Source organism: Hyla sarda, chromosome 7 (assembly GCF_029499605.1).
Source record: "Hyla sarda isolate aHylSar1 chromosome 7, aHylSar1.hap1, whole genome shotgun sequence".
Taxonomy (NCBI): domain Eukaryota; kingdom Metazoa; phylum Chordata; class Amphibia; order Anura; family Hylidae; genus Hyla; species Hyla sarda.
The window spans coordinates 160997696-161241488 of record NC_079195.1 but is presented as its reverse complement, the minus strand read 5'-3'; the positions used below and the strand labels follow the sequence as shown (position 1 = coordinate 161241488).

General features: G+C 44.7%; 1 protein-coding gene across 3 annotated transcripts; it reads right to left on the bottom strand.

Moving 5' to 3' along the window:
• Positions 1 to 2812: 2812 nt before the first annotated feature.
• UNC93B1 (unc-93 homolog B1, TLR signaling regulator) lies at positions 2813 to 155832 on the bottom strand. 3 transcript variants are annotated; one of them, XM_056531136.1, is made up of 12 exons: positions 155707 to 155832; positions 116675 to 116787; positions 110417 to 110561; positions 76389 to 76542; positions 51172 to 51333; positions 50936 to 51065; positions 50722 to 50815; positions 50341 to 50468; positions 50079 to 50261; positions 45929 to 46202; positions 16746 to 16864; positions 2813 to 3508 (listed from the first exon to the last, which is right to left on the bottom strand). In XM_056531136.1, the coding sequence occupies exons 2-12, from the start codon at positions 116768 to 116770 to the stop codon at positions 3209 to 3211; spliced, it is 1785 nt and encodes a 594-aa protein (XP_056387111.1). In that variant the 5' UTR covers positions 116771 to 116787; positions 155707 to 155832; the 3' UTR covers positions 2813 to 3208. The 3 variants fall into 3 exon arrangements, with proteins under 3 accessions (XP_056387111.1, XP_056387112.1, XP_056387113.1); XM_056531137.1 differs by lacking the exon at positions 155707 to 155832 and adding an exon at positions 125723 to 125747; XM_056531138.1 differs by lacking the exons at positions 110417 to 110561; positions 155707 to 155832 and having other exon boundaries at positions 116675 to 116781.
• Positions 155833 to 243793: the final 87961 nt, after the last annotated feature.

Sequence of the window (243793 nt, the reverse complement as noted above, 5' to 3'; positions counted from 1 at the left end):
GTTTAAGCAGGTACCTCCCCCCCTCATTCCCATAGGTATAAGCAGAGCTACACCCCCCTCTTTCCCATAGGTATATGCAGTTACACCCCCCCTTTCCCATAGGTATATGCAGTTACAACCCCCTTTCCCATAGGTGTATATGCAGTTACACCCCCCTCTTTCCCACATGTATATGCAGCTACACCCCCCTCTTCCCCATAGGTATATGCAGTTACACCCCCCTCTTTCCCACATGTATATGCAGCTACACTCCCCTCTTCCCCATAGGTATATGCAGTTACACCCCCCTCTTTCCCACATGTATATGCAGCTACACCCCCCCCTTAGGTATATGTAGAGTAACCCCTCCCCTTCCCCATAGGTATATGTAGAGTAACTCCTCCCCTTCCCAATAGGTATATGTAGAGTAACCCCTCCCCCATAGGTATATGTAGAGTAACCCCCCTCCCCATAGGTATATGTAGAGTAACCCGTCCCCTTCCCCATAGATATATGTAGAGTAACCCCCCCCTCCCCTTCCCCATTGGTATATGTAGAGTAACCCCCCCTCCCCTTCCCCATAGGTATATGTAGAGTAACCCCCCCCTCCCCTTCCCCATAGGTATATGTAGAGTAACCCCCCTCCCCTTCCCTTCCCCATAGGTATATGTAGAGTAACCCCCCCTCCCCTTCCCTTCCCCATAGGTATATGTAGAGTAACCCCCCTCCCCTTCCCCATAGGTATATGTAGAGTAACCCCTCCCCCCTTCCCCATAGGTATATGTAGAGTAACCCCCCCTCCCCTTAGCCATAGGTATATGTAGAGTAACCTCCCCCTCCCCTCCCCCATAGGTATATGTAGAGTCACCTCCCCCTCCCCTTAGGTGTATGCAGAGTTGAGAAAAAAAAATGAAAAAAGGATGCTCACCTGATATCCCACGCAGCGATCTCCTCAGCTGCAGGGCCCGCGTCTTCTCCCCTCCACAGTAAAGGCGCTGATGAGTGACATCACCAGCGCCTGTACTGCGTGCTGCGTGGGGGCGGAGGTCACGTCTCCTCTGTGTAGCTGCAGATGCGGCTCACACAGAGGGGACGCCTTCTCCTGTATGTGCGTGTATCGCGCATACAGGAGAATGTAGCACTGTCTGCTGGGGATCTGGGAAGAGTGTCCCGGATCCTCAGTAGTGGTGGCGGCGGCGGGTCAGTCCGCCCCTGGCACCCCCCTTGTGAGCGGCACCTGTGGCGGGAAGCCGCCTGCCCCCCCCCCCCCCCCCCGCCCTTTAGTACGCTGGCCGGGACATCTACCTTTCGGGACACAGGGATGTCCCAAATGTGATGGGGCCCCCTGCAGGCTGCTCAGTGGCGGATCCCCCCTGGGTCCGCCTTTGAGCAGCCCGCAGGGGGCCCCCTGGGGGCCCTGGGCAATTGCCCAGATTGGCCCGCCCTAACGCCAGCCCTGATTACTGATGCCGCTGTTGGGCCTGGGTCTGGGAATTTAAAATTTCTCATAGGTAGCACCCGCTATCCAAAATCTTCGGTTTAAATTTCTTAATTCATCTTTTAATCTTAGGGATTGTGAAGGCCTAGTGCCTACTCATGCTGCTGGCATCTCCGGGCTGTGCCATTCATCCACTATATGGTCTCCTCATGCTGCCAACACCTCCATGCTGTGTCATTCAGCCACTATATGGTCTTCTCATGCTGACAACATGTCCATGCTGTGTCATTCAGCCACTATATGGTGTCATCATGCTGCCAACACCTCCACGCTGTGCCATTCAGCCACTATATGGTCTCCTCATGCTGCCAACACCTCCACGCTCTGCCATTCAGCCACTATATGGTCTCCTCATGCTGCCAACACCTCCACGCTGTGTAATTCAGTCACTATATGGTCTCCTGACACTGATGCCACCACCAGGCTCTGTAATTGTGCTGCTGTGCGGGTGTGATTCTAAAAGTAATGCCGGTAATCTGCATGCTATTCTGAATAACAGTATTATTTCACTAACCCAGCACACTCCATATGCGTTTTAGAACACAGCAAAGTGTTCCATACCCCTATAGAGGCTGTATGTAGGCTAGAAATAGCCTTTTTTTAATACAGATTCGCCGCAAAAAAATTTGGAACGAAACGAACTTTATCGGAAAATTTGGCGAATCGGCCGAATCAAATTTTTGAAAAGTTTGCTCATCTCTAATAATTGTCATTGTTTGCGTGCATCTTTTAGATGATCATAGAAGACATATAAACACTGCCCCTTTTAAGTGCACTCTTTAATCCATGGAATATGAATCAGTAAACTAGATTCAGTGAACTATAACTAGATTTAAATAAGTAGACCAGACCAAATAGAACTCCTAAGACTTTATTTTTATAGCAGTTGTGCCTATCACCCTAGGAAAACAGCCTATTCCAGTCCTTCATTGGAACTTTATAGGGGCACTCCGCTGGAAAACATTTTTAATGTTTTAATCAACTGGTGCCAGAAAGTTAAACAGATTTGTAAATTACTTCTATTAAAAAAATCTTAATTCTTCCAGTACTTATCAGCTGCTGTATGCGCCACAGGAAGTTCTTTTCTTTTTGCATTTTCTTTCTGCCTGACCACAGTGCTCTCTGCTGACACCTCTGACCATTACAGGAAGTGCCAGAAAATCCCCATAGCAAGCTTATCCTGCTCTGGACAGTTCCTGACATGGACAGAGGTGTCAGCGGAGAACACTGTGGTCAGACAGAAAGGAAATTCAAAAAGAAAAGAACTTCCTGTGGAGCATATAGCAACTGATAAGTACTAGAAGGAATAAGATTTTTTAATAGAAGTAATTTACAAATCTGTTTAACTTTCTGGCACCAGTTGATTTAAAAAAAATGTTTTGCAGTGGAGTACTCCTTTAAGGTTCTACCTCATCAACCTATATTACACACTCAACGAAGAGGTTATGTTCACTTTACCATGGTCATACTATGTCCCTGTTTCTGCAAGGTCTTAATTTTGCCTTGTGCCCCATACCAATCCCACCATCCCGTTCTCTATTGAGTTTCTTTCTCTCCTAAATTCCAAACAATTAATTAAAACACACACAAAATGCAAATTGCATGATACACATCTACAAACCTGCATAGTAAAGGCCACATCTGAGAAATATGAAAGAATATAACAAAATGTGGATGCACTTATTTAGTGGCAAGGTCAATGTACAAAGTGTGTGCCCATGCCTGCCTACATCACTCCTCCTCAACAGCTTGCTCATAACAGCTCCCTTTTTTGTGTTTTCTTCGCCTCTGGAGTGGCTGCTCTCTGTAGTCCTCTTCTTCACTCTCGCCCCTGTCTATTTCACTGTCATTTTCCTCCTCTTCAGATTCATCAGAATTATCTTCTTCCAGATAACGGTAGCCTTTGACTTTGTGTCGTGGGGAGGGAATCTTAGGGATTCGAGGTTGCACCTTCAGGCTAATCTTATGCTCCATCCATAGGTAGGAAAGGACTGATACCAAGGCAGAGGCCAACACCAATCCCAGTTTAGCCTAGAAGGGCAGGAGACTACAGGTTATACCGGTTATTAATTACACCATTTCTCTATAAATTGTTAATATACAGTGGGGAGAATCGTCTACTGTTTTCATCAGCTCAATTATGATTTTAGAGTGAACCCAATACATTGAAAATGCAGTTCAGTCCACAGGCACCATTTGTAAGAGATATATAATGCATTTAAAACATTCTTCATTTTCTTTAACTTTTTTCACATTTTGTTATTTTGCGGCCTTGTGGTAAAATCAACAAAAGTTCATGTTTCCCCACTAATAAAACTGCACTCAATACCACATTAGATTTGTGAAAACAAAAAAGAAAAATTATTGCATAGACATAAGTATTTAGGCTATTACACTTGAAATTTAGCTGTAAGGGCTTTCTATTTCTCTTGATAATCTTTGAGATGCTTCTAAGCCTTGTTTTGAGAGTCCACTATGGTAAATTAGTAAATCAGTTATTTGGATTTGATTAGAAATGATCCATGTATGTATATGGTCTCACAGCTGACAATTCATATCAAAGCAAAAACCAAAAATACCAAGTATGCCAAAGCATAAAAAAAGTGTAAAAAAATAAAAAAATAAATAAAAGTGTAAAAAAAAGTGTAAAGTATATTACATGCTGCGGATGCCCTGTCAGTATACAATAGTGAGCTATCTGCTGCAGTTGGGTAGCTTTGTGTGTCCACTCATAGTGGTGAATTTCCACACTGAGCTACCCAGCCGCAGCAGTGAGCTCGCTATTGTGACTGCCTCGGGACATCTGCCGTTTGAAATACGCTGCGGATGCACTCTATGTGACCCTACCCTTATGAAATATGTTTTTACAAAGGCCCCGTTCATACTGCATTTCTGCAGTATGTTAGAGGTATCCGTCAGCATCACATCAAAAAAGTGATGCTGATGGATACTGTAGCAGCCCCATTCATTTTCAAATGAGACTGCTACAGTATACATTGGCATGCCTTTTTTTGACTCCAACAGACACCTATAACATACTGCAGAAGTGCAGTATGAATGGGGACTATCATGCCTCCCCCCCCAAAAAAAAATAGACCAGTTTTTCAAGATTTTTTTTTTAACGCCCAGTGATGATATCCATCACTGGGCGTTAAAAAAAAAAAATCTTGAAAACCTGGTCTATTTTTTGTGAAATTCACCATGGGCGGGTGCTTATTCCCACAACATGACGGCAGTGGCGTCACTAGGGGGGGGGTCAGAGGGGGCCATGGCCCCCCCTAGATCAGGCCATGCCCCCCCCTTGGGCCCCCCCAATTTAAAATAAATAGGGATGTCCCGATACATTGATGGCTCCACCCCCAGCAGAGGAGAGGACAGGCCGAGAGTTGACATTCCACACAGCAGAGCGTCCCTTTCATGTGAGGTGAGTGATGTCCCTTGTCCTCCCTCTCTCCCCCTGATCAGCAGCATAGGCGTGCGCAGCCTATTGCATTAGGGTGTGCACCCTAAAGCACAAACTCACTCCGCGCATGCGTGTGTGTGTGTGTTTATGTATATATATATATATATATATATATATATATATATATATATATATATACACATACATATACACACACACACACTCTTGCTTGCATAATGTAGGAGGATTGTATCCAGGGCCGGTTTTAGGCTTAACATGGCCATGGGCAAAATCAGAAGTGGGGTCCCAAAAGTCGTAATAGTGCACTAATCAGATTAGCACTATTAGTCACTTCAAATACCATAAAAAATATCTAAAAAGCAAAAAAAAAAATGGTACCGATAAAAACTACAAATCACAGCGCTAAAAATGACCCTCACATCCCCATATACAGAAAAATAAAAGTGCTATAGGGATCAAAATAGTACAATTTTATATTTTTGTATAGTTCCCCCACATTAGGTTGGCAGTATAGTTCCCCCACATTAGGTTGGCAGTATAAATCTCCCACATTAGGATGGAAATATATTTCCCCCACATTAGGTTGGCAGTATAGTTCCCCCACATTAGGTGCAGTATAGTTCCCCCACATTAGGTTAGTAGTACAGTTCCCCCACATTAGGTTGGCAGTATAGTTCCCCCACATTAGGTGCAGTATAGTTCCCCCACATTAGGTTAGTAGTACAGTTCCCCCACATTAGGTTGGTAGTATAGTTCCCCCACATTAGGTTGGCAGTTTAGTTCCCCCACATTAGGTTAGTAGCACAGTTCCCCCACAGGTGCAATATAGTTCCCCCACATTAGGTGCAGTACAGTTCCCCCACATTAGGTGTAGTATAGTTCCCACACATTAGGTGCAGTATAGTTCCCCACATTAGGTGCAGTACAGTTCCCCCACATTAGGTGCAGTATAGTCCCCCACATTAGGTGCAGTACAGTTCCCCCACATTAGGTGCAATATAGTTCCCCCACATTAGGTGCAATATAGTTCCCCCACATTAGGTGCAATATAGTTCCCCCACATTAGGTGCAATATAGTTCCCCCAAATTAGGTGCAATATAGTTCCCCCACATTAGGTGCAGTACAGTTCCCCCACATTAGGTGCAATATAGTTCCCCCACATTAGGTGCAGTACAGTTCCCCCACATTAGGTGCAGTATAGTTCTCCACATTAGGTGCAGTATAGTTATAATTGTAGGGAGGAGGACAAGTCTAGAATTTACCATGAGGCTTACGGGACTAATTCTACCCCTGATCTTATATTTGCCAAGGGGTTCAATGGGCGAAACCAAAGGGTTGTCAAAATTAGGTTTTGCCTAGAGTGTCAAAAATCCATGCACCAGCCCAGACTAGACCTCCCACTTGTGTGTATGTTTGCTGGTGTTTATAGGGAGGCATTTGATGTGGATTGGAAAAAAAAAATTGTAAGTTGAATGGTAAAACTCATGTTTTTCTTTACTTGGCAAACAGAAGAACGCTTTTACTATAAGATGGTGACACAGAGGGGGGAATATTCCAAATAGAATTTTTTTTTGCACCAGATTGGTTGAAAAAGTGATGCGGCACCCAGCAAGCTTGGAGCAGCATGCACGTTGTAGTTTTGCTGTGCTGTGTGTGTGGAGGGGGTGCTGTGTGTGTGAGTGTGGGGGGGGGGGGGTGCTGTGTGTGTGTGTTTGAGGGGTGCTATGGGTGCTGTGTGGGGGATTGGGTACATAATACATACATAATATAAAATACATACATAATACATAAAAAAAAATAAAAAAATGTTTATTTCAGCTACCGGGTCGGTGCTGTAGTCGATTTTAGTATTTTTGCTGGTAGAAGAGCATGGACTGCAGAGAACAGGCCGTGTCCCGTGTATCAGAACAAAGGAAAAAAGAAAGTTGCCTCTTTCAAGGTGCTTGTAGTATTAAAACATGAAACCTTTAATCTGTATACATTAAAAATAGAAAAAGGTGACATCAATCATTAAAGAGAAGTGAAACGCCAACACGTTTTGAGCAAAATGTAGCTCTTAATCATGGCTATATGTAGCCCAAAACGCACTGGAGTTTCACTTCTCTTTTATGATGTCACCGTTTTCTATTTTTAATGTATACAGATTAAAGGATTGATGGTTTAATACTACAAGCACCGTTATCCTTGGAAGAGCTGGAGGAAACTTTATTTTTTCTTTTGTTCTGATTCATAATACATATATACATACGTCATACATACATACACACATCATACATGCATAACCTACACATATATATATATATATATTATATATATATATATATATATATATATATATATATATATATATATATACACACACATACATAATGCATAAATACATACTATATGCATACAAACATCATACATATATAATACATGCATACATCATACATACATATGCACACCATACATAATACATACACAAATCCATTATATATACATAGACATCATACATAAATACATCATACATACATAACATACAGTACATACATAACATATATATGGTATGTATGTACTGTATGTTCTGTATGTATGATGTGTGTATGTATGATGTATTTATGTATGATGTATGTGTATATATAATGGATTTGTGTATGTATTATGTATGGTGTGCGTATGTATGTAATATGTATGTATTATATATGTATGATGTTTGTATTTATGCATTATATATATATATGTATATATATTATACATACATGATGCATAAATACAAACATCATACATATATAATACATACATAATACATACATATGCACACCATACATAATACATACACAAATCCATTATATATACACACACCATACATACATATTACACACACCATACATACATATTACACACACCATACATACATATTACACACACCATACATACATATTACACACACCATACATACATATTACACACACCATACATACATATTACACACACCATACATACATATTACACACACCATACATACATATTACACACACCATACATACATATTACACACACCATACATACATATTACACACACCATACATACATATTACACACACCATACATACATAATACACACACCATACATACATATTACACACACCATACATACATATTACACACACCATACATACATATTACACACACCATACATACATATTACACACATCATACATACATAATACACACACCATACATACATAATACACACCACACACATCCCACCCCCCTCCCGTCCTCGGTCTGTGCACTTTCTTACCTGCTGCAGCCATGTTTGGGTCAGAGGCCGGGCACGTCCACTCCCATCTGCTCCACACTTTGCACCATCGCCCACTTCTTCCTCATGCCGAGGAATGGACACTCGGTGCCAGTAGTTGCGGCCAGGAGCATCTCAGGAATGGAAGGAGACGTGCGCAGCTGCGGGGCAGCCCCTGCGTCTGCAGTTAGCGCAGCAGTGTGCGCGGCCGGGGAAGGGGGAGGAGCGGCCCGGAGGAAGGGGAAAAAGAGTGGCCCAGAGGAAGGGGGGATAGAGCGGCCGGAGGACGGGGGATAGAGCGGCCCGGAGGAAGGGGATAGAGCGGCCCGGAGGAAGGGGATAGAGCGGCCGGAGGACGGGGGATAGAGCGGCCCAGAGGAAGGGGGGATAGAGCGGCCGGAGGACGGGGGATAGAGCGGCCCGGAGGACAGGGGATAGAGCGGCCCAAAGGAAGGGGGGATAGAGTGGCCGGAGGACGGGGGATAGAGCGGCCCGGAGGACAGGGGATAGAGCGGCCCAGAGGAAGGGGGGATAGATTGGCCGGAGCCGCAAATAAAAAAAAAATGCATTTTTAAACATCCGGTGTGCCCTGAAAGTCTTTCAGGGCACACCGGATGTTTAAAAATGCATTTTTTTTTAATTTGCGGCTCCGGCCAATCTATCCCCCGTCCTCCGGCTGGTGATGTCGGGGATGTCCGGTGGGGCTGGGGTTTAGTAGTGAGGAAAAAAAAAAAAAGTCCTGCAGCAGCGGGCCGCTTCTGCGGTGATTAGGGTGTGCCTGTGCACACCCGGCACACCCCGTGCGCACGCCTATGATCAGCAGTATAACCCGGGGCTGAGTAATGTGTATGATAGCAGTCCAGAGGGGTCACTTTCCCTCCTCCAGTGTCCACAGGTCACCAACAGGCCACATTATCACAACAATTTTTGGGAAAAATCACGGCAAAAATTGTGCGCTTTTACCGCGATATTTCGTAAATCGTAGTAAAAGCGCAATTTTTGCCGCGATTTTTCCATAAATTGTTCTGTTAATGTGTCCTGTTGGAGACCTGTGGAGACTGGAAGAGGGAAAGTGACCACTGTGGAAGGACAATATGTGAACACATTAACCCCTCATTAACCCCTCAAGGGTACATTCACATGTACAGGATCTGCTGCATATTTTTGCTGCATATTTTGTGCAGCTGTTTTTGCAACCCATTAGCTTCAATAGGTAGCAAAATCAGCTGCAGAAAATATGCAGCAGATCCTGTACGTGTGAGCGTATCCTAAGGGCTCATTCAGGGGTGGATCCACAGTGTATTTTACGCTGCGGATCCGCCGACAATGGACCCTACAGTGCTGCCTCTATCTGTGCCTGCTCATAATGGCAATCCTCCGCTACGAGCAGACACGCTTTGATGTGTATACTCGTGCACATCATGGCCGCTCCTCCTGCTCTCTGAACTAGGCCGAGAGCAGCCGCGATGTGTGCATTGTCGGGGGATCCGCAGTGTAAAATATGCTGGGGATCCATCCGTGTAAATGAGCCCTAAGGACACAAGGTGTATGTGTACTCACAGTGCCTGCTCCCACTGTGTTGTATAAATCATTAGCTAGAACCCTCGGCTAATGTCAGACATCACCAATCAGGCTGATGTCTGACATTAACACTTTAGATGCCGCTATCAAAGTTGATGGTAGTGTCCAAAAGTTTTAACGCCTTAAGGTCCGAGCGTTTTTCCGTTTTTGTACTTTTGTTTTTTCCTCCTCACCTTTTAAAAATCATAACCCTTTCAATTTTGCACCTAAAAGTCCATATGATGGCTTATTTTTTGCGCCACCAATTCTACTTTATAATGACATCAGTCATTTACCCAAAAATCTATGGCAAAAACGGAAAAAAAATCATTGTGTGTTTATATATATACATATATATATATATATATATATATATATAAATATATATATATATATGTGTGTGTGTGTATGTCACGATTCGGCTTACAGGTTGTGGATCCACTGTGTCAGCGAGGGATTGGCGTGGACCGTGCTGGTGGACCGGTTCTAAGAGGCTACTGGTGTTCACCAGAGCCCGCCGCAAAGCGGGATGGTCTTGCTGCGGTAGTAGCAACCAGGTCGTATCCACTAGCAACGGCTCAACCTCGCTGACTGCTGAGAAGGCGTGGGACAGAAGGACTAGGCAGAGGCAAGGTCAGACGTAGCAGAAGGTCGGGGCAGGCGGCAAGGTTCGTAGTCAATATGGATAGCAGGAGATCAGGTAACACAGGCTTGGACAACACTAAACGCTTTCACTGGCACAAGGCAACAAGATCCGGCAAGGGAGTGCAGGGGAAGTGATGTGATATAGCCAGGGAGCAGGTGGAAGCTAATTAAGCTAATTGGGCCAGGCACCAATCATTGGTGCACTGGCCCTTTAAGTCTCAGAGAGCTGGCGCGCGCGCGCGCCCTAGAGAGCGGAGCCGCGCGCGCCAGCACATGACAGCCGGGAACCGGGACGGGTAAGTGACTTGGGATGCGATTCGCGAGCGGGCGCGTCCCGCTATGCGAATCGCATCCCCCCGGCAATGTCAGTGCAGCGCTCCCGGTCAGCGGGTCTGACCGGGGCGCTGCAGGGAGAGAGACACCGTGAGCGCTCCGGGGAGGAGCAGGGACCCGGAGCGCTCGGCGTAACAGTGTGTATATATATATATATATATATATATATATATATATATATATATACACACACATACACACGTTTTAAAATTGCCCCCCCCCCACTTTTGTCACTGGCCCCCCATGTGCCCCTCCTAAATTTGAATGCTGGAGACGCCACTGCATGACGGATATATCCATTAAGAACTTGCAAGCATGGAGTGGTGTCTATATTTCATATAATGATGCCCTGAAAGCCAAAGGGGGCTTCTCACCTTCTTGGTCCTACCAGGCGGTCAGGCAACCAAATATGGCCTAAGTGGGGGTACTGCCCAGCCCGGGACAAACAGCGTGATAAAATATGGGGCGAATTCCTCTATTTCAAAAGCGACGTACCAAAATGATGTCCCACAAATAAAGAATCTGTGGGGAAAAAAGCCAATTTCTATTTTTTTCCACTGACTATGAAACATACTCACTTTTGCCCTAGGTGAATACTTTAGGGGGTTTAGTTTCAAAAATTGGGTCACTTCTGGGGATGCGGTATTGTTCTGACAGATAAAGTGCTTTGCAAGATGAAGTGCGTCCTATAATTTGTATAATGATATCCTGAAAGCCAAATGGTGCTCCTCTCCTTTTGTATCCCACCATTTGGTCATACAACCAAATAAGGCCTAAGCGGTGGTATTGTCAAAGACGGGACGAACAGGGTTTCCTCCTTTTTAGACCCAATGTACACAAAATATGTCCCACAAATGTGTGTGAAATTTTTTATTTTATTTTACTGATTTTGAGTCCTTTTTGTGTGGCTGGAATTGTTAAAAAGTACTCCCCTTTGGTCTAGATGAATACTTTAGGGGTGTAGTTTCCAAAATGTGGGGGTTATGTATGGTTCTGGCAGATAAAACTCTTTGCAGGCATGAAAGTCAAATGGCGCTCCTTTCCTTCTGGGTCCTACCACATGGCCGAGGAACCAAATATGGCCTAAGAGGGGGTATTTCCAAATACGGGTCGACTCAATAAAATATAGGGTGCATTTATTTCACTATCAGAAGCAATGTACAAAAAATATGTCCCACAAATAAAGCATTTGTGAAAAAAAAAGCTTATTTCAAATTTTTAACACTGACATTGTAATATTTCCTGCCAAAAACTTATGGTGTTAAAATACTCACTGTACCCCCTAGTTTCTTATGTTCTACCACCTCCAAATTTCTGCAAACCTTGCCTAGCACATAAAAAGAAGATGTGCTTTTCAAATTTCCAAAATTTAGAAAATTTCAAGTAAAATTGTTAGGCTTCTAATTAATTTAAAATGTTAATAAAAAAAATGCTTTTAAAATAAAATAGACATCTGAAAGTATAAGTTTCATAAACTATTTGCTCAGTAAGTATAAATGTATGCAACCTATTAGTGTTAAAATAAATCTTTGCAAAAAAATATTTTGTTTTTTCATATTTCATGATTTTTTGCATTGTAAAAAATTATTTCAACGTACTTTTACTATATACATGAAGTACAACTTGTGACAAAAAAAAAAAAAAACTATGTCAGAAATATTGTGATTGGCAAAACATTACCAGAGTCATTCTCTAATAAAGTCAGACATCCCCTATTGGAAAAAACAGGCTTGGTCTTTATGGGGCATACAGGCTTAATTGCCTGGGTCCTTAAGGGGTTAAGTTACCCCTAATTCCTCTCCAGTTATCGTATATCTTCGCATATTCGCCTTCTTTTGACCACAAGCTGGAAGCAGGGAGGGTTGATCACTTTTTATTTACACAGTACACATCATTGTGATGTGTACTGTGGAAAAAAAATAAAAATAAAAAGAATATTCATCATAATGAATATATTTTGCTATATTCTAAATATTTGCGAAATCTCGAAGTGCTGATATTCGCGATAAAAATTTGCTATTTGAATATTCAGGCTCAACACTACTTATCACCTGCCCAATACCAATGCCTACAGTAAAATATGGTGGTGGCATCATACTATGGAGGTGTTTTCCAGCAGCTGGGACAGGAAAATTATTCAGGTACAGGAAGATTATTCAGTATAGTACTATTTTTTATGAAAACCAAATCCAAATTGTTCTGGACCTCAGACTGGGGCAAAGGTTCGCCTTCCAACAAGATAATAAAACTAAGAACACATGCAAAACAACACAGTAGTGGCTTATATGAAATGTATCATTAGAAAATTACCTGTTGTTTAAATCAGCTTTTTATGTTACCATGCATCTGATACCTCGGTATGAGAGGTAGAAAGGTGCAGACACCAGCAGGGAATAAGGGGATGAAACAGACTATACCTCTGTTAAATGGGCACTGTCACCAACTTTATTTGTTGATATATTGTAGTACTTATGTACTACAACATATCTCTAATATATTGTCATAATTTTTATTTTTTTTTATTATCAGGGTGAAATTTACGTTTAAAAAAACGGCAACTAGGGGTCACCCTTCTAGTGGCCGGCTGCAGCCTGGGGTGACGTCACGCCTGAAAATGGACTGATTTTGGCCTGGCAATCAGTCCTTTTTAATTTAGGCTGCTCTCGCTCCCTGCCTGTCAATCAGACAGGCGGGAGCGAGCGCATTGGCTCCCCGGCCACTGGCTGGGAGGCCACTCTGCACGCCCGCTGTCTCTGCACGCCCGCTGCCGGACTCTGCAGTATCTGTAAGTATAATGGAGGGAACGGGGTATGCGGGGCGAGGGGTTTGTGATGGAGGGAACGGGGTATGCGGGCGGGAGGGGGGGGGGTTGTGATGGAGGGAACTGGGTATGGAGGGGGGGGGGGGTTGACTGAGGGAACGGGCTAGCGCCGCATGGCACTAACTTATAGTTTGTCTACACAGGGTGCCTCCAGCTGTTTCACTACTACAACTCCCAGCATGCCCTGACAGCCAATAGATGTCAGGGCAAGCTGGGAGTTGTAGTGGTGAAACAGCTGGAGGCACCCTGTGTAGATAAACTAAGGGCGGAAGTGTTGTTCCCAGCAGGCATCAGTGACGTAGTGCCTGCTGGGGAAGTCTGCCTGGTAGTGAGCACTCTACCAGGCAGACAAAAAGTTATTTTTAATATTGTAAAAAGAAAAATTTAAAGCAGGGAGGGGGTTAGGGATAGATTGGCAATAGGCAGGAACAGAAAAAAAAAATATAGGATGGTGGGAGCTACCCTTTAATTTTGCCCGCAGCTGGTAAACTTTTGTAATCCCTTTTGTTTTGTAATTCTGCCAAGCAGCTGGAGAAACAGGTGGAACACCTCCTCTAGCCCTGACCTGTACAATTGACATACAGGTTTCCATTCTGGCCACTAGTTCTTAAATTAAACTGAGACTTCCAAGATTAGATCATTTCCCAGTAATGCCTTTATTCACAGCACAGTAAAGGAGAAGGACCGGCTCTGCATATAGGCAAAATAGGCAGCTGCCTAGAGTGCCCTGTTGATGGGGGCACCGCTCTGCCTGCTACAAAAAATTTAGCGAGCATCCGAAGCACCAGCCTACTCTACCTATAGGTGGAGTAATCAATAGTCATGAGCGGCATTGGCCATAATCAAATTTGCGATATTTCGCGAATATATAGACGAATATCCGTCCTATATTCGCGAATTTAGCGTATTCGTTATATTCGCATATTCGCGTATTCGAGGAAGAAAACTGTGAAGGGGTGGGAAACTTTACTATTGGTTGTTAGGGATGTTGTTGATATGTTCAGACAAGTGTATTTGTATCATTTTAATTGGCCCACAAGTAAAAAAAAAAAGGAATATGCGCATATGTGAATATGCGCATATGCGGAAAAAAAAGCGAATATTCGTAATTTCAAATATATAGCGAATATATGAAGTATTAAGGGCAAAATGATAGAAAGAGCTTGGTTTTATTTTAGCTCAAGAGTGCAAAATAACAATATTTTTAAAAAAAAGTGAAAGGACTTTTTGGAATGCATATATATATATATATATATATATATATATATATATATATATATATATATATAAGTGTGTGTGTGTGTGTGTGTGTGTGAGATCAGCATGTATAGTGTCAGAGAGAGGCTGCCAAATTATATTTCCCATCTCTCTCTGGGACAAGCAGGAAGTGATGCAGCCCTGTGGAGGGAAAGGGGGGGGGGAAACTTCCTGGGGTGAGATAATGATCAGGTTAAATCCACTGTCAATCAGGTTAAAGGCACTGTCATAAAAAAATACAGGGAGTAAATTACAAATCTTATTTATTTTACCTGCTCTATCATATGCAAAAAAAAATTATTTTACTGACAGTGGACAGTGCAAGGTGGCCTGCATGAGAAGAGACTTACACCTGTGCTGGTTAGTACAGCATCTGTCACAGGCAAAGAGAGAAAGCTGGCAACTGAGAAAGAAAGGAGGACTGAGCCCACTCCCTGTGTGACATCCCTCTTATATGCTGCTCCATGTTGGAAGCCTGAACTAAGCAGCAGAAGTGTGAGTAACCCTTCATATCCTGCTGGTTAAGCTGTGCTTGGATAGTGACAAATAAGGACTCACAACTTAGCGACTGTTGGAATTTGTCTTCTTGTTGTTATTAAATTAAGTGTACAATATGTGAGTCTTTTGTTATTAAGTGCCATCACAATTTTTAAAGTGTGCCAATATCTGCGGCAACTGGGCTGCAACGTTTGTACATTTTACTTTAAAATCTGTCTACAGCCTAACCTTTTGTTTAGTGCACATCATTATAGTGTGTATGCATGTGCTAGTTGAGTGTGAGAAGGTGTGCAGAGACCGTGTCACATTCTAGAGTTTAGATTGTTAGTGTGTTCCAATTTGAAGGGGGGGGGGGGGAGAGACATTTTTGTATTGCTGTATTTGTGTTTATGCCATAAGGAGTTTACATCTAACTGTTTAAAGCATGGTCACACTGGACGCATCCGCAACGTATTTTACACTGTGGATACGCCCATCACTTGCAGTCACAGAGTGACTGCAGAGCAAGCCCCCACCTGGTAGCTCTGTGTGTCCATTTGTGGTGGCAAAATCTGCCGTTAGGAGCGGACATTCAGAACTTGCTCTGCAGTCACTCTTGTGACTGCCGGCGGCGGGTGCATCTGCAGTGTGAAATATGCTGCAGATGCACCCAATGTGACTAAGATTGCTTCCCTTTAAAACATTCAACTACTTCACTGTTCCAAGATACTTCTCTTTGTGAGTGAATCACTTATAGTGTATTCAACGTGTACCAAGCTAGGCGGGGGTTTCTGGAGTCAACTCCTGGCAGAAGAAAAGCACCCCCTGCATAATATATAAAGAGATAGCAAAAGTGGGGGAGGGAGAGGGAGAGAGAGAAAACTAGTAAGTTATTCATTGAAACCAATGGATGGTCTCACTCAATGATAACCAGCTATCTCTGTTTAGACACTCATACAGGTAAGTTTGTAAATGACCGACAACTGGACTTCTAAGCCCAGAACGAGGTTTAATAAATTATTATTAATACTGCCTACAATTATTGATATCTATCTGTGCGGTTGCTCCCGCACTATACCATGCTGCCTGTAGACTGCATTTTAAATGTAATGGGTTGATTTTAAAGCCAGGGCTATAGATAACAAAATATGATGCAAGATGCCATTAAATGGTCTATAAAATACTGTTTTGTACATTGCAATTCTGCATTCTAACTAAACTGTGTAAATCGGTACAATACAATATGGCTGGTATACAAGTAATGCATGGAATAACTAATAGTGCAGAGGAACAGAGAAGATGAAACATTTGTATGCATACACAGACAGGAAAACCCTAAAATATTAAGAAGTCTAAATTATTGTAAACATTTTCCAACCAAACAAAAGTAGATATTTTAGGTTTGATCTGTTCATGTGCAGTACATTTACTCATGATTGACAAACAATTGACATTTTATTTGCTTACCATCATGGGTAATCCAGACCAGAGATATACAATAAATATAGCAAGTGCTTGGAGCCAGTGGTAGATGGTGAACACAAAATCTTGACGTCCTTTGTCCTCATAAAACATGCCTATTATAACTGGAAAAAATAAAATATTCCTAATAAGTACAATAATGAACAGCCCAGTGATGTAAAGATTCCCCTGATCTGGAGAATGTTCTTATATTCCTTAGCTACCAAGTGTGTACATAACACATTATTTCTAAAAATAAAAACAAGTGTCTATAAGATGAAGCTTCCGCTACCTTTTTTATTTTTTTGCAAAAACGGCAAACAAAAACAAAAAACAAAAGCCAAATCTGCTGCACTGCATTTTTTCGGGGAAAAAACTCTGTGGCCAGATGTTAGCTGCAATTCAACAGGGAATTGCAAAATGCTTTATATACTTGCCCTTTTTTTTTTAGTTTGGTGCTTTTTCACTCCTGATTCGCGTTTTTCGAAGCCCCCTGAGGAAGCATTTTGGATAAGCGAAACGATCGTTGGGGTCTTGTGGGTATGGTCTGGCATCCTGTACCATGTTGTTACTTTTGCATGATTTATCTATGGCAGTCTCTGGACACATCTACTAGTAATTGAGGCTCAGGCGTTTTTGCCTGATGCCCAATGTCTTTATCTTTTGTCTCTTAGCAACTGTCCATGATACCATATATGCTGTTCTTTAGCCAGCCTCTATGCCCACTGTTGTTCTGCTGTATCTGGTGCCTCTTTTGCATTTTATTTCTCTATTTTGCTGTCTTTTATATCCATAATTTTTTCATGAATTAAATAAAGTTTAGCATTTTTTATAATCCTTCTTGCTGTGCTTCAATCTCTTCTTATCGGTGTTCTCAATTTCATGCACAGTTACTTACCTAAGTGTGTTTTCTTTTTTGGTGTGCATTTTTCAGAATGTTGAGACCATGGCGTTTTTTCAGGAAAATCGTTGCGTTTTTCTACCATAGAAGTCTATAGGAGTGAAAAACGCCATGTGGGGGGCGTTTTTTTTTTTTTTTTTTTTTTACCAATTTTACTTTTTTTTTGTAAACTTTCCATTGAGGAAAAAGGGATGCACAGGCAGCTTAACTCATTTTGTTGGGTAGCAGGAACAAAAGGATGCCATAGATATGCTGTAATTTGTATCTAACAAATTTGTAAAAAATAAATAAATACGGGAGCAGGAAGGGATATGAGCCGCGGCTGGACTTAACCCCTTAAGGACTCAGCCCATTTTGGCCTTAAGGACTCAGACAATTTAATTTTTACGTTTTCATTTTTTCCTCCTTGCCTTCTAAAAATCATAACTCTTTTATATTTTCATCCACAGACTAGTATGAGGGCTTGTTTTTTGCGCGACCAGTTGTCCTTTGTAATGACATAACTCATTATATCATAAAATGTATGGTGCAACCAAAAAACACAATTTTTGTGGGGAAATTAAAAAGAAAAACGCAATTTTGCTAATTTTGGAAGGTTTCGTTTTCACGCCGTAAAATTTATGGTAAAAATGACATGTGTTCTTTATTCTGAGGGTCAATACAATTAAAATGATACCCATTATTACATACTTTTATATTATTGTTGTGCTTAAAAAAATCACAAACTTTTTAACCAAATTAGTACGTTTATAATCCCTTTATTTTGATGACCTCTAACTTTTTTATTTTTCCGTATAAGCGGCGGTATGGGGGCTAATTTTTTGCGCCATGATCTGTACTTTTTTTTTGATACCACATTTGCATATAAAAAACTTTTAATAAATTTTTTATAATTTTTTTTTTAATAAAATGTATTAAAAAAGTAGAAATTTTGGACTTTTTTTTTTTTTTCGTTCACGCCGTTCACCGTACAGGATCATTAACATTTTATTTTAATAGTTCAGACATTTACGCACGCGGCGATATCAAATATGTCTATAAAATTAATTTTTTACGCTTTTTGGGGGTAAAATAGGAAAAAACTGACGTTTTACTTTTTTATTGGGGGTGGGGATTTTTCACTTTTTTTTTACTTTTACATTTTTTTTACACTTGAATAGTCCCCATAGGGGACTATTCATAGCAATACCATGATTGCTAATACTGATCTGTTCTATGTACAGGACATAGAACAGATCAGTGTTATCGGCTATCTTCTGCTCTGGTCTGCTCGATCTCAGACCAGAGCAGGAGACGCCGGGAGCCGGACGGAGGAAGGAGAGGGGACCTCCGTGTGGCGCTCTGAATGATCGGATCCCCGCAGCAGCGCTGCGGACGATCCGATCATTCATTCAAATCGCGCACTGCCGCAGATGCCGGGATCTGTATTGATCCCGGCACCTGAGGGGTTAATGGCGGACGCCCGCGAGATCGCGGGCGTCGCCCATTGCCGGCGGGTCCTTGGCTACGATCAGCAGCCAAGATCAGCCGCACATGACACGGGCATCGCTCCGATGCCCGCGGTTATGCACAGGACGTAAATGTACGTCCTGGTGCGTTAAGTACCACCGCACCAGGACGTACATTTACGTCCTGCGTCCTTAAGGGGTTAAAGGGGTATTCCAGGAAAAAACTTTTTTATATATATCAACTGGCTCCAGAAAGTTAAACAGATTTGTAAATTGCTTCTATTAAAAAATCTTAATCTTTCAGTACTTATGAGCTTCTGAAGTTAAGGTTGTTCTTTTCTGTCTAAATCCTCTCTGATGATACCCGTCTCAGGAAACGCCCAGTTTAGAATAGGTTTGCTATGGGGATTTGCTTCTAAACTGGGCGTTTCCCGAGACAGGTGTCATCAGAGAGGATTTAGACAGAAAAGAACAAGCTTAACTTCAGAAGCTCATAAGTACTGAAAGGATTAAGATTTTTTAATAGAAGTAATATACAAATCTGTTTAACTTTCTGGAGCCAGTTGATATATAAAAAAAAGGTTTTTCCTGGAATACCCCTTTAACATTTGAAACTGGGGTAAGATATTGTATGAATAGATCTGATACCTTGAAACATGAATTTGGTGAGTTAAAAAAATAACACTGCATACATCAATTATTGATCCAGCAAAACCAAACTGGAGTCAGACGGTTCATAGATTGAGGCAGTGGTAGACATTAGTGAACACCAGCACAGCCTCTCATGCCAAGATGCAGATAAGGGTGTACTGGAGCACTTACAAGTATTTTCTCATCATGCTGCCAATTGTCCATGGTGCTCAATCCATAAACCTTAAGAACACAACCCGATTGCATAAGTTCATAGAAAGAATCAGATGGCACTCGCGGTTATGCAGTGACATTTTTAATCCACACAACAGGTTACGGATGCAATTCTGGCCAAGGGGCCGTTTCACACTAATTAGAGGTCATGAGGAAGTGCGATTAGCGTGAAATGGCCTGTTGGCCAGATTTGCATCTATAACCTGTCGTGATGAATAAAGAAGACACTGCATAACTGTGAGTGCCATCTGATTCTTTCAGTGAACTTATGCAATCAGTCCATAGATTGACCATGGTGTCTCATTTTGCCTATGGGGCAACAGGTGGGACGTCAGTTGCAAAAAAAACAAGCTTGTTGCAACAGGCATTTCCATATGGGATGCCTGACATAAGTGAACCCAGCTTTTCAAATGGGTTTGCTTAGATTTACAAAACCTTAACCCCTTAAGGACTGAGCCCTTTTTCACCTTAAGGACTCAGCCATTTTTTGCAATTCTGACCACTGTCACTTTAAACATTAATAACTCTGGAATGCTTTTAGTTATCAATCTGATTCCGAGATTGTTTTTTCGTGACATATTCTACTTTAACATAGTGGTAAAATTTTGTGGTAACTTGCATCCTTTCTTGGGGAAAAATCCCAAAATTTGATGAAAAATTTGAAAATTTTGCATTTTTCTAACTTTGAAGCTCTCTGCTTGTAAGGAAAATGGATATTCAAAATAAAAAAAAATTTATTCACATATACAATATGTCTACTTTATGTTTGCATCATAAAATTGACGTGTTTTTACTTTTGGAAGACACCAGAGGGCTTCAAAGTTCAGCAGCAATTTTCCAATTTTTCACAAAATTTTGAAACTCTCTTTTTTTCAGGGACCAGTTCAGGTTTGAAGTGGATTTGAAGGGTCTTCATATTAGAAATACCCCATAAAAGACCCCATTATAAAAACTGAACCCCCCAAAGTATTCAAAATGACATTCAGTCAGCATTTTAACCCTTTAGGTGTTTCACAGGAATAGCAGCAAAGTGAAGGAGAAAATTCACAATCTTCATTTTTTACACTCGCATGTTTTTGTAGACCCAATTTTAGAATTTTTGCAAGGGGTAAAAAGGAGAAAATTTTTACTTGTATTTGAAACGCAATTTCTCTCGAGTAAGCACATACCTCATATGTCTATGTTAATTGTTCGGCGGGCGCAGTAGAGGGCTCAGAAGGGAAGGAGCGACAAATGGTTTTTGGGGGGCATGTCACATTTAGGAAGCCCCTATGGTGCCAGAACAGCAAAAAAAAACCACATGGCATACCATTTTGGAAACTAGACCCCTCGGGGAACATAACAAGGGGTAAAGTAAACCTTAATACCCCACAGGTGATTCACGACTTTTGCATACGTAAAAAAAAAAAAAAAAATTCCCTAAAATGCTTGGTTTCCCAAAAGTTTTACATTTTTAAAAAGGGTAATAGCAGAAAATACCCCCCAAAATTTGAAGCCCAATTTCTCCCGATTCAGAAAACACCCCATATGGGGGTGAAAAGTGCTCTGCTGGCGCACTACAGGTCTCCGAAGAGAAGGAGTCACATTTGGCTTTTTTGAAGGAAATTTTGCTCTGGGGGCATGCCGCATTTAGGAAGCCCCTATGGTGCCAGGACAGCAAAAAAAAAAACCACATGGCATACCATTTTGGAAACTAGACCCCTTGGGGAACGTAAAAAGGGGTAAAGTGAACCTTAATACCCCAAAGGGGTTTATCAACTTTTGCATATGTAAAAAAAAAATTTACCTAAAATGCTTGGTTTCCCTAAAAATTTACATTTTTACAAAGGGTTAAAGCAGAAAAAAAAAAATTTGAAGCCCAATTTCTCCCGATTCAGAAAACATCCCATATGGGGGTGAAAAGTGCTCTGCTGGCACACTACAGGTCTCAGAAGAGAAGGAGTCACATTTGGCTTTTTTGAAGGAAATTTTGCTCTGGGGGCATTCCGCATTTAGGAAGCCCCTATGGTGCCAGGACAGCAAAAAAAACCACATGGCATACCATTTTGGAAACTAGACCCCTTGGGGAACGTAACAAGGGGTAAAGTGAACCTTAATACCCCACAGGGGTTTCACAACTTTTGCATATGTAAAAAAAAAAAAAAAAAATTTACCTAAAATGCTTGGTTTTCCAAAAAATTTACATTTTTACAAAGGGTTAAAGCAGAAAAAAAAAAATTTGAAGCCCAATTTCTCCCGATTCAGAAAACGCCCCATATGGGGGTGAAAAGTGCTCTGCTGGCGCACTACAGGTCTCAGAAGAGAGTCACATTTGGCTTTTTGAAAGCAAATTTTGCTCTGGGGGCATGCCGCATTTAGGAAGCCCCTATGGTGCCAGGACAGCAAAAAAAAAAACACATGGCATACCATTTTGGAAACTAGACCCCTCAGGGAACGTAACAAGGGGTTAAGTGAACCTTAATACCCCACAGATGTTTCACGACTTTTGCATATGTAAAAAAAATAATTTTTTTTTACCTAAAATGCCTTTTCCCAAAAATTTTACATTTTTAAAAAGGGTAAAAGCAGAAAATACCCCCCAAAATATGTAACACAATTTCTCCCGAGTACGGCGATACCCCATATGTGGCCCTAAACTGTTGCCTTGAAATACGACAGGGCTCCAAAGTGAGAGCGCCATGCGCATTTGAGGCCTAAATTAGGGACTTGCATAGGGGTGGATATAGGGGTATTCTACGCCAGTGATTCCCAAACAGGGTGCCTCCAGCTGTTGTAAAACTCCCAGCATGCCTAGACAGTCAATGGCTATCTGGCAATACTGGGAGTAGTTGTTTTGCAACAGCTGGAGGCTCCGTTTTGGAAACAGTGGCGTACCAGACGTTTTTCATTTTTATTGGGGAGGGGGGCTGTGTAGGGGTATGTGTATATGTAGTGATTTTTACTTTTTATTTTATTGTGTGTTAGTGTAGTGTAGTGTTTTTAGGGTACAGTCACACGGGCGGGGGTTCACAGTAGTTTCACGCTGGCAGTTTGAGCCGCAGCTCAAACTTGCAGCCGGATACTTACTGTAATCCTCCGCCCATGTGAGTGTACCCTGTACGTTCACATTGGGGGGGGGGGGGGGGAACATCCAGCTGTTGCAAAACTACAACTCCCAGAATGTACGGTCTATCAGTGCATGCTGGGAGTTGTAGTTTTGCAACCGCTGGAGGCTCCGTTTTGGAAACAGTGGCGTACCAGACGTTTTTCATTTTTATTGGGGAGGGGGGTTGTATAGGGGTATGTGTATACGTAGTGTTTTTTACTTTTTATTGTGTGTTAGTGTAGTGTTTTTAGGGTACAGTCGCACGGGCGGGGGGTTCACAGTAGTTTCTCGCTGGCAGTTTGAGCTGCGGCAGAAAATTTGCCGCAGCTCAAACTTGCAGCCGGATACTTGTACCCTGTACGTTCACATTGGGGGGGGGGGGGGGGGGGGACATCCAGCTGTTGCAAAACTACAACTCCCAGCATGTACGGTCTATCAGTGCATGCTGGGAGTTGTAGTTTTGCAACAGCTAGAGGCACACTGGTTGTGAAACACAGAGTTTGGTAACAAACTCAGTGTTTTGCAACCAGTGTGCCTTCAGCTGTTGCAAAAGCTACAACCCCCAGCATGTACGGACAGCGGAAGGGCATGCTGGGTCTTGTAGTTATGCAACAGCTGGAGGCATACTACTTTGGCTGGGGATGCTGGGGACTGTAGTTATGCAACAGCTGGAGACACACTGGTTTGCTACATAACTCAGTGTGCCTTCAGCTGTTGCAAAACTACAACTCCCAGCAGTCACCGACAGCAAACGGGCATGCTGGGAGTTGTAGTTATGCAACCAGCAGATGCACTACTACAACTCTCAGCATGCACTTTAGCTGTTGGTGCAAGCTGGGAGTTGTAGTTACACAACAGCTGAATGTACACTTTTCCATAGAAAAAATGTGCCTCCAGCTGTTGCAAAACTACAAGTCCCAGCATGCCCATAAGGGCATGCTGGGAGTTGTGGTGGTCTGCCTCCTGCTGTTGCATAACTACAGCTCCCAGCATGCCCTTTTTGCATGCTGGGAGCTGTTGCTAAACAACAGCAGGAGGCTGTCACTCACCTCCAACGATCCAGCCGCACAAGTCAGTCCCTCGTCGTCGCCGCCGCGGCCGTCGCTCCTGGGGCCCCGATCCCAACATGGACGCCGGGGATCGGGGTCCCCAGCACCCGGGGTGCACGTCCCGCACCCGCTCACGTCCTCCGGAAGAGGGGCGGAGCGGGTTGCGGGAGTGACACCCGCAGCAGGCGCCCTGATTCGTCGGCCGGTAATCCGGCCGACGAATCAGGGCGATCGTGAGGTGGCACCAGTGCCACCTCACCCCTGCAGGCTCTGGCTGTTCGGGGCCGTCTCTGACCCGATTGACCCGTCACTGGAGACCCGATTGACCCGGAATCTGCCGCAGATCGCTGGACTGAATTGTCCAGCGATCTGCGGCCATCGCCGACATGGGGGGGCATAATGACCCCCCTGGACGATATGCCCCGATGCCTGCTGAACGATTTCAGCAGGCATCGGGCACCGGCTCCCCTCCAGCTAGCGGCGGGGGGCCGGGATTTGACAGGACGTACTCAAACGTCCTGAGTCCTTAAGGACTCGGAAAAGGGGCCGTTTGAGTACGTCCTGCGTCCTTAAGGGGTTAAGCAAAGCAAGGAAATATTATAAAAAATCATAACAAAAGCCTCGCCTAAAATATCCTCTGCCTCCCCTGAAACCACCACTCTAGTCCTCCTCATTAAGCTGTGTTTGCTTGGATGCAGCAGTGAGGTTGCCACATATGTGCCCGCTGCAGGGAATTACTAACCTCAGTGGTCTTACACTGTACACTGATGTGGTGATTGGCTGCAGTTGTCATATGTGTATATGGGAACTTCACCAATGTAGTAAACTATACACAGGTGGGGAAGACCAGACTGGTGGTGCCGGAGCAATGAGGTATCAATTAAGTAAATAATGGATACTTTGTTATGTTAGGTCATTTCCCTCCTTTAGGCAATGTTTTTGCACAACTTGAAAAATAAAACATTTTAAGAAATAAGGCTGCAATACTGAGATTTAAGTAAAAAAAAAATTCCGCTTTTGAGTTCCGGTGCTTCGTTACACTACAATTAGAGATGAGCGAATCGAAGCTGACGAACCCAAATTCGTCACGAATTTAATGAAATATTCGATTCGCAACTAATGTAAATATTGCGCAAATCACTTCATTAAAATCCATTTACTGTGGTCCATGCTCCAGGGCATCTAAAATGGCGGATCCACATGTCAGTACATGGGGCAAGGAACGCTGGGAAGGCAAGGCGGGAAGGTAAGTAGGCGGGATGACCCTGAATCACATGCAGGATACAGCCTATTAGCAGCCAGTCACCCCTGTGATGTCACAGCCCTATATATTCAGTAGCCATTTTGTCATATCATTCATTACATTGCATAGAGATAGGTCAGACATTGCTGTGTGTGTGTTACACAGAAAAGCTCATTCCAGCAATGTTTTACATCCTAGTCACATCAGCATTCTGGTGGACAGAGAGCAGTGTTTTTTTCACTGAAAAGGATTTTTACTGCAGCCATTAAACTCCCAGTTACTTTCTTCAGCATTGTATTACAGAGAGGGGCAGATAGCTGTGTGTTGCCTCATACATTTCGACAAGCTGTCTCAACTTCACAAACCTTAGCAGAGGAGGCAGTAATAATTTTTCAGCGCAATTCTGTGTCTTTGTTCCATAACAAATCATCTGCTGGTTATACTAGTCTGTAGATGGTATAATACCAAGCAGTCCATTCCTAATAGTCTTTGACAGAGTGAAATTTTGTGTTTAGTACACAGCATTTATGTGCTGCAGTACTGTTGTGTACTGCTGGTGTTGTGCAAAAATATAGAGTTTTTAACCCCTTAAGGACCGGAGGTTTTTCCGTTTTTGCATTTTCGTTTTTTGCTCCTTGCCTTTAAAAAATCACAACTCTTTCAAATTTACACCTAAAAATCCATATGATGGCTTATTTTTTGCGCCACCAATTCTACTTTGTAATGACGTCAGTCATTTTGCCCAAAAATCTATGGTGAAGCGGGAAAATAAATCATTGTGCGACAAAATTGAAAAAAAAACGCTGTTTTGTAACTTTTGGGGGCTTCCGTTTCTACGTAGTACATTTTTCGGTAAAAATGACACCTGATATATATTCTGTAGGTCCATACGAATAAAATGATACCCTACTTATATAGGTTTGATTTTGTCGGACTTCTGGAAAAAATCATAACTACATGCAGGAAAATTAATACGTTTAAAATTGTCATCTTCTGACCCCTATAACTTTTTTATTTTTCCGTGTATGGGGCGGTATGAGCGCTCATTTTTTGCGCCGTGATCTGAAGTTTTTAACGGTACCATTTTTGCATTGATAGGACTTATTGATCACTTTTTATTCATTTTTAAATGATATAAAAAGTGACCAAAAATGCACTATTTTGGACTTTGGAATTTTTTTGCGCGCACGCCATTGACCGAGCGGTTTAATTAATGATATATTTTTATAATTCGGACATTTCCGCACGCGGTGATACCACATATGTTTATTTTTATTTACACTGTTTTTTTTTTTATTGGAAAAGGGGGGTGATTCAAACTTTTAATAGGGGAGGAGTTAAATGATCTTTATTCACTTTTTTTTTTTCACTTTTTTTTTGCAGTGTTATAGGTCCCATAGGGACCTATAACACTGCACACACTGATCTTCTATGTTGATCACTGGTTTCTCATAAGAAACCAGTGATCAACGATTCTGCCGGATGACTGCTCATGCCTGGATCTCAGGCACTGAGCAGTCATTCGGCGATCGGACAGCGAGGAGGCAGGAAGGGGCCCTCCCGCTGTCCTGTCAGCTGTTCGGGATGCCGCGATTAGCCGCGGCTATCCCGAACAGCCCGACTGAGCTAGCCGGGAACTTTAACTTTCACTTTTAGCCGCGCGGCTCAGCTTTGAGCGCGAGGCTAAAGGGTTAATAGCGCGCGGCGCCGCGATCGGCGCTGCGCGCTATTAGAGGCGGGTCCCGGCTTCACTATGACGCCGGGCCCGCCATGATATGACGCGGGGTTACTGTGTAACCCCGCGTTATATCAGAAGAGCAGGACCAAGGACGTACCGGTACGTCCTTGGTCCTTAAGGGGTTAAGCATACTGTAGCCCATTTTTCTGCCCTCATAAGTGCATACCACCTACGTACATCTAAGTAGTGTACTATTTTGTGCCTGTTAATCTATCAAGGGCCTACATACTGTGAAAGGACAGCCAAAAATAATCACTGGCTGGTGTTTTACTCAAATACGTTTATTAAACATACTGTAGTGCATCTCTCTGCCCTCATAAGTGCATACCACATACCTACATCTAAGTAATGTACTATTTTGTACCTGTTAATCTGCTAAGGGCCTACATACTGTGAAAGGACAGCCAAAAGCAATCACAGGTTGGTGTTTTACTCAAATACGTTTATTAAACGTGCTGTAGTGCATTATTCTGCCCTCATAAGTGCCTACCACATACCTACATCTAAGTAGTGTACTATTTTGTACCTGTTAATCTGTCAAGGGCCTAGATACTGTTAAAGTCCAGGCAAAAAGTACTCACCGACTGGTGTTTTTACTTAGATACTTTTTCAAGCATACTGTAGCGCATTTTTCTGCTATCATAAAAAAAAATTGTAATACAATTAGTAGAACTTCAACAGTATGGGAGTTTATATATATCAGGTTTTGAAGCCTGATTAACAGATATTTCTACAAAAAGCATAGTAGCGGATAGAAAATGAGTCCCGGTATGGGGCTATATGAATTTGTCGGAACCGCATATGCTGTATTTGTTGTGGGCTACATGAAATTGTTAAGATCGCATATGCTGTGTTTGTTATAATAACATATACTGTGTTTGATTGTATATGGTTCGAAAATGAAGAATTTGATTATGATATACTGTTGTATTATTTGGATGTGATATACTGTTGCATTGTTTAAATGTGATATACATTCAGGGATTTGAATGTGATATACTTTTGCATTAGAATGTGATATTCCGTTGCATTGTTTTTCTTCCTATGTCTTTGATTTTAATGTGATATACTGTTGCATTGCTAGTAATGTGTATTAGGGTAGTATACATTTGATAATGAATGAAGTTAGGAGTTGTGTTTATTTTTGTCTTTTTGTATTCAAATTGATGGTTTTTCAGTACTGAGTCCTAGATGTATATTGAACTGTATCTTATTATATATTGTCAATATTCTCATTAAGACCCAGTGGAGTTAAAGTGTTCATTTTAAAAATCCAGAATGACTCTCTTCTGCAGAGACTCTCAAATCTGTCACCACAGTTTAAATTCTTCAAAGTTGTTATTATGTTTATCAGTTGCGTGTCTCGATACACTGTGTTTTGGGACACATTTATGTGTGACATTAAAGCGATGTCCACTCATGCGGTTTCGCAAAGTCTGTGAAGTCCGTCCGATATATTGTAGGCCACATCCGCATTCTATTAAATAAATAATAAACTTTTCGCCCGTTTGATTGCTTTTAAATGTTTTAGCATTGTGATTAATATTTATACAAAGTTTACAGTTTTTCACTCCGCATTTAAAACATCCGCTCTGGTCCATGGTCGCTTTTTCTGTCTTATTCATCAGTGTTTCTTCTCTAAGGCGGCTTGGAGCCACAATATTTTTTATAGTTTTTTCACGTCTATACGTGAAGCCTGGTTTTTTAGGTAGTACTTTTTTAAGCATAGGGTCTTGCAATAGGATCTTCCAATGTGTTTCCATTATATTGTTCATTTTTTGTTTATCCGCAGCATAGGCCGTAATAAAGTTGTACTTGTATTGATCTTGTTCTTTTTTTACTTGGATTTTTCCTTGTGTGTCTTTGACTATAGTACTAATGAATGTTTGTGTTTTTTCATAAACTGCTTGGATTATCTTTTTAGGATAACCTTTTTTCCAATAATCTCTTTATTATGATTTTGCTTTGTGATACAAAATCTGAGAGTTTGGTACAATTTCTGTAAAGTCTGAGAAAGAGATATTTTTCTTCCATTTGTGATAATGGCAGCTCTTGTATTCCAGGAGACTGTTACAGTCCACGCTTTTGAAATAAGTGTTTGTGATAATTGTAGATTTTTCTGAAATGAGTTCTAAGTCCAAGTATTCTATAGATGTGGCATTACATGTGTTGGTGTTTAGATATTCAGTAAAATTTTTGAATGATTCTGTTGTACCTTTCCAGATGAAAAGCAGATCATCTATATATCTTCTGTACAAGATGATGTTGTTCCTCTACCGGTGTGCGCTGTAAATGAGTTTGTCTTCATAGGCCCCCATATAAAGATTTGCAAAGGATGGGGCAAAACGTGTTCCCATTGCTATACCTGTGGTTTGTCTATATATTTTGTCCTCAAACTGGAAATGATTGTGCTCCAAGATGAATTTTATACTATCAGTGATGAAATTCCTTTGTTCCTGTGGCATTGCTTGATCTTTCTCTAGAATGGATTTGATTACATAAATGCCTTTCTGATGGGGGATGTTCGAATATAATGCCGCTACATCCAGTGTTGCCCATTTGCAATTTGGTTTCCATTCCTGTTCACTGAGAATCTGAATTAAATTAGGGTTGTCTTTTAAATATGTGAGATTGACAACATACTTCTGTAATAGAAGATCCACATATTGTGAAAGATTGCTTGTCACTGAACCTATCCCAGAAATTATGGGTCGACCGGGTGTTTTTTTTTTATCCTTAAGGATGATAAAATGTGGGAGGTTTTGGATTTTTAGATGTTCTTTTTCCTTTTTATTGAGAACTCCACCTTTGAATGCTTCTTCTATCATGTGGTGACATTCTTCTTGATATTGTTTGAGGGGGTCTACTGGGAGAGCAATATAATAATCTGAACAGAAATGATTCTCAGTGCCTCCGTCACATATATTACTCGGTCTTGAATGACCACTTCACCTCCTTTGTCAGCGCTGCGTATGACAATTCTCCTATTTTCTGCTAAAGATTTTATATCTGCTGTATGGTCTTTTGTTAAATTTCCTTTGGTTTTCTGTGTCTCTTTTTTATTATTGTTTATGTTCCAAAATTCATCAGAGACCAATGTGAAAATTGTTTCCAGGAAGGGTTCCTTATGGTGTGTATGGAAAAATGTTGATTTTGGCTTCAAGTCTGTGTGAATGGGGGGAGGGATTAGACCGGTACATGTATTGCCTTCTGAAGGAGGGAGTGGTGTTTGATAAGTTGTCATAGCAAAATGTCTGGCCAATGTTAATTAGCTCTACAAAAAGTTTAAATTTGTCGATTTTCCCATTTGGGCAGAAGGAGAGTCCTTTACTTAGGACTTCTCATTCTGCCTCTTTTAGGTTATGACTAGACAGGTTGAATATTTCTAGTAATTTTTTTTGTTCTTTTTCGTATTTCTGTTGCTGTTTCTTTCTCTTTCCTCGGCATCCTCATTTTGTTCTTCTTCAGGTGTTTTCCTTTTCATTCGTGCCGGACTGTAATAGTTCATTATAAGTTTGGTTACTGGATCGGCTCGTGCTTGGTGCGTTGGAGTGGTGGTCATATGGTTGGGAAGTTCCAAAAAAAATTAGGGGATGACCGGTATATACTCTCTAATATAATGTCATCTTGTATAATTTGGTCCTGTTGTGAGCCTTCTGAGAATTCTTGTTCTCCTCTCGGAGTATCATACACAGTGATGCATGATAAGTTAAATGGAATGTCCAATGGTATGGTAGGTAGAGGTGTTATGTTTTCATAAGGTGGTCTACTGGGCTCTTGTGATATATTAGAGAAGGACGTGGGAGGGAGTGCTAGAGAGGTACATTCTCTAGCTTGTTGTAACAAAATCTCCAAATCCTTGTCACCTGATGGTACAGAATGGTCAGGCTCCTCTATGGAATGTTCCCACCTTTTGGTTTCTATTGAGTTGACTGTGTGATTTTTTGGGGGGTCAGGTAGTTCTGTTCTTCCTAGTTTTTCTAGTTCGTTTCCATGGGTTTCATTATCCATCTATCTCTGGGTGTGGGTATTCTTCTTGTGAGTTTCTTGGATAAAAGTGGGCATTCCCCCATGGTTTGAGTGTTATTCCATGATTCTGGGGTATCTCCTTTCATGGTATCTAAGTCGTTTCTTTCCCCCACATGTATTCGTTTTTCTGCTGACATTTTTTGATTTTGTATGTTGGGACCTATTTTCGAGTTGAATCGTGTGTTGAAAAAGGATCTCCCATTGTTCGTTCTAGATGGTGAGGTCGGTTTAGGGGTTCCCTCTTCTCCTAGTCTTTTTCTGTGGTGTGTGTTTTCGTTTTCCTTATACACATCTTCTTTGTTAGTCTTCTTCCAAAACTTAATGTTTTCCGATTCATAATCGTTTTGGTCCCTTTCAAATTGATTTGTCTTCCTCTCCAAGGTTTCTTTTTCTATGTTCAGGATCCGCATTGTGAGTAATCTGTCCATTCTGATAAAATCACGTCCGTTTTTGTATGGTTGGAGTTGTGATATGCGTTCCTTTATTTTGATATCTAGATCTTTGCATAGTTCTTCTCTTTTTTTCACATAATGTGCTCATCATCTCAACTGAGAAGCTATGTATTAGGTTCTCCCATTTTTCTACAAAGCAATCATCATTCTTAAATGCAGGTTCTTGTATTAGACGCAGTCCTCTAGGTATGATGTTATTTTGTAAATATATTCTCATGTTTTTGAGGTCAAGATGATGTTGGACCTCGCTTTTTAGTAGTTTCTCCAAGTCTAAGAATGCGGATGGCAAGTGCAATTCAGTGTTGGCAGTCACAGTTTCATTTGTGGTTGGGTGTGCTTCAGGCTTTTATCCTGAGGTTACCGTTCTAATGGATAGCTCCACCAGCCTATCTCTTTCATTTAATCTGTTAGCACAGTAATCCATATTTTTTGTTTGGACAATATCGTTTTCTTAAATCTGAGATTGTGAATTTGTATGAACACTTGAATTATGTTTTATTTATATGTGAACGAAAATAATATATTTGTACCTTCACTATATATTGTTCACTTTTGAGCTCGTTATGTAACGTGATCTGGTCAACCTTAATACATCTGTTAGAGGAGTCCACAGGTCTCCTCCACAGATGTATTATGTGTGTGGGTGTCGGTTTTAGATGAGTGTCTGTATGTATATGTTTCTCGAGATTATATACATTCAATGTACAATATGATTTATATAAAGTTGCATACCATTCATACACATTTATCACAGTATCATATAAAAATAGTCTGTAGAAACTCTCAGATTTTACGCAGTAGGAGATGGTGATTTGCTGCCACATGTGGATGCTCGATGTTTAGGGGACCAACTTCCAAAAATGATAGGAGTAGTAATCCAAGGGCAGAGGGACAGATCTCTGTTCACATTATGCATTGTGCATAATGGGAACAGAGCCTTTCTGGCAGTGTGTTCCCAAACAGGGAGACTCCAGCTGTTGCTTAACTACAGCCCCCATGATGGGAGTTGTAGTTTAGCAACAATTGGAGGCTCCCTGTTTAGGAACATGCTGCATTATGTGTGCTCTTCCCAGCGGAGAGCAAAATAAATGTACTAACCCATATTTCTTGTTTTCCTTTTCTTCTCATTTCAGATACATGAATGCGGAGGACTGCGTCAGATTTGGTGGACTGCGATGATGACCAGCGTTTTTTTTAAATTTCAATAAAAGGGTTAATGAGGGCTGTGGGGGAGAGTTTTTTTTTAAATAAATTTTTTTTTCAATGTGTCTGTTTTTTATAATTGAATTTTCAGGGTTAGTAGTGGAAGCTGTCTTATAGACGCTAACCTCTAATTATTACCCCGGTACCCACCACCACAGGGGTGCCGGGAAGAGCCGGTACCAACAGGCGCTCCTGGGCCTAGGCGGCAAAAGGCTGGCGTTATTTAAGCTGGGGAGGGCCAGTAACAATGGTCCTCTCCAACCCTGGTAACGTCAGGCTGTTGCTGCTTGGTTGGTGTCTGGCTGATTCTGAAAATAGAGGTAACCTATAAATAAAAATGCATAGAGTTCCCCCTATTTTCAGTATCAGCCAGATACCAACCAAGCAGCAACAGTCTGACGTTACCAGGGTGGGCGAGGACTATTGTTACCGGCCCTCCCCAGCCAAAATAACGCCAGCCTGTTACCGCCTAGGCCCAGGAGCGCCATTTTTTACATTCCGGACCTGTTGGTACCAGCTCTTCCTGGAACCCCTGTGGCGGTGGGTACCGGGGGAATAATTGGGGGTTAGCGCTAGCTGTTTTGGGGCTAACGCTAACCCCCAGCTTAGTAATGAATTTTGTCTACAAGCTTAGTAATGAATTTTGTCTACAAGACGCCTTCCACTACTAAGCCTGGAAATTCAATTATAAAAAAACACAACAAATTTAAAAAAAAATGTATCAAAAAAACACTCCCCCACAGGCCTTGTTAACCCTTTTATTGACATTTAAAAAAAAAAAAACGCTATTCATCATCGCAATCCACCAAATCTGACATAGTCCTCCGCATTCACATATCTAAATTTCGGAAAAAAAAACAACAAAGTACATTTTTTTGTTTCCACACACCAGCAAAAAAGCAAGAAAAAAAATGCAGGAAAAACTAACAAAAGTTTTTCACAGTTTTTCTGGCGTTTTTGCTGATGGACAAAAAACCTCAATGGAATCCTCGCCTCAAAGCTAGAGATGAGCGAATCGAAGTTGACGAACTCGAATTCGTTACGAGTTTCATGAAAAATTCGATTTGCAACGAATGCGAATATCGCCGCGATTCGATCGCACGAATCGCTTCATTAAACTCCATTTTACAGGGTTCCAGGCTATTGGAGACCTAAGATGGCGGATCCACATGTGAGTACATGGGGCAGGGGATTATGGGAGGGGGAGAAACAGCGGCGGGAATGAAGGTAGGAGGGATGACCCTGAATCACATGTGAGATGCAGCCTATCAGTGTTCACTGACCCCTGTGATGTCACAGCCCCTATATAATAGACGGCCATCTTGCCTCTCTTCATTTCATCTATGCACTCAGATGGAGAGGACGGGACTGTGTGTGTGTGAATAGCTCATACCACAGCGTTACACTGCAACTGCTAGTCACATCAGCATTAGGAAAAGGCAGGAGTGCAGAGTGCTGTGCTGTTACACTGAGAAGGATCATTGATAGCTAAACCTCCTATTCACGTTATTGAGCATTGCAGCAGAGAGGGGCAGATAGCTGTCAGCTGCCTCATACAGATCTCCAAGCTGCCTGAACTTTCTGAAGCATCTTATCTCCTCATTTTTCAACCCAATTGAGTTTATTTTTTTGCTCCACAAATCTTCTGCTGCTCAGAATTGCGTGACAGAGTGCAATTTAGGGTTTAATCCCTGGATTTTTTTTTTTTGTGGTACTGCCCTGTTGGGTCCTGCTGCTGTTCAGAAATACGTGATTTTTCAGTGGACTGTAGTGCATTTGTACCATTTTGTACCTGTTAATCTGTCAAGGGGCTACATACTGTGCAAGTCCAAACAATAGTATTCATCGGCTGTTTTTTTTTTTTTAAATAGTTTTTTCTGCGTATAGTTACGCTTATTACTGCCCTCATCAGTGCATACCGCATAGGTACATCCAAGTATTGTACCATTTAGTACCTGTTAAGTTGTCAAGGTGCTCCATACCGTCAAAGTCCAAACAATAGTATCCACCGGCTGGTGTTTTACAAAAATACAGAGTTTTTTCTGCTAATAGTTAGGCATATTACTGTCCTCATCAGTGCATACCGCATACGTACATCCAAGTATTGTACCATTTACTACCTGTTAATCTGTCAAGGTGCTCCATACCGTCAAAGTCCAAACAATAGCATTCACCGGCTGGTGTTTTACAAAAATACTGAGTTTTTTCTGCGTATAGTTACGCTTATTACTGCCCTCATCAGTGCAGACCGCATAGGTACATCCAAGTATTGTACCATCTAGTACCTGTTAATCTGTCAAGGGCCTACATACTGTGAAAGGCCAGCCGTAAGTAATCACCTGCTGCTGTTCTAGACAAATACTGTTTAAAGAGTAGTGTATCGTATTGTAATACCCTCATAAACGCACTAAGTATGTCAGGCAGAGAAGTGCGAGGACGTGCACAGAGGAGTGGCAGAGGCCTAAATACTTCAGGCAGAGTTGGCAGCAGACTTGGGGCGAGTGGCAGCAGAAGTCGCAGCGAGAGGCTCCCGTTATCAGCCAGCGGTTGTGTCTCCACCAGCAACCCATCTGCCGTCGTCGATTGGTTAATACGCTCATCCACATCATCACAAGTGACATCTGACACCCCCAGTCAATAGTCTGTGGGTTCCTCAGACACAGCCCTCAGTTGGCATGGCCTGGGAGCAGTCCCTGTCCTCCCATTGCCTTTGTCCTATGCTGTTCCCTCTCCTAAAGAAGTATCTTATGCTGTGGGTTCTGCTGTGGGTTGTGCCAACTCCAGGCTGTTTCGTTCAGGCAATATATGGGTTACTGATGTTGCTGTGGGGTCTGGTAATTTCAAATTTTCTCATAGGTAGCACCCGCTATCCAAAATCTTTTTCAAAAATTTCTAAAATTGGGGTGTTTTTTGGGGGGGGAATTGTGAAGCCCTGCTGTGTACTCGTGAATCAGCCAACTCCAGGCTGTGTCATTCAGGCAATATATGCTTTACTGATGTTGCTGTGAGGGCTTGTTGGATTTGGTCCTTCGTACCCACACGCTGGGGTCCGGGACACTCAAAATTTGTTTTAATTTTCAAATAAAAAAATTATGGCGCTGCTGGGCCTGGGTCTGGTAATTTCAAATTTTCTCATAGGTAGCACCCGCTATCGAAAATCTTTTTCAAACATTTCTAAAATTGTGGTGTTTTTTGGGGGGGGATTGTGAAGCCCTGGTGTGTACTCGTGCATTAGCCAACTCCAGGCTGTGTCATTCAGCCACTATATGGTGTCCTCATGCTTCAGCCTCATCCAAGCTGTGTCATTCAGCCACTATATGGTGTCCTCAACTGCCAACACCTACACGCTGTGTCATTCAGCCACTATATGGTCTCCTCATGCTGCCAACACCTCCACGCTGTGTCATTCAGCCACTATATGGTGTCCTCATGCTTCAGCCTCATCCAAGCTGTGTCATTCAGCCACTATATGGTGTCCTCAACTGCCAACACCTACACGCTGTGTCATTCAGCCACTATATGGTCTCCTCATGCTGCCAACACCTCCACGCTGTGTCATTCAGCCACTATATGGTGTCCTCATGCTTCAGCCTCATCCAAGCTGTGTCATTCAGCCACTATATGGTGTCCTCATGCTGTCAACACCTCCACACTGTGCCATTCAGCCACTATATGGTGTCCTCATGCTCCCAACACCTCCACGCTGTGCCATTCAGCCACTATATGGTCTCCTCATGCTGCCAACACCTCCACGCTGTGTCATTCAGCCACTATATGGTGTCCTCATGTTGCCAACACCTCCACGCTGTGCCATTCAGTCACTATATGGTCTCCTCATGCTGCCAACACCTCCACGCTGTGTCATTCCGTCACTATATGGTCTCCTGACACTGATGCCACCACCAGGCTCTGTAATTGTGCTGCTGTGCGGCAGTGATTCTAAAAGCGATGCCGGTAATATGCATGTTATTCTGAATAACAGTATTATTTCACTAACCCAGCACACTTCATATGCGTTTTTGAACACAGAAAAGTGTTCTATATCCCTATATAGGCTGTATGTAGGCTAGAAATAGCCTTTTTTCAATATAGATTCGCCGCCAAAAAAACTAAACTAAACGAAACGAAACTAACTTTATCGGAAAATTCGGCGAATCGGCGAATCAAATTTTTGAAAAGTTCGCTCATCTCTAATCAAAGCAATAGAACAAAATCCCTACGTCCACTTTTCCTGTGAGGTAGAAAAGGAGTGTACGGTAGAGGGAGGGGGGCGTCTCTATATTTGCACAAGATTTATCAAAGGAGTGCACAGCCTTAGTAAATTCTGAGCAAGAGTGTACAATAGACAAGAGTGTAAAGGGATAGAACTGTGTCTACAATATATAAATAATCATAAATCTCCCCCATTGGGTTATATATATATATATATATATATATATATATATATATATATATATATATATACAGTGGTCCCTCAAGTTACAATATTAATTGGTTCCAGGACGACCATTGCATGTTGAAACCATTGTATGTTGAGACCATAACTCTATGGAAACCTGGTAATTGGTTCTGAAGCCACCAAAATGTCATAAAAAAAATAGGAAAAAGTGAGGATTAAAGAAAAATAAGTAGATAACTAATATAGATAAAGCAAGTCCTTACATATAAAAGTAAGAAAGATCTGCTGGGAGCTATAAATCACTGCCTATGTCAGTGTTTCCCAAGCAGGGAGCCTCCAGCTGTTGCAAAACTACAACTCCCAGCATGCCCGGACAGCCAAAGGCTGGGGGCACCCTGCTTGGGAAACACTGGTCTATGTAGAGGACAGGAGCTTCTTTGGGGTCCTGTACAGTACAGGCAATGTCCCAAAAAAGTAACATGGAGTCGCCCTCACCTGGTGTCCAAAGGAGCAGGTAACCCTGGTACAGGTAAAGAGTACAGAACATGTAATACCTCCCTGTACTATCGCTATCAGACATCAGTCAGTGCACCGGTCAGTGCATACGCTTCAGTAATACAAGGGTTTTACCAGTAAATGTCCATTCGGATTGGTCAGATCTTCCAGCCATTGACAGGTATCACAGATCCGGACTGTCCGTAGCATTGTATGTTGAGTCTGGTTTCAACTTACAATGGTCCAGAAAAGACCATTGTATGTTGAAACTATTGTATGTTGAGGCCATTGTAAGTTGAGGGATCACTGTATGTATATATGTAAAACTCAGTGGGGGACATTTACTAATCTAGTCTATTCTGGGTCTGCTTATAGACCAGCGTATGTGTTAGTCTCCTGTCTATTGTGCTCCTAATTTATCAAAGGTCTCACAGCCCTTGATAAATTCTGTTCTCAGACTTCAGGGTCTACAGCTTAAACTGCATTTAGACCTGCTCCAACATGGTCTGACATTTCAGCGTATTTTGGGCAGATGCGACTTGTCGCACAAAAGTCGCACTTGATAAATTCAGCGCCAATGCATTTTCCAATGCATTTACGTCTAAAATAGACTTGCATGCATCATGTTCTAAAATTCCTCTAGAGGAAAAGTCGCACATATTTAGACTGCGATTTTCTGTGCGACAAATTTAGACAGGAAAAACCAGTCTAAATCCTTTGATAAATCTCCCCCAGTGTGTGTATGTATGTGTGTATGTTCCATCATCACTTCTAAACGGCTGAAGATATTAACATGAAACTTGGTGCAAATGTTACTTACATGTCAACAAAAAACATGGGATAGGTATTTTAACCCTTATCCACCCAAATTTGCAAGAGTTGGGGTTTTTGTTTAAAGTACCATACAAATGTGAAATATATGTAACTGCATAACTCCCTAACAACTGGAGAGATTTTGATAATTCATGGTCACATGTTACTTATTAGTCCACTAAAAATATAGGATGGTTAATTTAACCCTAAGCTACCCTCATTTGCAAGGGTCAGGGTTTTTCTTTAAAGTCCAATGCAAATCTATGGGAAATTATGTTCCAGCATATCTTCCGTATGGCTGAAGATATTTCAATAATACTTGGTCACATTACTTTTTACTAACCTACCCCCATATGTGAAGGATGGGGTTTTTGATTCAAGTCCCATGCAAGTATATAGGATTCCAGTACCTTACTCCACAAGCTCTGCTCTACATCTCCTGCCATGCCCCATCTTGCAAATACATGCCCACTCTTTAAGCCACACCCCTTTTATTTTCAGGATGGGATATGAGGATTAGAAATTAGAGGATTAGAATTAGAAAGAGGATTAGGTATGATAACAGGATATGGGAAAGGGATGTGGGGAAGGCATATGAGGTCTGGATATGAGGTCAGATATGGGGAAGGGATATGAGGACATGATATGAGGTCGGGATATGAGGAGGGGATATGGGGTCAGGATTTAAGGATGGGATATGAGCACAAAAGCTACCTCCTTTGTTTCTTTTCCTCCCCCATAAGGATAAGGTAGGAAAAAACGGGCAGCGCCGGGTACTCAGCTAGTATATTATAAAGAATAAAGGATTAATGTTCTATTGAAATGTCTATGAACTTTGTTCTTTTTATAGAACATTAATTTGCACAAAAACATTAATTAGGCTATATTATTGTCTATGCATATTGCTTACTTTGAGGCAATCCCAAGGGCCCTGTGGTTTTCTAACAATTGCACTTTATGTCATACATAATTGCATATACTTTTTATTTGTCGCATAAATATTACACATTGAATAAACACTCAGGTTGAGTACTATCATTACTAGCATTACTGAGCATTACTGAGTGATCTATAACATTATAAGGCTAAGTTTCCATTTATTTATTTAGCAATTTTGGGCTCCCTGGCAGTTTTTGAAAAACTACCTCATGTTGAGACTTTGGCGTTTTTGGGGGAAAATCGAAGAAATAGAAGTCTATGGGAGTGAAAAAAAAAAAGCCATGTGGGTTTTAACATTGACACTTTTGCAAGCGGTTTTTATTCTTTTTTTTACTTTAGCGATCCAAAAAAGGGGTGGTTAGCTTTTTTTTATTAAATTTCGTAGGTGACTATTTATAAAAACTAAAAAAAAAAGATACAGAAGGGATGGAATAAATTGTAGGGCACAAATAATTTTTTTTTTAGAATGAAATGTTTATTATTTTCAATCAGGGACCAATTTATGTGAGCAGGCAGGGACATAAAAATGTAGCCGGCAATATAAAAATGGATAAAGGGGCTGTGTATTTGTAAAAATTTATATATTTTCTTTTTTATTCATTTTGTGAAACTTTTTATTATTAATGTATTTTAATAATGTGTTTTATAAAGTGTGTATTATTTTTACTACTTTTCAACTTTATTTTCTTTAGTTTGGAAATTATTTAGGTACTACCACTACTCCCAGCATGGAACAGACTGTCCCTCCTGACCGCTGTTGTGATCGTCCTTTATAATCTGGAGAAGTGGGCGGCCAGCCGCACTACTCCAGTCCCTTGCCCGTCACTGTACTGTGCTGTGATGTGAAGTTCTCTTCACATCACAGATTCATATTTGTGGAAACATTATGAAAGGATGATTGCAATGGGTGTCAGGAGTGACACCTGCTGTGATCTAAACCAGAAAAAGCCATCACTGATAGATGGTAGCACACCCAGTATGAATAATTGAAAATGTTTATTGATACAAAAAATATATTAGAACATGCAATTGCGCACAAGAAAGAATTTAAAAGCAATAAAATCTCTGGCTTACTAAAACCAGCACACAATTTAGGGGAGGGGCCATGAACCCCCTCTCCTACCTGACACCCGTCCTCAGTAATACAATGAACGACCTGAGTGTCGGGTCTGCGGATCATATACAAAGAACAGTAATGCAGAAAGCAATGATATCAATATCAACCATACACTAACTGACTGCAACATTGCACTATGCTAGGTTACCACACAGACCAGACATCAAGGGCCAAATGAAGATGGAGGAGTAAAGGAGGACGGGGTCACCAGATCCCCACGCATTCCGTTTGTGATGCCACAAAACGCCATCTAAGCACATGGAGGCCAGATTGGGAACATTAGTCAGGTATGTTCATTAATTAAAGTATCTATAAATACTCAAAATGTCTTCTCACACAACCACCCCTGAGGAAGTTGCCCTTGTGTGGCAACGGAACGCGTGGTGATCTGGTGACCCCGTCCTCCTTTACTCTTCCATATTCATTTGGCCCTTGATGTCTGGTCTGTGTGGTAACCTAGCATAGTGCAATGTTGCAGTCAGTTAGTGTATGGTTGGCTATAATATTATTGTGATACATACCCCATATTGATATCATTGCTTTCTGCATTACTGTTCTTTGTATATGATCCGCAGACCCTACACTCAGGTCATTCATTGTATTACTGAGGACGGGTGTCAGGTTCATTGCCCTCCCCTAAGTTGTGTGCTGGGATTTTATTGCTTTTAAATTCTTTCTTGTGTGAAATTGCATGTTCTAATGTATTTTTTGTATCAATAAACATTTTCAATTAATCATACTGGGTGTGCTACCATCTATCAGTGATGGCTTTTTCTGGTTTAGATATTCCGTTGTTTTTTCACTGGGTAGCACCCCGCTTGCACTAAGTTGAGCCCCTCCTGTCTTTTTGTGTACCTGCTGTGATCTGTCTATTAATGCAGGTACTAGAGCTTCTAGCATGGAGCAGAGTGTGCTCCATGTTGGAAGCAGTAGTACCTGGAGTAAGGGACAGATCTCAGTGGGTGTCACTCCTGACACCTGTTGCGATCGTCCTTTATATTCCTGATATGGAGAGGCTCTCTGAAGCTCTTCGCATCTCTGCTCCGTATTCCGGCCAGTGATGTGAAAAGAAATTCACATCGCAGATTCATATATGTCGCTCAGAGTGGTGATTGGCCAGCACGATCTGTGAATTTCTGTGAAAATCTGTGAATTTCTATTCACATCACTGGCCGGAGTACAGAGCAGCGATGCAGAACACTGCAGAAAGCAGGAATATAAAGGAAGATTGCAACAGGTGTCAGGAGTTACACCCAGGGCGATCTGTCCTTAGCTTAGGTACTACAGCTCCCAGCATGGAACAGTCTGTTCCATGCTGGGAGTAGTAGTAGTACCAAAATAATGTTAAAATAGAGAAAATAAACTTTAAAAAAGTAGTAAAAATAAAACACTTTATAAAACACATTATTAAAATACATTATTAACATATTTATTTTTTTATTATATTTATTCTATACATATATATTTATTATATATATTTGTACAATACAAAATTCCCAAAAAAACGCCCACAGGGAAACTGCCAAAGGGGCCAAAAATGCAATTTCCACACAAAGGTAAAAACGCCAGAAAAAACACAAAAACGCAGGAAAATACAGTGGCGTTTTTTCTGGTGTTTAACCCCTTAACGACCATGGATGTCTATACTTGTCCATGTGCCGTTAATGGGGTATGGCACGAGCCCGCATCATACCGGCCGGCCCCCAGCTGATTCCTGTAGCTGGGTGCCGCCGATCACTGCGGCCGGCTTTTAACCCTTTAGATCGGCACTGTCAAAGCTGACAGTGGCATCTAAAAGGTGCCTTTATCCCGTCCCTGGTGGTCCAGTGGGGTGGATCGCCCCCCCACAGCACGATCCTGGGGGGGATCCACTGCTGAGGTAGCCGGAAGGCTTACCTCTCCTCCTGCTGCTGCTGCAGCTCTGACAATGATAAAGCCTGGCAGGACCAGGCTTTATCAATCGAACGCAGAGCACACAGATCAATGTGGTGTTATGGAACCACATTGATCTGTATGAGGAATCAAGCGATTCCTCCTAAAAGTCCCCTAAGTGGACTAAAAATGTAAGAAAAAAAAGTTTAAAAAAGTTTAAAAACTAATTTTTTGGCACATTTTATACCGTAAAAAAAATGAATAAAGAGCGATCAAAAAGTCAGATTAAAACAAAAATGGTACCAATTAAAACTTCAGATCACCTCGCAAAATATAAGCCCTCATATAGCCCTGTATGCGGAAAAATAAAAAAGTTATAGGGGTCAGTAAAGGACAATTTTAAATGTATTCATTTTTGTGCATGTAGTTATGATTTTTTTCCAAAAGTACAACAAAATCAAACCTGTATAAGTAGGGTATCATTTTATTTGTATGGACCTACAGAATAAAGATACAGTGTCATTTTTACCGAAAAATGTACTGCGTAGAATCAGAAGCCCCCAAAAGTTACAAAATGTAGTTTTTTCTTCATTTTTGTAGCTAAATGATTTTTTTTCATTTCAATGTAAATTTTTGGGTGAAATGAATGATGTCATTACAAAGTAGAATTGGTGGCGTAACAAATAAGCTATCATATGGATTTTCAGATGCAAAATTGAAAGGGTTATGATTTTTAAAAGGTAAGGAGGAAAAAATTTAAGTGCAAAAACAGAAAAATGCTTGGTCCCCTTAACGACCACGGACGTATATTTTCGTCCGTGGCCGGCTCTCACGATATAACACGGGGTCACACGGTCACTCCGTGTCATATCGGGTCAGTCCCAGCATGTAACTGAAGCCGGGACCCGGGGCTAACAGTGGTCCAGGGCTAATTTTCATGGACCACTGTTCCAAAAATCTGTCAGACACCTGTGGGAAGTAAATGCTCACTGTACCCCTTATTACAATATGTGAGGTGTGTAGTTTCCAAAATGGGGTCCATTCTTCTGGCACTATGGCGGCTTTGTAAACACACGTGGCCTTCAATTTTGCCTTGAAAATCCCAATGGCGCTCCTTCTCTTCTGAGCATTGTAGTGCAACCGCAGAACAATTTACATCCATATATGAGGTATGTTCTTACTCAGAAGAAATGGGGTTACACATTTTTGGGGGCTTTTTTCCTATTTTCCCTTGTGAAAATGAAAAATTTAGGGTAACATCAGCATTTTAGTGAAAACATTTTTTTTTTCATTTTCCCGTCCAACTTTAACGAAAATTCGTCAAACACCTGTGGGGTGTTAAGGCTCACTATACCCCTTGTTACGTTCTGAGGGGTGTAGTTTCCAAAATGGGGTCACATGTGGGTATTTATTTTTTAGTGTTTATGTCAGAACCGCTGTAAAATCAGCCACCCCTGGGCAAATCACCAATTTAGGCCTCAAATGTACATGGTGCGTTCTCACTCCTGAGCCTTGTTGTGCTTCCACAGAGCATTTTACGCCCGCATATGGGGTATTTTCGTACTCAGGAGAAATTGTGTTACAAATTTTGAGGGTCTTTTTTTCCTTTTACCACCTGTAGCCCCCAACTTTTCCTTTTCATAAGTGGTAAAAGGAGAAAAAGCCCCCCAAAATGTGCAGTGCAATTTCTCCCCGAAGTACGGAAATACCTCATATGTGGCCCTAAACTGTTTCCTTGAAATACGACAGGGCTCTGAAGTGAGAGAGTGCCATGCGCATTTGAGGACTACATTAGGAATTGCATAGGGGTGGACATAGGGGTATCCTACGCCAGTGATTCCCAAACAGGGTGCCTCCAGCTGTTGCTAAACTCCCAGCATGCCTGGACAATCAGTGGCTGTCCGGAAATGCTGGGACTAGTTGTTTTGCAGCAGCTGAAGGCTCTGTTTTGGAAACACTGCCGTACGATACAGTTTTTCATTTTTATTGGGGGGGGGGGGGCAGTGTAAGGGGGTGTATATGTAGTGTTTTACCCTTTATTATGTGTTAGTGTGGTGTAGTGTTTTTAGGATACATTCGCACTGGCGGGTTACAGTGAGCTTCCCGCTAGGAGTTTGCGCTGCGGCAAATAATTTGCCGCAGCTCAAACTTTAACCAGGAAACCCAGTGTAAACTCGCCCGTGTGAATGTAACCAGTACATGCACATGGGGGGGGCAAACCTCTAGCTGTTTCAAAACTACAACTCCCAGCATGTACTGACAGAACGTGCATGCTGGGAGTTGTACTTTTGCAACAGCTGGAGGCACACTGGTTGGAAAACCTTCAGTTAGGTTCTGTTACCTAACTTAGTATTTTCCAACCAGTGTGCCTCCAGCTGTTGCAAAACTACAACTCCCAGCATGTACTGATCGCCGAAGGGCATGCTGGGAGATGTAGTTATGCAACAGCTGGAGGTACGCAACTACAACTCCCAGCATGCCGAGACAGCTGTTTGGGCATGCTGGGATTTGCAGTTTTGCAACATCTGGAGGGCTACAGTTTAGAGACCACTGTAGGATCCAGGGAGCCAGCCGTACGACATCGCCGCCCGCCGATCTCCGCAGCCGATCGTCGCCCGCAGCCTCGCCCGCAGGGTAAGTGGACTTCGTTGCCGGTCCCCTTCAGCTTCCCCATTCTGCCCCGCCTATTGTGGGTGGGCAGAACGGGGTAACTGAAAGTTACCTCCCCCCCCCGATCTGCTATTGGTCGTCGCGTCTATACGACCAATAGCAGGGATCCCCCTGTCACCTCACTCCTATCCCTTCAGGGGGATCGTGGGTGTCTTGGACAATCCCGATTCCCCTTATTTTCCGGGTCACCGGGTCACCATAGACCCGTATGACCTGGAATCGCGCAAATCGCAAGTGTGAATTCACCTGCAATTTGCGGCGATCTGATGACCCCCCTGGGCATTTGCACGGGATGCCTACTAAATGATTTCAACAGGAATCCCGGTCCGATCCCCGCCCGGCACCCGGCGGTGACCGGAATCCCCCATGACGTACGCGTGGGTCATGGGTCCTTAAGTACCTGGGTGCCATGACGTACGCGTACCTCAAGGATCCTTAAGGGGTTAAGAAAACAAGAAAAAAAACAAGTGGAAACTTAGCCTAAACCCTATATCCTGGCAGACCTAGATCACCAGTACTCTTTTCTTTCTACTGTGGGAAAAGCACTGCAGTTTTAAAGCCATAGTGCAATTCTTCCCTACACATACTTTATCTTCCACTAAACTTGTGTAGGTTTGCATTGGATCTAGTTAACCGTTTCATGCTTGGTGATCTTCAGAAAAAAAACTACATCTTAAATTCTGTGTACTATGTGAACACTATCTTCAAAATTTTAAGAGTGCCTAGAAAAAAAATCATGATACCTAATAAAAAATTAAAAAATAAAATAAAAAAACTGTCAAAGATAGAAAGTAAATAATAAATTACTGACATAAAAAAATTGAACAACAAAACAAATGTAAAATAATTTTTTTCCTTGTGCCAATACTTACTGCTGACACTTGTCTTATTCAAGGCACTGCCAATACCCCATAGGACAGCCACCAAATACAGCAGGGGACTCTGTGACTGATCCCTTGGTGTTGGACTCCAGAAAAACAGCCCAATCAGAAGACAGGAATGGAGTAATGGTCCAGCTGTCAATGGGATTTGTCGAGGAAGGCGGAGCAAAGAAAGTCCAAGAGAAGAGAAGACACAGCATGATAGACCATAAGCTGTTAGGATATAAGGAAGATTTTCCAGTCCAGTAGAGCATACCCCATAACCCTGTGTGGTAAAGAAATAAGGGTCATAAACAAATACAGTAAGGATAAAATATATAGTTATCCAGCAACTTGCTTGCCTCCATCCTTGCATTTGAAAACTAAAAAAGAAAGAGGAAATCAATAGTCCCTCATGAGCGTAAAGAAAATGTGACAGGGCTTCATGTAGGAAAGATAGTTGCAACTAAACAATAACAACAAACCAGATTATAGCTTTAATTTTTTTTTTCAATAGCACATCTGAAAATTATGTAAAAGTGATTATATTTGTTCCTGTGGATAATACTGCCAGGTCTATAATGTACTAGATAAAGGGGTATTACAGTTAAACACATTTTTTTTTTCCATATCAACTGGCTCCAGAAAGTTAAACAGATTTGTAAATTGCTTCTATTAAAAAAATCTTAATCCTTCCAGTACTTCTCAGCTGTTGAAGTTGAGTTGGTCTTTCCTGTCTGACAACAGTGCTCTCTGCTGACACCTTTGTCTGTTTCAGGAACTGTCCAGAGCAGGAGAGGTTTGCTAGGAGCTAGATTTGCTCCTACTCTGGACAGTTCCCGAGACAAACAGAGGTGTCAGCAGAGAGCACTATTGTCAGACAGAAAATAACAACTCAACTTCAACAGCTGATAAGTACTGGAAGGATTAAGATTTTATAATAGTAGTACTTTATAAATCTGTTTAACTTTCTGAAGCCAGTTGATATGAATTTTTTTTTAAACTGGAATGCCCCTTTAAGGCACACTGCTTTAGCACTGCTGAATGTTTAAGTGTGGTAGCCCAGTACAGGAGATGGGGCTGTCATGCATTTTGTGAACCCCAAAAATGAATCACTATGTTTAATATGCTTCATAGTATAATAGCATGATGTCAGCCATTTTGTGTATGTTCTAAAGAAGACCACAATAATGCTAAGTTCTCCTATTTAAATGCCAGTCTGGGAGTAGAATACTTAGATTTCTACTTAGCTTATTTATGGCTGTTAGAGAAGAGACTGATAAGGGGTCTGGTTACATTCTCTAAACATTCACACATCTGTGAAAGAGACCTACATCAAATTGGAGACTCTATGTCTATGAGAATCCAGGGTTTGATTACTTATAGATGTCAAAAGTAATCCCTGTTTAATAATCTAGTGCTCCATAATTCAAGTGTGGAATGTTGGTTTAAGACCAATTATTGACAAGTAACCTTTAATGTTAATGATGCTAATTGCTTATGCAATAACAACCCCTAGTGGATGGGTAGGTGACATTACACCACAGGAAAGGGGTAATATGCTCAATGCATTCTGGGTAGTATAGTGATGTCATAGTCATTACCATATGTACACGCCCAACCTACATTAATTGGGGAATTCCAATTTAGGAGGGTGTGTCTAATTAATTAAAAAGTCTGGTAAACCAGATGTTAAGAGACTGAGCTGATACTGAATAGTGTTGAGCGGCATAGGCCATATTCAAATTCATGATATTTTGCAAATAAATGGACGAATATTCGTCATATATTCGCTAAATTCGCATATTCGTAATATTCACGTTTTATTTTCGCATATGCGAAAATTAGCATATGCAAAAATTAGTATATACAAAAATTAACATAAGCAAAAATTTGCATATGCGAAACTTAGCCAGTCTCACACAGTAGTATTAGATCCTTCTTTACACCACACAAGCTGGAAGCAGAGAGGAGTGATCACTGTGATGTGTATTGTGAAAAAAAAAAAATATTCGTAATTACGAATATATAGTGCTATATTCGCGAATATCTGCGAATTCACGAATATGTGATATTCGCGAATAAGATTTGCATTGCGAATATTTGCGAGCAACACTAATACTGAAGTCTGAACTGCTCTAACTGAACTGAACTGGAGACTCTCTAAACTGTAGACTGTAGGCTGAAAAAACAGACAAAGAGGTCTTCCACTGAAAGAGGTCCACAAGATGGAAGCCATGAAAGCCATGTGAGATCCCAGATGCCGGACTGATCACACAGTACCGACCCAATGGCTGTCCCTGATGATGAGATGGACCGTTCAGTGTTCCTCAGAGCAGAAGTGAGGTACTTACAAAGTTTTGGTAAGAGACACAAAAATGGTATTTCATTTAATTAAGACTAATTGGCATAATGTGGATGGAATTATACAATTTAGATTGGCGAATAAATTTATTAAATAAAAGTAATTATCTCGATATTGAGATTATAGTTTTAGGATATTGTGAGACCTCATTCTACCTGCAGGAGAATCAAGACTCATAATCTATCAAAGCATTAAATAATTGCTTAGATATTGATAGAATTCCTACTCGCCAAGCTAAGTGTTATAAATATATTTCTCACACAGGAAACTTGTTTCAAGTTTTTCCTCCTACAATATAGAGCAAGATCATATATCTCTGCTAACTGTCTTAATGTCTTACCAAGATCATGTATAGAAAATAATCCAGAATGGGGGGAAGTATATCATAGTGTATCTAGCATTCCATATTGATGTCTATTGATTAGATATTGCCCATCTTAATATCATGAGGTTCCTCTGAATAGAGTGATATGTAACCTTTTTCTTATATGATATTCTAACCTGGTAGCTTTTGTTTATTTCAACAAGTTACTTACTACTCACATGTATTGTTCAACTTATATGTAGTCAATTAACAATCTTGTACTGTTTACTAATATATAATTGATATTCATTTGCATATATCATTGTGTTTGTTACTCATTTATATTTATAATTCTATAATCAATAAATCTGCGTACTTTCTAATACCTGTGTACTATTGTTTATTGCAAAACTACATCCTTAAGCGTTAATGTCATCCCGTCATAAAAAGAACTTGTTAATATCTGAGGAAATAGTCGGACTCAGATGTGAATTGTATTGATTAGCTTTGTCTACAATTCACCAGGTCATAATTTTGATATTTTTAATAATTTTCCTAATTTTTAATTTTTCATAATTAATAATTTTTATGACCACAATTTATAATTCATAATTGAGTTATTACCGCACGACAGTGCCCCGTGCCCTTGCTGCCCTATCAGGCAGCATCCTTCAGTGTCCCCAGGGCCCCTTTCACCTGTTTCCCCATGTACATAAGTTCTGCAGTGTATCGTATTATAAAATGTGTTGTATCTTTAAGAGTTATGTCATGTGATTGTTACAGAGGAGGTACCAGTGACCAGGTGATCCCAAGAGTGACCTATGGGCTCCCTGCTAGTCTTCCCCATATAAGCCCTAGGTGGAGCTAGCTTCTTTCTCTTTGAGCTCTTGGCTCTTATCTCTTGCTTCCTGCTGAGGTCCAGTACAGTTGTGCCTAGTGTGTGTGTTCAGAGTGTTGGAGGCCTCAAAATCAAGCCCTACAGCCACAATCAATTCAAGTAAGCTAAAGTCACAGCTTCATGAGTCAAGTTAAGTCAGTCCCTGTCATCTGTCAAGTCAGCGTGGTCTGCATTCAATTGTCCAGTCCTACTACAAGTATCAGCAAGCCTTTAAGGTTTCTGCGTCACTGGTCACCTCCTTGGGCCCTGGCTGAACTGCATAGACTTTACCAACTGTCTACCCTCAGTAAAGCTATAGTTGTCCGTAACTTGGCATTGGAGTCTTTATTGCCCCCGTGCCTAGCCCAGGATCAAACGATATACCTTCAGGTGGTTTTAGGCTAAACCACACCCTGGCTTCACGAATACAAGGGGTTAATGCCATCTGCCCCTAGGGTAACAACATCTGCCCTCATCACACCCCGCTACCACATATGTATGGCTAGCTGTATAATGAAAAATAGCAGGGCAGTCCTAGAAATAAATTTTTTTAGAAATACGTTAAGAAAAAGTTAATTCAAGTATTTATCATTATGTAAATGGTGATGCCACTCACCAAAGCAAACCCAGTGCAGGCAAACAAAACCTCAAATCCGGTGTAAATGAAGTAGGGCGCTAAACAGCGCAGGCGATAGTCTCTGGCATGTTTAAAGGGTAACTGGAAAATATTACCCCATCCTATACTACGGAGGTCAATCTCTTCGGTTGGCCTATATGCAGAACCACAGAGGATCAGGATCTAAATAAAAGAAATAAAGTGGAAGCCTCATACACATACTTTCCAACTCCTAATAAAAATGTGTTTTCTCCTCTCTTACCAGTAACATAGATGACAGAGCTACCAACATGAGAGCACTTTCAATATAGATAAGATTCACGCTGGAAGGCAAAGAATGTAGGACAGTCACGTTAAACCCTGGAAGAAGTCCACCTGGGATGGATGCACCTGCAAGGAGACATGGAACACATTGCCCCAAATTTATCAATCTGCATTAGACAAAAATGTGTCTTCTTTGCCAATAGAAACTAATCACAGCTTAGCTTTCATTTCTCAAGTTGCTTTGGTAAAATGAAAGCTTAGCTGTGATTGGTTGCTATCGTCAAATCAGAGGCATTTTGCAGAGTGATTAATCTGGGCCATTGTTTGTATTTACTATAGGACAGGGCCTCTGAGGAATCTTTTTAGGGTGGCTTCTTACCACACTGCTTGACATCACATAATGTGTGGTTATATCCATATAAGAATTTGCTTAGGAAAAAGTAGACTGGGAACTGGGATAAGATAAAGCACAACTGTAAAGAGAAGAGAGAGACATATAAACTTTAGGAATGTGTGAGACATAAAGTTATAAAAAAACAAACAAACAAACAACAACAACATCCCCAAAAACTAGTGGTCTGGTTGTTACTTACATGGAAGATAGAGAAAAAAATGCTCTGAAATATAATGATGTACTTATGGCTTGCTCCTCGTGGAAGCCTGCGCTGTTCTCGCATGTTCTCCTCTTTATAATTGACAAACTCATAATGTCTTTGAGCCATTCTGAAATGATAAAGTTCTGATAAACTTATATTCAGGAATTAATGCCAAATTTATTCTGGGATAACAATGTATAGCCTGTATGAAGTGAAAATGAGCAATGTCTTACCTGGTTATGTAATTGCCTATAGATGCCCAGAAGGGGACAATCATGGCACCAATGACTGTAGCAGAAGGGACAAGTGTGTAGTATCTTTCCCAGTAGTTGGTGGAGACAAACAAAGCATAGATTCCAGTGGATAGAAACAGCATCCATTTTGTACCAAAGTATCTGCAAAGCAAGTAAGGCTGACAACATACTGACATCATACTGATAATGACTCTAATGATGATTCCAATGTAATAGTTCATTAGCATATATGTAACACACTTTTAACAAATGACTCAAAGGCCTCTTAACAATGACTAGAGGGGTCAGGAGTTTTATACTCCAGATGCCCTTTTTCATCTAAATTCTTCAGATTTCCAGAGCTAACTGGAATCTATTAATAGATTTTACTCAGTCAAAGTAAATTTAAATCATACAAAAATATAAAAGAAACCCACTGGTATTTGGCTTTAATTGTTTTTCCTATGGTGCAAAATTAGCAAACTCAGATGTGTACCAAAGACACATCTGTAAGGTTTTACACCAAACTCCAGTCACCAAGTCACCAAGGTGACAGGGTAAAAACCCCTAAACCAAAAATCCCCCCTCTATTATGGTGTCATATTAAAACTTCACTTTTATTGAGAAACAAATATAAAAGTTCCTACAAAAGTGCATTAAAATTGCAGCACAGTCCCAAAAAGCAATAAGCTCTCCTAAACGGAGTATGCAAGTTTTACATGTTTCATGGTAACAACCACGTTCTCAGGGGGTAGGAGACAATTGGTCATTAGCGTGGTTGTTAGAGTTACTATGACACTATAATAGAGGGGGGATTTTTTGGTTTAGGGGTATTTTACCCTGTCACCTAGGTGACTTGGTGACTGGGGTTTGGTGTATTTAAATGTTATATACCCCTTCCCCACCTATGAGCATTAGTAGTTTTGACACCTGTAAAGGAGCACAATTTTATGTCCAATGTAAACTAAATGACTGAACACATCTTTAAATCTGCAGCTTCAAAGCACATTAAATATGCGCATTAAACTATATGTGTGAATAAACCCTTAAACTGTCTCTCTGCTGTTGCCAGGCAACTAAGCACACACTTGCACACAATTCCCCTTGCTTGCAATAACTGTGGATACTAACAAGCAATATGCAGTTGAACCAATCAATCCTGCCTGTCCATCTCAGTGGATGCCCTAAGATGGTACTTTGATAAAAAAAAAAAAAAATGAAATTTTCTGTTTTTATTTGTGTTTAACCCCTTCCTTAACCCCTTAAGGACCAAGCCAATTTTCACTGTAGGACCAGAGCGTTTTTTTGCACATCTGACCACTGTCACTTTAAAGAGTAGCTCCCACCATCCTTTTTTTTTTTTTCTGTCCCTGCCTATTGCCCATATGTTCCTAACCCCTTTTCTGCCTTTACATTTTTTTTTAGAATCCTAGAAATGCCATTTTGTCTGCCTGGTAGTGTGCACACTACCAGGTAGACTTCCCCAGCAGGCACAACGTCACTGATGCCTGCTGGGGGGGGGCGACTTCTGCCTTTAGTTCACCTATACAGGGTGCCTCCAGCTGTTTCACCACTACAACTCCCAGCTTGCCCTGACACCTATTGGCTGTCAGGGCATGCTGGGAGTTGTAGTGTTGAAACAGCTGGAGGCACCCTGTGGTGTAAACAGTATCTGAGTTACGGACGGGCAACCCGCTCTCCCGAACCCCGCAACCTGCTCCCCCAAACCCGCTCCCCACAACCCGCACTCCCAAACCACACAACCCACATCCCACTGCGCTCCCCACCCCATAAAAGACATACCTGTGGAGTGCAGGACTTCAGTGGCGGCGCGTGTATGCAGGGAGGCGGGGCCGGCGTGCGAGCCAATGCACTCTGCAATCCTCTGTGTTGTCAGTGCTCGCTCCTGCCTGTCTGATTGACAGGCAGGGAGCGAGCGCAGCCTGAATGAATTCGGACCGACTGCCCGGACGGCATCGGTCCGAATTCAGGTGTGACGTCACACCAGGCTGCAGCCAGTCACTAAAAGGGAAACCCCCTAGTGGCCGGTTTTCAAATGCAAATTAAAACATAAAAACATTTTTTTTTTTTTATGTAACTATATTAGACATATGTTGTAGTACATAAGTACTACAACATATCAAAAAAAAAGTTGGTGACAGTGCCCATTTAAGCATTAATAACTTTGGGATGCTTTTTCACATATACAATATGTCTACTTTATGTTTGCATCATAAAGTTGACATGTTTTTACTTTTGGAAGACATCAGAGGGCTTCAAAGTTCAGCAGCAATTTTCAAATTTTTCACCAAATTTTCAAAATTGGAATTTTTCAGGGACCAGTTCATATAACCAGTTCATTATAAAAACTGCACCCCTAAAAGTATTCAAAATGACATTCAGTAAGTGTGTTAACCCTTTAGGTGTTTCACAGGAATAGCAGCAAAGTAAAGGAGAAAATTCAATATCTTCATTTTTTACACTCGCATGTTCTTGTAGACCCAGTTTTTGAATTTTTACAAGGGGTAACATGAGAAAAATGTGTAACCCAATTTCTCTTCAATAAGGAAATACCTCATATGTGTATGTCAAGTGTTCGGTGGGTGCAGTAGAGGGCTCAGAAGGGAAGGAGCAACAATGGGATTTTGGAGAGTGAATTTTGCTGCATTGGTTTTTGGGGGGCATGTCGCATTTAGGAAGCCCCTATGGTGCCAGAACAGCAGAAAACCGCCCACATAGCATAACATTTTGGAAATTACACCCCTGAAGGCACGTAACAAGGGGTCCAGTGAGCCTTAACACCCCAAAGGTGTTTGACGACATTTCGTTAAAGTCGGATGTGTAAATGAAAAAAATGTTTTTTTCACTTAAGTGCAGTTTTTCCTCCCAAATTTACCATTTTTACAAAGGGAAATTGGAGAAAATCCACCCAAAATTTGTAACACCAGTATGGAAATACCCCAGGTTAGGACGTGCTCTTCGGGAGAACTACAATGCTCAGAAGAGAAGGAGTCACATTTGGATTTTGGAAAGCAAATTTTGCTGAAATGGTTTTTGGGGGGCATGTCGCATTTAGGAAGCCCCTATGGTGCCAGAACAGCAAAAAAAAAAAAAAACACAAATATCATACTATTTTCTAAACTACACCCCTCAAGGAACGTAACAAGGGGTACAAGGAGCCTTAACACCTCACAGGTGTTTGACGACTTTTTGTTAATGTTGGTTGTGTAAATGAAAAAAAATGCTGTTTTTTCCCCCCAAAATTTTAGATTTTTACAAGGGGTAATAGGAGTAAATGACCCCCAAAATTTGTAACCCCATTTATGGAAATACCCCATGTGTGGACGTCAAGTGCTCTGCTGGCGCACTACAATGCTCAGAAGAGGAGGAGCGCCATTGAGCTTTTGGAAAGAGAATTCGTTTGGAATGGAAGTCAGGGGCCATGTGTGTTTACAAAGCCCCCCCGTGGTCCCAGAACAGTGGACCCCCCCACATGTGACCCCATTTTGGAACTACACCCCACACAAAATTTAATAAGGGGTGCAGTGAGTATTTACACCCCACTGGTGTTTGACAGATCTTTGGAACAGTGGGCTGTGCAAATGAAAAATTAAATTTTTCATTTTAACGGACCACTGTTCCAAAAATCTGTCAGACACCTGTGGGGCGTAAATGCTCACTGTACCCCTTATTACATTACATGATGGGTGTAGCTTCCAAAATGGGGTCACATGTTGGAGGGGGGTACATTGTTCTGGCACTATGGGGGCTTTGTAAACACACGTGGCCTTTAATTCCGGACAGATTTTCTCTACAAAAGCCCAATGGCGCTCCTTCTCTTCTGAGCATTGTAGTTCACCCGCAGAGCACTTTACATCGACATATGGGGTAAATACTTATTCAGAAGAAATGGGGGTTACAAATTTGGGGGGGCTTTTTTCCTATTTTCCCTTGTGAAAATGAAACATTTAGGGTAATATCAGCATTTTAGTGGAAAAAAAACATTTATTTTTCATTTTCCCATCCAACTTTAATGAAAATTCTTTAAACACCTGTGGGGTGTTAAGGCTCACTATACCCCTTGTTAGGTTCTGTGAGGGGTGTAGTTTCCAAAATGGGGTCACATATGGGTATTTATTTTTTTGCGTTTATGTCAGAACCGCTGTAAAATCAGCCACCCCTGTGCAAATCACCAATTTAGGCCTCAAATGTGTAGGGGTGTGTGCATATGTGGTGTTTTTTACTTTTTATTTTCTGCAGGTATAGTGTAGTGTAGTGCTTTTAGCGTACATTCACATGGAAACTTTTCTGCATCTCTAACTTGCAGTAAGAAACTAGCTGTAAACCCTCGCCCATGTGACTGTACCTGTACCACAGTCACATGGGGGGGGGGGCAAACCTCCAGCTGTTGCAGAACTACAACTCTCAGCATGCAGTGACAGCAGAGGGGCATGCTGAGACTTGTAGTTATGCAACAGCTGGAGGCACACTGGTTTCAAAACACAGAGTTTGTTACTTAACTTAGGGTTTCCCAACCTGTGTGCCTCCAGCTGTTGCAAAACTACAACTCCCAGCATGCATAATCTGTCAATGCATGCAAGTTATAGTTTTGCAACAGCTGGAGGCACACGGGTTGGGAAACACTGAGTTAGGAAACAGACAATGTTTCCCAACCAGTGTGCCTCCAGTTGTTGCAAAACTTCAACTCCGAGCATGCCCAGACAGCCGAAGGGCATGCTGGGGGTTGTAGTTTTGCAACAACTGGAGGAGAAGTTTGGAGACCACTGTGTATTGGTGTCCAAACTGTAGCCCTCCAATTGTTGCAAGTATGCCCAGACTGCCCAAGCATGCTGGGAGTTGTAGTTTGGCAACATCTGAAGGGCCAGATGTTAAAGAACTACAACTCGCAGTATGCCTGGACTGTCTGGGCGTGCTGAGATTTGTAGTTTTGCAACATCTGACTTTAGTACACAAACACTCATATTATACTAAACAAACTTTTTTTTATATTAATACATAGCAAATTTTGCTTACTTCGCTATAACTTCGACTTGAACAAAAACATCTTTTTATTTTAATTATTTATTTTTTACATTTTTTCACTATTATTATTATATTAAATTTACCACACACCACACTACACTACACATTAACTTACCTAACTTTAGTATACACACCAGCACTAAACACTCAAACTTTTTTTTTTTTTTAATAAATATTCCCCCCCCCCCCATTTTAAATAAACAAATTAAACATAACTTAGTGGTCCAACTGCCATAACAAAATAATTTAGCAACATAACTACACACCCAAAGATTATATATACAATATATACAATGTAACTATTCTTAAATTATAAACAAATATTGACAAACCTAATACACTAAATTAAGTCTAACTATACCCATCACCCACACCACCCTACCTGGACAAAGGTCAGAGTTCAAACAGTACAGTCTTGTCCTATAACTTACCCACTCCAGGCCACCCAAAAAGAACATGAAATCCACACATGAGTCCTTTCTTGTGCCACCCAAAATCCCCCACCCAACCTAACTAAAACCCAACCACCTACCTATACAGAACAACATAACAAATCACATAAAATAATACAAACAATACATACCCTTTATCGGCCCAAATTCAGAGCCTGTAAGCCCTTTATCAACATTGACGTTCTAAAAACAAAACAAAAACCTAGGGTGTCCATGCATTACCCCACCACCAAGATCCAAGGATGGCAATCCTGATATGAATACATTTGAACTCTCTCCCTAACTTTACCCTACCTCCCACTCTATCGCTATCCCTTTATTAAACTAACCCTACACTTACCCTATCCGTGTCCCTATATCACTGCCCCTAACCAAAATAAGGGTACTCTGCCCAAAAGGCCTATTACCTAGGGCACATCAAAAGAAAACCCTCTCCATAGGAGAGAAGCCCTACTGGTACCAAGACTGCCATACTCCAAAGACCTAATCTACCTGAGGTCACCGCTGATATCTCTACAGACCTCCACCTGAGAGAGGACTTTCTGTTGGGGCGACACTAAACACTGTGCGTTCAACGTGTAATACCTAACCACTAAGCTAACTAAGAATAAAGTGTCCCGGCCTCGGCCACCCAAGTTTCTAAATGCCACCTAAAGCCCACTCCGGATAGATGAGGCCGGCAAGTTGACTCCAGCTGATGGAAGCACCCACCCGGTTGTAGACCCCTATATTTAAGGGATCTATATTAAAGGCTTTCCAGCGTGTCCCTGCACTCTTCTCGGGGACATCCTCGGTCATCAGAGTCCCTGTACTTCAGGTTGTCCCTTACATATAGTTTCCACTGAAAGCAGCACCAGGCAAAGTCCCAAAACTTCTGGGGGATCATTTTCATGTTTAAAAGATACAACCCCACCCTCAGATCCCGAACGGGGGAGTCTTTGAGCGCCAGAGGCTTCTGGAAGTGGGTCAACAGAACCCATTTGTCAAGGACCCGCTTTGACTGGGTCCTGATCTCCCACACTCCCAGACCCCACAGATGCATTGCCTTCAGAGTCGGGGTAGCGTAAGCCGGAAGATGTCCATGGGTCGTACGGAGGACCTTCACTCGTCCTCCTCTCTTCCATTCCTGGAAGAAAGGCTGCAGGAGATTACCCACGTAGGAGCTCTCGTTTTCCAGAGGTTTGCAATATTAGCTTTCAAGAAGGTGTTCGTAAAGAACACCACTGGGTTCACCATAGATAGACCCCTAGTCTTGTGCGGTACGTAACCTCCCTCTTGACTAGGTTTAACCTGTTCCCCAAAACAGTTGGAAAAACAGGCTGCAGATCCTAGTGTAGTAAGCTTCTGGCAAGATACATACACTGCCCAGATAGATAAACAAGGGGAGCAGGTACGATTTGATCAGGTGTACCCTTTCCCTGAGGATCAAAGACCAACCTTTCCACTGGTTCACCCTCTGAATGGCATCCTGGCATCCCAGTTTTTGGTGGGAAATCATCCTGGCCGAATGTGATGCCTAGGACTTTTGCTGATTCTTGGGTCCCTGGAAGGGTGTCAGGGAGATCAAACGTGGGATCCCCCCCCCCTCCCAGCCAGAGACTCTCACACTTATCCTGGTTGATCTTATACCCTGATGCCTCCAAGTAGCGGTCCACCTCCGACATCACCACATCGACCTCCTCTCTCTCTCGAAAATAGTGACGAAAATAGTGATATCGTCAGTGTACGCCACCACTCCCCGGGGGCGACACTCTGCTCCGCTAGACTCATCCCGACTCCCGCCAATGGTCCGCAACTCAAAAGCGGGTTGAAAGGACAACCCTGATGGACTTGGGACCCCACGTCAAAAGAGGGGCCATACCACCCATTCATCAGGAGGAAACTCTCTGCCCCTGCATACAAGATCTTAAGCCATAAGTACTCGGTAAGCCATATTTCAGGAGGACGGACCAAAGGTACTCGTGGTTCACCTGATCAAATGCTTTGGCCTGATCCAAGGACAGAAAGTACCCCTTCCAGAGACCTGCACTACTCCGCTCCACTGCCTCCCTGACACTAAGGATAGCACTTAAGGTGCTTCGGCCTGGAACAGTGCAGTGCTGGGCCTCCGAAAGGAGTAGGGGCACAAACTTCACCAACCGATTAAACAGTATCTTAGCCAGAAGCTTCCTGTCTGCATTGAGAATAGCTATGGGCCTCCAATTGTCAATATGGCTGGGATCATTACCCTTTGAGAGAAGAATCAGGGCTGACCTCCTCATTGACTTAGGCAGAGTGCCAAGGAGAGACACTTATTGAATTCCTCAGTCAAGAGGGAAGCTAAAGACTCCTTAAAGGTCCTCTACCACTCGGATGTTAAGCCATCCGGACCTGGCGACTTCTTAGGGGCAAGCCCCTTGATCGCCAGTCTCACTTACTCTTCCCTGATCTCTTCTGCCAAAATTCCAAGAGAGGGATCTACCCCTGGCCCAGGAACGGTTTCAGCCAGGAAACTCGACATCACATCCCGATCTAGATCCTTCCTTCCCAAGAGGTGCGAGTCGAAGGATGTGACTACCTCCACGATCCCTGATCTGGACCGATTCAGAGATCCCGTACTATCAATCAGTCCTGAAATGACTTTACTACTCACTGACATCTTGCAGTTTCTGTAAGGGTCGGGTGAGCGGTACCTCCCGCAATCCCTCTCAAAAACAAAGATGCGTGCCTATCGTACTGACACCTTATCAGCAAGGATTTCACTCTGGAAATATCCTCTCGGCTACCTCCAGTCGAGATGAGAAGTTCAAGTTTCCTCCTCAGACCCTGATACAGGCAGTACCTATGCAGGGACCTGAGGCTTGAGAGCTGGTGGAAGAACCCCACAACCCATTTCTTGAATATCTCCCACCACTCTGACTTACTACTACATAGGTCCAGTAAAGGTACCTGACTCTGAAGGAAATCTTCAAAGGACTGTCTTACCTCCGCTTCCTCAAGGAGGGACGAATTCAGCTTCCAATAACCTTTACCCATCCAGGTGGTCTCTGAAACATTCAGGGAAAACAAAATCATACAGTAATCGGAGAACTCCACCTCATCCACAGACACTGCAGAAGAGACGGCTTCCTCCTTCAAATAAAATCTAACCTAGACATGCAGCTACCTCTATGAAAGGTGAAATCCGCGTGGCCTGAGGGGCTCCGCATGTGGGCATCCTCTAAACGAGCTTCCCTAACTATATTATTGAGGGCCACACAGTCATAAGTCAGCTGATTATTGGAACTTCTCCTATCTTGGGACCTCGTGACATTATTGAAGTCCCCTCCAAAAATCACTTGCCGACTCGTAAAAGGAAAGGGCTTAATCTTCATAAAGAGATCTATATGGCCCCGTCTGGTTTGTGGGGCATAGATGTTAATGAGCCGTAGCTCTTGTCCCTTCATGAAGACATCTAAGATCAGGCACCTCCTCATTTCTAATTCAATGACCCGTCGGCATTCAAAAGGAGCGGTAAAAAAGGACCGCCACCCCACTATACGACTCAGCCGCAAGAGACCAGTGGGAGGGACCGCGCTTCCACTCTCTTCTGGCTTTAACCAGAGAGGCGAAATCTGACAACCTGGTCTCCTGTAAAAAGAAAATGTCGGCTTCAAAACGGCCGAGTAAATCAAAGGCTGCAAATCTAGTCGTATCTGACTTTATGCAGGCACAATTAATAGATGCCAGCGTCAATGGGGTGGCAGGGTGATTAAATTAGACAGCCACACCCTTTTGTTTACCCTTCTTTTTAGGGTTAGCCATATTGCCTTCCTCTCTGTGAAGCCTCCTGATCTCCTCATCCAGCACGTTCTCCTCCAGGACTTCAGCGGTTACAGGGGCAGCTTCAGGAGCAGGGGCCGGAGCTAGCCCCATCACCTGGGCACTCTCCTGCTCCCTACTCCTCCTACAATTTTCCTCCCACCTTTAGGTTGTCAGGGCCCTTTTTCCTCCTCATTAGCCCTGTTGCGCTCTCATCCCTGCCCGTACCCTCCCCAGCTGAGGCAACTTCACAGCTCTCCTCGGCCAGAGCGGTCGCTGCACGGGCGAAAGCGCTAGGACAACAGCTAAAAGGGTGCCTGAGGACACCACACAGGTGGCACCGGATCTGTCTACAGGATGCAGCCGGATGCCCCACCCCACCACATAAAGCACAGACCTGCACAGTACAGGCAGCGCTAAAATGGGTGGGGCTGCCACACCTGTGACAGATCTTAGGCTGCCCCTGGTAGAATACCTGGATCATATCCCATCCAAGGAAGGCAGCTGATGGAATGTGGGCAACCATACTTCCTGAATGCTTGAGTTTGATGGAAAACGTCCAGGCACCGGACCAGATCCTGTGCTCATCCACGTTTTTCTTGGGAATGTCCGTCACATCCCCATACCATCTGAGCCAGGTCATGATGTCATAACAAGAAATCGACTTGTTACGGGTCAAAATGGTCACCTTCTTGACAGAGTTCTGATGGGAAATTGCCTTTACAGCGAAATCCTGCCAGCCAGACTCGATCTTCGCCACTTCGTAGTTTCACCAGAAGAGTTCAAGACCCTATGGCCGAACGAAACCTACGTCAAACTCAGACGAACCGTAGGGGTGAATCAGGGCAAATATGTCACTCTCCCTGAATTCCATCTGAAGAAGGAGCTCAACCACTTTAATGCGAGGTGGACACACATCCTCGCCCCTCCAAATCAGACAGACCACATTCCTACAGTTATTGTCCTGCCCGGATGTCGGGATGGACCAGACCACCTCCATATTCCACTCTCGGAAAGCCCCCAAACTGTGCCTCTCTATCCAGAAAGACCTCAGCCCTTCACTCTACCTGTATCGACCTGTCGCCCCTGCGTAGAGCCTCCAGGAGGCACTGTTGCAAGTGGCCTCCAGAGCTGGATAGTGACGGGGACCCCCCTGAACCCACGGCAGCAACATTGACATAGTTCCTAGGAGCAGTCACTACCGGGGGGGGGGGGGTGCAGAGGTGCAGGGGGGCAGCCAGACCAGACCCAGAACCAGACCAAGAACCAATAATATCACCACTCACACCACTACTCTCATCATCTTTATTTCCATTCATGCTAGACTTCCCATTCAAACCACTACTGCGACCACACCAACACTCACTCCACTGACACTCCCACACACATTCCTCTCATCACAACACTACTACACCCATCATTCTCACATTTTGCACCCTTAGCATCCTGTCTAACAAATTCTGGGCTAGCTGGTTTCAGATAGATTTTCTGTGCTTGCTTAGCTGCTGGGGTCGACGCCAATGGCTCCTTCTCCATGGGTGATGTGGATGTGACCTCCGGAGTCTGGGGATGCCCCTCTGAGCACACCCCAGCTTCTCCCACAGTGCCTGCACTTAGTTGGCCCAACCCCACAGGCTCTGCAGCTGATCCCAGCACCTGGACACTGCCCCCCCTCACAGAGGAGTGTCCCACAGCGCCCTAAGAACTCGGAGGTCCCCCCCCCCTCCCCGAGCACACGGGTCCACCGCTCTCCACCATCGGCACCCGGACACTCCCCCCCTCACAGGGGAATACCCTGCAGGTAATGCCCAAAGCACTCGGGGAACCGCCCCTCGAGCACACGGCAGCATAATTTGCATCTGCACTTGGACATGCCCCTTGGGGCGGTCCTGCAGTGCCAGAGTTGCCCATCATGAGCCAGTCCTGCCCTTCCCTACCGGCAGGACGGGTGGGCTTCACATCTATTGCATCCATAGCCATCTCTGACGACATGCTGTACCCCCCTCCCCCCATGCTGGCCCCGTTCCACTATAGAAACCGGGTCTGTCAGTCTGGGGCCCAAGCAGCCTGGACCAGCTTTGCAGCTGGCTCCGATTGCCGGAAAGGACAAAACACATACTGTACTGTTTCTTGGGTCCTCTGCTTCTTTAATCTCTGCTTTACTGCCACATCCTCACACAGGTCATCAACAAAGGTGAAATTCTGAAGGTGGGCTGGGAACTCCTGCATCACAATCGCCCTCAATAATCCCCCAGTCTCACTCTTCTCATCCTCCTCCTCGCTCCCACTTAACGGGAGCGCCACCTGAGCTGGCTCAATGTAACTGTCCTTGGTGACAGAGGGAGTAGAAACAGGCACTGCATCTGTTGCGCTATCTGCATGGTCCCATTACCTTCTGCTGCCAACGGGGCTGGGACTCGCATCGCGGGACACGCCCGCATGCGAGCCCCAGTCTGTCAATCTCCTGGTGTTTCTCCTGCCTCTGCCTCTCTGCTCCGGTGTGCGTGTCCCCGTTCCTTAGGGCGTGCACGCACAGGAGCTTTAAGATTCAGGGCCAGTATGCTCATTAGTGTAATCCACCTGTGGCTCAGTTCTCTGCTGGATCTTTGTTGCCTTGTGCCCTAGAGAAAGCGTTCCATTGTATTGCCTTGCCGTGTACCAGATCTCCTGCTTTTGTGGCTTGACCTTGCTCCTCTGCTGCCTGCCTACAGAACTCCTGCTACGTCCTGACTACGCTACTGTGCCGCCTGCCCTGACCTTCTGCTATCCAGATTATGAGTTGCCTCATGCCTCCTGTGCCTCGTATCTCCTCAGCCGCCTGTGTGGTCGAGCCGTGCTAGGGGTAGCGACCTGAGTGTCGCCTGCAGCTGCAAGTCCATGCCGCTTTGCGGCGTGCTCTGGTGAAAATCAGCGGCACCTTAGACTCCGCTCCCTGGTATGGTCCGAGTCATCTGCCACACAGGTCCAGCAGATCCACATACACCGGAGTTCCTGTCTTCAGAAACGTGTGTTACAGCATCTTCCTCCACCTCCTGAACACTTTCCTCCACCTTCTCCTCCTCCTCCTTTACTTCATCACCACCATCCTCACTTTCTTCACCGCCACTACTCTCCCAATCATCCACCTCCACCTTCACCTTACCTGGGGATTTCATGCTGGCAAACGGTATTCATTCAGCAGCTTTTCCTGGAAGAGACAGCTCCTCTCCTCTTCTCCAGCTTCACAATCTCAACTTTCCGGGCCATGATTCCCTCTTTCCGCACAGGCTTATTCCTCTTGGAACCAGAGTTTGCCAGACTCTGAGCCCCTCACAGATCCTCTCTCGCCAGCCTGAGCTCCTAAGTGGAGCCTAAGTGGAGCTGGACTCTTTGAGCCCTCTTTCAGCCCACATCTCCACACTCTTTCTCCCTGCCTTTCTTCCACTGCTGCATCTCACACTTGAAACTGTTGCCTGGGAAGCAGAGCCTGCATTGCTGCAGACTCTGCTAGATCTCCTCCCTCCAGCCGGAACAATGGCTGTTGCAGTTTTCTTTCCACCCCCGCCAGCCTGGAAGAACGGGAAGTGGAGGCCCGGGACTCCCGGGGCTCCATGCAGGAAAGCCCTCCGCAGGATGCTGCCACACTCCTGGGAAAGGTTGATGGAAACACTGCCTCTCTGCCTGGAAGTCTGTAGAGCACAAAAGGACACACCCGACAGCTGCACACACTGAACTGCTCTGGGCCGTGTGTAGCAGAATGAGGGAGGAAGTTCTCCCCTGTATGGCTTCAGATGAGGTCACGCCTGCTGGTTAACGCCCCTTCCCAGTCTGTGAATCTGACTGAGACTGAGAAGAAAATACAGAGCAATATCAAGGTAGAAAACTAAAATATAATAAAAATAAAGGTAGGGGTGGTTTATCATGATGGGGGCAGTGAATTGGGAGGATTTTAAAATTTAACAAGATTATGACAGGTACTATTTAAGGAATGTCTGGACGGTTGACAACCCTGCATTCTATTAGTACTATAAGTACATGTTAAAATAACATGAAAACATTGAAATCCTTAATTTTTGTTGATCTGATGATGATCAGTGCTTGCTTAGTAACTAATTGTAACTCATTTAATACAATTGTAGGGAGTCCTAGGAACCTTGGTGAAATTTGACTAGGGAAATTACAAGTGTCACAATTGTTCTATTTGCAAATACAACATTGCTAAACAGACCTATAGATTAGGTGACTACCAAGTAGTAGTCAAAGAGCTTATTACCTGCCAAACTACCCATGTGGTTTAATGCCTTACTACGTGGGTAAAATGAAACGGCAGCTCCATTTTGTTCGTACTGGAGTTGGAGCATTACGCTTCATACACCAATATACACCAGTAAGATATATCCTCTATTCAGTTCACTGGCATTGAAAAAGTAGGAGAAAGAAGCCCGCTGGATAATCCGACTTAAAGGGGTACTCCCATGGAAAACTTTTTTTTTTGTTTAAATCAACTGGTGCCAGAAAAATAACCAGATTTGTAAATTACTTCTATTAAAAAATCTTAATCTCTCCAGTACTTTTTAAGTTCTGTATACTACAGAGGAAATGGTTTTCTTTTTGGAAAACAGAGCTCTCTACTGACATCATGCCCACATTGCTCTCTGCTGACATCTCTGTCCATTTTAGGAGCTGTCCAGAGCAGCATATGTTTGCTATGGGGATTTTCTCCTACTATGGACAGTTCCTAAAATGGACAGAGATGTCAGCAGAGAGCACTGGGGTCATGATGTCAGCAGAGAGCTCTGTGTTCCAAAAAGAAAACCATTAACTCTGTAGTATTCAGCAGCTAATAAGTACTGGAAGGATTAAGATTTTTTAATAGAAGTCATATACAAATCTGTTTAACTTTCTGGCACCAGCTGATTTAAATAAAAAAAGTTTTCTACGGGAGTACCCCTTTAATGCATTAGGTCTGCTGGGCTTGAATGAAGAGAACGAGATGGGTGCTTTTCTCCACTAGCCTTCAAGCTTAGTATTTTATAGGTATTGTCTTTTATGAAATGTTTTTTTTTATCACTAGGTTTCACAATTTTGTTTATGTGTCACCATAGTAACGCCAAGAACCTAATCATCATAAAAGCATTACCTTGACGTTCCTACGTCAGTACGGGCCAGAAAAAGTGCCTTTGTGAGTAAGACATGTTGCCGCCCTCGTGAACGCTGCTTGCATCACTCATATTACCTCCCACTCCTTGTGTACCTGTCTCTGTACAACAGGGCAAAAAGTTTTTAGGTCAGCCACCACTTGTGCAAGTTCTCCCACTTTAAAAGATGAGAGAGGCCGGTAATTTTCATCATAGGTACACCTCAACTAGGAGAGACAGAATAGGGGGAAGAATACAGGAAATTACATTGTAGGATTTCTAATGAATTCATTGGTAAATTCCTTGGTAAAATAAGTATTAAGTCACCTACAAACAAGCAAGATTTCTGGCTCTCACAGACCTGTAACTTCTTCTTTAAGAGTCTCCTCTGTCCTCCACTGGTTACCTGTATTAATGGAACCTGTTGAACTTGTTATCAGTAGGAAAGACACCTGTCCACAACCTCAAACAGTCACACTCCAAACTCAACTATGGCCAAGACCAAAGAGCTGTCTAAGGACTCCAGAAACAAAATTGTATACCTGCACCAGGCTGGGAAGATTGAATCTGCAATAGACAAGCAGCTTAGTGTGAAGAAATCAACTGTGGGAGCAATTATTAGAAAATGTAAGACATACAAGTCCACTGATAATCTCCCTTGATCTGGGGCTCGACGCAAGATCTCACCCCATGGTGTCAAAATGATCACAAGAACGGTGAGCAAAAATCCCAGAACCACACAGGGGGGCCTAGTAAATGACCTGCAGAGAGGTTGGACCAAAGTAAGAAAGGCTACCATCAGTAACACACTACGCTGTCAGGGACTCAAATCATGGAGTGCCAAACATGTAATATAAATGTAAGAAAATAATATAAATGTAAGCAAATCTCCAGGGCCAGATGGATTGCACCCAAGAGTTCTTAGAGAACTAAGTTTAGTAATATCTGTACCCCTGTTCATGATATTTAGAGATTCACTGGTGTCTGGTATTGTGCCAAGGGACTGGCGCAAGGCGAATGTGGTGCCAGTCTTCAAAAAGGGCTCTAGGTCTTCCCCAGGAAACTATAGACCGGTAAGTTTAACGTGCATTGTGGGTAAATTGTTTGAAGGACTTATAAGGGATTACATACAGGAATACATAGGGGATAATTGTATTATAAGTTATAGCCAGCATGGGTTTACTAAGGATAGAAGTTGTCAAACCAATCTAATTTGCTTTTATGAAGAAGTGAGTAGAAGCCTTGACAGAGGAATGGCTGTGGATATAGTGTTTCTGGATTTTTCTAAGGCGTTTGATACTGTCCCTCATAGACGCCTGACAGGTAAGTTAAGGTCTTTGGGTTTGGAAACTTTAGTTTGTAACTGGATTGAACACTGGCTCATGGATCGTACCCAGAGAGTGGTGGTCAATGATTCATACTCTGATTGGTCCCGGTTATTAGTGGTGTGCCCCAAGATTCAGTATTGGGACCGCTGTTGTTTAATTTATTTATCAATGATATAGAGGATGGCATTAACAGCTCTGTTTCTATCTTTGCAGATGACACCAAGCTTTGTAGCACGGTACAGTCTATAGAGGATGTGTATAGGTTACAAGATGACTTGGATAGACTAAGTGTCTGGGCATCCACTTGGCAAATGAGGTTCAATGTGGATAAATGTAAAGTTATGCATCTGGGTACTAATAACATGCATGCGTCGTATGTCTTAGGGGGGATTAAACTGGCAGAGTCACTGGTAGAGAAGGATCTGGGTGTACTTGTAGATCACAGACTACAGAATAGCATGCAATGTCAGGCTGCTGCTTCCAAGGCCGGCAGGATATTGTCATGTATAAAAAGAGGCATGGACTCGAGGGACAGGGACATAATACTCCCCATTTATAAAGCATTGGTACGGCCTCACCTGGAATATGTTGTTCAGTTTTGGGCACCAGTCCATAAAAGGGACACTGTGGAGCTGGAAAGGGTGCAGAGACGCGCGACTAAATTAATATGGGGCATAGAACATCTTAGTTATTAAAGGAGTTACAATTATTTAGTCTTGAGAAGAGACGTTTAAGGGGGGATATGATAAATGTATATAAGTATATTAATGGCCCATACAAAAAATATGGAGAAAAACTGTTCCATTTTAAACCCCCCCAAAGGACGAGGGGGCACTCCCTCCGTCTGGAGAAGAAAAGGTTTAGTCTCAAGGGGCGACACGCCTTCTTTACCATAAGAACTGTGAACTTATGGAACAGTCTATCTCAGAACTGGTCACAGCAGGAAAATTTAACAGCTTTAAAACAGGGTTAGATACATTCCTGGAACAAAATAACATTAATGCTTATGAAGAAATATAAAATCCCATCCCTTCCCCAATATCGCGCCACACCCCTACCCTTCAATTCCCTGGTTGAACTTGATGGACCTATGTCTTTTTTCAACCGTACTAACTATGTAACTATGTCCCCTGCTTAAGCCAATACATGTCCGGGCCTGTCTGAAGTTTGCTAGAGAGCATTTGGATGATCCAGAAGAGGATTGGGAGAATGTTATATGGTCAGATGAAACCAAAGTAGGACTTTTTGGTAAAAACTCAACTCGTCATGTTTGGAGGAGATAGAATGCTGAGTTGCATTCAAAGAACACCATACCTACTGTGAAGCATGGGGGTGGAAACATCCTGCTTTTGGGCTGTTTGTTCAGCAAGGGGACCAGGACGATTAATCCGTGTAAAGGAAAGGAATGAATGGGGCCATGTATCTTGAGATTTTGAGTGAAAACCTCCTTTCATGAGCAAGGGCATTGAAGATAAAATGTGTCTGGGTCTTTCAGCATGACAATGATCCCAAACACAGCTCCCAGGCAACAAAGGAGTGGCTTCATAAGAAGCATTTCAAGGTCCTGAAGTGGTCTAACCAGTCTCCAGATCTCAACCCCATAGAAAACCTTTGAAGTCTGTGTTGCCTAGCGACAGACCCAAAACATCACTGCTTTAGAGGAGATCTGCATGGAGGAATGGGCCAAAATATCAGCACAGGGTGTGAAAACCTTGTGAAGACTTACAGACTTCTGCGAAAAGTCACACATGATAAATTTATGGTAACTTTATGGTAATAAAAATTAAATTCTAAATTAAATTTTGCAGGCAAAGTCGCATGGAACAAGCCTGCGACTTTTCCTGCAACAAATTTAGACAAAAATAGCTGTCTAAATTGCTTGATAAATTTCCTTCATTGAGCAACATAACATCACAAATTCCTCCATTGTCCTTGCTGACAAATCTTGTTGCCTCCTTAAAAGGCGTAAGCACACAACAGATTTTACTGATTAGCTGCCAGTGCCTCAGCTGAAAGTCAAACTGGCTCCAAAAACAGTATGTATGTTGCATTAGGAAGTCTATCACTGCTTTGCGCTGCTGGTACAGGCGGTCAAACATGTGTAAAATTGAAACATCACAAATAAGGTGGTGTTAAGGAAGACCATTTTGGTGCTGTAGGGCAAGGAGAAGGATGAGGAAAAGGCCAATCTACTAAATGACTTCTTCATTACTGTATTTACACAGGAAAATCCAATGTCAGATGACATGAGTAGGGGTAATGTATATTCTTCCTTAAATCTCTCCTGTTTACCCAACATTAACATTAATACACACAAATCACTGTTCCCAGATGGCATCCATCCCAGAGTTTAGCAGGAAAGAAGTGCTGTGCCTTACCCTTAAGTGCATACCCTTAGTCCTTATATTTAACCCCTTAAGGACCAAGCCCTTTTTCACCTTAAGGACCGGAGCGTTTTTTGCAATTCTGACCACTGTCACTTTAAACATTAATAACTCTGGAATGCTTTTAGTTATCATTCTGATTCCGAGACTGTTTTTTCGTGACATATTGTACTTTAACTTAGTGGTAAAATTTTGTGGTATCTTGCATCCTTTCTTGGTGAAAAATCACCAAATTTGATGAAAAAAATGAAAATTTAGCATTTTTCTAACTTTGAAGCTCTCTGCTTGTAAGGAAAATGGATATTCAAAATATTTTTTTTTTGGGTTCACATATACAATATGTCTACTTTATGTTTGCATCATAAAATGTATGAGTTTTTACTTTTGGAAGACACCAGAGGGCTTCAAAGTTCAGCAGCAATTTTGAAATTTTTCACAAAATTTTCAAACTCGCTATTTTTCATGGACCAGTTCACGTTTGAAGTGGATTTGAAGGGCCTTCATATTAGAAATGCCCCATAAAAGACCCCATTATAAAAACTACACCCCCCAAAGTATTCAAAATGACATTCAGTAAGTGTATTAACCCTTTAGGTGTTTCACAGGAATAGCAGCAAAGTGAAGGAGAAAATTCAAAATCTTCATTTTTTACACTCGCATGTTCTTGTAGACCCAATTTTTGCATTTTTGCAAGGGGTAAAAAGGAGAAAATTTTTACTTGTATTTGAAACCCAATTTCTCTCGAGTAAGCACATACCTCATGTCTATGTTAATTGTTCAGTGGGCGCAGTAGAGGGCTCAGAAGGGAAGGAGCGTCAAATGGTTTTTGGGGGGCATGTCACCTTTAGGAAGCCCCTATGGTGCCAGGACAGCAAAAAAACACACATGGCATACCATTTTGGAAACTAGACTCCTCAGGGAACGTAACAAGGGGTAAAGTGAACCTTAATACCCCACAGGTGTTTCACGACTTTTGCATATGTAAAAAAAATTATTTATTTTTTTACCTAAAATGCTTGGTTTTCCAAAAATTTTACATTTTTAAAAAGTGTAATAGCAGAAAATACCCCCCAAAATTTGAAACGCAATTTCTCCCGATTCAGAAAACACCCCATATGGGGGTGAAAATTGCTCTGCTGGCGCACTACAGGTCTCAGAAGAGAAGGAGTCACATTTGGCTTTTTGAAAGCAAATTTTGCTCTGGGGGCATGCCGCATTTAGGAAGCCCCTATGGTGCCAGAACAGCAAAAAAAAAACACATGGCATACCATTTTGGAAACTAGACCCCTCGGGAAAAGTAACAAGGGGTAATGTGAACCTTAATACCCTACAGGTGTTTCACGACTTTTGCATATGTAAAAAAAATTTTTTATTTTTTTACCTAATATGCTTGGTTTCCCAAAATTTTTAAATTTTTAAAAAGGGTAATAGCAGGAAATACCCCCCAAAATTTGAAGCCCAATTTCTCCCGATTCAGAAAACACCCCATATGGGGGTGAAAAGTGCTCTGCTGGCGCACTACATGTCTCAGAAGAGAAGGAGTCACGTTTGGCTTTTTGAAAGCAAATTTTGCTCTGGGGGCATGCCGCATTTAGGAAGCCCCTATGGTGCCAGGACAGCAAAAAAAAAAACACATGGCATACCATTTTGGAAACTAGACCCCTCGGGGAACGTAACAAGGGGTTAAGTGAACCTTAATAACCCACAGGTGTTTCATGACTTTTGTATATTTAAAAAAATATTATTTTTTTTTAACTAAAATGCTTGTTTTCCCAAAAATTTTACATTTTTAAAAAGGGTAATAGCAGAAAATACCCCACAAAATTTGAAGCCCAATTTCTCCCGAGTACGGCGATACCCCATATGTGGCCCTAAACTGTTGCCTTGAAATACGACAGGGCTCCAAAGTGAGAGTGCCATGCGCATTTGAGGCCTAAATTAGGGATTGCATAGGGGTGGACATAGGGGTATTCTACGCCAGTGATTCCCAAACAGGGGGCCTCCAGCTGTTGTAAAACTCCCAGCATGCCTGGACAGTCAGTGGCTATCTGGCAATACTGGGAGTAGTTGTTTTGCAACAGCTGGAGGCTCCGTTCTGGAAACAGTGGCGTACCAGACGTTTTTCATTTTTATTGGGGAGGGGGGCTGTGTAGGGGTATGTGTATATGTAGTGTTTTTTACTTTTTATTTTATTGTGTGTTAGTGTAGTGTAGTGTTTTTAGGGTACAGTCACACGGGCGGGGGTTCACAGTAGGTTCTCGCTGGCAGTTTGAGCTGCGGCAGAAAATTTGACGCAGCTCAAACTTGCAGCCGGATACTTACTGTAATCCTCCGCCCATGTGAGTGTACCCTGTACGTTCACATTGGGGGGGAACATCCAGCTGTTGCAAAACTACAACTCCCAGCATGTACGGTCTATCAGTGCATGCTGGGAGTTGTAGTTTTGCAACCGCTGGAGGCTCCGTTTTGGAAACAGTGACGTACCAGACATTTTTCATTTTTATTGGGGAGGGGAGGGGGGCTGTGTAGGGGTATGTGTATATGTAGTGTTTTTTACTTTTTATTTTATTGTGTGTTAGTGTAGTGTAGTGTTTTTAGGGTACAGTCACACGGGCGGGGGGTTCACAGTAGTTTCTCGCTGGCAGTTTGAGCTGCGACAGAAAATTTGCCGCAGCTCAAACTTGCAGTCGGATACTTACTGTAATCCTCCGCCCATGTGAGTGTACCCTGTACGTTCACATTGGGGGGGGGGGGGGGGGGGGGGAGAAACATCCAGCTGTTGCAAAACTACAACTCCAAGCATGTACGGTCTATCAGTGCATGCTGGGAGTTGTAGTTTTGCAACAGCTGGAGACACACAGGTTGTGAAACACCGAGTTTGGTAACAAACTCAGTGTTTTGCACCCAGTGTGCCTTCAGCTGTTGCAAAAGCTACAACCCCCAGCATGTACGGACAGTGGAACGGCATGCTGGGTCTTGTAGTTATGCAACAGCCGGAGGCATACTACATTGGCTGGGGATGCTGGGGATTGTAGTTATGCAACAGCTGGAGACACACTGGTTTACTACTTAACTCAGTGTGCCTTCAGCTGTTGCAAAACTACAACTCTCAGCAGTCACCGACAGCCAACGTGCATGCTGGGAGTTGTAGTTATGCAACCACCAGATGCACCACTACAACTCCCAGCATGCACTTTAGCTGATTGTGCAAGCTGTGAGTTGTAGTTACACAACAGCTGAAGGTACACTTTTACATAGAAAGAATGTGCCTTCAGCTGTTGCAAAACTACAAGTCCCAGCATGCCCATAAGGGCATGCTGGGAGTTGTGGTGGTCTGCCTCCTGCTGTTGCATAACTACAGCTCCCAGCATGCCCTTGTTGCATGCTGGGAGCTGTTGCTAAGCAACAGCAGGAGGCTGTCACTCACCTCCAACGATCCAGCCGCACAGGTCAGTCCCTCGTCGTCTCCGCCGCCGCCGCTGCTCCTGGGGCCCCGATCCCAACAGGGACGCCGGGGATCGGGGTCCCCAGCACCGGGGGTCGTCTTCCCGCACCCGCTCACGTCCTCCGGAAGAGGGGCGGAGCGGGTTGCGGGAGTGACACCCGCAGCAGGCGCCCTGATTGGTCGGCCGGTAATCCGGCCGACGAATCAGGGCGATCGTGAGGTGGCACCAGTGCCACCTCACCCCTGCTGGCTCTGGCTGTTCGGGGCAGTCTCTGACGGCCCCGATCAGCCAGTAATTCCGGGTCATCGGGTCACTGGAGACCCGATTGACCCGGAATCTGCCGCAGATCGCTGGACTGAATTGTCCAGCGATCTGCGGCAATCGCCGACATGGGGGGACATAATGACCCCCCTGGGCGATATGCCGGGATGCCTGCTGAACGATTTCAGCAGGCATCCGGCTCTGGCTCCCCTCCGGCTAGCGGTGGGGGCCGGAAATGCTCAGGGCGTATCCATACGCCCTCGGTCCTTAAGGACTTGGAAACGGGGGCGTATGGATACGCCCTATGTCCTTAAGGGGTTAAATGGGCACTGTCATCAACATTTTTTTATATGTTGTAGTACATATGTACTACAACATATCTCTAATATATTTTCATATTTTTATTTTATTTTATTAAAACCTTTTAATTTACGTTTGAAAACCGGCCACTAGGGGTCTCCCTCCTAGTGGCCGGCTGCAGGCTGGCGTGATGTCATGGCTGAATTCGGACCGATGCCGGCCGGGCAATCAGTCTGAATTCATTCAGCCTGCACTCGCCCCTTGCCTGTCAATCAGACAGGTGGGAGCGAGCTCATTGGCTCCCTGACCGCACTCCACATGCCGCACTCCTCCCGCACTCCACATGCCGCACTCCTCCCGCACATGTCGCCGCTGCTGCTGCCCCAGCAGCATGCCGCTGTTGCAGGACTCTGCGGCATGTAAGTATGTTTAGGGGAGATATGTTTAGGGGGGTCAGGGTCTTAACACGTGGGTTGGGGGAGAGCGGGGTTTGGGGTTTTAACACGGGGGGGGGGCAGGGGGGCAAAGTAGCGCAGCGCTGCGCCCTTGGCCCTGACTTATTGTTTTCAACACAGGGTGCCTCCACTACTACAACTCCCAGTATGCCCTGGGACATGCGTTTATGGACACCTGAATATAAGAAGGACATGGCTGAAGTGGTACGGGTGCGGAGGAGAGTTACAAAGGTAATTAATGGTATGAGGGGACTACAGTATAAAGAAAAATTATTAAGCTTAAAGTGTACGTGTCAGATCCCACAAAAAACAAACAAAAATTAGATGTTATATTGGATTATCTCATTGAAAATAAATGTATAACTCCCTATCATCATGGGTTTATTAGGGATCAGTCCTGTCAAACTAACTTGACAGCTTTTATGCAATAAGCTTAGGACTTGATTGGAGCGAATTGCTGGATCTTATATATCTTATATTTTAAATATTTTTATAATACTTCCCAAAGCAATACAAACAATACAACATATAATATATTCCCTGAATACAGGAAAAGGACAAAAGAGACCCAAAAAAAAAAAAAAAAGAATGTGATTCATACAGCCATTCACTCAACTCTTTCATACCTATAGGGTTACTTGTTTCCTGGGGGGGACAGGAGATCAATGCTTAAACCTTATGTGCTGTGACAGCATAAATAATTTTCATTTAGCATTACCTAATGTATAGTCCCTAAATAATTTCCATAATCTCCAGTTTTGTTCATGTATTTTACTATCTGAACTGCTTTGCGCTATCAAACCCTCCATCACATAATTTCTGTGTACTGTATTTTCTAGTTTGGAGAGATCTGGTAAGCTCACTGTTTTCCCATTTACTAGCAATTTGACTACGTGCTACAAATAAAATGTGTGTTATTATTGTCAATCCGAAGTCGCCAAGGTATTTGTGATGAGAGAAAGTAATGCTATTTCTGGTCCCCACTTAATAGATCGGTTCACCACTTTATTAATAAGGAGGAGGATTTGGTTCCAATACTTTTGAACTTCTAGACAATCCCACCACACATGTCATAGTGAACCAATTTCTGCCTTACATCTCCAACAGTACCTTGACGTTTCGGATGAAATACGATTTAATTGTAGTGGCACCCAGTGCCATCTATATAATAACTTCCTAGAAATATCTAGATGATTAGTACAGTGTGAAACTCTGAAAGGTAAACTAAACACAAACTCCGAATCTTCCCGTGAAAAGGGCTGTCCCAGATCCTCCTCCCATTTTTGTTGGAAATAATGAGGGCGGGGTTTTTTAAACATAATTAAATGATCATATGTCAAAGATATACCCTTTTTGGTATGCTCCTTATTTTGAAAATAGATTTCATAGGGGGTGCTTGTTTGTTTTTTACGCCACTTAAGCGAATTCAAAATGTGTCTTAAAGGGGTACTCCACCCCAAGATATATTATCCCCTATCCAAAGGATAGGGGATAAGATGTCAGATCGCTGCGGTGCCGCTGCTAGGGACCCCCGGGATCCCCGCTGCTGCACTGCGCTATCATTACAGCACACAGCGAGTGTGCGTAATGACGGGCGATACAGGGGACGGAGCCGCGTGAAGTCATGGCTCCGCCCCTCGTGACATAACAGCCCGTCCCCTTAATGCAAGTCTATGGCAGGGGGCGTGACGACCGCCGCGCCCCCACCCATAGACTTGTATTGAAAAGGGCGGGCCGTGACATCACGAGGGGCGGAGCCGTGACGTAACGATGCTCCGGCCCCTGTATTGCGCGTCTTTACGTGCAGAGCGAACTCACTCTGTGCTGTAATGATAGCGCAGTGCCGCAGCGGGGATCCCGGGAGTCCCCAGCAGAGGCACCGTGGCGATCTGACATCTTATCCCCTATCCTTTGGATAGGGAATAAGATGTCTAGGGGCGGAGTACCCCTTTAACTGTAAATATAAAAAAAAAAATCTTTTGAAGAAACTTTAAATTTAGAGCATTGTTGCCCAATATCCGATAATTTCTCTATACCCTGCTTCCTCCATTCTACAAAATCTGTGTGTGGGAGCAAATATTCTAGGGCTTCTATTGGTGTAGCAAGATCTTATATATCTTGATTTTTTTTCAAAGCATTTGATACTCTGCCACATAAAAGATTGGTACATAAAATGAGAATGCTTGGGCTGGAGGAAAATGTGTATGAGTGGGTAAGTTACTGGCTCAGTGATAGGAAACAGAGAGTGGTTATTCATGGTACATACTCTGAGTGGGTGATTGTTACTAGTGGGGTACCACAGGGGTAAGTTTTGGGCCCTATTCTATTTGATATATTTCATTATGACCTTGTAGAGGGATTATACAATAAAGTACCAACCTTTGTGAATGATACTAAACTCTATCACATGCTTAACACAATAGGGGATCTGGATAGGTTGGAGGCTTTGGCTCAAAAGTGGCACATAAGGTTCAACACTGATAAATCATCTAATCACCTTTCTGCAGGATAGTTGATAAGTGTCAGATTGGTGGGGGTCTAACCATTGAGACACCAACTAAGCACGAGTACAGGGCGTCTCAAGTACCCAATACAACAAATGTAATACCATGCATTACAGTAAGCTATATAATACATGAGTGCACACTAACCTGATAAGAACAGGAGTATATAACAGAGCAGCAATTGGGGTGACATTAATGCCCATCAGCATCTTGTTATCAATATCCTGCAGTCCCATGTTACCATATTTAACTTCTCTGTAAGTTTCATCATAATGTAAAATCAGCTGCATCTCAAGTAGCCCTAAAATAAAGCAATGGCAACAATGACGATATTACGTTTGTCAGTACAACTCCCTACTGTTATACAGAATGCCTTTCATTTCATATTAAAAGAGATTACCAGACTGGCCGTTCTGGTAAAGCTAGCTATAGACAATGTAATAGGCATAGATGTCCAGAGCCTCATAAATAGTAGCCAATTTCTAGCTAGGGGCAATAACAAATTTACTATGATTACTATTATACATTATAAACTAGACAATATTGTTATATAAAATACAGTAATGGATAAAATAAAACATGAAAAACAAAACAGATGACATTGTATTGTAAGAACCAAACATAAACAAAATGTAAGAAAATGTTTAAAAAAAATAGGACAAATTAACTAGTATAAAGTATATAAGGTATATCATGCGGTATTGAGAAATGATCAGGATCCAGCCTGCTAATTGAGTATTTTTGTGCAATGGGAGAAAGAGGTAATAAATAATTAAAAATTGTTTCTACACAATTGGAATAAAGCCATTTTTGTGAGTTTAGACTTTTGTTTTAATATAAATTTCCCTCTCTTATTGGATTATAACATTCAGCCTACTGTTTAATACTGCGGTAGCAAGCAGATCCGAGTGCAAACAGTTTGACGCTATGGTTTTCCTAGCTTGATATAGCACTCCTAAGCAAGGATTCCTCACTTGGTATATTCATCTAAATCTAAACTATCTAATAGTCCCAGTAAATACCTCTCTCTCTCTCTCTCTCTATTATGCAGGGTGGGCCATTTATATGGATACACCTTAATAAAATGGGAATGGTTGGTGATATTAACTTCCTGTTTGCGGCACATTAATATATGTGAGGTGGGAAACTTTTCAAGATGGGTGGTGACCATGTTGGCCATTTTGAAGTCGGCCATTTTGAATCCAACTTTTGTTTTTTCAATAGGAAGAGGGTCATGTGACACATCAAACCTATTGGGAATTTCACAGGAAAAACAAGAAAAACAATAATCTGCTTGGTTTTAACGTAACTTTATTATTTCATGAGTTACTGTATTTTTCGCCGTATAAGACGCACTTTTTCTTCCCCAAAACTGGGGGGTAAAAGTCGGTGCGTCTTATACGGCGAATACATCCCTATCGCGGTGGTCCCTGCGGCCATCAATGGCCGGGACCCGCGGCTAATACAGGACATCACCGATCGCGGTGATGCCCTGTATTAACCCTTCAGACGCGGCGATCAAAGCTGACCGCCACGTCTGAAGGGAAAGTGACACTAACCCGGCTGTTCAGTCGGGCTGTTAAGAACTGCCACGATTTCACCGCGGCGGTCGAAAACAGCCTGACTGAATAGCCGGGTTAGTGCTTACAGGACACCGGTAGGGACCTTACCTGCCTCCTTGGTGTCTTCTCCATTCAGGGATCCCCTGTATGGCCGGCGCTCTCCTTCCTCGTCATCACGTCGTCGCGTACGTGTGTCGGCGTGCGTAACGAAGACCACTATTGGGTTCAAAATCTTTACTTTTTTAAAGATTTTGCACCTATAAATTGGGTGCGTCTTATACGCCGGTGCATCCTATAGGACAAAAAATACGGTATTTACAAGTTTCTGACCACTTATAAAATGTGTTCAATGTGCTGCCCATTGTGTTGGATTGTCAATGCAACCCTCTTCTCCCACTCTTCACTGATAGCAAGACCGCAGGAGAAATGCTAGCACAGGCTTCCAGTATCCATAGTTTCAGGTGCTGCAGAATGGGCAAAAAAAATTTTAGAACAGGACCCTCAGTTTAGGCAGAAGATTTTGTTCAGTGGCAAACTTTTATGTGAATGGTGAAGTTAACAAACAAAACCACCGCTATTGGTCTGACACTAACCCACATTGGATAGATCCCTCCAAGACTGGAACACAAAAATGAATGGTGTGTTGTGGTATATGGAGTACAAAGATAGTGGGGCCATTCTTCATCAATGGAAACCTCAAGGCCACTGGATATGCAAAATTGCTAAATCATGACGTGTTGCCCTCTTTATGCACTGAAGCTGGCATGTTCGTCGAGTTTTTCTAGCAAGATGGTGCACCACCACATTATGGGTGTCAGGTCCGAGCATTCCTAGATGCACAGTTTCCTGGAAAGTGGATTGGTCGTCGTGGGCCAGTTGACCCCCTTAGACTTTTATCTTTGGGGTCATCTGAAGGCAATTGTCTATGCTGTGAAGATACGAGATGTGCAGCACCTGAAACTACGGATACTGGAAGCCTGTGCTAGCATTTCTCTTGCAGTGTTGCTATCAGTGTGTGAAGAGTGGGAGAAGAGGGTTGCATTGACAATCCAACACAATGGGCAGCACATTGAACACATTTTATAAGTGGTCAGAAACTTGTAAATAACTCATGATAGAATAAAGTTATGTTAAACCCAAGCACATCATTGTTTTTCATGTGAAATTCCCAATAAGTTTGATGTGTCACATGACCCTCTTCCTATTGAAAAAACAAAAGTTGGATTCAAAATGGCCGACTTCAAAATGGCCACCATGTCCACCACCCATCTTGAAAAGTTTCCCCCCTCACATATATTAATGTGCCACAAACAGGAAGTTAATATCACCAACCATTCTCATTTTATTAAGGTGTATCCATATAAATGGCCCACCCTGTATTTTTCAGTACAACTCAACTCTCTACAGCATATGTAAGACGTCCTTTATATTTATGCAAAATACACATTTTGTGCAGCACTATAGATGATGCTATATAATTATTGAAATCTACGCTGATCCTTCTATACTAACCACTTTAATGAGATAAATGTTTTTACTTGCATTCCTAGAAAAAATACACTTCATGTGAATATAAAAAATGTTATGAGTGTGAATATAAGCATAGAAAAACTACATTATGCACTTCATAAACAACTGCTGTATATAAATACAAAGGTGCGCTGTCCAATTGTAAATGGAGTACTTAATTTTTTTTGTGTTCAAATAAGATGTTTCTCCTAGAAATGCAAGAAGTATGAATATAAGTTGAGAAAAAAAATGTCTTACATTACTAACAAATGCATCCCACGTGAATAGTAAGATGTGTTGTGAATTGCCATAATATGTAGAAACAAATATTGAAAATACTGCACCTTATACACACACTTATAAGAACAAATTTCATATATGCATATAAAAGCATTATATGTGAATAACAACATGTACTGAGGATTGCCGTATCTGGAGTACATAAACGTGTGCTGTGAATGGAGAGGAAACTAGAGGCAATCGATCTAGTTCATGTTTGTAATATGACACATTTAACTAAATGTTTTATGAGGACAAAATAAAAGGGAACATTTTTATTAATGATATATAAAAGGTTCCCTTTATGTATTTTTTCGTTTGATATTTTTCAGGGAGACCTGCTCCTATATGTGGATATGCTGTATCCTTCAGAGTCGTTGGCTACCTACTTTAATACCTGTCTATTAAAATACCTAGCTAGTTACCTACCTACATAACTGGCTACCTCACTACTTAGTTAGCTACCTACCTGGCTACCTACCTACCTGCCTTTTTACTGTGCAGGACAATAAAGAGGGCATTATTACAGTATAGGGACCTATAGATGGGGAGATTGAGTAGAGGTGAGGAAAGCACTGGAAAAATGTGGAGTCTAAGATGTTTATCCTGCTCATGCCGAAGAGATGAGTTTTGGCTGGAAGAGGTTGTCATGGTGGTCTGAGCCAGATGGAGAAGAAAAGGAAAGAGGAACACGCTGATCAGAAAATACGTTAATTGTGAGTCCCAATATGCGACTATAATCAGTTATATGGTATACAGATCCTGTGTACAGCTGGTATCTACCTCTATATGGTCCTGTATATAATCACTTATATGGTATATAAATCTTGTGTGCAGCTGGTATCTAACACTACTGACTACTTAATATCTAGCCTTATACACTATTTGTTGCCATTGAGGGTGAGTCACAGTCACCTGTGAGCCCAGTGAGTAATAAATGAGGAATATAGTTTTATTTCATGGGTTAATCCATCCGTAATAGAGTGAGTACAATAATCAAAGTAAGAGGCATACATATTATGGCAAAAGTGTCTTTAGTTTTTATTGAGGGTGTAACCTAACATAATTTTAGTGTGGATAATGGATGCAAATAGTCACACTCTGGAAGCAAATAGTCACACTCTACTATTTTAATGAATGTGAATAGACATGCTCTATTAATACTCACTTCTAGTCTGTTAGGGAGCTATTAACAGTACATGATATACACTTACAATGGCATACATTAGTGAAGAAATAGTTTTTAGATGTGATCATGTGCAGTAACCTTGTCGTGAACTTCGGAAAAAACAACTCAGTGACCTACCCAAAACATTGAGTGTGTGATAATAAGAATCAATAAATGTAAAATGTAATATAATCAAAAAAAAGAATACAATTACATCAAATCATAAAAAATAGAAAATGAAAATAAGAAAATAAAATGCAATAAAAGTACTTCGCAGGGCCCTTGCGGTTATTGTGATATCCAGACTATATATCATATAATGATTAGCCAAGAATCTCGCTGATGCTGCAAAACAGAATATCTCTTAAAATAGTGGAGTTCGGCTGTATAAAGCTCATCTGGAATCCACCTAGATTGATTATAGGAATATTCACACAAGCTATGGATAGGAATGTTCCAATAGATATCTCTATGCCGGTGCATTGCCGTGGAATGAGATTTGCCATAGAATGAGATGGTCCGCCTCCATCACATCCTATTGGCTCTCTCTTGTCACGTGACATATTTAAACGTCACGCATCGATGCGCACAGTAGTGTCAGTTTGGCTATCACAGGGAGAGGATCTCCTCTTCCTGTGATAGCTGAAGCTGTACGGAGCTCTCATGGCCTCTGTGGCCCCACAGAAGTTCACACATGTACGCAGCTCATACGGCTGCCTCATATACATTTACTGTTGATGCACAGCGCTATCGGGATCCCCACGCCCGCAGCTCTACTCCCCGTCCCCCGCATCTCTACTCCCCGTCCCCCGCAGCTCTACTCCCCGTCCCCCGCAGCTCTACTCCCCGTCCCCCGCATCTCTACTCCCCGTCCCCCGCATCTCTACTCCCCGTCCCCCGCATCTCTACTCCCCGTCCCCCGCATCTCTACTCCCCGTCCCCTGCAGCTCTACTCCCCGTCCCCCGCAGCTCTACTCCCCGTCCCCCGCATCTCTACTCCCCGTCCCCCGCAGCTCTACTCCCCGTCCCCCGCATCTCTACTCCCCGTCCCCTGTGAACGCTCAGGGAGCGATCCACAGCGCTATGGGGATTCCTACGCCCGATGGCGCTGTCATCAGTGTGCGTCCCCGCGAGCGCCCCACGCCCGCAGCTCTACTCCCCGTCCCGTTAACGCTCAGGGAGCGGGGAACAGAAAGTAGAGCATCGGGCGCAGGTAAAGTAGTACTGCGCATGCGCAGCACTACGCGAATAACTTAACCTGCACCGGTGCATTGCCGTGGAATGAGATTTGCCATAGAGTGAGATGGTCCGCCTCCATCACATCCTATTGGCTCTCTCTTGTCACGTGACATATTTAAACGTCACACATCGATGCGCACAGCAGTGTCAATTTGGCTATCACAGGGAGAGGATCTCCTCTCCCTGTGATAGCTGAAGCTGTACGGAGCTCTCATGGCCTCTGTGGCCCGACAGAAGTTCACACATGTACGCAGCTCATACGGCTGCCTCATATACATTTACTGTTGATGCACAGCGCTATCGGGATCCCCACGCCCGCAGCTCTACTCCCCGTCCCCCGCAGCTCTACTCCCCGTCCCCCGCAGCTCTACTCCCCGTCCCTCCGTAGCTGTACTCCCCGTCCCGTTAACGCTCAGGGAGCAGGGAACAGAAAGTAGAGCATCGGGCGCAGGTTAAGTTATTCGCGTAGTGCTGCGCATGCGCAGTACTACTTTACCTGCGCCCGATGCTCTACTTTCTGTTCCCCGCTCCCTGAGCGTTAACGGGACGGGGAGTAGAGCTGCGGGCGTGGGGCGCTCGCGGGGACGCACACTGATGACAGCGCCATCGGGCGTAGGAATCCCCATAGCGCTGTGGATCGCTCCCTGAGCGTTCACAGGGGACGGGGAGTAGAGCTGCGGGGGACGGGGAGTAGAGATGCGGGGGACGGGGAGTAGAGCTGCGGGGGACGGGGAGTAGAGCTGCGGGGGACGGGGAGTAGAGATGCGGGGGACGGGGAGTAGAGATGCGGGGGACGGGGAGTAGAGATGCGGGGGACGGGGAGTAGAGCTGCGGGGGACGGGGAGTAGAGATGCGGGGGACGGGGAGTAGAGCTGCGGGGGACGGGGAGTAGAGATGCGGGGGACGGGGAGTAGAGCTGCGGGCGTGGGGATCCCGATAGCGCTGTGCATCAACAGTAAATGTATATGAGGCAGCCGTATGAGCTGCGTACATGTGTGAACTTCTGTGGGGCCACAGAGGCCATGAGAGCTCCGTACAGCTTCAGCTATCACAGGAAGAGGAGATCCTCTCCCTGTGATAGCCAAACTGACACTACTGTGCGCATCGATGCGTGACGTTTAAATATGTCACGTGACAAGAGAGAGCCAATAGGATGTGATGGAGGCGGACCATCTCATTCTATGGCAAATCTCATTCCACGGCAATGCACCGGCAATGGAATGACAATGGTTTGTTTCCACCTGTAGGAAAAGAATACACAGTTCCACCTGATAGTAAAGGTTGGTATCCACCTGTTGAGAAAGAATATGCAGTTCCACCTTATAGCAAAGGTTGGTATGGAGCCGGTATGTCGTGAACTGCCTGTGGGAGAAAGATCGTTTGGCACTATGTGAGAATCCGGACGAAAAACGCCTATCCATATTTACACGAAGTGATATTGGTGAATATATCTCAAGTACGTTTTTTCCAGTACCTGAGAAAAACCTGTTGGACAAGAAGGGGTCAGCCATTGCCATTTATATTCACCCCTGCTGCCTAAAATCCACCTTTGCATCCAGGCTACATGTTTGAACATCTATCTTTGTATCAAAGTTTGAACATCCGACAGTCCTACAGTCAGCTGATCTGCAGTCAGCTGACTGCACTCTCCAGAAGCTCGCCAGCGTGCAGCTGCAGGGAACATCACAGATGGCACCGGCGCGTGGCCGCAGCAAGTTCTGTCGCCGCTGTCTGGAGCACCGAAGAAAGAATAAGAAGCCGGACGATGTGGAGTGGCACATAGTGGCACAAATGATCTTTCTCCCACAGGCAGTTCACGACATACCGGCTCCATACCAACCTTTGCTATAAGGTGGAACTACATATTCTTTCTCAACAAGTGGATACCAACCTTTACTATCAGGTGGAACTGTGTATTATTTTCCTACAGGTGGAAACTAACCATTGTCATTCCATTGCCGGCTTAGAGATATCTATTGGAACATTCCTATCCATAGCTTGTATGAATATTCCTATAATAAATCTAGGTGGATTCCAGATGAGCTTCATACAGGCAGACTCCACTATTTTAAGAGATATTCTGTTTTGCAGCATCAGTGAGATAGTAATTTTAGGCTAATCATTATATGATATATAGTCCGGATATCACAATAACAGCAAGGGCCCTGCAGAGTACTTTTATTACATTTTATTTTCTTATTTTCATATTCTATTTTTTATGATTTGATGTAATTGTATTTGTTATTTGATGATATAAAATTTTACATTTATTGATTCTTATGTCCATCACACACTCAATTTTTTGGGAAGGTCACTGTTGGTTGTTTTTTCCTTTGTTAAATTATTATATCTCTTTGGGTGAGAGGATTACAGTTAACCTCGAGTCTTTTGTTGTGAGCTCCACATTTGTATAGTTTATATTCCATTGTTGTGAATTTTGGCTTTTTAAGTTTTCCCGCATGCGCAGGATGTGAGTAGCCCTGCGAGCTTCCCTAGCCGATCATATGACGGGTCATGTGAGTGATCACGGGTCTGTGGCGCATACTGATGTATACGACGGTAGTAGAGGATACATCAGATGGCGGACGGGTGCTAATTGATAGTTCTAATTTGGAATGTGAGTTTGTAGGAGTAGTGATTAGTTAAAGGGGTACTCCGCCCCTGGCATCTTATCCCCTATCCAAAGGATAGGGGATAAGATGTTAGATCGCCGCGGTCCCGCTGCTGGGGACCCCGGGGATCGCCGCTGCAGCACCCCGCTATCATTACTGCGCAGAGCGAGTTCGCTCTGTGCGTAATGACGGGCGATACAGGGGCCGGAGCAGCGTGACGTCGTGGCTCCACCCCTCATGACATCACAGCCCGTCCCCTTAATGCAAGTCTATGGCAGGGGGCGTGATGACCGCCACGCCCCCTCCCATAGACTTGTATTGACAGGGTCGGGCCGTAACATCACGAGGGGCAGAGCCGCGATGTAACGATGCTCCGGCCCCTGTATTGCCTGTCATTATGTGCAGAGCGATCTCACTCTGTGCAGTAATGATAGTGGGGTGCTGCAGCAGCGATCCTCGAGGTCCCCAGCAGCAGGACCACGGCGATCTGACATCTTATCCCCTATCCTTTGGATAGGGTATAAGATGTCTAGGGGCGGAGTACCCCTTTAACTAGTTTCTAACCTGTGTTTATTGGTGGTGCGAGTGGAACAGACATTTCGGGTCATCCCCCTAAACATATAAATAACCCCTGCCAGGTAATACTAATGTGCATGCCCATAATACCTCCTGATGACGGCAGGGCTCTGCTGAAACATGTAAACACGTTATAGTGTTTTTAACTAACAGTGTCTATTGCATGGTACTGCTAAAGGAAGAGATAAAAAGAGGGAGGACAGCGCCTCGTGTAATACAGTTGGGTATATGAACCCTCAGGGTCCTCTTGGTTAGGACTCTCACCTTTTAAGCCTCTTGGCTTATACGAGTATGACCCTGTATAGGGGTAGCGATGAATGTCTTTGGAGCTGCAAGCCGGAGGTGCCTGGACTGGTATCCTGTGCAGGAACCCGTATAGGAAATGAAGAGTAACAAAATGAAAGCACTGGAGATGGCGCTGTTCGAATTAAGATGGTCCAGAAGATGTCGGATTTAAAAATCATTGTTTATTTATATTAAAATAAATAAAACCTGATACAAAAAAGTAATAACGCATTTCAGGATTAGCATATCCCTTCTTCAGATTGTGAGTGTATGGCAGGTAACAGTATTCACAAGTTTAAATAAGCAGAAATGGCACCAAGAAGTGATGAGGGGGACAAGGGGCATGTTAACCTTAGATTCACATTTCATATATAGATCAATTCATTACATTGCAAATGTTAAATAAAACCATGTGGTAGCATGTCATAAATAAATAGAACGGTACGTAAAGAATAAAAGTAATAATAAAGAATGGATTTGTACAAAACAGACAGCCACTGTGGTTTTTTGTGTCTTGTTTGATATATCTGAAATGGAGGCTTGATTTGCATGTGGATTCAGGAGGAACAAGGGAGGAGGCTGAAAATTTATGAATAGGAATTGGGCGGTGGAATCGCACAACGGGGGCAGTTGGATTATAAAACCGCCATGGTGTTTCTCTAGGTATTTTTTTAATGTATTAGAGGTCACGTGGTTGGGGTTGACCAATAGGATGGTTCGTACGTCGTAACATGGAAGCCCGTAATAAGATGAAGGACATTTCCTGGTGAGTATTGATGTGGTTTGGGTTGTCCACTCATAGTAGTTTACGGCTCTGGCACATTCAATGGGGTTTGAGTACGTCTCGAGGCTACAAGACGTCGTATTGAGTTCCTGGGGTTTGTTCCGTATGAATGTGATGTCACGTGGTAGTCAATGGACAATCAGAGGGTATTTTAGTTTTCTATTGGCTTGAAGGGAGATAGTATGCCTGGGATATGTTGCCATTTAAAAATTGGCACGTAGTCTATATTGACCAATAGGGAAGAGGGTAACAGTACGCGTTGTGGGTACCAGAACGTATTGTGAAAAAAACACTGATCTTACAGATGTTGTAGAGCGGCATAATCAGGGGGGAAAATATATATTTCTACACAGCGGGGAGTTACGGCATCAGTACTTGTAAGGTGACACTGAATGGGGCCGTACAAGATAGTGTTGGTGTATAGCAGTAGGTTCATATGGACATTACAGTGGATGAGCAAATGTAAATATGAGAGGAGGAGGTTGAAGGAGTGGACATAGAGACATTTTCCCTATAGGTCAATATAGACTCCGTGCCCATTTTTAAATTGCAACATATCTCGGGCAAACGATCTCCCTTCAAAGCAATAGAAAACTGAAATCCCTTCTGATTGGACAATGACTACCACGTGACATCACATTCATACGGAACAAACCCCGGGAACTCAATACGACATCTTGCAGCCTCGAGACGTACTCAAATCCCATTGGATGTGTCAGAGCCGTAAACTACTATGATTGGACAACTCAAACCACATCAATACTCACTGGGAAATTTCCTTTATCTTATTACGGACTTCCATGTTACGACGTACGACAAATCCTATTGGTCAACCCCAACCACATGACCTCTAATACATAAAAAAATAAAATAAAATAATACCACAGCGGTTTTATAATCCAACCACCCCCGTTGTGTGATTCCACCGCCAAATTCCCATTCATAAATTTTCAGCCTCCTCCCTCGTTTCTCCTGAATCCACATGCACTTAAAGCCTCCATTTCAGATATACCAATATTCTTTACGTACCACTCTATTTATTTATTACATGTTACCGCATGGTTTTATTTAACATTTGCAATGTAATGAATTGATGTATATAGGAAATGTGAATCCAATGTCAACACGTCCCTTTACCCCCTCTTCACTTCTTGGTGCCATTTCTGCTTATTTAAATTTGTGAATACTGTTACCTGCCATACACTCGCAATCTGAAGATGGGATATGCTATTCCCGAAACGCATTATTGCTTTTATATATCATGTTTCATTTATTTTAATATAAATAAACAATGATTTTTACATCCAACATCTTCTGGACCATCTTAATTCGAGCAGCGCCATCTCCAGGGCCTTTATTTTGTTAGGGTACATTCACATCACGATTTTACCATCCTACTTCTTCTCACGATTTTTGAATTTGAAATCATACAAATCTGCATGCCAAGTCGTATCCTTTGACTTCCATTCATTAATGATAGACAACAAATGCATCAGTTTTGATTTGCATCCGATTTTGCATGCGCAATAGACTTCAAAAAACATACACTTAACTTTATTGCAATTGGCATACAAATTAATTTTAAAAACAGGACCAGATTTTTATTGAATACGATTTTTTTGGATACGATTTTAAAATTGGATAGCAAAGAAGTTTTTACATACGATTGTATACGATTTTTTGCAATTCGATTTCGTCCGATTTTACGGTCTGATAATCGGATGGTTAAATCGTGATGTGAACCTAGCCTTACTCTTCTTTTCTTCCACAGTACTGAGGACTGCAGCCTCGAGGTACATTGGTTTTTGTGTACACGTGTACACTACTGAAACATGTTACAAGTCAGTTGTGCAGTGACATGGAATTTTAACATTTATTCTTTTGTCATTATATATATTTTTAGACTGATTTAATAAAAGTTACATTTTAGGGGATTCTCAATAAAGGGATCATAGTAACTTGGGCTACTATATATATGGGATCTGTGGCACTCTCCCGGGGCTATTTGATTACCAGCTGGTATCTACCTCTATATTGTCCTGTATATAATCAACTATATGGTACATAGATCCTGTGTACAGCTGATATATACCCCTATATGGTCATCTACATAATCACTTATATGGTATACAGATCATTTTCACAGCTGTTATATACCTCTGCATGGTGAATGTATATTGAAATATTGGCCTTTTGTATAGTCAAAGTTATTTAGTAACAATATTGCAGTATTAATCATAGTGGTTATAGAAGTTGTGGTCATGGTATGGCGATATTATTTGTTCCTTACTGGTAACACACAAAACTAGTGGAGTGCACCTATTGACATTTTTTGTTTTGTTTGGAGGTCCTGACTAGAGATGAGCGAACTTTTCAAAAATTTGATTCGGCCGATTCGCCGAATTTTCCAAATAAGTTTGTTTCGATCCAAATTTTTTCGCGGCGAATCTATATTAAAAAAGGCTATTTCTAGCCTACATACAGCCTCTATAGGGGTATAGAACACTTTGCTGTGTTCTAAAACGCATATGGAGTGTGCTGGGTTAGTGAAATAATACTGTTATTCAGAATAACATGCAGATTACCGGCATCGCTTTTAGAATCACTGCCACACAACAGCACAATTACAGAGCCTGGTGGTGGCATCAGTGTCAGGAGACCATATAGTGACTGAATGACAGCGTGGAGGTGTTGGCAGCATGAGGAGACCATATAGTGGCTGAATGATACAGCTTGGATGAAGCTGAAGCATGAGGACACCACATAGTGGCTGAGTGACACAGAATGGAGGTGTTGGCAGCATGAGGACACCATATAGTGGCTGAATGACACAGCTTGGAGGTGTTGGCAGCATAAGGAGACCATATAGTGGCTGAATGGCACAGCGTGGAGGTGTTGGCAGCATGAGGACACAATATAGTGGCTGAATGACACAGCATGGACATGTTGCAGCATGAGGAGACCATATAGTGGCTGAATGACACAGCATGGAGGTGTTGCCAGCATGAGGAGACCATATAGTGGATGAATGGCACAGCCCGGAGTTGCCAGCAGCATAAGTAGGCACTAGGCCTTCACAATCCCTAAGATTAAAAGATTAATTAAGAAATTTAAACCGAAGATTTTGGATAGTGGGTGCTACCTATGAGAAAATTTGAAATTCCCAGACCCAGGCGCTACAGCGGCATCAGTAACCCATATATTGCCTGAATGACACAGCCTAGAGTTGGCTGATGCATGAGTACACACCAGGGCTTAACAATCCCCCCCAAAAAACACCACAATTTTAGAAATTTTTGAAAAAGATTTTGGATAGCAGGTGCTACCCATGAGGAAATTTGAAATTAACAGCCCCAGGCCTCACAGCGGCATCAGTAACCCATATATTGCCTGAATGACACAGCCTGGGGTTGGCTGATGCACAAGTTCACACCAGGGCTTAACAATCCCCCCCAAAAAACACCAAAATTTTTGAAATTTTTGAAAAAGATTTTGGATAGCGGGTGCTACCCATGAGAAAATTTGAAGTTCCCAGACCCAGGCCCAGCAGCACCATCATTTTTTGATTTGAAATTTAAAACAACCTTTGCGTGTCCCGGACCCCAGCGTGTGGGTACGAAGGACCAAATGCAACAAGCCCCCACAGGGCTCATGTGGCCGTGAGATTTAGGCAAAACGTCTCCATTGTGACCTGCACACATGGTATGCTGAAGGGCCACTGTGACTTGTCCGGGCAGTGGAGGCTTAAGACACAGTGGAGGATGTGGAGGTGGAGTAGCACACTGTCGCAGGACCAACGGGCTGACAGAGTGTAGCAGGAAGCAGCATTGAGTACACACCCAGGCTTCAGAATCCTAAAAAAAAACAACCATTTTTAAAATAATTTTAAGAATATTTAGGACAGCGGGTGCTACCTATATGTTGCCTGTGTTACGCCGAGCGCTCCGGGTCCCCGCTCCTCCCCGGAGCGCTCGCTACACTTCCCTCACTGCAGCGCCCCGGTCGGTTCCACGGACCCGGGGCGCTGCGTTACTACCTCCGGCCGGGATGCGATTCGCGATGCGGGTAGCGCCCGCTCGCGATGCGCACCCCGGCTCCCGTACCTTACTCGCTCCCCGTCAGTTCTGTCCCGGCGCGCGCGGCCCCGCTCCCTAGGGCGCGCGCGCGCCGGGTCTTTGCGATTTAAAGGGCCACTGCACCGCTGATTGGTGCAGTGGTTCCAATTAGTGTTTACACCTGTGCACTTCCCTATATCACCTCACTTCCCCTTCACTCCCTCGCCGGATCTTGTTGCCCTAGTGCCAGTGAAAGCGTTCCTTGTGTGTTCCTTGCCTGTGATTCCAGACCTTCTGCCGTTGCCCCTGACTACGATCCTTGCTGCCTGCCCCGACCTTCTGCTACGTCCGACCTTGCTTCTGTCTACTCCCTTGTACCGCGCCTATCTTCAGCAGCCAGAGAGGTTGAGCCGTTGCTAGGGGATACGACCTGGTCACTACCGCCGCAGCAAGACCATCCCGCTTTGCGGCGGGCTCTGGTGAAAACCAGTAGTGACTTAGAACCGATCCTCTAGCACGGTCCACGCCAATCCCTCTCTGGCACAGAGGATCCACTACCTGCCAGCCGGCATCGTGACAGTAGATCCGGCCATGGATCCCGCTGAAGTTCCTCTGCCAGTTGTCGCTGACCTCACCACGGTGGTCGCCCAGCAGTCACAACAGATTGCGCAACAAGGCCAACAGCTGTCTCAACTGACTGTTATGCTACAACAGTTACTACCACAGCTCCAGCAATCATCTCCTCCGCCAGCTCCTGTACCTCCTCCGCAGCGAGTGGCCGCTTCTGGAATACGACTATCCTTGCCGGATAAATTTGATGGAGACTCTAAGTTTTGCCGTGGCTTTCTTTCCCAATGTTCATTACACTTGGAGATGATGTCGGACCAGTTCCCCACTGAAAGGTCTAAGGTGGCTTTCGTAGTCAGCCTGCTGTCTGGAAAAGCCCTGGCTTGGGCCACACCGCTCTGGGACCGCAATGACCCCGTCACTGCCTCTGTACACTCCTTCTTCTCGGAAATTCGAAGTGTCTTTGAGGAACCTGCCCGAGCCTCTTCTGCTGAGACTGCCCTGTTGAACCTGGTCCAGGGTAATTCTTCCGTTGGCGAGTATGCCGTACAGTTCCGTACCCTTGCTTCAGAATTATCCTGGAATAATGAGGCACTCTGCGCGACCTTTAAAAAAGGCCTATCCAGCAACATTAAAGATGTTCTGGCCGCACGAGAAATCCCTGCTAACCTACATGAACTCATCCATCTTGCCACTCGCATTGACATGCGTTTTTCCGAACGGCGTCAGGAGCTCCGCCAGGATATGGACTCTGTTCGCACGAGGCGTTTCTTCTCCCCGGCTCCTCTCTCCTCTGGTCCCCTGCAATCTGTTCCTGTGCCTCCCGCCGTGGAGGCTATGCAGGTCGACCGGTCTCGCCTGACACCCCAAGAGAGGACACGACGCCGCATGGAGAATCTCTGCCTGTACTGTGCTAGTACCGAACACTTCCTGAAGGATTGTCCTATCCGTCCTCCCCGCCTGGAAAGACGTCCGCTGACTCCGCACAAAGGTGAGACAGTCCTTGATGTCTACTCTGCTTCTCCACGTCTTACTGTGCCTGTGCGGATGTCTGCCTCTGCCTTCTCCTTCTCTGCTGTGGCCTTCTTGGACTCTGGATCTGCAGGAAATTTCATCTTAGCCTCCCTCGTCAACAGGTTCAACATCCCGGTGACCAGTCTCGCCAGACCCCTCTACATCAATTGTGTAAACAATGAAAGATTGGACTGTACTATACGTTTCCGCACGGAGCCCCTTCTAATGTGCATCGGATCTCATCACGAGAGGATTGAACTGTTGGTTCTCCCCAATTGCACTTCTGAAATCCTTCTTGGACTTCCCTGGCTTCAACTCCATTCCCCAATCCTGGATTGGTCCACTGGGGAGATCAAGAGTTGGGGGCCCTCTTGTTCCAAGGACTGCTTAAAACCGGTTCCCAGTAAACCTTGCCGTGTCCCTGTGCTTCCTCATGTAACCGGTCTCCCTAAGGCCTATATGGACTTTGCGGACGTTTTTTGCAAAAAACAAGCTGAGACTCTACCTCCTCACAGGCCTTATGATTGTCCCATTGACCTCCTCCCGGGCACTACTCCACCCCGGGGCAGAATCTATCCTTTGTCCGTCCCAGAGACTCTTGCCATGTCTGAATACGTCCAAGAAAATTTAAAAAAGGGCTTTATCCGTAAATCCTCCTCTCCTGCCGGAGCCGGATTTTTCTTTGTGTCCAAAAAAGATGGCTCTCTACGTCCTTGCATTGACTACCGCGGTCTTAATAAAATCACGGTTAAGAACCGCTACCCCCTACCCCTCATCTCTGAACTCTTTGATCGTCTCCAAGGTGCCCATATTTTTACCAAACTGGACTTAAGAGGTGCTTATAATCTCATCCGCATCAGAGAGGGGGATGAATGGAAAACGGCATTTAACACCAGAGATGGACACTTTGAGTATCTGGTCATGCCCTTTGGTCTATGCAACGCCCCTGCCGTCTTCCAAGACTTTGTTAATGAAATTTTTCGTGATCTACTATACTCCTGTGTTGTTGTATATCTGGACGATATCCTGATTTTTTCTGCCAATCTTGAAGAACACCGCCAGCATGTCCGTATGGTTCTTCAGAGACTTCGTGATAATCAACTCTATGCCAAAATAGAGAAATGTCTGTTTGAATGCCAATCTCTTCCTTTTCTAGGATACTTGGTCTCTGGCCAGGGACTACAAATGGACCCAGATAAACTCTCTGCCGTCTTAGATTGGCCACGCCCCTCCGGACTCCGTGCCATCCAACGTTTTTTGGGGTTCGCCAATTATTACAGGCAATTTATTCCACATTTTTCTACCATTGTGGCTCCTATTGTGGCTTTAACAAAAAAAAATGCCGATCCCAAGTCTTGGCCTCCTCAAGCGGAAGACGCCTTTAAACGACTCAAGTCTGCCTTTTCTTCGGCTCCCGTGCTCTCCAGACCTGACCCATCTAAACCCTTCCTATTGGAGGTTGATGCCTCCTCAGTGGGAGCTGGAGCTGTCCTTCTACAAAAAAACTCTTCCGGGCATGCTGTTACTTGTGGTTTTTTTTCCAGGACCTTCTCTCCGGCGGAGAGGAACTACTCCATCGGGGATCGAGAGCTTCTAGCCATTAAATTAGCACTTGAGGAATGGAGGCATCTGCTGGAGGGATCAAGATTTCCAGTTATTATTTACACCGATCACAAGAACCTCTCCTACCTCCAGTCTGCCCAACGGCTGAATCCTCGTCAGGCCAGGTGGTCTCTGTTCTTTGCCCGATTTAATTTTGAAATTCACTTTCGGCCTGCTGATAAAAACATTAGGGCCGATGCTCTCTCTCGTTCCTCAGATGCCTCTGAAATTGAACTCTCTCCTCAACACATCATTCCTCCTGACTGCCTGATTTCCACTTCTCCAGCCTCCATCAGGCAAACTCCTCCAGGAAAGACCTTTGTTTCTCCACGCCAACGCCTTGGGATCCTCAAATGGGGTCACTCCTCCCATCTCGCAGGTCATGCGGGCATCAAGAAATCTGTGCAACTCATCTCTCGCTTCTATTGGTGGCCGACTCTAGAGACTGATGTGGTGGACTTTGTGCGAGCCTGCACTATCTGTGCCCGGGATAAGACTCCTCGCCAGAAGCCCGCTGGTTTTCTTCATCCTCTACCTGTCCCCGAACAACCTTGGTCTCTGATTGGTATGGATTTTATTACTGACTTACCCCCATCCCATGGCAACACTGTTATTTGGGTGGTCGTTGATCGATTCTCCAAAATGGCACATTTCATCCCTCTTCCTGGTCTTCCTTCAGCGCCTCTGTTGGCTAAACAATTTTTTGTACACATTTTTCGTCTTCACGGGTTGCCTACACAGATCGTCTCGGATAGAGGCGTCCAATTTGTGTCTAAATTCTGGAGGGCTCTCTGTAAACAACTCAAGATTAAATTAAATTTTTCTTCTGCATACCATCCTCAATCCAATGGACAAGTAGAGAGAATTAACCAGATCTTGGGTGACTATTTACGACATTTTGTTTCCTCCCGCCAGGATGACTGGGCAGATCTTCTACCTTGGGCCGAATTCTCGTATAATTTCAGAATCTCTGAATCTTCCTCCAAATCTCCGTTTTTCGTGGTGTACGGCCGTCACCCTCTTCCCCCCCTCCCTACCCCCTTGCCCTCTGGTCTGCCCGCTGTGGATGAAATTTCTCGTGATCTTTCCACCATATGGAAAGAGACCCAAAATTCTCTCTTACAGGCTTCTTCTCGCATGAAGAGATTCGCAGATAAGAAAAGAAGAGCTCCTCCCATTTTTTCCCCTGGAGACAAGGTATGGCTCTCCGCTAAATATGTCCGTTTCCGTGTCCCGAGCTATAAGTTGGGACCACGCTATCTTGGTCCTTTTAAAGTTTTGTGTCAAATTAATCCTGTCTCTTACAAACTTCTTCTTCCTCCTTCTCTTCGTATCCCTAATGCCTTTCACGTCTCTCTTCTTAAACCTCTCATCCTCAACCGTTTTTCTCCTAAATCTGTTCCTCCCACTCCTGTTTCCGGCTCCTCGGACATCTTCTCTGTCAAAGAGATTTTGGCCTCTAAAAAGGTCAGGGGAAGAACTTTTTTTTAGTGGATTGGGAGGGTTGTGGTCCAGAAGAGAGGTCCTGGGAACCTGAGGACAATATCCTGGACAAAAGTCTGATCCTCAGGTTCTCAGGCCCCAAGAAGAGGGGGAGACCCAAGGGGGGGGGTACTGTTACGCCGAGCGCTCCGGGTCCCCGCTCCTCCCCGGAGCGCTCGCTACACTTCCCTCACTGCAGCGCCCCGGTCGGTTCCACGGACCCGGGGCGCTGCGTTACTACCTCCGGCCGGGATGCGATTCGCGATGCGGGTAGCGCCCGCTCGCGATGCGCACCCCGGCTCCCGTACCTTACTCGCTCCCCGTCAGTTCTGTCCCGGCGCGCGCGGCCCCGCTCCCTAGGGCGCGCGCGCGCCGGGTCTTTGCGATTTAAAGGGCCACTGCACCGCTGATTGGTGCAGTGGTTCCAATTAGTGTTTACACCTGTGCACTTCCCTATATCACCTCACTTCCCCTTCACTCCCTCGCCGGATCTTGTTGCCCTAGTGCCAGTGAAAGCGTTCCTTGTGTGTTCCTTGCCTGTGATTCCAGACCTTCTGCCGTTGCCCCTGACTACGATCCTTGCTGCCTGCCCCGACCTTCTGCTACGTCCGACCTTGCTTCTGTCTACTCCCTTGTACCGCGCCTATCTTCAGCAGCCAGAGAGGTTGAGCCGTTGCTAGGGGATACGACCTGGTCACTACCGCCGCAGCAAGACCATCCCGCTTTGCGGCGGGCTCTGGTGAAAACCAGTAGTGACTTAGAACCGATCCTCTAGCACGGTCCACGCCAATCCCTCTCTGGCACAGAGGATCCACTACCTGCCAGCCGGCATCGTGACAGCCTGGAGTTGGCTGATTCATGAGTACACACTAGGGCTTCACAATCCCTCCAAAAAAACACAACAATTGTAGAAATTTATGAAGAAGACTTATGGATAGCGGGTGCTACCTATGAGAAAATTTGAAATTCCCAGACACAGGCCCAGCAGCGCCATCAGTAAACCATATATTGCCTGAATGACACAGGCTGAAGTTGGCTGATGCATGAGTATGCACCAAAGCTGCACAATCCCTAATAAAAAAGACAAACATTTTTTACGAAAATTTTTTACGAAAATTCAGGACAGGGAGTGCTCTCTATATATTACCAGAATGACGCAGCCTGGACTTGGCTACAGCATGAGGAGACCATTGAAATGTGTAATTTTTTTATTTGAAATTTAAATCAAAATTTGTGTCCCGGACCCCGCCGTGTGGGTACAAACGACCTAATCTCACAAGCACCCACAGGGCTCATGTGGCCGTAAGATGTAGGCGCAACGTCTTCATAGCCCTGACCGGCCATTTTTGGTTTTTGGACCTTTGTTTAAGAACAAGCGCATATCCAAGAGTCCAGAAGACTCTATAATGCAGGACGGTGGACCACCAAAAGACATTCTTCTATTAAAGAATTTTTATGAAATAAAGAAGCAGAGTTCATCCCTCTGCATATTTTTGGGGAAATTTTTACTTAAAAAATCACACGCAACAATCGTTCAATGGTGTAATGGTTATTATTGTGGAAAATTCAAGTTTATTACTGTGATAATTATCAGAAAATTTGAAAAAAACACTACCCAAGAGTGTTTAATAACCCCATACATTGCACCATAAATGTTGAAATTTTAATTAAGCATGTATGTATTTCAAAAATCCTAAAATTAAAGGCCCAAGCCCAGAAGCATCATGAAGTCAGGTAGTTCCTGAAAGACACAGGAGCAGTCAGGAGTAGGCATCAGCAGTACCCAAGAGGCTTTAATAACCCCTTACATTGCACGATCACTCGCAAGATCGAGCAATAACAGGTGTGTTATGCACTCAGATGTCCGGGGCTGCACGCGCGCTACACTGAACGGACCAGCGTGTGTCTATCTTTCACCGACAGGTGCGGGTAACTCGCTGAACCCCATTCGCGATAGGGATTGCAATTATTTGCCAGGAAAGAAGAATCACAACTAAGCGCCGGTCATAAGCTCGGGTTCATTAAGTCCCTGCCCTTTGTACACACCGCATGTCTCTACTACCGATTGGATGGTTTAGTGAGGTCCTCGGATCGGCCCCGGCGGGGTAGGAGAAGGCCCTAGCAGAGCGCCGAGAATTTAAAGATCATTGATGAAATTTGCATTAAGTATGTATTAGCTACTGCTAAACTTCCAAAAATGTAAGGCCCAAGGCCTGAGGCATCAGGGAGGCAATTATTTCCTGAAAGACACAGAATGAGTCAGGAGCAGTCATTCGCAGTACCCAAGAGGGTTTAACCATCCCCTTACATTTAAAGATCAAGGTTGAAATTTGCATTAAGCATGTATTTAGCTACCGCTAAACATCCAAAAATTGAAGGCCCAAGGCCTGAGGGCAGGGAGGCAAGTAGTTCCTGAAAGACACAGAATGAGTATGGAGCAGGCATTCGCAGTACTCAAGAGGGTTTCATAACCCCTTACATTTAAAGATCAATGTTGAAATTTGCATTAAGCATATATTTAGCTACTGCTAAACATCCAAAAATGAAAGGCCCAAGGCCAGAAGCATCAGTGAGGCAAGTAGTTCCTGAAAGACACAGGATGAGCGAGGAGCAGGCAATCGCAGTACCAAAGAGGGTTTTATAACCCTAATTGATAACACAAGAGGGTTCCATAACCAACCATAATTGGGAAATGTTGGTGTAGCAGCATAGTCAATCTACTCTGAGGCATTTGCCATTGGTGGCTGGAAATCCTGGCTGATCCATCCCTGATTCATCTTGACAAACGTCAGTCTCTCCACATTTTTGGTGGACAGACGAGTTCGCCTTGGGGTGACTATGGCCCCGGCCGCACTAAACTCCCGCTCTGATGGCACTCTACTGGCCGGGCAGGACAGCTTTTCCAGGACAAACTCTGCTAGTTGTGGCCATAAATCAAGTTTGGCTGCCCAGAAGTCCAGTGGATCTTCAATGGTTGTTGGCATGGCCATGTCAAGGTATGCCACCACCTGCTGGTTCAGGTCCTGCTCCATGTCTACCTGCTGCTGATTAGTGTTGCTCACGAATATTTGCAATGCGAATATTCGTCGCAAATATAGCATATTCGAGAATTTGCGAATAGTTAGAATATCGCGAATAATATTTGCGATTACGTATATTACGGATATTATGGATAAATGCATTGCTGGTATGATCAGAGACCCTGGGGCGAGAATCTGAGGCGATTAGTTTGTGCATGCGAATATTCGCAATATTAGCAACCTCCCTAGCAACCAATAGAAACTTGCTGGCACGACCAGTATATAAGATCACTCCCAGCAGTATTTCCTTTCAGATTCACATAGTGGTTTTGAGAGTGGAGTGCTTCTGCCATTTTTCCAGCGTCCTTTGAGCTTTGTGCTTCATAGTACTACCTTAGACCCAACAGCTTTTTTCAAAGCAAAAATGTATAGATGTGACCTGCAGTCCTATGTAACACCACAGATAACACAGTGATAACTCTCTGAGTACAGATAATGTATAGATGTGACCTGCAGTCCTATGTAACACAACAGATAACAGTGATAACTCTCTGAGTACAGATAATGTATAGATGTGACCTGCAGTCCTATGTAACACCACAGATAACAGTGATAACTCTCTGAGTACAGATAATGTAGTAGATGTGACCTGCAGTCCTATGTAACACCACATACAGTTATCACACAGTGATAACTCTATGTACGGTGTCCATTTTAGGACAGCATCAGCCGTCAGCCGCACCTCGCTCATCCTTCAGTCAAAACGGCGTCCCGCCTCCTCCCCCAGACAAATCGCTGTCAGTTTTCAGCCGTACCTCCCTCATCCTTCAGCCAAAACGGCGTCCCGCCTCCTCCCTCAGACAAATCGCTGTCAGTTTTAAGCCGTACCTCCCTCATCCTTCAGCGAAAACTGCGTCACGCCTCCTCCGAAACTGCATCCCGCCTCCTCCGAAACTGCGTCCCGCCTCCTCAGTCAGGCAAAACCTTTGTCAACCTAAACTCTCTCATGCCTCAGATGAAAATGAAAGTGCTGAGTAATCACAGCTTCGGCAGACCTTCTAGCACAGACAGTGTGTGGCTGGCAGCAAAGATACTGTGATTGGTTGATGGGAGCGCAAAGATACTGTGATTGGTAGATGGGAGCGTAGGTGTGTGCAGTCCCGCTCCACTGTTTAGAAACATTTCTTTACAAACCCAAATCCTCTCATGTACCCAGCTTTCCCCTATTCCTGCAAAACAAACCTGCGCTCACTGTGATTGGTTGATGGGAGCGTAGGTGTGTGCAGTCCCGCTCCACTGTTTAGAAACATTTCTTTACAAACCCAAATCCTCTCATGTACCCAGCTTTCCCATATTCCTGCAAAACAAACCTGTGTTCTCAGCTTTTCCCCTATTCCTGCAAAACCTACAGTTATGTAGTCAGCTGTAGGTTTATCAGGAATTGCTAAAAGCTGAGTACATAACTGTAGGTTTTGCAGGAATAGGGGAAAAGCCGAGAGCGCAGGTTTGTTTTGCAGGGATAGGGGAAAGCTGGGTACATGAGAGGATTAGCGCAGGTTTGTTTTGCAAGAATAGGGGAAAGCTGGGTACATGAGAGGATTAGGGTTTGTAAAGAAATGTGTGTAAACAGTGGAGCGGGACTGCACACACCTATGCTCAGGAAAGCTGGGTACATGAGAGGATTAGCGCAGGTTTGTTTTGCAGGAATAGGGGAAAGCTGGGTACATGAGAGGATTAGGGTTTGTAAAGAAATGTGTGTAAACAGTGGAGCGGGACTGCACACACCTACGCTCCCATCAACCAATCACAATATCTTTGCTGGCAGCAGCCAATCACACACGGTCTGTGCTAGCAGGTCTGCCAAAGCTCTGCTGACTCAGCACTTTCATTTTCATCTGAGGTATGACAGACTTAAGGATGACAAAGGTTTTGCCTGACGCCTGACGGAGGAGGGAGGAGGCGGGATGCCGTTTTGTCTGAAGGATGAGCGCGGGAGGAGGCGGGACGCCGTTTTGGCTGAAGGATGAGCGAGGTACAGCTTGACGGCTGATGCTGTCCTAAAATGGACACCGTATCTAAGAGTACAGATAATGTAGTTGATGTGACCTGCGGTCCTATGTAAGACCACAGATAACACCGTGATAACTCTCAGAGTACAAATAATGTAGTAGATGTGACCTGCAGTCCTATGTAATACCATAGATAACAGTGATAACTCTCTGAGTACAGATAATGTAGATGTGACCTGCAGTCCTATGTAACACCACATATAACACAGTGATAACTCTCTGAGTACAGATATTGTAGTTTATGTGAACTGCAGTCCTATGTAACACCACAGATAACAGTGATAATTCTCTGAGTACAGATATTGTAGTTGATGTGAACTGCAGTCCTATGTAACACCACAGATAACAGTGATAATTCTCTGAGTACAGATATTGTAGTTAATGTGAAATGCAGTCCTATGTAACACCACAGATAACACCGTGATAACTCTCGGAGTACAATGTTAATTATGGTAAATAGCATGGAAAGTGGCGACCCTACCTAAACACACGTTTCCCAACCAGGGTGCCTCCAGCTGTCCAGGCATGCTGGGAGTTGTAGTTTTGCAACAGCTGGAGACACACTGTTTGGGAAACACTGCTCTCTGATCTCATATCATAACTTTTAAACTAGTCTAAAATGCAGTTAAATATAATTAAATAACAGTGGTGAAATTACTTACACAAATCAGCCGTTTTTCCTCACTTGATGTAAAGTTACTCCCCACCATCTTCGCTTCGCAGGGCAGCAGAAAATCGCGATGTGAAAAGCAACTGCCAAAGAACCAGGAAATGCGCAGACGAGCAAAATTTCGCAATAGCAAAATTTCGCAATAAAAAAAACCATCACGAATATCACGAATATTCAAATTTCACGAATATGGGACGAATATTCGTCCTCATATTCGCGAAATATCGCAAATTCGAATATGGCATATGCCGCTCATCACTACTGCTGATGAGTTGCTTCACTATGCGGGTGAAGAAAGCAACTCATCAGCGACTGTAGACTCAGGCTGCTGCTGATTGAGCTGGTACTGCTCCTCCACCCCTCCCCTCCCCAGCAGCCATGGCAGTGGAAGGTGAGCGCAGAGGGCCCCCCCGAGTCAGACCTGCGAGTGGATGGACCATGTGGCCGATAGGGTGGAATTCCAATTTGTGGCAACGTCACAAATATGACTATGTTGTGGGATACCGTTCTGACGCTGCAGCTAAAGGAAGGTGTGCTTGGCGGTGTACGAGTGGCTGAAGTGCATGCACAGTTTCCTTGCCATTTTCAGGATGTTTTGCAAATGGGGTGAAAACTTGAGGAAGTGCTTGACAACCAGATTCAACATGTGTGCAATGCAGGGCGCATGTTTCACACTTCCTTGTCACAGTGCAGACACGATGTTCTTCCCGTAGTCGGTCACCATGGTTCCCATTTCCAGATTTCGTGGAGTAAGCCATACTCTGATTTCTTTACGAATGAACATTAGCAGTTCCTCCCCTGTGTGACTCCGTTCGCCAAGGCAAACCATGTGAAGAACAGCTTGACACCGCCGTGCCCTACACACATGGTACGATGAAGGGCCACCGAGATTTGGACGTGCAGTGGAGGCCGAGGACACGGAGTATGAGGAGGCGGCGTCGCACACTGTAACAGGACCAACTGCCTGGGAGCGAGAGCGTGGAGGAGGAAGCGGTGTGACCTGTCCAAGTTGCTGTTGTGGATGTGCAGGAACCACATTTACCCAGTGAGCCATAAAAGACAAGTATTTTCCCTGCACATAGTTACAGCTCCACACGTCGGCGCTGCCATGCACTTTTGAACACACCGACAGGCTCAAGGACTGGCCTACCTTCTCTTGTACAAACTTAGGCAGGGCTGGTACTGCCTTCTTCGCAAAGAAATGACGGCTTGGGACTCTCCACCTCGGCTTGGCACAAGCCATAAATTCTCTGAAAGGTGCAGAGCCCACCACTTGAAAAGGGAGGAACTGCAACACCAGCAACTTGGACAGGAGCACATTCAACTTCTGCGCCGTTGGATGAGTGGGCGCATACTGTTGTCTCTTGGACATGGCTTCGCCGATGGATTGTTGGCGGAATGGCTGACTAAAAGCGGGAGAAGCAGGAGCGACAGAAGGAGGGTTTGACACACAGCTCCCTTCGGCTGAGGTGGTGGAGCCTTGGCTGGATGAAGGAGGGAGCAGATGGCCACTGGGTGATGCAGTAGGCTGGACCACTACATCGGAGCCATGGTTCTCCCAGGCCGCTTTATGGTGGTGAAGCATGTGTTGACGCAGGGCCGTGGTGCCGACATTGGGACCCTGGCCATGCTTCACCTTCTGCCGACAGATCTTGCATGTGGCTACGTGAACCTCCTCCGGATGCCTTATGAAAAACTTCCACACCGCCGAGTAGCTGATTTTCCCACCCGCAGTCCGCACTAATTGACTGCAACTGGTGCCGTCTCCAGGAACCCCTGTTCCACTACCTCCCGGAAAGGTAGGCTGCCCCAAAGCAGGTGGTCTCCTCCGGGCATGTTTGGCTCCTGAATTTCCACTCCTGCCACCACGCTGACTGCCAACCGTGCTACCGCCTTGCTGCCTCAAGGACAACCTGCAACTCTCTTCTCCTGATGATGATGAAGCCCCTTCTGCACCCGGCTCCCAATTGCGATTGGCTTCATCATCATCAACAGTTGTGTGCACGTCACTGATGTCCTCCTCAGGTTCCCCAACAGTGTCTGCTTCAGGACCCTGAACACTTGCAACACCGCCTCCCACGTCACTCTCTGCATCACTACTTGGCCGCCTAGCGGAGCAAGCGGCGCATGTCTCCTCGCCTTCTTGGCTGTCCAGTAGCTGCTGACTGTCCTCTATTAGATGGTCCTCAGTAAATAGTGGAGCTGAACCCACAGCATAAGATTCTTTAGGAGAGGGAACAGCATAGGACAAAGGCAATGGGAGGACAGGGACTGCTCCCGGGCCATGCCAACTGAGGGTTGTGTCTGAGGAACCCACCGACTGTTGACTGGGGGTGTCAGATGTCACTTATGATGATGTGGATGAGCGTGTTAACCAATCGACGACGGCAGATTTGTTGCTGGTGGAGACACGACCGCTGGCTGATAACGGGAGCTCAGGCCTCTCGCTGCGACTCCTGCTGCCACTCACCCCAAGTCTGCTGCCAACTCTGCCTGAAGTATTTAGGCCTCTGCCACTCCTCTGTGCACGTCCTCGCACTTCTCTGCCTGACATACTTAGTGCGTTTATGAGGGTATTACAATACGCTACACTACTCTTTAAACAGTATTTGTCTATAACAGCAGCAGGTGATTACTTACGGCTGTCCTTTCACAGTATGTAGGCCCTTGACAGAATAAGAGGTACTAGATGGTACAATACTTGGATGTACCTATGCAGTATGCACTGATGAGGGCAGTAATATGCCTAACTATACGCAGAAAAAACTCTGTATTTTTGTAAAACACCAGCCGGTGGATACTATTTTTTGGACTTTGACGGTATGGAGCACCTTGACAGCTTAACAGGTACTAAATGGTACAATACTTGGATGTACATATGCGGTATACACTGATGAGGGCAGTAATATGCCTATTAGCAAAAAAAACTCTGTATTTTTGTAAAACACCAGCCGGTGGATACTATTGTTTGGACTTTGACGGTTTGGAGCACATTGACAGCTACTAAATGGTACAATACTTGGATGCACCTATGCGGTATGCACTGACAAGGGCAGTGATATATATTCGTAACTATATGCAGAAAAAACTATTTAAAAAAAAAACAGCCGGTGAATAGTATTTTTTGGACTTGCACAGTATGTAGCCAGCCCCTTGACAGATTAACAGGTACAAAATGGTACAAATGCACTACTGTCCACTGAACAATCACGTATTCATGAACAGCAGCAGGATTCAACAGTGCAGCACCACAAAAAATTAAATAAAATCCAGGGATTAAACCCTAAATTGCAATTCTGAGCAGCAGAAGATTTGTGGAGCAAAAAATAAATAAACTCAATTGGGCTGAAAATTAGGAGATAAGATGCTTCAGAAAGTTCAGGCAGCTTGGAGATCTGTATGAGGCAGCTGACAGCTATCTGCCCCTCTCTGCTGCAATGCTCAATAACGTGAATAGGAGGTTTAGCTATCAATGATCCTTCTCAGTGTAACAGCAAAGTACTCTGCACTCCTGCCTTTCCCTAATGCTGATGTGACTAGCAGTTGCAGTGTAACGCTGTGGTATGAGCTATTCACACACACACAGTCCCGTCCTCTCTGAGTGCATAGATGAAATGAAGAGAGGCAAGATGGCCGCCGATTATATAGGGCCTGTGACATCACAGGGGTCAGTGAACACTGATAGGCTGCATCTCACATGTGATTCAGGGTCAGCCCGCCTACCTTCATTCCCGCCGCTGATTCCCGCCCTCCCATAATCTCATGCCCCATGTACTCACATGTGGATCCGCCATCTTAGGTCTCCAATTGCCTGGAACGCTGTAAAATGGAGTTTAATGAAGAGATTAACGCGATAGAATCGCGGCGATATTCGTTGCGGATCAAATTTTTTATGAAATTCGTAACGAATTCGGGTTCGTCAACTTCGATTCGCTCATCTCTAGTCCTGACTATTAAAATTTTTTGTACTGGTAATATTAGTATTATTGGTCTCAGTTTTGCTCAGAATTGTTCAGAAACAGTGTGGTGGTAATATGTTTGGTGGTAATATTGATCTCAGTATACAGTATTTGGTCAGTAACAGTACGAAGGTAATAAGTATGGTGATAATATTTCCTCATATACTGGTATTATTGGTAATATTGGTCTCAGTATACAGGATTTGGTCAGAAACAGTATGATGGTAAGTATGATTGCTCACACTGCATTGCACAGGTGTCTGATGGTAGTAGTGAGTATATTGAAGGAGGAGTGTGGTTAGGGGCGTGGTTTGGGTTATGGGCTTTAGCCCCTGGTTTTTTGGAGACCAAGCAATGCCCCTGGGGGAGGATATGTACAAAGCCTGCAGGTCTGGGATTCTGTCACCAATATAGCAACTAGGAGGTTTACACAGTTTTAGGCTATGTTCAGACAGGCAAATGTCCGCATGGAAAATTTCTGTGCGGACATCCCCATTAGAGATGAGCGAACTTTTGAAAAATTTGATTCGGCCGATTTGACAAATTTTCGGAAAAAATTTGGTTCGATCCGAATTTATTTGCGGCAAATCTATATTAAAAACGTCTATTTCTGGCCTTTCAAGAGCCTCAATAGGGGTGTAGAACACTTTGCTTTGTTCTAACACACATATGGAGTGTGTTGGGGTAGTGAAATAATACTGTTATTCAGTATGACATGCAGATTACAGGCATCGCTTTTAGAATCACTGCCACAGAGCAGCACAATGACAGAGCCTGGAGGTGGCATCAGTATAAGGAGACCATATAGTGGCTGAATGACACAGCATGGAGGTGTTGGCAACATGAGGGGACCATATAGTGGCTAAATGACACAGCATGGAGGTGTTGGCAGCATGTGGAAGCCATATAGTGGCTGAATAACACAGCGTGGAGGTGTTGGCAGCATGAGGAGACCATATAGTGGCTGAATTGCACAGCCTGGATGTGGCTGAAGCATGAGACCACCATATAGTGTGTCATACTTATTGTAGGCCCCAAAAATGAATCACTATGTTTCATAGCATAATAGCATGATGTCGCCCATTTTGTTGTATGTTCTAAATGGACCACAGTGCATTCTAAAGTTCTTCTATTCAAGTGCCAGTCTGGGAGTAGAAAACTTGTTGTCTCTTTAGATATTTATGGCTGTTTAGATAAGACAGACAGAGAGATTCACACGTCTATGTGATAGAGACCTCCATGATATTCTTATCTCTCTAATAAATTTGGATGTCTAGGTAGGCCCCAAGATGTCTATGAGAATACAGGTTTTAAATACTGTATGTCAAAAATAATCCCTAAACTCATAATATAGTGCTCCATACGTCATGTGTGGAATGTGGGTTTGAAACCAACATTGGACTGTCAACCCTTAATGGTAATGGTGCTAACTGCTTATGCAATAGCACCCCCTAGCTTAGGGGGGGGGGACCTCCAGCTGTTGCAAAACTACAACTTCCAGCATGCCCGTTTTGCAACAGCTGGAGGTCAGCAGGTTGGAGACCACTGCTGTACGCTGTATCCCTATGCCCGGGATGCAAAAGATAAAGAAAATAAACTTTAACTCACCTACGTCGGCCTCACACTGTCGGGAACGTCGGACAGCCGTCAGCCTATCACCGGCCGCAGCAATGTCCCGCCCCGGCCAGTGATAGGTTAAACACACTGTCATGTAAGAAGCCGGCCAGAGCTCCTTACATGACAGTGGGCTCAGCCTATCACATCGCTCCGGCCGGTGAGACTTCACTCTACCTTCATTATTGTGAGACTTCATTCTACCTGCAGAAGAATCCGGACTCATAATCTATCAAAGCATTAAATAATTGCTTAGACATTAATAGAATTCCTACTCGCCAAACTAAGTGTTATAAGTACAGGGTAGGCCATTTATATGGATACACCTTAATTAAATTAAATTGAAATTAAAACTGAAGATTTATGGTAGCTAGTACCATAAAAATATTTAGGCCCAGGCCCAGCAGCATCAGTAAACCATATATTGGCTAAATGACACAGCCTGGAGGTGGCTGAAGCAAGAGGAGATCATTGAAATGTAAGATTTTTAATTAAAATTTAAGATTTTGAAATTGAAATTGAGGATTTTGAAATTGAAATTTTAACTCCCAAGTTTTAGTGCCCCGGGCCCCAGCGTGAGGGTACAAAGGACCAAATGTAACAAGGAATCACATGTCACATGGCAGCACAATGACAGAGCCTGTAGATAGCATCAGTATGAAGAGACCATATAGTGGCTGAATGACGGCCTGGAGTTTGTGGCAGCATGGGGAGACCATATAGTGGCTGAATGGCACAGCCTGGGGGTGGCTGAAGTGCGAAGAGACCATTGAAACTTAAGATTTTTACATTTAAAGGGGTATTCCGGGCAAAAACATTTTATCTCCTATCCAAAGGATAGGGGATAAGATGTCTGTTCACAGTATCCATGGCAGCACAATGAAAGAGCCTGGAGGTGGTAAATTCAGCATTAAGAAACCATAGAGCAGCACAATTAGAGAGCCTGGAGGTGGCAGCATGAACATGAGGAGACCATATAGCGGCACAATGACAGTGCCTGGAGGTGGTAGCATCAGCATGAGGAGACCATATGGTGGCACAATGACAGAGCGTGGAGTGGGTAGCATCAGCATGAGGAGACCATAGAGCAGCACAATGAGAGAGCCTGGAGGTGGCAGCATCAGCATGAGGAGACCATAGAGCAGCACAATTAGAGAGCTTGGAGGTGGTAGCATTAGCATGAGGAGACCATAGAGCAGCACAATGACAGAGCCTTGAGGTGGCAGCAACAGCAGCATGAGGGCCATGCAAACTAAGGGTTGAGTCTGAGGAACCCACCTACTGTTGACTGGGGGTGTGGGATGTCACTTGGGATGAAGTGGATGACCAAGTGAAGCGATCAATCATGGCTGCTGGGTTGCTGGTCGAGGCACGACTGCTAGCTGAAACCGGGAGCTCATACCTCTCGCTGCGACTCCGGCTGCCACACGTCCCTACTCTGCTGCGACCTCTGCCTGCGCCTGATGAATTTAGGCCTCTGCCACTCCACTGTGCACTTCCTGGCAATACTCTGCCTGACATACTTTTTGCGTATATGAGGGGAGTACAATAAGCTTCCCTACGCTTAAAACAGTATTTGTCTAGAACAGCAGCATGTGTGTACTATTGGCTGTCCTTTCACAGCATATGGGCCCTTGACAGATTAACAGGTACAAAATAGTACACCACTTAGATGTAGTTATGGGGTATGCACTTAAAAGGGCAAAAAAATGCGCTACAGTATGCTAAAAAAAAATTTGCACACAGCACCAGCAGTACTCACATAATGCAGTACACAGTCACTGTGTACTAAATCCAAAATTGCAAAAAATGACTCTCTCTCAAATACTATTAGGAATGAACTGCTGGGTATGGATTATACCGTCTACAGACTAGCATAACCAGCAGACCAGTTGTTGTGGAACAAAGACACAGATTTGCCCTAAGAAAATATTTCTCCCTCCTGTGAAAATGTTTCTGCAGCTGAGGCAACACACAGCTCTCTGCCCCTCTCTGTAATACAATGCTGTTCACAGTGACTCAGGGGTTAATCGCTGCAGTAAGAATTAATTTCTGTGCAAATACGCTGTGATCTGTGTCCTACGGAAGACTGAGGTGACTAAGAGTTGAAACGCTGCTGCAACAAGCTTTTCTGTGTAACACACACACACACAACGGTGTCCGTCATATCTCTATGCAGTGTAATGAATGATATGACGAGCGGCAAAATGGCTGCCAAATATATAGGGATGTGACATCACAGGGGTGACCGGCTGCTGATAGGCTGCAACCTGCATGTGATTCAGGGTCATCCTACCTACTTCCCTTCCTGCCTTTCCTTCTCAACGTTCCTTGCCCCATCTACTGACATGTGGATCCGCCATTTTAGATGCCCTGCCTGGACTGCAGTAAATGGAGTTTAATGAAGCGATTCGCGCGATAGAATCTTCATGAAATTCGTTATGAATTCAGGTTCGTCAGCTTCGATTCGCTCATCTCTTCTATCTATAACAGAGGAGCACTATAGTGGACTCACAACCCAGCCATTTAGCCCCAAGACAACCACAAATCCTTGCTAAGCATGTCCATTACTGTCTGTCAGGCAAGTACTAAAATCCCCTTATGGTGGCTAACTCCTTTAACCCCTTAACGACGCAGGACGTATATTTACGTCCTGCGTCGGCTCCCGCGATATGAAGCGGGATCGCGCCGCGATCCCGCATCATATCGCGTCGGTCCCGGCGCTAATCAACGGCCGGGACCCGCGGCTAATACCACACATCGCCGATCGCGGCGATGTGCGGTATTAACCCTTTAGAAGCGGCGGTCAAAGCTGACCGCCGCTTCTAAAGTGAAAGTGAAAGTGACCCGGCTGCTCAGTCGGGCTGTTCGGGACCGCCGCGGTGAAATCGCGGCGTCCCGAACAGCTGATCGGACACCGGGAGGGCTCTTACCTGCCTCCCCGGTGTCCGATCGACGAATGACTGCTCCGTGCCTGAGATCCAGGCAGGAGCAGTCAAGCGCCGATAATGCTGATCACAGGCGTGTTAATGCACGCCAGTGATCAGCATTAGAGATCAGTGTGTGCAGTGTTATAGGTCCCTATGGGACCTATAACACTGCAAAAAAATGTAAAAAAAAAGTGTTAATAAAGGTCATTTAACCCCTTCCCTAATAAAAGTTTGAATCACCCCCCTTTTCCCATAAAAAAAATAAAACAGTGTAAAAAAAATAAAAAATAAACATATGTGGTATCGCCGCGTGCGTAAATGTCCGAACTATAAAAATATATCATTAATTAAGCCGTACGGTCAATGGCGTACGCGCAAAAAAATTCCAAAGTCCAAAAAAGCGTATTTTGGTCACTTTTTATATCATTAAAAAATGAATAAAAAGTGATCAAAAAGTCCGATCAAAACATAAATCATACCGATAAAAACTTCAGATCACGGCGCAAAAAATGAGTCCTCATACCGCCCTGTACGTGGAAAAATAAAAAAGTTATAGGGGTCGGAAGATGACATTTTTAAACGTATAAATTTTCCTGCATGTAGTTATGATTTTTTCCAGAAGTGCGACAAAATAAAATCTATATAAGTAGGGTATCATTTTAACCGTCTGGACCTACAGAATAAAGATAAGGTGTAATTTTTACCAAAATATGCACTGCGTAGAAACGAAAGCCCCCAAAAGTTACAAAATGGCGTTTTTTTTTTCGATTTTGTCGCACAATGATTTTTTTTTCCGTTTCGCCGTGCATTTTTGGGTAAAATGACTAATGTCACTGCAAAGTAGAATTGGCGACGCAAAAAATAAGCCATAATATGGATTTTTAGGTGGAAAATTGAAAGGGTTATGATTTTTAAAAGGTAAGGAGGAAAAAACGAAAGTGCAAAAACGGAAAAACCCTGAGTCCTTAAGGGGTTAAAGGGTAACAAATGCTGGTAAAAATTACTTCTCTTCTTCAGTATCTAAAATCTGTCCTGTCAGGTTCAGTCTCACCTGTCTACCTATAATATTTCACTGGTTAGGTGGAATTTTTTTTTTTAGAGAAAACATTTTTTGGAGATTGTATCTAAAAAATAGCATCAGTTATACAGCTTATACTCCTAAATCATTGTTCAACGTACCTAGGTAAACTCCATATGTCATGGCAGCTCCCAGACTTGCAGATATAACGCTTTTTACTGTCAGAAATCTCTTCCGTCTATAGTACCTCTTCTCTTCAGCTTCCTCATTATAATCTGCATTGTCACCCAAGAATTCTTCCAACTGCTGCAAAATGAAGATCCCCCAATCATATAATAATTTATAAAGTGAATGTCTCATCTAGATTTTTTTTTTACTCATTAGAGCCAAATACTGAAACATGTTCTTTTTTTCTTCATCTGTTTCTATTTTATGATTGTAATTTAGTTTTTTTGCAAACCCCATTGACATGACCCATATGAATGGGTGAGGTTTCTGGGCATGCTCTGTGACCTGTGCAGATGTCATTCCACAGGGAGGAGGCTGAGTTCTTAGCTTCTGCTATTGTGAATGCATTGTGAATATCTATATACTGGTGTCAAGTTTCACTGTAATCATTGTGACGATAAGGAGAAAGTAATCTGTACAGAACAAGAAGTCTTAGCTTAGTTGTAGGCTTAGTCATCAAAATAAAAACTGCAAGATTATTATTAAAAATGAAAAAAAAATTAAATAAAAAAAATAAAAATAAACCAACATTTGTTAAAAACGGATAACATATCCCTTATCCACAGCATAGGAGATACAGTGGGGATCAAAAGTTTGGGCACCCCAGGTAAAAATTTGTATTAATGTGCATAAAGAAGCCAAGGAAAGATGTAAAAATCTCCATAAGGCATCAAATTACAGATTGGACATTCTTTTAATATGTGTTACGCCTAGCGCTCCGGGTCCCCGCTCCTCCCCGGAGCGCTCACGGCGTCTCTTTCCCTGCAGCTCCCCGGTCAGTCCCGCTGACCGGGAGCGCTGCTCTGTCATGGCCGTTGGGGATGCGATTCGCACAGCGGGACGCGCCCGCTCGCGAATCGCATCCCAGGTCACTTACCCGTTCCCGTCCCCTGCTGTCATGTGCTGGCGCGCGCGGCTCCGCTCTCTAGGGCGCGCGCGCGCCAGCTCCCTGAGACTTAAAGGGCCAGTGCACCAATGATTGGTGCCTGGCCCAATTAGCTTAATTGGTTCCCACCTGTTCCCTGGCTATATCTAGTCTCCTCCCTTGCACTCCCTTGCCGGATCTTGTTGCCCTTGTGCCTTGTGAAAGCGTATTGTGTGTTTTATAGCCTGTGTACCAGTACCTTTGCTATCTCCCCTGACTACGAACCTTGCCGCCTGCCCCCGACCTTCTGCTACGTCCGACCTTGCTACTGCCTACTCCCTTGTACCTCGCCTTTCTTCAGTATCTTCAGCAGCCAGAGAGGTGAGCCGTTGCTAGTGGATACGACCTGGTCACTACCGCCGCAGCAAGACCATCCCGCTTTGCGGCGGGCTCTGGTGAAAACCTGTAGTGGCTTAGAACCGGTCCACTAGCGCGGTCCTCGCCAATCCCTCTCTGGCACAGAGGATCCACCTCCTGCCAGCCGGCATCGTGACAGTAGATCCGGCCATGGATCCCGCTGAGGTTCCCCTGCCAGTTGCCTCTGATATCACCACGGTGGTCGCCCAGCAAGCCCGACAGATCGCCCATCTAACCCACCAGATGTCAGAAATGTCCACCATTGTGCACCAACTTCAGTCGCAACTTCATCAGCAATCATCTCCTCCGCCAGCTCCTGCACCCCTTCCGCAGCGAGTGGCCACTCCTAGCCTCCGCCTGTCGTTGCCGGACAAATTTAATGGGGACTCTTAGTTTTGCCGTGGCTTCCTTTCGCAATGTTCTCTGCACTTGGAGATGATGTCGGACCTGTTTCCTACTGAAAGGTCTAAGGTGGCTTTCGTAGTCAGCCTTCTGTCTGGAAAAGCCCTGTCATGGGCCACACCGCTCTGGGACCGCAATGACCCCGTCACTGCCTCTGTTCACTCCTTCTTCTCGGAAATTCGAAGTGTCTTTGAGGAACCTGCCCGAGCCTCTTCTGCTGAGACTGCCCTGCTGAACCTGGTCCAGGGTAATTCCTCCGTTGGCGAGTACGCCATACAATTCCGTACTCTTGCTTCTGAACTATCCTGGAATAATGAGGCTCTCTGCGCGACCTTTAAAAAAGGCCTATCCAGCAACATTAAAGATGTTCTGGCCGCACGAGAGACTCCTGCTAGCCTGCATGAACTCATTCATCTAGCCACTCGCATTGACATGCGTTTTTCTGAGAGGCATCAAGAGCTCCGCCAGGAAAAAGACTTAGATCTCTGGCCACCTCTCCCACAGTCTCCACTGCAATCTGCGCCTAGGCCTCCCGCCGAGGAGGCCATGCAAGTGGATCGGTCTCGCCTGACCCTGGAAGAGAGGAATCGCCGTAAGGAAGAGAATCTTTGTCTGTACTGTGCCAGTACTGAACATTTTCTGGTGGATTGCCCAATCCGTCCTCCACGTCTGGGAAACGCACGCTCGCACTCAGCTCTCGTGGGTGTGGCGTCTCTTGATGCCAAGTCGGCTTCTCCACGTCTCACGGTACCTGTTCGGATTTCCACTTCAGCCAGCTCTCCCCTCTCAGCCGTGGCCTGCCTGGACTCTGGAGCTTCTGGGAATTTTATTCGGGACTCCTTTGTGAATAAATTCCGTATTCCGGTGACCCGTCTTGTCAAGCCACTCCACATTTCCGCGGTCAACGGAGCCAGGTTGGACTGTACCATACGTTTCCGCACGGAGCCCCTTCTTATGAGCATCGGATCTCGCCACGAGAGGATTGAACTTTTGGTCCTCCCCAATTGCACCTCGGAAATTCTCCTTGGACTTCCCTGGCTTCAACTTCATTCCCCAACCCTGGATTGGTCCACTGGGGAGATCAAGAGTTGGGGGTCCTCTTGTTCCAAGAACTGTCTAAAACCGGTTCCCAGTAACCCTTGCCGTAACTCTGTGGTTCCTCCTGTATCTGGTCCCCCTAAGGTCATTAAGGACTCTGCCTGCCACAGGAAATGCCCCTCCCCCCCTCCCAGTTCCATCAGGCAAGCTTCTGTGTCCCCTCATGGCCCTCGTCCTGGTGTCACACTGCCCCGTGCCAGGTCCCGCCCTCTGCCCTCTCTCCCCATTCCTACTCCTGCGGTTCTGCCTGCCGTTGAGGAATCCCTCCATCCTTTCCCGGTGTCCTCATCCCAGGGGAGGCAGTTACCCGATAAAGAGAAGGGGAGACCTAAGGGGGGGGGTACTGTTACGCCTAGCGCTCCGGGTCCCCGCTCCTCCCCGGAGCGCTCACGGCGTCTCTTTCCCTGCAGCTCCCCGGTCAGTCCAGCTGACCGGGAGCGCTGCTCTGTCATGGCCGTTGGGGATGCGATTCGCACAGCGGGACGCGCCCGCTCGCGAATCGCATCCCAGGTCACTTACCCGTTCCCGTCCCCTGCTGTCATGTGCTGGCGCGCGCGGCTCCGCTCTCTAGGGCGCGCGCGCGCCAGCTCCCTGAGACTTAAAGGGCCAGTGCACCAATGATTGGTGCCTGGCCCAATTAGCTTAATTGGTTCCCACCTGTTCCCTGGCTATATCTAGTCTCCTCCCTTGCACTCCCTTGCCGGATCTTGTTGCCCTTGTGCCTTGTGAAAGCGTATTGTGTGTTTTATAGCCTGTGTACCAGTACCTTTGCTATCTCCCCTGACTACGAACCTTGCCGCCTGCCCCCGACCTTCTGCTACGTCCGACCTTGCTACTGCCTACTCCCTTGTACCTCGCCTTTCTTCAGTATCTTCAGCAGCCAGAGAGGTGAGCCGTTGCTAGTGGATACGACCTGGTCACTACCGCCGCAGCAAGACCATCCCGCTTTGCGGCGGGCTCTGGTGAAAACCTGTAGTGGCTTAGAACCGGTCCACTAGCGCGGTCCTCGCCAATCCCTCTCTGGCACAGAGGATCCACCTCCTGCCAGCCGGCATCGTGACAATATGTCAACAAAAGTTAGATTTTATTTCCATCAATTACACTTTCAAAATGACAGAAAACAAAAAATGGTGTTTGCAAAAGTTTGGGCACCCTGCAGAATTTATAGCATTCACTGCCCCTTTGCAAAGCTGAGACCTGCCAGTGTCATGGATTGTTCTCAATCATCATCTGGGAAGACCAGGTGATGTCAATCTCAAAGGTTTTAAATGCCCAGACTCATCTGACCTTGCCCCAACAATCAGCACCATGGGTTCTTCTAAGCAGTTGTCTAGAAATCTGAAACTGAAATAGTTGATGCTTACAAAGCTGGAGAAGGCTATAAGAAGATAGCAAAACATTTCAGATGTCAATATCCTCTGTTCGGAATGTAATTAAGAAATGGCAGTCATCAGGAACAGTGGAAGTTAAAGCAAGATCTGGAAGACCAAGAAACATATCAGACAGAACAGGTCGCAGGATTGTGAGAAAAACAATTCAAAACCCACGTTTGACTGGCAGACACTGGAGTTGTGGTACACTATTCCACTGTAAAGAGATACTTGTACAAATATTGTCTTTATGGAAGAGTCATCAGAAGAAAACCTCTACTACGTCCTCACCACAAAAATCAGCGTTTGAACTTTGCAAAGGAACATATAGAAAAGCCTGATGCATTTTGGAAACTAGTGGTACAGGGAACATCTCACAAGTAGAAGGAAAAATGGATTCAATAAAATTTCAGCAAATTTTGGATGCTAACTTGATGCCATCTTTGAAAAAGCTGAAGTTAAAAAAAGGATGGCTTCTACAAATAGATAATGATCCTAAACACGCCTCAAAATCCACGGGGGATTACATCAAGAGGCGTAAACTGAAGGTTTTGCCATGGCCTTCGCAATCTCCTGACCTCAACATAATTGAAAATCTATGGATAGACCTTAAAAGAGCAGTGCGTGACAGACAGCCCAGAAATCACAAAGAACTGGAAGACTTTTGTAAGGAAGAATAGGCAAAGATACCTCAAACAAGAATTGCAAAGGCAGAGATAAAAAAAAACAAAGGGGCGCTCTCTGGGATGGTTGTCGTCTTGGGTTTTGTCGTGGTCCGCCAGGAGATTCCAGCAGAGCAAAACAAAAACCCTCTGCGTTGAGAAGGATGAGTGGGATATATGCAGTGTGCGTCTCACTTTCCCCTTTTCCGTATCTCCAAGGGTACGGAAATGTGGATGCGAAGTAAACAGGAAAAACAGGGAATTTTGGGTGGAGCGCTTCTGCTTGTAAAGAATAGGACTCAAAAGCCACGGTTGCACAGGACAAAAAATTTATTGAAAATAGAAATGATAGGACAATTATTTCGACGCTAACAAGCGCCTTCCTCAGGTCCACAGAGATCAAATGAGTGCATCCTGTAGGTGTTTGCTGTGCAGCGGTGGCGCCACCGCTGCACAGCAAACACCTACAGGACGCACTCATTACTTCGCGCTCCACCCAAAATCCCCTGTTTTTCCTGTTTACTTCGCATCAAACAAGAATTGAAAGACTCTTGACTGGCTACAAAAAGCGTTTACAAGCTGTGATACTTGCCAAAGGGGGCAGTACAAGATATTAATTCTGCAGGGTGCCCAAACTTTTGCAGCCGCCATTTTTTTGTTTTCTGTTATCTTGAAAATGTAAATGATGGAAATAAAATCTAACTTTTGTTTACATATTATAAGAATGTCTGATCTGTAATTTGATGCCTTTTGGAGATTTTTCCATCTTTTCTTGGCTTCTTTATGCACATTAATACAAATTTTTACCTGGGTGCCCAAACTTTTGATCTCCACTGTATGTGTCTGATTGTGAGGGATTAGACCTCTGGGACCCCCTGCAATCTTAGGAACAGGGTCCCAAATTTTATTTAGTGTTGGTTTACCCCTTTAACATAAAAACTTGATTTAAACAATTACTTTTTCTGATTTTCTGATTAAACATTCCCTTTAAATTCTGGCAGATTGAACATTACCGTACTTTATAATGGACTGCGGTTTTGACATTATGCAGTTAGTGATGGGCATGCCAAGGAGCAATGAGTTTAGACATGTGTAACATACAATTTATGTGTCTCATATTCACTCTCTTAACAGAAGCTGAAGCATAATCAGCCAGGACAGGTATACATAGCTAGATTTTAATTTCAAAGAAATGTAGCCTCTTAAATCCTTCCTAGGCATACTTGGATAGTACAAGAATTTTTGTTGTTGTTTTATTTACAGTCAATAGTCTGTTTGAGTGTTTATAAAATGTTTTGTGAAATATGCCATGAGTACATTGGTGTTTTTTGTGCATATTTCCATGATATCAATATCAGTGAATATTGTACAACTTACCTCTTCATTACCTTCATCAAAAACTGGGGTATTCTGCGGCACTACTCCATCAGCTGCTACTCCATTAATGGAGGCATCATGATATAATTGGGCCATATTCTGTCTTTCCGTTTCTTAAAATACAAGTGCAAAATAAGCAAACTATTAAAAGTCGACAACACTGGTAATGTCAACAGACACACATAATTCACAGTTACACACTTTGCAGATGACACTAAGCTTTGTAGCACGGTACAGTCTATAGAGGTTGTGCTTAAGTTACAAGATGACTTGGATAGACTAAGTGTCTGGGCATCCACTTGGCAAATGAGGTTCAATGTGGATAAATGTAAAGTTATGCATCTGGGTACTAATAACATGCATGCGTCATATGTCTTAGAGGGGATTAAACTGGCAGAGTCATTGGTAGAGAAGGACCTGGGTGTACTTGTGGATCACAGACTACAGAATAGCATGCGATGTCAGGCTGCTGCTTCCAAGGCCGGCAGGATATTGTCATGTATAAAAAGAGGCATGGACTCAAGGGACAGGGACATAATACTCCTCCTTTATAAAGCATTGGTACGGCCTCACCTGGAATATGCTGTTCAGTTTTGGGCACCAGTCCATAAAAGGGACACTGCAGAGCTGGAAAGGGTGCAGAGACGTGCGACCAAACTAATATGGGGCATGGAACATTTTAGCTATGAGGAACGATTAAAGGAGTTACAATTGTTTAGTCTTAAGAAGAGACGTTTAAGGGGGGATATGATAAACGTATATAAGTATATAAATGGCCCATACAAAAAATATGGAGAAAAACTGTTCCAGGTTAAACCCCCAACCCCCCCCCCCCCCCAAAGGACGAGGGGGCACTCCCTCCGTCTGGAGAAGAAAAGGTTTAGTCTAAAGGGGCAACATGCCTTCTTTACCATAAGAACTGTAAATTTATGGAACAGTCTACCTCAGGAACTGGTCACAGCAGGAACAATTAATAGCTTTAAAACAGGGTTAGATACATTCCTGGAACAAAACAACATTAATGCTTATGGGGAATTATAAAACAACATCCCTACCCCTTATCCCCCCCATAGGGGGCTATAACACTGCACACACTGATCTTTTACCCTGATCCCTGCAAAGCCATAGCTTTGCATGGATCAGCGTTCTAGGGGCTCAAGCCTGTAGCTTAGGCTTGAGGCAATCAAACGCCGAATGGATGCGACGAAGCGAGGTAAGGGGGCCTCTGCTCGCGTCCTAGCTGATCGGAACATCGCGATTTTATTGCGATAGTCCCGATCAGCCCGAATGAGCTGCCGGGAAGCTTTTACTTTCGTTTTGGACGCGGCAATCAACTTTGATCGCCGAGTCTGAAGGTTTAATAGCGTGTGGCACAACGATCTGTGCGGCGCACTAGTAGACCAGGATCCACTATTAGCCCAGGGTCCCGGCTATCATTAGCAGCCGGGACTGACCCGGTATGATGCGACCCCGTTTTAAATACCGGGACCGGGCGCAGGGCGTACAGGTACGCCCTGTGTCCTTAAGAGGTTAAAGTGTACCTCTCATGACACAAACTTTTTATATATTAAAGATAAATCCCTTCTGAACAACTTTTCAATTGCTTTTATTTAAAAATTTTCACTCCTTTCATGCTTTTTTTTTTTTACTTTAAAAACTCCTCTACTAAGGGTCTCCCTAGCAGTCCTGGCCGCAAGCATTTTGGACTCAGGGAGTGAGTCCGAAATGACTCTGCAGCCAGGACACATATGAGCTCAGCGCAGCTCCCTACCTGTCAATCAAACAGGCAGGAGGGAGTGCTGAGCTCATACACAAGCAGGGAGTGCTCCTGACCCACCATGTGCCTTATTCCTGTAGGGCACACTGGGGCTGTTTGCGCATTCCCTCTTCTCTTTTTCTCCATTCATCTCCCCTCTCTCCACATGACTAATTATATATGCATTGCCGTGCTTATCTCCTCTCTCCGCTGGACTTGCCCATGCTATGACAACCTCCCATCCCACAGAGCTCTAAACTGAGCTACTGAAGAGAATTAAAAAAAAAGGTATTTTTAGTAGGGGGTTTTAAAGCAAAATAAATGCAGGCATAGACTTAGTCAGAGTCCGGGACAGATGGGGAGGGGGATTAGGGAAAGTTTAGATGGCGATAGGTAGTGTTGAGCGGCATAGGCCATATTCGAATTCACGATATTTCGCGACTATATGGACGAATATTCGTCATATATTCGCTAAATTCGCATATTCGCGATTTATTTTCGCATATGCGAAAATTTGCATATGGAAATTTAGCATATGCCCAAATTAGCATATGCGCAAATTAGCATAGAACAAAATTTGCATATGCGCAAATCCGCATATGCAAATTTTCGCATATACGAAGATTCGCACGCCAGTCTCACACAGTAGTGTTAGAGCCTTCTTTACACCACACAAACTGGAAGTAGAGAGGGATGATCACTGTGATGTGTACTGTAAAAAACAAACAAACAAAAAAAAAACAATATTCGTAATTGCGAATATACCGTATAGTGCTATATTCTCGAATATTCGCGAATAAAATTCGCATTGCGAATATTCGCGAGCAACACTAGTGATAGGTACTCTTTAAAGTTATAACTATATGAGGCTAGAATTTCATTGAAAAAACAGAGGGGCCAGATGTTAGCTGCAAGTCAATAGGGAGCTTCAAAATGCCATATCCTCTTGGCATTTTTCAGTTTGGCGTTTTTTTAATCCTTTTGACATTTTTTGGTTTTCCGGCACTCAGTTGCAGTTATTTAAAAACGAATGCATGTTGAGACTAAAGCCTTTTTTTTCGGGAAAGTCTTTGCATTTTTCTCTTGTAGAAGTCTATGGGAATAAAAAAATACCGGTAAAAAATCCATGTTGTTTTAACAACATTTTTGCCTGCGTTTTTTTTATTTTTTAACAGATTAAAAGAGGGATGGAGTTAGCTTTTTTGATAAAATTTCATAGATTACCATTAAAAAAAGAAAAAAAAATATGCAGTAGGGGTGGGAAAATTTGTAGGGAACAAATTTTGTCTTTTTTATATGATTTTTTTTTTTTCAATTTGGAAATGATTAATGTGAGAGGGCAGGGACCTGAAATGTAGCCGTCAACTATAACAATTGGAGAAGGGGCCATGTGCTTTCAAAAATAATATTTTTTCTTCTTTTTTTTATTTAACTTTTTATTTATAATGTACTTTGGGTATTTTAAAGGTGTTCAAGACAAGAAAAGAATGAAAGCCGGCAACTCACCAGTAAAGTTCTTTCTTCAGGCTTTATTCATGCCAACATAATACTCACAAAGACGTACGGGGGGATACTATATCTATTATTTCAGTGACTGTGTGCCTACTCCATTCAGAGCACGCGCTTACAAATGAGGTACATACCAGCCATAAAGTATGGAACTGGATCAAAAAGGGCTATTGCAAAAATTGGATGTTGCTATACTCACGGGGAGGGAAGATGCCGGGGGGTATTTTCTGGACTGTAATGCAAAAGACGATCTACAAGTCATAAGCACAAATACTGCATTACTTGGTTATCTGAAATGGAAATCGCCCTATTCTGGACAGTAAACTCACTCCAGTAATATGTGAACTGCAACCGAGTACCAAGAGGACTGAGCTCCTATAAAGCACCTGCAGTTTATCAAGACGATGCAGTTTTCCTAAATGCCAGGAAAGAGGCACATCAAGAGCATGCATTAAAACTACTGCATATAGTCCTTACTCGCAATAGGATTGAATACGATAAAATCACAGATGATTTATTAAAAGCTACATCAACAGAGCATCTCAAGAGCAGATAAAAAGTTTTTTTTACTAAACTTGAAAATAAACTCGTAGTCACCCAAAATGGAATAAAAACATTAAAACGTGATAAGTTTATAAGTGATAAAAGGGACTACGAGACGGAGACAGCATTCTCTCGAGTAACAAAAACCTCACAAAGTGATCCAGATGTTGCCAAGGGCAACAGAAAGATAAGATTCTACAAAACGCATGCATCAAAGGTATCATCGGAGCACAATAGAAGCTCTCCAAATCCAGCATCATCAAAATTAAACCGTAATGAATTGCATCAAGAAAACGCAGCCCTAGTCCCCATAGGGGAGAAAAAAGAAAAACGAGACGAAGTCGGAGAAAACATCGAGGGCAGAAGAGCCACGACGCAAGAGCACAATAAACGCAAAGCAACCGGATGGAAAACTCTGAATTAGAGAATAATGTGATTAATTTGACAGATGACCCTATTGATGAAGTCACCTTTTCTCTGTTGTCCAGAGGTCTGAACTATGGACTGAATGAAGCATTTAATGAAGTGCGTTTTGAAATCGATCTAGCGAGATCCATGAGGGACATTCATTTGTATAAGTTTTTTTGCAATAAACCTACATTTGAGCAGCAACAAATGACAGCAGAAATACCCATTACTTTAGGTCCTCTATGTTTTTTTCCAAGTGATTTTAATGCCCAAGAGAGGGAATGTGTAGGGTATATGGCACCAGAATTTGAGGATGATCCACTGGAGGGTGGCTCAGAAACAAGGACGCTCAATTATAGAAAATTCATTAAAGGAAAAAAGTCTAAATTCTCTCCACCCATTCCACAAGGTAGCACTCCTGACCTTTTTTCGAGGGCAGTAATGAAGGATGTTAAGTCCATTCTTTACCCTCAGCCAGAATATAATCTTCCAAAAGCTGAATTCCAGGCAATGAAGGCTCTCGAAAAAAGAGATGAGATAGTGGTTATCAGAGCAGACAAGGGAGGCAGTGTAGTCATACAGAAAAAAAGAGTATATCAACGAAGCAGAAAGGCAATTAGCTGACACACATATGCCACCCTGCACACTGATCCAACTCACAAAATCACTAATAATCTAAGGTCATTTCTACATAAATTTGTGGAAAAAGGGGCTATTTCAAAGAAGACAGTTGGATCCCTTATACCCAAATGTCCAAAACCTCCCAAATGGTACCACAAGTCACAAGCCAGCCCCTGGGCAGACCTATAGTCGCGGGGATTGGCTCAGCGACCGAGCACTTATCCCAATATCTAGATTGGTTAATGAATCCCCAATGCCATCCATTCCTTCGTACATAAAGGACACAAGCCACCGACTGAAAATTAAAGAGGATGTTCAATGGGAAGAAAACTATAGTTTGTGTTCTATTGATGTAGTCAGCCTGTACACCCGCATCCTGCATGATGCGGGTGTACAGGCTGTGAGCGAAATGTTACAATTTACTGACATACCTACAGTGGTAGGAGAATTTATAAAGGAGGGTCTAGATTTTGTTCTCAATAATAGCACATTAAAATTTTTTGACCAATGGTACAAACAGGAGACCGGGACACCTATGGGAACCTACGCAAATTTATTTTTAGCTTCTTTCGAGAACAAAGAAATGTATTCCTCCAAAAATCCCTACACACAGTACATAAAAACATACCTTAGGTATGTAGACGATATACTAGTCACATGGTCAGGATCCGAACAACAATTTATGGAATTTGTTCAGTATCTGAATAACGTAAACACAGTTAATATGAATTTCAAACACCAATGGAGATACTCTCGAATTTCTGGACATCAGACTAGTAATTAAAAATAACACACTCATTTCGGATGGTTACAGAAAATCAGTTGCTAAAAACACTCAGCTTCATTATGACAGTTCACATAAATATACAGTTAAAAAGGGCATACCTTACAGACAATTCATTAGACTAAAACGCAATAATTCAATGGAAGAATCATACCAGAAACAAGCAGATGATTATTAAAATGAGCAGAAAAAGAGCAGATAAGAAAAAAAAGACAAGATCTTCTTGATAAAAAAAATTCATTTCTAAAAGGGAAAAAAGGTTTACATTCATCTTCGATAACACGCCAATGAACCAAGCATTAGAAACAGCTATCCGTCGCAATTGGTATGTTATTGAAGCCGATGAAGAAATAAAAGAAATAGCAGTAAGAAAACCCATGATCACATACAGAAAAAATAAAACAAAAGGAGACAGCATAAAAAAAAAAGATCAAAAGAAACAAAAGAAAAAAACTCGGTTGGGTGAGTTTTTGCCACAAGGTAATGCTGCAGAAGCTGTAATTTTTGTAACTATAATTTGGCAGCTAAGAGTTTTAGAATAGGAGCCACCTCACATTCGATATCCAATTTTATCACTTACGAGTCCAAAAGAGTAGTTTACGCCTTGTTCTGTCCATGCGGCTTCTTCTACGTGTGTAAGACAAAGCGATGTCTCTTCGTCCGGATTAGGGAGCATTTCTACCCCATCCGAACAAGGAGACAAGGAAGCCCCCGACTTATGTCCCATGTAGAAGAGGCACACGATAAAAACCCAGAGGTCCTGCAATTTCCAGGTCGTGAAATAGTTGAACCTGTGCCAGGTGAAAACCCAGACACTACACTATTGAAAAGGGAAACACACTGGATAATTTGCTCCAGTGCTATAGGCCCTCTAGGGTTAAATGACCAGACAGACTTGGCAGTGCGCTTCTGACTTTTTGAAACTCCCACCTGATATGTCTGATGTTACGTGTGAAGGTGAAAATGTAGGAACTTTACTGGTGAGTAGCCGGCTTTCATTCTTTTCTTGTGTTGAACATTGTGAACCTGCTGAATGCACATTTCTAGCCAGAGCACCCCCAGTATTTCATTAAGAAGAACAAAGTTAAAAGCACTAACCCAGGTACCTCCAGCAGTTGAGAAGCTGCAGTGCCAAACAGACATTTCTCTATATCTATTATCTTAATAATGTGATTGACAATAAATCCTGTGTAAAATCCTATAACAACTAAATGTTCGTCATTATTGCGGTACTACCACTACTCCCAGCATGGAACAGAGTCTGTTCCATGTTGGGAGCAGTAGTACCTGTGCTAAGGGACTGATCGAAGCTGGTCAGTTTCGATTGTCATTTATAATCTTGAAAATCCCTGCTATTTATAATCCTGAAAATCCCTGCTATGTACTCCGGATGGCCAGTGATGTCAATAGACCAGAAAAAACATCAGAAAAAAAACACAGGTAAAATCAATGGCCATTTTTCAGGCATTTTTTTTTTCTGGCGTATTTAACCCTTAAAAAACGCCAGAACAAAACCTCAGTGGAATTCTAACCTCAATGTGATCATTTCATGTCATGCAAAAAAAAATCACTTTTGGATGCAGTTTTTTTCCTACAAAACTGTATATCAATCTGCTCTATAACATGCTGCCTACAGATTGTACTCATTAGACACATGTTTTTAGCATGACAGGTTCCGTTTAAGAACCACAAAGAACAAGCAATCCCATGCCATAACTGTAGTCATTAAATGGGCACTCTCAGTAAAACAAATTTTTGCTATTGTACTCCTTATGGCAAATAAAATGCCTGATCTAATGTACTTTGTTTAACCCCTTTACGCAAAATCAGGTACAAATACGTTATGATTAGGAATGACTTCCCACATCATCACGTACATGTACCTGATGGAAATAAACTGTCACAGCGCCTCCATGAAGCCAGCAGGGACCAATCGCAGTGGTCCCCGGCCGGCGATCACTGCTATTGGTCCGTCAGTACAGATGGACCAATAGCAGGGATCTGGCGGGGGTCTCCTCCTTCCCCCTCTTCTCTGTCGCTTCACTGTGAGAAGTGGTTGATTGTTCGGGGGGGGCCACCCGCGGGCACTGAGTTAACCCTGTAGATGCTGTGACCGCAGCGTGAATTAGGGTTACAGAGGGAGGGAGCTCTGTCACCATTTGGGGCTCTGCAAAGTTAAAGCAGAGTGCCGATGATTGCCATGGCAACCAGAGGCCTGACACTGGCCTCCGTTGTCATGGCAACATGAGCGAACAGTCCCTAACTGATCTATCCTATGCCTGTCAGTACTGACAAACATAAGCATAATTTAATGTGTACTCCATTGAATTATGTGTATAATAGTGAAAAAAAGTGATTAAAAAAAATTGTGATTTTTTTTTAAATGTGAAAAAATATTAAAAATAATATATTATATATGTATATAATACATTAAGATTATTTAATAGAAGTAATTTACAAATCTGTTTAACTTTCCAGAACCAGTTGATATATAAAAAAAAGTTTTTTTTAGCCTGGAATACCCCTTTAAGGTCAAAACAGGCTATTGAGTAAAGGGATTAAAAAATAAAAAATAAAGATTTCTAAGTGTTATTTGTGTTTTAAAAAAAATTCTGCCACTGTCACTTGTCCAGAGCACATTTTCTCCTTTCTTTTGCACAGACTTTGAACTTCTGCTGGCCTGGCAGAAGTCCAAAAGCAGGAAATGGTGAGGTTGGTGTGTGCAGCCTTATCCAGTAATAGCTCTATCTCACACTGAACTGCTCTGGTCTCTGTGTAGCAGAGGGAGGGAGGAAGTTCTCCCCTGTATGGCTTCAGCTGATGTCACAGCCTGCTGGGTAACACCCCTTTCCTGTCTATGAATCTGACGGAGCAGAAAATGCAGACTGAGACTGAGCAGAAAATACAGAGCAATATCAAGGTAGAAACCTAAGAAATAATAAACATAAATGTGGCATTATACAAGCTCATGAGAAGTACTCTTTAAATCAGCAGTGGAGTCAATAGTGTTGGGAATGCAACAGCATGTACCATATACAGTATTGTGTATTACCATAACTTGACCAGTAGATGGCAGTGTACACTAAGATTACCAGTTGTTTATATCTGTAAAACTTGTTGGTTCTCTCTATTTCTCCTTATACCAAGATGGCTGCTGTTACAGTTATCTAAAGTGTGTTTGCATGTTTGCAATTTAATCCACACAATTAAACCAAGTTCTGCCTCATCACAAGCTACTAGTGTCTTCTCTAATACATAACCAACAGGTTATTGGCCCAGCTCCAGACACTAGAAAAAGGAAAACTACAAGCAAATAAGTGCTGCATCTATGATCCCACCAAATCGAGATCTGCATCCAATTCACTGAAAGATGGCAAGTGCCCTAGATATGAAGTTTGCAATAGCAAAGCTCAACAATACCAACTACCAGCTATGGAAGTTTAAGCTTGAAATGCTGTTATCCAAAGATGACTTGTGGCAGGTACTAGATACACACAGACCCAGCGGCGGATTGACACCACTCAGGGCCCCCGGACCAAATAAAGCAAGGTCCCCCAGCAAGACTCCACCCCTGGCCCCACCTCTGCCCCACCCCTATTCCCGCCCAGTATGTATATGAATATTTGCCATAGAATAGGGGGTGCAGTGCGCTTGAGGCAATGGTGTACTTTGAGGGATGGCAATGCCAATCACCTTAACACCACCAAGCGCTTAAAAACACTGAACTATCCTCCTCCTTTTTATGCCAACTTGGGATCTCTGTCCCCTGTCTGTGATACCCAGTCCAACTTGGCTCCAACCTTCACTCACCTTAAAGGGGTACTAGCGTGCTGACAACTTATCCCCTATCTAAAGGATAGGGGATAAGTTGCCTGATCGCGCGGGGTCCCGCCGCTGGAGACCCCCGCGATCTCGCACTCAGCACCCCGCTCTCATAAGGCCCCGGAGTGAACATCCATTCCGGGTCTGATGACGGGGCCGGTGATCGTGACGTCACAGCTCCGTCCCCTCAATGCAAGTCTATGGCATGCCATAGACTTACATTGAGGGGGCGGAGCGTGATGTCACATGGGGGCGGAGCCGTGACTTCACTATACTCCGGCCCCGTGATTGGCAGTCATCACACCCGGAGCGATGTTCTCTCCAGGGCCTGATGAGAGCGGGGTGCTGCGTGCGAGATTGCGAGAGCGGGGTGCTGCGTTCGAGATCGCGGGAGCGGCGGGACCCCGCGCGATCAGGCAACTTATCCCCTATCCTTTAGATAGGGGATAAGTTGTCAGCACGGTAGTACCCCTTTAAAGGGGTACTCTGGTGGAAAACTTTTTTTTTTAATCAACTGGTGACAGAAAGTATAGCATAACAAGAAACAAATGCACAGCTGCACTCACCGCAAGGGTACCACAACTCCGGCCTCACTCATCCTGTGCCTCCAAACTAACGACCAGGCATATCAGATGTGGAGCGCTCAGAAAAGGCGACTGCCGGCGGTTTCACGCAATCACTATGCGCTTCATCCGGCCTTGCTTACGTCATCGCGCCGTGCTACCTAAAATAGTGCACCTGCTGTGATCATGTGACCAAAAATTACGTCAGCCACAAACAAAAAGGTACGGAAATAATACAAATAATAATAAATCCCTACTACCAAGCTAACCTAAGCTACCGTATTTATCGGGGTATACCACGCACCGGCCTATAACACACACCCTCATTTTACCAAGGATATTTGGGTAAAAAAAGTTTTTTACCCAAATATCCATGGTAAAATGAGGGTGCATGTGTGCGCGTGTATACCCCGATACACCCCCAGGAAAGGCAGGGGGAGAGAGGCCGTCGCTGCCCGCTTCTCTCCCCCTGCCTTTCCTGGGGTCTAGAGCCCTGCTGCCGGCCCTTCTCTCCCCCTGGCTATCGGCGCCGCTGCCCGTTCTGTCCCCCTGACTATCGGTGCCGGCACCCATTGGCGGCGCCGCTGCCCCGTTGCCTCCCCCCATCCCCGGTGGCATAATTACCTGGGTCGGGTCCGCGCTGCTGCAGGCCTCCGGCGCGCGTCCCCTGCGTCGTTGCTATGCACGGCGCGGCACACTGACGTCATGCGCCGCACAGTGCATAGCAACGATGCCGGGGACGCACGCCGGAGGCCTGCAGCAGCGCCGACCCGACCCAGGTAATTATGCCACCGGGGATGGGGGGAGGCAACGGGGCAGCGGTGCCCTTTCTCTCCCCCTGGCTGTCGGCGCCGCTTCTCTCCCCCTGGCTATCGGCGCCGGCACCGATAGTCAGGGGGACAGAACGAGCAGCGGCGCCGATAGCCAGGGGGAGAGAAGGGCCGGCAGCAGCGCTCTAGACCCCAGGAAAGGCAGGGGGAGAGAAGCGGGCAGCGACGGCCTCTCTCCCCCTGACTTTCCTGTGGGTGTATCGGCGTATAACACGCACATAGACTTTAGGCTAAAAATTTTAGCCTAAAAAGTGCGTGTTATACGCCGATAAATACGGTACCTAATCAAACTATGCTGACACTAAATTATAAAAAAGGGGATAAATCCAATCTATCATTGAGCCCCAAGGGGCCCTGCGCATCCAGTGTTAAAATCCAATGCGCCTCAGCTTGCAGCAAAGCCCGCCTCCTGTCCAATCTTCTCGGACCTTTATCAATATGCATCAGGCCCCCAAATTTCAAACTCTCACAGTTTCCCTTGTGCATCTCATGCATGTGATTTACAAAACGGGGAGACCCTCCTCCTTTTCTTACAGAATACAGGTGACAGAAAGTTAAACAGATTTGTAAATTACTTCTATTAAAAAAATCTTAATCCTTCCAGTACTTATTAGCGGCTGTATACTACAGAGGAAATTCTTTTCTTTTTGGATTTCTTTTCTGTCACAACTACAGTGCTCTCTGCTGACACCTCTGTCCATTTTAGGAAATTTCTCCTGCTCTGGACAGTTCCTAGAATGGACAGAGGTGTCAGCAGAGAGCACCGTGGTCCTGACAGAAAAGAAATCCAAAAAGAAAAGTATTTCCTCTGTAGTATACAGCCGTGAATAAATACTGGAAGGATTAAGATTTTTTTAATAGAAGTAATTTATAAATCTGTTTAACTTTCTAGCATCAGTTGATTAGAAAAAAAAAACAACATAAAGTTTTTCACCAGAGTACCTGCACCTTTTACCGCTCACTACATAATGGCACAGCCATATATATATATCTCGTATCTCTGACTGTGCCATCATATAGAGAGCGGTGAAAGGCAAGTAAAAAATAGCAACTAGTCCATTCATAAGTCACACACTTTACCTTTTTTGCCCCCTGCTTGGGTGAGGCCTCTGAGATTTATTACTGAATTAGCACAGCAGCACAGAGTATTTCTGGAGGGAACTGTAGTGAGGCAGACTGTCTGCCTAACTACAGTCCCTGCCAGAAATACTCTGTGCTGCTGGGAAGCCTACTCCACCTTCTACCTGCCTTTCACTGCCCCCTACATGATGGTACAGTCAGAGATATGTTATATTTCACATAAAACTTATTAGCCAGACTGTGCCATCGTGTAGGGAGCGGTGAAAGGCAGGGAGAAGATACATACAAATGTACAATTCATAAGCCACCCACCTGGCCAGGCTAGCCTGTTCTGGGTCCATGCAGATGTCGACAGAGAAGGCCGGCAGAGAGATCAGGGCCCTTCTTCTGGAGGGCTCTGTACACTGAGGACAAGCGGGGCTCTGTACACTGAGGACAAGCGGGGCTCTGTACACTGAGGACAAGTGGGGCTCTGTACACTGAGGACAAGAGGGGCTCCGTACACTGAGGACAAGAGGGGCTCCGTACACTGAGGACAAGCGGGGCTCCGTACACTGAGGACAAGCGGGGCTCCGTACACTGAGGACAAGCGGGGCTCCGTACACTGAGGACAAGCGGAGCTCCGTACACTGAGGACAAGCGGGGATCTGTACACTGAGGACAAGCGGGGATCTGTACACTGAGGACAAGCGGGGCCCCCCTTACACTGAGGACAGGCAGGGCCCCCCTTACACTGAGGACAGGCAGGGCCTTCTTCTGGAGGGCTCTGTACACTGAGGACAAGCGGGGCTCTGTACACTGAGGACAAGCGGGGCTCTGTACACTGAGGACAAGCGGGGCTCCGTACACTGAGGACAAGAGGGGCTCCGTACACTGAGAACAAGAGGGGCTCCGTACACTGAGGACAAGCGGGGCTCCGTACACTGAGGACAAGCGGGGCTCCGTACACTGAGGACAAGCGGGGCTCCGTACACTGAGGACAAGCGGGGCTCCGTACACTGAGGACAAGCGGAGCTCCGTACACTGAGGACAAGCAGGGATCTGTACACTGAGGACAAGCAGGGATCTGTACACTGAGGACAAGCAGGGATCTGTACACTGAGGACAAGCGGGGCCCCCCTTACACTGAGGACAGGCAGGGCCCCCCTTACACTGAGGACAGGCAGGGCCCCCCTTACACTGAGGACAGGCAGGGCCCCCCTTACACTGAGGACAGGCAGGGCCCCCCTTACACTGAGGACAGGCAGGGCCCCTCTTACACTGAGGACAGGCAGGGGCCCCCTTACACTGAGGACAGGCAGGGGCCCCCTTACACTGAGGAGAGGCAGGGCCCCCTTACACTGAGGACAGGCAGGGCACCCCTTACACTGAGGACAGTCAGGGCCCCCCTTACACTGAGGACAGGCAGGGCCCCCCTTACACTGAGGACAGGCAGGGACACCCTTACACTGAGGACAGGCAGGGACCCCCTTACACTGAGGACAGGCAGGGACCCCCTTACACTGAGGACAGGCAGGGACCCCCTTACACTGAGGACAGACAGGGACCCCCTTACACTAAGGACAGGCAGGGAACCCCTTACACTGAGGACAAGCAGGGACCCCCTTACACTGAGGACAGGCTGGGACCCCCTTACACTGAGGACAGGCAGGGACCCCCTTACACTGAGGACAGGCAGGGACCCCCTTACACTGAGGACAGGCAGGGCCCCCCATACACTGAGGACAGGCAGGGCCAGCATACTCCACTTCGGCGGCGGCAGCAGCAGTGAACCTCGGCACTGCCGCGTTGAGACGTGAAGGGGCGTGGCTTAAGCTGAGGACCGCGGCTTAAGCGCGGCGGGCCCGGCTATTCAAAAAATAATATTTTTTTTTTTAAGATTTCATGACAGGCGGCGGACAGCGGGCCCTTTTCCAAGCGGGCCTTCGGACGAGGTCCAGTTGGACCGGCCTGTCAGTCCGCTCCTGCACAGACCCAATGACAACCTGGAAGAATGGGACAGGAAAAAGAGGCAAGCAAAAGCAGTCATAAGCCTGTTAGTGGAGGACAATCAACTCATTCATATAAGGAAAGAAAACACAGTTAAAGATATGTGGACTACATTGTATGAACGTGCAAACCTACAGGCATGGCCTTAAATGTTGGCACCCCTGAAATTTTTCAAGAAAATTAAGTATTTCTCACAGAAAAGAATTGCAGTGACACATGTTTTGCTATACACATGTTTATTCACTTTGTGTGTATTGAAACTAAACCAAAAAAGGAGGAAAGAAAGCAAATTGGACATAATGTCAAACCAAGGTCCAAAAATGGGCTGGACAAAATTATTGGCACCCTTTCAAAATTGTGGATAAATAAGATTGTTTCAAGCATGTGATCTCCTTTAAACTCACCTGGAGCAAGTAACAGGTGTGGGCAATATAAAAATCACCCCTGAAAGCAGATAAAAAGGAGAGAAGTTCACTAAGTCTTTGCATTGTGTGTCTGTGTGCCACACTAAGCATGGACAACAAAAAGAGAAGAGAACTGTCTGAGGACTTTAGAACCAAAATTGTGGAAAAATATCAACAATCTCAAGGTTACAAGTCCCTCTCTAGAGATCTAGATTTGCCTTATTCCACAGTGCGCAACATTATCAAGAAGTTTACAACCCATGGCACTGTAGCAAATCTCCCTAGGCGTGGACAGAAGAGACAAATTGATGAAAGGTGTCAACGCAGGATAGTCCAGAGGGTAGATAAGCATTCCCAAACAAGTTCCAAAGATATTCAAGCTGTCCTGCAGGCTCAGGAAGCATCAGTGTCAGCGCGAACATCCGTTGACATTTAAATGAAATGAAACGCTATGGCGGGAGACCCAGGAAGACCCCACTGCTGAGACATAAAAAAGCAGGACTACATTTTTCCAAAATGAACTTGAGTAAGCCAAAAATCCTTCTGGGAAAACGTCTTGTGGACAGATGAGACCAAGTTGGAGCTTTTTGGTAAAGCACAACATTCTACTATTTACTGAGAAGGGAATGACCAAGAGTGCTGCAACCTTTCTTTCTTTTTTGTACACTCTGTATTTGCCACAGCAGCGTGCACCTGTGTATTAGGTAGTTGTGCTGGCTATTTTTCTTTTTTGTGTTTTTGCTTTACAAGCAAGGGGGAATGACACCCTCTCTAGCCATGCACCCCTCCCTGTTCACAGGAGGTTTTAAATTGGTAGTGGATCCTGCATGTCACCCAGTCAGAGGCCATATGCCCAGCAGAAGGTGAGTGAATTAAGCATGTCAGGGTCCCATCCAAAATGGGGCCACCTCATAGGAGGTTTTTAATTTCAATTTGATAGTGGATCCTGCATGTCCCCCAGTCAGAGGCCATATGCCCAACAGAAGGTGAATTGATTTAGCATGTTATGGTCCCATCCGAAATGAGGCCACCTCCGCGTGGTGGATGGGGGGAGACGTTTTGATCAAAAAGTGTGCTAAGAGCCTCCATTTTTTGGCCAAGAGTGCTGCTGCAACCTTTATTTCTTTTTTGTACAGAAAATTTAATGAGGCCTACAAAGAAAAGGACACAGTACTTACAGTGAAATATGGTGGAGGTTCAATGATGTTTTGGGGTTGTTTTGCTGCCACTGGCACTGGGTGCCTTGAATGTGTGCAAGGCATCATGAAATCTGAGGATTACCAACAGATTTTTGGTCGTACTGCACAGCCCAGTGTCAGAAAGCTGGGTTTGCATCTGAGATCTTGGGTCTTCCAGCAGGACATGTAACAACAACTTTAGGGGAAACTCCCCCAAATGGGTACCCTTAAACTAGATCCCTCCCTATTAAAATTTAACTTTCATTTATTACTATTGAAATTCAATTAGAAGTGTTTGAAGTGCAGTTAGCAATGTATCCACTAGATGTCAGGACCACACAATGTTTAAAACCACAGCTCCAGTCTCCCTATAGTATCGTTTATGAATAAGTGACCGCTGTGCTGATATTAATAAAGTGCACTATTGTTGGATGGCCTCTCAGTTCCAGCACATTTGTAGGCTGCCACTTAGGAGACTGTAGAGCTGTCACTTAGGAGACAATTAGCCAGTGCCTTTAACGTTTCACTTGACCCCAAGCTTCCTCAGAAAGGACTGGTGGCTAATGGCCAGCGGGCGTGCTAATCCGACTTATATAAACTGGCGTCTGATGTAATTACCAGATGCCGAGCTTCCCTGCTCCAATCAGGTGCGAGAGTTACCCGCATGTGATTGTGATACGGTCTCTGGTTCATCAGAGTGCGGCGCACATGTCAATGGGCTGACAGCGCATGTGTCGATTTCCGCGCATGTCAGCAGACTTAGAATCTCGCCGTGATATATGTCAAGGTGCGGAAGCGCCGGATATTCCGCGCATGTCATAGGACTTTATGGAATACCGTTGTGCATCGGAGTCACTGCGCCGGTGCTAGAGCGTCCTACGTTTGATATATGACTTGGTCCATGAACTGGCGTAGATTCTATATTTAAATTTTAATCATTCCGGTGTTATAAAGATTTAATCATACTACAAAAAAGACAAAAAGGAGCGCTCCATGGTGCAATAAATAACATATGTGGGAATGCTAATAATGATAGAGCACTTACCAATGTAAGTTGTGCAAAGGCCAGCACAACTCATAGGCGTGCGCAGCCTTTTGCATTAGGGTGTGCACCCTAAAGCACAAACTCACTCCGCGCACACGTGCGTGTGTTTATGTATATATATATATATATATATATATATATATATATATATATATATATACACATACATATACACACACACTCTCTTGCTTGCATAGTGTAGGAGGATTGGATCCAGGGCTGGTTTTAGGCTTACCATGGCCATGGGCAAAATCAGAAGTGGGGTCCCAAAAGTCGTAATAGTGCACTAATCAGATTAGCACATTTTTGGTCACTTCAAATACCATAAAAAATATCTAAAAAGCAAAAAAAAAAAAAAAATGGTACCGATAAAAATCACAGCGCTAAAAATGACCCTCATACATCCCCATATACAGAAAAATAAAAGTGCTATAGGGATCAGAATAGTACAATTTCATATTTTTGTATTCACATTAGGTTGGCAGCATAGTTCCCCCACATTAGGTTGGCAGTATAAATCTCCCACATTAGGATGGAGATATATTTCCCCCACATTAGGTTGGCAGTATAGTTCCCCCACATTAGGTTAGTAGTACAGTCCCCCCACATTAGGTTGGCAGTATAGTTCCCCCACATTAGGTTAGTAGTACAGTTCCCCCACATTAGGTTGGCAGTATAGTTTGCCCACATTAGGTGCAGTACAGTTCCCCCACATTAGGTGCAGTATAGTTTGCCCACATTAGGTGCAGTACAGTTCCCCCACATTAGGTTGGCAGTATAGTTCCCCCACATTAGGTTAGTAGTACAGTTCCCCCACATTAGGTTGGCAATATAGTTCCCCCACATTAGGTTAGTAGTACAGTTCCCCCACATTAGGTTGGCAGTATAAATCTCCCACATTAGGATGGAAATATATTTCCCCCACATTAGGTTGGCAGTATAGTTCCCCCACATTAGGTTAGTAGTACAGTTCCCCCACATTAGGTGCAATATAGTTCCCCCACATTAGGTGCAGTACAGTTCCCCCACATTAGGTGCAGTATAGTTATAATTGTAGGGAGGAGGGCAAGTCTAGAATTTACCATGAGGCTTACGGGACTAATTCTACCCCTGATCTTATATTTGCCAAGGGGTTCAATGGGCGGAGCCAAAGGGTTGTCAAAATTAGGTTTTTCCTAGAGTATCAAAAATCCATGCACCAGCCCTGACTAGACCTCCCACTTGTGTGTTTGTTTGCTGGTGTTTATAGGGATGCATTTGATGTGAATTTGAAAAAAAATTGTAAGTTGAATGGTACAACTCATGTTTTTCTTTACTTGGCAAACAAAAGAACGCTTTTACTATAAGATGGTGGCACAGAGGGGGGAATATTCCAAATTGAATTTTTTTTTTGCAACAGATTGGTTGAAAAAGTGATGCGGCACCCAGCAAGCTTGTAGCAGCATGCACGTTGTAGTTTTGGGTCTGCAGCTGACCCAAAACTAGGACTCCCAGCATGTTGCACCATAATCTAAATTGTACTCCTATATAGCGCAAGATGTGTGGAGTTGTAGTTTTGGTCATCATAGATTGTATCAGGGCATGCTGGGAATTGTAGTTGGTAACTGCACCTCCCAGCATTGCATTCCTTCAAGGAATGCAATGCTGGGATTTGCAGTTACCAACTACAATTCCCAGCATGCCCTGATACAATATATGGTGACCAAAACTACAACTCCCATTATGTTGCACTATACTATAATATAGGTTATATGGTGCTACATGCTGGGGGGGAGCTGTAGTTTTGGGTCAGCTGCAGAGATATAGGCTGGAATCTGGATCAAGGAAATTTCTCAAACCAGATTCCAGCCTATATCTCTGCAGCTGAACAGAAACTACAGCTCCCCCCAAATTAATTTTGGGTCAGCGGCAAAACCATAGGCTGTATCAGCCTGATACAGTCTATGGTTTTGCAGCTGACCCAAAACACTACAACTCCCATTATGTTGCACTATACTCCTGAGTCCTGGGGAAGCAATGCATTAATTTTGGGACAGCTGCAGAGCAGACCAAGATTGTATCAGGGCATGCTGGGAGTTGCAGTTACTATCTGTAATGCCCAGCATGCCCTGATACAGCTTATTGTTTTGCAGCTGACTCAAAACTACAACTCCCATTATGTTGCACTATACTATAATATATGTTATATGGTGCTACATGCACCATATAACATATATTATAGTATAGTGCAACATAATGGGAGTTGTAGTTTTGAGTCAGCTGCAAAACAATAAGCTGTATCAGGGCATGCTGGGCATTACAGATAGTAACTGCAACTCCCAGCATGCCCTGATACAATCTTGGTCTGCTCTGCAGCTGTCCCAAAATTAATGCATTGCTTCCCCAGGACTCAGGAGTATAGTGCAACATAATGGGAGTTGTAGTGTTTTGGGTCAGCTGCAAAACCATAGACTGTATCAGGCTGATACAGCCTATGGTTTTGCCGCTGACCCAAAATTAATTTTGGGACAGCTGCAGAGTAACCGAGATTGTATCAGGGCATGCTTGGAGTTGCAGTTATTACTAACTGTAATGCCCAGCATACCCTGATACTATCATATGATCATTTCAACATATGATGGCCTCTCAGAGCCCATCGTATGTTGAAGGCAGCCTCGACATATGATGCTGCTGTGTGTCGGGCCATCGTACAAACAGCTATCTGACAGCGCTGACAACTTCAGCAACTGACAGATAGTTGTTTAATGTGCCCCGTGTGTCCCGTTCTGCCTCCTGTTACTCACATGCTGTCCTGCTAACTCATACAGGCTTCCACTGTGAGCTCTGTGTAAGCCCCCCCCCCCAGTGCCACCATAGCCAATAGCCTGCAGCATCTTGCTGCAGGCATCCAATGAGCTGCTGGCTGCCCTCCCCTTCCTTTCCTATAGAGCTGTAGTCGGCAGGATCGTAATGGAGGACATTCTGTCTCCCCTGAAGGTATTTAAAGAACTGTAGAGTACTGTATGCGATGTCACACGTCACATACAATACATATACACACTATACATCCCATACATCAATGTTTCCCTATCAGTGTGCCTCCAGCTGTTGCAAAACTATAACTCCCAGCATGCCCAGACAGTCAATGGCTGTACATGCATGCTGGGAGTTGTAGTTGTGCAACAGCTGGAGGCACCCTGGTTTGTTAAACACTCCCCATACACTCCACATACAATGGTTATCCCAGAACCAATTAGCAGTTTCCCATAGAGATATGTATTCAACATACAATGGTTCCAAGGCCCCAGAACCAATTACCATTTTTACATAGACATATGTACTCGACATATGATGGTTTCAACATAAGATGGTTCTCCTGGAACCAATTAATATCATATGTTGAGGGACCACTGTATATGTAGCCTACATACAGGGCTGGCATCAGAAATTTTGGGGCCCCTTACACAGCTTGTAGTCACTCTACATGATGCCCCTCATTTTGCCCCCATTGTATATTACCCCCCTCATTTTGTCCCTATTGTATATTATGCTGCTCATAATGCTCCACCTTTCTATATTACCCCTTGATATTGCTCCTCTTTCTATATTACCCCCCTCATATTGCTCCCAAGGGGGGGTAGCTTGAAACCACAGGGCTTTGATGCAAAACATTTCCCTGGATAGTGTGGTAGGTAGCTAACCAGTTAAGTAGGTAGGAAGGAAGACAACCAGGTAGGTATGCAGTTAGGTTGCCAGGTAGTTAGGTAGAGAAATAGCCAGGTACCCAAATAGATAGGTTGCTAGGTTGGCAGGTAGTTTGGTAGAAAGATAGCAAGGTAGGTGGTCAGGTATAAAAAACAGGTAGGTATAGCCAGGTAGGTAGATATATAGATTGCCAGGTAGGTATGAAGACATGTAGGTACGTAGTTAGCTAGGTTGCCAGGTAGGTAGCCAGTTAGTATCCTAGGTTGCCCGGTAGGTAGGTAGGTAGCTAGGTAGGAAGACTGTAAGACAGGTAGATACGTAGGTGGGAATACACTCAGGTAGGTAGGCAGCAGGTGGTGGAATAAATCTCTCAAAAAGTAGCATGGGTAATACAATGTTTCTCAGCTGTCCGGGCATGCTGGGAGTTGTAGTTTTGATAAAGCTGGAGACACCCTGGTTGGGAAACACTGCTCTTTGTTGGTTTGGTTCGCGTTGGTGATGTCGGGCTGGTGATGTCGGGCTGGTGATGTCGGGGATGTCCAGTGGGGCTGGGGTTTAGTATTGAGGGAAAAAAAAGTCCTGCAGCAGGGGGCCGCGGTGATTAGGGTATGCCTGTGCACACCCGGCACACCCTGTGCGCGCGCCTATGGCACAACTTGGATGATAGCATGAAGCAGATCCCTCTGCTGCCACTCCACAATAAAAGCAATTAAAAAACCAACGACCTCCAGACCAGTGGATAGTAGGGCGCTGAGGGACCAGGCAACAGTAGAAGCAATCAGCTTTATATGCATGTTGGGAATAAAGCTGATAGCTTGTACTGTTGCTGTACTGTAGGTTGTTGCTTGTACTGTAGGTTGTTGGTTTTTTAATAAAGATTTAATGACATTCTAGATGGTGCATGTATGCTCAGTGAGTGCCTGACAGTTAATTCCCAGATACATAGTGTAAATACTATATATGTATAAAGCATTAGATATGTGTTATCATATAACTTTCTTTATGTTTAAACAATTAATTTTGCTGTAAACATAAACACCTATCCCATTTACCAGAGTGAATACTATTATGTTAAAGTGAACCCATAAATTGTGCCCAAAAAAAAAAAAAAAATATTGATTAAAGGGAAAGGAGAGGGGGGGGGGAGGGGGTTTCCGTTCATAGGCACAAGTAAGGTTAATTGCAGTGGGCAATTCTTCAGGGCTAGGCAACTCCGCAGATTTCCATCTGTGAAGGAGGATTGTTTTAGCTATAATGTAGAAGAGACAAAGCAGGGCTCTTCCATTGGTCGGGAGTGTGTCAAGTCCTATCATAAGGAGGACCGACTGGGGGTTCCATGGAAAGGTCCACGGAAGGAGGTCTATAAGGAGTGATTTGCAAGCGTCCCAATAAGATTGGATTTTGGGGCAGGTCCACAGGATATGCAGAAGAGACCCCGTGTTCATACATCCCCTCCAACATTGACGAGAGGCAGTAGGGTACATCAATGCCAACTCATCTGGGGTGTAGTACCACCGTAAAATTGTTTTAGTAGCAGATTCAACATGCGAGGTACATTTTAAGTGCAAGCGTAACATCCTAAATGATCTCTGCCACTCCTCAGTTGAGAATGTCATATTCAAATCCTTTTCCCAGCTGCGGAGCGGGTATGATTTGGTGAAGTGGGCAGAGTGATTCAGGAGGTTATATATGGGTTTTAAGCCCCTTTGGGAGCCCGATAGATATAGGAAGGCTAAGATAGTCATCTGGAGACCAGATGGCGTGAGTCCCCCCAGTAGATGGCGTAATTGCAGGTATTTATAAAAATCTGAGGCTGGTAGGGAGTGTCGCTGGGATAATTCTCCAAATGGGAGGAGAATGCCCGAGGCCATAACGTCCCTGACTGAATTGATCCCCCCAATCCAACCCCGCAAGTTCATGTGTGGTATCAGTGCCTGAATCAAGGAGAATGGCAGTCGGGAGATATCAGGGTTAGTGTCGGGAATGGCTAATTTATGAAGTGAGGTCCAAGCCTTAAGGGAGGCATACACCACCGGCCCCAAGCCACTAGGAGTGGGTAGGTTCCAGAATGGCAGGAAAAGTAAGTCCTTCAATAAGATGGGGGAGGCTAGGGATTGTTCCAAATGTACCCAGGGGACGTTAGTATCTAGGTGGTGCCAGCCCTTCAGCATAGAGTCTAAAGTGGCAATATAATAAAGTTTCAGGTCAGGGAGAGTCCCTAACTAGAATGTGGCGAGCGAGTCTGGGTTTTGTCGAGTTTCAGACAAATTTGGACACCATGGATTGTGCCCTAACAAAGAAACTGTCTGGCAGGGAAATGGGCAGGGTGCGATACATATATAGGAATTTGGGGAGTAGAAACATCTTGAAAGTGGCTATACGGCCAATCCAAGGTTAGACTAGTGCCGAGATACTTGATATCCCTATCCCGCCACTCAAAGGAATAGCGAGATTGCAGGCAGGAGACTATGGGGGCGGGTATGTGAATTGGAAGTGCCTGGGTTTTAGTCGAATTTAACCGGTAATAGGATAAGTTGCCATAGGTGGTTATTTGGTCCATTACCGCTGCAAGGGATGTTTCTGGGTTGGAGAGGGTGAGAAACACATCATCCGCATAAAGTGATATCACATGAGACACCCCACCTATGCGTACACCTGATATCCGGGGGTCCGATCTAGTGGCCTGGGACAAAGGCTCCATGGCCAGCACAAATATTAAGGGCGACATAAGGGCAACCCTGTCGGGTGCCGTTTGTTAGGGCAAATTCATCCGACAAGCTCCATTTACGTAGGTCTTAGCCATGGGGTTGCGATACAAGGCACCAATGGCAGAAACCAACGGGCCGTCAAACCCCATGCATCGCAGAACGGAGAAGGCAAACGACCAGCGGAGCCAGTCAAATGCCTTCTCCGCATCCAACGCCAGTGCCAACACTGGGACCCCGTTACTATCTATGTGGTGAAAAAACCCCAACATTCTCCTGGAGTTAAAGTAGGCCTTTCGGGAGGGGACAAATCCTGCCTGGTCATTATGGATTAAATTGGGGAGGATTTTTGCAATGCGATTCGCAAACATTTTTGCAAATATTTTGATGTCCTGGTTTAATAAAGATATGGGGCGAAAGTTTTGCGGGGCATCGGGGCTCTTGCCCGGGTTAGGGAAGGTAATTATCAACGCTTGTGAATTCTCTGCAGAAAAGGATCCAGAATCCATTACTGCTTGAAAAAAATCCCGAAGGCAGGGGGACAGGATAAGTCGGAATTGTTTATAATAATGGTTGGCAAAGCCATCCGGCCCTGGGGCTTTATCCCGCGGGAGGGCGACAATTGTACGGTCTATCTCCTCCAAGGTAATTGGAGAGTTTAAGGATTGTAATTCTTGTGCGGTAAGGGAGGGGGGATTGACCTCTTAAGGACCCAGGACGTATGGGTACGTCCTGGGTGCCACTCCTGCGATATAACGCGGGGTCACACGGTGACCCCGCATCATATCGCGGCGGGCCCGGTGTCATAGTGAAGCCGGGACCCGCCTCTAATCCACAAAGTATTTAATTGTCAAAGTCTAATGCCCGTCGTGTGTTATTAAATCGTCAGCTCTGCAATGAGATTCCAAGGCTTTCATGGTATAGATGTCCTGAGGCAATTCTGATTTGTGTTGTACGAGGGGTCTTTCCTTCTTCAGTTCTCTTTGAATCTGAGATGCTACGCTATTAACCCTTTAGCCGCGCGCTCAAAGCTGAGCCGCGCGGCTAAAAATGAAAGTAAAAGTGGCCGGCTAGCTCAGGGAGCTGTTCGGGATCGCCGCGGTATAATTGCGGCATCCCGAACAGCTGTAGCACAGGAGGAGGTCTTCTTACCTTCTCCTGCGCTGTCCGATTGCCGAATGAATGCTTCAAGCCTGAGATCCAGGCTTGAGCAATCAATCGCCGAAAACACTGATTGATCCATTCCTATGGAGATGCATCAATCAGTGTAAAAGATCAGTTAATGCAATGTTATAGCCCCCTATAGGAGCTATAATATTGCATAAGAAAAGTGTCAAAAAATCATTAACCCTTTCAATTATCCCTTCCACTAATAAAAGTTTGAATCACCCGGCATGTCCAAGAATAAAAAAAACACAGTGTAAATAAAAATAAACATATGTGGTATCACCGCGTGCGGAAATGTCCGAGTTATAAAAATATACCGCTTTTTAAACCGCACGTTCAATGGCGTAGGCTCAAAAAAATTCCAAAGTCCAAAATAGCGCTTTTTTGATCACTTTTTATTGAATAAAAAGTGATCAAAAAATCAGATCAGAACAAAAATAGTACAGCTAAAAACTTCAGATCACGGTGCAAAAAATTAGCCCTCATAGCGCCCTGAACACAGAAAAATAAAAAAGTTATAGGGGTCAGAAGATGACCATTTTAAACGTATAAATTTTCCTGCATGTATTCATGATTTTTTTCTGAAGTGATACAAAATCAAACCTATACAAGTAGGGTATTATTTTAACCATATGGACCTACAGAATAAAGATAAGGTGTCATTTTTGCCGAAAAATGCACTGCGTAGAAACGGAAGCCCCCAAAACTTACAAAATAGTGTTTTTTCATCAATTTTGTAGCACATTGATTTTTTTTCCTGTTTCACCGTAGGTTTTTGGGTAAAATGACTAATGTCATTACAAAGTAGAATTAGTGATGCAAAAAATAAGCCATCATATAGAATTTTAGGTGAAAATTTTAAAGAGTTATGATTTTTTAAAGTTAAGGAGGAAAAATTGAAAATGAAAAAACAGAAAAAGCCCCGGTCCTTAAGGGGTTAAGGGAAGTTAGGTAGGAAGTAATGTTCTCATTTAAGTTAGGGATATTGGGGATGGAGTCTGATAAATTATATAGCAGAGTAATAAGCCCTGAAGCCGTTAGCAATATCCGTAGGAGTGTATAACTTATGTCTATCAGAGGGGTGAAGAAGGTATGGGATTGTACTTTTAAGTTGCTGGGACTTGAGACGGGCTGCTAAGAGTTTCCCTGCTTTATTATTTTGCTAGTAGTACTTTGCTTTTGTTTTGTGGAAAACTTTCTCATACGAAGTGAGGAGTAGGCCTCTAAGCTCTAGATGTAATTCTCTAAGAGAAGAGGCCAAGGAGGGTGAGGGCTGGGACTTGTTTTGCGATTCAACCTGTCGGAGCCTATCCAAGAGATCAGCCAGCTTGCTTTCCTGTTGTCGTTTATGTATCGCACCCTGCTTAATAAATGATCCCCGCACGCAAACCTTAGGGTCCGGGGAGGTAGGGGCATTAAATTAAAAAAATTCCCGGAGATCCTTCTCAATTTGTGACTTGTAGTAGGGGTGGGACAATAGGAAGGGGTTACTGCGCCAGAGATAGGTATGGGTGGAGTTGGAGCTCTCAGACACAGCCATAGAAATCGCCACATGGTCTGACCATGTAATGGCCTCTATGGTTGTGTTGCTAACTCTAGAGAGTAGGGACCTGTCAGCTAGGAAAAGGTCTAAACGGGAGTAGACATTATGTACCCCTGAGTGGAAAGTATAGTCCCTCTCTTCCCCGTGAGCTATGCGCCACACGTCAAACAGGTCTTCTTCCCATAGGATATTACCCAGGGAAAGGGTGTGCCTAGAGGGTGGGGAGGTAGTGTCTATGGAGGGGTCTACCGTGAGATTGAAATACCCGCAAATGATCGAATATCCCTTGCTAATTTTGCGAACTTTTCTAAGTAATTTCTTCAAAAAAGGCAGCTGAGAACTGTTGGGAGCATACAAGGACACTACGGTGTATGTCATATTATTCAAGGTGCAAACCACTATACAGTATCTGCCCAGCGGGTCAGAGAGCGTGTCCAGTAGCCTAAAGGCAACCGTGTTACTAATCGCTATAGCGACCCCTCCGGACTTAGACTCAAAGTGTGCCTGGAATATGTGGGGGTAAGACCTGTGTGAGAGTCTATAAGTGTCACGGTGTAACAAATGGGTCTCCTGGAGGCAGAGGATGTCGTAATGTGAGGCCTTCGCCTCCTTCCACAAGTGTGCTCTGCGCATGGAGCTGTTGAGGCCATTTACATTTAAACTACCAAAAGAAAGCACCATTGTACAGTAAAAGAAAAAATCACAAGTATCTCTAAATAAAACAAGTCTGTGGGACAAAACCGAGCACCTCCCAGCGAGGGCGACTGTTTCCACAGAGTCACAGCAATGTACAATATGGGACAGTCAGGACAGACACCGACAAACCAACATGAAAACTCACAAACACAACAGAAAAAAAAGCAAATTACAAGCATGAAAAGGATATTCATACTAGACTGAATAGACCAAGGTCCCTCAGTGAAGTGGGGGCAACTGTCCAATCTGCAGCCATATGCTGCACACACCGAAAACAACAGAGCCATATTCAGGCCTCACACCGCAGTATTGCAATAGAATAAAGTCTAGCATCAGCGAGTGGTGCTCCATTCCTCTCTCATTTTGGTGGGTGGACGTGCCGGAGGGTTGGGGAGGGGTACTTTCCACTGCCCAAGTAGCTTACTGCCCTCATCAACTGAGCGGACGGTGTGAAATTCGTTCCTAAAATGGATCAGGAGGCGAACTGGGAACCCCCATTTGTAGGGGGATTCTGCAAGGTGTTTTGGCTTTGGAACACGGTGAGCACGGTCCACCTCAATCTCCTGTAAGTCAGGCAGAGTAGCTTTAATCAACTCCTGCACATATGAAGGAATGTTCTGCGGCAAGACAGTTTCAGGCACCCCATGTAGCTTTATATTATTTCGCCTACTCCTGTCTTCGAGGTCCGCCACTTTTGATTTAAGATAAGTAATCTCTTCAGCCATTTCGTAATGCGCATCAATCAGCGAGTTATGGGAGTTTGCAAAGTGCCCAAACTTTCCTTCCATGTGGTCAATACGCCCCCCGAGCTCCTTGATTTCTGTATGCAAAGGGTTAATCAGGGCACGCATAGCCTGCAACATGGACCTGTTCTGCAAAAGCAACATGTCCTTCATTGTGGTTTCAGTAAGTGGGGCATCAGAGACAGGGAGCGAGACCAGTGAACCCTCCACTGAGCCATCCATAGGCAATAAGGGCATGCATGTGGGGGAGTCAGGAGCAGTTTGACTCTCCAGGCGCTGTCTCTGTTTAAGTGGGCTGCGGCATGGAGACGAGGCCAGAGAAGATGGAGCGGAAGTGAGAGGGAGCCGATCGTCACTTACCGCCGGGACCTGGGCTGATAAGGTAGGAGAGCAACGGTGGGTCGGTGAGTCAGCTGTGGGGGAGCGATGCTCCGTCTCCGCCGGCAAAGCGGGCACCGAAGTAGATCTGCAGAGTTGCTGAGGCAGAGGATGGGCTGGCGAGTCAGGAGACGGAGCGCAGCCGGGAGTGTCCCCTGTGCTTCCTCGGTGGCCATCTTGGGACCCCTCCGGGTGTCGGGTGAAGTAGAATTTTGAGAGCGATACTTGGATCCCTGACTTCTTCCTTCTGGCAGGCATTGTCGAAGGGTTCCGACACCCACAGGTGGAAAAAGAACTGCGCTAGGTGCTAGTTTAGTCGCTTTATGACGCGGTGAAGCCGGAGCTCAGAGCTCACGCGTGCATACAGTTAGGCAGCCAGGCCATGCCCCCCAGAACTAGATCTTTTAAAATGGGGTCATTGAGAATAATGTGCCAATTGCATTTTAAAATATTTTGAATCTCTGTAGCTGCTCTGTTATAGTCAGTAATGAAATTATACTTAAACTGGTTATTTGTGTCTTTTTTATGATTTTTATATTTAATTATATTATCACTTTTATTGGATTGTATTTTTTGTTTGAATTCTGTGTCCTGTATTTCTACTACATCATTGTTACGATTCGGCAGACTGGATGTGGATCCTCTGTGTCAGCGAGGGATTGGCGTGGACCGTACCGGTGGACCGGTTCTAGGTTGCTACTGGTATTCACCAGAGCCCGCCGCAAAGCAGGATGGACTTGCTGCGGCGGTAGCAACCAGGTCGTATCCACTGGCAACGGCTCAACCTCGCTGACTGCTGAGAAGGCGTAGGACAGAAGGACTAGACAGAGGCGAGGTCAGACGTAGCAGAAGGTCAGGGCAGGCAGCAAGGTTCATAGTCAATGGTGATAGCAAGAGGTCTGGAACACTGGTAAGGCAAACACAGTAAAAGCTTTCTCTAGGCACAAGGGCAACAAGATCCGGCAAAGCAGGGAAGGGGAAGTGAGGTAATATGGACGTGGAGGAGCGAAGCCGCGCGCGCCAGGACATGACAGCCGGGGACCGGGACAGGTGAGTAGCTTGGGATGCGAATCGCATCCCCGCCGGCAGTGTCAGTGCAGAGAGGGGAACGCCGCGAGCGCTCCGGGGAGGAGCAGGCACCCGGAGCGCTCGGCGTAACAATTATCTTTCACCATGTTCAGTAGGTGAACTTGTTTTTTATCCGTGACTTTATGATATGAGTTAATAATGACACTGGATAACCCTTAGATAGAAAATTTTTTTTAAAAGTGAAGCCTGATCAAAAAAATCGGAATCAGTAGTACAGTTTTTACATATAATGTGCACTATTATATTCTAAAAAACTATTAAAGTCAACGGATTTGAAATGGGTTTTGGTATATATATGACCTGCTCTATTTATAATCTCTAGATCTAAAAATTGGATACTCTCAGTAGAAAAATTAAGTGTAAATTGTAATCTCCATTTATTAGAATTGAGATAAGTAACCAATTCATAGGCCTGAGATTCAGTGCCTGTCCATAAAAAGAACAGTTCATCTATATAACTGTGGAAAAATAAAACAAACGGATAATAGATCAGGAGACTGTGCTATGTGGAGGGCCTCGAATGACCCCATAACGAGATTAGCGTAACTTGGGGCGAAGTACGTCCCCATAGCACAGCCTCTGATCTGTTGAAAAATCGTGCTATTGAAAGAAAAAAATTTGTGTTTGAGAATGAAGGAAATGTACTCAATCAGGATGTAAGGTATGATCTCTGTAAAAAAGTTCCTGAATCACCATCAGGGCTAGGCCGGTATCGATATTCGAATATAGGGAACATACATCTAAAAGTAAGAAAAGAAAAAATGGGAGGTAAATTAATATCTGGAAGTTCTGAGATAAGTTGAGCAGAGTCCTTTAACACCTTAATGACCAAGCCCATTTTGGCCTTAAGGACCAGACCAATTTTATTTTTGCATTTTCGTTTTTCCTCCTCGCCTTCTAAAAATCATAACTCTCTTATATTTCCATCCACAGACCCATATGAGGGCTTGTTTTTTTGTGTCACCAATTGTACTTTGTAATTATATCACTTATTTTACCATAAAATGTACGGCGCAACCAAACTAATTTTATTTATGTGGGAAAATTTAAAAGAAAACCACAATTTAGCAAATTTTGGAAGGTTTTGTTTTCACGCTGTACACTTTCTGGTAAAAATTACATGTTTTCTTTAATCTGTGGGTCAATACAATTAAAATGATACCCATGTTATATGTTTTTCTATATTTGTACCGCTTAAAAAAAATCTCAAACCATTTTAACAAAATTAGTATGTTTGAAATTGCCCTATTTTGACCACCTATAACTTTCAAATTTTTCCCAATATGGGGTGATATGAGGGCTCTTTTTTTGCACCATAATCTGTAGATTGCTTAGGTTTTACTTTTTATAAATTATTTATTAATTTTTTTGGGAATAAAATGTGACAAAAAAGCATAAATTTTGGACTTTTTTTTATTTTTTTACGTTTACGCCGTTCACTGTACCGGATAATTAACAATATATTTAAATAGATCATACTTTTACACATGCAGTGATACCACATATGTGTATTAATTATTTTTTTTTTACGCTTTTTGGGGGGTAAAATGCGAAAACTGATATTTTACTTTTTTATTGGGGGAGGGGATTTTTCAAATTTTTTTACTTTTTTATTTTAAATTTTTTTACTTTTCTTTTTACACTTTTTATGTCCCATAGGGGACTATTCATAGCAATCATTTGATTGCTAATACTGTTCAGTGCCATGTATAGGACATAGCACTGATCATTATTATCGGTGATCTTCTGCTCTGGTCTGCTCGATCTCAGACCAGAGCAGAAGACCCCGGGAGACAGCCGGAGCCAGATGAGGGGACCTCCGGCCACCATGCTGGATGATCGGATCCCCGGGGCAGTGCTGCAGGCGATCCGATCATCCATTCAAAGTACCGTACTGCCGCAGATGCCGTGATCAATAAAGATGCCGTGATCTGTATTGATCACGGCATCTGAGGGGTTAATGGCGGACATCCGCGTAATCGCGGATGTCCGCCATTACCGGCGGGTCCCTGGCTGCTGATAGCAGCCGGGACCTGCCGGGCATGACGCGAGCACTGCTCCGGTGCTCGCGATCATGGCGGCGCGTAAATGTACGTCACTACTTCACCATTACATACATTTACGTCCATTGTCGTTAAGGGGTTAAATATGACGGCAACTGTAACACATATGGCTGTGAAAAAGATCAACAAAATGTGATAAACTAGCAGTGATAGATGAGATACCTGAAATAATAGGGACGACCGGGGGGATTAACAGAACATTTATGAAGTTTAGGTAAATAATAAAAATTAGGAAGGGAAAAATGTTTAATGGTGAGAAAAGATAATTCTTTTTTTATTAAATACTAGCTGAGTACCCGGCGTTGTCTGTTTTTTCCTTCCTAATCCTTGTTGTGGAGGAAGCTTTTGACTTCATATCGCGTTCTCATATATTGTTGTCATATCCCAACCCCATATCTCGTCCTAATATCCCGACCTGATATCCCGACCTCCTATCCCGACCTCCTATTCCAACTTCCATCCCGTCCTGCTATCATGTCCTATCTCGACTTCCTATCCAGTCATCCTATCCCGTCCTCTCAACCTCCTATCCCGACCTCCTATCCCGACCTCCTATCCCGTCCTCCTGTCCCCTCCTCCTGTCCTCCTGTCCCGACCTCCTGTCCCGACCTCCTGTCCCGACCTCCTGTCCCGACCTCCTGTCCCGACCTCCTGTCCCGACCTCCTGTCTCGACCTCCTGTCTCGACCACCTGTCTCGACCTCCCGTCTCGACCTCCCGTCTCGACCACCTGTCTCGACCTCCCATCCCATCCTCCCATCCCATCCTCCCATCCCATCCTCCCATCCCAACCTCCCATCCCAACCTCCTATCCCAACCTCCTATCCCAACCTCATATCCCAACCTCCTATCCCAACCTCATATCCCAACCTCATATCCCAACCTCATATCCCAACCTCATATCCCAACCTCATATCCCAACCTCATATCCCAACCTCATATCCCAACCTCATATCCCTCCCCATAATAGGTGTACCAGATATTGAAATATCTCCATCCACACGGATGATGGTAATATCATATGTATGACGATAATAGTCCTCCTTGGATAATAGTCCTTGGTATTATTGGTAATATTGGTCAATATACAAGATTTGGTCAGTAACAGTATAATGATCATACAGTCATGGCCGTAAAGGTTGGCACTCCTGAAAATTTTTAAGAAAATAAAGTATTTCTCACAGAAAAGGATTGCAGATTTGCTATACACATGTTTATTCCCTTTTTGTGTGTTGGAACTAAACCAAAAAATTTGAGGAAAAAAAAGCAAATTGGGCATAATGTCACACGAAACTCCAAAAATGGGTGGGACAAAATTATTGGCACCCTTTCAAAATTGTGGAAAAATAAGATTCTCTCCCCCTGACCATCGGTGCCGGTGCTACATTCCCGGCGCCGATAGCCAGGGGGAGAAAAGCGGCGCCGGCAATGGGGCACTGGCACTGATAGTCAGGGGGAAAGAACGGGCAGTGGCACCGATAGCCAGGGGGATGGAAGGGCCGGCAGCAGGGCTCTAGACCCCAGGACAGGAAGGGGCAGAGAAGCCGGCAGCGGTGGCGGTCTCTGCACCTGCAAAGCTGCTGCAGTTCATTGATTTAAAGTGCCCGCTTTAAATAATTGAACTGCAGCGGCTTATCAGCGTATAACACGCAGGTAGACTTTAGGCTAAAAATTTTAGCCTAAAAAGTGCGTGTTATACTCCGATAAATACGGTATATTCCCCACACCTGTTACTTGCCCCAGATGAGTTTAAAGGAGCATCACATGCTTGAAACAATCTTATTTTTCCACAATTTTGAAAGGGTGCCAATGAACTTGAGTAAGCCAAAATCCTTCTGGGAAAACGTCTTTTGGACAGATGAGACCAAGATAGAGCTTACCTAAAATCGAATGAGGCCTACAAAGAAAAGAACACAGTACCTACAGTTAAATATGGTGGAGGTTCAATGATGTTTTGGGGTTGTTTTGCTGCGTCTGGCACTGGGTGCCTTTAATGTGTGAAAGGCATCATGAAATCTGAGTATTACCAACGGATTTTGGGTCGCACTGTGCAGCCCAGTGTCAGAAATCTCTGTTTGCGTCCAAAATCTTGGGTCTCCCAGCAGGACAATGACCCCAAACATAAGTCAAAAAGCACCCAGAAATGGATGGCAACAAAGCTCTGGAGAGTTCTGAAGTGGCCAGCAATGAGTCCAGATCTAAATCCCATTGAACATCTGTGGAGAGATCTTAAAGGCGCCCTTCCAATAAGAGAGACCTGGAGCAGTTTGCAAAGGAAGAGTGGTCCAACATTCCGGCTGAGAGGTGTAAGAAGCTTATTGATGGTTATAGGAAGCAACTGATTTCAGTAATTTTTTCTAAAGGGTGTGCGACCAAATATTAAGTTAAGGGTGCCAATAATTTTGTCCAGCCCATTTATGGAGTTTGGTGTGACATTATATCCTATTTGCTTTTTTTTCCTCCCTTTTTTTGGTTTAGTTCCAATACACACAAAGGGAATAAACATGTGTATAGCAAAACATGTGTTATTACAATCATTTTCTGTGAGAAATACTTCATTTTCTTGAAAAATTGCAGGGGTGCCAACATTTACGGCCATGACTGTATGTATGGTGATAATATTCCTCCTTATATACCAGTGTTATTTGGTAACTTTGGGGGAGATTTATCAAAACCTGTGCAAAGGTAAAGTTGACCAGTTACTCATAATCGCCATTCAGACTGCTTCTTTAATTCTTAAAAAGGCCTCTGACAAAAGAAACAAGCTGATTGGTTGCTTTGGGCAACAGGTAGTCTTTTCCTCTGCACAGGTTTAGATAAATCCCATCCCAATATGATTTATTTAGCTGTACGTGTTATTATCATGGGGAATTGCCTTACCTATTCTAATGTGTGTTTATATGACCTATAAGGTTTTTTATTTATTTTTTTGCTGTTAAAGCAGCCCTTGAATTACATTGTGAACAAAACAGATGGCAGGAACCAATACAGGTATCCACATTCAGACATATTTACTAATACTGGATTATGGAAATTGTAGTGTATAATGTGGTGCATTCTTTGACATTAAGAATACATGTTAAAGGGGCATAAGGGGATAAGTTGTCTGATCGCAGGGGACCGTCATGCCCTCCCTCTCAATCCAAGTCTATGGGAGGGGGCAGGACAGCTTCCACGCCCCCTCCCATTGACTTGCATTGAGGGGGCATGGCCGTGACGTCTTGAGCCTCTGGCACCACATCGCTAGTCATCAGGCACGAAGCGAAGTTCACTCCCTGAATTGGATGACTAGGGTGCTGTAGCAGAGATCAGACATCTTATCCCCTATTCTTTGGATAGGGATAAGATGTCTAGGGGTCGAGTACCCCTTTAATGTAAAAGCAAAATAATTGACAGTCCAGTATTTCAGGCCTCCTAACTTGATGGATCTTGAAAATTAATGGGATCCGATGGCCTTATTAGACACAAAAAACTTTTTTTTTTTTTTCACTTGAGTACCCCTTTAACCCCTTAAGGACCAGGCCATTTTACACCTTAGGACCAGAGCGTTTTTTGCACATCTGACCACTGTCACTTTAAACATTAATAACTCTGGAATGCTTTTAGTTATCATTCTGATTCCAAGATTGTTTTTTTCGTGACATATTCTACTTTAACATAGTGGTAAAATTTTGTGGTAACTTGCATCCTTTCTTGGTGAAAAATCCCCAAATTTGATGAAAAATTAGAAAATTTTGCATTTTTCTAACTTTGAAGATTACTGCTTGTAAGGAAAATGGATATTCCAAATATTTTTTTTTTATTCACATATACAATGTCTACTTTATGATTACATCATAAAATTGACGTGTTTTTACTTTTGGAAGACACCAGAGGGCTTCAAAGTTCAGCAGCAATTTTCCAATTTTTCCCAAAATTTTGAACCTCGCTTTTTTTCAGGGACCAGTTCAAGTTTGAAGTGTATTTGAAGGGTCTTCATATTAGAAATACCCCACAAATGACCCCATTATAAAAACTGCACCCCCCAAAGTATTCAAAATGACAATCAGTAAGTGTTTTAACCCTTTAGGTGTTTCACAGGAATAGCAGCAAAGTGAAGAAGAAAATTCACAATCTTAATTTTTTACACTCGCATGTTCTTGTAAACCCAATTTTGGAATTTTTACAAGGGGTAAAAGGAGAAAATGTATACTTATATTTGTAGCCCAATTTCTCTCGAGTAAGGACATACCTCATATGTCTATGTAAATTGTTCGGCGGGCGCAGTAGAGGGCTCAGAAGCGAAGGAGCGACAAGGGGATTTTGAAGAGTACATTTTTCAGAAATGGTTTTTGGGGGGCATGTTGCATTTAGGAAGCCCCTATGGTGCCAGAACAGCAAAAAAAAAAAAAAAACACATGGCATACCATTTTGGAAACTAGACACCTTGGGGAGCATAACAAGGAATAAAGTGAGCCTTAATACCCCACAGGTGTTTCACGACTTTTGCATATGTAAAAAAAAATTATTTTTTTCACTAAAATGTGTGTTTCCCCCCAAATTTCTGCAAGGGTTAATAGCAGAAAATACCCCCCAAAATATGTAACCCCATCTCTTCTGAGTATGGAGGCACCCCATAAGTTGGCCTGAAGTGCACTACGGGCAAACTACAATGCTCAGAAGAGAAGGAGTGATATTTGGCTTTTTGAGAGCAAATTTTGCTCGGGGGGCATGTTGCATTTAGGAAGCCCCTATGGTGCCAGAACAGCAAAAAAAAAAAAAAAAAACATGGCATACCATTTTGGAAACTAGACCCCTTGAGGAACGTAACAAGGAATAAAGTGAGCCTTAATATCCCACACGGGTTTCACGACTTTTGCATATGTAAAAAAAAATATAAAAAATGTCACTAAAATGTGTGTTTCCCCCCAAATTTCCCATTTTTGCAAGGGTTAATAGCAGAATATACCCCCCAAAATTTGTAACCCCATCTCTTCTGAGTATGGAGGTACCCCATAAGTGGACCTGAAGTGCACTACGGGTAAACTACAATGCTCAGAAGAGGAGGAGCACCATTGAGCTTTTGGAAAGAGAATTCGTTTGGAATGGTAGTCAGGGGCCATGTGCATTTACAAAGCCCCCCGTGGTGCCAGAACAGTGGACCCCCTCCACATGTGACCCTATTTTGGAAACTACACCCCTCACAGAATTTAATAAGTGGTGCAGTGAGCATTTACACCCCACTGGTGTTTGACAGATCTTTGGAACAGTGGGCTGTGCAAATGGAAAATTTAATTTTTCATTTTCACGGATCACTGTTCCAAAAATCTGTCAGACACTTGTGGGGCGTAAATGCTCACTGTACCCCTTATTACATTACATGAGGGGTGTAGTTTCCAAAATGGGGTCACATATGGGGGGGGGGGGGGAGTCCATTGTTCTTGTATCATGGGTGCTTTGTAAACACAAGTGGCCTTCAATTCCGGACAAATTTTCTCTTCAAAATGCCAATGGCGCTCCTTCTTTTCTAAGCATTGTAGTGCACCCATAGAGCACTTTACATCCACATATGGGGTATGCTCTTACTCAGAAGAAATTTGGTTAGAAATTTTGGGGGGCTTTTTTTTATTTTCCCTTGTGAAAATGAAAAATTTAGGGTGACACCAGCATTTTAGTGAAAACATTATTTTTTTCATTTTCCCATTTAACTTTAATGAAAATTTGTCAAACACCTGTGGGGTGTTCAGGCTCACTATACCCCTTGTTACGTTCCGTGAGGGGATGTCGTTTCCAAAATGGGGTCACATGTGGGTATTTATTTTTTTGGGTTTATGTCAGAACCGCTGTAAAATCAGCTACCCCTGTGCAAATCACCAATTTAGGCCTCAAATGTACATGGTGCGCTCTCACTCCTGAGCCTTGTTGTGCATCCGCAGAGCATTTTACACCCACATATGGGGTATTTCCGTACTCAAGAGAAATTGCGTTACAAATTTTGGGGGTCTTTTTTTTCCTTTTACCTCCCGTGAAAATAAAAAGTAAAGGACAACACCAGCATGTTAGTGTAAAAAATTTTTTTTACATAGGGGTATTCTACACCAGTGATTCCCAAACAGGGTGCCTCCAACTGTTGCTAAACTCCCAGCATGCCTGGACAGTCAATGGCTGTCCGGAAATGCTGTGAGTTGTTGTTTTGCAACAGCTGGAGGCTCTGTTTTGGAAACACTGCCGTACAATACGTTTTTTATTTTTATGGGGGGGACAGTCTAAGGGGGTGTAAATGTAGTGTTTTACCCTTTATTATGTGTAAGTGTAGTGTAGTGTTTTTAGGGTACGTTCACACTGGCGGAGGTTTACAGTGAATTTACCGCTAGGAGTTTGCCGTGCGGCGAAAAATTTGCCGCAGCTCATACTTGAAGCAGAAAACTTACTGTAAACCCGCCAGTGTGAATGTACCCTGTACGTTCACATGGGGGGGGGGGGGGAACCTCCAGCTGTTTCAAAACTACAACTCCCAGCATGTACTGACAGACCTTGCATGCTGGGAGTTGTACTTTTGCAACAACTGGAGGCACACTGGTTGGAAAACCTTCAGTTAGGTTCTGTTACCTAACTCAGTATTTTCCAACCAGTGTGCCTCCAGCTATTGCAAAACTTCAACTCCCAGCATGTACTGATCGCCGAAAGGCATGCTGGGAGATGTAGTTATGCAACAGCTGGAGGGATCGCAACTACAACTCCCAGCATGCAGAGACAGCTGTTTGCTGTTAAGCCATGCTGGGAGTTGCAGTTTTGCAACATCTGGAGAGCTATAGTTTAGAGACCACTGCACAGTGGTCTCCAAACTGTGGACCTCCAGATGTTGCAAAACTACAACTCCCAGCATGCCCAGACAGCAAACTGCTGTGTGGGCATGCTGGGAGTTGTAGTTTTGCAAGATCTGGAGGTGCACAGTATAGAGATCACTTTGCAGTGGTCTCAGACTGTAGACCTCCAGCTGTTGCAAAACTGTAACTCCCAGCAAGCCTAAACAGCTCTCTGGGCATGCTGGGAGTTGTAGTTTTGCAACATCTGGAGGGTTACAATTTAGAGACCACTATAGTGGTCTCAGACTGTAGCCCTCCAGATGTTGCTAAGTAACTCACCGGCTTCCGTCGGATCCAGGGAGCTGCGTCGCCGTCCTCTTCTTCCGCCTATCGTCGCCCGCTGCCGCCGCTGATCGTTGCCCGCTGCCGTCGCCGATGGGTAAGTGGATCTTCGGCGCCGGTCCCTGACGGTTTTCCCATCCTGCCCCGCCTATTGTGGGTGGGCAGAACGGGGAAACCGAAAGTAAACCCCTCCGCCCCCGATCTGCTATTGGTGGTCGCGTCTAGACCACCAATAGCAGAGATAGGAGGGGTGGCACCTCTGCCACCTCACTCCTATAGCTACAGGGGGATCGTGGGTGTCTAGGACACCCGCGATCCCCCTTCTTTTCCGGGTCACCGGGTCACCATAGACCCGTAATGACCCGGAATAGGCGCAAATCATAAGTGTGAATTCACTTGCGATTTGCGCTGATCGCCGACATGGGGGGGGTCTAATGATCCCCCTGGGCATTTGTGCGGGGTGCCTGCTGATAGATATCAGCAGTCACCCCGGCCCGGTCCCCGCCCGGCGCATGGCGGATACCGAAATTCCCATGGGCGTACAGGTAAGCCCTTGGTCCTTAAGAGGTTAAGGAATACAGCACAGTTACATAGATAGCTATGCAAGAATCTGATCAGCCAGAATGGGGTCAATAAACTATTCACACAATCATTCCTACATACAGACCCACCAGGAAACATACATAATTTGTAAAACTGGATAATCAGGTAAAAGTGTTATCAAATACACGCACACCCCACAGACCACATTTGTGGCTGACAATACAATCTGCTGTTGGCCGTCTTGCACATATCATTTGTAATGTTCGATAAGTATGCCTAATTATGTCTGTAACGCTGATGGTTAGGATGGTGCTATAAAATACATTTTTCTACTTAAGAGTCTGCCTTTGAATTATTAAAAGTAAAATTATTTATGCACTAATACTTATTTCTTAAGAGAAAAAATAAAACATTTTGATCACCGAAAATAGTAATGTTGAAACAATGCTGAGACAGATGTAAAGTACATAACAATCCATCCATCATGGGTATTGGGAAATTAATTAGTGTCAGACCCAAGTCTTAGGCTCCAACAGTTATGAGCCTTATTATACATACAACAAGGTCAGAAGGTCCTAAAACATAAGAAGATATACTGTCAGCCAGACACATTCTGATATACTTTTAAAGGTACAAGACAACCCAAAAACATCTGATTGAATGTCCCAAATAACAGAACAAAGCAACATGCTACTATGACCAGAAACTAATCTCACAATAACTGGAAGAATTATTATTATATTTTTAGAGAGATTTCTGATACCTGTTACGCCTTTGGTATCATTCACTCCAGTTTCTTTACTCTTTCTTCTTGAACTGAAAGAGGAAGCAGAAATGGGAGGGCAGCTGGTGGAGGGGAGAGGTGTAGCTTTAGAGGAGATCAGCCTTGCTAACACACCATACAGGGGGGAGTGTTAACAGAACAATTCTGCTTGTCAGACAACTGCTTTCACTTCCTGGACTCAGTTCCTCTTGTTTAGAGAGTTGCGTGGGAACGCAAAGTCCACTAAATACTGCATACTGTTAAGCAAAAACAATACATGTTTTATATATATTTATAAATGTGTTTTCACATACAGCAGATTTATTGCATTACTGCAAATCAAAATCAGTTCTATACATGTAAATGGTGTTCTTCTGGAAGCATGCATATGCATTTCTGCAAGCCTGATTCAGATGAATGGGGAACTGGTAGAAATGTAAGCAACAAATCTGCCATGTGTGACTATTAGAGATGAGAACACTTTTGAAAAAATAAGTTCTCTGTCAACCAGCAATAAAATTAGCCTCAAAACATTTATAACACTGCATAATAGCACTAAAGTCCTGTATAACACAACTAGGGTCACCTAGAAATTTATTAAAGTAGTTTTAAAGTGGTTTTAAAGGGGTACTCCGCCCCTAGACATCTTATCCCCTATCCAAAGGATAGGGGATAAGATGTCAGATCGCGGGGGTCCCGCTCCTGGGGACCCCCAGGATCTCGGCTGCAGCACCCACCTCAATAGCTTCCGGCAACGCTGGAGGCTTCGGATCCCGAACACGCGAGCGGAAGAGCAGTCATGCCCCCTCCCATAGACTTGCATTCAGGGGCAGGGCGTGATGTCACACTGGGGTGGAGTCGTGACCTCACGCTCTTCTGCTCGCGTGGTCGGGATCCGAAGCCTCCAGGGTTGCTGGAAGCCGTTGAGGTGGGTGCTGCAGCCGAGATCCCGGGGGTCCCCAGCAGCGGGACCCCCGCAATCTGACATCTTATCCCCTTTGCCATTTTATTTTTTGCTTGCAGGCTGTAAGACTGCGTTCACATGGCCGTCTAGACCCGTCCCGTTCTTCTCCCGTCAAAAATGAAAACGGACTTTTAAAAAAACGGACAATGACGGATTCAAACGGATGTTATCCTTTTGGATCCGTTTCAATCCATTATTGTTCAGTTAATAAACCCAAAAAACATTTTTTTTCCTTCTGAGCATGCTCAGAAGTAAAAACGGATCAAAAAACGTATTGAAAAAATGGATGCAAACGGATAACATTAACCTCTTAAGGACATAGGACGTTCCCTAACGTCGCCGCTAACTGGGCTTTAATGCCCAAGGACGTTAGAGAACGTCCTGTTGTATTTCCGGTCTCTGCCGCTCGCTGGGCAGAGATCGGAAGCGGATGCCTGCTGAAATGCTTCAGCAGGCATCCAGGGCAAACGCCGAGGGGGGCCATGTAGGCCCCCCATGTCGGCGATCGCTGCAAATCGCAAGGGAAATCGCCTGGTAATTTTGCATGATCCTGGCTGTCACAGACAGCCAGGACCATGCTGGAGGCTAGGAGCGAGGTGGCAAGCCTGCCACCTCCTCCTATCCCCTGCAATCCGTCGGCACCTCCTCCTATCCCCTGCGATCCGTCAGCCCCTTGAAGTCCGGAGGGGACGGGAGGAAGACCGGAGGACGCGGCGATGGATGGGGGAGTGCTGGGGCCCGGCCCTGGTACTTACCTCGTCCCTGAAGATCCCGGCGATGAAGACGGCGGCGGCGACAGGTGAGTTCCTCTTCAGCCGCGGTCGGGCCCTTTACAGCAAAGCACGTCGCCGTAAAGCGACATGCATTGCTGTAATGGGACCCTGTATACTACAACTCCCAGCATGCCCAGACAGCCCTTGGCGTCTGGGCATGCTGGGAGTTGCAGTTTTGCAACATCTGGAGGTCCACAGTTTGGAGACCACTGTACCCTTCCAGATGTTGCAAAACTACACATCCTCAGCATGCCCTTACTGTCCAGGCATGCTGGGATTTGTAGTTCGGTAACATCTGGCCCTTCAGATGTTGCCGATCTACAACTCCCAGCATGCCTGAAAAATTTTGGCATACTAGGAGTTGTAGTTTTGCAACATCTGGAAGGGCACAGATTGGGAACCACTGTATTAGTGGTCTGCAAACTGTAGTCCTCCAGATGTTGCAAAACTACAACTCCAAGCATGCTGGGAGTTGCAGTTTGGCAACATCTGGCTCTAAAGATGTAACTACTACTTCCAGCATGCCTGAGAATGTTTGGGAATTGTGGTTTTGCAACAACTGGAGGCACACTAGTTGGGAAACATTGTCTGTTTCCTAACTCAGTGTTTCCCAATCCGTGTGCCTCCAGCTGTTGCAAAACTATAACTACCAGCATGCACTGATAGACTGTGCATGCTGGGAGTTGTAGTTTTGCAACAGCTGGAGGTCCCCCCTGTGAATGTACAGGGTACATTCACATGGGCAGGGGGCTTACAGTGAGTATCAGGCTGCAAGTTTGCAATGCAGCAAATTTTGCGCGGCAGCTCAAACTCGCAGCGGGAAACTCGCTGTAATCCCCCGCCCATGTGACTGTACCCTAAAAACACTACACTACACTAACACAAAATAAAATAAAAAGTAAAAAACACTACATATACACTTACCCCTACACAGCCCCCCTCTCCTCCCCAATAAAAATGAAAAATGTTTGGTACGCCACTGTTTCCAAAATGGAGCCTCCAGCTGTTGCAAAACAACAACAAGCCGTTGACTGTCCAAGCATGCTGAGTGTTTTGCAACAGCTGGAGGCACCCTCTTCGGGAATCACTGGCGTAGAATACCCCTATGTCCACCCCTATGCAAATCCCTAATTCAGGCCTCAAATGCACATGGCGCTCTCACTTTGTAGCCCTGTCGTATTTCAAGGCAACAGTTTAGGGTCACATATGGGGTATAGCCGTACTCGGGAGAAATTGTGTTACAAATTTTGGGGGGCTTTTTCTCCTTTAACCCCTTATGAAAAGGTGAAGTTGGGATCTACAACAGCATGTTAGTGTAAAAAAAAATACATTTTTTACACTAACACGCTGGTGTTTCCCTATACTGTTCATTTTGACAAGAGGTAAGAGGGAAAAAAGCCCCCCAATATTTGTAATGCAACTTCTCCCATCTACGGAGATACCACATATGTGGGCGCAAAGTGCTCTGGGGGCGCACAACAAGGCCCAGAAGGGAGAGTGCACCATGTACATTTGAGGTGATTTGCACAAGAGTGGCTGACTGCTACAGTGGTTTTGACAAACGCCCAAAAAAAACAAACAAACACATGTGGCCCCATTTTGGAAACTACATACCTCACGGAATGTAATGAGGGGTGCAGTGATAATTTACACCCCACTGGCATCTGACAGATCTTTGTAACAGTGGGCTGTGCAAATAAAAAATGTTGTACAGCCAACTGTTCCAAACATATGACAGACACCAGTGGGGGGGTAAATGCTCACTGTACACCTTGTTACGTTCCTCAAGGGGTCTAGTTTTCAAAATGGTATGCCATGTGGGGTTATTTTGCTGTCCTGGCACCATAGGGGCTTCCTAACTGCAACATGCCCCCCAAGCAAAATTTGCTCTCCAAAAGCCAAATATGACTCCTTCTCTTCTGAGCATTGTAGTTCGACCGTAGTGCACTTCAGGTCCACTTATGGGGTACCTTCATACTCAGAAGAGATGGGGTTACAAATTTTGGGGGGTCTTTTCTGCTATTACCCCTTGCAAAATTGTGAAATTTGGGGGGGGGGGGGGAACACAAATTTTAGTGACATTTTTTTTTTTTTTTTACATATGCAGAAGTCATGAAACCCCTGTGGGGTATTAAGGCTCACTTTATTCCTTGTTACGTTCCACAAGGGGTCTAGTTTCCAATATGGTATGCCATGTGTTTTTTTTTTGCTGTTCTGGCACCATAGGGGCTTCCTAAATGCAACATGCCCCCCGACCAAAATTTGCTCTCAAAAAGCCAAATATGACTCCTTCTCTTCTGAGCATTGTAGTTCGCCCGTAGTGCACTTCAGGTCAACTTATGGGGTACCTCCATACTCAGAAGAGATGGGGTTACAAATTTTGGGGGGGTATTTTCTGCCATTAATCCTTGCAAAAAAATTGAAATTTGGGGGGGAAACACACATTTTATTGAAAAAATATATATAATTTTTTACATATGCAAAAGTCGTGAAACACCTGTGGGGTATTTTGGTTCACTTTACCCCTTGTTACGTTCCTCAAGGGGTCTAGTTTCCAAAATGGTATGCCATGTGGTGATTTTTTGCTGTTCTGGTACCATAGGGGCTTCCTAAATGCAACATGCCCCCCAAACACCATTTCAGAAAAACGTACTCTCCAAAATCCCCTTGTCGCTCCTTCGCTTCTGAGCCCTCTACTGCGCCCGCCGAACACTTTACATAGACATATGAGGTATGTGCTTACTCGAGAGAAATTGGGCTACAAATATAAGTATACATTTTCTCCTTCTACCCCTTGTAAAAATTTAAAAATTGGGTCTACAAGAACATGTGAGTGTAAAAAATGAAGATTGTGAATTTTCTCCTTCACTTTGCTGCTATTCCTGTGAAACACCTAAAGGGTTAAAACGCTAACTGAATATCATTTTGAATACTTTGGGGGGGGGGGGTGCAGTTTTTATAATGGGGTCATTTGTGTGGTATTTCTATTATGAATACCCTTCAAATCCACTTCAAACCTGAACTGGTCCCTGAAAAATAGTGAGTTTGAAAATGTTGTGAAAAATTGGAAAATTGCTGCTGAATTTGAAGCCCTCTGGTGTCTTCCAAAAGTAAAATCACGTCAATTTTATGATGCAGACATAAAGTAGACATATTGTATATGTGAATAAATTTTTTTTTAAATTTGAAATATCCATTTTCCTTACAAGCAGAGAGCTTCAAAGTTAGAAAAATGCAAAATTTTCAATTTTTTCATAAAATTTTGGATTTTTTCACTAAGAAACGATGCAAGTATCGAATTTTTTTTACCAATTACATAAAGTAGAATATGTCACGAAAAAACTATCTCGGAATCAGAATGATAGGTAAAAGCATCCCAGAGTTATTAATGTTTAAAGTGACAGCGATCAGATGTTCAAAAAACGCTCCGGTCCTAAGGTGTAAAATGGCCCGGTCCTTAAGGGGTTAAAGGCTCAACTGTTTTCCATAGACTTCAATGTTAAATTTACTGTATCCATTTTTTTTTCTGTTTTCTTGATGGAAGAAAAAATACAGCATGTGCCGATTTTTCTACTGTCAAAAAAACGGAAATGAGTGCAGACTGGTACAAACTGGCGTAAGAATGGGATTTTTTTAAACCCTTTTCAATCCGTTTGCAGCCTGCAAGAACGGAACCAAAACAGGAATAAAATAATGGGGACAGATGGGCTTGTAAATGCACCATAAGCAACAAATAAAACGGCATTGGGGAATTGTGTGTGTGTGTGTGTGGGGGGGGGGGATGCTGCTACTACAAATAAAACAACACAGAGGGATGGGGAGGTTTGGATGCTGCATCAAATAAAACAGCACAGGGGGATGGGGGTGCTGCAAGCTGCAAATCACCTGCACAGTTTTATTTGTAGTAGCAGCTCCCCCCCCCCCCTAAATACCCTGTGCAGTTTTATTTTTTTGCTTACAGGTCATGGCCGTTATTTATTGCAGCATGACAGCATCCATGGTCCCCCTGCCTCTCCTCCCAACCTCCCCCACTTGTGTCACTTGTGCAACGTTCCTCGTCAGTCCCAGCAGGCAGGCCACATTCCTGTGGCGCCGGTCCTGCTGACTATTAAGCAGTTCCGGCTGCGCCGTGGCAGCTCTACAACAGTGAGCTGCAGCAGGGCCTGCTGATGGTGTTAAAATGGACACAGAGTTATTGGATGATGCAAAGGCTTTTTACAAGAAAACATGTAATTTTTACTGTAAAGTGTATACAGTGTGACAACAAAACCTTCGTGATCTTTCACGCAGCACCCGTTACCAACAGTCCCCGGAGCATGTTCGCTCCGGGTCTGATGACTGCCGATCACGGGGCCGGAGTATTGTGACGTCACGTCTCCGCCCCCATGTGACATCACTCTCCGCTCCCTCAATGCAAGCCTATAAAATTGAAGAACCTGTAGACAGTTGCTTTTTAAAATTTTGAAAAATAAAAAAGACAAAATTCGCCCTTTTTAGGAGTTGCAACAGGTCTGTTCACATTAAGAAATAGCTTTTTGAATGAAAAAATTTTTTTTTTTAATTCTCAATTTTTAGCTTGGCCTTGTGATGTCTCTGCACATGGGTGAACTGACAACTCACAGGGCCCCCGAGCAACAGATGACCATGGGGCCTCCCATGTGCCCACCCATGTGTAAACCACACCCATATAGATGCCACACCGACATACAATAAATAAATCTTTGAATACATGCAGAAAATATAGAGACGAATTGTCATATATGGGCAGGAAAGGAGTGCAGCCCTGATCTCACCCACTCCCTCTGACCCTGCCTACTTGCCTATCCACCCTAAACAGCGGATGGACAACCATGGTGATGGTCCCTTCCTGAATAAGTGTTGGAAGTCACTGTCAACAAAATAAACTACAAAGCAGACACAGGTTGGGATGCAGTCAGGAAGCACACAAAATAATACTAAACTAACACACACAAGTCCACTAGCTGAGTCAATTCCAGGAGTTGTCAAAAGGTGCCAAGTCGCAAATACAAGAGAAGAGTCAGGAAACCAAGCCAGAAAGTCACAAATACCAGGGAAATGGAATACAGGGTAAATACGCTAGCTACAGGAGGAAATCTCTTTCGTAGGCAAGGTATGAGAGCACACTGCAGGCTTATATAGGCAACCAGACAGGTGCTCTCATCAAGGTCAGCTGACCAGTCAGAAAACAAGGCATAGCCCAGCAGCCAAAACAAGCAAAAGAAACATAAGAATCAATTAACCCTACAGGTTCTGACAAAAATATTAGAAAACTCAAAAGAAACAAAATCATTTTGCAACTTTATTTTTGGGGCGGGGGGGGGGGTGTTCTTATACAGTATATTTTACAGTTTCAATGACACATCATTTTTATTCTGTGTCTTAATACAATTACAGTGATACCCAGGTTATATAGGTTTTGTTTTATTTTCCTATTTGAAACAAACTTTCTTAACAAAATGAAAATGCTTAAAATGTTCCCATTCTGACCACATAACACTTTTATTTTTCAGTATACGCCATGATCTGTAGTTTTTATTGGTACCATTTTTGTTTAGATAGGACTTTTTAAGCATGTTTTATAAATTTTTTCTGCTGTATGAAATGACAAAAAGATCATAATTCTGGGCTTTGTTTTTTTTTTTTTTTTTTTTTAATGTCAAAGCTATTCACTGTCGCCCCCTGACATCACTACTGAGTTCTCACTGACATCACCCCTGACATCACCCTTGACATCACTCCCTGTACATTTAATGTTAGTAAATAACTGCCAGCCAGCATGAAGGACCAGAAATGCAGTCCTTGGATAAAAGAGATATGGCATCTGGTCAGGCGCCAGGACGTTTATGGGCAAGCTTAAGCATTTTGGAAACACTGTTACCCGTACACCATCTGCTACCATCATTGGAGGAAATTGTGCCCAGATCTTCTACAAGGGTCAGCCAAAGCTCTGTCACTCTGTCCCCACATATTTTAGTGACAGTTAAACTGTTGAAAAGTGCACTCTTTGTGGGGAAATAGGCTATCTTGCTGCATCTTGTGCGGTGATAAGTTGTCACCTGTGTAGTGACTTAGGAACCCATTCAGTCACTACCCTCCTTCCTATGTCAGCACAGTTGTTGCCCCAGGGGGAGTAAGTCACGAGCTGGATTATGCTGAGGGGGTGGCTTGCGGAGATAAGGGGGTTCAGGAGCCTAGGAAGAAAGATAAGCAGAAGACACCTGTTTAACTGAGGCATCTAAAGAAGCACCAAAAGGATAGGGAGATGAAGGAGTCTTAGGAGCCTACGGCAATTAAGATGACATCTAATGTTGTCCTTGAGGCCAGACTTACTGCTGAGGCCTTGAGTGATAGTGAACTTGATGAGGAAATTGGAAGGATCCATAAAGAGGAGAATGCCATCTCGCTCCTCTCCTGTGGTGAGAGCATGGATGAGTACAGTGGGAGTTGGCAAAACCAAAGTATGGTACTAGTTGGAATAAGAGAAGGGGAAAGTTAAGGTCTTCTACCACCTGCGGGATGCCAAAGGAAAGTACAACTGACCTTCTTCTTATTGGTCTCTCAAACTGGTTCTGAGCCCTCTGTGACATTTCCTCTTTGGAGGAGGAGGCTGGGGGTGAGGCTCTGGATGTTGCAGTCAGGGCCTGACTGGGGATGAAAACCAGTCCGGTAAAAAATTGAATACCAGCCCCAAAGAATTGTGTCAGTCATTGGCGGCCATGCCCACATTTATCACTTTACAGTACATTATGGCCCAGATTTCTCAAATTGTGTGAGAAAAAATTTAGTTATTTTCCCACAGCAGCCAATCACACCACAGCTCTGGTAAAGTGAAAGCTGAGCTGTGATTGGTTGCTGTGGGAAAATCCCTCTATTTTTTTCCCTCACAGTTTGATAAATCTAAGCCTATATATCTATAAAGAAAATAAATTGCTACTGTATTTGACTATATTGAAACCATTTAACTTTTATATATATATGTGTAAATTTTACATACATTATAATACTGTATATGTCTAAATAAGTCATACATTTACTAAGTATAAGGAGGAAAGGAAATATCATCATATTGTTACTGACCAAATCCTGTATACTGAGATTGATATTAACAATAATACCAGTATACATGGAGGAATATTATCACCATACATATTATCACTGGTACTGACTAAATCCTGTATATTGAGACCAATATTTTCAATAATATCAGTATACAAAAAGGGAATATTATTACCATACATACTACTATCATACTATTACTGACCAAATTCTGTATATTAAGACCAATATTATCAATAATATCAGTATACAAAAAGGGAATATTATCCCCATACATATTTCTATCATACTTGTTACGCCGAGCGCTCCGGGTCCCCGCTCCTCCCCGGAGCGCTCGCTTCACTCTCCCCGCTGCAGCGCTCCGGTCACATCCTCTGACCCGGGGCGCTGCGATTCCGCTGCCAGCCGGGGTGCGATTCGCGATGCGGGTAGCGCCCGCTCGCGATGCGCACCCCGGCTCCCGTACCTGACTCACTCTCCGTCTGTCCTGTCCCGGCGCGCGCGGCCCCGCTCCCTAGGGCGCGCGCGCGCCGGGTCTCTGCGATTTAAAGGGCCACTGCGCCGCTGATTGGCGCAGTGGTTCCAATTAGTGTGTTCACCTGTGCACTTCCCTATATCACCTCACTTCCCCTGCACTCCCTTGCCGGATCTTGTTGCCATTGTGCCAGTGAAAGCGTTCCTTGTGTGTTCCTTGCCTGTGTTTCCAGACCTTCTGCCGTTGCCCCTGACTACGATCCTTGCTGCCTGCCCCGACCTTCTGCTACGTCCGACCTTGCTTCTGCCTACTCCCTTGTACCGCGCCTATCTTCAGCAGCCAGAGAGGTGAGCCGTTGCTAGTGGATACGACCTGGTCACTACCGCCGCAGCAAGACCATCCCGCTTTGCGGCGGGCTCTGGTGAAAACCAGTAGTGGCTTAGAACCGGTCCACTAGCACGGTCCACGCCAATCCCTCTCTGGCACAGAGGATCCACTACCTGCCAGCCGGCATCGTGACAGTAGATCCGGCCATGGATCCCGCTGAAGTTCCTCTGCCAGTTGTCGCTGACCTCACCACGGTGGTCGCCCAGCAGTCACAACAGATAGCGCAACAAGGCCAACAGCTGTCTCAACTGACCGTTATGCTACAACAGTTACTACCACAGCTTCAGCAGTCATCTCCTCCGCCAGCTCCTGCACCTCCTCCGCAGCGAGTGGCCGCTCCTGGGCTACGCCTATCCTTGCCGGATAAATTTGATGGGGACTCTAAGTTTTGCCGTGGCTTTCTTTCCCAATGTTCCCTGCATCTGGAGATGATGTCGGACCTGTTTCCCACTGAAAGGTCTAAGGTGGCTTTCGTAGTCAGCCTTCTGTCCGGAAAAGCCCTGTCATGGGCCACACCGCTCTGGGACCGCAATGACCCCGTCACTGCCTCTGTACACTCCTTCTTCTCGGAAATCCGAAGTGTCTTTGAGGAACCTGCCCGAGCCTCTTCTGCTGAGACTGCCCTGTTGAACCTGGTCCAGGGTAATTCTTCCGTTGGCGAGTATGCCGTACAATTCCGTACTCTTGCTTCAGAATTGTCCTGGAATAATGAGGCCCTCTGCGCGACCTTCAAAAAAGGCCTATCCAGCAACATTAAAGATGTTCTGGCCGCACGAGAAATTCCTGCTAATCTACATGAACTTATTCACCTTGCCACTCGCATTGACATGCGTTTTTCCGAAAGGCGTCAGGAACTCCGCCAAGATATGGACTCTGTTCGCACGAGGCATTTCTTCTCCTCGGCTCCTCTCTCCTCTGGTCCCCTGCAATCTGTTCCTGTGCCTTCCGCCGTGGAGGCTATGCAGGTCGACCGGTCTCGCCTGACACCTCAAGAGAGGACACGACGCCGTATGGAGAACCTCTGCCTGTACTGTGCTAGTACCGAACACTTCCTGAGGGATTGTCCTATCCGTCCTCCCCGCCTGGAAAGACGTACGCTGACTCCGCACAAAGGTGAGACAGTCCTTGATGTCTACTCTGCTTCTCCACGTCTTACAGTGCCTGTGCGGATGTCTGCCTCTGCCTTCTCCTTCCCTGCTGTGGCCTTCTTGGACTCTGGATCTGCAGGAAATTTTATTTTGGCCTCTCTCGTCAACAGGTTCAACATCCCAGTGACCAGTCTCGCCAGACCCCTCTACATCAATTGTGTAAATAATGAAAGATTGGACTGTACCATACGTTTCCGCACGGAGCCCCTTCTTATGAGCATCGGATCTCATCACGAGAGGATTGAACTTTTGGTCCTCCCCAATTGCACCTCGGAAATTCTCCTTGGACTTCCCTGGCTTCAACTTCATTCCCCAACCCTGGATTGGTCCACTGGGGAGATCAAGAGTTGGGGGTCCTCTTGTTCCAAGAACTGTCTAAAACCGGTTCCCAGTAACCCTTGCCGTAACTCTGTGGTTCCTCCAGTAACCGGTCTCCCTAAGGCCTATATGGATTTCGCGGATGTTTTCTGCAAAAAACAAGCTGAGACTCTACCTCCTCACAGGCCTTATGATTGTCCTATCGACCTCCTCCCGGGCACTACTCCACCCCGGGGCAGAATTTATCCTCTCTCTGCCCCAGAGACTCTTGCCATGTCTGAATACGTCCAGGAGAATCTAAAAAAGGGCTTTATCCGTAAATCCTCCTCTCCTGCCGGAGCCGGATTTTTCTTTGTGTCCAAAAAAGATGGCTCCCTACGTCCTTGCATTGACTACCGCGGTCTTAATAAAATCACGGTTAAGAACCGCTACCCCTTACCCCTCATCTCTGAACTCTTTGATCGCCTCCAAGGTGCCCACATCTTTACTAAATTGGACTTAAGAGGCGCCTATAACCTCATCCGCATCAGAGAGGGGGATGAGTGGAAAACGGCATTTAACACCAGAGATGGACACTTTGAGTATCTGGTCATGCCCTTTGGCCTGTGCAACGCCCCTGCCGTCTTCCAAGACTTTGTCAATGAAATTTTTCGTGATCTGTTATACTCCTGTGTTGTTGTATATCTGGACGATATCCTAATTTTTTCTGCCAATCTAGAAGAACACCGCCAGCATGTCCGTATGGTTCTTCAGAGACTTCGTGACAATCAACTCTATGCCAAAATTGAGAAATGTCTGTTTGAATGCCAATCTCTTCCTTTTCTAGGATATTTGGTCTCTGGCCAGGGACTACAGATGGATCCAGACAAACTCTCTGCCGTCTTAGATTGGCCACGCCCCTCCGGACTCCGTGCTATCCAACGTTTTTTGGGCTTCGCCAATTATTACAGGCAATTTATTCCACATTTTTCTACCATTGTGGCTCCTATCGTGGCTTTAACCAAAAAAAATGCTGATCCCAAGTCCTGGCCTCCTCAAGCAGAAGACGCCTTTAAACGACTCAAGTCTGCCTTTTCTTCAGCTCCCGTGCTCTCCAGACCTGACCCTTCCAAACCCTTCCTACTGGAGGTTGATGCCTCCTCAGTGGGAGCTGGAGCTGTTCTTCTACAAAAAAATTCTTCCGGGCATGCTGTCACTTGTGGTTTTTTCTCTAGGACCTTCTCTCCAGCGGAGAGGAACTACTCCATCGGGGATCGAGAACTTCTAGCCATTAAACTAGCACTTGAGGAATGGAGGCATCTGCTGGAGGGATCAAGTTTTCCTGTTATTATCTACACCGACCACAAGAACCTCTCCTACCTCCAGTCTGCCCAACGGCTGAATCCTCGCCAGGCCCGGTGGTCTCTGTTCTTTGCCCGATTTAATTTTGAGATTCACTTTCGTCCTGCCGATAAGAACATTAGGGCCGATGCTCTCTCTCGTTCCTCGGATGCCTCAGAAGTTGAACTCTCTCCGCAACACATCATTCCACCTGACTGCCTGATCTCCACTTCTCCTGCCTCCATCAGGCAGACTCCTCCAGGAAAGACCTTTGTTTCTCCACGCCAACGCCTCGGAATCCTCAAATGGGGTCACTCCTCCCATCTCGCAGGTCATGCGGGCATCAAGAAATCTGTGCAACTCATCTCCCGCTTCTATTGGTGGCCGACTCTGGAGACGGATGTTGTGGACTTTGTGCGAGCCTGCACTATCTGTGCCCGGGATAAGACTCCTCGCCAGAAGCCCGCTGGTTTTCTTCATCCTCTGCCTGTCCCCGAACAGCCTTGGTCTCTGATTGGTATGGATTTTATTACTGATTTACCCCCTTCCCGTGGCAACACTGTTATTTGGGTGGTCGTTGATCGATTCTCCAAAATGGCACATTTCATCCCTCTTCCTGGTCTTCCTTCTGCGCCTCAGTTGGCTAAACAATTTTTTGTACACATTTTTCGTCTTCACGGGTTGCCTACGCAGATTGTCTCGGATAGAGGCGTCCAATTCGTGTCTAAATTCTGGAGGGCTCTCTGTAAACAACTCAAGATCAAATTAAATTTTTCTTCTGCATATCATCCCCAGTCCAATGGACAAGTAGAAAGAATTAACCAGATCTTGGGTGATTATTTGCGACATTTTGTTTCCTCCCGCCAGGATGACTGGGCAGATCTCCTCCCATGGGCCGAATTCTCGTATAACTTTAGGGTCTCTGAATCTTCCTCCAAATCCCCATTTTTTGTGGTGTACGGCCGTCACCCTCTTCCCCCCCTCCCTACTCCCTTGCCCTCTGGTCTGCCCGCTGTGGATGAAATTTCTCGTGATCTTTCCATCATATGGAGAGAGACCCAAAATTCTCTCTTACAGGCTTCATCACGCATGAAGAAGTTCGCAGATAAGAAAAGAAGAGCTCCTCCCGTTTTTTCCCCTGGAGACAAGGTATGGCTCTCCGCTAAATATGTCCGCTTCCGTGTCCCTAGCTACAAGTTGGGACCACGCTATCTTGGTCCTTTCAAAATTTTGCGTCAAATTAATCCTGTCTCTTATAAACTTCTTCTTCCCCCTTCTCTTCGTATCCCTAATGCCTTTCACGTCTCTCTTCTCAAACCACTCATCCTCAACCGTTTTTCTCCCAAATCTGTTCCTCCCACTCCTGTTTCCGGCTCCTCGGACATCTTCTCTGTCAAAGAAGTCTTGGCTTCCAAGAAGGTCAGAGGGAAAACTTTTTTTTTGGTGGACTGGGAGGGTTGTGGTCCTGAAGAGAGATCCTGGGAACCTGAGGACAACATCCTAGACAAAAGTCTGCTCCTCAGGTTCTCAGGCTCTAAGAAGAGGGGGAGACCCAAGGGGGGGGGTACTGTTACGCCGAGCGCTCCGGGTCCCCGCTCCTCCCCGGAGCGCTCGCTTCACTCTCCCCGCTGCAGCGCTCCGGTCACATCCTCTGACCCGGGGCGCTGCGATTCCGCTGCCAGCCGGGGTGCGATTCGCGATGCGGGTAGCGCCCGCTCGCGATGCGCACCCCGGCTCCCGTACCTGACTCACTCTCCGTCTGTCCTGTCCCGGCGCGCGCGGCCCCGCTCCCTAGGGCGCGCGCGCGCCGGGTCTCTGCGATTTAAAGGGCCACTGCGCCGCTGATTGGCGCAGTGGTTCCAATTAGTGTGTTCACCTGTGCACTTCCCTATATCACCTCACTTCCCCTGCACTCCCTTGCCGGATCTTGTTGCCATTGTGCCAGTGAAAGCGTTCCTTGTGTGTTCCTTGCCTGTGTTTCTAGACCTTCTGCCGTTGCCCCTGACTACGATCCTTGCTGCCTGCCCCGACCTTCTGCTACGTCCGACCTTGCTTCTGCCTACTCCCTTGTACCGCGCCTATCTTCAGCAGCCAGAGAGGTGAGCCGTTGCTAGTGGATACGACCTGGTCACTACCGCCGCAGCAAGACCATCCCGCTTTGCGGCGGGCTCTGGTGAAAACCAGTAGTGGCTTAGAACCGGTCCACTAGCACGGTCCACGCCAATCCCTCTCTGGCACAGAGGATCCACTACCTGCCAGCCGGCATCGTGACAATACTGTTACTGACCAAATCCTGTATACTGACCAATATTACCAATAATACCAGTATACAAGGAGGAATAAGTAGATTGTTTACTCTAGTAGGTAAACAGATCCCTTGATGTGGTTTCCCCCATTATACAGGTGCCCCATGTAGATAGCTTCCCCCTGTAGGTAGTTACTCCCAGTAAACGGTAACAGTCCCCTATAAGTAGGGGTTACTCCCTGTATGTAGGTCCGATTGTAGATAGTAGCCCCCCTATATATAGTTTCAGACTCCCATATATTGTAGTAGCAGGTAGTAGTGGTTGCAGCCCCCCTTTAGGTAGTAGTAGAAGTTCCCTTTAGGTAGTAGTAGTAGTAGCAGCCCCATTTCATTTTCACGTCCAACTTTATCGAAAATTCATCAAACACCTGTGGGGTTTTAAGGCTTACTGCACCTCTTATTACATTCCTTGAGGGGTGTAGTTTTCAAAATGGGGTCACATGTGGTTACTGCTTTTATGTTAGAACCGCTTTAACTATGAGCCACCCAGTGCAAATCTCCAACTTAGGCCTCAAATGTACATGGTGCGCTCTCACTCCTGAGCCCTGTTGTGTGCCTGCAGAGCACTTTACTTCCACATATGGGGTATTTCTGTACTCAGGAAAAATTGTGTTACAAATTTTGGGAGCTTTTTCTCCTTTTACCTCTTGTGAAAATGAAAACTATGGAGCAACACCAGCATGTTAGTGCAAATTTTTTTTACTACGGAGTCTGATACCAGCGCTTCAGACGAGAACACTAGAGAGTCAGCGCATAGTGCATCACAGTCTCAAGTGGCCCCTTTAGAAGAAAAACACAGAAGGGGGGGGGAGAAAGAGAAAATGCATGGGGCAGATGGTCCCAAAAATGAAAGGGAGTAACTTGGAGGGACCAATAGGGTCATGTCTGGTAGAAAATCTTACAGATGTTTTTCTACCAAAAAAACACAATTGATGCCCTCTCTCAGGGATTAAATTTTGAGATTGCTGAAAATTTTGATTATGTGTCGTTTGAGATTGATCTGTTCAAGGCAGTTAGGAAGATGAATTTAGCTAAATTTTTCTCTCACAGTCACAACAAGGAAGGTCAGACCCGGGGAGAAAGTGACACACCTTGCACCTTGCAAATTGGAATTTATTCCTGTGAAGGGTTTTGGCACCGCTGACATGGAGTTTACTAAGGTCCTAGCGGATCTCGCTTCTGGTGAAATTTCCCAGTTAGATGATGTCGGTGTTTGTGCATCTCGTTTCACAGGAGGGGTCCCCTCAACTTTTAACCCTCCTCTGATGCAGGGCAGCCCCATCGACCTATTTTTGAAGGCAGTTAAGAAGGATATGAAAGCCCTGGTGTACCCCCAAGTGATGAGTAATTTATCCAAAGAGGAGAGAAAAGGATTAGATTGGGTTATTTGGGATTAGGTTATCTGATAGAGACGATTTGGTTGTCTCTAGGGCAGATAAGGGAGGGAGTATTGTTGTGTGGACGAAGAGCCAGTATGAGCTTGAGGCTGAGCGGCAATTGTCCATCACTGAGACATATGAAAAATTGAATTCTAATCCCACTCCATGAATTAAAGAGAAATTGAGATCACTGCTGAGACACAGCACACTGGATCAAAAATTGGCTGAACGTCTTATACCCATTGCCCCTAGAGATCCTAACTGGTATCCTCTTCCGAAGGAACACAAGTCCCGCACCCACCCCCCCGGCAGACCTATTGTCGCGGGGGTGGGTTCGGTGACTGAATACCTTTCGAAGTATTTAGATTGGTCTTTAAGACCTCTACTACAAGCCATACCTACATATCTCAAGGACACTGGTGATTTCCTTAGACTGGTAGAGGAGTTTCAGTGGCAGGACACATTTGCTCTTGCCTCTATAGATGTGGAGGCTCTGTACACCCGCATCCCACATGATGCGGGTGTACAGGCCATCCGCAAGGTTCTGGAGCGGACAGGGAAGTATCCTGATTATATTCAATTTACATGTGATGCCCTCAAGTTTATTCTCAACAATAATACCTTCCAATATAATAAACAATGGTACCGGCAATGTGAAGGTACGGCCATGGGGAGTCCCAGCTCATGCTCGTATGCAAACCTGTACCTTGCAGTTTTTAAACAACAATATATTTTCAGTACATCTAATCCTTTTGTGACCCATATTCGTGCCTTCTGGAGATAGATGGACGACGTCCTAGTTATCTGGGATGGCACACAAGAAAGCTTTCAAAGGTTTGTTACATATCTCAACACTGAAAACACCATGAATATGGCTTTCTCTAGTGTTTATGGGGGTCTAAGCCTTGAATTTCTGGATCTACGTTATTTATAGAGGGGAACCAACTTATGTCTCAGGGTATTCGGAAGGAAACAGCAAAGAATGCATTACTACATTACAACAGTTCGCATCCGGCACACATGAAAAATGCTATTCCTTACAGCCAATTTTTATGTTTAAAGAGAAACAACACTAATGAATCAGATTTTGTTACACAGGCTGATGATCTCTTTACAAGGTTTAAACAACGTCCGTACCCAGAATGGATTTTATCCAATGCCTACAGGAGAGCTTGCAAAAAAGACAGAACCAATCTCTTAGTAGAAAGAAAAAGGGTTGCTAAGGGAAACAGCAGCAATAAGAGATTTGTCTTTGCATTTAAGAACAGCTCTCTGAATAACACTATTAAATCAGCTATTACTAGGAATTGGCACCTACTCTCGGCAGACCCGGATATTGCTGTTACTGCTAGCAACCGACCAATTGTTACTTTCAGAAAGAATGGAACTATTGCTGACTACTTGAAGAGGCATAAGAAGACGGACAAAGAAGGTTCTAAAAAATGCTGTCTCACTTCTTCAGCTCTTAAAGGAAACAAAAGACGTGGCTCTTGTTCTCAATGTCCCTTTAATGTTAATGCGTATATAGGGTAATTTGGAGGATACCATTTTGCTATAGAGAATCTTATTACCTGTCGGAGCACGTTCGTTGTCTATTTTCTATGTTGTAGTTGCAAATATTTCTATGTGGGAAAAACAGAAAGACAGCTCAGAATAAGAGTGAGAGAGCACCTATACTCAGTAAGAAAAGGAGGCGGATCCCCACGTTTTGTGAACCATATGCGTGACGTCCATAAAGGTGACTGTTCTTTATTGAAATTTGGAGGGCTTGAACTTATTAACAGGAATTTTAATAGGATGAATCGTCGGCAGCTCTTATTACAGGCTGAGGCCCGTTGGATATTGCTCACAGAGGCGCAGGACCAGCTAGGTCTGAATGACAGGCTAGACTTATCCCCGTTCCTGTAAAAAAGGTTTTTGTTATAACAATAATTTTTTTCTACCTTCTGCTGCTAGTGTTGTTTTTGTAAGGGATTCACTTACTTACAGCATTAAGAACAAGTAATTTGTACTGTTTATCTTGTTTTCTCACTTGGTGATGCGGCATTGTGGATCATGTGATCACTCACCTGAACTATATCATTGCACGGCGCAATGACGTTAACGAGGCCAGAAGAAGCGCACCTGTCTGCGTGAAACCGCCGGCAGTCGCCTCTGAGCGCCCCACTCTATCCTTGCCTGATGTGCCGGACGAACCAGCCCGAGATGGGAGCTGTTTGATCAGAATCTGGACGGTGAGTGCAGGACGCCTATTTTTTTTCTTTGTATTATTCATTGCACTGACTGGGTTTCCTATCGTCCTAGCACCGCCGTCAGCTGACTTATTCTGGTGCGCGTTCAGGTGTGATACCATCCATTCGTGGAGCTGGAATCATTCAGGTATCGGTGCCACTATATAAGTTTTCTTTAACCCCTTAAGGACGCAGGACGTAAATGTACGTCCTGGTGAGGTGGTACTTAACGCACCAGGACGTACATTTACGTCCTAAGCATAACCGCGGGCATCGGAGCGATGCCCGTGTCATGCGCGGCTGATCCCGGCTGCTGATCGCAGCCAGGGACCCGCCGGCAATGGCCGACGCCCGCGATCTCGCGGGCGTCCGCCATTAACCCCTCAGGTGCCGGGATCAATACAGATCCCGGCATCTGCAGCAGTTCGCCATTAAAATGAACGATCGGATCGCCCGCAGCGCTGCTGCGGGGATCCGATCATTCATAACGCCGCACGGAGGTACCCTCACCTTCCTCCGTGCGGCTCCCGGCGTCTCCTGCTCTGGTCTGTGATCGAGCAGACCAGAGCAGGAAATGACCGATAATACTGATCTGTTCTATGTCCTATACATAGAACAGATCAGTATTAGCAATCATGGTATTGCTATGAATAGTCCCCTATGGGGACTATTCAAGTGTAAAAAAAAATGTAAAAAAATGTAAAAGTAAAAGTAAAAAAAAAGTCAAAAATCCCCTCCCCCAATAAAAAAGTAAAACGACCGTTTTTTCCTATTTTACCCCCAAAAAGCGTAAAAAACATTTTTTAGAGACATATTTGGTATCGCCGCGTGCGTAAATGTCCGAACTATTAAAATAAAATGTTAATGATCCCGTACGGTGAACGGCGTGAACGAAAAAAAATTTTAAAAGTCCAAAATTCCTACTTTTTTAATACATTTTATTAAAAAAAAAATTATAAAAAATGTATTAAAAGTTTTTTATATGCAAATGTGGTATCAAAAAAAAGTACAGATCATGGCGCAAAAAATGAGCCCCCATACCGCCGCTTATACGGAAAAATAAAAAAGTTATAGGTCATCAAAATAAAGGGATTATAAACGTACTGTTACGCCGAGCGCTCCGGGTCCCCGCTCCTCCCCGGAGCGCTCGCTACACTTCCCTCACTGCAGCGCCCCGGTCGGTTCCACGGACCCGGGGCGCTGCGTTACCACCTCCGGCCGGGATGCGATTCGCGATGCGGGTAGCGCCCGCTCGCGATGCGCACCCCGGCTCCCGTACCTTACTCGCTCCCCGTCAGTTCTGTCCCGGCGCGCGCGGCCCCGCTCCCTAGGGCGCGCGCGCGCCGGGTCTTTGCGATTTAAAGGGCCACTGCACCGCTGATTGGTGCAGTGGTTCCAATTAGTGTTTACACCTGTGCACTTCCCTATATCACCTCACTTCCCCTTCACTCCCTCGCCGGATCTTGTTGCCCTAGTGCCAGTGAAAGCGTTCCTTGTGTGTTCCTTGCCTGTGATTCCAGACCTTCTGCCGTTGCCCCTGACTACGATCCTTGCTGCCTGCCCCGACCTTCTGCTACGTCCGACCTTGCTTCTGTCTACTCCCTTGTACCGCGCCTATCTTCAGCAGCCAGAGAGGTTGAGCCGTTGCTAGGGGATACGACCTGGTCACTACCGCCGCAGCAAGACCATCCCGCTTTGCGGCGGGCTCTGGTGAAAACCAGTAGTGACTTAGAACCGATCCTCTAGCACGGTCCACGCCAATCCCTCTCTGGCACAGAGGATCCACTACCTGCCAGCCGGCATCGTGACAGTAGATCCGGCCATGGATCCCGCTGAAGTTCCTCTGCCAGTTGTCGCTGACCTCACCACGGTGGTCGCCCAGCAGTCACAACAGATTGCGCAACAAGGCCAACAGCTGTCTCAACTGACTGTTATGCTACAACAGTTACTACCACAGCTCCAGCAATCATCTCCTCCGCCAGCTCCTGTACCTCCTCCGCAGCGAGTGGCCGCTTCTGGAATACGACTATCCTTGCCGGATAAATTTGATGGGGACTCTAAGTTTTGCCGTGGCTTTCTTTCCCAATGTTCATTACACTTGGAGATGATGTCGGACCAGTTCCCCACTGAAAGGTCTAAGGTGGCTTTCGTAGTCAGCCTGCTGTCTGGAAAAGCCCTGGCTTGGGCCACACCGCTCTGGGACCGCAATGACCCCGTCACTGCCTCTGTACACTCCTTCTTCTCGGAAATTCGAAGTGTCTTTGAGGAACCTGCCCGAGCCTCTTCTGCTGAGACTGCCCTGTTGAACCTGGTCCAGGGTAATTCTTCCGTTGGCGAGTATGCCGTACAGTTCCGTACCCTTGCTTCAGAATTATCCTGGAATAATGAGGCACTCTGCGCGACCTTTAAAAAAGGCCTATCCAGCAACATTAAAGATGTTCTGGCCGCACGAGAAATCCCTGCTAACCTACATGAACTCATCCATCTTGCCACTCGCATTGACATGCGTTTTTCCGAACGGCGTCAGGAGCTCCGCCAGGATATGGACTCTGTTCGCACGAGGCGTTTCTTCTCCCCGGCTCCTCTCTCCTCTGGTCCCCTGCAATCTGTTCCTGTGCCTCCCGCCGTGGAGGCTATGCAGGTCGACCGGTCTCGCCTGACACCCCAAGAGAGGACACGACGCCGCATGGAGAATCTCTGCCTGTACTGTGCTAGTACCGAACACTTCCTGAAGGATTGTCCTATCCGTCCTCCCCGCCTGGAAAGACGTCCGCTGACTCCGCACAAAAGTGAGACAGTCCTTGATGTCTACTCTGCTTCTCCACGTCTTACTGTGCCTGTGCGGATGTCTGCCTCTGCCTTCTCCTTCTCTGCTGTGGCCTTCTTGGACTCTGGATCTGCAGGAAATTTCATCTTAGCCTCTCTCGTCAACAGGTTCAACATCCCGGTGACCAGTCTCGCCAGACCCCTCTACATCAATTGTGTAAACAATGAAAGATTGGACTGTACTATACGTTTCCGCACGGAGCCCCTTCTAATGTGCATCGGATCTCATCACGAGAGGATTGAACTGTTGGTCCTCCCCAATTGCACTTCTGAAATCCTTCTTGGACTTCCCTGGCTTCAACTCCATTCCCCAATCCTGGATTGGTCCACTGGGGAGATCAAGAGTTGGGGGCCCTCTTGTTCCAAGGACTGCTTAAAACCGGTTCCCAGTAAACCTTGCCGTGTCCCTGTGCTTCCTCATGTAACCGGTCTCCCTAAGGCCTATATGGACTTTGCGGACGTTTTTTGCAAAAAACAAGCTGAGACTCTACCTCCTCACAGGCCTTATGATTGTCCCATTGACCTCCTCCCGGGCACTACTCCACCCCGGGGCAGAATCTATCCTCTGTCCGTCCCAGAGACTCTTGCCATGTCTGAATACGTCCAAGAAAATTTAAAAAAGGGCTTTATCCGTAAATCCTCCTCTCCTGCCGGAGCCGGATTTTTCTTTGTGTCCAAAAAAGATGGCTCTCTACGTCCTTGCATTGACTACCGCGGTCTTAATAAAATCACGGTTAAGAACCGCTACCCCCTACCCCTCATCTCTGAACTCTTTGATCGTCTCCAAGGTGCCCATATTTTTACCAAACTGGACTTAAGAGGTGCTTATAATCTCATCCGCATCAGAGAGGGGGATGAATGGAAAACGGCATTTAACACCAGAGATGGACACTTTGAGTATCTGGTCATGCCCTTTGGTCTATGCAACGCCCCTGCCGTCTTCCAAGACTTTGTTAATGAAATTTTTCGTGATCTACTATACTCCTGTGTTGTTGTATATCTGGACGATATCCTGATTTTTTCTGCCAATCTTGAAGAACACCGCCAGCATGTCCGTATGGTTCTTCAGAGACTTCGTGATAATCAACTCTATGCCAAAATAGAGAAATGTCTGTTTGAATGCCAATCTCTTCCTTTTCTAGGATACTTGGTCTCTGGCCAGGGACTACAAATGGACCCAGATAAACTCTCTGCCGTCTTAGATTGGCCACGCCCCTCCGGACTCCGTGCCATCCAACGTTTTTTGGGGTTCGCCAATTATTACAGGCAATTTATTCCACATTTTTCTACCATTGTGGCTCCTATTGTGGCTTTAACAAAAAAAAATGCCGATCCCAAGTCGTGGCCTCCTCAAGCGGAAGACGCCTTTAAACGACTCAAGTCTGCCTTTTCTTCGGCTCCCGTGCTCTCCAGACCTGACCCATCTAAACCCTTCCTATTGGAGGTTGATGCCTCCTCAGTGGGAGCTGGAGCTGTCCTTCTACAAAAAAACTCTTCCGGGCATGCTGTTACTTGTGGTTTTTTTTCCAGGACCTTCTCTCCGGCGGAGAGGAACTACTCCATCGGGGATCGAGAGCTTCTAGCCATTAAATTAGCACTTGAGGAATGGAGGCATCTGCTGGAGGGATCAAGATTTCCAGTTATTATTTACACCGATCACAAGAACCTCTCCTACCTCCAGTCTGCCCAACGGCTGAATCCTCGTCAGGCCAGGTGGACTCTGTTCTTTGCCCGATTTAATTTTGAAATTCACTTTCGGCCTGCTGATAAAAACATTAGGGCCGATGCTCTCTCTCGTTCCTCAGATGCCTCTGAAATTGAACTCTCTCCTCAACACATCATTCCTCCTGACTGCCTGATTTCCACTTCTCCAGCCTCCATCAGGCAAACTCCTCCAGGAAAGACCTTTGTTTCTCCACGCCAACGCCTTGGGATCCTCAAATGGGGTCACTCCTCCCATCTCGCAGGTCATGCGGGCATCAAGAAATCTGTGCAACTCATCTCTCGCTTCTATTGGTGGCCGACTCTAGAGACTGATGTGGTGGACTTTGTGCGAGCCTGCACTATCTGTGCCCGGGATAAGACTCCTCGCCAGAAGCCCGCTGGTTTTCTTCATCCTCTACCTGTCCCCGAACAACCTTGGTCTCTGATTGGTATGGATTTTATTACTGACTTACCCCCATCCCATGGCAACACTGTTATTTGGGTGGTCGTTGATCGATTCTCCAAAATGGCACATTTCATCCCTCTTCCTGGTCTTCCTTCAGCGCCTCAGTTGGCTAAACAATTTTTTGTACACATTTTTCGTCTTCACGGGTTGCCTACACAGATCGTCTCGGATAGAGGCGTCCAATTTGTGTCTAAATTCTGGAGGGCTCTCTGTAAACAACTCAAGATTAAATTAAATTTTTCTTCTGCATACCATCCTCAATCCAATGGACAAGTAGAGAGAATTAACCAGATCTTGGGTGACTATTTACGACATTTTGTTTCCTCCCGCCAGGATGACTGGGCAGATCTTCTACCTTGGGCCGAATTCTCGTATAATTTCAGAATCTCTGAATCTTCCTCCAAATCTCCGTTTTTCGTGGTGTACGGCCGTCACCCTCTTCCCCCCCTCCCTACCCCCTTGCCCTCTGGTCTGCCCGCTGTGGATGAAATTTCTCGTGATCTTTCCACCATATGGAAAGAGACCCAAAATTCTCTCTTACAGGCTTCTTCTCGCATGAAGAGATTCGCAGATAAGAAAAGAAGAGCTCCTCCCATTTTTTCCCCTGGAGACAAGGTATGGCTCTCCGCTAAATATGTCCGTTTCCGTGTCCCGAGCTATAAGTTGGGACCACGCTATCTTGGTCCTTTTAAAGTTTTGTGTCAAATTAATCCTGTCTCTTACAAACTTCTTCTTCCTCCTTCTCTTCGTATCCCTAATGCCTTTCACGTCTCTCTTCTTAAACCTCTCATCCTCAACCGTTTTTCTCCTAAATCTGTTCCTCCCACTCCTGTTTCCGGCTCCTCGGACATCTTCTCTGTCAAAGAGATTTTGGCCTCTAAAAAGGTCAGGGGAAGAATTTTTTTTTTAGTGGATTGGGAGGGTTGTGGTCCAGAAGAGAGGTCCTGGGAACCTGAGGACAATATCCTGGACAAAAGTCTGATCCTCAGGTTCTCAGGCCCCAAGAAGAGGGGGAGACCCAAGGGGGGGGGTACTGTTACGCCGAGCGCTCCGGGTCCCCGCTCCTCCCCGGAGCGCTCGCTACACTTCCCTCACTGCAGCGCCCCGGTCGGTTCCACGGACCCGGGGCGCTGCGTTACCACCTCCGGCCGGGATGCGATTCGCGATGCGGGTAGCGCCCGCTCGCGATGCGCACCCCGGCTCCCGTACCTTACTCGCTCCCCGTCAGTTCTGTCCCGGCGCGCGCGGCCCCGCTCCCTAGGGCGCGCGCGCGCCGGGTCTTTGCGATTTAAAGGGCCACTGCACCGCTGATTGGTGCAGTGGTTCCAATTAGTGTTTACACCTGTGCACTTCCCTATATCACCTCACTTCCCCTTCACTCCCTCGCCGGATCTTGTTGCCCTAGTGCCAGTGAAAGCGTTCCTTGTGTGTTCCTTGCCTGTGATTCCAGACCTTCTGCCGTTGCCCCTGACTACGATCCTTGCTGCCTGCCCCGACCTTCTGCTACGTCCGACCTTGCTTCTGTCTACTCCCTTGTACCGCGCCTATCTTCAGCAGCCAGAGAGGTTGAGCCGTTGCTAGGGGATACGACCTGGTCACTACCGCCGCAGCAAGACCATCCCGCTTTGCGGCGGGCTCTGGTGAAAACCAGTAGTGACTTAGAACCGATCCTCTAGCACGGTCCACGCCAATCCCTCTCTGGCACAGAGGATCCACTACCTGCCAGCCGGCATCGTGACACGTACTAATTTGGTTAAAAAGTTTGTGATTTTTTTTAAGCACAACAATAATATAAAAGTATATAATAATGGGTATCATTTTAATCGTATTGACCCTCAGAATAAAGAACACACGTCATTTTTACCATAAATTGTACGGCGTGAAAACGAAACCTTCCAAAATTAGCAAAATTGCGTTTTTCGTTTTAATTTCCCCACAAAAATAGTGTTTTTTGGTTGCGCCATACATTTTATGATATAATGAGTGATGTCATTACAAAGGACAACTGGTCGCGCAAAAAACAAGCCCTCATACTAGTCTGTGGATGAAAATATAAAAGAGTTATGATTTTTAGAAGGCGAGGAGGAAAAAATGAAAACGTAAAAATTAAATTGTCTGAGTCCTTAAGGCCAAAATGGGCTGAGTCCTTAAGGGGTTAAGTGGATTGCAAAATTTTTTTACACTAACATGCTGGTGTTAACCCCAACTTTTCCTTTTCATAAGGAGTAAAGGAGAAAAAGCCCCCGAAAATGTGTAACACAATTTCTTCTGCGTACGGAAATACCCCATACGTGGAAGTAAAGTGCTCTGCAGGCACACAACACGGCTCAGGAGTGAGAGCGCACCATGCAACAATTTCTACTGAGTACGGAAATACCCCATATGTGGCACTAAACTATTGCCTTGAAATACGTCAAATTAGGGATTTGCATGGGGGTGGACCCGTATGCAAGCATGGCACTTGCCTCTGCCACCAAAAATACCCTATGGCAGTGTTTCCCAAACAGGGAAGCTGTTGCAAAAAGCTGTTGCAAAACTCCCAGGATGCCTGGACAGTCAGTGGCTGTCCCGCAATGTTGGGAGTTGTTGTTTTGCAACAGCTGGAGGCTCAGTTTTGGAAACAGTGCCATGTGAGACGTTTTAATTTTTGTGGGGGGGGGGGGGGGGGGCAAGGGGGTGGGTAACTGTGTAAGGGTGCGTGTATATGTAGTGTTTTACTCTTTATTTTGTGTAGTGTAGTGTTTCTAGGGTATATTCACAAGGGCGGGGGTTCACAGCAAGTTTCCAGATGAGAGTTTGAGCTGCAGCGGAAAATTTGCCGCAGCTCAAACTTGCTTTGAGAAACTCACTGTAAATGTACCCTGTACATTCACATGGGGGGTTCTGCAAATTTCCAGCTGTTGCAAAACTACAGCTCCCAGCATACACTGACAGATCATGCATGCTGGGAGTTGTAGTATTGCAAAAGCTGGAGGCACACTGGTTGGGAAACACTGACTTAGGTAACAGACTATCTCAGTGTTTCCGCACCAGTGTGCCTCCAGCTGTTTCATAACTACAACTCCCAACATGCACGGTCTGTGAGTGCATGCTAGGAGTTGTAGTTTTGCAACAGCTGAAGGCACACTGGCGCGGAAACACTGAGTTAGTGCATTACCTATCTCAGTGTTTCCGCACCAGTGTGCCTCCAGCTGTTGCATAACTACAACTCCCAGCATGCACTGACTGCCGAAGGGCATGATGGGTGTTGTGGGCAGGCAACAGCTGGAGGCACACCACTAAAACTACCAGCATGCCCTTTGGCTGTCCCTGCATGTTGGGAGTTGTAGTTATGCAACAGCTGGAAGCCCACTGGTTGGGAAACACTGAGTTAGGTAACAGACTAACTCAGTGTTTCCGCACCAGTGTGCCTCCAGCTGTTGCAAAACTACAACTCCCAGCATACACGGTCTGTCAGTGCATGTTTGGAGTTATAGTTTAGCAACAGCTGAAGGCACACTGGTGCGGAAAAACGGAGTTAGTCTGTTATCTAACTCAGTGTTTCCCAACCAGTGAGCCTCCAGCTGTTGCCTAACTACAACTCCCAGCATGCACTGACTGCTGAAGGGATGCTGGGAGTTGTAGTTAGGCAATAGCTTGAGGCACACCACTAAAACTCCCAGCATGCCCTTTGGCTGTCCCTACATGCTGTGAGTTGTAGTTATGCAACAGCTGGAGGCACACTGGTTGGAAAACACTGAGTTAGATAACAGACTAACTCAGTGTTTCCGCACCAGTGTGCCTCCAGCTGTTGAAAAACTACAACTCCCAGTATATACTGTCAGCGCATGCTGGGAGTTGTAGTTATTCAACAGCTGAAGGCACACTGGGGCGGAAACACTGACTTAGGTAACAGACCCTAACTCAGTGTTTCCCAAGCAGTGTGCCTCCAGTTGTTGCAAAACTATAACTCCCAGCAAGCACTGACTGCCAAAGAGCATGCTGGGAGTTGTAGTTATGCAACAGCTGGAGACACACAACTACAAAAATAAAATAATTTCGAGATATGAGAAACCATACCGCCATCTTAATATACTCACTTTTCAGTACTGAAGTGGTTAATAATGAGTGTAACACCTTTCTGACCCAAAGCCATTTTTCTAATAATTTCCATGATTTATCTTTTTCAGATCAAATCACTTTATGTCAGTTACAGGAGTTGGGTAGTGATGCCAAACATAGTAATGATGTAATTTCTTCTAATGTCAGGCCTGTTAACAAGTATCCCTATTTCTACCCACTTACCTCGCGCACGGAGGGTATGAATTTATTCCAAAGTGCGGTAGAAAGGGATCTTGTTACCCTTGGCAACTGCCTGACTGACACCACCCCCAAATCAGACAATCTAACTAAAAAGGAATGCATCGCCCTAAAAGAACATTCCTTTTATGAGGATATTGTCAGTAGGATGTCTGATAAAGGGGGGATGGTGACAGTCATGGACAAGAGCATGTATGTATCACAGATTCATGATATGTTGTCTGATATCACTACATACAAAAAATTACACAGTGACCCCACATCCAAATTACAACAAGAATTGTCAAAACTACTCATGGAAGGTCTTGCATTAGGCGTCATCGCCTCTATGTAGAGGAGCCTGTCATCTCGGTCATTTACGCCCTTCACAAAGGTGTCATGCCTCCATCCATGAGGCCTGTTGTTTCCAGTAACGGTTCCCTTCTTGAGTGAAGGGATGCTCCAACCACTTGTACTACGTGTACCAGATTATCTTAAAGAGCACCTATCATCAACTAAACTTTCCCTAATCCCCCTCCCCATCTGTCCCTGACTCTAACTATCTCTATCCCTGTATTTATTTTTGTTTAAAACTTCATGTTTATACCTTTTTCATAGTATCTTCGGAAGCTCAGTGTTGAGCAGTATACGAGGGCAGTAAGTGGGTGTGGCACGGCAGGCACGACATCATCAGAAGCCTGGCCGGGCCAGCTTCCGCCCTATTTCCTGTATCCTGCGCTCACTTTCGGGAGCGCGCATACGGGCAGAGTACAGGGGAGGGACGGCAGCCTCCTCCTCTCTGTTTGGCTATACATGTGCCATACAGAGAGGACCCCCGTCAATTCTTGCGTCCGCTCCTCCCCCAGCTCTCCGAAGATTTCCGAAGCTAGAGCTGGGGGAGGGTAGAGCAAGGGGAGAGAGGAGGTACACGCCCCTTCCACCATCTCCTCGAGCTTGGGAGGATGCAGATCTCCATGGGGAGAAGTACACGCCCCCTCCCTGAGCTCCCCGATCTGAGGACGCAGATCTCCATGGAAAGCCAGAGCAGGGGGAGAGAGGAGCATGGCTCCCGCATCTCCCCTCCCCTCGGAGAACGCAGGTCTAGAAGCCAGAGCAGAGCTCCTCATCTCCACTTAGCTCTGTCTGTGTTTACTGTACACGGGCTGGGGATTCACACACTGCAGGGGCTGGGAATAAATCTCTGTCTGGGGAGGATTTCTATGTGAGGAGGGGGGGGGTCCCTGTTATGTGTGTGTGTATGCTGGGAGTTGTAGTCCCTGTTAGGTGTGTGTATGCTGGGAGTTGTAGTCCCTGGTATGTGTGTGTATGCTGGGAGTTGTCGTCCCTGTTATGTGTGTGTATGTATGCTGGGAGTTGTAGTCCCTGTTATGTGTGTGTGTGTATGTATGCTGGGAGTTGAAGTTCCTGTTATGTGTGTGGGTATGCTGGGAATTGTAGTCCCTGTTAGGTGTGTGTATGCTGGGAGTTGCAGTCCCTGTGAGGTGTGTGTGTATGCTGGGAGTTGTAGTCCCTGTTAGGTGTTTGTATATGCAGGGAGTTGTAGTCCCTGTTAGGTGTGTGTGTGTCTGCACGGAGTTGTAGTCCCTGTTAGGTGTGTGTGTGTGTATGCTGGGAGTTGTAGTCCCTGTTAGGTGTGTTTGTGTATGCTAGGAGTTTTAGTCCCTGTTAGATGTGTATTTGTGTATGCTGGGAGTTGTAGTCCCTGTTAGGTGTGTGTGTATGCTGGGAGTTTTAGTCCCTGCTAGGTGTGTGTATGTTGGGAGTTGTAGTCCCTGTTAGGTGTGTGTGTGTGTATGCTGGGAGTTGTAGTCCCTGTTAGGTGTGTGTATGCTGGGAGTTGCCGTCCCTGTTAGGTGCGTGTGTGTGTATGATGGGAGTTGTAGTCCCTATTAGATGTGTGTGTGTGTGTGTATGCTGGGAGTTGTAGTCCCTGTTAGGTGTGTGTGTATGCTGGGAGTTGTAGTCCTTGTTAGGTGTGTGTGTGTCTATGCTGGGAGTTGTAGTTCCTTATTAGGTGTGTGTTTGCTAGTGTTTCCCAACCAAGGAATACTGGGAGTTGTAGTCCCTGATATATGTGTGTATGCTAGTGTTTCCCAACCAGGGAATGCTGGGAGTTGTAGATTTGCAACACCTGGAGGCACCCTGGTTGGGAAACACTGGTGTATGCCACGTATCGGTGTGGTGAACTAAAACTCCCAGGAGACTACAGAGGCAGCATGCCGGTGTTATACCACAGACTGAAAACTCCTGAATGACACATGCTGGGAGTTGTAGTCCCTTTTGTGTGTGTATGCCAGTGTATCCCAACCAGTGCTGAGTTATATTAGTGTGCTGTGTATAATGCTGTATATATATATATATATATATATTAGTGTGCCTTGTATAACGCAGATTTCCTCGGGCTGCAAGGGGGGGGGGGGAGATGAACTGCACGGGCTGGATTCTGCTTTTTCATGGGGGTGTTCATTAGCCCCATAAAGAGGACATATAAATGCATGGGGTTTGTACAGGACATGAATATCACTGTATGAACCCTGAGCATTTCTATGTCAGCGTTCATACAGGGACGTAGAAATGCACGGGGTTCATACAGGGAAGCAGAGATGCAAGGGGTTCATACAGGGATGTAGAAATGCACGGGGTTCAAGCAGGGACGTAGAAATGCACGGGGTTCATACAAGGAAGCAGAAATGCACGGGGTTGATACAGGGAAGCAGAAATGCACGGGAATCATACAGGGAAGCAGAAATGCACGGGGTTGATACAGGGAAGCAGAAATGCACGGGAATCATACAGGGAAGCAGAAATGCACGGGGTTGATACAGGGAAGCAGAGATGCACGGGGTTTGTACAGGGAAGCAGAGATGCACGGGGTTCATACAGGGAAGCAGAGATGCACAGGGTTCATACAGGGAAGCAGAGATGCACGGGGTTCATACAGGGAAGCAGAGATGCACGGGGTTCATACAGGGAAGCAGAGATGCAAGGGGTTCATACAGGGAAGCAGAGATGCACAGGGTTCATACAGGGAAGCAGAGATGCACATGGTTTGTACAGGGAAGCAGAAATGCACGGGGTTCATACAGGGATGCAGAGATGCACGGGGTTTTTACAGAGGTCTTCATGTCAGCGTTCATTGCACAGCAGCTTTGAGAGAAAATCATATCAGGAGGGACGTACAGGAGAAATAACTCTGTAGCATGTACAGCTTCAGCCAGGAGAAATTGAGAAGGAGGAGAAAACGGATTTTGGCGGCGACCGCCAATTGAAATCTACACTTGTAGAATTCTGCAAGTGGAGTTTTAGATTAAATCATTAACCCATCTAGGACCAAGGACCAAGAAATCATTCAGCAGGCATCCCGTGCCAATGCCTGGGGGGCTCCTGAGGCCCCCCCCCCCCCCATGTTGGTCAATTCAGACCGGAGATTTGTGGCGATTCCAGGTCATATGGGTGACCCGGTAAATAAGGGTGTTCGGGGCTGTCCAAGACAGCTTTGATCACCCTGAAGTGATAGGAGTTAGGTGGCAGGGTGCCACCCCTCCTATCTCTGCTATTGGCTGGTCAGAAGCGACCGACCAATAACATATCGGGGAGGTGGTGCATGGGTTAAAATTCAGTTCCTCCGCTCTGCCCACCCACGGTACTCCGGGCAGAGCGGGGGGACTGTGATGTGAGCAGTGGTGGAGGTCCCTTACCTATTGCGGGCGGCGATCCTCCTCTAAGTGTGGCAGGCAGCGATCGTGCAGTGGTCTCTAAAAGGTAGCCATCCAGATCTTGCATAACTACAACTCCCAGCATGCACGAACAGCAAATGGCTGTCTGGGCATGCTGAGAGTTGTATTTGTGTACCTCCAGCTGTTGCATATCTACAACTCCCAGCATGCCACAGCTGGAGGCACACTGGTGAGGAAGCACCCAGTTAGGTAACAGAACCTAACACAGTTCTTCCCCACCAGTGAGCCTCCAGCTGTTGCAAAACTACAGCTCCCAGCATGTATGGTCTGTCAGTGCATGCTGCGAGTTGTAGTTATGCAACATCTGGATGGCCACAATTTAGAGACCACTGCACAGTGATCTCCAAACTGTGGCCCTCCAGATGTTGCTAGGCAACTACTCACCTCCTGGCTCCCATCAACAACACGATCGCCGCCCGCCACACTCATAGGAGGATCGCCGCTTGCAATTGATAAGGGACCTCCACCGCTGCTCACACCACAGTTCCCCTGCTCTGCCCGGACTACCTGAACTTTAACCCTAGCGCCACCTCCCCGATCTGCTATTGGTCGGTCGCTTATGACCGGCCAATAGCAGAGATAGGAGGGGTGGCACCCCGCCACCTAACTCCTATCACTTCAGGGTGATCGAAGCTGTCTTGGACAGCCCCGAACACCCTTATTAACCGGGTCACCGGAGACCCATGTGATGGGAACCCCATGCATCTCTGCTTCCCTGTATGAACCCCGTGCATCTCTGCTTTACTGTATGGACCCCGTGCAACTTTGCTTCCCTGTATGAACCCCGTGCATTTCTACGTCCCTGTATGAATGCTGACATAGAAATGCACAGGGTTCATACAGTGATGTTCATGTCCTGTACAAACCCCATGCATTTCTATGTCCTCTTTATGGGGCTAATGAATACCCCATGAAAAAGCAGAAGCCAGCCCGTGCAGTTCGTCCTCCCCCTTGCAGCCTGAGGAAACCTGTGTTATACACAGCACACTAATATATATATATATATATATATATATATATATATATATATACAGCATTATACACAGCACACTAATATAACTCAGCCCTGGTTGGGAAACACTGACATACACACATACAGGGACTACAACTCCCAGCATGTGTCATTCAGGAGTCTTAAGTCTGTGGTATATCACCAGCAGCGGTCTCTGTAGTCTCCTGGGAGTTTTAGTTCACCACACCGATACAGGGCATACACCAGTGTTTCCCAACCAGGGTGCCTCCAGGTGTTGCAAAACTACAACTCCCAGCATTCCCTGGATGGGAAACACTAGCATACACACACCTAACAGGGACTACAACTCACAGCATACAGACACACCTAACAGAGACTACAACTCCCAGCATTCACACACACACACCTAATAGGAACTACAACTCCCAGCACACACACACCTAACAGAGACTACAACTCCCAGCATTCACATACACCTAACAGGGACTACAACTCACATGCAATCACACACCTAACAGAGACTACAACTACCAGCATACACACACACACACACACATAACAGGGACTACAACTCCCAGCATACACACACACACCTAACAGATACTACAACTCCCAGCATACACACACACCTAATATAGACTACAACTCCCAGCATGCACACACACCTAACAGAGACTACAACTCCCAGCATACACACACACACACCTAACAGAGACTACAACTCCCAGCATACACACACACACACACACACCTGACAGAGACTACAACTCCCAGCATACACACACCTAACAGGGACTACAACTCCCAGAATACACACACACACCTAACAGAGACTACAACTCCCAGCATACACACACACCTAACAGAAACTACAACTCCCAGCAATCACACACACCTAACAGGGACTACAACTCCCAGCATACACACACACACATACACCTAACAGGAACTCTAACTCCCAGCATACACACACCTAACAGGGACTACAACTCCCAGCATACACACACACCTAACAGGGACTACAACCCCCAGCATACACACACACACACACACCTGACAGAGACTACAACTCCCAGCATACACACACCTAACAGGGACTACAACTCCCAGAATACACACACACACCTAACAGAGACTACAACTCCCAGCATACACACACACCTAACAGAAACTACAACTCCCAGCAATCACACACACCTAACAGGGACTACAACTCCCAGCATACACACACACACACACACACACATACACCTAACAGGAACTCTAACTCCCAGCATACACACACCTAACAGGGACTAAAACTCACAGCATACACACACACACCTAACAGGGACTACAACTCCCAGCATACACACACTTAACAGGGACTACAACTCCCAGCATACACAGACACACACCTAACAGAGACTACAACTCCCAGCATACACACACACACACCATACAGAGACTACAACTCCGAGCAATCACACACACATAACAGGGACTACAACTCCCAGAATACACACACACTTAACAGGGACTACAACTCCCAGCATACACACACAAACATAACATAGACGACAACTCCCAGCATACATACACCTAACAGGGACTACAACTCCCAGCATACACACACACACACCTAACATGGACTACAACTCCCAGCATACACACACACACACACACCTAACAGAGACTACAACTCCCAGCATACACACACCCCTAACAGGGACAACAACTCCCAGCATACACACACACATACCTAACAGGGACTACAGCTCCCAGCATACACACACACACACACACACCTAACAGGGACTACAACTGCCAGCATACACACACACACACACACACACACACCTAAAAGGGATGACAACTCCCAGCATACACACACCTAACAGGGACTACAACTCCCAGCATACACACACCTCGCAGGGACTACAACTCCCAGCATACACACACCTAACAGGGACTACAACTCCTAGCATACACACACACACACCTAACAGGGGCTACAACTCCCAGCATACACACACACACCTAACAGGGACTACAACTCCCAGCATACACACACAACTAACAGGGACTACAACTACCAGCATACACACACACCTAACAGGGACTACAACTCCCAGCATATACACACACACCTAACAGGGACTACAACTCCCAGCATACATACACACACACCTAATAGGGACTACAACTCCCAGCATACACACACATAACAGGGACTACAATTCCCAGCATACACACACATAACGGGGACCCCCCTCCTCCTCCTCACATAGAAATCCTCCCCAGGCAGAGATTTATTCCGAGCCCCTGCAGTGTATGAATCAAAAGTAGGGGTTATTCCTCACATAAATTAAAAAGAGCCCATCATATAGTGGCTGGAAAGGATAGACACATGTTCATTTATCCCTCACATCCAACTAGAACCAAAAACCGGTTCTTGCACTTGCAGTGTGGTTTCCAAAAGGGCACCCACCTTGGGAGATCAGTTATCTTCTAGTGTTGTGCATAAACAAAGAAAACCCCAGCAGTAGCTGGTGAGCCCAGAAGGGCTTTTTCAAATGTGGCCACAAAATCTGTTGCACCTGTCATTATGCAAAGACCACCAAATATTTTGAGAATGTGGATGGCACCAAAACCTTCCAAATCAAAAACTACATTAATTGTAATTACAGCAATGTAGTCTATATCATTGAATGTATTGCATGCAATTTAAAATATGTGGGTTACACCACACGTAAATTAAAAACACGAGCACTAGAACATCTCAATGATAGTAGTACTACTGCTGTTTGACACAGGTCGGCTGCATCAGCACATTTCCATTCTGTACATGCGGGCAATCTAAATGCACTTAAGATCTATGCAATTGAACATGTGAATGCTGTAATAAGAAAGGGATGCTTACGAAAAAGTTGGCTGACAGAGAGGCATTTTGGCAATTCACGTTTGGGACAAGTGCCCCATCGGGTCTAAATGTCCGTTGTGAATTATTATTTCATCATTGATTGATTCTGCTTCCCTTTCTCATTTCACATGTACTCTGATCCATGTCTGAACTTTGTTGATTTTATGCATTTTAACATATTGTTCAACTATTACCAAGTTGTTTATATCTCCTGTGAGATGGGAGGAATTTGGAGTATTTTTACTCCACCCCATGAACAAGTATTTAAGCCTCACCTGAGATTGAACTGACATCACCGAGGAAGAGTGTATGCGCTCGGAACACGTCTGATGGTATTGTCGTTTTATGTGTGTTGTGATCTACAATAAAGCTGCATTTTTTTTTTAAACTGTAATTTTTATTAAAAATTTTCACAAAAGAAAACAGGAGCACACTAAAACACAATCAAAGCATAAACCGGGACGCAGCCCAATACAGTCATGTCAGGAGCTAATGACAAGCCAAGATAGAAATCAGGGCATGAAGAAACATCTGTAGGTCATAACAACTAGCCCCAACCTCAGTGAAACCATCAAACTGGAGCAAATGCATAGGAAAAAATTGTTATATACAGGGGTCAAGTCCTGGAAGAAAAAGTGAGGGACTTCTGCTAATGGGAACAGTGTTCCAGTTGTGAAAAAAGTGCAGGAACTCAGTTCCCATGCGTTCCTGCAGGACCTGAGCCCTGGTTATATACCAAAACACGTAGAGGAGAGGACTGGTAAGCTCTCCAACAAAGAAGGACAGAGGGAGGAGACAAGAACAAGGAAACAAAAGAAACAAGAGGAGAGGAATGAGGATGGGGGGGGGGGGGGGGAGAGAAGATCAAGGAGGTTGCCTGTCAAAGAAACGGTCCCACAGCTCCCAAACTGAGAGAAAGGCAGGGATAGTATTATTCAAAGAGGTCATGAGGTATTCTAGGGAGCGCATTTCCCGTATACGGGAGAGTAGGTCAGATTCAGAGGGAGGAAGAGTCCTCTTCCAGCACTTAGCAACAAGTGTCTTAGCGGCCAATAATATGTGCATAGCCAGTTAAACAGCTTCTTAGGTAGAGCAGAGTGTGAGAGGTGTAAGAGGTAAACCTGAGGATCAGGAGGGACCGACACTCCAAGAACATCAGAGAGTAAGTGACACACTATCTCCCAATACCCCGAGATAAGAGGGCAAGACTAAAAGACACGTAACAGCGTACCCAAACCTACCCCACAATGCCAGCATTGGGGGTGGGGGGATATCGGGATTCGGCCTACTCAATAACTCTGGGGTATGGTACCAACCCATAATCAGTTTGTATTGAGTTTCCTTATAGCACCGGCTATATACATATGGATGCCTTAGAAGCCCGTTCCCATATCAATTTCCACTGAGGAGGATTGATAGTGGTATTAAGCACTTCCTCCCAATGAGTCATATATCGGTGAGATACCTGGGCCCCCTCCGGAGGTTGGAGAAGCAAAGAGTAAATATCAGAGAGAAGACCCCTTGTCTGAGGTCCACCACGACACAGCCTTTCAAAGCCTGCAGACAAGGACACCACCAGGGAACCCAGTGTGGAGGACATAAAGTGTTGTAACTGTAAATAATGAAAACACTCAGACGAGGGGAGATCCCAACCAGATTGCAACTGATCAAAAGGCAGGAGAGTTTTTGTCAAAGGATCAACTACGTCCGCCCAGCAAAAAAGGCCTCTAGACCCCCATTCCCGCACCATAACAGATGTCTGGCCAGGGGGAAAGCAAGGATGATAAAGAAAAGATCGAAGAGGGGAAGAGGAAGACAGCAGTTTAAATTTAACAGTACAGTAACCCCACACATATTTAGAGAATGCCATAGTGCCCAGGAGAGGGGAAAGGGAAGGGGCAGAAGCAGGAAGAGTCCAGAGGAGAGTGTTAGGGTGGACAGGCGCTAGCCATAGCTTCTCTAGCTCCATCCAATGGCTTTATGCATGGTAGGTAGACCACGCTGCAAGATGGCGCAAAATGGGCAGCCCAATAATACTTCACCACACCCGGGACCGCTAAGCCCCCAAACGCTCGCCAAGCCATCATTACAGTCATCGGAAGCCGATGCCTTTTCCCGTACCAAATAAACCGAAAAATAGCCGCCTGTAAGGAGCGCAAAGCCGACTGCGGAACCCGAACCGGTAGGGTTTCAAAAAAGTAGAGGAGCTTCGAGAGAACAGTTATTTTCATCACGGCAATGCGACCAATTAAGGAAATATATTGCGAGCACCATTTTTCCATAAGGGCATGGAGTTCCCTAAAAAGGGGCAGATAGTTAGTAGAATATAGTGAAGAATAGTGAGAGGAGATCCAGACTCTAAGGTATTTAATAGCAGAGGGAGACCACCGGAAAGAATAATCAGAGCGTAAAAGAGCAGAAAGGGAAGAGGGAAGGTTAAGAGGAAGAGATTAACCTTGTAGCCAGAAACCACCCCATAGTCGTGCAGAACTTTGTAGAGAGAAGGGAGAGACAGCAGAGGATGAAAAAGTGTAAGAAAAACATCGTCAGCAAATAAACAAACCTTAAATTCCCTATTGTGTAAGAATATACCAGTAATTTCCGGATCTCCCCTGATCATAGCAGCCAAAGGTTCGATACAGAGCGCAAAGATCAGGGGGGATAACGGGCAACCCTGACGAGTACCATTAAATAAAGGAAAAGCAGGAGATGGCGAGTGAGGAAACTTGAGTGAGGCTGTTGGGGAGGAATAGAGACCCCGCAGTGCAGTCAAAAACTTCCCTGAAATCCCAAATTTCTGTAAAGTTGCAAAAAGGGACGGCCACCCCAGCCTATCAAAAGCCTTTTCAGCATCTAGACTAAGAAGTAATGCCTGCTCAGACCTCCGATTAATCAAATCAACTAGGCTCACCACCCTCCTAGTATTGTCTCCACCCTGGCGACAAGGGATAAATCCAACCTGGTCCTTATGAATAAGGGCTGGAAGAATGGAGCAAAGTCTAACGGCTAATACCTTAGAAAAAAGCTTAAGGTCAGAGTTAAGGAGGGCAATGGGCTGATAACTGGAGCAATCATGAGGATCCTTGCCAGGCTTGGGTATCAGGGGGATAAGGGAGTGTAAAAAAGACTGCAGAATCGCCTCCCCATCCAAGAAGGAATGGAAAAGAGGGACAAGTTTAGGCACAGATAGTCTAGATAGGGGAAGCCATCTGGACCAGGAGAGTGACCAGCTGGGAGAGATTTAAGGACCTCTGAGATCTCCTCTCCAGTAATAGGAGCATTAAGAACATCCCGATCCCCTCACGAAAGAGAAGGTAAGCCACACCGAGAGAGGTAGGCATCTAAGGCCGCCGCTCTCTCCCCCGGGTCAGATGGCAACTGGGAAGAGATCGAAAAGAGATTAGTGTAAAAGTCGACAAAAAGACGAGAGATATCATCGGGATGGTAATGGAGAACCCCAGAAGGATCTTTCAAAGCAGGGGGATTGAGCGGCAACACGGTCACGTAAAAGTCTCTCCAGCATAGTGTGGGCCTTATTGCCTTTTTTGTAGAAGCGCTGCTTAGCATAAAGGGTCGTTCATTCTCCAATGACAAAACCTCAGAGAGGAAGGGGTAGAGGAAAAAGAGAAGAAGAACAGGACAGTGGTCAGACCAGGAGATAGGATCCAGAGAAGCGTCAGAGAGCATTCACACCATCGGAAGATTCCTGAAAAAATTGTCAATACGCATATGTAACTTGTGAGGGTGCGAGTAAAAACTGAAAGAGCACTCCGTCGGATGGCCAATCCACCACAAAACGGATGAGACGTCGAAAAATCGATGCAAAACGCAGCTGCGCAGATGTAGGGGGAGTGCTAGTAACAGGATGGCGGTCCAAGGATGGAGAGAAGATGAGATTGAAGTCCCCACCCACTAACCATGCAGACGGGGGGTACCACTGGAATTTAGTAAAGACCCTTCTTCGCAGAAAGGGGATTTGTGAAGTGTTAGGTGCATAAACATTACAAAGCAAAAGTGAGACCCTACCTAGAGTACCTTCTAGTATGACATACCGTCCCATAGGATCAAGAAGGGAGGAAGAGACCTGTAGTGGGCAGGATCTATAAACAAAAATAGCCACCCCCGCCGTCTTCCTACCCGCGGTAGCTGAATAAGACTGAGGGAACAGGTGTTGAAGGAATTAGAAGGATCCAGAAGTGCGTCTCCTGAAGGAAAACTATGTCAGCATGTAAGCCAACCAACTCCCTTTGCAGTAGGCTCCGTTTGGTAGGGGAATTAGGCCCCTTAACATTCAAGGAGATGCACTTTACCATGGCGCATGAGAGAAGATAAAGAAATAGCTAATAAGAAGCATACTCACAAAAACAGTTGGAGGGGACACAGCGGGCAGCACAGAGCCCTCCATGGGAACTGGAAAAGAGCCGAGACCAGCATCTGCACAGACAGGAGGAGGCAACCTAAGGCAGGAAAAAGAAAGGAAAAGAGAGGAGGGAAGGGAAGACAAAAAGGGACAAAACAAGAAGAAACAAAGGAGAAAACACACAGACCACGAACAGACAGGACACCACAAAACAAATAAAGAACAACAATATTCAGTGAAATAAACCATTGACCAATAAACCATTGGCAAGAGAGCAAATAATTAAAAAAAAAACACAGGTGACCAAAAAATGCAAAAACACTAAAGAGGCAAAAATGTCCAAGAAGAAGCATCAGTGCGGACCTCACAGTAGAGAGGCAACTCCATAGTCAGGAGAAGAGTCCAACCAGCAACATCTCCACACAATCAAGGACATCCAAAAAATATCTCAAGGGGGAAGTCGATGGAGTTATGGCAGGTAGACAGGGAAGACCAGAGAAGTCCAGTAGAGAGCAACATGGAGAAGCCAGGAGGTACAGTCACCATCTCAAGGGGGGATCTGACGGGGTCCCCCCGAGGGTAGAGAAGGGGATTTTCGCTGGCCACCAGCCCGGCGTGGTCGAACAGGCTGCCAAACTGGGGGCAGGGGAGGAGGGGGAGACATCAGATCCCAGTCCGTCATTTTAGGAGTCGGTAGGTCCAGAGCTGTGTAGAACGCCTGGAGGTTAGAAAAAGAGCAAACAGCAAAGTGTCCCTCTCTCTACGTGCCTTCAGACCGAACGGAAAAGTCCAGCGGTATGGCACATGGTGGGATCGAAGGACTTCCAGGAGAGGGTGCAGCAAGCGTCTCCTTCTGAGAGTAAGCCAGGACCGATCTTGGTAAAGCTGGATTGGAGCCCCATCAAAGTCGAAGTTGCGCAGAGATCTAGCTTTAGTCATGATGGCCTCCTTGACCTGGAAATCGTGGACACAGCAGATAACATCTCGAGAAGTGCCCGTGACAGATTTGGGGCGTAGTGCTCTGTGCGCTCTGTCCAATTTAATCTTATGGGATGGCGGTTCACCGAGAATCCTGTTAAAGATGGCCTCCAAGGTGCCGAAGAGGTCCTCTTCCCGGGTAGCCTCTGGCAGCCCCCTCACTCTGATGTTATTGTGCCTTCCCCTGTTGTCAAGATCCTCTACATGTGCGTGGAGTTCACCCAGAAAGTCCTTCTGGCTAGCAATTGTGTAGTGGAGTTGAGCAATATAGGCCCGTGTTTGATCATGAGCATCTTCCAAGTCATCCACACGGCCCGAGACATGCTGAAGATCTCGGGGCATTTCGGAGATCTCTGCCCGGCAGGTCTCCTTGACCTCAGTGATAGGACAGCGAAAATCCTCCTTTGAAGGAATTTGGGAAAGCAACTGGCTTAACTCCAAAATAGTGGCAGACAGCAGGGAAACCCCAGAGCAGGGTATGCCAGAGACAGGGAGAGCATCCCAAGAGGGTAAAGGTGGGGCCACTTCAGTGGTCAGGGGTGGCCGAGACAAGTGGCCAGGGATCCCAGGAGGGGACTGGTGTTGAGATCCTGCAGACATTTGAGCAGAATAGCGGAGCCTCTGTGGCCTAGGAGAGCAAGTAGGCATGTAGCAGTCTGCCAGGGGGTCCAGAGGAGCCACTGTGGGGAGTCCCAGGAGGTCAGGGGGAGACCGTAGAAATGAAGAGGCAGCATCTCCCTCAGCGAGCCCAGAGACTGAGCAGAGGGAAGCAGCTAATGAGGCTGCAGGTGGCTGTGAAACCCCCTGAGGATGATCACTGGCCCCCACGAATGCAGCCCAGGAGGTGGTAGCAGTGGGGCTTCCTGGGGATATGGGAGAGGGGGTCGCCAGGATGGGTTGAGAGGCAACAGAAGGGAGAGCGGCAGGCTGTGAGGGAGAGCCCTCCAGCACCAGTGTGGCAAGCAGCACTTACTGGAGGCCTCTGGAGCGCACCCGAGGTCTGTGCAGCAGGGCCGCACACCAGTGGAGGAGCCAGGAGTACAGGCACAGTTGGAGGAGAATGGGCGATCGGTACCTGCAGCGGAGGTAAGCCCAGGGTCCCCGAGCGTGGCGGGCAGCTGTCCGGAAAGGGGTCCTGTTCTGTAGCGAGGCGGCAGCTGGAGCATGAGCGCAGGCCAAGAGCGGGGCCTGTAATGGCAGATCTGGAGCTCAGGACAGAAGCAGGAGGGAGACGCCACAGGCACTGCAGGGGTCCGGGAGCCGGAGCAGTGAGTCTGGCAGGTGCAGAAGGGGTTCTAGGACGTCGGGCGTTTTTCCCCATGAGGGTGCAGGGTCACCAATGTGGGCATGTGGCTAGTCAGCGGTCCATGGAGCAGGATCCTCTTCAATGTGCGGCCATTCTCGTCGGCGCCAAGCCATGCCCCATAAAGCTGAATTTTACGAAGTGCTGTACCATCTTCGATTAAAAAAATTTAAAAAATTGGATGTTTAAGCAGAGCATTATTTGATCACAGAATGTTTACTGCACCCCTACACATATTCGTTGGGGGTGTACTTTTTGTAATGGTGGACAGTTTTGGGTGTTTCAATTTTTATTTTCTGTTTATTTCTGGGACTGTCAGCTACTACAGTCAGTTTCCAAGTTAGGCCTCAAATGCGTACAGTGCTCCCTCCCCCCTGAGCCCTGTTGTATTTTAAGGCAACAGTTTAGGGCCACACATAAGATATTTCCAGTAGGATGAATCAGAGCCATAGGGCTTCGGACAGGTACGTTTTACTTTTGGCATGTTCTGGGTTCATCATACTGGGTACAGAGTTGGCATATCAGTTGGAAAATTGCAATTCCTGGACGTCCTATGGCAGCACAGTATGGGTTAACTTTGTCTCCCAGAACTTGCCAGAAGAGATAATCAGCATATAATTAAAAATATTAGCATAATTAATAGTCCCCTCCTCCATAGCATAAGTATCCCCATGAAACCACACATCACAGAGTTTTTTTTTCCTTCTGCTTAGGAGAGATGATCATTACACTTCCTATGGGAAGGTTAAGTCTTGTGCATGTATATATCTAATAATCAGTTTTTTTTATTTCTTTCTGTTTAGTTACACATAGGCTGGCTGTGAAGCGCCTATACTAGAATTAGTATACTGTGAAGTACTATATAGCGTAGCAGCCGGGGGGGGGGGGGGGGGGGGAGGTAGAGAGAGCTTGAAGGAATTATGACTAGGCACTGTGAAGTGCTTAAAGATTTAAGACTCATGAGCTCCGGAGCAGCTGTAAGGAAGCCGGGGGCAGCGGGGACTCCATGCCATGCTGCACGCGAGGTATGCGAACAGTCTATTTACTTTTTGCATTTTGGAAAAAAACAGCTGTAAGGAAGCCGGGAGCAGCGAGGACTCCATGCCATGCTGCATGCGAGGTATGCGAACAGTCTATTTCCTTTTTGCATTGTGGAAGATGCCGGGACCCGGCAGTGACGTCCACGTGAGGGGGCGGAGCTTAGCAGAGCACATGGGTCCCGGCATACGGAAGTATTCATTTAAAGATATGTCAGGCCAGTCTCTGCAGCCGAAACACTGCACCAAAGGCAGCAGGACTACTAGAACCTTAAAGTAAGTAATGTGGCTTATCATTTCATATCATTAGCTACTGTGAAGTAGCATAAGTGATTATGTGCATATTTTATATAAAAACTTACCTGGTGGGCATGTCGGTGCAGTTCTGGTCAGTAGCTACTGTGAAGTAGCAGAGTGATGTGGCAGTTGCTAATGGTTATATAGAGCTTCCCAACTCTGCTGTGAAGTAGCTCTACTGTCAGCTGCTACTGTGAAATAGCATGGAGATGTGTACAGTTGCTGTGCTTGATAAATATATTATATATACAAATGTATATAGGCAAGTGATTTTGGGCTTACTGTGAAGTAGCCAGTTCTGTTTTGACAGCATATTACATTACTGTGATAAGGGTTACTGTGAAGTCCCTATGCACAGTCAGTATGGCAAAATAGTAGTAGGGGAGTTTAAAAAAAAAAAAAGTATTTTGCCTGATCTTGCTTTTTGGTTCTGAGACTCTGTTAATTATTATTATTATTAGATGTCTGATGAAGCCCCAAGAAGGAAGAGAACCAAAAAATCAAGACACAGACAATGCAGATCATGTTCTATGCCATTAGCGGAGAATGTGGAGGTGGATTTCTATGATCATTGTTCACCTCGGACACATTCTAGGGAAGATGAACAGAGTTTCGGGAAAGAAGCCAGTTCGTTCTTTTCATGGTTTAAAAAACGCATCTCATCATTTTTACCTGAGGATGCACCACCAATAAAAAAACGAAAGTTACGACACAGAGCAGTGTCCCTGTCAGATTCTGATGAGTCTAAGTCTTATTTGTCAGCAGAGTCTGTGGATTCTCCGGAAGATTACTATATCTTCCATAAGGAGAATACGCATGATTTGATAAAATCTGTCAAACATGTGCTGGAGACAGATCGATCTACTGAAGGAAAATTACCAAGAGAAGGTTTATACTATTTCCAGGTTTCTAATGAAAAAGTGTTACCCTCACACCCATCAGTGATTAAATGGTTTAAAGCCAACTGGGAAAAGCCGGAAAAAAGGGTGGACATTGAGTCTCGCTTTAAATCGGTGTATAGATTGGATTCAGGAGCCTATACTTCTTGGTATAATCCGCCTAAGGTGGATTTGCCAGTGGCTAAACTGGTAAGGAAATCGTATTTCCCTTCAGAAGATACGTCTCTGTTGGCTAACCCTATGGACAAAAAAGCAGATTCTCTGGCAAAGAAAGCTTATGCCACGATGGCTGCAGTATCTAAGATAGGCATGGCCTCACTGCCCGTGGCAAGGGCATTGAGGATTTGGCTGAGCCAAATGACCAAGGATCTGCAGGAAGGGGTGCCCAGAGAGGATATATTAAAGAGGTTACCGGTAATGAAATTGGCAGCTGAATTTTTATGTGATGGTCCTTTAGACACTCTTTGCCTGTCTTCTCAAAATATGGCTGAAACTAACTCTATAAGGAGAGCATTGTGGATTAAACAATGGATGAAAGGTGACGTGGCAGCAAAGAATCACTTATGTTCTTTGCCATTTTCTCCGGAATCTTTGTTCGGCCCAAGTTTGAAAAGTATTCTTAAGGATATGAATGACGAAAATGATATCTTTCCCGGGACATCTAAGGAGTCATTCAAGGGACGTCCGAAATGGAAGAGGTCACCGAAACAGTATAGAAAAAATTACCAGGCCGGAGGTTATACAAGGCCAAGGTTCAACCGTCAGAAAAGGAATGTAAATTACAAAACATCCAACAAAAGGAAATCACCAGTAAAGAAGAAAGACTTATGATGCCATCTTAATATTGCCGCAAGTTGGAGGAAGATTAGCAGCATTTTTTCCAGTCGGGGAAAGTACAACAGAAGACAGGTGGGTCCTGTCCATCAAAAAAAAAGAGGGGCTACAAACTGGATCTTCTGAGTCAGCCTCAAGAGAAATTCTTCCTCAACAGCGGTCAAGACGTAAAATCTCTAATATTAGATTTTTTTTGCAAAAAATGCCATAGAGTGGGTACCAGCAAAAGAGTATTTTACAGGCGTATACTTAAGGATTTTTGCGGTACCAAAGACAAATGGCAAATGGAGGCTAGTAATAGACTTGACGTACCTGAACAAGTTTATTCAGAAGAAACATTTCAAAATGGAAAGCATCAGGTCTGTGTTTCCCATGCTAAATCAAGGGGATTTTATGGCGACACTGGACTTATCCGACGCATATCTGCATGTACCAATACATCCCCTATACAGGAAGTTTCTGAGAGTGGCACTCAGAATAGGGGATGTGGTGTGGCACCTACAATTCACGTCTGCCATTCGGCCTAAGCTCTTCCCCAAGAGTGTTCACAAAAATGGTAGTAGTCATTGCAGCAGCACTACGCACTCAAGGGATCACTATAGTACCATATCTGGACGATTGGTGGATAAAGGCAACTTCAAGGGAACAATTGACGGTTCACGTAAACAAAACAATAGAGTTCCTCCAGAAGCACGGATTTATTGTCAACAAGGAAAAATCGCAATTGATACCATCCCAGAAGATTCGTTTCCTGGGATTCATAATAAACTCAGTAACTATGAAAATTCACTTTTCTCAAGAAAGAGAAAATAATTTGAGACAACAGATCAAGTGGCTCTTGAAGAACAGGGTTGTCTCGATTCGCCAGGCGATGAAGGTCTTGGGCAGTATAACATCGCCGATAGATGCAGTTCAATGGGCGAAAGCGCACATGAGAACTGTTACGCCGAGCGCTCCGGGTCCCCGCTCCTCCCCGGAGCGCTCGCTTCTCTCTCGCTACCGCAGCGCTCCGGGCAGCTCCACTGACCCGGTGCGCTGCGATACCGTCTCCAGCCGGGATGCGATTCGCGATGCGGGTAGCGCCCGCTCGCGATGCGCATCCCGGCTCCCGTACCTGACTCGCTCTCCGTCTGTCCTGTCCCGGCGCGCGCGGCCCCGCTCCCTAGGGCGCGCGCGCGCCGGGTCTCTGCGATTTAAAGGGCCACTGCGCCGCTGATTGGCGCAGTGGTTCCAATTAGTGTGTTCACCTGTGCACTCCCTATTTATACCTCACTTCCCCTTCACTCCCTCGCCGGATCTTGTTGCCATTGTGCCAGTGAAAGCGTTTCCTTGTGTGTTCCTAGCCTGTGTTCCAGACCTCCTGCCGTTGCCCCCGACTACGATCCTTGCTGCCTGCCCCGACCTTCTGCTACGTCCGACCTTGCTTCTGTCTACTCCCTTGTACCGCGCCTATCTTCAGCAGTCAGAGAGGTTGAGCCGTTGCTAGTGGATACGACCTGGTCACTACCGCCGCAGCAAGACCATCCCGCTTTGCGGCGGGCTCTGGTGAAAACCAGTAGTGACTTAGAACCGATCCACTAGCACGGTCCACGCCAATCCCTCTCTGGCACAGAGGATCCACTACCTGCCAGCCGGCAGCGTGACAAGAACCCTGCAATCAAGGGTTCTGGCATCGTGGGACAGGTCACAGACGACATTGGAGAAATGCATCTGGATTCCGACATATCTGTGTCAGGATCTACAATGGTGGCTTGTTCCGAACAGGTTTTCAAGAGGAAAATCATTACTACCAGCCCGGCAAACGGTAACCATAACAACAGATGCCTCAGCACACGGATGGGGAGCATTCGTTGGACATCAAGGATTTCAAGGAAGGTGGTCCCAATCAGAAGAAATCCTGTCCTCGAACATGAGGGAGTTAAGAGCAGTATACCTGGCCCTGCTTCATTTCGCCCCTTCCTTGTTGGGTAGTAATACAATCAGACAACCTACCTGCAGTGTTTTATTTAAACAAACAGGGAGGAACGAGGTGTTCAATATTGATGAAACAATGTGCGGAAATATTTTTTTGGGCGGAGCACAATGTCAACAATCTGACAGCAGTTCATCTGAAGGGGACTATGAACATCAGGGCGGACCTCCTCAGCCGGAAAACTTTGCATCCAGGAGAGTGGGAGTTAAACCAAGAAGTGTTCTGGCAAGTCACAGAAAAATTCGGAACTCCGGAACTGGATATGTTTGCAACAAAACAGAATGCCAAGTTAACAAGGTTCTGCTTCTTGTCTCCACTGGACAGTCCGACCCATGTGGACGGTCTTTCAGTTTCGTGGAGGAAGACATTTGTCTATCTCTTTCCCCCACCAGCTCTGATCCAAAGGACATTATGGAAGATCAAGAGGGAAAAGGCCAAAGCAATAGTAATTCTACCATACTGGCCGAGAAGGGCTTGGTTCTCATTGATCAGAGAACTAGCACAGAATCAGTACTGGATTCTACCCAAGAAGGTGGACCTATTGGAACAAAGAGGAATGTATCATCAGAGTTTGAACACCCTACAGTTAACCGCATGGAAGGTGAATTAGCTGTATTCAACACCATGGGTCTGTCGGAAGAAGTTATTTCTACCTTAAAGAACGCAAGTAAACCAGTTACAATGAAATGTTATGTGAGAGTCTGGAAGTTATTTAGATCGGTTTGCCCAGATCAGGAGATTACAGTTCCTATAATCTTAAAATTTCAACAACAAGGTCTAAACAAAGTAGTGTTGAGCGGCATAGGCCATATTCGAATTCGCGAATATTCGCGAATATATGGACGAATATTCGTCATATATTCGCGAATATTCGCATATTCATTATCTCCTCGTTTTATTTTCGCATATGCGCAAATCCGCGTATGCGAAAATTAACATATGTGAAAATTTGCATATACAAAATTAACATATACGAAAATTCGCATATGCGAATATTAGCATATGCGAATTTTCGTACGCCAGTCTCACACAGTAGTATTACAGCCTTCTTTACACCACACAAGCTGGAAGCAGAGAGGGGTGATCACTGTGATGTGTACTGTGAAGAAAAAAAAAAAACGAATATTCGTAATTACGAATATATAGCGCTATATTCGCGAAATTCGCGATTTCGCGAATATGCGATATTCGCGAATAATATTCGAATTGCGAATATTCGCGAGCAACACTAAAACAAAGGTCTAAAGCAGTCGCCTTTAAAGGTTCAGTTTGCAGCCATAAATTATTTTTTGGCAGGTAAATTCTCCAATGATCCTCTCATTAAGAGATTCTTCAAGGGGGTCAAGAATTTATGCCCGAAGGTAAACAAGCCAATTATTTCCTGGGATCTACCTAAGGTACTGAGATGTTTGGTGTCTGAACCCTTTGAACATATAGAGAAGATTGATCTCAAGTTTCTAACATGGAAGACATGTTTTTTGGTGGCTATTGCGTCGGCTAGATGTGTTAGCGAAATTCAGGCTCTGTCATGTCAGGAACCTTACCTGAGGGACCTGGGAAATGCACTAATTCTCCGCACATTGCCGGGATTTATTCCCAAGATTCTCTCGGTCAACAATTTGCAACAAGAAATTATCTTACCAGCGTTTTCTGAAAAGGAAGAAATTTACAAGGTGGATGTAAGAAGAGCAGTCTTACAATATGTTGCAAGAACGGAGCCTTTCAGGATGTCTGAACATCTGTTCATACAGTTTGGAGCGAAATCCAAGGGTGCTAAAGCGGCAAAATCCACAATCACCAATTGGATAAAAAACACTATAAGTTTCTGCTTCCAAAAGGAAGGATTGGATCCACCAAAAGATCTGAAAGCGCACTCAACAAGAGCAGCCTCAACTTCCTGGGCAGAAGTGGCATATGTATCATTACAAGAAATATGCAGAGCGGCTACGTGGGCAACTCCAACCACATTCATTCAAGCGTCTAGACCTTTCTAGTAGTCCGGCCTTCGGTAAATCAGTGTTGGAAGAAGCATTTAAGAAGTGATGCCCACCCTTTGTTATTTTTTGCTACGTAAATCCCATACTGTGCTGCTGTAGGACGTCCAGGAATGACTTAAATTTTGCTTACCTGAAAATTTCAATTCCTGGAGTCCGTAGGCAGCACAGAGTTCCCACCCTAATAAAGCATGCTTTAAAAATACTCTGTGATATTTGCTTTCATGGGGATACTTATGCTATGGGGGAGGGGACTATTAATTATGCTAATATTTTTAATTATATGCTTATTATCTCTTCTGGCAAGTTCTGGGAGACAAAGTTAACCCATACTGTGCTGCCTACGGACTCCAGGAATTGAAATTTACAGCTAAGCAAAATTGAAGTCAATTTCTTTCTTCACACTTTGCATTACATCCACTCCTAGAAAATTAATTTATGAAACACCCGTGCATTCAAAATGTCCCTTTTACCCCTACACGCATTCCTCAGTAGGTGTACTTTCTTTAATGGGGTAACATGTCAGTGTTTTTTTTTCCTCTGAATGTAGGTAACTGCCAGCTGCTGATATGTCCATAAGAAAAATAGGCCTCAAATGTGAACTGAGCTCTACGACTCTTAAGCCTCATCGTAAAAGGTCTCTTAGTAATTACCTGCCAGATGCTGATGCTTTATTTTTGTAAAATGGCTATTTCCTGTTGGAGTTCCCTCCCTCAAACTACAAGTCCCAGGATCCCTTGTTTGTAAATGTGAGTACACTTTTCTCTCTTCCACGTATCAGTCACCCCACCTGAGCTGCACTCACACCTTGGAAAAACCTAAGATGACACTCATTTTGAATGCTGTCTAAAATAAACATCGGGGCAAAGATCACATAAAGCCCCTTTCAGACTGCCATTGCTCCCAGTGGAGAACGGCTGTCAGAGTCTCTTTTTCTTTTCCTGACTTTAACGGCCATTCTCATGACAGGGAGCAACGGGCAACTACGGGTCCCGGCATCTCGCAATTACTATTATGGAGGCCGCCGGGCGCTGTTGTGAATAGCGTGAGAAAAAGCATTTTTTTTCTCACTATTCTCCCCGGCTCTCCTGACGGCCGCCACACTACCGTGCCTTAACGGTAGTGTGAATGTAACCTAAGAATTGGGAGACCATCAATCAAACACAGGTACAGACACTATATTATGAACTACACTAATTTTACAGCCTCTGTAGCACAGTCAAATAAAAAAAAATCCTGGAATACCCCTTTCATTTTCCATTTTCATGCCTGTGGTGTCTAAATGCTTAACCCCTTAAGGACTCAACTCTTTTTCACCTTAAAGGGGTACTCCGTTGCCCTGCTTCTGGAGCTCCGCTCCCGAGCGTCCGGAAGTTTATTGTTCCGAACGCTGTGTGCGGGCTTCCGTGTTCAGGGCCGCCCCTCGTGACGTCATGCCCGCCCCTCGTGACGTCGCGCCCCCTTCCCATAGACTTTTGTTGAGGGGGCGGGCGTCACGAGGCGCGGCCCTGAACACGAAAGCCCGCACACAGCGTTCGGGACAATAAACTTCCGGATGTTGGGGAGCAGAGCTCCGGAAGCAGGGCAGCGGAGTACCCCTTTAAGGACTTAGCCCTTTTTTGCAAATCTTACCATTGTCACTTTAAGCATTAATAACTCTAGGATGCTTTGACTTTTCATTATGATTCCAGACTAGTTTTTTCGTGAAATATTCTACTTTATGCTTGTGGTAAATTTTCGTAGCATCATTTCTTGTTGAAAATTCCAAAGTTTGATGAAAATTTAGCATTTTTTTTTTTACTTTGAAACTCTCTGCTTTTAAGAATAATGGACATCCCAAATAAATTATATTTTGATTCACATATACAATATGTCTGCTTTATGTTTGCATCATAAAGTTGACATGTTTTTACATTTGGAAGACATCAGAGGGCTTCAAAGTTCAGCAGCATCACAAAATTTTCAAAATTGGAATTTTTCAGGGACCAGTTCAGTTTTGAAGTGGATTTGAGGGGCCTTCATATTAGAAATACCCCATAATTGACCCCATTATAAAAACTGCACCCCTCAAAGTATTCAAAATTACATTCAGTAAGTGTGGTAACCCTTTTCGTGTTTCACAGGAATAGCAGCAAAGTGAATGAGAATATTCAAAATCTTCATTTTTCACACTCGCATGTTCTTGTAGACCCAGTTTTTGCATTTTACAAGGGGTAAAAGGAGAGAAATCACCCAAAAAATTTGTAACCCAATTTCTCTCGAGTAAGGAAATATCTCATATGTGTATGTCAAGTGCTCTGTGTAGGCACTAGAGGGCTCAGAAGGGAAGGAGTGACAATGGGATTTTGGTGAGTGAGTTTTTCTGAAATGGTTATTGGGGGGCATGTCACATTTAGAAAGCCCCTATGGTGCCAGAACAGCGAAAAAAAAAACCCACATGGCATACTATTTTGGAAACTACACCCCTCAAGGAACGTAACAAGTGGTCCAGTGTCCAGAGATCTTTAACACCCCACAGGTGTTTGACGACTTTTCGTTAAAGTTGGATGTGTAAATGAATTTTTTTTTCTCTTAAATGCTCGTTTTTCCACAAATTTTACATTTTTACAAGGGGTAATGTGCCCCAAAATTTTTTACCCCATCCCTTCTGAGTATGGAAATACCCCATACGTGCGTACGCCAAGTGCATTGCGGGCACACTACAATGTTCAGAAGAGAAGAGAAGAGTCACATTTGGCTTTTGGAAAGCAAATTTTGCTGAAATAGTTTTTGAGGGGGCATGTCGCATTTAGGAAGCCCCTATGGTGCAAGAAAAGCAAAAAATAAAAACACATGACATACTATTTCTGAAACTACACCCCTCAAGGAACGTAACAAGAGGTACAGTGAGCCTTAACACCCCACAGGTGTTTAATGACTTTTCGTTAAAGTTGGATGTGTAAATGAAAAAAAGTTTTTTCCCCAAAATTTTACATAATAGGAGAAAATGCCCCCCAAAATTTGTAACCCCATTTCTGAGTATGGAAATATCCCATGTGTGGACGTCAAGCGTGCTGCTGGTGCACTAAAATGCTCAGAAGAGAAGGAGCACCATTAAGCTTTTGGAGAGAGAATTTGGTTGGAATGGAATTCGGGGGCCTTGTGCATTTACAAAGCTCCTTGTGGTGCCAGAACAGTGGACCCCCCCCCCCCCCACACATGTGACCCCATCTTGGAAACTACACCCCTCACAGAATTTATTAAGGGGTGCCGTGAGCATTTACACCCCACTGACTTTTGACAGATCTTTGGAACAGTGTGCTGTGCAAATGAAAATTTAAATTTTTCATTTTCACGGATCACTGTTCCAAAAATCTGTCAGACACCTATGGGGTGTAAATGCTCACTGTACCCCTTATTACATTACGTGAGGGGTGTAGTTTCCAAAATGTGGTCACATTTGAGGTGGGGAGTCCATTTTTCTGGCACTATGGGTGCTTTGTAAACACATGTGGCCTTCAATTCCGGACAAATTTTCTCTCCAAAAGCCCAATGGCACTCTTTCTCTTCTGAGCATTGTAGTTTGCCCACAGAGCACTTTACATCCACATATGGGGTATGTTCTTACTCAGAAGAAATGGGGTTACAAATTTTGCGAGGCTTTTTTCATATTTTCCCTTGTTAAAACAACAGCATTTTAGTAAAAAATTATTTTCTTTTCATTTTCCCATACAACTTTAAAGAAAATTCATCAAACACCCGTGGGGTGTAAAGGTTCACTATACCCCTTGTTACATTCAGGGAGGGGTGTCGTTTCCAAAATGGGGTCACACGTGGGTAATTTATTTTTTTGCGTTTATGTCAGAAACACTGTAAAATCAGCCTCCCCTGTGGAAATCACTAATTTAGGCCTCAAATGTACATGGTGCGCTCTCACTCCTGAGCCTTGTTGTGCGTCCGCAGAGCATTTTGCACCCACATATGGGGCATTTCCATACTCAGGAAAAATTGTGTTACAAATTTTGTTGGTCTTTTTTTCCTTTTACCTCTTGTGAAAATAAAAATATGGGGCAACACCAGCATGTTAGTGTAAACTAGCCACACTAACAGGCTGGAGTAGACCCCAACTTTTCCTTTTCATAAGGGGTAAAAGGAGAAAAAGTACGGAAATACCCCATATGTGGCCCTAAACTGATTCCTTGAAATACGACAGGGCTCCAAAGTGAGAGAGTGCCATGCGCATTTGAGGACTAAATTAAGGATTGCATAGGGGGGGACATAGGGGTATTCTACGCTAGTGATTCCCAAACAGGGTGCCTCCAGCTGTTGCTAAACTCCCAGCATGCCTGGACAGTCAGTGCCTGTCCGAAAATGCTGAGAGTTGTTGTTTTGGAACAGCTGTTTTTAATTTTTATTGGGGGGACCATGTAAAGGGGTGTATATGTAGTGTTTTACCCTTTATTTTGTGTTAGTGTAGTGTAGTGTGGTGTTTTTAGGGTACATTCTCACGGGCAGGGGTTTATGGTGAGTTTCCTGCTAGGAGTTTGCACTGTGGCGGAAAATTTGCCGCAGCTCAAACTTGAAGCAGGAAACTCACTGTAGACCCGCCTGTGTGAATATACCCTGCACATTCACATGGGGGGGGGGGGGGGCAATCCTCCACCTACAACTCCCAGCATGCACTGACAGACCATGCATGCTGGGAGTTGTACTTTTGCAACAGCTGGAGGCACACTGGCTGTAAAACCTTCAGTTAGGTTCTCTTACCTAACTCAGTATTTTCCAACCAGTGTGCCTCCAGCTGTTGCAAAACAACAACTCCCAGCATGTACTGATCACCATAGGGCATGCTGGGAGATGTAGTTATACAACAGCTGGAGGTACATAACTACAACTACCAGCATGGTGAGGCAGCCGTTTGCTGTTTGTGCATGCTGGGAGTTGTAGTTTTGCAAGATTTAGAGGGCCACAGTTTAGAGACCACTGCACAGTGATCTCCAAACTGAAGCCCTCCAGATGTTGCAAAACTGCAAATCCCAGCATGCCCAAACTTCAAACAGCTGTCTGGGCATGCTGGGAGTAGTTTTGCAACATCTGGAGGGCTACAGTTTAGAGACCACTGTATACAGTCTCCATACTGTAGTCCTTCAGATGTTGCTAGGCATCAACTCACCGCCTTCCGTAGTCAGCAGGATCGCCACACACCGCACCAGGGAGAGGATCGCCACCCGCCGCCGCCAGTAAGGGACCTCCACCATGGCCGCCAGTCACACCACAGTTTCCCCTTTCTGCCCTGACTACCGGGGCAGAGCGGGGAAACCAAACTTTAACACCCCCGCCCCCAATCTGCTATTGGTCGGTCGCTTTTGACCGACCAATAGCAGGGATAGGAGGGGTGGCACCCCTGCCACCTCACTCCTATCCCTTCTGGGTGATCCCCCGATCTCCCTTATTTTCCAGGTCACTGGAGACCCGTATAACCTGGAATCGCCGCAGATCGCTGGTCTGAATTGAATTGATCGCCGAAATGGGGGGTCTCAGGATCCCACTCCCCGATGTGCCAGAATGCCTGCTGAATGATTTCAGCAGGCATACCAGTCTGGTCCCCGCCCTGCGAGCGTCGGGGACCAGAGAAACGCAGGGTGTATGGAGTATTTTCATACTCAGGAGAAATTGGGTTTAACATTTTGGGGGGCTTTTTCTCCATTTCTCCCTTGTGAAAATGAAACAATTCAGGGATACTCCAGCATTGTTGTATGAAAAATAAAAATTTTAACACTAAAATGCCAGTGTAACCACAGGCACACAACAGGGCTCAGAAAGAAAGAAGCGCTATTGGGCATTTGAAGAGAGGAATTGGTTAAAATGGAAGTCGGGGGCCATGTCGTGTTTACAAAGCCCCTACGGTACCAGAACAGTGGAAAACACCTGCATGTGACACAATCTTGAAAACTCCGCCCACAAAAAAATGGAACAAGGGATACGGTGAGCATTTACACCTACAGGTGTTTAGTACAGTGGGTCATAAAAATGAAAAATTTGAATTGTTACATATATATATATATATATATATATATATATGTACTGGAATGTGATTGCAATTTGCAGTATGTAGATTGAACGAAACAACAGGAGGATGAGAAGAATGAACAAACACCAACGTGAACAGAGGCTTTATTAATCATATAATGTGTCCCAACATGCCGTAGCAGTACATAGAAAAGATTTTTCTGCTTTTTCCCCTCACGGCAATTGAACACATCCCTGAGGCTAAGTTTCTACTTGTTTTTTTGGGGGCTTGAAAAAAAACGCCTGAAAAAACACCAGTGCAATTTCCACCATCTGGCGTTTTTTCTGCCGTTTTTTCATTTGTGTAGAAATTGCACCTTGGCAGTTTTTTTGGTACCCAAAATGTGTTGGGTACCAAAAATAAATAAAAATGATGCAGTAGTGATAGAAAAAATATGTATTTAACAAAATTTATATTTTTCATAACAAAATTTAAATTTATAAAAAAAAATTCTCTAAGTTTTTTACATTTTTTTAGTTAGTACTACTACTCCCAGCATGGAACAGTCTGTTCCATGATGGGAGTAGTAGTACCTATACTAATAGACATATCGCCCCGGGTGTCAGTCGTGACACCCAATGCGATCGTCCATAGCATAGCAAAGATGCGAGCGGCTCTATACAGAGCTCGTATGTCTGCATTATACTCCGGCCAGTGATGTGAATAGAACATCACTCATTCATATTTTCCGCCCAGAGTGGTGATTGGCCGGATGGCTGCAGCCAATCACCGCTCTCTGAGGGAAACATGAATGAGTGAGTGGCCGGCCGGAGTTTAGTGCAGAGATGTGAGCGCTGTATACAGCCGCTCTGCATCTCTGCTATAGACAGGACGATCGCAGCGGGTGTCAGTAGTGATACCCGCTGTGATCTGTTCTTACCTGCAGATACTACTACTTCCAACATGGAGCCCACTCTGCTCCATGCTGGGAGCTGTGGTACCTGCATTAATAGACAGATCGCAGCGAATGTAACTTCTGACACCTGCTGTGATCTGTCTATTAAAGCAGGTACTACAGCTCCCAGCATGGAGCAGAGTGTGCTCCATGTTGCGAGTAGTAGTACTTGCAGTTAAGGAAAGATAACAGCGGATGTCACTTCTATGGGAGAAAAACGCAATGATTTTGACTAAAAAATCGCCAGTGGCTCAACATGCTGTGATTTTGGAAAATCGCCAAGGAGCTGAAAAATGCCAAAGGGATAAAAAAAAAACGCCAAAGTGAAAAACGCCAGGTGGAATAAGATTTTTGCGATTTTTCATTGATTTACAGCTAACATCTGGCCGCAGCAATCCCCGCCCCCCCCCCCCCCCCCCCCAAAAAAAAAAAAAAAACAAGTAGAAACTTAGCCTGAGGATTCACACAACAGATTTGAAAGACTCCAGAAGAGGGAGTCCTTTTGAGTTTATAAACTGAACATTTTGGCCCCTATGGGCTTAACTGAGGCTATTGATATTGTGGAGTAAATTATCATGTGCCACTATGAATAAGAATTATTATACTTGTTTACATCAATATATCATCTGCCATACTATCTATTATGATGATTTCTTCATTCCAACCATGAGAAGGAATACCTGTGCTATACTATCTATAATAAAGCAGTCTCTCTCTTTTTCAACCATGACAAAATACCTGCTGTTCCTTTCCCTTCCACCTCCGCCCCCTGTCCAACCAGTATCACAGTAACACGTAATAATGTGCAGTCATTCAGGATTGATATCCCCATTTATAATTGATATTGAGATATACTATACTATGCATTTCACACTGTAGAACCCCATTTATCCATCTATCATTTTGTATAGGGTAGAATCTTGTAGATAGGGGGAACATCAAACCCCTGGAATAACACAATAATGTGTGTTCACAATCTGATTTTATCCCCTTTTAGTATGTATCTATGTTCTGTCATTTTCTTTATTTTTATTAGTTTGAAACACTGGCTGTGCTTTCAAACCACTTACCACATGGTTTTAAGCAATATGCTTTTATCTGTAATATGTGTCACCCCCAAAATCTGCGCCCATGTACAGAATAACATGACATCTTTGCACTTGCATTCATTGTATCATACTCTCATAGTGATTGTCTTATTTTAAAGCCTGTACCACACCTTTTATAAGCCACTTCCCATGATCTACTCCCTGAACAAAGAACAGCATATGTGCAAGGCCGTCGAATACTAAAACAACCATCACCATCATCTCCTTCTCAAACATCAGCGCATGTGGGAACTTTGGTCATCATCAGTATCTCCCCACACATGCACCCTACACAAGCCGCTCTGTGCTGAGTTCAGTGATATCACTCCTTTCATTCGTTGTAACATCCTTCATCACAGCGCCTGCCTGTTCCATCCAATAAGTGTTTTATTTATGTATCCACCAATGTATTATTCTTTGCATTTAGATATGTGTGTATACTATATCCACAGATTGAGTTCACAAACATCCAGTGCAGAGCACACACTGATTGAAAGGTCATCATCATGTCTCCTTGCACAGCCGCTTGCTGCTAGCCACTCTGCTGTTTTCCAGTGATCCACAGCAATCACACTTCATGCTAACATGCAAATTCTTTGTTATTTATTACAATATATGTATACATGTTTATACACAGCAAATGTTTCTCATATATGGATACAGTGACCCCTCGACCTACGATGGCCCCGAGATACGATAATTTCAACATGCGATGACCTCTCAGAGGCCATCGCATGTTGAAGGCATGTTGCTTTTTCATGTCGGGGCCATCGCATAAACGGCTATCCGGCAGAGCTGACTGCTTCAACTGCCGCCGGATAGCCGTTTACGGGGCCCCGTGGGGGCCGCTGACGATCACTTACCTGTCCTCGGGGCTCCGGCGCGTCCTCTTCGGGATCCTCTGCATCGTCGGCGCTCTTCATTGTCGTCATCACGTCGCTGCACACGCCATCCCATCATCCAATAGGAGCGGCGTGCGTAACAACGTGATGGTGGCGACGGAGCGCGCGGATGCCGGGAAAGCAGAGGCCTTGCCAGAGAGTCGGGGACACCTCGGGGACGCGGCGACAGCAATGGATGGCGACATCCCGGGCAGCGGTGACGAACTGTGACGGTCCGGAGCGGCGGGGACAGGTGAGTACTACTTCCTCCTATACTTTACATTGCACGGATCCCTCAACATGCGATGGTTTCAACAAACGATGGTCCGTTTGGAACGGATTACCATCGTATGTTGAGGGACCACTGTATATATATATATATATGTATTTATAAATGTGTTTGTGTGTGTTTAAAGGAAAACTTCCACTGGAAAACATTTTAAAAAATTATCAACTGGTGCCAGAAAGTTAAACATATTTGTAAATTAGGAAAATGGTTTCCCCCACCTAAAGGCTCGTGTTTAAATTATTACAAAGATAATGCAATAAGACTGTGGTTCAATTATTCTGTTATTTTATTAAAATGTATCATATAAATTTAAATTCAACTCTCACAGGGCCCTTGTGGGAGAAGAAATATATTTAAGATACAAATAAATTATAAAACAGTAAAAACAATATGTCACTCAAATGCTATATTATTAGCAAAATTAGATGTGTGGACAACAAAATTTACTAGATGTAACTGTCCTTTAGTTTGTAGCAACAGTTGCTATTATGTAGTTATATTGTCTCTGGTAACTGTAAACTATAACAAATGATGCAATGAATGTAGATCTATTACCAGTTCTTTGTGGTCGGCAATTGCTCGCTGAGCTGCAGATATACTTGCAGGAATGTGTGCTGGCATGCACAAGCGGCGGCTGGTCCTGACAGCACTGGGTCCGACAGCCTATCCCATTTATTGGAGGTAGACTTGGTCCCTAAAGGGCTGAGTCTGTTCAAAACTCCTGCGGGTGATCTGGAAAGTGAAAGTTTTAACAAAAAATTGAACAATACACTAAAAGAATACTCTAGAGGACTGGTGGGACTGGTTATCAAAAGAAGACATGAGATTATCACCCAACTTGATAACCAGCTCCACCAGATAAAAACAGATCTAGACAAATTTGATCAGAGTCCCGAGTATTTCAAACAACAAGAATTTGTATGCAAAAAGTTAGATAGATAAGAAGTTGAAATCATTAGTAGAAAAAAAAAGAAATTCTTGTGGCAGACTAATAGACAGGTAGTCAATACAGTGGAGACAGGAGGGGAAGTACAATACAATATACCTATACAAAATAAATGTGCCCCTTTAATTGAAAAAAAAAAATTCTCATGGAGAAGCACAATACTATAGGGGACCTTATCCCATAAGAGATGAACAATATCAAAGATATTCCCCTTATAGACCAAATTATAGATGATATGGAGGAAAGAAAAATAGTCCCCATTTTCCACAACCAAGATACTATGGAAACCCATATCCCCAACAGAACAGACATTATCAGAAACAATATCACAATCAACCCATATACAAGGAAAGTCAGACGCCCCAGACTGCACAGCCACCGAGGCCTCCACAAATTCTTCGTAGAAGAATCAGAAAAAGATGCACAAACACAACCACCCCAAAAAGTGGGAAAACTTTATCCTTTATCCCCTCTACATCTATCATAAATTTAAATGACTACAAACTAACTTCAGCACAGGAATCTCTTCTTAATAGAGGGTTAAAATATGCTCCATCCCAACCCCTAGATAAATTTCATACATATGTGGGAATAGAAAAGTATATATGCAACATTTGTTTAAAGAAACATTTTCTAAAACATCCTCTAGAAAATACAACAGCTAACACAGAATTTATACACACAGAATGTAAACCTAGGTCATGGTTATACCTTAAACACCTAATGGGTCCTGATGTCACCACCTTTAAGAAATTGGTAGAGGGGATTTGAGAAAAATTAAAAATACTTCCCAAAAAGATAATATAACATATAAGGAAAGACAAGCTATAAAAGAATTGCAAAATTTGGAGGGAATCATGATCCGCCCCTCTGATAAAGGGGGCGGTATCGTGATTCTCAATACTATAGATTACAATAAAGAGTGTTTAAGGCAACTGAAAGACCAAGTTACATACAAAAAACTTACAAATGATCCTACAAAACAATATAGCAAACAATTACAGTTAATATGTAAAGAGGCAGCGGAGAAAGAAGTCATTAATGAAAAAGAACATAGATTTATCTTAGATACTCCTGAAAGATTACCTATCTTCTATTGCCTTCCAAAAACACATAAATGTATAATAGACCCCCCAGGTCGTCCAATCATTTCTGGGATAGGTTTGATTTCATCCCAATATGTGGATACATTTCTGCAACCCTTTGTTCAGAACACTCATACATATTTGAAAGATACCACACAAATAATCAAAATAGTAGAAGATTTCAACTGGACTGATAAACACATTTTGGCGACACTGGACGTTTCATCATTATACACTATTATTCAACATCATAAGGGCATAGAGGCAGTAAAATATTTTTTATCACAGGGACACATCAAAACACCCCAGATTGAGTTGATCCCTTCTGCTATTCATTTCATTTTGACACTCAATTATTTTTATTTTGAGGGGGATTATTATTTACAGTTGGTCGGTACCGCTATGGGCACCAGGTTTGCGCCAAGTTATGCCAACCTATTCATGGCAGCATGGGAGGAGAAAACCATCATACCCCGTCTTGGCGCAAACCTGGTGTTCTGGAAGCGGTACATCGCCGATATTGTTTTGATTTGGGAGGGGGAATTATCTGATTTAGAGCACTTTATTTATGAGTTAAGTAACAACCAGTTAAATTTAAAATTTACCTCAACCATTAGCAAAGAGATCATAAAAGGAAAAAGAAGAAACAGTGACTGACTTTGGGGGAAAAATAGTGCTACCTTTCAATAATGCATATAAAAAAGTTGAAAAAATACTTTAAAAATATTGGCCTTTAATAAAAGAAGACAAAGAAGTGGGGTGGCTACTGCCACCACGCCCTCCAATTGTGTTTACCCGTGCCCCAAACTTGGGGATATCTGTAGCCCCGTCTATTAAACCACCAAAAATGAAAGGACACAATTCTTGGCTTACTACTAAAGGCTTCATAAGATGTGGCATTTGTGCAAATTGCACAAAAATAAAAGGCCCGAAAAAAGTCAGTGAAGTAAAATCGTGTACTAACTCATTTAATTGGAGAATAGAAGAACTCATTACATGCAATACTAAGGGGGTTATTTACTCCATAAAGTGTGCATGCAATAAACAATATATTGGACATACAAAAAGGCCCTTGAAAATGCCAATAGCTGAACATCTCAATAATATAAAAAATAAAAATATAAAACACCCACTGTCAGCTCACTTTTCTATAGTATATAACAGTGACCTAAGCTCATTTACATATACTGGTCTTCAAACAGTTAAGAAAGTTTGGAGAAGGGGAAGTTATTTAATAAAATGGAAAGTAGAAAAATATTCGAATTTTCCACATTGGAACCTGCAGGTCTAAATTCGAGTTTTGAATTATTTGGATTTTTATAGGGGAAATATATGATTTTAGGACCTCCTTTTCCTAATAAGTTCAAAAAGATATATTTTCTAGTACTTTACACACATATTTTTATTTTTTTATTAAATTTTTATTTTTATTATATTTTATCTTATATATTCTTTTTATGAATTTTTTATATATTTTTTTCTTTTTTATTTATTATTATTATTTTTATTTTATTTTTATTATTTTAATTTTAATTTTTATTGATATTTTTATTTTTTCACACACTTGGAAACATTTTTATTGTTCATTTTTTATAAATTTATAGTAGCGAAATCGCTTATGATATATACCCATATCACTCATTGGATTAAAGTATTTCACTTTTACTCAACATATATTTGTATATTATCTAAAAAAAAATTTTTACAGGATTATATCACTTGAAACTGTCTTAGACCTCTGGGAGTTAATTATCAAATCTAAAGTTTGCACATTTTCATATCGGAGATATTACTGGTGTATAAGATGCATTCACATGGTCCGTGCACGTTGATACACTCTGTTTGCTGGGCTGGGACGGCGTTCACACTGGCCTTATGTGTGGCTGCCGCCGCAGCCCTGCACACACTGTGAGATCTTTCGGGTGGAGTCCACATTGATTGCGGCACGCTCCGCTATATTGGCATTTATTAGGTCGGGACGGTGTTCACAGACAAATTAGATTCTGTATTTGATACCTTACTGACATTTCTGCTAGAGATGTCTTATTACATATCATCTTTTATGGAAATCTATTAGATGTATATAACAAAGTGTTTGTCTGCCTCACAAATAATTGAATATTCATTCATTCGCTTATTTGTTCATAACAACAATGACATTTAAAAGATTCATTCACATTAAGCATTTTTGTACCGCATGTTTCACCTATTGACAATAATAAGCCTTGATAACACAGAAATCCATGTCACATTTTACTGCTTCTTGCTCTTCTAGTTAAGTTAATTTGAAACAGTTGCATATAAAAAGACCACTGTCGCCATTAGTAAATATGACTACTGAAGAATGGGTCAGAGATTAAGTACCCTGAAACGCGTCTAGTTATTTCATGTTATATATGCCACTCATTGCTTAAAGAATTATATTGTCAAGATTTTGGACAGCTATACTCTGGACTATATTCACAGCTCCGAATGAGCAATCCATCCCCAGGACTTACCTGCATCTAAGTCTGGGTCTTACCAGTTCCAATCTCTATGGTCCGCATGAACTCTGACTTCAGACGCTGAAAACACAAGGTTCTGCATTCGCTTCCTTGGTTCCATCGGGCGGCATAATCCGGATCCTGCGCTGTCAGGACCTGCCACCACGAAGCTCTGCATCCATCTCCTCGATTCCTCGGACGGTATAACTCGGACCCTGTGCTGTCAGGACCAGCCGCCACTTGTGCATGCCAGCACACATTCCTGCAAGTATATCTGTAGCTCAGCGAGCAATTGACGACCACAAACAACTGGTAATAGATCTACATTCATTGCATCATTTGTTATAGTTTACAGTTACCAGAGACAATATAACTACATAATAGCAACTGTTGCTACAAACTAAAGGACAGTTACATCTAGTAAATTTTGTTGTCCACACATCTAATTTTGCTAATAATATAGCATTTCTTTACAGTTTTATATTTTATTTGTATTTTAAATATATTTCTTCTCCCACAAGGGCCTGTGAGAGTGGAATTTAAATTTATATGATAAATTTTAATAAAATAACAGAATAATTGAAGCACGATATTATTGCATTATCTTTGTAATAATTTAAACACGAGCCTTGAGGTGGGAGAAACCATTTTCCTTTTTGTATTTCCAACACACACCGTGGTATAGGTATAGGTATTTCACCTTGGTAAGTGTATAGTTGTGAGCTGCACCTACAATTTTCTTTTTTCTTTAATATTTGTAAATTACTTCTATTAAAAAAGCTTAATCCTCCCAGTACTTAACAGCTGCTATATGCTCCACAAGAAGTTCTTTTCTTTTTGAATTTCCTTTCTGTCTGTACACAGTGCTCTCTGCTGACACCTCTGTCCATTTTAGGAACTGTCCAGAGCAGGATAGGTTTGCTATGGGGATTTTCTCCCACTCTGGTGGTTCCTAAAATGGACAGAGGTGTCAGCAGAGAAATATAAAAAGAAAAGAACTTCCTGCGGAGCAAATAGCAGCTAATAAGTACTGGAAGGATTAAGATTTTTTATTAGAAGTAATTTACAAATATGTTTAACTTTCTGGCACAAGTTTGGTTAAAAAAAATGTTTTCCAGTGGAGTACCCCTTTAACTATTAGTTTACCTGTGTACACCAAGCCCTGCCCACTACCATGTGGGACTGAGTCTGAGTGCCATCTTGGAATGGCTATATATCTGTATCATTCCTGTAATTTGCGTTACCGCTAAACGGATCCAGACAGAGAGAAAAAGCCCAGGTTGGTTGCAGGACACACATTGCTGTTAGTAGAAAACTACGGGGACCGTGGATTATAAATATAGGTTATTTTATTGTACAATGGATGACGTGTTTTGAGAGCGCCTGCTCTCTTTCTCAAGTCTCTTATAGAAGTGACACCTTGACAGCATTTTATACATAAAACATTTTTAAAAAGCCCAGGAGATATCTAGTGACGTAACGCAGATAAGATTTCACATCCTGTTCACACAGGTAAGTGTGTACAACCAATCGGGACATGGTACTCATGAATAAAAAACAGCAACTTATATAAAAACAATTAACAGTGCATTCTGAAGTTCTTATGATGTATAATACAATATTGTAAAAGACATATCAACTAAAATTCAAATGACAGGCGTATAATCATAAGGTACATAAAGACATATTCAACCAAAAGCATTCTTTAAAAAGGAAGATGTTTTCCAGTATTGATGTTATAAAAGTGCGTTCCATTTAAACTTCATGGGTTGATAAAACTTTTTTTTTATTTTTAATGTTATGTAAAGACTAGATGTAAATATAAGTTCCAGGAGTTGTTCTATAAAAGAAAGGTCTGTGGTGCTGCTGGTAGAAAATTGCAACGTGAAAAGATATGTGTCCTGTAGCGGTGTCAAGGAAGATCCCAGAGCTATCCCCAGGGAGAAATCGTTACAATTGGTGGAGGATGCGGGCAGCACATTGCTAAGAGAAACCAACGGTCGAGTTGCAGTAAAGTTGTTGCTAGGAGCAACCCACCCTGCCTGTTGCAAGTGGGACAAGCCCAGCTGTGGAGTACAAGAGCAGGACTGAGCCTGTGGTGAAAGCGTTGCTAGGGGCAACGGATCGCATCAAGCGAGTGAGCGCTCTCTCAGCTAAGGAGACAGGACGGTCCACCTGGGCAGGGCAACAGCAGTAAGCTGTGTTGTTCGTTGAAATGCCGTTGCTAGGAGCAACCGACGTGGACAGCAACCAGTTGTCGCTAAGATGGATGTGAGGACCCGTGAGTTACTGGTGGGTGGAATCCCACTGTTTGTGGATTTGGACTGTCACCAGGCTGTATCCAGAGTCATGCCGGACATAATACTATTTGTGAAGACCCGACCAGAGCCTTGTTATAATTGACTTTGAAACCTGTTATGGGACAGTGAGCAATGTTATGGAGGTGTGTGCCGAGCTTGAGATAAAGATTAAACTGGGCAGAGACATCCCATATTTTTGGCAGTTGTGGGATGAGTAGAGTGTGCCAGAGAAACCGCACACAAAGGGTCCTGAGCTAATGATGGGAAACTGCACACAAAGGGTCCGGAGCTAATGATGGGTGGTGTGTCACTACTGTGAACTGTTCTTTAAATTTTGAACTTATGCAATGTGATAATGTGTTTTGTCAAAAATCCTTGCCTATGTGTTCTGAAGTAATGTGTACTGCTGCCAACTCTGACGGGACAAAAGAAAACCTGTGTGAGCTGGTAGTAGACGGTAAAAAGATGATTGCTTTGCTAGAGCCTTGGGGTATAATAAGTCTAGTGAAGCCGGACCCTGTTATAGTATCTTTACAGGCAGTTATTTGGGGTTGTAAAACTATTAATGTCTGTTTTTCTACCCCCTATGGTACTGTGAGTCACAAGGTTGCAATAGAGCCCTCCTTGGAGTATGATGTAGTACTGTAGTAGGATTTTCCACTTTTTCAGCAGTTATGGGAAGACTGTCAGGTGACTAGAGCAAGAACACCTGTTAGGCCCAGCACACCTGATAGGGAATGTCACCAGTCACTAGATATATGTCAAGTAGGGATCTGCCAGACTGCTGGGAGAGCTGAAAAACAGACCGTGAGTCAAGTCCAAGAGGATCCAGAGACTCAAGTGACAAATGTGCCTCTAACTGAAACAGAATCTTCAGTAAAGTCAGAAACGTATTTGCTACAGGAACATGAGTCCCAACCGCCAGCTGAAGATGAGCCCAAGGTGGGGCTAGAGTTGTGCTTTCACATGGAAGAAGTGACTGAGACCGAGAAAGAAGAAGCTATGCTGAAACTTGTGGATAAAGATGAGCCCAAAGGGGGGTTGAAATTGCACGGTCATCTGAAAGAGGTGACCGGAAAAGAAGCTACAGAGATGTCTGTGGATAATGCAGAAGTACTGAAGAGAATACATGTGGGGTTGGGTCCTGCGCTTACTGTCATAGACAGAGTCCTGAGTGAAGGGGATGTGATGTCTGGACTAGAGATGGATCATGACCAGGAAGGTCCAACCACTGGACCAGATGTTGTTGTTGCAGACCCAGAAGCTCTTGACATTTCTGCGAGTGAGCAGAGAGACAGTAGTGAAGTGAAAAAGAAGTCTGCCGGAGAGCAGAGAAACAGTCCAGAGACACTGTCCAGGGACTACCCTGAGGCCCATGGGGCCAAGATCCTTGAAAAGGGGATGACATCCCCTAAAGGAGGAGAAGAGTTAGGCTACGTTTCTACCTGTTTTTTTGCCCTGCGTTTTTTGGGTTGAAAAAAACGCATGGAAAAACGCCTGAAAAAACGCCATTGCAATTTCTTGCGTCTGGCGTTTTTTCCTGCATTTTTTCATTTGTGTGGAAATTGCATCTTGGCAGTTTTTTTTTTTTTTTTGGTACCCAAAATTTGTTGGGTACCAAAAAAAAAAAATGGATGCAGCAGTGATGGGAACATTTTTATTTAACAAAATTTATATATTTTATATCATGTGCTCCATGTTGTGAATTGTAGATAGAGATGAGCGAACTTACAGTAAATTCGATTCGTCACGAACTTCTCGGCTCGGCAGTTGATGACTTTTCCTGCATAAATTAGTTCAGCTCTCCGGTGCTCCGGTAGGCTGGAAATGGTGGATACAGTCCTAGGAGACTCTTTCCTAGGAATGTATCCACCTTTTCCATCCCACCGGAGCACCTGAAGGCTGAACTAATTTACGCAGGAAAAGCTATCAACTGCCGAGCCGAGAAGTTTGTGACGAATCAAATTTACTGTAAGTTCGCTCATCTCTAGTTGTAGTTAAGGAAAGATCACAACGGATGTCACTCCTGACACCCGCTGTGATCCTCCTGTATAATGTATAGATGCGGCGGACGCTCTTCTATGGTCCCCTGCACTGCCGTATATATACACATATTCATATTTCCCACAGAATAGGTGTATATATATATGTCAGTGCAGGGGACCATAGAAGAGCGGCCGGCCGCATCTATACATTATACAGGAGGACCTCAACGGGCGATCTGTCTATTAGTACAGGTACTACTACTCCCATCATGGAACAGTGTGTTCCATGCTGGGAGTAGTAGTACTACCTAAAAAAATGTCAAAAATAAAGAAAAATAGTGAAAAACACACACACACAAAATTTTTATTATTGTCGGCTATATTTTTAGGTCCCCGCCCGCCCATATAAATTGATCCCTGTTTTAAAAATTAATAAAAATTTTGTTATAAAAAAAGATACATTTCGTTAGATATTTTTTCTTTCACTACTGTATCTTTTTTTTTTTTTTTATGGAATTCTATGAAATTTTATTTAAAAAAGGTATCTCCATCACTTTTTTGGATCACTAAAGTCCAAAAAAGAATAAAAACTGCCTGCAAAAATGCCACAGTTAAAACCCACGTATCGTTTTTCTTGGCGTTTTTTCATTCCCATAAACTTCTATGGAAGAAAAACGCCATGATTTTGACTAAAAAATTGCCAGTGGCTCAACATGCTGTGATTTTGGAAAACTGCCAAGGAGCTGAAAAACGACAAAAAAAGAGTGAAAAAAACGCCAAAAGGATTAAAAAAAAACGCCAAAGTGAAAAACGAATTTTGTGCTTTCTCATTGATTTACAGCTAACATCTGGCCACAGCGTTTTTTGGCCAAAAAAAACGCCAAACGGCAGAATTGGCATTTTTCTTGGCGTTACCACCACAACCCCCCCCCCCCCCCCAAAAAAAAAATAAAAAAAAATTGAAACTTAGCCTTTAGAGGTGGCTTGAAAGAGCAGGAAGCAAGGCATATCTGGCTCTACAAAGTGATCACGAGGCTAGGTTGGTAGCCATGGATGAGCTGGAGAAGGAGAAAGTAGTAATGGCTCATAAGGTGCAGAGCATGGAGAATGAATCGCACCTTAAAGGGGTACTCCCCTGAAAAGCATTTTCTTTTAACTCGTTGGGGACGGAGCCCATTATGACCCTAGGGACAGGAGCATTTTTTGAAATTCTGACCACTGTCACTTTAAGCATTAATAACTCTGGGATGCTTTTACTTTTCATTCTGATTCCGAGATAGTTTTTTCGTGATATATTCTACTTCATGTTAGTGGTAAATTTTTGTCGATACTTTGTCGATCATTTCCTGGTGAAAAATTCTAATTTTTCCAATTGCATTTTTCTAACTTTGAAGCTCTCTGCTTGTAAGGAAAACAGACATTCCAAATAAATGATATATTGATTCACAAATACAATGGGGGAGATTTATCAAAACCTGTGCAGAGGAAAACTTGCCCAGTTGCCCATAGCAACCAATCAGATCTCTTCTTTCATTTTTCACAGGCCTTCATAAAAATGAAAGAAGCGAGCTGATTGGTTGCTATGGGCAACTGGGCAAGTTTTCCTCTGCACATGTTTTGATAACTCTCCCCCAATATGTCTACTTTATGTTTGCATCATAAAGTAGACATGTTTTTACTTTTAGAAGACATCAGAGGGCTTCAAAGTTCAGCAGCAATTTTCCAATTTTTCACAAAATTTTAGAAATACCCCATAAATTACCCCATTACAAAAACTGCACCCCTGAAAGTATTCAAAATGACATTCAGAAAGTTTGTTAACCCTTTAGGTGTTTCACAGGAATAGCAGCAAAGTAAAGGAGAAAATTCAAAATCTTCATTTTTTACACTCGCATGTTCTTGGAGACTAGTGTTGCTCGCGAATATTCGCAATGCAAATTTTTTTTGCGAATATCGCATATTCGCGAATTCGCAAATATTCACGAATGTAGCACTATATATTCGTAATTACGAATATTCATTTATTTATTTTTTTTTTTTTACAGTACACATCACAGTGATCATCCCTCTCTGCTTTCAGCTTGTGTGGTGTAAAGAAGGCTCTAATACTACTGTGTGAGACTGGCGTGCGAATTTTCTCTTATGCTAATTTTTGTATCTGCTAATTTTCGCATATGCAAATTTAGTGAATATATGACGAATATTCGTCCATATATTCGCGAAATATCGCAAATTCGAATATGGCCTATGCCGCTCAACACTATTGTAGACCCTGTTAAAACAGATTTGTGTAGCTCAACCACAATAAAATGAGCGAGGTTAGCTAAAAGCTCTCTCCCACAGAGAGATAAGGAAAAGTGGCAAAAATAGATTATTAGTCCTCAGCTCAATATCAAAAAGCTTGAATGGTAGATGTCTGGTGTCAAAAATAGAGAAAAAGAAGGATATGATAAATATTGTATTGTTTATTATAAGATATTAAATGATGCGTTCCCGCAGGGCCCGACAGTAGCGCACAAATGATTAAAAGGTACAATAAAATATATAAAGGAGCAATTGAGTGTTACACTACAGAGCGAACATGAACATAGGCGTGCGCAGCCTATTGCATTAGGGTGTGCACCCTAAAGCACAAACTCACGCCACGCGCGTGCATAAATATATATAGTAGAAAGAAACGGGCAGCACTACGGTGTGCAGGATGGTGCTCGCTGGTTGACTCGGTCCCAAGTCCCAGGTAAATATCAAATGAAGGCAGCGGCACTCGCAGAATGTAGGTGAATAATGTGTGGCTTTATTCACAAAGCATCAGGTAATAGCGACGTTTCAGCCTTCTCACAAGGCCTTTGTCAAGCAATGGTAAGTACACAGTGTTGAGTATATATACATTTCAGGTGTGGTACAATTAGTGACATCATCAATGACGTAGTATGCTTACAAAATACACAGCAAGCCACATGTGCGTTATGGTCATAGGCGCACGGGCACAAATACAAACACTACATATACATCCGGTATCCGGCGCCCATAGACTCAATCAAATGGTGCAAAACAAATAAAATTGCTGTACATAAAGAGTCCAAACAATATGTGCTATTAAGCAAAGTTGGTGTACCTTCCGGTGGGGAGGAGGAGTCCCGGCACATGCGTCACACGCCGGAACCTGTGGAAACACTGCATGGGATACGGTAGAGACAGCGTTCGCACCATTTCCGGTGCAAAGCAGAAGATGACGTGGGTAAACAATAGCACATGGATCACCATGCGCATGCGTCTTGTTAGTTCGGTGGAGAGTGCGCCATCTTGGGTCCTGGCAACCCCATACTTCCGATCCTACATGAGCTTTTGTACTGCCTTTCGCTAGTTATACTAGCACATCATGGGGGTGGGGAAGAACCCATGTGAAGGGGCGGTTGTCTCAGAACGGTATCCGTTCTTACAGACTTACCCGACTTGCTGTCTGTCCCTGGTGGTTGCCCATCTGGGTGACATTGTATCGGTCCGCTCACTATTTCTGGGTCTTCCGGGCATCCACCTGGCCATCTTTGTGTTCGGCTGTACATTTGCTCCTATCTATGGCAATGGGGTGTTTGGTACCCAGATGTGTAGACCATGGTAAATTGTAAATCGTGGCTGTATCCGACAGTGTTCCCCATGTCCAGCGTATTCCACATGTGTCGCTCTCCACCTCCTCCTAGAGAAAGGCAAACAATAAAGGTGAATACACACATAATAATAAAAAAGTACTTCAACCTGCACCTATGACGATGGGGGTATTCCCTAGCATACAGTACATTGGAAACATATATAATCAGGGGTTACAAATTTTGTGGTTGATTTTATATTCAGTATTGAGACCTGCTGGTTTCAGAGTGTTCAAAGTGTAAATCCATCTAAGTTCCCTTCTTTTTAGTAGACTCACACGATCACCTCCTTTCTTGAGGGGTGGTATGTGGTCGATTAGCATGAACCGTAAGTCTTTTTCAGTGTGTCCTAGGTCATCAAAATGTTTCGCGACCGGGAGATCTTGTCGTTTTCTTCTGATCGTGTACCTGTGATGATTAATTCTGGTCTTAAAATCCCAAGTGGTCTCCCCTATATAGAGTAATCTGCAGGGACACCAAAGGACGTAAATTATGTTGCTGGAGTTACAGGTTAGATAGTGTTTGATTGGGAATTCCTGACCAGTAGTGGGATGAATGAATTTTTTACCCTTGTGCATTAAGGGACAATTAATACATGATCTACATGGGAACGAGCCAGGATTTGCACTAGTGATAAAGCCCTGGGTAGGGCCCCGTGGTGATACGTCCGCTTTTACCAGGCGATCTCTAAGGTTGCCTGGTCTGCGGTATGACATAAGAGGCGGGGTCTTAAATTCAGTGACCTTCTCATAGCCGTCTCGCAGGATGTGCCAGTGTTTCCTAAATATACCAGCCACTCTCCCCGAGATGCCTGAGAAGGTGGAGACAAAGGCGATGCGGGGGAGTACATCTCTCTGCTGGGAGATGTCAACCATATTGGGGTCCTGATGTAGAATTTTGTTCTTGCATTGGTCTATTAACTTATGAGGATAACCACGTTCAGCAAAGCCGAACGCCATCTTGTCAAGAGCTGGCCCAACCTATCTTTGGAGGTGATTATCCTCTTCGCTCTCAGCATTTGACTGGTAGGTAATGAATTGAGCATGTGTCTAGGATGTTGGCTGTCGTACCTCAAAATTGAGTTACTGTCTGTCGGTTTCACGTACAGGTCAGTAACTAGACAAAAGCCATCGATGCTCACAAGTGTATCAAGGAATTGGACCGATGTGGGTGAACTGGTTAGTGGGAATTTAATGTTGGAATGAATGGTATTCAAAAATGTATGGAAGTCTTGAAGTTGGGTGTTAGAACCGGACCAGACGAGGAAGATGTCGTCAATGTATCTCCACCACCCCAGCACATGGCTGAAGTGGTGGGACACAGAGATGACATCCTCCTCTAGATGGGCGACGAACACATTTGCATACGTAGGTGCGACGTTCGTCCCCATCGCGGTCCCAATGCATTGTATATAGAATTGCTCATTGAACCTAAAGTAGTTCCTGGTTAGGACCACCCCCAATAAGTCGATGAGCAAGTCTACTTGAGCGCTGGAAAAATCCGGGTTAATGGCGTGTTTCACAGCATCCATTCCTCCATCATGGGGGATGGATGTGTACAGACTCACGATATCAAGTGTTGCCAAAATGGCGCCCTCTGGTATAATACACTCTTGATTTTATCAAGGAAATCTGGGGTGTCACGTATGTAGGACTTGGCTCTGGTGGCATATGGACGTAGGACCGGATGTATATGTAGTGTTTGTATTTGTGTCCGTGCGCCTATGACCATAACGCACATGTGGCTTGCTGTGTATTTTGTAAACATACTACGTCATTGATGATGTCACTAATTGTACCACACCTGAAATGCATATATACTCAACACTGTGTACTTACCATTGCTTGACAAAGGCCTTGTGAGAAGGCTGAAACGTCGCTATTACCTGATGCTTTGTGAATAAAGCCACACATTATTCACCTACATTCTGCGAGTGCCGCTGCCTTCATTTGATATTTACCTGGGACTTGGGACCGAGTCAACCAGCGAGCACCATCCTGCACACCGTAGTGCAGCCCGTTTCTTTCTACTATACTTGGCCATTGGAGCTAGCACACAATTGCATCGTCTGCACGGGATATACTTATTATCACCGACTATGGCTTCTTCAACAAACATCTTTTCCTACACCAGTGGTGATGCGGAACGTATCCTGGGAAGCATGGAGGGTGATCCCTCCTTCCTGCATGTGCCATCTACGCAGGACTTACAGAGGAGATACGAATACGAATCTAAAAGACTTTTGTCCCTCAATTTACATTTTGCTACACTATGCGAATATCATCGGCAACAGCGCATACCTAGAGGTATGCGAACACAACGGCTACGCTACAGATATGGACTTTAGAACCAGGTTTGAACAAATTTCGAACAAATATTCACTTGACCTGATCCTGTTAAATCTTGAATATCTGCAAAAGGACATCGAGGGTACCCAGAGTAAAGTAATTGAATTGGAGGGATTACTTAAATCCAGCCTTCCCGATGATGATGGAACCAAATTTCTTGAGAAACAACAGTTATTCCTAACTAAGCTGAAAATGGAACAAGAGGAAACAAAACGCCAAAAGTGGGCAAGAGATGAACAAGACTACATTGGAAACAAGGTTTATCAATGGAACATCGTCCAAGTTAACCAAAGACGTTCTAAGAAAAATAAGGACACTCCATCCAACTCCACTGGTCCAGAAAGTGAAACCATTGGAGCACCAGCACCAGTTCCTTTTTTAGGGGCAGGCAACAACTCCACCGTAGGCCCACCAGGAGAGGTGGGCGGAGACACAAACGACGCTATCAAAACAAGGGGACAACGTACCCAGAAAGGGACTCAACCAAAGATCTCAATCAAAAAAACAAGAAATTAGTGGTAAATATATCTTCTACTTCTTTATCAGTGCCACAACTAGATCTTCTTGCCAAAGGTCTCAATTACTGTCCTGCCTCGAAACCAGATTGGTTCCAATTGGAGCTGGACCTCCTCCAGTTTTTCAGGAAGCTCAGGCTATGTGCTTGGTTTTCTGGAGGACCAGGGGGGGGGGTCCACCTCCAATTGTCGAACATAATTCACAATGTTTTAATTTAAAAGATTTTGATATTCATGTACCCAGTGATTTCACCCCAGTTGTACATTCCCCTATTCTAGACACTTTTTCCACGTTGGTAAAGAAAGATGTTGAACATTTGAAAAATGATTTGTCCCAGTACCTACATCCCAATCTATCTAAAGATGAGATCTCGGCGATGCTTGGGCTTGTCCAGAACCACAACTTAGTCATCAAGCCCGCAGATAAAGGCGGAGCGGTTGTGGTGATGGACAAGTCCAAGTACATCGCCGAGATAAATAGACAGTTAGACGATATAGACACCTATAAAAAGGTAAATCATGATCCAAAATGGGATATTGAGAGAGATATCAAAGGGATTTTACTCCCGGCTTTGGAAGCGGGCCTTATCGACAAAGCACTCTTTGACTTTTTGGTTGTAAAAAACCCCATTACTCCATATCTATACACATTACCCAAGATTCACAAGTCCCTTATGGATCCCCCCGGCCGCCCTATAGTGTCCGGGCGAGAGTCCATAACGAGCCATATATCAATTTTTCTCAATAAGGTCCTACGTCCATATGCCACCAGAGCCAAGTCCTACATACGTGACACCCCAGATTTCCTTGATAAAATCAAGAGTGTATTTATACCAGAGGGCGCCATTTTGGCAACACTTGATATCGTGAGTCTGTACACATCCATCCCCCATGATGGAGGAATGGATGCTGTGAAACACGCCATTAACCCGGATTTTTCCAGCGCTCAAGTAGACTTGCTCATCGACCTATTGGGGGTGGTCCTAACCAGGAACTACTTTAGGTTCAATGAGCAATTCTATATACAATGCATTGGGACCGTGATGGGGACGAACGTCGCACCTACGTATGCAAATGTGTTCGTCGCCCATCTAGAGGAGGATGTCGTCTCTGTGTCCCACCACTTCAGCCATGTGCTGGGGTGGTGGAGATACATTGACGACATCTTCCTCGTCTGGTCCGGTTCTGACACCCAACTTCAAGACTTCCATACATTTTTGAATACCATTCATTCCAACATTAAATTCCCACTAACCAGTTCACCCACATCGGTCCAATTCCTTGATACACTTGTGAGCATCGATGGCTTTTGTCTAGTTACTGACCTGTACGTGAAACCGACAGACAGTAACTCAATTTTGAGGTACGACAGCCAACATCCTAGACACATGCTCAATTCATTACCTACCAGTCAAATGCTGAGAGCGAAGAGGATAATCACCTCCAAAGATAGGTTGGGGCCAGCTCTTGACAAGATGGCGTTCGGCTTTGCTGAACGTGGTTATCCTCATAAGTTAATAGACCAATGCAAGAACAAAATTCTACATCAGGACCCTAATATGGTTGACATCTCCCAGCAGAGAGATGTACTCCCCCGCATTGCCTTTGTCTCCACCTTCTCAGGAGTCTCGGGGAGAGTGGCTGGTATATTTAGGAGACACTGGCACATCCTGCGAGACGGCTATGAGAAGGTCACTGAATTTAAGACCCCGCCTCTTATGTCATACCGCAGACCAGGCAACCTTAGAGATCGCCTGGTAAAAGCGGACGTATCACCACGGGGCCCTACCCAGGGCTTTATCACTAGTGCAAATCCTGGCTCGTTCCCATGTAGATCATGTTTTAATTGCCCCTTAATGCACAAGGGTAAAAAATTCATTCATCCCACTACTGGTCAGGAATTCCCAATCAAACACTATCTAACCTGTAACTCCAGCTACATAATTTACGTCCTTTGGTGTCCCTGCAGATTACTCTATATAGGGGAGACCACTTGGGATTTTAAGACCAGAATTAATCATCACAGGTACACGATCAGAAGAAAACGACAAGATCTCCCGGTCGCGAAACATTTTGATGACCTAGGACACACTGAAAAAGACTTACGGTTCATGCTAATCGACCACATACCACCCCTCAAGAAAGGAGGTGATCGTGTGAGTCTACTAAAAAGAAGGGAACTTAGATGAATTTACACTTTGAACACTCTGAAACCAGCAGGTCTCAATACTGAATATAAAATCAGCCACAAAATTTGTAACCCCTGATTATATATGTTTCCAATGTACTGTATGCTAGGGAATACCCCCATCGTCATAGGTGCAGGTTGAAGTACTTTTTTATTATTATGTGTGTATTCACCTTTATTGTTTGCCTTTCTCTAGGAGGAGGTGGAGAGCGACACATGTGGAATACGCTGGATATGGGGAACACTGTCGGATACAGCCACGATTTACAATTTACCATGGTCTACACATCTGGGTACCAAACACCCCATTGCCATAGATAGGAGCAAATGTACAGCCGAACACAAAGATGGCCAGGTGGATGCCCAGAAGACCCAGAAATAGTGAGCGGACCGATACACTGTCACCCAGATGGGCAACCACCAGGGACAGACAGCAAGTCGGGTAAGTCTGTAAGAAAGGATACCGTTCTGAGACAACCGCCTCTTCACATGGGTTCTTCCCCACCCCCATGATGTGCTAGTATAACTAGCGAAAGGCAGTACAAAAGCTCATGTAGGATCGGAAGTATGGGGTTGCCAGGACCCAAGATGGCGCACTCTCCACCGAACTAACAAGACGCATGCGCATGGTGATCCATGTGCTATTGTTTACCCACGTCATCTTCTGCCTTGCACCGGAAATGGTGCGAACGCTGTCTGTACCGTATCCCATGCAGTGTTTCCACAGGTTCCGGCGTGTGACGCATGTGCCGGGACTCCTCCTCCCCACCGGAAGGTACACCAACTTTGCTTAATAGCACATATTGTTTGGACTCTTTATGTACAGCAATTTTATTTGTTTTGCACCATTTGATTGAGTCTATGGGCGCCGGATACCGGATGTATATGTAGTGTTTGTATTTGTGCCCGTGCGCCTATGACCATAACGCACATGTGGCTTGCTGTGTATTTTGTAAACATACTACGTCATTGATGATGTCACTAATTGTACCACACCTGAAATGTATATATACTCAACACTGTGTACTTACCATTGCTTGACAAAGGCCTTGTGAGAAGGCTGAAACGTCGCTATTACCTGATGCTTTGTGAATAAAGCCACACATTATTCACCTACATTCTGCGAGTGCCGCTGCCTTCATTTCATATATATATATATATATATATATATATATATATATACGCACACATACACACAGTTAGTATTGTTCCCCCAAATTAGGTGCAGTATAGTTCCCCCACATTAGGTGCAGTATAAGTCCTCCCCACATTAGGTGCAATATAGTTCCCCCACATTAGGTGCAGTATAAGGCCCGCCACATTAGGTGCAGTATAGTTCCCCCACATTAGGTGCAGTATAAGGCCCGCCACATTAGGTGCAGTATAATTCCCCCACATTAGGTGCAGTATAAGTCCCGCCCCCCCCCACATTAGGTGCAGTATAGTTCCCCCACATTAGGTGCAGTATAAGGCCCGCCACATTAGGTGCAGTATAGTTCCCCCACATTAGGTGCAGTATAAGTCCCACCACATTAGGTGCAGTATAGTTCCCCCACATTAGGTGCAGTATAAGGCCCGCCACATTAGGTGCAGTATAGTTCCCCCACATTAGGTGCAGTATAAGTCCCACCACATTAGGTTGGCAGTATAGTTCCTCCACATTAGGTTTGCAGTACAGTTCCCCCACTTTAGGTTGGCAGTACAGTTCCCCCACATTAGGTTGGCAGTACAGTTCCCCCACATTAGGTGCAGTTCAGTTCCCCCACATTAGGTGCCACCTAATGTGGGGGAACTGTACTGCACCTAATATGGGGGAACTGTACTGCACCTAATGAAGGGGAACTGTACTGCATCTAATGAGGGGGAACTGTACTGCACCTAATGTGGGGGAACTGCACAGCACCTAATGTGGGGGAACTGTACTGCACCTAATGTGGGGGAACTGTACTGCACCAGTACAGTTCCCCTACATTAAGTGCAGTACAGTTCCCCCACATTAGGTGTAGTATAGTTCCCCACATTAGGTGCAGTATAGTTCCCCTACATTAGGTGCAGTATAGTTCCCCCATATTAGGTGCAGTATAGTTCCCCACATTAGGTGCAGTATAGTTCCCCCACATTAGGTGCAGTATAGTTCCCCCACATTAGGTGCAGTATAGTTCCCCACATTAGGTGCAGTATAGTTCCCCCACATTAGGTGCAGTACAGTTCCCCCACATTAGGTTGGCAGTATAGTTCCCCACATTAGGTTGCCAGTATAGTTCCCCACATTAGGTTGGCAGTATAGTTCCTCACATTAGGTTGGCAGTATAGTTCCCCACATTAGGTTGGCAGTATAGTTCCCCACATTAGGTGCAGTATAGTACCCCCCACATTAGGTGCAGTATAGTTCCCCCCATATTAGGTGCAGTAAGTTCCCCCCACATTAGGTGCAGTATAGTTCCCCCACATTAGGTGCAGTATAGTTCTCCCCACATTAGGTGCAGTATAGTTCCCCCACATTAGGTGCAGTATAGTTCCCCCACATTAAGTTGGCAGTATAGTTCCCCACATTAGGTTGGAAGTATAGTTCCCCATTTTAGGTTGGCAGTATAGTTCCCCCACATTAGGTTGGCAGTATAGTTCCCCCACATTAGGTTGGCAGTATAGTTCCCCACATTAGGTGCAGCATAGTTCCCCACATTAGGTGCAGTATAGTTCCCCCACATTAGGTGCAGTATAGTTCCCCCACATTAGGTGCAGTATAGTTCCCCCACATTAGGTGCAGTATAGTTCCCACATTAGGTGCAGTATAGTTCCCCCACATTAGGTGCAGTATAATTCCCCACATTAGGTGCAGTATAGTCCCCACATTAGGTGCAGTATAGTTACCCCACATTAGGTGCAGTATAATTCCCCACATTAGGTGCAGTATAATTCCCCACATTAGGTGCAGTACAGTTCCCTACAAAAGGAAAAAAGACATGGAGGCCACCAGCATCTGGGGGTGCTACCTTCCTACTGGCAGGAAGAGGGGGTTAATTTGAGGGTACTACCTTCATACTGGGGGGGGGTTAATCTGGGGGTACTACCATCCTACTGGGGGAGGGGTTAATCTGGGGGTACTACCTTTCTACTCGGGGCCCCAGATTAACCCCCTCCCCCCCCCCGGTAGGCCGGTAGTACCCAAGATTAACCCCCTCCCCCCAGCAGGCAGGTAGTACCCCCAGATTAACCCTCTCCCCTCAGCAGGCAGGTAGTAACCCCCAAATTAACCCCCTCCCTCCAGCAGGCAGGTAGTACTCCCAGATTAACCCTCTCCCCTCAGCAGGCAGGTAGTAACCTCCAGATTAACCTCCCCCCAGTAGGATGGTAGTACCCCCCAGTTTAACCCCCTCTCCCCCCTGTAAGAATGCAGTACCCCCCAGATTAACCCTATCCCCCCACCCTGTTAGAAGGTAGTACCCCTCTGATTACCCCCCCCCCCCCCCTGTAGGAAGATAGTACGGTGCCCCAGATTAACCCCCTCCCCCCAGACCCAGTAGGCAGGTTGAAATAACATTCACTCACTCAGCGCGGTAATCCTGCGAGCCGCGTACCGTCAAGTGACACGTCACGTCACGCTCTGAGGCCGGCGTCTTTGAATACAGCGTGACGTCCTGATGGTCATGTGACGGCAGTGACGCGCGGAAATACAAATCCCGGACCAACTGAAGGTGAGCCAGAGCGGAGCGGGGCGGGGCACAAAAAGAGCAGGACAGGCGCACCGCACAGCGGGGGGGGGGGGGGGGGCGTTGGTCTGGGCTGGTGAAGGACGGTCAGGCACAGATGGAGGGTGCTGCGGAGCGTCATGGTGTCACCCCATTATGTTGGTGTCACCCGGTGCGGGCCGCACCCCTCCGCACCCGGGTCGCAACGCCACTGGATTAGGGTGTGCCTGGGCACACCCGGCACACCCGGTGCGCACGCCTATGAACATGAATAATATTAATGATACTCTCAATAACATAAGTTAATGTAGCCAATGTATCTAATGTAGCTACCAGCCATACAATGATACACTTATGTTACTGTTGCATATAGTACTATACTTATCAGAGTAATTATGTATCTGGTGTGCACGATGATGTGAACATATAAAATAAAAAAATGGAAACGTTCCTCCTAGAAATAAAATCTGCTTAATAAGCTTTTTGATCAAAGAAATCTTCTGTATAATTGTTACGCCGAGCGCTCCGGGTCCCCGCTCCTCCCCGGAGCGCTCACAGCGTTCTCCTGTTCGCAGCGCCCCGGTCAGACCTGCTGACCGGGTGCGCTGCGATAATGTCCCCAGCCGGGATGCGATTCGCGATGCGGGATGCGCCCGCTCGCGTTGCGCATCCCGACCCGATTAAAAGACTCGTTCCCCGTCTGTGCTGTCCCGGCGCGCGCCGGGTCTTTGCGATTTAAAGGGCTGGTCACTGATTGGCGCATGGGTTTTAATCAGTATCTTCACCTGTGCACTTACCTATATTACCTCACTTCCCCTGCACTTCCTTGCCGGAACTTGTTGCCATTGTGCCAGTGAAAGTGTTTCCTTGTGTGTTCCTAGCCTGTGTTCCAGACCTCTTGCCTTTGCCCCTGACTACGATCCTTGCTGCCTGCCCTGGCCTTCTGCTACGTCCGACTCTGCTCTTGTCTACTCCTTTGTACCGCGCCTATCTCAGCAGTCAGAGAGGTTGAGCCGTTGCCGGTGGATACGACCTGGTTGCTACCGCCGCTGCAAGTCCATCCCGCTTTGCGGCGGGCTCTGGTGAAAACCAGTAGCAACTTAGAACCGGTCCACCGACACGGTCCACGCCAATCCCTCTCTGACACAGAGGATCCACCTCCAGCCTGCCGAATCCTGACAACTCAGAGACTTTGAAATTGTACGAGAATTCGGCCCATGGTAGGAGATCGGCCCAGTCATCCTGGCGGGAGGAAACAAAATGTCGCAAATAGTCACCAAGAACCTGATTAACTCTTTCCACTTGCCCATTGGATTGGGGATGATAAGAAGACGAGAAGTTTAAGTTGATTTTAAGCTGATTACAGAGGGCCCTCCAGAATTTTGACACAAATTGAACGCCTCTATCCGAGACGATATGCGTGGGAAGCCCGTGAAGGCGAACAATGTGCACAAAAAATTGTTTTGCCAACTGAGGCGCAGAAGGAAGACCTGGAAGAGGAATAAAATGTGCCATCTTAGAAAAACGATCAACGACCACCCAAATAACTGTGTTGCCATGGGATAAAGGTAAGTCTGTAATAAAGTCCATAGCAATCTGAGACCATGGTCGCTCAGGAACAGGCAGAGGATGGAGGAGACCGGCAGGCTTCTGGCGAGGAGTCTTGTCCCGGGCACAGACTGTACAAGCCCGAACAAAATCAGCAACATCTGTTTCCAGGGTAGGCCACCAATAAAAATGAGAGACGAGCTGGACGGATTTCTTGATGCCAGCATGGCCGGCGAGGTGTGAGGAGTGTCCCCACCTGAGAATCCTGAGGCGCTGGCATGGAGGGACGAAGGTCTTTCCTGGAGGAGTTTGTCTGATGGAAGCTGGAGAAGCAGAGATCAGACAGTCCGGAGGAATAATGTGTTGCGGGGAGGCTTCCATTTTAGAGACATCTGAGGAACGAGAGAGAGCGTCAGCCCTAATGTTCTTGTTCTTAAAACGGGCAAAGAACAACGACCACCTAGCCTGGCGAGGGTTCAGCCGTTGGGCAGACTGAAGATAAGAGAGATTCTTGTGATCGGTGTATATAATAACTGGGTATTTGGACCCCTCCAGCAGGTGCCTCCATTCCTCGAGAGCCAGTTTTATGGCCAGTAGTTCTCGATCACCAATGGAGTAGTTTTTTTCCGCCAGAGAGAAGGTCCTAGAAAAGAAACCACAAGTAACAGCATGTCCAGAAGAATTTTTCTGTAGGAGTACAGCTCCAGCTCCCACCGAGGAGGCGTCTACCTCCAGTGAGAAGGGTTTAGATGGATCAGGTCTGGAGAGTACGGGAGCAGAAGAAAAGGCAAGTTTTGAGACGGTTGAACGCCTCTTCCGCTTGAAGAGGCCAGGACTTAGGGTGGGCGTTTTTCTTGGTTAGGGCCACAATTGGGGCCACAATAGTGGAAAAATGTGGAATAAACTGTCTGTAGTAATTGGCAAACCCCAAGAAACGTTGGATAGCTCGGAGTCCGGAGGGGCGTGGCCAATCCAATACGGCTGATAGTTTGTCCGGGTCCATTTGGAGTCCCTGGCCAGAGACTAAGTATCCTAGGAAGGGAAGAGATTGACATTCAAAGAGACATTTATCCATTTTGGCATATAACTGATTGTCCCGAAGTCTCTGAAGAACCATGCGGACATGCCGGCGGTGTTCTTCTAGGTTGGAAGAAAAAATCTAAATATCGTCCAGGTAGACCACAACACAGGTATATAAAAGATCACAAAAAATTTTATTTACAAAGTCCTGGAAGACGGTAGGGGCGTTGCAAAGCCCAAAAGGCATAACCAAATATTCAAAGTGGGGAGACCAGGTATTGGAGGAGCCATAGGGTTTTGACTGACAGGACTGGGAGCAGACATAAGACATTTTTTGTGGCAAGTATTACCCCAGTTCTTGATTTCCCCGGTGGTCCAATCGAGGGTAGGGGAATGGCGTTGAAGCCAAGGTAGTCCAAGAAGAATTTCAGAAGTGCAGTTAGAGAGGACCAGAAATTCAATCTTTTCATGATGGGGTCCAATGCACATTAAGAGGGGTTCCGTGCGGTAACGCACAGTACAGTCCAATCTTTCACCATTAACAGAGGCGATGTAGAGGGGTCTGGCGAGACTGGTCACTGGGATGTTGAACCTGTTAACGAAAGAGGCCAAAATAAAATTTCCTGCAGATCCGGAATCCAAGAAGGCCACAGCTGAGAAGGAGAAGGTAGAAGAAGAAATCCGCACAGGCACAGTAAGACGTGGGGAAGCAGAGTTCACACCTAGAGCTGTTTCACCTTTGTGCGGAGTCGGAGTGCGTCTTTCCTGACGTGGAGGTCGGATAGGACAATCCTTCAAGAAGTGTTCGGTACTGGCACAGTACAGGCATAGGTTCTCAATGCGGCGGCGTGCCCTCTCTTGAGGTGTCAGGCGAGACCGGTCTACTTGCATAGCCTCCACGGCGGAAGGCACAGGAACAGATTGCAGCGGACCAGAGAAGAGAGGAGCTGGGGAGAGAAACCGCCTCGTGCGAACAAAGTCTATATCCTCTCGGAGCTCCTGACGCCTTTCGGAAAAACGCATGTCAATGCGGGTGGCCAGATGAATAAGTTCATGCAGGTTAGCAGGGATTTCTCGTGCGGCCAGCACATCTTTGATGTTACTGGATAGGCCTTTTTTGAAGGTCGTGCAGAGGGCCTCGTTATTCCAGGACAATTCGGAGGCGAGAGTACGGAATTGGATGGCGTACTCGCCCACAGAAGAATTACCCTGGACCAGGTTCAGCAGGGCAGTCTCAGCAGAAGAGGCTCGGGCTGGTTCCTCGAAGACACTTCGAATCTCCGCGAAGAAAGAGTGTACAGAGGCAGTGACAGGATCATTGCGGTCCCAGAGCGGTGTGGCCCATGACAGGGCTTTCCCAGACAGAAGGCTGACCACGAAAGCCACCTTTGACCTTTCAGTTGGAAATTGGTCCGACATCATCTCCAAATGCAGGGAACATTGCGAGAGAAAACCACGGCAAAGTTTAGAGTCCCCATCAAACTTGTCCGGCAATGATAAACGGAGGCTGGATGCGGCCACTCGCTGTGGAGGAGGTGCAGGAGCTGGCTGGAGGAGATGGTTGCTGAAGCTGTGGTAGAAGCTGCTGTAGCATCACAGTCAGTTGAGACAGCTGGTGGCCTTGTTGCGCTATCTGTTGAGACTGCTGGGTGACCACCGTGGTAAGGTCAGCGACAACTGGCAGGGGGACCTCAGCGGGATCCATGGCCGGATCTACTGTCAGGATTCGGCAGGCTGGAGGTGGATCCTCTGTGTCAGAGAGGGATTGGCGTGGACCGTGTCGGTGGATCGGTTCTAAGTTGCTACTGGCTTTCCCCAGAGCCCGCCGCAAAGCGGGATGGACTTGCAGCGGCGGTAGCAACCAGGTCGTATCCACCGGCAACGGCTCAACCTCTCTGACTGCTGAGATAGGCGCGGTACAAGGGATTAGACAAGAGCAGAGTCGGACGAAGCAGAAGGTCAGGGGAGGCAGCAAGGATCGTAGTCAGGGGCAACGGCAAGAGGTCTGGAACACAGGCTAGGAACACACAAGGAACTCTTTCACTGGCACAATGGCAACAAGATCTGGCAAGAAAGTGCAGGGGAAGTGAGGTATTATAGGGAAGTGCACAGATGAAGACACTAATTAAAACCCATGCGCCAATCAGTGGCGCACGGCCCTTTAAATTGCAAAGACCCGGCACGCGTGCGCCCTAGGGAGCGGGGCCGCGCGCGCCGGGACAGCACAGACGGGGAATGAGTCTGGTAAGCGGGTCGGGATGCGCACCGCGAGCGGGCGCGTGCCGCATCACGAATCGCATCCCGGCTGGGGACATTATCGCAGCGCACCCGGTCAGCGGGTCAGACCGGGGCGCTGCAAACAGGAGAACGCCGTGAGCGCTCCGGGGAGGAGCGGGGACCCGGAGCACTCGGCGTAACATGACCCCCTATATGCCTGCCACACAATGTGATTTTATACTTAAGGGCTTTCGTTTTGTTTTAACACGCAATTATTTCCAATTCCAAAATAAAATCTATGCGCAGCACACAGGCACTGCGATGGGGTCTCGAGTAGTGCCCAGTTTCGCTAATCTATTTGTGGGCCTATATGAGAAACAAACCATCTACCCCCATCCCCTGTTTCAGAATTGTATCTTTTATAAACGTTTTATTGATGATATATATATATATTTTTTTTTTAACTTAATTTTTATTGACAAATTTTTTCACAAAGTGGTAACAAACCAGATCATAACAAACAAAAGTGACTAAACTGCACGGAATTCACATAACATGAAATAGCAATATAGTATACAGAACTATAATAGTAGATTTCCACCGCTTTTACGGGTGGAATCGCAGGGGTTATAAAAAGAACAAAAAGATTGCAGATAAGATCACAAAGAATGTGCCACTCCGCGGGGCCAGAAGGGGAAAATAAATAAATGCTTCTTAAAGTATAATAAAGGGTAATAAAATTATTCAAAGTTGAACTGTGTTGTGTTTGCTTTTTAACCACACATCCCATTGATATAAAAATCGTGACAACTGATCCAAAGAGTCTGCAATTTTATATTCATACCAACAGTTATGGTTGACACCCCTTACTATATCTTTGAGGGAAGGTAGAACCGACGAGTTCCAGTTTTGTGCTATTTTTAAATGGACCACCATAATCGTATGCAGAATCCCTGTCCTATGAAGGTGGGAATATAAATTAACATCTATATTTAGGATAGCCAAATAGTTTGTTAAAATGACAGGAAATCCGCATATTTGGGATAGGAGTCTACCCATTCTCCTCCACAATTGTAAAATAGACGGACACGTCCACCAAATATGAGACAAGGTTCCCACATCTCCACATCTCCAACCGCAACTAGAAACATTTGAGAATTGAGATAGCCTTTGAGGTGTTAAGTACCAGCGATACAAAAGCTTTTCAGAATTTTCTAAATGGTTTATGCACCTGGATAATGAGGATACCACAGAGTGGGCTTCATACCATTGATCGGAAATCCTCAAACCTAGCTCCTCTTCCCATTTTAATTTATATAAATCTGGTGTTGTGTCATAAGAATCTAATAAGACGGTGTAGCAGTAAGAAATTCCTTTTTTAGGAAAGTCTGGAGAGTCCAGCCATATACTCAATAGTGAGGATGAGGTACTTACTGGGATATTTACGCGGGTTAACAGGTGTCTAATTTGAAGGAACTTATAAAAATCTTTGTTGCTGAGGTCACATGTCCCTCTAATATGCTCATAGGAAATGAACACACCCCCAGACCAGAAGTCCGATAGGACAGAGAAACCCCTTTCTCTCCAGAGAGAGATGTTTAAATTTGGAATAGCCGCTTCCAACATGGAGTTGGATGATGTGAAGAAGTTAGTGTGAAATAGTCGCTTGGGAAACACACAGGTATTCCATATATGCATGATGGGGCCAATAGTAGGATGGCTATATTTTGGACTATGATTGAAAAAATACGCTGCAGTAAGAATATCTCTAAGAGTGCCTACCCAGCACCGTAGACTCTATATGTACCCAATGTTTTGATTTATCCCCAAGCCAGAGATTGCGTAGTTGATCCAATATTGTTGATCTGTAATATTGAAGCATTGATGGGCATCCTATTCCCCCTTTACGAAGGGGTTGATATAGTGTAGCTGCTTTTACCCTGGGCGCTTTATTTCCCCAAATATATTTCATTAAAACTGTTTGGATATTTTGTAAGTAAGAAATGGGGAGTAAAATAGGTACATTACGAAAGACATATAATATTTTAGAAATAATCACCATTTTTATAGCCGCCAGTCTACCTAGCCAAAAAATACCCGCTGATGTTAAATTTGATACTGTTCTTTTAATATCTTTTAGAAGAGGTACTTAAGGTCATTAAAAAGCCGAGAAGTGGGAAAGGAGAGCTGTATCCCCAGATATTGCAATGAGGACGAGGACCAGCTAAACGGGAATTCCCGGTATAAATTTGTCAAAAATCAGCTCGAAAAATCTTATTCTCGATGCTGAGAGGGGGAAATACCTTATAAAACATAACTTTTAATATAGTACTCTAAAATACACCACACCTTGTGATAAAAAAAAGTGCTCTAATTCCAAAGCAACACAAAAAGCAGTTACCACATATCATGTGGACTTATGATGAAAAAAAATGCATAACTATTGCCAGATGTTACCCAACGCGTTTCTGCCACTTCGTGGCTTCCTCAGGGGAGATGTATACAATATGCAATAGATAATAATACTGCTATATAATAAAATATCAATAGAGTATAAAACGAACGGTGTAGTTTGATTCATAGGGAAACACCCAATACACAGTGTATATCCCTTAATTGCTTTAGCTTAACTAATAGGGAAACACCCGATACATAGTGTATATCCCTATTGCCATAGTGTGGCTCTCATTACAGGAGGTAAAATCCTCCTTCAGGGCCACCTGTAAATAAAACATAAACATGGAGAAAGGTTTCAATGTGCCATCCAAATTCCATAGTTACTGGCCATTTATAGTATTTGAATAAATACCTAGAGGAAAGACACATATTCACAATTTCCAAATGTTTGCCCGAATACCTATAACCTTTCCTCTAGGTATTTATACAAATACTATAAATGGCCAGTAACTATGGAATTTGGATGGCACATTGAAACCTTTCTCTATGTTTATGTTTTATTTACAGGTTGCTGTCAGGATTCGGCAGGCTGGAGGTGGATCCTCTGTGTCAGAGAGGGATTGGCGTGGACCGTACCGGTGGACCGGTTCTAAGTTTCTACTGGTATTCACCAGAGCCCGCCGCAAAGCGGGATGGTCATGCAGCGGCGGTAGCAACCAGGTCGTATCCACCGGTAACGGCTCAACCTCTCTGACTGCTGAGATAGGCGCGGTACAAGGGATTAGGCAAGAGCAAGGTCGGACATAGCAGAAGGTCAGGGCAGGCAGCAAGGATCGTAGTCAGGGGCAACGGCAAGAGGTCTGGAACACTGGCTTGGGACATACAAAGAATGCTTTCACTGGCACAATGGCAACAAGATCCGGCAAGGAAGGGAAGGGGAAGTGAGATTATGTAGGGAAGTGCACAGGTGAATACACTAATTAGAACCAGGCGCACTGGCCCTTTAAATCGCAGAGAGCCGGCGCGCGCGTCCTAGGGAGCGGGGCCGCGCGCGCGGGACAGTACAGACGGGGAACGAGTCTGGTAAGCGGGCTGGGATGCGAGCCTCGAACGGGCACGCCCCGCATCGCGGACCGCATCGCGGCTAGGGACATTATCGCAGCGCTCCCGGTCAGTGGGTCTGACCGGGGCGCTGCGAACAGGAAAACACTGCGAGACCCTTGGGTCTCCCCCTCTTTTTGGAACCTGAAAATTTGTGAATGAGGTCCTTATCGAGAATGTTATCCTCGGGTTCCCACGACCTCTCCTCAGGACCGCAATTCTCCCAATCTACGCAAATTTTATTTTTTTTTACCTCTGACCGTCTTAGACGCGAGAATTTCTTTAACCGAGAAGACATCTGAGGACCCGGAGACAGGAGTAGGAGCGACAACCTTGGGAGAGAAGCGGTTAAGGATAAGCGGTTTAAGGAGAGAAACATGAAAAGCGTTAGGAATACGGAGAGAAGGGGGAAGAAGGAGTTTGTAGGAGACAGGATTGATTTGACACTTGATTTTAAAGGG

Coding starts and splice junctions, on each gene's coding strand:
- UNC93B1 (XM_056531136.1), bottom strand. CDS start 116,770: ATGGCCCAATTATATCATGATGCCTCCATTAATGGAGTAGCAGCTGAT. Junction 51,066..51,171: donor ATAGGCAATTACATAACCAG/GTAAGACATTGC, acceptor TTATCATTTCAG/AATGGCTCAAAGACATTATG. Junction 50,816..50,935: donor TTTTTTTCTCTATCTTCCAT/GTAAGTAACAAC, acceptor TTCTCTTTACAG/TTGTGCTTTATCTTATCCCA.